Source organism: Ranitomeya imitator, chromosome 9 (genome assembly GCF_032444005.1).
Source record: "Ranitomeya imitator isolate aRanImi1 chromosome 9, aRanImi1.pri, whole genome shotgun sequence".
Lineage (NCBI taxonomy): Eukaryota > Metazoa > Chordata > Amphibia > Anura > Dendrobatidae > Ranitomeya > Ranitomeya imitator.
This window is the reverse complement of record NC_091290.1, coordinates 136167844-136456201: the sequence shown is the minus strand read 5'-3', so window position 1 is coordinate 136456201 and position 288358 is coordinate 136167844. Positions and strand designations below refer to the sequence as shown.

At 43.2% G+C, this 288358-nt stretch overlaps 4 protein-coding genes across 8 annotated transcripts; 2 read left to right on the top strand and 2 right to left on the bottom strand.

The window, feature by feature from the left end:
* Positions 1–14108: 14108 nt before the first annotated feature.
* MPHOSPH6 (M-phase phosphoprotein 6) lies at positions 14109–27134 on the top strand. The gene is made up of 6 exons (XM_069739165.1): positions 14109–14341; positions 17847–17959; positions 19221–19311; positions 22254–22363; positions 22874–23045; positions 24299–27134. The coding sequence occupies exons 1-5, from the start codon at positions 14294–14296 to the stop codon at positions 23010–23012; spliced, it is 501 nt and encodes a 166-aa protein (XP_069595266.1). The 5' UTR covers positions 14109–14293; the 3' UTR covers positions 23013–23045; positions 24299–27134.
* A 42123-nt stretch (positions 27135–69257) lies between these two features.
* Positions 69258–103421, bottom strand: LOC138649068 (17-beta-hydroxysteroid dehydrogenase type 2-like). 2 transcript variants are annotated; one of them, XM_069739171.1, is made up of 5 exons: positions 103079–103421; positions 85270–85482; positions 82611–82796; positions 71021–71158; positions 69258–70121 (listed from the first exon to the last, which is right to left on the bottom strand). In XM_069739171.1, exons 1-5 carry the CDS (start codon positions 103353–103355, stop codon positions 69757–69759), a joined length of 1179 nt encoding a protein of 392 aa, XP_069595272.1. In that variant the 5' UTR covers positions 103356–103421; the 3' UTR covers positions 69258–69756. The 2 variants fall into 2 exon arrangements, with proteins under 2 accessions (XP_069595272.1, XP_069595273.1); XM_069739172.1 differs by lacking the exon at positions 71021–71158.
* Positions 103422–161500: 58079 nt separating this feature from the next.
* Positions 161501–168106, top strand: SDR42E1 (short chain dehydrogenase/reductase family 42E, member 1). The gene is made up of 3 exons (XM_069739173.1): positions 161501–161639; positions 164634–164736; positions 166083–168106. The coding sequence occupies exons 2-3, from the start codon at positions 164669–164671 to the stop codon at positions 167179–167181; spliced, it is 1167 nt and encodes a 388-aa protein (XP_069595274.1). The 5' UTR covers positions 161501–161639; positions 164634–164668; the 3' UTR covers positions 167182–168106.
* A 731-nt stretch (positions 168107–168837) lies between these two features.
* Positions 168838–286312, bottom strand: PLCG2 (phospholipase C gamma 2). 4 transcript variants are annotated; one of them, XR_011315233.1, is made up of 35 exons: positions 286027–286303; positions 254299–254540; positions 238643–238786; positions 238206–238299; positions 237281–237328; positions 233882–233966; positions 230988–231071; positions 230792–230832; positions 230091–230163; positions 225801–225902; positions 225497–225615; positions 223156–223241; positions 221235–221355; positions 219572–219740; positions 217663–217767; positions 212217–212306; positions 208147–208319; positions 207795–207995; positions 206585–206704; positions 205954–206134; positions 204689–204760; positions 202435–202544; positions 202067–202160; positions 198716–198782; positions 198215–198372; positions 190138–190240; positions 185166–185375; positions 184640–184779; positions 184425–184539; positions 183091–183258; positions 182125–182213; positions 175465–175631; positions 173638–173718; positions 173470–173516; positions 171046–171129 (listed from the first exon to the last, which is right to left on the bottom strand). XR_011315233.1 is itself a non-coding variant. In XM_069739167.1 (34 exons), the coding sequence occupies exons 2-33, from the start codon at positions 254495–254497 to the stop codon at positions 173471–173473; spliced, it is 3774 nt and encodes a 1257-aa protein (XP_069595268.1). In that variant the 5' UTR covers positions 254498–254540; positions 286027–286303; the 3' UTR covers positions 168838–171129; position 173470. The 4 variants fall into 4 exon arrangements, 3 of the variants coding, with proteins under 3 accessions (XP_069595268.1, XP_069595269.1, XP_069595270.1); XM_069739167.1 differs by lacking the exon at positions 173638–173718 and having other exon boundaries at positions 168838–171129; XM_069739168.1 differs by lacking the exon at positions 173638–173718 and having other exon boundaries at positions 168838–171129; positions 286059–286197.
* Positions 286313–288358: the final 2046 nt, after the last annotated feature.

Below are 288358 nucleotides of genomic sequence, written 5' to 3'. Positions count from 1 at the left end.
AACAGGAGGGCATTTACACATGATACATAAATAAAGGGACCAAGAAGATATTTCTACAGCGCAGGGTCAAAGAATTGCTTAAATTAATGGACCCCATGACATTAACAGTGTGCCCCGACACGGGGCCCAGTGCTGATATTTCACTATATTCATCTGTCCACGCAATAGTCAATCAATAGCATTTAATTAGAAAACAACCCACAGTTTCAGCAAATTACTGTAGCTTTAAATAATGACCGTGACATCGGGAGCCGGTAATTACAACCAAGTGGACGGCAATGTTAATGAATGTTCTAGGATTGATGCCTGACGTGGGCATGATCTCATCCGGGAGCGCTATGTCTGCGACATTACGGAGATTCGATCATTTGGTCTTGGAGTTTGATTACGTTGGATACGTGATGAATTCTCCCTACACAAACCATCTGTGGCAATCATCATAGTACTACAGTATGAGCATGAGTACACAATATATACATCACATTACTGATCCTGCGTTACATCCTGTATTATACTCCAGAGCTGCACTCACTATTCTGCTGGTGCAGTCACTGTGTACATACATTACATTACAGATCCTGAGTTACATCCTGTATTATACTCCAGAGCTGCACTCACTATTCTGCTGGTGCAGTCACTGTGTACATACATTACATTACTGATCCTGAGTTACATCCTGTATTATACCCCAGAGCTGCACTCACTATTCTGCTGGTGCAGTCACTGTGTACATACATTACATTACTGATCCTGAGTTACATCCTGTATTATACCCCAGAGCTGCACTCACTATTCTGCTGGTGCAGTCACTGTGTACATACATTACATTATTAATCCTGAGTTACCTCCTGTATCGTACCCCAGAGCTGCACTTACTATTCTGCTGGTGCAGTCACTGTGTACATACATTACATTACTGATCCTGAGTTATATCCTGTATTATACTCCAGAGCTGCACTCACTATTCTGCTGATGCAGTCACTGTGTACATACATTACATTACTTATCCTGAGTTACATCCTGTATTATACCCCAAAGCTGCACTCACTATTCTGCTGGTGCAGTCACTGTGTACATACATTACTGATCCTGAGTTACATCCTGTATTATACCCCAGAGCTGCACTCACTATTCTGCTGGTGCAGTCACTGTGTACATACAATACATTACTGGTCCTGAGTTACATCCTGTATTATACCCCAGAGATGCACTCACTATTCTGCTGGTGCAGTCACCGTGTACATACATTACATTACTGATCCTGAGTTACATCCTGTATTATACTCCAGAGCTGCACTCACTGTTCTGCTGGTGCAGTCACTGTGTACATACAATACATTACTGATCCCGAGTTACATCCTGTATTATACTCCAGAGCTGCACTCACTATTCCGCTGGTGCAGTCACTGTGTACATACATTACATTACTGATCCTGAGTTACATCCTGTATTATACTCCAGAGCTGCACTCACTATTCTGCTGGTGCAGTCACTGTGTACATACATTACATTACTGATCCTGAGTTATATCCTGTATTATACTCCAGAGCTGCACTCACTATTCTGCTGGTGCAGTCACTGTGTACATACAATACATTACTGATCCTGAGTTACATCCTGTATTATACCCCAGAGCTGCACTCACTATTCTGCTGGTGCAGTCACTGTGTACATACATTACTGATCCTGAGTTACATCCTGTATTATACCCCAGAGCTGCACTCACTATCTGCTGGTGCAGTCACTGTGTACATACATTACATTACTGATCCTGAGTTACACCCTGTATTATACCCCAGAGCTGCACTCACTATTCTGCTGGTGCAGTCACTGTGTACATACATTACTGACCCTGAGTTACATCCTGTATTATACCCCAGAGCTGCACTCACTATCTGCTGGTGCAGTCACTGTGTACATACATTACATTACTGATCCTGAGTTACACCCTGTATTATACCCCAGTGCTGCACTCACTATTCTGCTGGTGCAGTCACTGTGTACATACATTACATTACTGATCCTGAGTTATATCCTGTATTATACTAAAGAGCTGCACTCACTATTCTGCTGGTGCAGTCACTGTGTACATACATTACATTACTGATCCTGAGTTACATCCTGTATTATACCCCAGAGCTGCACTCACTATCTGCTGGTGCAGTCACTGTGTACATACATTACTGATCCTGAGTTAACTCCTGTATTATACTCCAGAGCTGCACTCACTATTCTGCTGGTGCAGTCACTGTGTACATACATTACATTACTGATCCTGAGTTACATCCTGTATTATACTCCAGAGCTGCACTCACTATTCTGCTGGTGCAGTCACTGTGTACATACATTACATTACTGATCCTGAGTTATATCCTGCATTACAGTTAGGGCCAGAAATATTTGGACAGTGACACAATTTTCGCGAGTTGGGCTCTGCATGCCACCACATTGGATTTGAAATGAAACCTCTACAACAGAATTCAAGTGCAGATTGTAACGTTTAATTTGAAGGGTTTAACAAAAATATCTGATAGAAAATGTAGGAATTGTACACATTTCTTTACAAACACTCCACATTTTAGGAGGTCAAAAGTAATTGGACAAATAAACATAACCCAAACAAAATATTTTTATTTTCAATATTTTGTTGCAAATCCTTTGGAGGCAATCACTGCCTTAAGTCTGGAACCCATGGACATCACCAAACGCTGGGTTTCCTCCTTCTTAATGCTTTGCCAGACCTTTACAGCCGCAGCCTTCAGGTCTTGCTTGTTTGTGGGTCTTTCCGTCTTAAGTCTGGATTTGAGCAAGTGAAATGCATGCTCAATTGGGTTTAGATCTGGAGATTGACTTGGCCATTGCAGAATGTTCCACTTTTTGGCACTCATGAACTCCTGGGTAGCTTTGGCTGTATGCTTGGGGTCATTGTCCATCTGTACTATGAAGCGCCGTCCAATCAACTTTGCAGCATTTGGCTGAATCTGGGCTGAAAGTATATCCCGGTACACTTCAGAATTCATCCGGCTACTCTTGTCTGCTCTTATGTCATCAATAAACACAAGTGACCCAGTGCCATTGAAAGCCATGCATGCCCATGCCATCACGTTGCCTCCACCATGTTTTACAGAGGATGTGGTGTGCCTTGGATCATGTGCCGTTCCCTTTCTTCTCCAAACTTTTTTCTTCCCATCATTCTGGTACAGGTTGATCTTTGTCTCATCTGTCCATAGAATACTTTTCCAGAACTGAGCTGGCTTCTTGAGGTGTTTTTCTGCAAATTTAACTCTGGCCTGTCTATTTTTGGTATTGATGAATGGTTTGCATCTAGATGTGAACCCTTTGTATTTACTGTCATGGAGTTTTCTCTTTACTGTTGACTTAGGGTACCGTCACACAGTGGCATTTTGATCGCTACGACGGCACGATTTGTGACGTTCCAGCGATATATCCGTGACGTTCCAGCGATCTCGCTGTGTCTGACACGCTCCTGCGATCAGGGACCCCGCTGAGAATCGTACGTCGTAGCAGATCGTTTGAAACTTTCTTTCGTCGTCTAGTGTCCCGCTGTGGCGGCATGATCGCATGGTGTAACAAAGGTGTGCACGATATTGTATACGATGTGCGCATAGTAACCAACGGCTTCTACATCGCACATACGTCATGAAATTATCGCTCCAGCGTCGACGTCGTACATTGCAAAGTGTGACAGCAGTCTACGACGCTGGAGCGATATTGTTACGACGCTGGAGCGTCACGGATCGTGCCGTCGTAACGATCAAAATGCCACTGTGTGACGGTACCCTTAGAGACAGATACACCTACTTCACTGAGAGTGTTCTGGACTTCAGTTGATGTTGTGAACGGGTTCTTCTTCACCAAATTAAGTATGCGGCGATCATCCACCACTGTTGTCATCCGTGGACGCCCAGGCCTTTTTGAGTTCCCAAGCTCACCAGTCAATTCCTTTTTTCTCAGAATGTACCCAACTGTTGATTTTGCTACTCCAAGCATGTCTGCTATCTCTCTGATGGATTTTTTCTTTTTTTTCAGCCTCAGGATGTTCTGCTTCACCTCAATTGAGAGTTCCTTTGACCGCATGTTGTCTGCTCACAGCAACAGCTTCCAAATGCAAAACCACACACCTGGAATCCACCCCTGACCTTTTAACTACTTCATTGATTACAGGTTAACGAGGGAGACGCCTTCAGAGTTAATTGCAGCCCTTAGAGTCTATTGTCCAATTACTTTTGGTCCCTTGAAAAAGAGGACGCTATGCATTACAGAGCTATGATTCCTAAACCCTTTCTCCGATTTGGATGTGGAAACTATCATATTGCAGCTGGGAGTGTGCACTTTCAGCCCATATTACATATATAATTTTATTTCTGAACATGTTTTTGTAAACAGCTAAAATAACAAAACTTGTGTCACTGTCCAAATATTTCTGGCCCTAACTGTATATTCCAGAGCTGCACTCACTATTCTGCTGGTGCAGTCACTGTGTACATACATTACATTACTGATCCTGAGTTACATCCTGTATTATACTCCAGAGCTGCACTCACTATTCTGCTGGTGCAGTCATTGTGTACATACATTACATTACTGATCCTGAGTTACATCCTATATTATACTCCAGAGCTGCACTCACTATTCTGCTGGTGCAGTCACTGTGTACATACAATACATTACTGATCCTGAGTTACATCCTGTATTATACCCCAGAGCTGCACTCAGTATTCTGTTGGTGCAGTCACTGTGTACATACATTACATTACTGATCCTGAGTTACATCCTGTATTATACCCCAGAGCTGCACTCACTATTCTGCTGGTGCAGTCACAGTGTACATACATTACATTACTGATCCTGAGTTACATCCTGTATTATACCCCAGAGCTGCACTCACTATTCTGCTGGTGCAGTCACTGTGTACATACATTACATTACTGATCCTGAGTTACATCCTGTATTATACTCCAGAGCTGCACTCACTATTCTGCTGGTGCAGTCATTGTGTACATACATTACATTACTGATCCTGAGTTACATCCTATATTATACTCCAGAGCTGCACTCACTATTCTGCTGGTGCAGTCACTGTGTACATACAATACATTACTGATCCTGAGTTACATCCTGTATTATACCCCAGAGCTGCACTCAGTATTCTGTTGGTGCAGTCACTGTGTACATACATTACATTACTGATCCTGAGTTACATCCTGTATTATACCCCAGAGCTGCACTCACTATCTGCTGGTGCAGTCACTGTGTACATACATTACATTACTGATCCTGAGTTACACCCTGTATTATACCCCAGAACTGCACTCACTATTCTGCTGGTGCAGTCACTGTGTACATACATTACATTACTGATCCTGAGTTATATCCTGTATTATACTAAAGAGCTGCACTCACTATTCTGCTGGTGCAGTCACTGTGTACATACATTACATTACTGATCCTGAGTTACATCCTGTATTATACCCCAGAGCTGCACTCACTATCTGCTGGTGCAGTCACTGTGTACATACATTACTGATCCTGAGTTACCTCCTGTATTATACTCCAGAGCTGCACTCACTATTCTGCTGGTGCAGTCACTGTGTACATACATTACATTACTGATCCTGAGTTACATCCTGTATTATACTCCAGAGCTGCACTCACTATTCTGCTGGTGCAGTCACTGTGTACATACATTACATTACTGATCCTGAGTTACATCCTGTATTATACCCCAGAGCTGCACTCACTATCTGCTGGTGCAGTCACTGTGTACATACATTACATTACTGATCCTGAGTTACACCCTGTATTATACCCCAGAACTGCACTCACTATTCTGCTGGTGCAGTCACTGTGTACATACATTACATTACTGATCCTGAGTTATATCCTGTATTATACTAAAGAGCTGCACTCACTATTCTGCTGGTGCAGTCACTGTGTACATACATTACATTACTGATCCTGAGTTACATCCTGTATTATACCCCAGAGCTGCACTCACTATCTGCTGGTGCAGTCACTGTGTACATACATTACTGATCCTGAGTTACCTCCTGTATTATACTCCAGAGCTGCACTCACTATTCTGCTGGTGCAGTCACTGTGTACATACATTACATTACTGATCCTGAGTTACATCCTGTATTATACTCCAGAGCTGCACTCACTATTCTGCTGGTGCAGTCACTGTGTACATACATTACATTACTGATCCTGAGTTACATCCTGTATTATACCCCAGAGCTGCACTCACTATCTGCTGGTGCAGTCACTGTGTACATACATTACATTACTGATCCTGAGTTACATCTTGTATTATACCCCAGAGCTGCACTCACTATTCTGCTGGTGCAGTCACTGTGTACATACATTACTGATCCTGAGTTACCTCCTGTATTATACTCCAGAGCTGCACTCACTATTCTGCTGGTGCAGTCACTGTGTACATACATTACATTACTGATCCTGAGTTACCTCCTGTGTTATACCCCAGAGCTGCACTCACTATTCTGCTGGTGCAGTCACTGTGTACATACATTATATTACTGATCCTGAGTTACATCCTGTATTATACTCCAGAGCTGCACTCACTATTCTGCTGGTGCAGTCACTGTGTACATACATTACATTACTGATCCTGAGTTACATCCTGTATTATACCCCAGAGCTGCACTCACTATTCTGCTGGTGCAGTCACTGTGTACATACATTACATTACTGATCCTGAGTTACCTCCTGTGTTATACCCCAGAGCTGCACTCATTATTCTGCTGGTGCAGTCACTGTGTACATGCATTACTGATCGTGTAGCCCCTTGGTATCATTCATACCTCACTAACAGATGCATTGTCTTCCAGCCTTTATGAAGTATCAGATTTGCACAATATTGTAACAATCTGGATATAATATAATACCGGATTTTGCTTTCAGCCCTGACTCGGTTTCCCCGGCGGCTGTGACCCCGCACTCCGATGATCGGCTAGAACACAATACTAAGTGCCACAAACACTTCACATTTATTGACTGTGACCTCAAAATAAAGCAAACAATTTACAAAGAATTTATGAAACTGCATTTTTTCACTTTGCAAAATTGCTCTCAGTCCCCGGGAAAGGCTCTTAAACCTTTATTCTGGCTGATCAGCTGCCGGATAACGGGCATTTATCTTTGATATCATCGCATATCTGCAATCACACGACACATCGGTGTCAGGAGCCATTGGTGGAGACACCTAGATGAGGAGACGAAAACAGTTTATTCATATAAAAGCCTAAAGCCACATTCACACGTCTGGGTTTATTTTTTACGGATGTAAAAAAAATGGAGAAATTTTCTTCAGGGTTTTTGGATCATTTTTCATCAGTGTTTGGTCTCTGTGCCAGTTTTTACCAGTCTTTCTTTTCTTATGCAATAATAAAAAAAAAAGTTTCTTGAGCTTTTTCTAGAAACTAGTCGGTGAAAATCTAGTAGGATCCAACTGGGAAACCATCAATGAGCTGTGCAAATTTTTCACAGATCCATAGACTTGGATTTGGATTCCTGGACCACGGTGTGAATTACTGGTACGATGGACTCCTCGCCAGAGACAGACTACACCTCAACAAACCTGGGAAACACACATTCGCCAGAAGACTCGCTACACTCATCAGGAGGGCGTTAAACTAGAAGAAGAGGGGACGGGAAGAAAAACATTAGACTCGAACAAAGACGACCCAGGAAAACATACTCAGAAGGGAGGTAAGAACATTTCTAAAACAATCCACAGTGAGGAGATTGGAACAAAACAAAATCCTCTAAACTGCATGCTCGCAAACGCCAGAAGCCTGACAAACAAGATGGAAGAACTAGAAGCAGAAATATCTACAGGTAACTTTGACATAGTGGGAATAACCGAGACATGGTTAGATGAAAGCTATGACTGGGCAGTTAACTTACAGGGTTACAGTCTGTTTAGAAAGGATCGTAAAAATCGGAGAGGAGGAGGGGTTTGTCTCTATGTAAAGTCTTGTCTAAAGTCCACTTTAAGGGAGGATATTAGCGAAGGGAATGAGGATGTCGAGTCCATATGGGTTGAAATTCATGGAGGGAAAAATGGTAACAAAATTCTCATTGGGGTCTGTTACAAACCCCCAAATATAACAGAAAGCATGGAAAGTCTACTTCTAAAGCAGATAGATGAAGCTGCAACCCATAATGAGGTCCTGGTTATGGGGGACTTTAACTACCCGGATATTAACTGGGAAACAGAAACCTGTGAAACCCATAAAGGCAACAGGTTTCTGCTAATAACCAAGAAAAATTATCTTTCACAATTGGTGCAGAATCCAACCAGAGGAGCAGCACTTTTAGACCTAATACTATCTAATAGACCTGACAGAATAACAAATCTGCAGGTGGTTGGGCATCTAGGAAATAGCGACCACAATATTGTACAGTTTCACCTGTCTTTCACTAGGGGGACTTGTCAGGGAGTCACAAAAACACTGAACTTTAGGAAGGCAAAGTTTGAACAGCTTAGAGATGCCCTTAATCTGGTAGACTGGGACAATATCCTCAGAAATGAGAATACAGATAATAAATGGGAAATGTTTAAGAACATCCTAAATAGGCAGTGTAAGCGGTTTATACCTTGTGGGAATAAAAGGACTAGAAATAGGAAAAACCCAATGTGGCTAAACGAAGAAGTAAGACAGGCAATTAACAGTAAAAAGAAAGCATTTGCACTACTAAAGCAGGATGGCACCATTGAAGCTCTAAAAAACTATAGGGAGAAAAATACTTTATCTAAAAAACTAATTAAAGCTGCCAAAAAGGAAACAGAGAAGCACATTGCTAAGGAGAGTAAAACTAATCCCAAACTGTTCTTTAACTATATCAATAGTAAAAGAATAAAAACTGAAAATGTAGGCCCCTTAAAAAATAGTGAGGAAAGAATGGTTGTAGATGACGAGGAAAAAGCTAACATATTAAACACCTTCTTCTCCACGGTATTCACGGTGGAAAATGAAATGCTAGGTGAAATCCCAAGAAACAATGAAAACCCTATATTAAGGGTCACCAATCTAACCCAAGAAGAGGTGCGAAACCGGCTAAATAAGATTAAAATAGATAAATCTCCGGGTCCGGATGGCATACACCCACGAGTACTAAGAGAACTAAGTAATGTAATAGATAAACCATTATTTCTTATTTTTAGTGACTCTATAGCGACAGGGTCTGTTCCGCAGGACTGGCGCATAGCAAATGTGGTGCCAATATTCAAAAAGGGCTCTAAAAGTGAACCTGGAAATTATAGGCCAGTAAGTCTAACCTCTATTGTTGGTAAAATATTTGAAGGGTTTCTGAGGGATGTTATTCTGGATTATCTCAATGAGAATAACTGTTTAACTCCATATCAGCATGGGTTTATGAGAAATCGCTCCTGTCAAACCAATCTAATTAGTTTTTATGAAGAGGTAAGCTATAGGCTGGACCACGGTGAGTCATTGGACGTGGTATATCTCGATTTTTCCAAAGCGTTTGATACCGTGCCGCACAAGAGGTTGGTACACAAAATGAGAATGCTTGGTCTGGGGGAAAATGTGTGTAAATGGGTTAGTAACTGGCTTAGTGATAGAAAGCAGAGGGTGGTTATAAATGGCATAGTCTCTAACTGGGTCGCTGTGACCAGTGGGGTACCGCAGGGGTCAGTATTGGGACCTGTTCTCTTCAACATATTCATTAATGATCTGGTAGAAGGTTTACACAGTAAAATATCGATATTTGCAGATGATACAAAACTATGTAAAGCAGTTAATACAAGAGAAGATAGTATTCTGCTACAGATGGATCTGGATAAGTTGGAAACTTGGGCTGAAAGGTGGCAGATGAGGTTTAACAATGATAAATGTAAGGTTATACACATGGGAAGAGGGAATCAATATCACCATTACACACTGAACGGGAAACCACTGGGTAAATCTGACAGGGAGAAGGACTTGGGGATCCTAGTTAATGATAAACTTACCTGGAGCAGCCAGTGCCAGGCAGCAGCTGCCAAGGCAAACAGGATCATGGGGTGCATTAAAAGAGGTCTGGATACACATGATGAGAGCATTATACTGCCTCTGTACAAATCCCTAGTTAGACCGCACATGGAGTACTGTGTCCAGTTTTGGGCACCGGTGCTCAGGAAGGATATAATGGAACTAGAGAGAGTACAAAGGAGGGCAACAAAATTAATAAAGGGGATGGGAGAACTACAATACCCAGATAGATTAGCGAAATTAGGATTATTTAGTCTAGAAAAAAGACGACTGAGGGGCGATCTAATAACCATGTATAAGTATATAAGGGGACAATACAAATATCTCGCTGAGGATCTGTTTATACCAAGGAAGGTGACGGGCACAAGGGGGCATTCTTTGCGTCTGGAGGAGAGAAGGTTTTTCCACCAACATAGAAGAGGATTCTTTACTGTTAGGGCAGTGAGAATCTGGAATTGCTTGCCTGAGGAGGTGGTGATGGCGAACTCAGTCGAGGGGTTCAAGAGAGGCCTGGATGTCTTCCTGGAGCAGAACAATATTGTATCATACAATTATTAGGTTCTGTAGAAGGACGTAGATCTGGGTATTTATTATGATGGAATATAGGCTGAACTGGATGGACAAATGTCTTTTTTCGGCCTTACTAACTATGTTACTATGTTACTATGACTTGCTTTTTAGAATTTGATCCATGGCTAGGATGATAGACAGATGTGGCTCTGTTATTTTTTTCCGGACATTCGGCCAAGTAAAAAACCTGCGTATACGAACAGGCCCATAGACTATTAGGGCATGGTCACACAGAGTCAAAAACAACGATTTTTCTAGTATAAGCTGCATCCTTTATTGGGGAGTTTGGGAGGAGTTTTTCGCTTCCAAAAACTATTTTGATGGATTTTTTTTGCAGCCTTCTCTTTGGACAATGCCTTGTTTGTAGCAGATTCCATCAGGATTCGATTCCAAGAAGGGACAAGTGTAACAGAGAAACAGGGTCAGTGGGTGCTCTCGTCCCCTGGCCCGGCTGTCTTTAGCAAGACTGCATGTACCACGGCTCATACCACTGAACGCCCGCTCTATCTCCCAGTGGGCAATATACTACACAGATAACACAGGGTTAAGGTAAAACAGTATGGCAATACAGCACACAATAGCAAACAGAACAATCCCAAAATGGCTGCAATTGCTTGATTACATGGGCGCATATAAAAGATCACTGCGTCTCCACATATTTCCAGTATGACACGATATCAGAGCTCCCAGGGTCGCTACTCCATCTGTGGATGCACGCACAGAGAAGAGGTAACGACAAGCATAGGGAGATGACCAAGAACTGTCCATAGAGTCCATACAAGGTCCAAAGCCAGTTGACACGAGAGTCAGCACCTGGCTTATCTGACCAACTCCATGGAACCAGGCGACCAGCGGGTCCCAAACCTGGCTTTCTCCAAACATATCCATGGTTCAGAGATGGTCACTGGATCAGATCTGTGTCCTTCCAACCGGAGCCGAAAACCCCTAGGTTGTTTCCTATAGAATCATAGATCAGTGTCCCTCGTGATGGTGCCACGATGAAATGGCTGCAGTCCTTCCTCTTGTCTGTTGGGTGGTTTGCAGAATGTCTGGCTGGCAGCTCTGTGTTACTTCAGTATCCCCCAGGATGTGATCTCTGAGTCTTTTTATACCCAAGGCATGTAAGCTATTTTTAGAATTACCCAGTGTCCATTAGTTCAACATCAAGATATGGCAAACAATAGTGATGAGATTACATAGTACTACTTGACCATTCAATCTATTTGCACAGTCTTTCCTTCTCTGCTTTAGAAGTCACCAAGCTAGTTCTGGAATTCAATGCACAATTAGCATATCAGCACACATCAATAAAGATAAACACACAATATGTACAAGTCACTATTACAGACTTATTTACACTGTATGTTAAATGGTATCAGTTTGCAAGTCTGTCTTCTTGACCCACCAGACATAAACACTTAAAGGGACACTGTCACCTGAATTTGGAGGGAACAATCTTCAGCCATGGAGGCGGGGTTTTGGGGTTTTTGATTCACCATTTTCTTACCCGCTGGCTGCATGCTGGCTGCAATATTGGATTGAAGTTCATTCTCTGTCCTCCGTAGTACATGCCTGCACAAGGCAATCTTGCCTTGCACAGGCGTGTACTATGGAGGACAGAGAATGAACTTCAATCCAATATTGCAGCCAGCATGCAGCCAGCGGGTAAGAAAATGGTGAATCAAAAACCCCAAAACCCCGCCTCCATGGCTGAAGATTGTTCCCTCCAAATTCAGGTGACAGTGTCCCTTTAAATGCACAGGCCAATATACAAATGAAAAGCCAGTTCTTATTGGTTTGCAAAAAAGGTAGCTGTCTTGGTAATTAAGATACAATCTGGTTTCTTCCCAACAAGAACTTTCCTTTCTCCCACCAGGGGCACATGGAGCCTTTTTGCTGAGTTTTTGGAGCAGAAACAAAGTAGAAACTAAAAGTTTTTCAGACGTTTCGAGATTTGGAGGAGGATTTAGTTGAGATTTCGCCCAGTTTCCACTTGATTTCTGCTCCAAAAAACTCTTCAAAATAGGTGTGCTGATTGCAAAAACACTGAACACAGGAGCAGCAAGAGAGTTTACAATGTTAAAATATTTTTTTTTTTTACACAATATTTTTCACATTTTAAATATAAAAAATAATAAAATATAAAAACTAAGTTTGGTATCGCCGGACTCGTTACTGATCTGGAGAATCAGCTTTCCAAGACATTTTTAGAGCACAATAAACATCGTAAAAATTAAACAAAAAATAAATAAATAAAACTAATGGTTGGAATTTAGGGATTTTTTTTTTTTACCGTTTCACCACTTTACATGTCAAAATGAATGGTGGCATTCAAAACTACAACTTGCCCTACAAAAAAAATGTAAAAAGAAGAGGAGGAAAACAAAAATAAGGGCAAAAATAAAAATTGGCTGAAGTGGGAAGGGGTTAAATCAATGAATTAATATTAATAAATAAAGATTAAAAGGTTAAAAAAACCCTTATTAATAAAATAAAGAGGAGGAAAAAAAAAAAGAGCGCAAAAGTAAAAATTGGCCAGGGTGGGACGGGGTAGATAAATAATAATACAAAATAAAGATGAAAAAGCTAAAATAAAAAGACATTGTTTAAAAAAAGGAAGAAAAGTTAAAATTGTTCAGGGACGGAAAGGGTGAAACAAATAATAAAAAATAAAGATTAAGAGGTTGAAAAAAAAGGAAGCAAAATAAAAGTTTGCCAAGGCCAGGAGGGGTTAAATAAATAAATAAAAATAATAAAAGATTAAAAGGAGATAAATAAATAATAATTACATAAATAAACAAAGATGAAAAGGAAAAAAATAGGAGGAAAAAGAAACAGAGCGCAAAAGTATAAATTGGCCAGGGTAGGAAGGAGTTACATAAATAATAATAGTAGTAAAAAAAAATAAAGATAAAAGGTTAAAAAAAAACTTCATTTGAAGAAAAGGAAGAGAAAAAAAATGAGAGTGCATAAGCAAAAATTGGCCAGCGTAGGAAGGGGTTAAATAAATAAAAAAAGAAAAGTTTAAAAAAGAAAAAAAAAGGGGAGAAGGAAAAATAAATGCAAAAGTAAAAAATTGACCAGGTTGGGAAGGGGTTAAATAAAATATAAAGGTTTAAAATAAAACAAATAAAAACCCCGTAATAAAAAAATTTTTAACGAGAGCGAAAAAGTAAAAGCTCGCCAGGGCAGGAAGAGGTTAAATAGATTAAATAATAATAAATAAAATAATTAAAACTGTTAAAAGATTAAAAAAAAAAAAAAAAAACAACAACTCTTGTTATAAAAACAATAAAAAGAAACCGAGACGGTAAAAGTAAAAACTGTGCCAGGGAGGAAAGGAGTTAAAATAAGTATTAATAATGATAGTAATAAAACAATAAAGATAAAAAGGTTAACAGATAAAAGAAAAAGGAAGAAGAACAATGAGAGCGGAAAACCTGGCCGGGAGAGGAGGGGTTAATCGCCTGTACTAACGCAGGTCCCTGCGGGCGCAGACAGGAGTCTGGTCACGTGGTGCCGCATCGAGCAGCGACTGCTCTCCCCTGCCGCCGCCTCCTCGGCGATTGCTGCTGTCTGTCGCTAAGCTGCTGGTGAGGCGCCGAGGCCTGTGCTGAGTGTGCTCGTCAGTCGCGATTCCCCCCGATATCGGCGACTCTCTCTCCCCCGGGATTTCCACCATGGCTGCCGAAGTGGGAAGACTCTCCAAGAACCTCCTGCGGATGAAGGTAAGAGACGCCGCCATGTTTGTGTGTGGGGCGAACACCTGGCAGCAGGAAGGGGCCCGCGCCGCCGCCGCTGCTGCTGCAGAACCTCTTCTTCTGGACTAGCTGTTAAGCATTACGGCAGAAAAAGACTAACTTGTGATTTATTTTCCTAGCTGGCGGCCTGCTGGGACTTGTAGTTCCACTGCGCCTTTCTGTGCTCATTTTTATAGACCCAAGAAGGACTATAAGTCCCAGCAGAGTGTTTTAGGCCACACATACTTCTGCTTGCTGTCAGTGACTGAAACTAACTTGTACCTGTCGTTTACTACTTTTACTCTGCTCTCCCCCCCCTAACTTTTTGTTGTTGTACAAGTAGGCGTTGCTTAGAGAAGGGCGGGGCCTGTGACTGTAGCAGCACCAGGCGGACAGATTGGCGTAAATTCCAGCGCAGGTCGTCAGATATACTCTGGTCTGGATAGACTTAAAGGGGGTCGTCCGGTGACTTACACCCCAACGTCTGTGATTGGCTGCAGGGATGGCACGTGTCTGCGACCAGATCCAACGGCTCTTATGGGCTTGTGATCACTGCGACTGATCACATAATCGTCTGCATTGGTCCCCGCCGGAAGAGGAAGCTTAAAGTCTGGACGGGGGAGGGGAGGAGCTGCAGAGGATTGGTTGGCTTAAAAAAAACCCAAAACATAGACAACCCCTTTAAGACTATAGTATTGGGTGCCAGATTATAGACATTTTTCTATATTAAAGGAGTGTTTTTGTGTCGAAGCTAAAACTCATCTCCAGCATTGGCAGAAAGGGGCTCTTCTCGCTGGTGGGATGGTGTGCAGCCCGGACCCCCACTTGGTTCATTTTCTATGGGACTGTTACAAACTGAGTGCAGCCCCATGGAGGATGAGTGGAGCAGCGCTCTGCCGTGCACCTGTTGGGTGTCGCAGGAATGAAGGGTCAGGCATGACTCCCTTTAAATATTTAAATGGCCGGTATAGCCTTTTCAGTAACCATGGGTCGTGTACTGGGGGGTCTCTAAGGTTATGAGCAGTGTCGTCGCCTCATGGCTAATCTATCATCGTGTATTAATATACCACAGTGCAATGAGGAGAAGTAAAGAAGGGAAAAAGGCGCATTACACCCCCCTTCCTTTTATGATTAATGGGGCACATCAGAAGTCCCCCCTTATGGGCCGCTCCGGTAATCTCCATAGCTGCTATTGATTGTCACTTGAGTGCCTGGTAACAGTCGGCCCCCAGAATACTCGCTCCTGAGCCATTCACATGGCCGTCCGTCACCGCGGCTAATGAGGCTTCCCGCGCTGCGGCCACTTTTAGCTGAAAGTTATGGGCTCAGGCGAACTCTCGGATTAAAATAGGAGGTGTCAGACTGTCCGAAATGTAAACTGTCGTGCCGCTGGTGAGCGGGGGCTTCTCAATAACCCCTCTCTGGTGTAAGTGGGTGTTTTATGGATTTTTTTTTTTTCTTTTTGACTATTATTCTGCTCTTTTCTGCAGTAAATTACTTTGAACATTTTTTTCATTTTTAAGAATCGTCATTGTGCAGCTGAAAGGTTCTCTGCCGGCGAAAGTCACAATGCAATCCAGGTCTGATCGTCGCCCTCCCGTCACGCCTAGGACCCGTCAGTGTGGGCAGCGGGCACGCAGCCCCTGTTACAGCAAAGAACAAAAAACATTCAAGCCGCAATATATATATATTTTTTCCATCTTGCCTAAGCCTTGACAGTTTTTCAGTGGGACTTTTATCATCTGCAGGCGGGCCAATTTAAGGCTGACATACCGGTATTGTATGACCGCTTACGGGCACCATTGGGGGTGAAGGTACCGCTCCACGTTATTGCGAGTTCTGTCATTTTAGCAATCTGTGCACATTTTAAGTGCAACTCCTAGGAGAAGTTTCCATTTAGACCGAAAACTGGATTGTCTTGATCGAGTTGCTGGACGTATGGAGGGAGTAGTCGTCCTGACCGGGTAAATGAGGGGTTTTTGCCCTCAAGGTGGGACCTGCAGCTATCCGACATGTTTTGTGGCCATGCCATAAATATCCACTACTGTATACTTATTAGATTCATAGTGGTCCGCCACTTAGCACCCCCACTGATCAGCTGCCATTAGCTTTGGCGACACAGGTGTGTTCACGGCGTAGTGGGCGCAGATCGTCTCCTATTTATTTGCACTGCACGATGGACAGACCTGATCTTGAGGGGGCTTAAGCTGTGGGACCCCCACCAGTCTGATATTGATGACCTACCTTGGTGCAATATCTCGAGTCGAGCTCACTCTATAATACACCACTGTCTTGGCAGAGCGCTGGCCCTTCGTTAGACATAATATGGGGGTCCTCCACTTATTGATCAGTGATCGCTATCATGGTATTGTAGGTTGAGGATACATGGGAAAAGTGACCTTTGCCTGCTACAATAAATAGATTCCGCGGCTCCCTTTCCTGGTGGGAGCACCGGTGTGTGTACGCTAACCCCACAAAGTAATGTACCGCATACACGTGTAAGAATCCGGTGCATCCGAAAGAAGATCGTCCATTGCAGCCATGGCTTGTGTGTTAGTAGTCAGGAGCAGGCGGTGTGCCCACCTCTATACATCTGCATTAAAAGCAGCGGGGTGCCCCATTACTTGGTAAGTGCTCATAAAACTAACACTGACGTGAACACAGGTAGATTAAGCAGGGACGGCATAATGAGGCTCCGAACCTGCTGACCCACATTACCACCGCAATCTCTGGTCATGCACTGAAAGATTTCCTCGCTAATGCAAGGCGGCCCGCCAGGTACGTCTAATGGAAGCCTAATAAGCGCAGGGAGGGTCCCGCTGCCTGACCCTCTCATTCAGCCATTTACTGGAATGTATTCAATGGGATGGAAGTGGCGGAGTTCTGAAAACAGATGTCGCGTTATATTTATGTCGCCATTTGGTTTAATTGGCGAAACTGTACAAGATGCGGCTGCTCAGAATACACACTCCTGCTGGAGGGAGAGAAGTCTCTAGGGCATTATGGAGGGGGGCGAGGCGTCTATTTCAGGATGGGGATGAGATAAGTTAAGCGATGTTGGTTACGCTGCTGTCACGCCAGTCTATGGAGCAAAAAAGAAATCGAGCAGACGTATCCTCCACCGTGTGTGCGATGAGCGTGCAGATGGCTGTGAGGTGTGCCGACGCTCCAGGACAATGGTGGCTTATTCAGTAGGTACACATGGAGTGTGTGCGCTCCTGCTCTTTTCTGTAGTTTTCTTCTTCTTCCTTTACTGTCTCAGTCTTCTCTCCTGTCCGTTCCGTTATCGCAACATCCACAGAGGCTGCACACACGGATAAATGGGCAGATGTCACATTTAGGGATCTGAGGTCACAGTAATAAGCCCCCCCAAAAAAACAGAAATAACATGTTCACCCCATCTCCCTGAAATCTGGTAACAGAGCCGCCGTATTGTAAACTTCGCTCTTCCTCCACGGAAACTTATTAAATCTATTCCTGTTTCTTTCTTTAGTTTATGCAAAGAAGTCTTGACCCAGAAACCAAGAAACAGTTAGAAGAGGAGGAGAAGAAGATCATCAGCGACGAGCACTGGTTCCTCGACCTGCCGGAGCTGAAGGAGAAGGAGTAAGGAGCATTGATTACTTTTATGTTACATCCTGTAGAAACGCACAGCGCCGCGACAAGTCCCAGCGTCGCGCCAATCACAGAAAGTCGCACACTCGTCGTGTAGCCCTGCGCCATCTCATTGCCCACAGTCCCATAGTATGTGCACAGACTGTAGATGATGCTCCTGTCCTTTGTTTGCCCAGCGTTCACACTTGGATCCTGACCTCCTCAGTATTTATTGGGTTTGCATTAGAAATGGCTTTTTAAATGCAGGAGGCTGCAACCTGTAATAATTGGAAATCCCTGGAGCTTCCCGGTGCCTCTAATTTACAGCCAGGCTAGCTGCGCCGGCCGGAGGTAGTGCAGGTTTTTTCTTCTTTCTTTTTTGCTTTGTAACCGTAGATCTTAAAGCTTTAAACATTCCTTGAGATACTCGCCCTTTTAATGTCCAACTGTGCAGCGCTGCTGAAATAAATTATCGCCTCCCCGCCACTCATTTTCTTACAGTGATTCTGCCATGCACATAAAGGATCAAACAGCCAAACACATTTAAAGGGGTTTTCTCGCTAGCATAATTTGGCGAAAAAAAGCTAAGTTCTTGGTGAAAAAATAATTAAATTTACATCAAGCACAAATGAATGTTTAATTCTATACTTGACTACTTGATACTTATCCTTGTCTAGGAAACCAGCCGCTAACACTTGTAAGCTCTTTGCTATTGACCTTGTAAGCGCTGCTCTGAAACTGGTCGATCGCCCCGCACTGCGCTCGCAGAATTGGAGCGCGCACGGTTCAGACAGTGCCGTCGTCATTTAGGAGTCAGAAGGCAGAGTAGACATGTGTTGCTGAATATCAATCATGACAACGAGCCTTTTAATGTTTTTATCTTTTGGTTTAAAAGCTAAAATTCTCGTTTGTCGGCAGCACATTGCTATAAATAAGGGTGTGCGCTGTGCTGTCGACATTATGCACGACCGACCTATGGTATGATTGTGACACCACCGGTCTGATCGGCACCATTGTAATAACATCTTTAGAGGCCAATGCCTTGAGACCAGTCTTATCGGCTGGGGGATTAGAGAGGAGTTATGGGCTGGAGAATAGATTTATTGATCCATACGTTAGCTGGCGAGGATTTAAAGTGCCAAGATGGTAAAAAGATAGCCTAGCCATACGGGAAAGGAGATGTAAGGGCTGCGTCCCATTTATTAGCACGTGAGCAGATGACAGGCAAATAGAAGCACACTTGCACTGATTGAATTTTCTCAACCTTTCTCAGGAGTTTTATCATCGAAGAAAGAAGTTTCCTTCCGTGCGAAGATTTCCTGTACGGCAGAATGTCCTTCAAAGGGTTTAATCCGGAGATTGAGGTAAAGGGTTGTATCAAATAAAATCAGGGCTGCCTTCGACATCCATAATAACCTGCCCATTCCCGCGTCGGTCATGTCTTGCCATAAAAGAGGTTAAGTACTTCTGCATTAGAAGCTGATGACTTTTCCACCTGCATGCACGAATCCTGTCCGAGTAGGAAACATGCACAGGACCTGCTGCGGGTCATTAACATCATCCGATGCCAAGTGAGCGCCTCTAGACGTTACTAGATCAATCCTTTTAAGTGTAATTTTTGGTCGTAGACTAATCCCGGCAGTAATTGCTACCGTTGTCTGTTCCTCGGGGGCCGCATTCATGGAGCTGGGCTTCAAAGAGGCAGTCTAAGGATATAGATAAAATTCCAAATATAATTGTCAAAACTGTTCCTAGGCCGTCGTCGCAGCCTGGACCCCCCCTACTATCCCCCAGGCAAATTATGTTGCATGTCAGTGGGCAATATGCTAATATGACCCCAGGATATGGTTTACTACACTAGGTAGGACATGACATTTCTGCCACATTGTGCACATAAGGTGGTGGAATTATATATATATATATATATATTAGCTTAAGAGCCCGGCGTTGCCTGGGCATAGTAAATATCTGTGGTTAGTTATAGCACGTCACTTCTCTTATTTTCCCATCACGCCTCTCATTTTCCCCCTCACACCTCTCATTTTCTCCCTCACATCTCTCATTCCCCCCAACACTTGTCATTTCGACCTCACATCTGTCATTTTCCGATCACTACACTATTTTCCCTCACTCCTCTCATTTTGCACTCACACCTTTTCATTTTCACCTCACACCTCTCATTTTCACCTCAGTATATACATGTTTGTCATCTCCCTTATATATAGTATACACCTGTATGTCATCTCCTGTATATAGTATATACCTGTATGTCATCTCCTATATATAGTATATACTTGTATGTCATCTCCTCCTGTATATAGTATATACCTGTGTGTCATCTCCCCTGTATATAGTATATATCTGTGTCATCTCCTCCTGTATATAGTATATACCTATATGTCATCTTCTATATATAGCATATACCTGTATGTCATCTCCTCCTGTATATAGTATATACCTGTAGGTAATCTGCTCCTGTATATAGTATGTACCTGTATGTCATCTCCTCCTCTATATAGTATATACCTGTGTGCTATCTCTCCTGTATATAGTATATATCTGTGTGTCATCTCCCCTGTATATAGTATATACCTGTGTGATCTCCTGTATTAGACCTCGTTAACACGTTATTTGCTCAGTATTTTTACCTCAGTATTTGTAAGATAAATTGGCAGCCTGATAAATCCCCAGCCAACAGGAAGCCCTCCCCCTGGCAGTATATATTAGCTCACACATACACATAATAGACAGGTCATGTGACTGACAGCTGCCGTATTTCCTATATGGTACATTTGTTGCTCTTGTAGTTTGTCTGCTTATTAATCAGATTTTTATTTTTGAAGGCTAATACCAGACTTGTGTGTGTTTTAGGGCGAGTTTCGTTTGTCAAGTTGTGTGTGTTGAGTTGTGTGTGGCAACATGCGTGTAGCAACTTTTTGTGTGTCGAGTTGCATGTGACAGGTTAGTGTAGCAAGTTGTGTGCAGCAAGTTTTGCGCATGGCGAGTTTTGCGCGTGGTGAGTTTTATGTCTGGTGCCTTTTGAGTATGTGCAAGTTTTGTGTGAGGCAACTTTTGCATGTGTTGCAAATTTTGTGCATGTGGCAATTTTTCCGCGTGTGCAAGTTTTGCGTGTGGCGAGTTTTCCATGAGGTGAGTTTTGCACTTGTGGCGAGTTTTGCGTGAGCCTATGTTTTGCATGTGGCGAGTTTTGCGCGTGGTGAGTTTTGAGCGGCGACTTTTGTGTTTCGACTTTTATGTGGCGAGGTTGGTGTATGTGTGGTGAAATGTGTGCTGTGGGTGGTATATGTGTTCAAGCACGTGGTAGTGTGTGGCGCATTTTGTGTGTGTGTTTATATCTCCGTGTGGTGAGTATCCCATGCCGGGGCCCCACCTTAGCAACTGTACGGTATATACTCTTTGGCGCCATCGCTCTCACTCTTTAAGTCCCCCTTGTTCACATCTGGCAGCTGTCATTTTGCCTCCAACACTTTTCCTTTCACTTTTCCCCATTATGTAGATAGGGGCAAAATTGTTTGGTGAATTGGAAAGCGCGGGGTTAAAATTTCACCTCACAACATAGCCTATGACGCTCTCAGGGTCCAGACGTGTGACTGTGCAAAATTTTGTTGCTGTAGCTGCGACGCCTCCAACACTTTTCCTTTCACTTTTCCCCATTATGTAGATAGGGGCAAAATTGTTTGGTGAATTGGAACGCGCGGGGTTAAAATTTCGCCTCACAATATAGCCTATGACGCTCTCGGGGTCCAGACGTGTGATTGTGCAAAATGTTGTGGCTGTAGCTGCGACGACACACAACACACACACACTATAATATATTATAAAAAAACACTTTGCTAATCTTTGGCAACCATTTCTCCAGGCAAAATATTTTTGTTAAAAGCTAACTCTATTTATGTCAACCGCAATGAATAATTCCTTTGAAATTATCCGTCCAGTTTTATAAAGCTGTTGCTGGTCCAGCGAGACATCCCGGCTGTGAGCTTAGCACGGCAGATGAGAAAATGAACCCGATCGGGTCAATTTTTAATGTTCTCTTTTTTATTATCTGCATTCGGGACAGACAGGTGGCATGTGATCACTTCCAGCTCAGGATTGGGGTATTACATGGTGCCCATTATAGCCAATGAGCAGACGTATTCTCACCATAGTTAATTTATTTTAAATCTTTTTGCAGATCTTAGTATGAAAAGCACATCTGTCCCCGATGCTAGGCCCGCTGTCACCATGACGTATGACCCTCCATCTCGGGTCACAGCCCACTCAATGATCTCATTTCTATTCTCAGAAACTTATGGTCCAGATGAATTCCAAGACCACGGAGATAAAGACAGAAGAGGAAGACCCTGACTTTGGAAAAATGGACGTGGATGTGACAGATGAAGAAATGGCTCTCCGGTAGGATTTATCATCTTCTTCCATGGTCAGAAAGTGATGAGAAGTGTCATTAATATATATGAATCCGGGAACACCACCGTGAATCATAGCAGGGAGTGTTCAAGGCTCTGGGATGTTGGGCAGGCGTCGGGCATACGGTGACTAATTCAGATATACAACGTTCTTTATAGGACGGGGCAGAGACTTGCCAAAATCAGGATGTTGTATGGAAAGCGATAGTTGGTCACAAAACTGTGGTGCAAAGTTCTCCAGTTATTAGGAAGTTGCATTCGTTACAAAACTGAACCCAAATTTTACTTTGCAAAATGTGAAAATTCATAGTTGTTCATGACAAAGCATTCTGCACTTGTGTATTTCACTTTTCATGGGCATGCACTTACCAGACGTGTGCGAAAGGGCGTCCTGCTCTCTCTTTGGTGCACGGGGAGCTCTAGGGTTATACAGAGCCTTGCTGGCCCCTCTTCGCTTTCCTTCTCACCTTCAAAAGCTTTTTTTTTTTTTCCTTTCCAGATACGAGTCGTTAGTCGACAGCATCAGAAAGAAATTTGCAAAAAAGAGAGACCGCGCAGCCATCAAGGAAACAGAAGATGAACACTGTAATGTTAAATGCCGTAAAGTGAAGAAAGCTTTTCTAAAGCCTCAAGACTGAGCTGCTGCAGAACATGAAGGACTGTGAAAGCCTGTGTGTAAACCCGACAAATGTACAGTTCGTTTTAATTGTTTTAGATTTATTTTTTTAATTTTTATAACTATGTAAGAAGCTATAAATCAAATGGGCGCTTTCTACACATTGAGGAACGAGTTTTTAATGTCGTGTTTGGGTTGGCATCTCAAACTCATTTGCTTAATGGGGGCTGAGCTGTAGTACCCCATACAGACCATGGACAAGTGTGGTGCTGTTCCAGGAAGAATAAAGATCTGTCTTCAAATTGCATGTTACTACTTTAATGTCGTTAGTACATTACATTATCCTGTAATGATCCTGAGTTACCTCCTGTATTATACTCCAGAGCTGCACTCACTATTCTGCTGGTGCAGTCACTGTGTACATACATTACTGATCCTGAGTTACATCCTGTATTATACCCCAGAGCTGCACTCACTATTCTGCTGGTGCAGTCACTGTGTACATACATTACATTACTGATCCTGAGTTACATCCTGTATTATACCCCAGAGCTGCACTCACTATTCTGCTGGTGCAGTCACTGTGTACATACATTACATTACTGATCCTGAGTTACATCCTGTGTTATACTCCAGAGCTGCACTCACTATTCTGCTGGTGCAGTCACTGTGTACATACATTACATTACTGATCCTGAGTTACATCCTGTATTATACCCTAGAGCTGCACTCACTATTCTGCTGGTGCAGTCACTGTGTACATACATTACATTACTGATCCTGAGTTATATCCTGTATTATACTCCAGAGCTGAACTCCCTACTCTGTGCTAACAAGAAGCTTAATGGTTAGTTTTAAGTGGAAACCAGCAGAATTATGAATGCAGCTCTGTAGTATCATTTAGCCTGTAGCACAGGGTTATTACAGGATAAAATATATCTACCTTTTATGTTAAAAAGCACAAAATATGAACAGCACTAGGTGTTATCGCAGCAAGCGGTGTTGCCGCAGCCTGAGGATTCCACTGCAAGACTCCTATAGCACGTATATAGTCTGCAATGTTCGGGTGGTGCTCAGCATAAAAAGCAGTGAACAAATATCCCAGGAGAAAAAGGAAAATGCGGCACTCACCCAGGTAGATTGCGAATCAAAGTCCTTTATTCATCGTAACGTAACAACGGACATAGTAAGGAGAGGCGGCTGGGAGAGATCAGCGGTGCGGGGAGAAAGAACAGGACTACGATCGTTTCGCGCTTGTGCGCTTCCACGGGTCCAGGTGCACAATTAAAATTGTAATTTCCTTTATAGGGAACTAAACAGCTTGATGTGAACAGGTGTGAGATTAAAAAGCTGAACCCCACGATATTGAAGATGCCTGGCTACTAGCTTATCTTAGTGATCCACCACAAGAAACTGAGGAATGCAATGTAACTATCAATCAGGATATCAATTTCAGACCCTTTTCAGGTGGTATACGGTCTACGTTTATGCCGCCCGTTTGTCCAGGTAACGCGATTGACTTATTCCAAGATCTTGTAGTAAAAGATGTAGAGACCATCCTATATCGTAAACCTAGGAAGAACCTAACTGATGAGGAGGAAAAGGCTATACGTGAAATGCAGCGGTGGGATGACGTAGTCATCAGAAAGGCAGACAAGGGGGGTAACCTTGTTATTCTGTACAAAAATTATTATATCAACGAAGCCATGTCTCAATTGAATGATAAAACTACTTATGTCACTCTTGATTCTAATCCCACTGAAAAATTTAAAGAGAAATTAAGGACCTTATTAAACAAATATGTAGCTAAGGGTACTCTATTGAAAAATAAAGCTGAAAAATTACTTCCCAACAATCCTATTATATCCTGTTGGTAGAGTCTACCAAAGATGCATAAACATGCTACTTGCCCGCCTGGGCGTCCTATAATAGCTGGCATTGGTTCTTTGACAGAACCCCTTTCCCACTTTTTGGATTGGCTACTGAAACCACTGCTGCAAAATATACTGTCATTTATTAAGGACTCAGGAGATTTTTTGATTGCTTTGCAATCATTAGATTGGCAACCCACGTTCTCTCTGACTTCAATTGACGTGGTTAGTTTATACACCAGGATACCACAGGATAAAGGCATTGAGGCTATAAGAACTGTGTTGCTGAATACTGATAAGGACCGGGACTTCATTGCGTTTATCGTAGAGTCTGGAATTTGTCTTATCACATAATGCCTTTAAGTTTGGTGAGAAATGGTTCCTTCAACGCACTGGAACTGCGATGGAGACGCCCGTCGCTTGTGTATTCGCTAATCTATTTTTAGCTGTCTTTGAGGAGAAATATATAACGGCCGTGACAAATCCCTTTCTAAAGTTTATACGATTGTACCTGAGATTCACAGATGACATTTTTATTGTCTGGGATGGTTCGGAAAATGTGTTTAATTCTTTCGTTTCCCATCTTAATACTATAAGTGATGACAATATGCAATTTACTGCCTGTTTTGGGGGGAACGAATTAGATTTTTTGGACGTGAAAATTCAGATATTAGATGGCATGCTCACTACAAAAGTGCATAAAAAATCGTTTGCTACTAATAGTCTTCTTCACTTTAACAGTGCCCACCCATTCCATACCAAAAACAGTATACCCTATAGTCAGATGTTGCGATACAGAAAAATCAATAATAACGAGGAATTATTCGGCCAACAAATTGCAGAGTTAAAGACTAATCTAAACAGAAACTATCCACCAGATATTTTAGCAAAAGCGGAACGTAGGGTGGTGCAATTAACTCAAAACGTTTTATTAAAAAGACGCAAAATAACACCAAACGTCTCCCCTAATGAGCAGCACAGGTTCACATTTACGTTTACCCACAGTCCGATTGACAAAGAGATCTACGCAGCCATCAATAGAAATTGGCACATTTTGCAATCTGATAGAGAATTATCTTCTCTGACCATGAATCGCCCAAGGTTTGGGTATAGGCGTACGAGAAATTTAGGGGATTTACTGATTAAAAATCGTCTCTCCACAATAGAAAATAGAAAATTGGCTCACGAAACATCAACCTACGGGTAATCACAAATGTGGCAACTGTAAATTCTGCCATTTAAGACTTCTGAAAAATCCGATTCGCATAGGCTCAGTTTGTCATACAGTTAGAGACTTAATTACGTGCAAAACTCCATATGTGGTCTATTTATTCCTCTGCCCATGCCAGTTTTATTATATTGGTAAAACAATACGTCCCATGGTCACGAGATTTAGTGAGCACTGCAATTCTATAACGTCCGGGAAGGGTCCCCCGCGCTTTATCAAACATATGCGGGATCACCACAATGCGAATCTAAATGTATTACAATTCGCAGGTCTTGAGGTGGTTAAAAATCCAGTAAAAGGTGGTGACCGCAAGAAAATTCTATTACAGCGCGAGGCACGTTGGATCATGGAGACCAATGCGCAAGGGCCCATTGGTCTCAATGATAAACTGGACATGACAATATTTTTGTAACATTTTTGTTATATATTTTTGTAGCAATATTGTTGTAATTATCATTGTGCTGGCTCCCTCATGTTATGTGGCTCATAATGCCGATTTGTATTTGTGCTTGTTAATCTTGTTTCTTGCACACAAACCAATGTGGTTTTTTTAATTTCACACCTTTTATGTTAAGTTATAGCCATTTGTTAACTGCTGAGTGTTGAGATGTGATATTGTGTAGATAGATTACACTCGGTCCAATGTAAAAAAAAAAAAATAAATTGCATTTTTCAGTGACCCCATAATTGATCAGGGCTATGATGGCCGCTCAGGCTCCTATACAATGAGTATTTGGCTACTCTGCATGTAGAGTCATAAACCATTAGAGGGAGGCTCTATGGGTAAAGATTACGCTCCAGGGAAAGGTGGTGTGACTCTTGGCATTTTTCTTCCCGCAAAAAACCTTGCACCATCGTTGTCCATGCCTGCTATTTGTTTTTGTATTCACTTGAATAAGGCGAAACTGTAATACCATATACAGCCTGTGTACAAAGGTGGCACTGTCTATATTAGGTATTGGTATGAGACTGTATGAAACCTAGTCTTATTTCTGATGTGATGTGTAGAAACGCGTCGGCTCATTAAATATTTTTATAGAAGTTTTTTGCTGTTTTGTAGAATTTTTTTTCCCATCTCTCATGTCCGTCTGATTGATCTGATCCTATAAAGTGATGAACTATCACTAGGATTTGCCATCATTTTGTAATTCCTGGAGGTCCAATCTCTGCAGCCCATCTTGAACCTGAGGATCATGGATGATGGGGTCAGATTACCGATTTAGTGCTGCTCTCCCTTTCAAGTCTTCCCTTACATAGTGATGCCCCCGACCACCCACTGTGCAGAGACTTATTTGTACCCTCTCAATTGTAAAGTGCTGCGGAATATGTTGGCGCTGTAGACCTAAAATGATTTATTTATGAGCCTTGCACAATGGCATGACGTCGCATGGCTTGATAAACGCCAGTGGTGCCCAGGATTTAAGCCACATAAGTGAAGAGAGCCCTGGTCCGACCCTGGCAGCGCAAATTGTTTTGCTCAACTCTATCTAGTTATTTTGGGATGTAACGTACTGTGCATAAGTTTTAGTCGGGTGTGGAGAAAATGCTGCAAACTATGAATTCTTACACTAATAAAATCTGTGAACAGGTTTGACCAGAGAGCAGCATAATGTAGGGGCAGAGAAGCTGATTCCAGTGATGTCACTTGTTCAGCTACTTGCTATAGTTTCATTACAATCAGCGTTTTATCAGCAAACCAGATTTTCACAAGAGGAATATTTGTCAAGTCCAGCTATTGTTTAACCATGCCCCCACCATTGACTGGAAGATTGTTGCCAATCAGGGTTGTGGACGGGGTTATACACAGATCTGCATGCATAGCACCGCTACATAGACAGCAGTGTGACCACTCTGCCTTCAAGACGAATTAGAAGCGGACTGGAGTTTCAGGATGTGATGTTAAAGCTCTTAAGAAGAAGCACCAAGAAATGTGCAATGCTGAGGACCGTAGATGCAGTGGTCAGCCAAGGAAACTTAGTGCAGCAGATGAGCCACATGCTTAATTCCCTTCTAAATCAGAAGAAATCCAGCAGTGCCATCAGCTCAGAACTGGCAGCAACCAGTGGCATCAGCTACACCCATCTCTAGTCTGGAGAAGTCTGACCACAAGTGCTCTTGATGGAAGAATCGCAGCCAAAAACAGCGTTGAAAATGAAAAAATGTCAAGTAACTCCACTATGAACAAAACCTTAATGACTTCACCGCTAGTCACACGCAACCGCATTCCCACAATCAACTCCGTGTGTTCCAGCTGGTGTGGTGAGAGGTCAGTCACTGATGTGACCATTCACCAAATCGTCCGAATCAACGTGGGCATTAATGGATTATCAACGGAAAAGTGAGTATAACTAGCCTATTTAATAAAAAAAAAAAAACTAAGAGGGCCAGGAAGTATTTATTTCAACTGAAGAGAGTCTTTATTAAATTTGACTATTGGGTTAGTAACGGGGGTGTCTGGGTGTATTCTCCATTGCCAAGCGCTGGGCTTGATTTCAGTGAACCTAAAACAGCTGACATCAACCCCACCACTATAACCCCACAACTATTACCCCACTTGCCACCGCACCAGGGCAATTGGGAAGAGCGGTGGCTAAGTGCTAGATGGGGCAGCTGAGGCCCTATGTTCTCAGTCTGGGAGGAGACCAATATCAATAGCCCCTTCCTAAGCTATTAATATCAGCCTACAACACCCTTTAGCCTTTGCTTGTTAGTAAATATAGGGGGGACCCCACCTTTTTTTGGGGTGGGGGTTCTATAATAACCAGTAAAGGCTAAGTAAAGAACTGTGATATAATATTAATACCCTGGGAACCTTTTATGGCTATTGGCCCCTTCCCAGAATATTAACTTCAGCCCTCGGCTGGTTCGGAAAATTAATGGGGACCCCATGCAATTTTTTTTAATTTATACAATAAAAAGTACAGAAAAATAAGCATGCAAAGATATTTTTATCTTTGAACATCTTTAAGGCTGCCGTCACACTATCAGTATTTGGTCAGTATTTTACATCAGTATTTGTAGCCAAAACCAGGAGTGGAACAATTAGAGGAAAAGTATAATAGAAACATAGGCACCACTTCTGCATTATCACCCACTCCTGGTTTTGGCTACAAATACTGATGTAAAATACTGACCAAATACTGCTAGTGTGACGGCAGCCTAATACATAGAAATGTAAGTGTTTTATGCTGCATTTCATTTCATACGTGGCACACTGTCACACGGATCACAGATGTCATGCGGACTGGTTTTTCCAGTAGAGGAATAACCAGGACGTGTGAAGGGGGCCTTAGAGATAAAAGCACCTGCACAAGCGACATCCACAGAAGATCTGAGGTCGGCTCTCCAAGATGTTTGGAACAACTTCTTGTAATTATTTTACAATCATTCATATTTTAGCCTGTGACCTTTTGGGGAAGCGTAGAGCGATTTATGATTGCAGGGTATTTTTTCTACACCTTTTTCTGCAGCTCTTTTGTTTAGAAGTGACGATCTAAAGAGAAGACGCCTTCTAATTTTAGCTTAATAAAGGCTCGTGAAAAGAAAGCCGACAACATGTCCTAAAACAATAGCCGCATTGTGTTCTTTTGTTGTTTTGCTTCTCTTTTTTTTTATTGTCTTAAGATGGAGAAGACGTTTTCACTCATTGTTTTATAGAAAGTTAATCGTGTACTTTATAAAAAGACGAGCGGCATTTAGCAGCCGATGCCTTGTTTTGTACAACAAACGATCTTGGCGCTGTTAAGTGGTGCGGTGATTGGCAGTCGGGCATTCAGCGGGTATATAATTGTGTTTTCTTTATTTCCAGATGATACGATGTATAATACCAGCGAGCACTTTGGTTTCAAGTATTTATTTCAGAGAACATATCTGCTTCTCCTTATCGCCTCTCTCTTGAGTGAGTTTGTCATGTTATTCTTTGATAACATGCGTTAGCGCGGCTGACACGGATGCATTATTACATATTGGGCTTAGCTGGAGGAATATGACTTATGCGGAAATGTATTCGATGATATGATGAAATGTTTAACCCACAAGTCTGTTTTCACCTTCCTGACCAGTCCAATTTTTTACAATTTTGACCACTGTCCCTTTAAGTGGTAATAACTCGGGAACACTTCAAGGTATCCGAGTGATTCTGACTGTTTATTTCTGACACATTGGACTTTATATTAGTGGTAAATTTAGGTTGATGTGAGTTCCATCTATTTACGAAAATATCGAAAATTTGTTCACAAAATTTGAAAATTTTGCAATTTTCAAACTTTGAATTTTGATGCCCTTAAACCAGATAGTTATACCACACAAAGTAGAGAATAAACAACATTTTACACATGTATACTTCACATCGGCATTGTTTTTGTAACATCATTTTTTTTGTTAGGAGATTGGAAAAGTTAAAAGTTGATCAGTAGTTTCTCATTTTTCCGACAAAATTTACAAAACCAATTTTTTTTTTTTTTTTACAGACCACATCAAGTTTGAAGTGACTTTCAGGGCCCTGTGTGACGGAAAATGCCAGAGAGGGACGCCATTTTAAAAACTGCTTCCTTCGAAGTGCTAAAAACAACAAGACGTTTATTAACCCTTTAGGGGCTTCACCAGAATTAAAGCAATGTGATAATATAGGTGAATCTAATGAAAATGTAGAGTCCCTGTGGGTGGAGATAAGGGGAGGGGGAAAAAATAATAAATTACTGATAGGGGTTAGTTAAAAAAAATGGAAGCAATGGAGAATATCCTCGTAAAGCAAATAGATGAAGCTGCGACTCAAGGAGAAGTCATTATTATGGGCGACTTCAAGTACCCTGAAATAGATTGGGGAACAGAAACCTGCAGTTCCAGCAAAGGTAATCGGTTTTTGACCACTATGAGAGACAATTACCTTTCACAACAGGTTCAGGACCCAACAAGAAGGGGGGCACTGCTAGACCTAATATTAACCAACAGGCCAAAACGCATAGCAAATATAAGGGATATTCCCCGGCCTCTCCCCTCTGTCAATCCCTTCACTGGCTCCCCATTGCCCAGAGACTCCAGTACAAAACCCTAACCATGACGTACAAAGCCATCCACAACCTGTCTCCTCCATACATCTGTGACCTCGTCTCCCGGTACTTACCTACACGCAACCTCCGATCCTCACAAGATCTCCTTCTCTACTCCCCTCTTATCTCCTCTTCCCACAATCGCATACAAGATTTCTCTCACACATCACCCCTATTCTGGAACCCTCTAGCACAACATATCAGACTCTCACCTACCATCGAAACCTTCAAAAAGAACCTGAAGACCCATCTCTTCCAACAAGCCTACAACCTGCAGTAATCACAGATCGACCAAACCGCTGCACGACCAGCTCTACCCTCACCTACTGTATCCTCACCCATTCCTTGTAGATTGTGAGCCCTCGCGGGCAGGGTCCTCTCTCCTCCTGGACCAGTTGTGACTTGTGTTGTTCAAGATTATTGTACCTGTTTTTATTATGTATACCCCTCCTCACATGTAAAGCGCCATGGAATAAATCACGCCATAATAATAATAATAATAATGGGGATAGGGGAAAATATGTGTAAGTGGGTTGAGAGCTGGCTCAGGGATAGGAAACAAAGGGTGGTTATTAATGGGTCGCGGTTAGCAGTGGGGTACCACAGGGGTCAGTATTGGGCCCTCTTCATATTAATTACCTTGTAGGGGGCACACAGAGCAGAATTTCAATATTTGCAGATGACACTAAACTCTGCAGGGTAATCAATACAGAGGAGGACAATTTTATATTACAGGAGGATTTATGTAAACTAGAAGCTTGGGCTGATAAATGGCAAATGAGCTTTAATGGGGATAAATGTAAGGTCATGCACTTGGGTAGAAGTAATAAGATGTATAATTATGTGCTTAATTCTAAAACTCTGAGCAAAACCGTCAATGAAAAAGACCTGGGAGTATGGGTGGATGACAAACTCACATTTAGTGGCCAGTGTCAGGCAGCTGCTACAAAGGCAAATAAAATAATGGGATGCATTAAAAGAGGCATAGATGCTCATGAGGAAAACACAAATTTTACCTCTATACAAGTCACTAGTTCGACCACACTTAGAATACTGTGCACAGTTCTGGTCTCCGGTGTATAAGAAAGACATAGCTGAACTGGAGCGGGTGCAGAGAAGAGCGACCAAGGTTATTAGAGGACTGGGGGGTCTGCAATACCAAGATAGGTTATTACACTTGGGGCTATTTAGTTTGGAAAAACGAAGACTAAGGGGTGATCTTATTTTAATGTATAAATATAGGGGGACAGTACAAAGACCTTTCTGATGATCTTTTTAATCATAGACCTGAGACAGGGACAAGGGGGCATCCTCTGCGTTTGGAGGAAAGAAGGTTTAGGCATAACAACAGATGAGGTTCTTTAATGTAAGAGCAGTAAGACTATGGAACTCTCTGCCGTATGATGTTGTAATGAGTGATTCATTACTTAAATTGAAGAGGGGACTGGATACCTTTCTGGAAAAGTATAATGTTGCAGGGTATATACACTAGATTCCTTGATAGGGCGTTGATCCAGGGAACTAGCCTGATTGCCTTATGTGGAGTCTAGAAGGAATTTTTTTCCCCAATGTGGAGCTTACTATTTGCCACATGTTTTTTTTTTTGCCTTCCTCTGGATCAACATGTTAGGGCATGTTAGGTTAGGCTATGGGTTGAACTAGATGGACTTAAAGTCTTCCTTCAACCTTAATAACTATGTTACTATGTAATGTGTTAAAAAAAAGTATGAAAATGTTACTTTTTCCCCACCAAAATATTGATTTAGCCCTAAATTTTGCATTTTCAAAAGGACAACAGGAGAAAATTGGCCATACGATTTGTGGCGCAGTTTCTCCTGAGTACGCCAATACCCCATACGTGGGAAAAAACTACTGTTTTGGTGCACGTCCAAGCTCAGAAGGGAATGCACGCCTTTTGACTTTTGGAACGCAAAATTTGCTGGAATAAACAGCATACAGCGTGTCGCGTTTGGAAAGCCCCTTATGTGACTAAACAGTGGCAACTCTGGACAAGTGTCTCAATTTTGGAAACTAAACCCATCAAGGAACTTATCTAGAGGTGTGGTGAGCGCCTTTAACCCAGAGGTGCTTCATAAAATGTTATAACATTTAGCTGTGCAAATGAAGTAATATATTTTTCCCACAAAAATGTTGCTTTAGCCCCAAATTTTTCCTTTTCACAAGGGTAACGAGATAATGGATCAACCCCCAAAATATGATCAGCGATTTCTCCTGAGTTCACAGATACCCTATGTGTGGAGGAAAACTACTGTTTTGGCGCATGTCAGTGCACTAATTATATTCTGGGGTGCAGTTTTGCCTGGAACAGATTTCGGATGCCATGTCATATTTGAAGAACCCCTTACATGCCAAAACAGCAGAACACCCCCTCCCGAAGTTACTCATTTTACAAACTACACCTCTCAATTCATCTAGGGATGCAGTAATCATCACATGCGTCAAGTCTAGGCTAAGCTTGGCCTGTGTCTCGGCTAAGCTTGGCCTGTGTCTGAATTACAGAACTGATTAATCTTCCCCAATGTGCCAGTTTCCTTTAAGAAATTTAATTAGGCTGCGATTATCTCCCTGACTTTTATGCCGAACCTAAAGCAGTGACTGTTCCTTGTACATAGACGCAATGAAGTCTTTGTGTGAAGCAGAATGTGACTGCACTAGCAATTAGGAAGGGGATCTAGGTATATATTCTATCCCTTAGCCCGGGGGGCTCCAGGCCTCCCCTCTGGACATTACCTGCAGCGGATTAGTCCTCCTGACAATTAGATTGCTCGAGCAGGGTAAACACTGAGCCCCCGCCGCAGGTTGACTTAGTTTTGTACATGTAGCCCACAGAAGCTTATTGCGTGTCAGTTTAGACTTTGACACGTTCCAGTTGGTTTCACACAAGTTTAATAGAACAATTTCACCATTTTGCTTAGACCAGCATTTCTAGACAATAAAAACAACATTGCCAAAATGCTTTTATTCAGCACTTACTCCTCTTTCCCCCACTGGGCGAAAGCCAGCTCGATTTTTACAAGATCAGTCTTAACTTTTTATTAAAGGGATATTTCCTACAATTACATTTTACGTAACGATACCATAAATTTCCGACTGGGTAGGGAATGAGGGACAAATCAATCACACTTTCTATTTCCCTATCCATGGAGACCTCAAAGGTCTGGACACCTGTCTGATTGGGGTAGATTAGTGATGGACTTTGAGGTCAGTCTTCCACCATTTTTGATGCCACCTATAGATCTTTCACGTACGTTTCTTATTGGCAATACTCTTTGAAAGTGAACTTGTTATTGGACACCATCTGGTCTTATGCCTTTTAACAACTTTCTAAAAACCCCTCCATTGCAGCCCCTTATACCCTGCAGTTTTCACAAGCCATGGGCTGTGCGCCGAGTGGTCCATTGAGCTTCTCCAAACCATTCTGATGCCACCCCTCTGCTTCTGATCAATTTGGATAAGATCTTTTACACCACCCCGCACAGTCTCTGAAATCTCATATCTTCACTGTTGAAGAATAGACCGGCGTGTGCGCAACAGCTTTACCCTGGATCATTGGATACTATTTCCGCATACGCCAGATTTCATAGACTTCGTGAATGAGCTACACCAACCAGAGATTGGCGTTAGCAGGCGTAGAGGGGAGCTCCAAGTATGGCCCATTGGACCACTTAAGGTGTTGCTGGTTCTGGTAGCTACACTACGAATACCCTAAGAACACCGAGGTTTGGAGAATACTGGCCATAATGTTTCCCTGGCAGCCAGGTTCTGCAGATTTGCAGTCACTGAATCCTCCTAATCACAGAAAACCTATTTAAAGGGACACTGTCACCTGGATTTGGAGGGAACAATCTCCAGCCATGGAGGCGGGGTTTTGGGGTTTTTGATTCACCCTTTCCTTACTCGCTGGCTGCATGCTGGCTGCAATATTGGATTGAAGTTCATCCTCTGTCCTCCGTAGTACACGCCTGCATAAGGCAAGATTGCACAGCGCAGGCGTGTACTATGGAGGACAGAGAATGAACTTCAATCCAATATTGCAGCCAGCATGCAGCCAGTGGGTAAGGAAAGGGTGAATCAAAAACCCCAAACCCCGCCTCCATGGCTGAAGATTGTTCCCTCCAAATCCAGGTGACAGAGTCCCTTTAATATCTAAGTCACATTTAGTGTGTATCTTCGATTTGGGCCTTCATATACCCTTTACAGATCCAGTGGCAATCTAAATAATCCACAATTTATGAGTCCCGTGCCATCCACCTTCTATAAAACACCTTTTATGTGCAATACTTTCTCAGAAATGCCTCCTGATAGTAATTGACCAGGCTGTGTTCCCTTTGATGGTATTACTAACAGGCAGAGCCCCCCTTTCCTTAAATTATAAAGTCCAGGCTGTAAAAATCAGATCTCTCCCGGGTTTATACCTCTAATCCCCTTAAAGGATACTGTCCTCTTAGCTCCGGGATTAATGTGTCCGGAACAGATAATCCGTTCTCATTGCCTCCGTGTGACAATCCGATTACTCGTCTCCTGACCCTGATGTCTACAGCTTGTAATTTTGCTCAATATTTGTCTTTTTTTTGCTTTTGGTCAAGCCTATCTCAATTTTTAATATATAACTACAAAAACTCCATACAGTTGATGTTTTTCCAATGAAAACAGGGAGCAGTGGACATTTTTGGGAGCAGCATTTGAAGTACTCTGCCTTGGAATAGTGAAGGCTTAAGGTGATCAGTGGCCACTGATTGGCTGCAGCGCTCATTTGCAATTTGGTCCATGACTCCCTGAAAGCACAGAACAGAAATCGGAGAATCAGTGGCGGTCTGAAAAATAAGTTTTGCACTGCGGAGCTACAAAGAAGGGGTTGTCCAATTGTGTCCTTTATAACCACCTAATAAATAGTTCCCCCAGCTACCATTAATACAGCTTGAACCCACTGAGGTATGGACTACACAAAATCTCTGAAGGAGTTCTCTAATATGCCACCAAGAATTTTGATGGTGACGTTGTGGCTCTGCGGATCGGACTTGTTTCTTCAGCATATTCCACTTGTGATCACTCGGATTGAGATCTGAGAACTTGAAGTTAAGTCATCACCTTGGACTCTTTGCCTTGTTTCTCCATTCCAATGCATTGGCAGTTCACCAGTTGTCCATCTCTGGACCAAAAGTAGGAAGCTAAGAACTAACTACTGCAAATGTGTAATTCCTGTTTGTGAGAGATTCTGACCCAGTTGTCTAGTCCTCACGAGTATCTCAGGTCCTTATTACTTGCCCAACTTTTTTGCTTTCGACTCATCAACTTTAAGAACTGACTTCACTTTCTTCCTAATATATCCCACTCATTGATAGATGTCATTGTCATAAGATAATCCACGCAATTCAAGTCACCTGTCACTGGTTTTAATTAGATGAATTTCGGCAAATATTCCCTTTAAGACCGAGTTGTAGAAGAATAGAAAATTATACTTGTTTCTGTAATTAAAGAGTCCATCTCATTACAGATACATCTGCAATTATCGCCATGCACCTCTGCAAAATACCGGCCTAAGAAAGGGAGATATGCCACAGATTTCGTTAGAAGTAATTATTTAAAAATATTACTCAAAAATTGCTTGTTAACCAAGTTAAATGTCTTGGCCGTCCAATTACAATTATCATGAACCTGCCATGGAGTAAAGGTCACGGTGCATGACGGGAGTAATTTAACAACGGTTTAAATGTACTTTTCATGATTGGATTGTCTTGTTTCTGTCTTGATTGTGAAAGCTTCATAGGCCTCACATGACAAGTTTTAAGTCATGCATCGTGGTTCAGCGTCCCCCGGAGGCGGATTATAATTATATGAGATCCTAGGCATGGCACCGTTGGTTAACACTTGTTTTTTGGTATCGAATTCTAATCAAGATGCTATCGGTAAGGAATTTCGTTCAATAACTTTGTTTTATCATGAGACTAGTTGAGTTTCTTTCCACCATCCAATAATTTAGAGCAAGTCAAAATGGCCCTTCAAAGAAGATCCACATCGGTCACGATTCCAAGTCTAAAATATATTATGGCATGTGAGACCCGATAAAAGGCAACTCCATTGTTTTGTCACAGTTTTGAATCATTATACATGTTTTGTCATTAAAAGTGGACTTGTACTTTTGTATAGCTGGATGTTGTGTCTTCACAAAATTTGCACTTGGTTGATCTAAGGTCCCCAAGACCAACACTTCTGATAGACTAGTTGGCCACGGACTGGCCTATTTTTGGCTGAAAAATCTAAGAAAGCAAAAATTGATAGCCTTTTTGAATATTTTTAGGTTGCATCAATCATGCCTCTTGGTAGATCCGTAGATAGATTTTAGAATACCCCTCCTGGATCTGCCATCAGTCCATAGCGCTATGTCATGATGGACTGTTATGTTGTAATGCTAATAGCAAACAGCGAGCCATTGAAGCCACAATCTAATATGGACTAGGTAATCAAAGGCATACAATCTAATGCCGGTTTTCAGATGTCCGACATTCGTGATCCATTTTTCAACCTCCATGCAGTGGAACATCGAAGCCACAATCTGATATTTATTAGCTAAACCAAGGCACGGAGTCTAAGGCTTGTTCCACATATCCGACATTCATGGTCAGTTTTTTACCCTTCCAGCAGTGGACCATCGAAGCTCAATCTTGATATGGACTAGCTAAAACAAGGCACAGAGTCAAAGGCCGGTTTCACACGTCTGCCTTTCACCCTTCAGTCAATATTTTGCTTCCCAGGTCACAACTCCCGAAGCAGTCTCGGATTGAAGACCATAGCATAGCACCATTGGGAGCATACTCGTAAACAAGCCAAGAGTCAATGACAGATAGTCAGCAATTGTCAAGGATACATAGTGAGAACACAGGGTCACGAACAAAGCTTAAGTCAATACGCAATAGAACCCCAAATCCCAAGGAAGAATTAAAGAAGATTGTTGGTGTAAAGGCCAAAGACAGCAACGAGGGTAAACGACAAGGAAATCACAAAGTGCCATGAATGGGACAACCTGCAAATGAAAAAAATCTGTATATCCAGCGGCAGGAGTTTACTTCAAATACTTGGTGACGACCTCTTCTGGCACCTCTTGTCCTGGCGACCTGATGCCACAAAGACAAAGACCTTCTGAGAAGGAGAAGATAACCAGGGGCTGCTGATTTCAAAAGCAGAAGTTCATGGTGTCATAAACCATTTGACCACCTATATAAATGTTGACCCCTTTATTCGTCTTCTCACCCAGTCTCAACTGTGCAACTTGGTGCACTATTACTAAATCTAATCCTATCGAGAAGCTACTTGAGACCTGTTACCATTTCTGAATGCATATATTTTTTAATAATTCTGTGAGAGAACTATTAGAAAATAAATTGATATGGGATTCTTTACCTTGAGTCTTCCATACAATTGCATTTCCCCCAGAGCTTTTATTTATAGCATCTACACAGTGTGCAATGCCTTAAGAGACTTTTTGAGCGCGAAAGAATATTCTCCAGCGTCCAATTCCTAGCATAAGCAACAATAAAAAAAGGTCAAATCAACAAGATGGCAATCTCCTGTGTTTGTAGCTGTTCCCGTCTAGCGGAACGTAATGTGGGACTATTGAATGAACTGTATATATAAGATCATCGAAATGACCTTTAGGACATGTTCTTATTATTACCGAGGAGAAGTTCTAAACTTTACAACTTGTTTCGTTAACGTTGGAGTCTTCCCGGATGGTTGATTTTCAAGGAGTCTAGACCAAAGAACAATTCTCAAATTATCTTCCTCATGGTTTATTTTGTAGCTTTCAACTTACGGAAGATTGACATTAGATCACAGATTTTCCAAGTAGTCAACGTTTGAATACTTCTAGACCTAGAGGACACAAAGTCATAAAAAGGGAGAAGTTGTGTCAACGTTTCAGAGCTTTAGGGCTGAAAAGAAGGGCCAAGACAATCAAGTTTACCCTAGAACCTGAAATTTACCTCCAGAGGAAACCAAAAACTCAATGAGGCAGATGTGAACCATATTTTTGACCTATAATAGGGAAAAAAATTCCCTCTTGACTCCAGATGTGGCAATCAGACCAGTTCCCTAGATCAACGTCCCATCTCCAAAATCTAGTGCTCATAACCAGTAATATATTGATGAAGAAAGGTGTCCAAGCCCTTCTTTAACTTCTTCAAGGAATTGACCATTACAAAACTACAGATGTTGTAGAAGTAAGTTCTGTAGTTCAAGGGATAACCATTGTTTCTTCTAGACTCTGAATCATCCCTTGGGAGATCTTAATTTTCTTAACGTATCAAACATTATGTTAAGCCATAATTAAGTAATATTGAGACTTCAGCTCATTCCATCCCATTCTATACTCATTCCATCACACGCTTGGCAAAGCTGAGTGCACATGTGTATGGGAAGGGAGCGAGGAATACCCTTAGGACTGTCCCAACTTTGTCTACAAGTAGCTTTGGCTTCTGTTTATTGGAGTTAGTATCTTCTGTCAATGTGATTTAGAAAAGTAAGAGGTTGGTCTCTGGGTGACTTTAATGTAGCCCCAGGAGAGTTAATATGGCCGACTATAGACGCTGTCGGCTACTTCCTGTCCCAACACAATTGGCTGATTTTTCAAGCTCCAATTCTTACTTTTGGTTGAATAGATGGATGAATAAAACCAAGGCAAATAATGAGTACAGTGAGTAAATAGTACTTTGCCTTTCTATTGACCTGGAATATAAAAGTAATTTGAACCACCTCGTTATCCCATCATTGATTTCTTAGGTTCCTCCTGTGTTACAGCACAGAGAGAGCGAACGTTCAGTTTTACGGAAAAAAGTTAATACAATCTTTGATAACTGTGAAATATAATTTTTGAGTAGCGATAGAATACAGAGTTCTTACACTATAATTAGCAGTAAGCCCAGGTATTGTTACTCACCTGTACACTTGGGTGAACTTCTGCTTCCAGTAGTTTCTCCACAGCTCGGAACGCAAGAGCGCTAATTGGATAGACACATACAATCGTATCAAACAATCCAAAAAAAAATCCAGTCCAATCATATCCTATGAACGGGATCCACGCCTGGTTTTTGGGATGAGTGTAGCCTTTTCGGCCCTCCATCTTTGTTTTTCTAACTATGTTTTTCAGCTGTTGCAAAATTAGAACTCCTAGGCTATAATGGTACTTGTAATTTTGCATTTCTTCCATAAACAGCGCCACAACTCTAAACAGGTTGTGTATGGTATTGCGGGTGTAATGCCATTTATTATTATAAGATTAGGATCCTACATGTCAGATTTCCAATAGCCAAAGTATGTGTCTCATTGAGGAGGATCCAGTATATCTGTGCATTACACCAAGAACTTATTGGTGTAATGCTTAATTTCTCCTGTAGAGGCAGCATAGGGAAATTGGACAATTGTTCATTGGTTCCAGCACAGCTGATCATTGTGATCAATGCAGAAGAAAGACATTTCTTTTTTTGGGCCCTGAATTTTCCAAAAGATTTCTATAAAGGTGAACACGTCATAAAATAACAAGAACCTTTATTCTCACCTGATCAGTCCCTTGTTCTTTAGGAGGTCCTGTTGACATTTTGACTATTAGCTAGTTTCTGCTTCAGTCAATCGATGGTAGAACGGGCACCATTGTGGGCCGGTGTTTGGCTGCAGCGGTCATGTACAGGAAGTGAGACACTCGGACTGTTGGATACTTAGCTAAAATCGATGGGACCACCAGAGCAGAGGCACTGAAGCAGCAGGGGATTCATAAGGCTATTTTATCCCACTACCCACATTTGTGGCCACGTTATCAAATCCCGGATAGTCCTTTCAGCTTCTTTGGTATAATATTATGGCCACTAAGAGTCACACGCCATATTTATTGCAGGAAGGAACCCAGCGCCGCTGTAGATGAGTAATACTAATCAGCGTGTAATAAAATGTTTCTGTTCGGTACGACTATGTACTGCCGCGCCATTCCTTATTAGCCGTTCTCCGCCTCGCTGAGCCCGTTGTGTTGTGAATTTCTCAAAATGATCTTGCACAATAACAATACCTGGCGTTAGCAGCCAGGAGCCCGGCAAACAAATCGCATTAGCACGGCAACCTCACGGATAAGGCAATCTCAAGACCCCATTAATTCACTCTAGAAGCTGATGGAAACCTCGGGAGATGGTAGGAGGCATTTTTACATTCTGGTTTTTACACCATCAGTTATAGGAACTAATAAAACTTTTATTTTTGGGCGTCAAGGCAGAGAAAATCTAATTCTACTTTTAATAGCTGCGCCGACTGCTTGTCACTGACAGCCGCACTGGGAAGTGGCAGCCAATTCTTGAAATAAATGAGAGGGGAGGCGGGAGTTAATAATAAGCCCCAGGAGTCATAAGGGGTCAATATTATAGGAATTCAGTACGTTATATGAAAAGAGCGGATGCAGAAGTGAGTGATTACTCCCAGTATGGTTTCACTTCTCAGCTCTTCTAGATTTACAAATGGCAAATTTGCCTAGTTATGCTTTGTTTTCAATTTATTTGGCATGAAACTGAAACAACAGACGGAAACTGAACTCTATGGGATCGTTACCAGTCATCTGGTGCATTAGTTCTTGCGCAGAAAGAAAAAAATGATGCAAGCAGCGTCCGGATCGTTGCACAACTTTGTGATCAGTTGGCTGAACCCAACTGGTGTATGAGAACCCAGCATTTAGGCTCACCTGGTGAGGTGGATCCTCCAAGCCCATGGTGCAGGTGGACACAAAGGCCACGGGTATTAGTGCAGCAGACAGGTGAGGCACGCGTAAAACGGGTAGCAGAGGTACTGGATGCTGCAGACAGGTAACTAAGGTACTGGAAGCTGCTGACAGGTAACTGAGGTACTGGAAGCTGCGGACAGGTAACGGAGGTACTGGAAGCTGCAGAGAGGTAATGGACGTACTGGAAGCCTCAGGTAGCTGAGGTACTGGAAGCTCCAGTCAGACAGGTATCTGAGTTACTGGAAGCTGCAGACAGGTAACGGAGGTACTGGAAGCCTCAGGTAGCTGAGGTACTGGAAGCAACAGGCAGACAGGTAGCTGAGGGATCAAAGACGCAAGCAGACAGGTAGCTAAAGTAAAGGAAACCGCAGGCAGACTGGTAGCTGTGGTACTGGAAGACGCATATGGGTAGCTGAAGTACTGGAAGCTGCAGGCAAACAGGTAGCTGAGATGCTGGAAGCTGCAGGCAAACAGGTAGCTGAGGGATGGAAGCAGCCAGCAGACAGATATCTGAGATACTGGAAGCCGCATACTTCCAGCTAAGGTACTGTAGCAGCACGCAGACGGGTAGATGAGATACTGGAAGCCACAGGTAGCTGAAGGACTGAAAGCCACAAGTAAACAGGTAGCTGAGTGACTGGAAGCTGCAGGTAAACAGGTAGCTGAGGGACTGGAAGCCACAGATAAAAAGGTAGATAGGGACTAGAAGTTACAGGTAGATAGGTAGCTGTGACGTGCTGGAAGCTACAGGTAGTCGAGGGACTGGAAGCCATAGGCAGATAGATAGCTGTGGTATTGGAAGCTGCAGGCAGACAGGTAACTGAGGGACTGGAAGCTGCTGGCAGTCAGCAGATGTCCTTTAGAACGTAGACAGAGAACTGTGCACAGGCAAAATAAAGTCTTAATTCCAAGACACAGGAGTGTTTCTTGGTGACCCTCATGTAGACCCAGGCAAATGATCGTATGGGATTGCGCCGGCCCATCTGCTAAGCCCAGCGTGGAGCACAAAAGAGTTTAGGGGACCAGGGTGAGGAAAGCAAAGCTCCGTTCCAAACCAGGTGTGTGACACAAACCTTATACAGGTCTCACTTTTGAATTACAAAGACTACCCCCCATTAATTTGATCCTGTAGGTCCCTCTCTTGAGACCCCTTCCAAACGGCTGACTTTGCCAAGGAAAAGCGTAGCTGACTACTAATGGGACAGATCAGGTCAGTCATGGCCAAAGTCAGTGCTGGAGTAGAGGGTCTGAGTGGTGACCTCCCTTGACTATGACATCCATATGCCCTAATATGTCAGGGAACGCTGGAATGGTCGCAGTGAAGGAATGGTCATCCACGTTTCTCCAAGTATAAGTGAAGAACAACAGGAATAATTTAGAAAGAAAAGGACAAATCAAGGACATAATTGCTTTATTTTAAAGGGACATTCATCTATATATATGTTGGTCATTTACGAGGGAGGAAAGAGATTTTTTACATTTTTGAGGTTACGGCATGGTAGTCACCAAACCAACGTTGTCATAAGGGGTAAAAGTAGGACATGTCAGGGAGATTCATTATGAGGGGATGATGAAGCGCTCCTAAATTGGGAGATGGATTGAAATCCGAACATAAAGTAACATTGTCTTTACTGAACGTAGCTGCCATCCTAATATCAGAATGTCTAATTACAGGCTGGCAGTCATCTGCATTCATTCCTGTGTCTATCTAGATGAACAATCATATCCCTCAGTATTATGCCCACGAATCTGTGTCAGAACTGTAACTCAAAGTGACACGCCGCGCCGCTCTACCCAGACAATAGGACGCAGATCGTGCTGAAACTTTAATTTAACCCCTTTCGCTCTAAAAGATCTCTCTGGTCCCCATGTGAATAGTGTAGTGTAAAGGCCTAACAGGAGGAGCAGATAAAGGGTCAAAAACAGCGCAATATCCAACATAGCATACCATACGGCAATGAGATTGTAAAGACCTGCACAAAGCCAATTGGGTGCGCCCTATTTGATAAGAGGTTCTGCAGCAGCTAAGGTGTGTATTGTTTGGAATGAAAAGTAATTTCCATTGTTTAGATATAATTCCTTGTGATTGTGACTTAAAGGTCAGTAATGTCGCCAAGGGGTTAAGGATAAGTCTGTGTGTTGTGCATTGCTCTTCCTCCGCCAGTCCTCATCGCTCCAAATGTTAAAAGTTCATCCATTCATTTCGATAAATTGTCGGATTGCTCAAGCATCGATCAGCAGGTTAGCTTTAGTCTCTAAAGGTTTTTTATAAGATAAACCCTTAAAAGGTGAACTTGTCACTTGTCATAAAAATGTAAGTTTATCACCTGCTGTAAATGCCGCTGTTCTACAGAATCCGGCGTTGTTTTTCTTTTGTTCCTGCTCCTCTCGATTCCGGGAATATGGCCTCCACTTCCCTGTATGTGAATCTAGTGCAGGATGTAATGTATGTACACAGTGACTGCACCAGCAGAATAGTGAGTGCAGCTCTGGGGTATAATACAGGAGGTAACTCAGGATCAGTAATGTAATGTATGTACACAGTGACTGCACCAGTAAAATAGTGAGTGCAGCTCTGGGGTATAATACAGGATGTAATTCCGGATCAGTAATGTAATGTATGTACACAGTGACTGCGCCAGCAGAATAGTGAGTGCAGCTCTGGGGTATAATACAGGATGTAACTCAGGATCAGTAATGTAATGTATGTACACAGTGACTGCGCCAGCAGAATAGTGAGTGCAGCTCTGGGGTATAATACAGGAGGTAACTCAGGATCAGTAATGTAATGTATGTACACAGTGACTGCGCCAGCAGAATAGTGAGTGCAGCTCTGGGGTATAATACAGGAGGTAACTCAGGATCAGTAATGTAATGTATGTACACAGTGACTGCACCAGCACAATAGTGAGTGCAGCTCTGGAGTATAATACAGGATGTAACTCAGGATCAGTAATGTAATGTATGTACACAGTGACTGCACCAGCAGTACAGTGAGTGCAGCTCTGGAGTATAATACAGGATGTAACTCAGGATCAGTAATGTAATGTATGTACACAGTGACTGCACCAGCAGAATAGTGAGTGAAGCTCTGGGATATAATACAAGAGGTAACGCAGGATCAGTAATGTAATGTATGTACACAGTGACTGCACCAGCAGAATAGTGAGTGCAGCTCTGGGGCATAATACAAGATGTAACTCAGGATCAGTAATGTAATGTATGTACACAGTGACTACACCAGCAGAACAGTGAGTGCAGCTCCGGAGTATAATACAGGATGTAACTTAGGATCAGTAATGTAATGTATGTACACAGTGACTGCACAGGCAGAATAGTGAGTGCAGCTCTGGTGTATCATACAGGTTTTAACTCAGGATCAGTAATGTAATGTATGTACACAGTGACTGCACCAGCAGAATAGTGAGTGCAGCTCTGGGGTATAATACAGGAGGTAACTCAGGATCAGTAATGTAATGTATGTACACAGTGACTGCACCAGCAGAATAGTGAGTGCAGCTCTGGAGTATAATACAGGAGGTAACTCAGGATCAGTAATGTAATGTATGTACACAGTGACTGCACCAGCAGAATAGTGAGTGCAGTTCTGGAGTATAATACAGGATGTAACTTAGGATATGTAATGTAATGTATGTACACAGTGACTGCACCAGCAGAATAGTGAGTGCAGCTCTGGAGTATAATACTGGATGGAACTCAGGATCAGTAATGTAATGTATGTACACAGTGACTGCACCAGCAGAATAGTGAGTGCAGCTCTGGGGTATAATACAGGATGTAACTCAGGATCAGTAATGTAATGTATGTACACAGTGACTGCACCAGCAGAATAGTGAGTGCAGCTCTGGGGTAGGTATAATACAGGATGTAACTCAGGATCAGTAATGTAATGTATATACACGGTGACAGCACCAGCAGAATAGTGAGTGCAGCTCTGGAGTATAATACAGGAGGTAACTCAGGATCAGTAATGTAATGTATGTACACAGTGACTGCACCAGCAGAATAGTGAGTGCAGCTCTGGGGTATAATACAAGATGTAACTCGGGATCAGTAATGTAATGTATGTATACAGTGACTGCACCAGCAGAATAGTGAGTGCAGCTCTGGTGTATCATACAGGATGTAACTCAGGATCAGTAATGTAATGTATGTACACAGTGACTGCACCAGCAGAATAGTGAGTGCAGCTCTGGGGTATAATACAGGAGGTAACTCAGGATCAGTAATGTAATGTATGTATACAGTGACTGTACCAGCAGAATAGTGAGTGCAGCTCTGGATGATAATACAGGATGTAACTCAGGATCAGTACAGGACAAGTCATGCACAGGGTAATGTACAGTGATTCTGTGAATTCGTAGGGTTGCTGTTTTCAGCATTGCTGTAAATTACTTGTAGACTTTCTGAAGATGAAGTATTTTGGTCATTTGCTGCCGGTTTCTTTATACAGTGGAATGTGGCGCTGGATACGCTTCATTAAATATATGTTCCCTTGGATTCAAGGACAGCGGCGCCCGCTGCTCTGTATCGCGCTCCTGCACCTCTGCAGCCCTTCAATATCTTTTTAAGATTCCAGAGAAAGCGAAGCCCGAGAGGAGTTTAATGAAGGGGACTTCAGGGGATTAGAGTAAATGAGTAATTCTCCTGTTATCCTTTTACATCTGCAAGTAAATTGCCTGCCAGGAGTTTAACTGCTTGTGAGAATGTGGCGACATGGGGAACACGTAAACAGCGGCGCGGAGCGGGCAGGACATATCCCCATGGTGAGGGCACCTGCTAAATACCCCATTAGAGCTCAAATAAATGGCTCAATTGCACTCACTAAGTGGCTTATCAGAGCCCCAGGGGCCAATGTGTGCGATGATATTTAAAGGGGATTTTCTGGACTTTAACATTGATCATCTATCTTTATTAATGTTAGTATTGTCTGACTCCCATCACTGCCAACAATCCGCTGATTGAAGCAGCACAGCGCCGCACATTGCGTAGTGGCCATCAATGGTACTGCAAGCCCTTTCTCATATCGTGGGAAAGAGCTCCGCACATTGTATAGTGGCCATGAGTGGTACTGCAAGCTGTGTCACCTTCTGGAAAGCAGTGGCCCCTTTTAACAACTGATCTGGGAGACCCCTTAAAAATTAATTTTATCCGTTATCGACCTATATATTTTGGGAATAAGCATTTTCGGAAGGTTTCTTCTGATCTGCTGTTCCTCAGGGGTGGGATCAAAGCCATCTAGAGGTGTGTAGTGGGTGGAGACAATGTTCAGAGGTGTGATTTGTGAAATGGGTGTGATCATTGTAAAATACATCACATTCCACAACTTTTCTCTCTTTGATGCCACTTTTAGAAAGTTGGCATTTAGGTTTTAACCCCTTTTTAGAACCTCCATTCAATGTATGGACATTATATAGAGGAGGCCATGTATAATCAGACCATTTATCATTAATCTCTAGGTCTATGCAGGGGATTGGCGAGACCTGGCAGCTGATCACTGGCCCCATACATAAGGTAAGAGTCATAATTATTATAAATAGTAATTAACCTAAAATAAACTCTCAGGCCTGCAATATGAGGATGGCCACTAGAGGGCGCGAGTTTCGCTCCCAATTCTTTTTTTTTCTCTAGGAATTAACATCAACTCTTATTAAGAAATATCAGAAATGGAAAAATTATATAATAATGATCATAATACGATTGTATAAAGTTAATAAATACCGAAAAAACGAGAGTAAAAGCATACCTCACTGTAGAAACCTGGGTAAAGTGTGTGGGACATGGACAGTGATCATTATGGGAGTTATATTGTGCGGGATCTAATGCTCCTCTACCATATTCAGGACCCATTTTCTGCCAGTTTAAAAAAAAAAGTGGATGAAGATTGTATGAACAGTGCCCCTTAGTGGTTATTGGGAAACTGCAGGACCTGTAAGTCATATAGATGACATAGGGGGGATCGTCTTCAGGCATAAGTGTCTCTGTCACGCTAGAACCATTTGGTATAGATTTACAGATGGAAACAATCAGCATGCAGGTACCAATATATTTTATAAATTTGTCTTGGTTAATTCTTTTTTTTTTTCAGTGGTCTAGATTTCTATACTGTTGGTGCTCGTAAGATTCTATGGAGGAGGAGGAGCTTGTGGCCGAAATTCTACTGCAAGTTCTCCAGAAATGACCGCAACATTCTATAAACAAGTGGATACTATGTTGCCATATCGGTAACTGACTTTAGTCCCTTCCTTCACTGTGCTGGCAAGTGTCAACTGAGCGTGGCCTAACCAGCTAAGTGTCCTGAATGTTAATTGCAGACAGAATATTATAGGGGTGCGCTGATGCTGGCCGGTCATCCCCTTTATTTTATCGGATCATTTTCATTCCGGACTGGTGAAATTCCGGAATATTAGAAACTAAACCTGAAATTTTCTCCGTCTGTGAACAGGTTAACCCATCGCACGCGGTCTCCGTCACACGACATCCCACCCCCCGGAGGGTCTATCCTGTATATTTTCGTACCTGCGCCTATTGTTAATTCTGTTCCCTTTTCCTGCTCACGTGTCACTATTTGCGCCACGGAGCCAATGTTTATTCCACGGACGGATCAGAATGTCCTGGTCCCGGCGTTTTCTGTACAATTCCTGGAGGACGGTATACACAATGTATACAGTATTTATAGGAAGACTCATTGTACAATCTAACACAATATTTAGTTTTCACGGAATGCGGAGATTTTCCTGTATGGATAAAATTAGGACTGGAGGGAAATTTGGTGACCACAGTGCCCCCTACATGCTGCGTGCCTGTAATGCCACAAATCGGGATTCATAAGGACGTTTTCTGGCTTAAAACCCGCAAAAATTAAGTGCGCGCTTCTTCAGGGGTTCTCACTTTGCTTTTTCAGGGGGTAAATGTTTCCATTTGTGCTGCTTCTGTTTTGCTCCTTATCAGTCCAGTTTTATAGCAGTCAAAGGGGTTATACAGAAACATGACTGATCGCTTCAAAAAATAAAATTAATACAGCGCCCCACCTGTCTAGAGGATGTGTGTGGCAAGTGCCCAGCCTGCCCTCCCCTGGCTAACACCGGACCTGGGTGTGGTATTGCAGAACAACGCCATTGAAACCAAGAGAGTTAAGCTGCAATTGTTACATTGTATCAGTGCAGATAAAATGAATACAGTTGTAACAAACTCACACTACCCCATCACCTGACCTTGAGGTATGGAACGGAGCTGCAATACCACTTACTACCTGTAGGCAAGCATGGCGCTGTTTTTAAGTTTTAGAAATCAACCATATTTTTATAATCCTGCACAACCCCTTTAAGGTGGAAGCTTACAAGATTCCCTGGATAGGTTGCACCTTAGCTATTGTTTAAGTGGTCTTTTAGCCCCTTACAGGCCACACCACAAGTGCCTCCGTATGGAGCGGTGTTAAGAAAGGCAATTCAGTACTACAATGGACATAGCGGTCAGAGCACATACAGTGATCTGACAATAACCCAAAATCATAGAACGAGCTCTGAGACGTGGGAACTCTGCAGACCGCAATCCCTAATCCTCTCCAAACAACACTAGAGGCAGCCGTGGATTGCGCCTAACTCTGCCTATGCAACTCGGCACAGCCTGAGAAACTAACTAGCCTGAAGATAGAAAATAAGCCTACCTTGCCTCAGAGAAATACCCCAAAGGAAAAGGCAGCCCCCCACATATAATGACTGTGAGTTAAGATGAAAAGACAAACGTAGAGATGAAATAGATTCAGCAAAGTGAGTCCCGACTTTCTTAACAGATCGAGGATAGAAAAGGTAACTTTGCGGTCTACACAAAACCCTAAAGAAAACCACGCAAAGGGGGCAAAAAGACCCTCCGTACCGAACTAACGGCACGGAGGTACACCCTTTGCGTCCCAGAGCTTCCAGCAACAAATTAGACAAGCTGGACAGAAAAAATAGCAAACAAATAGCAAAGAAGAACTTAGCTATGCAGAGCAGCAGGCCACAGGAATGATCCAGGGAAAAGCAAGTCCTACACTGGAACATTGACAGGAAGCCAGGATCAAAGCATTAGGTGGAGTTAAGTAGAGAAGCACCTAACGACCTCACCAGATCACCTGAGGGAGGAAACTCAGAAGCCGCAGTACCACTTCCCTCCACCAACAGAAGCTCACAGAGAGAATCAGCCGAAGTACCACTTGTGACCACAGGAGGGAGCTCTGCCACAGAATTCACAACAGAGCGGATCCCTGCTGTTTAACCCCTTAAATCTATCACAGAGGTGGAACGATCACAATGACGCACTATTTCGGGCCCTCGTGATGGGGTTATGGGGTGGCGATGGGTCGCAATGGAAGTTGGGGGTCCTGGGCTTTTTATGGGACTCTCATTTTCCCATTATAAGGAAATACTGTAATTTACAGAACAAGCGATCGTAGGTTCAAGTCACTTAAGGGAACACAAAATAATGGAAAAAAAAAATGTTTTTAAAAATAAATAATTTAATAAAATTAAACATTTGATCTCGCTCCATCCGTAAAGGTCTGATTGGTTAAAATATAAAATTAATTAACCGGTAAAATAAAAAAAAAATAAAAAATCAAACAGCCAAAATTGTTGTTTTTTGGTCACTGTTCCTTCCTAAAAAAATGCAATAAAAAGTGATTAAAACATATGTACCCCAAAATATACATAACATTTCACATAAAACAAGGCCTCAAAGTTACATCAATGGAAAAATTTTAAGAAAGTAACGGATCTCAAAAAATGGCGACAAAAACCCCAATATTTTTTTTTTTACATAATTAAGATTTTTTTTTAGCAATTAGAACATATATTTTTTTCCCTACTTTTCTGTACATTAAATAGCAAAATGAATGGTGTCATTCAAAACTACAACTCGTCCCCCAATAAAACCAAGCTACATGGATGAAAAAAAAAACATTAAAATAAAAGTTATAGCTCTTGAAAGAAGGGGATGAAAAAAACAAGTTAAAAAAAGGGGGAGGTTAAATATGGAGTGGCGCTATTAAAAGGCGATAAGTTGGCAGCCCTGAAAGACGCCCGTCCGTAGGTACTGGTGGCTGGGATGAGGAGCGCTGCCCGCACATTAACTTTTATGAAGACATTTTTCTTTGGAACTGTGGGCGATACATAACGAGCAGCAGACACGGGCGAGCGAGATATCAGCGCCGGGTTACAGTGACCCGCTCGTCGTCCTTAAATAAAAAACAGTTATTTTATCCAAAATAAATCTGTCATTGACCCAAGATGAAATGCGTCCGCCACCAGATTTATTCACCAGCCGCGGCGCGCTTTAAAAGTCACAATATTACCATTATTAATATATACCGAGCGCACTTTCAAGGTTGACGGCGTCTTGCAGTTTCCAGTGCGGCCGGGCTCTCGGCTTCTAACTTCTACCTGTCTGGATTCAACAGGAATGTCAATTGTTTTTAGCATTCACCCTGTCAGCTTTACTATCAGGGCGATGGAGAATGGACATGGGATGTAAATCTTGCATGCAGAGAGAATTTAGCGGCGGCAAAGGGAAATACTCTGCCGGGGATCAGAGAGCATCAATTTCTATTTATTAAGGAGAATATGCTTGGACAGTCTGCAACTTCTCAGGTGGTGAATATAATCCTAGGACTACAGTGGAGACTGACACACAGACAAAGCTATGGAAGACAGCAGCAGCAGCATATATGTGGGGGACCTCTCGAGGAAGGTGACCTATATTAGGGGATGAGAACCTCCAGAAGGAACCAAAAACATTGTTATGGGGGGAGAACAACGAGGGCATGTGCCAGGGAGGTCACCACCATAATGCCTTGGTCAGATATTTTCATATAGGGCTAGACCACACTTGTCAAATTTTGACAGCTCTTGTCCTGGCAGATTTATCCCCTTAAACACCTGTGCCATATGTTTTCGGCATAGGTCACGTGCAGATTGCTTCCGGAGCCGAGTCCACTCCTTACCGGGCATCAGCCTGTAATAAACAGAGACTGGAGCTGGCTCTGATTGCTGCTGTTAACCATTTAGATGCTGCATTCAGTTTCTGACAACAGCATTTATATTGCTTGTTTGGGGATGTAAATATTTGAAAAAAAAAAAGTTATAGCTCTTGGTGGAAAAAACTGAGTGCAAAAAACGCCCCACGGGGTTCTAAAAGGGTTAAGCCAGATTCCGTAGAGCCCAGGACATGACACTTTTTTCAAAGCATCAGGATTTTCCTCCTTTTTTTTTTCGAGGCATCCAGATGTTTCTGAAGACATGACAATTATAGTTTAGAGACATGAATAGTACAAAAAATAGCTATCAGGATCTGGTGGTCAATCAGTGTCAATCAGCTCCTTAAAGGAGCCTTATTTTTATCATGGCTTTTGAGCCGTATGTAAACCACTGATTGAGGAAGAAGGATTAAAAATATGATGAAGGTTACTGTCTACAACTCTGAATCAGGTAGCCGTCAGCAAGTTTTTGCTATGTCATCTGAGAGCAGCATGATGTAGGGTCTGACACCCTGATACCAGTGATGTGTCACTTACTAGGCTGTGTTTTACAGTTTCTGTACAATCAGTGGTTTATCAGAAGGAGATTATCACTACAGGACTACCTGGTGCCTACCTGGTCCAACCTCACAGAAAGCTGCCAATCAGTGATGTGGGCGGGGTTATGCAGGGCTCAGCATTTGAGCTCTGCTAGATTTGCAGCAGAGAAAACTGATTGTATCACAGCTGCTGCACCCGGTATACTAAGTGAAACATCGCTGGAATCAGGGTCTCAGCCCCTACATCACTGCTATGTCAGATTACATAACAAAAACATGCTGAAGGATTCCCTTTACGATTAAGGGGCCCAAAGCACGTATAGGTATCTTTACTCATGGATCATCAGTTCCCCCCTATTTATTCTTAGCTGCACAACTGCCATAATAAATACATTCACCAGTGAAAGGAAAAAAGTACTATTTTTGGATGTAATTGGCATCTATTTGTCCTCCGCTCGTTGTCTACCTCTACTGATTTCTGCTCCCGCCCCTGTAAAACCTAAGAATTATTTTTGCTCAATTAAAAAGTGAACTTCCACAATCCGTCTCAAGCAGATTTATCGATTTGGAACTTGTCAGGTGCAACAAAAAAAGACGCAAAAAGTAAAGATGTCCAGCTCCGAACAAGATGGAGTCAGCATTTTCTTTTATAAGTGTTTTCCTTCGGAGGATTGTGAGAGCTGCACATTGTACAGCAAGCAAAAAAAAAAAAAAGAGCAAAAAACTAAAACATAACAATCATAAAAAAAAAGTAACGCAATCATCAGGTTAATTTAACCCCTCGGTAGAGAAGGCTCTTGAGATATTTGCATTAACACCAAGAGCTCGCGACCCCGGGGTACGTTTCCAGGTCAGTGAAATGTCAATGTTTTTAATTACTCAGCTCCACGGGATTTGGAACCTAATAAACCGGCGCCCTGCCGTTTTTTTTTTTTTTTTGCTTTAGTCAGGAACTCTATGAGAACGGGATTATTTTGGTTATTTTAATACCTTTTTCCCCTCAGGATAAAAACTTCAATTGTTATTGCTTCAAGCAGAAACAAAAAGCGGCTTATCTGAAAGCAAAAGAAATTCTTCATGCCCATAATTAAAAGTCCGTGACATGGCTAGGATCTGCCATCTGACCCAGTTGTAGGCAGCAAGGACAAAAATCTTTTTTTTTTTAATAATTGGTTTTATAAGAATGTAAATAAATGATTAGTTTTTTTTAATTAGATTATTAGAATTGTTTTTATTATGATCACACTGGTATTAAAAGTGTTGGAAACCATCAACAAAAAGGAGAGGCTGCCGATGTCCCATGTAATTTTATTACTCTTAAAGTTTGACCATAAACTGTGGAATTTAAACTGTCTATGCGGAAACAGTCAACAAGTAGCTTATTATATTAATCTTAACATGGATTTCTACTTAGTACCCTGAGTGCACATGGGTGTAATATCCTAAATTCAATATTATTGGCTCATTAAAGGAGGAACAACTCCTTTCTTGACTTTTTTTTTTTATCTCCCATCTTCCTTGGTAATAAACTGCTATGTATACACTCCCTCAGGAAGTTATGTAACAAGGCATAACAAGCAGGAGAGGCTGCCGATGTCCCACGTAATTTTATTACTCTTAGGCCGGGATCACACATACGCGAGAGACGGCCGAGTCTCGCAGGTGAAAACCCACCTCTTGCGCCGGCACTCCGGAGCGGAGCGTGCAGCCGCACAGCAATACATGGAGCTGCACGCTCTACTCCGGAGTGCCGGCACAAGAGCTGGGTTTTCACCTGCGAGACTCGGCCGTATCTCGCATATGTGTGATCCCGGCCTTAATGTTTGACCATAGACTTCGGAATTGAAACTGTCAATTAGTAGCTTGTTATATGAATCTTAATATGGATTTCTACTTAGTACCCTGAGTGCACATGGGTGTAATATCCTAAATTCAATATTATTAAGGGACAACTCCTTTCTTGCCTTTTTTTTTTATCTCCCATCTTCCTTGGTAATAAACTGCTATGTTTACATTTCCTCAAGAAGTTATGCAACAAGGCACGTGGCTTCCATTTTCTTTAGGAGAAACGCGTTGGGTGGAGTGGATCAAACAGACCAGTGAGATTGTTTGTTCTGAGGTTTTTATTGTATTAGAGCTCTTCGTTATTTTTATTTTTTTTTTTTGGAATGAGTCTTTTATGTTTTTATTTTTTCTTGTCTTTCTTCTCTGCATCTGTTCCATTTAGGCCTTGAGGAACATTTCACATTGAGCGGGAGTACCACAACGTCTATTTGTAGGGTGCTGCCCTCTGCTTCGGATGAAGCTCGGAGAAGTGAACGAAGTGAAAGTGCAGCAGCCCAATAACAGCTGCTGATTAGCTGCAGAGCTCACATAGCATAAAAATGTCATGCAAGCCCCAGGAGACCTGGCAACGGCATTTATTTTGCAAGGAGGACTACTTAGTTTTAAAAGGTAGCGGACAACCCCTTTAAGTATAAAGTACAGTCCCAGACTGTGCAGCCCATGGATAATCTCTAGTATTTTACAAGAAACATTTTCTTAGAGTCCTTTTTCCTGATTGTTAATGGATCCACCTTGAGGGTGACCCCACGGTACAGCCATGTCTCACGTGAACTCACCCTCCATAATTCTGCAATAACCTGAGCTATTAGTAAACCATTTCACTTCGTCAGTAGTAATTTCCTTTCACCTCCTGGAACTGAGGCCTGTGATTACAGCCATAAGTATCCAGGCTTTTTATTCACGGGGCTCTGGAAAATGAGTTTCTATGTGACCGCGGTGCTGCATTAAGGGAGCTGCCTTACCTTCCTGGCCTTCTGCCTTGCATCGGAACGTGGAAAATATAAGATGCCCGTTACGTCTAAGCCAAACTATTGTTTAAGACAAGGCCACATGTTGTATTTAGAAGCAGAATTGGTTGTGCAAAGTATCTTGAAGACCTTCAAAAAGTTTATCCTTTAAGTCATTAATTCTTTGACGATGGCAAGAGTAAGCATGTCAACGAGAAGTTCAACCAAGGTGGTCACCATACTTCATCAAGAACTCTCTCCAAGAAGTTTGTACAAGTAGGATTTTCTAGATATTAGAGAGTTGGCGAGGTAAAGGAAGCAGATAATAAGGGGGAATCACTTGTACTGAACGAAAAAAAAAAAAAATTCCAGCCAGAAAAGTATCTCGAAAGAGCAACTCTCACCATGATGGACCCAACACTTCATGAAGAAGCACAACGAAAGAGAAAAAGACTAGAAGATGAAACCTGAGGACCCTGTGGAAGAAATCTCACATTGATATGAACACTAAAATCTGAAGACCCTACATCATCCCCTTCAGGAGACTTCTTGTTTCTTGTCACACTTTGACTCCTAGGAAGACTGCAGCAGATGACCGTCATCAAACTAATCAACCTTTCGGTTGAAAAGTGATACAGCTCTTGTATTGGCTCTTACATTATGTAAACCTCAAATTTCTCCCCTTTTAATCATTAGTCATACCTAGTCTTCATGGAAAAACTTAAAGAGAAGTATCAGAGATATCCCAATTACATCAGCCCTGAACTTACAGGAACATCTGAAACCCAAGTTCATCCCCTACCTCTGGTAAAGCCTTGTCTCCTCAGGTCTTTATGGAAGGATCACTACCAACTGACACAGTCACCTATGATTGATTTCTATCCAAGAACACCATGTGGTTTAGTATCTGTAGGTTTTGGTTCCATGTTTCTGGTGATTGATTCGCTCTCTCATCATAGGGAAACATCACATCACCGGCTTGGGGATTGGTGAAGGATCATGAACTAGATCACTAGAACTAAAGGGCTCCAGAAACTTTAGGAAGATCTCCGAGCTAAGGTCGGCAACACTATAAAGAATAAAATCATTGTGACATTTCCTAAAATTCTGTGAAACCCAAATTCATCCATGCATCTGGAAAAGTCTTGTCGTCTTAGGTCTTTATGGTAGGATCACTACCAATTGAAACAGTCACCCATGATTGATTTCTATCAAAGAGCACCATGTGGTTTAGTATCTGTAAAATTTGGTTCCATGTTTCTGCTGATTGATTCGTTCTCTCAGAACAGAGAAACCTCAACAGTTTGGATTGGCGAAGGATCATGAATGGAATCACCAGAGCAAAAGTCTCTAGACACTTTAGGAAGATCTCTGACCTAAGGTGGACAATCTGTAAAAAATATGATTATTGTATCATGTTCCTAAAATTACAGGAAACCCAAATCCATCTCTACATCTGGAAAAGTCTTGTCTCCTCTGGTCTGTATGATAGGATCGCTACCAATTGAAACAGTCACCCTTGATTGATTTCTATCAAAGAGCACCATGTGGTTTAGTATCTGTAAAATTTGGTTCCATGTTTCTGCTGATTGAAACCTGTTACAAGTTTGGATTGGTGAAGGATCATGAACTAGATTGCTAGAATTAAAAGGCTCCAGACAAATTTAGAAGATCTCTGAGCTAAGGTGGACAATCTTTAAGGAATAAGATTATAGTGACACCTTCCTAATATTCTTGTAGAATTTGGTACTCTGTGCTAAGAAGTTATGGGACCCCCTACTTCTAAATGTGACTCTTCGAAGAAAAGTTCAACCAACCAGAAGAACTGAGTTGTTGAAATCATTCCATCACAGAGAGTGCTTTACCCTATTCCAACCTAAGGATTGGGGTCTTATTGGTGGGTGCAGATTCCCCTTCTGTCATTGCTATAACTATGCATGTTAGTAGTGCTCCGTCCGGTTGTAGATGGTTGATGCAGGCCCCAATCTTGCTGAAAAAGGGTCTTTTTGTTCTAGAGAGATTCTTGTGGTTTTGTCCTTCTGCAAGTTCAGACTTGCCTCTGATTCATTTTTATTGTGAAGCATTGATACTGGGAAATGATTCAATTCTGGGAAAGAATATTTCATAATTCCCAAAATCCTGAGCACATCAAAGGAATCAGGCAGCTGTGCAAACCAGTGGCGGCTTCAAGAAAACATTGGCATCCATAAGTCGTGTCATTCTATAGCATAAGGATATGTTTGCTCCAGTGAGCATCACACAGATGGCCAGAAGGTCATTGTGGACTATGAATTTTCTTCCACCACTTCCGATTCATTGCCATCCAGAAGGTCCACCACTTCCGATTCATTGCCATCCAGAAGGTCCACCGCTTCCAATTCATTGCCATCCAGAAGGTCCACCGCTTCCGATTCATTGCCATCCAGAAGGTCCACCACTTCCGATTCATTGCCATGCAGAAGGTTCACCGCTTCCGATTCATTGCCATACAGAAGGGGTATCGGCATGTTTATACCAATTTTACATCCTAGATAATGTTAAAGAAGCAAACAAACCCTAATGTTTCTGGATGGTTTACGCGGTGGGCCAGCTCCTTTTTTTGGTCTCTCTCGTGGTTCTACAAAAGACTATATCTGACCACAGATTATGGTTCCAGGTGCAGGGACCTCCTTTTTTCCCACTATAACGGCAGCAGAGACCCTATTATTTTTGAATAATGCCGTACGAAAATTTATATCCATTGCCTAATATCTTTAGTCCCCGTCTGCTCCCTCTTGTCGTAAATTGCAATATTTGGGCCTTCACGGTTAATCTTTTCTCCAGGTCAATTACCATAATTACTGAGAACAAGGGCGAAGTGACATTCGGGCCGGCATCCTAATATCTTGATTTTGCTCCAAAGCTGGCTTGTCCGTCACAACATCGGGATGAGTGCAGAACCTGTCAATCGCTGTTCTGTGCAGTTTAATTCGAGATGATTGACAGCTTGGCTCTACGGAAACGGCTAATGGAATCACCAAGGTTTTCTGTGATGCTATTTTTTTTTTTTTAAATATTTTTTTTTCTGCAGAGCATGAACACAAAGTCCAGGCTAGGAGCTCCTGTCAAGTCCATATCCAGAGCCTTATGATTAATTGCCCCCATTTCTCAAGAACGGGAGCTCAAAGCCCACAGTGCTTAAAATTCTGGAACATCTCGTCTTCTCTTCTATGTCCCCTCTATTTGGATATATTTATTTATTCCCAGATACATAGCACAGAAACCGCCACAGTCAGAATTTTTTTTCCCTCTATCTCTTTTCCTGCAAAGGAGAACCACAATTTGATGCTCTATATACATGAAACATGAGCTTCAGTACAATGGCTCCGGGCCTTGAATATGCAATGAGAAATGGAGTTTAAAATGGCCCAGCGGCTGCACAGATCCTCATCACACCGAACCGGGTGGGAAAACATCTGCAGCTATTAAATGGAAAGGTGCCGTCTTCATGGAATATGCAGAGTTGCAAACGCCAGTAGCGGATATTTTAGTAATGGTGATAGTAGATACCGGCAAGGTCGCATCAAGGTGACCACGAAAAATGGAAAATGAAAAACATCATAGAGAAAATAAACTTTTCAGTCTGTTACAAACTGATAATCTCTCCTGATGTCATCATCCTGTGGACCATTGGTACTGCTGGCAACATACGACGTATGTGTCCAAACATTAAAGGGGTTGTCCAGGACCTAGATGTTGATCCAAGTTTCGCCTTGTGCTTCTTCTTTGATCCCCCAAGAAAAGCTGAAAGGTGAAACCTGAAGTTAGAACAGGCAAATGTCCTGTTTTTTTATGTTATTCCACATATGCATTTTCACAATTTTGTCTCTTCAGTAGAATACAAAACGTAGCATTTGACAAAATTGAGAAAATGTATATATAATAACATAAAAAATAATAAAAAAAGTAATTTGCCTATTTTAGATCCAGGTTTCGCCTTGGAGCTTCTGCTTGGGGCATCAAAGAAGCCACAAAGCAAAATTTTTAATTGGAAAGGCAAATGACTTGATTTGTAAGTTATGTTTTATATGCATTGTAACAAGTTTGTCTTTAAGTAGAATAAAAACCTTTCGGGATAAAGAGGTCCTCCTAAGTGCCACTATTGGGTTCCACATCTGTCTTTCTATTGATTTCAGGAGGAAACGTGGTGAGACGATGAGGGGAAAAAGTCACTCTGGTGACAATGTGAGTTTATCTCCAATACTGTGTTTTTTCTTTTGGAACAATGGATTTAGTTAAGTCCACAGTGAGCCCACATTATTAGCTTATTGATGAAGGTGCTGGGTATTGGACCCGCTCTGATCTGATATTGGTGACCTATCCTGATTGTTACTTCGCTGGCCCAGCACCGAACGCTGCGTTTCGCCTCTCTCTCTCTTATGGTTCCATGTCTTCACCAGTCAAGAGAAAGAGGCGTGATTATGTCATGCTGCTTGGTCTACTATACTCCAGTTCTGCTGCTCAGCGCTGATACACAAGTCTCACTACTTAAGCACCGCTGCTCTGCTACATCTTCACTATTCCAGTTCTGCTACATCAAATTCTCCACTACTCTAGTACTACTGTTCATCTCTGCTACATTCAGGTCTCCACTGCTCCAGTTATGCTTCTCAGCCCTGCTACATCCAAGTCTCCACTCTTCCAGTAGTGCTCAGTTCTGCCAAGTCCAAATTTCTGCTACTCCAGTACCACTGCTCAGCTCTGCTACGTCCAGGTCTCTTCTATTCCAGTTTTGCAGCTCTGCTTGTCCAGTACCACTGCTCTTCTGCATCCAAGTCTGCATTACCCCACTAACTCTACTCTGTTGCATCCAAATCTCTGATTCTTTTCAATTCTACTGCTCTTCTCTGCTATATCCAGGTATCCACTATTTCAGTATCACTGCTCAGCTCTGCTAAATCAAAGTCTCTACTATTCCAGTTTTGCAGCTTTGCTCTACCCTACTACATCCAAGTCTCCAATATTCCAGCTCAGCTTCTCTGCTACTTCTGTCTCCACTATTCCAGCTCTGCTGCTCTTCTCTGCTACATTTTTCTGTATTTTCATGACCATGAAAATTGTACATTCACACTGAAGGTATCAAAACTATGAATGAACACATGATTATGTCTTATATTCTAGGTTCTTCAAAGAAGCCACCCTTTGCTTTGATGACTGCTTTGCACACTCTTGGCATTCTCTTGATGAGCTTCAAGAGGTAGTCACCGGGAATGGTTTTCACTTCACAGGTGTGCCCTGTCAGGGTTAATAAGTGGGATTTCTTGCTTTATAAATGGGGATGGGACCATCAGTTGTGTTGTGCAGAAGTCTGGTGGATACACAGCTGATAGTCCTACTGAACAGACTTGTAGAATTTGTATAATGGCAAGAAGAAAGCAGCTAAGTAAAGAAACATGAGTGGCCATCATTACTTTAAGAAATGAAGGTGAGTCAGTCCGAAAAATTGGGAAAACTTTGAAAGTGTCCCCAAGTGCAGTGGCAAAAACCATGAAGCACTACAAAGAAACTGGCTCACATGAGGACCGCCCCAGGAAAGGAAGACCAAGAGTCACCTCTGCTTCTGAGGAAAAGTTTATCAGAGTCACCAGCCTCAGAAATCGCAGGTTAACAGCAGCTCAGATTAGAGACCAGGTCAATGCCACACAGAGTTCTAGCAGCAGACACATCTCTACAACAACTGTTAAGAGGAGACTTTGTGCAGCAGGCCTTCATGGTAAAATAGCTGCTAGGAAACCACTGCTAAGGACAGGCAACAAGCAGAAGAGAATTGTTTGGGCTAAAGAACACAAGGAATGGACATTAGACCAGCGGAAATCTGTGCTTTGGTCTGATGAGAACAAATGTGAGATCTTCGGTTCCAACCACCGTGTCTTTGTGCGACACAGAAAAGGTGAACGGATGGACTCTACATGCCTGGTTCCTACCGTGAAGCATGGAGGAGGAGGTGTGATGGTGTGGGGGTGCTTTGCTGGTGCCACTGTTGGGGGTTTATTCAAAATTGAAGGCATACTGAACCAGCATGGCTACCACAGCATCTTGCATCGGCATGCTATTCCATCCGGTTTGCTTTTAGTTGGACCATCATTTATTTTCCAACAGGACAATGACCCCAAACACACCTCCAGGCTGTGTAAGGGCTATTTGACCAAGAAGGAGAGTGATGGGGTGCTACGCCAGATGACCTGGCCTCCAGTCACCAGACCGGAACCCAATCGAGATGGTTTGGGGTGAGCTGGACCACAGAGTGAAGGCAAAAGGGCCAACAAGTGCTAAACATCTCTGGGAACTCCTTCAAGATTGTTGGAAGACCATTCCCGGTGACTACCTCTTGAAGCTCATCAAGAGAATGCCAAGAGTGTGCAAAGCAGTCATCAAAGCAAAAGGCGGCTACTTTGAAGAACCTACAATATAAGACATAATTTCAGCTGTTTCACACTTTTTTGTTAAGTATATAATTCCACATGTGTTAATTCATAGTTTTGATGCCTTCAGTGTGAATGTACAATTTTCATAGTCATGAAAATACAGAAAAATCTTTAAATGAGAAGGTGTGCCCAAGCTTTTGGTCTATACTGCATATATATACTAAAAATTCCCTTTAGGACTAAATTGGCACTGAAAAGAAGGATTGCAAGGCTGAGTAGTCATCTCACTGCATTAGTAATTAGATTCTTGATGGAAAAACCCTTTAAACTAAGTCATATGTAAAATGCCCAAGATCAAGATGTGTAAACTCACACTCATTACACCCGGTCTGGTTACCAGCAATAAATTGCACTCACAATTTTGCTCATAAAGTGAACAGGACATGCTGCATTTAGTGGATGACAAGCCCGTGACGATTACCCTCCACTTACGGCGTAATCACCATTATTTGTACAAAACGTCAAAAAACGTTCTTGCATTTCTGAGCAGTCGATGATAAATAAATATGATGTGCGCCAAGAAAATCTCCCCCTCCATAAACCTGCAGATTTGTCCAAAAATGACAACGAGGATAATAACCATAATATAGCGTGTCACTTTCCCAAATGCTCCATTTTGGAAATATCTCCTGGCCACGGCTGTCACTTCAAATCTGGATCTCTCTTTCGAAACAGCCCTTCAAATCCCGTCTGCTCCCTTAAGCCGAAGACGACATATCACATTACATGTTCTATTGATTGCTATGAGCTCCCTTCTCATTCTCTGCGTATTCCCATGTAAAGCACCAGATCAGAGCAGGTGGTCGCAGCACACGGAATATTCTGGGGGCTTCTCTCCATAGAATTCAGACTATCTTCTTTGAAAATTCTAAGGCCATGTTCACACCATCCTTTTTTTAATGCGGAACTGCCGCGATTTTCCCGCTGCGGGTCCGCAGCTGTTTTCCATGCAGGGTACATTACAATGTACCCTATGGAAAACAGGAACCGCTGTGCCCACATTACGGAAAATCCCAAAAAAAGCCGCGCTGAATAGCTGCGGTAAAAAAGAAGTACCATGTCACTTCTTTTTGCGGAACTGCAGCGGTTCTGCACCCATTGACCTCCATTGTGAGGTCAAATCCGCAGTAAAACCCGCAGACGATAAAAAATATCTGCAGGTTTTCTGCGGTTTGTGGTGCAGAACCGCTGCAGTGTGGCTGCCCCCCGTGCTCCAATCCCACCCCCCCATGTTCCGATGCCACCCCCCCGTGCTCCGATGTCACCCCCCGTGCTCCGACGCCCCGCCCCCCCGTGCCCTAATCTCCCACCGTTATACTTACCGGGCCTCCCGGTGTCCGTCCGGCCGTCTTCTCCCTGGGCGCCGCCATCTTCCAAAATGGCGGGCGCATGCGCAGTGCGCCCGCCGAATCTGCCGGCTGGCAGATTCGTTCCAGGCACATTTTGATCACTGTGATAACCTCACAGTGATCAAAATAAAAAAAGGTAAATGCCCCCGCCCCCTTTATCACCCACATAGGTAGTAACAATAATAAAATAAAAATAAATTTTTTTTTTCCCCACTACAGTTAGAACTAGGGTTAGGGTTAGGGGTAGGGTTAGGGTTAGGGGTAGGGTTAGGGTATTTTCAGCCATTTTAACGCTAAAAAAACTTCCTAGAAAACACACAGAAACTGCACTAAAAACCGCATCAAAAACCGCATCAAAAAACGCACCAAAAAACGCACCTGCGTTTTCTGCCAAGACCTGCGGTTTTTATTGCAGAAAAAACAGCAGGGAAATCAGGAACGTGTGAACATGGCCTAAAGGTTGCGATTCATCATCTGCATTTTTTTGTGTGTAAACCACTTTTTATTGTCTCGTGATATTCGTTGACTTTTTTATGCCAAATTCTTCAAAATGGTCCATGAATTTGGTCCAAATTTTTATTTCTGTCCTCAAATCTTTTTTAGCCGTAACAAGTCTGAAACGTGGCAAAATTTGCAGAATAAAATTCCAGGTGTGGGGAGGGGGGGGGGGGGGTTTACTGGAGAACATTTGCACCAAAATTTAGTGACTTGTTTTAAAAAAAACAAAAACAAAATCACAACTGATGAATCGGCACAAAACATCTGGAAATCCCAAACCTCGCACATAATGGCGATAACAAAAACAGACCAACACATAAAAGTGGCTTTGAAAAAAAAGGCAAAAATTAAAAAGAAAATTACCTAAAATATAGACAAAGAAAGGCACCAATGCAATAATGAGCTGGATCCATTGTTCTCGTTTACAATATTGATATTGGGCGCTCCACACACCATTCCACTAATGACCCTTTAATGTTCCACTCCTTGCTTTTCATGGTGTGAAGCCTCTTCCAGATCAAGGCTGTGGTAGATTATTCTTTTCTACCACACTTGTCTTTGCCATAAATTCTGCCTTTGGAGGTTCTCGGGCACCTGGACCTCTTGGTGTGGGGTAGCAGAATTCCTTGTTGGAGTGATGGAAAGAAGTCAGATCACCCAGAGAATCCACCAGTCATGGTGCTCACCTTTACCACTGTCCATTGCCAAAATAGATTACAGTAGGCAAGTAAGCGTCAGGAACTAGACCATGGAGCAATGGAATAAGGCAGACTGGTCAGATGAATATCGTTTTCCATCGTTTGGGAGACCGGGTGTGTCACAGATTAGATTAAACCAGGATACTCTTTGAGAGAATAGAGGGCGGTGGAGGAGATGTGATGCTGTGGGAAACCTGGACTTGACACCTAACACCTACCTAACCATCGTGCAGTCTAAGTACCCTCCTTCATGGCAGCGGTCTTCCCTAATGGCAGTGCCCTCCTTCAGGAGGATGATTCTTCTGCCACATCCAAGAATGGAGGAACATGACAAAAACATTGATGTGATGACTTGTCAATCCGGTCAACTAGGATAAACAGGAAATAAAAAAACGATGGAGGTCCCAACTCAAAAAACGTGAAGGATCTGCTGCTAACTTCTTGGTGCTGCATACTACGGGACATCTTCTTTGGGATATATTCTTTGACAGGTTAGAACCATTTTGGCAGCAGGAGATGGATCTGCACGTTGTTAGGTAGTTTTTAATGTTATGGTTGATTTGTAGGTTAAATATCAAGGTAGATAATTGGGGAATATCTTCACCCCATTGTATTCTAACAGCAAGCAAATCATCTGGGTGACTCTGCTCATTGAGTGACTCTACACTTAGGTGACATTGGCCATGTGATACCGAGTGATCTATCCTATTCAGAAATTAGAAGTATTTGGCCAAAGGTGACGATAGACAACAGAACTCTAATTTTTGCATTTTCACTCAAGATCCCTGAGGAAGGAGATGAGAGATTTTTTACTTCGCACAGCCGGTAACATTAGGATAGATTGGTCGTGGTGGCAAAGGTTCAAACGTCTCCCTGGCCACTCTGGCAGGGATCAGGTGTAATCCTATTTACTCTATAACACAATGTGGTGTTCTGTTTCATGCTGGCTCCAGCTGCTACACCATGTTTTGACTGCTTTGGATTCCTGGAATATACTTTGAGATTTGATAGCATTTGATTCATTTCCTCTTTTAGCTACATTTATTTAGGTTACAGTTGTGATGGTGTAGTGAAAGGCGACGTTTCGTGCCAATGGTCATAAATGTTCTGTACTAGGTCATCCATCGTGGTCACTTTTTCTTGATGCTCAATCGAAAGCTGTCTAGGAGCCATCTCAACAGGTTCCTAGAAAGGATGAGCCAACCCGAACTGTAAAGTTCAGAACAAGCACCTAGTGTCCGTGCAAGGACTCCACACATGGACTTCTCCACGAAGTCCATGCTACTGTTCGAACGAAAATTTATTGAAAGGCGTGCAATCCGCTCTTTGTGATAACCAGTGCCGGTGAAGCTGGCCATGGATTTTGGCCCCCAGCCTGCGTATATATACAGGAGGGATGGTACTGTGCAGTGTATATATATACAGGACAGGAGGATTGTGGTACTGTGCAGTGTATATATACAGGACAGGAGGAGTGGTACTGTGCAGTGTATATATACAGGACAGGAGGAGCGGTGCTGTGCAGTGTATATATACAGGACAGGAGGAGCGGTGCTGTGCAGTGTATATATACAGGACAGGAGGAGCGGTACTGTGCAGTGTATATATACAGGAGGAGCGGTGCTGTGCAGTGTATATATACAGGACAGGAGGAGTGGTACTGTGCAGTGTATATATACAGGACAGGAGGAGCGGTGCTGTGCAGTGTATATATACAGGAGGAGCGGTGCTGTGCAGTGTATATATACAGGACAGGAGGAGCGGTACTGTGCAGTGTGTATATATACAGGAGGAGTGGTGCTGTGCAGTGTATATATACAGGACAGGAGGAGCGGTGCTGTGCAGTGTGTATATACAGGACAGGAGGAGCGGTACTGTGCAGTGTGTATATATACAGGAGGAGTGGTACTGTGCAGTGTATATATACAGGACAGGAGGAGCGGTGCTGTGTAGTGTATATATACAGGACAGGAGGAGCGGTACTGTGCAGTGTATATATACAGGACAGGAGGAGCGGTACTGTGCAGTGTATATATACAGGACAGGAGGAGCGGTACTGTGCAGTGTATATATACAGGACAGGAGGAGCGGTGCTGTGCAGTGTATATATACAGGACAGGAGGAGCGGTGCTGTGCAGTGTATATATACAGGACAGGAGGAGCGGTGCTGTGCAGTGTATATATACAGGACAGGAGGAGTGGTACTGTGCAGTATATATATATATATATATATATATATATATATATATATATATATATATATATATATATACACATACATATATACAGAATAAGGCGACACTAACATGTTCAGTATTCGGTCAGTATTTTACATCAGTACCTATGAGCCAAAACCAGGAGTGGGTGATAAATCTAGAAGTGGTGACATGTTTCTATTATACTTATCCTCTGATTGTCCAACTCCTGGTTTAAGCTTATAAATACTGATTAAAATACTGACCGTGTGAACGTGGGCTTAATACAGGCATACAGAATTCGGGTGGAGTCACACTAGCAAATGGCATTGGATGTGATAATGATCGTTGGCTCCTGCTCTGCTGCGAGCGTGATCCGAATGTCAGTGCTCCGATGCACTCGCAACAGAGAATTGCAGCACAGGTACGGAGGAGACGGAGAAATTAATTTCTTTATCTCCTCAATGGTCTGACTCGCCGTTTATCGGACTGCAACAACTGCTGAGGAAAAAAAAACCTGCACACGGATAGCTAGTGAGAAGATAAGCGTACCACTTTTCTAGATGAAAATGGAACCGATTTTTTCATTCTCTTTATTAGCCCATGTGGCAACATTTCACTTCCAGATCGGAAAAATGTCCGCTACTTTTTTCAAAATTAATCGTCGGGATAATATATATATATATATATATATATATATATATATATACACACACACACACACACACACACACACACACAGTACAGACCAAAGGCTTGGGCACACCTTCCCATTAAAAGAATTTTCTTTATTTTCATGACTATGAAAATTGTACATTCACACTGAAGGCATCAAAAATAATTAACACATGTGGAATTATATATTTAACAAGAAAGTGTGAAACAACTGGAAATATGTCTTCTATTTCAGGTTCTTTAAAGTAGCCACCTCTTGCTTTGATGACTGCTTTGCACACTCTTGGCATTCTCTTGATGAGCTTCAAAAGGTGGTCACTGGGAATGGTCTTCCAACAATCTTGAAGCAGTTCCCAGAGATGCTTAGCACTTGTTGGCCCTTTTGCCTTCACTCTGCGGTCCAGCTCACCCCAAACCATCTCGATTGGGTTCAGGTCTGGTGACTGAGGAGGCCAGGCCATCTGGCGTAGCACCCCATCACTCTCCTTCTTGGTCAAATAGCCCTTACACAGCCTGGAGGTGTGTTTGGGGTCATTGTCCTAATGAAAAATAAATGATGGTCCAACTAAACGCAAACCGGATAGAATAGCATGCCGATGCAAGATGCTGTGGTAGCCATGCTGGTTCAGTATGCCTTCAATTTTGAATAAATCCCCAACAGTGTCACCAGCAAAGCCCCCCCACACCATCACACCTCCTCCTCCATGCTTCACAGTGGGAACCAGGTATGTAGAGTCCATCCGTTCACCTTTTCTGCGTCGCACAAAGACACTGTGGTTGGAACCAAAGATCTCAAATTTGGACTCATCAGACCAAAGCACAGATTTCCACTGGTCTAATGTCCATTCCTTGCGTTCTTTAGCCCAAACAAGTCTCTTCTGCTTGTTGCCTGTCCTTAGCAGTGGTTTCCTAGCAGCTATTTTACCATGAAGGCCTGCTGCACAAAGTCTCCTCTTAACAGTTGTTGTAGAGATGTGTCTGCTGCTAGAACTCTGTGTGGCATTGACCTGGTCTCTAGTCTGAGCTGCTGTTAACCTGCGATTTCTGAGGCTGGTGACTAGGATAAACTTATCCTCAGAAGCAAAGGTGACTCTTGGTATTCCTTTCCTGGGGTGGTCGTCATGTTAGGCAGTTTCTTTGTAGCGCTTGATGGTTTTTGCTACTGCACTTGGGAACACTTTCAAAGTTTTCCCAATTTTTCGGACTGACTGACTTTCATTTCTTAAAGTAATGATGGCCACTTGATTTTCATTACTTTGCTGTTTTTTTCTAGACATTAAAACAAATTCTAGCAGTCTATTCATTAGGACAATCAGCTGTGTATCCACCAGACTTCTGCACAACACAACTGATGGTCCCAACCCCATTTATAAGGCAAAAAATCCCACTTATTAACCCTGACAGGGCACACCTGTGAAGTGAAAACCATTTCTGGTGACTACCTCTTGAAGCTCATCAAGAGAATGCCAAGAGTGTGCAAAGCAGTCATCAAAGCAAAAGGTGGCTACTTTGTAGAACCTAGAATATAAGACATAATTTCAGTTGTTTCACACTTTTTTGTTAAGTATATAATTCCACATGTGTTAATTCATAGTTTTGATGCCTTCAGTGTGAATGTGCAATTTTCATAGTCATGAGAAGACAGAAAAATCTTTAAATGAGAAGGTGTCCAAACTTTTGGTTTGTACTGTATATACATATATAAATAATAATAATGACTATCTGGATCATCTAGAGGAGGCATGGGAGAAGGTCATGTGGTCACATGAGACCAAAACTTTCCAAACTTTTGGTCTGTACTATATGCTGTTTGGGGGTTGAAATTCTGCTAACACATTTCCTTAAAGGGGATAAAAATAGGTTTCCACTGACTCTTTAGGAGAAAAAGTTGCAGAATTTGTAAGCAATGTTATACATTCGTGGGTTGGCAAGGAGGGGTGATCTAACCCAATAGAGATCAATGCTGCTCACTTGCAGTGCGTTCCCCATCATGACCCTGACTGGTGGTGGTAGGAGGCCCATGACCACTTTTATAGTCCAGCCTGTGTGACTGCTTCTGATCTAGTGCTTGTCGCCTGGTTACATCATATATCTCCACTAAAGGAATAACGAAAAACTCTTCACATTTAATAAAAAATTCAGCATACAAAAATACCAAGACGGGTATTACAACATGTGATCCCACCAATGAAGAACCCACCACCCACAGTAGCCCATTCAACATTGGTTTCCTGTTTTAAGTCCATGAGACTAAATACAAAAAACATTAAAATAAAAAAGCTGTATCATTTTCTTTAGGTTGTCAATGTAATGAGCATGAGACATACTACGTGGTCATATGTAGAGACACTGGATTTTTATTTTAATGCTCCGAGTCTTTGGCAGTCTTTCCAACCAATCCTGTGAAAAGTTTCCAAAAATGTTGCCCCCAGAAAACATTGGATCATGTAAATGGTGGATATTGACAATAGTTTGTCCTCATAAGGAAAGGATAGCCTCACTAATGTTTCCAGCAGTAGATTAGTTGGGTTTTGCATGAAGCTTGTTGGAAGTCTTAAGGTGTTTTTGACAAAAAATTTCCACTGTCCAATCGTCAATGGAAGCTCTAGTCCATTTTATTATTAGACTTGGACTTCCGCAAGGATCTTGGTAGGATATTCCGGTGGATTTGGAAGCTTTGTTTTGCAAAGTTATCGTAAACCCAAAGAGGGAAATAGCGGAACAAACAAGGGATGAGATAGGCATACTGGCCCGGCGTGTAGGAGAAGTAGGGTTCTCGAGCCAAAAGAGCGTGACTCACGTCCTCCAGGACCGGGGAAAGGTCTGGGGAAGCGATCGTAGACATTGTGTAGCGAAGGTCCTTCAAGCTGGCCAGATAGTCCTCCCCGTAATCTTCTTTCACGTCTGGCATGATGTTATCGAGAATGTTCTGGTCTTGACTTGACCAATGTTCTCGAGATCCAAAAATATCTGCAAGCAGAAGACGGCACGTCTGGTTTATGGAGCTTGTATAATTTATGAGGTATATTCCCAACATGAATGTAAAACAAGCAGTTATAAATTATGGACGACTCCTCGGTGGATTCGCGGGTTCCTATACGAGGAGTGAGCGGACTCGCAATGATATGTGTTTTTTAATTAGATGACCTCATAAATATGTAAATTACCCCATGGGCTCTTGTGTGGGTTTTGCAATGTATGTATAGTCCTTATCTTGTCCCGCCAACCTATCACTCACCATCGTATACAAGTCTACTTATAGAGTATGGTGGAAATGTGACTATTGCAAGAGAAGGGTTGTGGTGGTGGGGGGGGGGGGGGGGAGATGGAATTATTTTAGGGTAGATTCATTTCAGGCCCTTTCAAATTTGCATTTCTTAGCCTAAAAATTCAAAGAAGAGGACCTTGTCCCAAATACTACAGTTGGTCAACCAATATGCTACCAGGCTCGGCCTAAAAATTCCAAGAAGAGGACCTCGTCCCAAAGATTACATTTGGTCAACCAATATGCTACAAGACTCGGCATAAAAATTCAAAGACGATCTCGTACCAAAGATTACAGTGGGTCAACCAATATGATACCAGTATGCCCTCCTGGACCTTGGGCTTGGAGGATCCACCTTACCTAGTGTGCTTAACAGATGTGGTCATAAATCAGATGCAGCTGAGAGGAGCTCAGAAGAAGAAAGATAAGAGTTACAAACTGTATCAGAATGAGCTCACTGATGGATTTTTAGTTAACTTATTAACTTATTAACTCATTAACTTATTATTATAAGCAAATTTGCGTAAGTCTTCTCAATCATGTTTCTGCTTGTTTTCCCCCAGGACGGATGACGACCCCATCGTTCACACACATATATACGTACTTGTCCTGAAGCTGCTAGGGTGGATGGCGGACACGTTCACTCCCCACTTGAAGAGATCTTGGCGCATCACGGCAGAAAACATGGTCAGAGCCGCTTTAGAGGCCGCGTAAGCTGCAAACCCAGGAACCGGCGAATGTCCTGAAGAAGACGAGCAGACGGGATGAAGAAAATGCCGCAAATCCTGATAGAGCCGAGAGGTTTGCATAATTCTCCAGTGCTCCGGACATGTTGGGGGTTGTAATGTTCTACGTACTATCGAATTTTATTATAGTCATACCTAGTGATTGGGTCATATTGGGAGTTGTAGTTTTCTATGCATATAGGAAGAGTATTATAGTAGCGGTCGGATCATATTGGGGGTTGTAGTGTTCTGTGCATATCATATAAATTAATTGTATTATGACTGTTTAATGGTCGATCATGTTGGGGGTTGTAGTATTCGGTGTATAGAATATGCAATATGATCATATCCAGAGATGTTGGGTGTTGTAGTATTCTGTGTGTAGAATATAACAGAATTGCAATATGACGATATCCAGTGATGTTGGGAGTTGTAGTGTTCCGTCTACATAATGATATACTGTGGAGTATAAGTGTGACCTAAATACAATTTGTCGACATCTCGGCGTTCCCGGAGGGCCGCACCCGTCTCCTCCTTCCGACTGATGTTTGAGAACATCTTTTCTAACATCAGGACGTAGCGGAGATGGGCCGGACCCCCGTAATGACGGAGCTTCATTCATGGTCTGCCCCTCCTCCTCATCTCTATCATGTACATGGGCCCCTGCCTTGACTCCTATAGGGGCCGCTGTATATCTCAGACGCTCCCCGCAGTGGTCGGAGGGCTCCGCTGAATACTTTCAGGCTTGTTCTATTCTGCACAGTTAATCCACACTGAGCTGATTGGAGGTCGCGGTGACCTGGGATCCTTTCACAGCGTCAGGTCGCACATGCAGTCAGGGGATATAACTGCACGTACCGTCCATTGTGCAGAAAAAAAACCTCTTCATCCGATAACAAGCTAGAACTTGCATGCGCTGAGCGACGTGCAAACTAATCCGGCACAGATATTGTCTAATTGCTCAGTTTTAAGCAGTTCCGGATTCTGGGGTCAACGAGACACAAATAATCCCGCTGCGCTGTGATCCTGAGAACTCACGCAGGGGTCTGCTGCGATCTCTATGGGGGCTCTGTACGGTTGGAAATAAGCGGCGTTCTTGGGACTGGGGCAGCCACTTATCTCCTCTGGGTCACGTCCTGTTGGTCTGCCTATGCAAGTTTAAAGGGAACCTGTCACCTGAATTTGGCGGGACCAGTTTTTGGTCATATGGGCGGAGTTTTCAGGTGTTTGATTCACCCTTTCCTTACCCGCTGGCTGCATGCTGGCCGCAATTTTGGATTGAAGTTCATTCTCTGTCCTCCGTAGTACACGCCTGCGCAAGGTGACAGGATCCCTTTAATAATGACGTATATACACCCAGGGTTAGTCTTGCTCTCTTACCTCCTGGTTTACATACAGACTTGTAAAGGTAAAGAACATCTAAAGGGTTAAATTAGTTATCCAAACCTCAAAAATAGATTACCGTATAATATATATACACATATATACACACACCGATATATATATATATATATTTATGTATATATATATATATATATATATACACACACATACACCGGTGTGTGTATATATATGTGAAATATGGGAAGGGGGCTAGCTGACTGCAATGTGAAATACAGTTGTGGCCAAAAGTATTGACACCCCTGCAATTCTGTCAGATAATACTCATTTTCTTCCTGAAAATGATTGCAAACACAAATTCTTTGGTATTATCTTCATTTAATTTGTCTTAAATGAAAAAACACAAAGAATTGTCCTAAAGCCAAATTGGATATAATTCCACACCAAACATAAAAAAGGGGGTGGACAAAAGTATTGGCACCATTCGAAAATCATGTGATGCTTCTCTAATTAGTGTAATTAACAGCACCTGTAACTTACCTGTGGCACCTAACAGGTGTTGGCAATAACTAAATCACACTTGCAGCCAGTTGACATGGATTAAAGTTGACTCAACCTCTGTCCTGTGTCCTTGTGTGTACCACATTGAGCATGGAGAAAAGAAAGAAGACCAAAGAACTGTCTGAGGACTCAAGAAACCAAATTGTGAGGAAGTATGAGCAATCTCAAGGCTACAAGTCCATCTCCAAAGACCTGAATGTTCCTGTGTCTACTGTGCGCAGTGTCATCAAGAAGTGTAAAGCCCATGGCACTGTGGCTAACCTCCCTAGATGTGGACGAAAAAGAAAAATTGACAAGAGATTTCAACGCAGGATTGTGCGGATGTTGGATAAAGAACCTTGACTAACATCTAAACAAGTTCAAGCTGCCCTGCAGTCCGAGGGTACAACAGTGTCAACCCGTACTATCCGTCGGCGTCTGAATGAAAAGGGACTGTATGGTAGGAGACCCAGGAAGACCCCACTTCTTACCACGAGACATAAAAAAGCCAGGCTGGAGTTTGCCAAAACTTACCTGAAAAAGCCTAAAACGTTTTGGAAGAATGTTCTCTGGTCAGATGAGACAAAAGTAGAGCTTTTTGGGCAAAAGCATCAACATAGAGTTTACAGGAGAAAAAAGAGGCACTCAAAGAAAAGAACACGGTCCCTACAGTCAAACATGGCGGCGGTTCCCTGATGTTTTGGGGTTGCTTTGCTGCCTCTGGCACTGGACTGCTTGACCGTGTGCATGGCTTTATGAAGTCTGAAGACTACCAACAAATTTTGCAGCATAATGTAGGGCCCAGTGTGAGAAAGCTGGGTCTCCCTCAGAGGTCATGGGTCTTCCAGCAGGACAATGACCCAAAACACGCTTCAAAAAGCACTAGAAAATGGTTTGAGAGAAAGCACTGGAGACTTCTAAGGTGGCCAGCAATGGGTCCGGACCTGAATCCCATAGAACACCTGTGGAGAGATCTAAAAATGGCAGTTTGGAGAAGGCAGCCTTCAAATATCAGGGACCTGGAGCAGTTTGCCAAAGAAGAAAGGTCTAAAATTCCAGCAGAGCATTGTAAGAAACTCATTGATGGTTACCGGAAGCGGTTGGTCGCAGTTATTTTGGCTAAAGGTTGTGCAACCAAGTATTAGGCTGAGGGTGCCAATACTTTTGTCTGGCCCATTTTTGGAGTTTTGTGTGAAATGATCAATGTTTTGCTTTTTGCTTCATTCTCTTTTGTGTTTTTTCATTTAAGACAAATTAAATGAAGATAATAATACCAAAGAATTTGTGATTGCAATCATTTTCAGGAAGAAACTGAGTATTATCTGACAGAATTGCAGGAGTGTCAATACTTTTGGCCACAACTGTATGTGAAGGGACTAGCTGACTGCAATGTGAAATGTGAAGGGGGCTGGCTGACTGCAATGTGAAATATGATAAGGGGGCTAGCTGCCTGCAATGTGAAATATGTGGAGGGGCTGGCAGGCATGTGAAATATGCGAAAGGGGCTGGCTGATTGAAATGTGAAATATGTGAAGGGGGCTAGCTGACTGCAATGTGAAATATGTGGAGGGGCTTGCTGGCATATGAAATGGGCAGGCTGATTGAAATGTGAAATATGTCAAGGAGGCTGGGTGACTTACTTTCAATAGCCAAGCCAATCCCCTTTTCTGTTATAATGCATAAGGGGGAAGGGGACTGGTTGGCTGCTTATTTCAACTGCTAAACCAGCTTCTATCTGTATCTCTGCACTAACTATAACAGAGAAGGGGTCTGGCTTTTGTTATTGAAATAAGCAGTCAGCTAGCCCCCTTTCACACATAAAATCTAATCCAGCCGCCTTCTCTGTCTTGGCCAATGCATACATGTTGAGGGGGCTGGCTAGTTGCTTATTTTAATAGCTAAGCCACCAATGCACTGGCCACAACAGAGAAAGGTCCCGACTTAGCTAATGAAATAAGCAGTTGGCCAGCCCCTTCACACATACAATTCTCTTTCTATGCAACAGTCATGGCAGAGAAGGGGGATGGCTGTTAGCACTGATGACTTGCTGACATAGGAAACACTGTCTGCTGTGACTGATGCATAGAAAGAGAATAGTATGTGTAAAGAGGCTGGACATTTCTGTGTTGTGGCCAGTGCATTGGTGGCTTTAGTTATTAAAATAAGCAAGCAGCCAGCCCCCTCACCATCCATGCAGATATGTTGCTTACTCCATGTGCAGGGCGTTGCACTAGCTTAGGTATCTATGGTTACAACCACTCATATAATGACAGTTTTTAGTGGTTGTAACCATGGATATCTAAGCTACTGCAGTGCCCTGTACATGGGGTAAGCGACATAGCTAATCAGAAGAACTACACTACATTTTCAATTTAAGGTATTTGCTAATATTATTATTATTGCACCTACTACATATTGAGATAAGATGTTGAAGATAGGAGTAACCCTTTAACCCCTTCCCGACCTTTGACGCATACGCTGCGTCATGAAAGTCGGTGCCATTCCGACCCATGATGCAGCATATGCGTCATGGAAAGATCGCGTCCCTGCAGATCGGGTGAAAGGGTTAACTCCCATTTCACCCGATCTGCAGGGACAGGGGGAGTGGTAGTTTAGCCCAGGGGGGGTGGCTTCACCCCCTCGTGGCTACGATCGCTCTGAGATTGGCTGTTGAAAGTGAAACTGCCAATCAGAGCGATTTGTAACATTTCACCTAAAAAAATGGTGAAATATTACAATCCAGCCATGGCCGATGCTGCAATATCATCGGCCATGGCTGGACACACTAATGTGCACCCACCCCACCCCTCCGATCGCCCCCCCAGCCCCCGATCTGTGGTCCGCTCCCCTCGGTCCTGTGCTCCGCTCCCCCGTCCTCCTGCCCGCTCCCCCCGTGCTCCAATCCCACCCCCCGTGCTCCAAACAAACCCCCACGCACTCCGATCCCCCCCCCCCGCACAGCGATCCCCCCCCGCACAGCGATCCACCCCCCGTGCTCCGATCCACCCGCCCGCACAGCGATCCCCTACTCCGTGCTCCAGTCCACCCCCCCCGTGCTCCGACGCCCCCCCCCCGTGCCCTGATCTCCCCCCCGTGCCCTGATCTCCCCCCCCTTATACTTACCTGGCCTCCCGGGGACCGTCCGTCTTCTTTCCTGGGCGCCGCCATCTTCCAAAATGGGGGGCGCATGTGCAGTGTGCCCGCCGAATCTGCCGGCCGGCAGATTCGTTCCAGAATGAATTTTGATCACTGAGATATAATCTCAGTGATGCTGCGGAATGTAAACCGCTGCGTTTCCGTGCAGTTTTTCTGCAGCATGTGTACAGCGATTTTTGTTTCCCATAGGTTTACATTGAACTGTAAACTCATGGGAAACTGCTGCGGATCCGCAGCGTTTTCCGCAGCGTGTGCACATACCTTTAGAATTAGGCTATGTGCACACGGTGCGGATTGGCCGCTGCGGATCCGCAGCAGAGTTCCATCAGGTTTACAGTACCATGTAAACATATGGAAAACCAAATCCGCTGTGCCCATGGTGCGGAAAATACCGCGCGGGAACGCTGCGTTGTATTTTCCGCAGCATGTCAATTCTTTGTGCGGATTCCGCAGCGTTTTACACCTGTTCCTCAATAGGAATCCGCAGGTGAAATCCGCACAAAAAACACTGGAAATCCGCGGAAAATCCGCAGGTAAAACGCAGTGCCTTTTACCCGTGGATTTTTCAAAAATGGTGCTGAAAAATCTCATACGAATCCGCAACGTGGGCACATAGCCTTAGGGCTAGGGTTGGGTTGCAATTAGGGTTGTGGTTAGGGTTAGGGGTGTGTTGGGGTTACAGGTGTGTTGGGGTTAGGGTTGTGATTAGGGTTATGGCTACAGTTGGGATTAGAGTTAGGGGTGTGTTGGGGTTAGTGTTGGAGGTAGAATTGAGGGGTTTCCACTGTTTAGGCACATCAGGGGGTCTCCAAACGCAACATGGCGCCACCATTGATTCCAGCCAATCTTGTATTCAAAAAGTCAAATGGTGCTCCCTCACTTCCGAGCCCCGATGTGCGCCCAAACAGTGGTTTACCCCCACATATGGGGTACCAGCATACTCAGGACAAACTGCGCAACAATTACTGGGGTCCAATTTCTCCTGTTACCCTTGAGAAAATAAAAAATTGCTTGCTAAAACATCATTTTTGAGGAAAGAAAAATGATTTTTTATTTTCACGGCTCTGCGTTGTAAACGTCTGTGAAGCACTTGGGGGTTCAAAGTGCTCACCACATATCTAGATAAGTTCCTTTGGGTGTCTAGTTTCCAAAATGGGGTCACTTGTGTGGGGTTTCTACTGTTTAGGCACACCAGGGGCTCTGCAAACGCAACGTGACGCCCGCAGACCATTCCATCAAAGTCTGCATTTCAAAAGTCACTACTTCCCTTCTGAGCCCCGACGTGTGCCCAAACAGTGGTTTACCCCCACACATGGGGTATCAGCGTACTCAGGAGAAACTGGACAACAACCTTTGGGGTCCAATTTCTCCTGTAACCCTTGGTAAAATAAAAAATTCTGGGCTAAAAAATTATTTTTGAGGAAAGAAAACGTATTTATTATTTTCACGGCTCTGTGTTATAAACTTCTGTAAAGCACTTGGGGGTTGAAAGTGCTCACCACATATCTAGATAAGTTCCTTTGGGGGTCTAGTTTCCAAAATGGGGTCACTTGTGTGGGGTTTCTACTGTTTAGGCACACCAGGGGCTCTGCAAACGCAACGTGACGCCCGCAGACCATTCCATCAAAGTCTGCATTTCAAAAGTCACTACTTCCCTTCTGAGCCCCGACGTGTGCCCAAACAGTGGTTTACCCCCACACATGGGGTATCAGCGTACTCAGGAGAAACTGGACAACAACTTTTGGGGTCCAATTTCTCCTGTAACCCTTGGTAAAATAAAAAATTCTGGGCTAAAAAATTATTTTTGAGGAAAGAAAACGTATTTATTATTTTCACGGCTCTGTGTTATAAACTTCTGTAAAGCACTTGGGGGTTGAAAGTGCTCACCACATATCTAGATAAGTTCCTTTGGGGGTCTAGTTTCCAAAATGGGGTCACTTGTGTGGGGTTTCTACTGTTTAGGCACACCAGGGGCTCTGCAAACGCAACGTGACGCCCGCAGACCATTCCATCAAAGTCTGCATTTCAAAAGTCACTACTTCCCTTCTGAGCCCCCACGTGTGCCCAAACAGTGGTTTACCCCCACACATGGGGTATCAGCGTACTCAGGAGAAACTGGACAACAACTTTTGGGGTCCAATTTCTCCTGTAACCCTTGGGAAAATAAAAACTTCTGGGCTAAAAAATTATTTTTCAGGAAAGAAAACGTATTTATTATTTTCACTGCTCTGTGTTATGAACTTCTGTGAAGCACTTGGGGGTTCAAAGTGCTCACCTCACATCTAGATAAGTTCCTTTCGGGGTCTAGTTTCCAAAATGGGGTCACTTGTGGGGGGTTTCTACTGTTTAGCCACATCAGGGGCTCTGCAAACGCAACGTGACGCCCGCAGAGCATTCCATCAAAGTCTGCATTTCAAAACGTCACTACTTTACTTCCGAGCCCCAGCATGTGCCTAAACAGTGGTTTACCCCCACATATTGGGTATCAGCGTACTCAGGAGAAACTGGACAACAACTTTTGGGGTCAAATTTTTCCTGTTACCCTTGGGAAAATAAAAAATTGCGGGCTAAAAAAATCATTTTTGAGAAAAGAATTTTTTATTTTTATTTTCATGGCTCTGCGTTATAAACTTCTGTGAAGCACTTGAGGGTTCAAAGTGCTCACCACACATCTAGATTAGTTCCTTTGAGGGTCTAGTTTCCAAAATGGGGTCATTTGTGGGGGATCTCTAATGTTTAGGCACACAGGGGCTCTCCAAACGCGACATGGTGTCCGCTAATGATTGGAGCTAATTTTCCATTTAAAAAGCCAAATGGCGTGCCTTCCCTTCTGAGCCCTGCCGTGCGCCCAAACAGTGGTTTACCCCCACATATGGGGTATCTGCGTACTCAGGACAAACTGGACAACAACATTTGTGGTCCAATTTCTCCTATTACCATTGGCAAAATAGGAAATTCCAGGCTAAAAAATCATTTTTGAGAAAAGAAAAATTATTTTTTATTTTCATGGCCCTGCATTATAAACTTCTGTGAAGCACCTGGGGGTTTAAAGTGCTTAGTATGCATCTAGATAAGTTCCTTGGGGGGTCTAGTTTCCAAAATGGGGTCACTTGTGGGGGAGCTCCATTGCATAGGCACACAGGGGCTCTCCAAACGCGACATGGTGTCCGCTAACGATGGAAATAATTTTTCATTCAAAAAGTCAAATGGCGCTCCTTCCCTTCCGAGCCTTACCATGTGCCCAAACAGTGGTTTACCCCCACATGTGAGGTATCGGTGTGCTCAGGAGAAATTGCCAAACAAATTTTAGGATCCATTTTATCCTGTTGTCCATGTGAAAATGAAAAAATTGAGGCTAAAAGAATTTTTTTTGTGAAAAAATAGTACTTTTTCATTTTTACGGATCAATTTGTGAAGCAGCTGGGGGTTTAAAGTGCTCACTATGCATCTAGATAAGTTCCTTGGGGCGTCTAGTTTCCAAAATGGGGTCACTTGTGGGGGAGGTCCAATTTTTAGGCACACGGGGGCTCTCCAAACTTGACATGGTGTCCGCTAAAGAGTGGAGCCAATTTTTCATTCAAAAAGTCAAATGGCACTCATTCCCTTCCAAGCCCTGCCGTGCGCCCAAACAGTGGTTTACCCCCACATATGAGGTATCAGCGTACTCAGGACAAATTGGACAACAACTTTCGTGGTTCAGTTTCTCCTTTTACCATTGGGAAAATACAAAAATTGTTGCTGAAAAATCATTTTTGTGACTAAAAAGTTAAATGTTCATTTTTTCCTTCCATGTTGCTTCTGCTGCTGTGAAGCACCTGAAGGGTTAATAAACTTCTTGAATGTGGTTTTGAGTACCTTGAGGAGTGCAGTTTTTAGAATGGTGTCACTTTTGGGTATTTTCAGCCATATAGACCCCTCAAACTGACTTCAAATGTGAGGTGGTCCCTAAAAAAAATGGTTTTGTAAATTTCGTTGTAAAAATGAGAAATCGCTGGTCAAATTTTAACCCTTATAACTTCCTAGCAAAAAAAAATTTTGTTTCCAAAATTGTGCTGATGTAAAGTAGACGTGTGGGAAATGTTATTTATTAACTATTTTGTGTCACATACCTCTCTGGTTTAACAGAATAAAAATTCAAAATGTGAAAATTGCGAAATTTTCAAAATTTTCGCCAAATTTCCGTTTTTATCACAAATAAACACAGAATTTATTGACCTAAATTTACCACTAACATGAAGCCCAATATGTCACAAAAAACAATCTCAGAACCGCTAGGATCCATTGAAGCGTTCCTGAGTTATTACCTCATAAAGGGACACTGGTCAGAATTGCAAAAAATGGCAAGGTCTTTAAGGTCAAAATAGGCTGGGTCATGAAGGGGTTAATGATCAGGTCACCAGGTCTAATCGTACTATATTAATGTATACTTTTTTTTTTTTTTATTTCTTCCCTTATGTTTCTTTTCTGTGCTGGACTCAAGAGTCACCAACATGACTGTCTCCAAAATTGAAATGTGAAGAGCTGATCCAGTTAGTTTTTTGGTCATTATATACAGGGTTTATATGGGTTGTATATGGCGGTATTATTTAGGCAAAAATTACGCCTAAAGAAAAAAATTTTTTGGGGCATAATAGCCTATGTTATAAAACCAGTTTTTGGACCTTCCTTACTCACAGTGCTTGTCCATAGCAGACTGCCCCTTTAAGGTAATTAAAAAATAGCCATGGTGAACCTTTAAGTTTTATCTGCGTAGTAACAATATAAGCAATCGCGACGTCGATCTGCCCAGAGCCTCGATTTTGTCCTTCCGCATGTAAACCAGAGATTATGTATGTGCAATTACAATCACATAACAAACTAATTAAATAATCAAAGAGCCAATTACTGAGCTGTGACGAGCCAGTTCTGGAAAATTAATGAGCTCATTAATTGTCAGGATCTTAGACTTGGCTTTTTGGAGATTTGATTGATCCATCCGCTAATATTTATATACATAACTGACAGTATGATTGTACGTCGGCGGTGTAGGGTGGTAGGCGAGGGCTGCAGGTGCGCAGGGCATCATACCATGGTGGCTGTCATTCCCTCGCCTGACTGACGCAAGCGAGAACTTTGCAGCGCTGGGGTCCTGGGTTCAAATCCCACCTTGGACAACATCTGCTGGGAGTTTGTATGTTCTCTCCGTGTTTGCGTGGGTTTCCTCCTTGTTCTCCGGGTTACTCCAAAGTTACACTAATAAGGAGTTTAGAGTGAGGACAGCGATGATGATGTCTGTAAAGCGCTGAGGAATATAATGGCGCAATATAAGTAAAATAAATAATGCTCAAATACAGCATGAGTAAATTGTCCTGGCAGATAGATTAAGAAAAAAAAAAATGAGATAGATACATCCGACCCTTGAAGAAGCGACGGCGAAACTGGTACAGACTTGGAATGTCTTTTTTAGTGGTATTTATTTATTTTACTCGCTTATATAGCACCATCATATTCCACAGCACTTTACAGACATCATCTGTCCCCGATGGGGCTCACAATCTAAATTCCCTTTCAGTATGTCTTCATAATGTGGGAGGAAACCCTTGCAAATGTCGTCCTTTGTGTGATTTGAACCCAGGACTCCATTCATTAGACTCACTCACTATTATTTATTTACTTTCCATTATCTGATTAATAATACCGCTATTGATCTTTTTTGGCAACTTGATGACTTTCCCGTTTTATCTTTTTTTTATGTTTTATATATAAAATTAGGAATAAAATATAGGTTTAGAATTCTAATTTCTGGCATCATTATTGTATGTTTGATAAATAGCTACTGTTCTGCTGTGTCCCTACAATGGCCATTACCAAGAAGGAGCTCGCTGGCTGCTCAGATAATAATGCAGACTTTTGGAAGAATTGGTTAAATCTCATGGATATTGTCTTAGACTCCTGAAAACCAGCGGTGATTCATAAACGTTTCTTCTATTCTAAGTTTTTAGGGGCACGATATCCAACGATGGTTATGTTGGCAGCTATCACTCCCAACTACTCTATGCAACAGCGCTGTGTTCTCTATGAAAAAGCCACTGCCAGACTCCTCTAGCGGTGTCTCATCTCGAAAAGAACAAAAGGGATCTGGAGTCCAAAATTGGACATGCCCTATTCTCCCCCTACATCATCTATCAAGGGAGGTCTCATACACAGAAAGGGAACACTCAACAGTTGGCAACTCCCATGAAGTCTCAGTCTAGCACACGGTGTACGGTTCTGACTGGATAACCTTGTATAGAGTAGTGTAATCTGATATACCAACATATTCTGGTCCAATGGAGGCCAAAAGGAGAGATTTTTGCCCTTTCTAATGTAAACCAATATAGTACACGTGGACGATAAAGTGAGAAACAACTCGTTATCTACTATTCTCACCATATGCTATACTAATCCTCTTACCCGCCATACTAGATATGGTCACGAGTCTTCCCTTGGCTTTCCTGAGTAAGGGCATAAACATCTTGGTGACTTCAACGACTCCAATGAAATTCACGTCCATACATTGCTTGTAGACGCTTATGGGTAGCAATTCTCCATCAGCCATGTAGCCAAGAACTCCAGCATTGTGCACGATCCCCCAGAGACCTAGAGCAAGGAACGTAAAAAGCTATGTTAGCATGAATACTTGTGCTCGACATAATGCCGGGGGGTACTGCTTCTCAGATTGGGATCTGGACTCTTCCAGGAAATATTACCTGGGAGAATATAAGTAGATATTCCCTAGATAAAGGGCTTTACCACTGGAGACATTGGCTACCGAGAGGCTCAATACCAAAAGCTCTTTAGAACAATTGGAGTCCATGACTAATGAAATGGCCAAAGTGACCACCTGACCGGATCACTAGACTTGGTAGATGGCTTCTCAGCAGGGCCCTACAGCAGTTACATGCTAAAGTGACCAATAGAAGTCTTCTTTTATGTGGTTCCAGATGATGGATCCAGTAGTTTGGGTCCATACACTCAACAACTGCCCAGTCGGAAGTGAACATGAAGCTTATGGACCTTAAGGCACAATCTGTAATAGATTCACAAATTACTATCTATAAGACTGGGGTCCTTTGGGGGCTTCAGACTCAGAGGTCGGGTGTGACGGATACCTCCGCATGCTCTATAGCGGCACCCCTGTGTCCAGTAATGGCTCTGATGTCACCTACTGATTGTCTATCAAAGATCTGCCCATTATCAAGGCTTCTTAATAAGATTTCTGAAAGTGGAAGCTCACCCCATTACTCTGTACATCCGGCAGCCATGGTTGCTACAAACAGCTAATCCTGGAGCGTGTCTGATGTTGGACCCTTGCTGATCTGATATAGATGACCTGTCCTGATGAAAGTCCATCCAGGTCATATTCATGGAAAACCCATAACCAATGTTCAAGAGCTTCTTGTGTCTCATCTGCTATTAGTATTCACTGCATTAACTGTACTCTGAAAACCTACATCTGGTCGGTCCCTATAGACGGTAGATTACTATGAGATGTTTCTTTGGTCTCCCAAGGTTGCCTCTGTTTAATTCAGTGGAAGCTATTCACCGCCGAAATATATTCACAGTCAGTCCCGTCCATTGTGAGCTTGTCTAACGAGCATATTTACATTCAGACACAATGTATGCGTCGGCTGCATCTCATCCCTTCCATATCTCCATGCATAATTCCATCATTGTAGGCTTTGCTTAGAAGATATCTGCTTCCAGTATCAGCTGTTAAAAAAATCAATGCTCCTAAAAAGGTGTCTCAGAATCCCCTTGTGTAGGACTCTTCGCTTTTGCTGGTGGCACCATACGATCAACGATCATTAATACTAAATGCATGTCGATTGATCAGTGTACGCTGATTTCAATAGCCTATGATGGTCCTTGGGATAAAGAGTTCAGCTGGCCTAACATGGAAGGTATCTTTATCCGCTGGTATTGATGTCATCAGAAAACGATCCAGAGCTCAACTGTTGAACGAGATTGACCATGCTGGATTTCGGCAGATAAATGGCTTCTAGACGTGTCTTATTGGTCTCCCCTTTAAAAACAAACATGCACGCCTGACCAAACATGCATGTTAGACTAGAGTTGGCAGTCATAGCCATAGCCAACCTTCTCGTGTACGTTGGCTTGACACTCTAATCCAAGAAATATCAGGGAAGAAATCTAGAGGTCTTGTAGGATAGGCGTGACTATGAAAAATGAGCACAGCATGTTTAGTTGGGCTTTAACCTACCAAGACTCCTGATCAATAGTTATGTCGGCCATTTAACGGGATTAGGTGCCAGGTCTTAGCTAATGCCTGTCGGTAACTTTACACAAAAATATAGCAATGAAGTGCTGTGAAATATTCCAGTGACCCAACTAAACACGCCGTGCTCATTTTTCATAGCCATGACTGCGGTTCACATCGAGCATTTTGGGGTCTGCCACCACAAAAGGACTGTTCAAACCAAACAGTTGAGTGCACCTTCCAACCTACGTATTGTCCATCTATCGTTAGCCCTAAAAAAAGGCCAGAGCTGTCAATAAAGGAAGAGAAGGATGAAAATAGATGAAAAACAAGTAAATGGGGAGACATTTTTGTGCGGACAGGCTCCTTTCTATGTTTTGTTCATGAGTTGTTTTCATCTTTAGGTCCATGAATGATGAAGTCACCAGACAGGCTATCAAGCTGGCGCCGGCTCAGTCGGTCTAAACATTGTCATATACTGACCTCATTACACACAGAAATATGCGAAAGAGTCTACATCTAGTGCTCATCAAACCTGGATATCCGCTTGGGTAACCCACTAGAATATTATCTTAAGTAGGTTTGGTCTACGAGTCATTGTCTTAATTCTGATTCTTTCTTCTGTGTCCACATCTGTGTTGGATATTTTTTGGACAAACATCTCGGCAAAAACCGACAGACAATATTAAAAAGTGATGAGGTCCATCTAGCACGAAGCTGATGTTAAGGGAGTCCTACTCTGCTTTACTAATGGCCGTGTAGTCTCCATTCCATGCTTCATCACTATACGGAGAATATTATAGTGGTCCGGTGAGAACTCTTAAGAGTTTACAGAATTTCTAAAGTATGTACCTGCATCTTGAACTCGATTTTTCACTTCGTCGTAGACCGTTTTTATCTGTCCTTGGTTTGTGACATCAAGCTGGATCAACGATAGCCTTGAAGAACAAACCCTTCTAAGTTCTTCGGCACCTTGCCCTTTCTTATCCAAAACACCGGCGTAGACAAGAACCCCCAGTTCATCAAAGTACTTAGCTAAAGCGTGTCCAAGTCCCGAATCACACCCTAAACATGGGAAAGAAAAGTGAGAAAATATTGTAAGACCTATCCAAAGCAAACATCTCACCCCCACATAACCCAGGAATGGCATTTGTTGACTATAAGCTATGAAAGTCTACAGAAGCATTAACTGTCTTGGTGATTTCTACATCAGTAACCACATAGCCCAAGGCTCGGGTTGATTGGAGGAGACATTGTTTTTCCATTAGAGATAATCCCTTCATTTAACAAAATAGCAAACACCTTCTGACATACTTTGCGGGTAAATTTCACATTACAAAGAAGGGAATTGTTTCTTCAGGTCTGTAGTTAGTGCAGGAAGAAAATAAAGCTTCATATGTGGAGAAGTCAAATCTGTCTCCTTGACTGTACATTTTAATGAGAAAATTCCTATGTAAATAGGTTAGATTAAAAGTGCTGTAGACATCTGCACGACATGAAGGCAACCACGGTCAACTGAAGTGACAGGACCAACTATGACCTTGGAGGAATCACCGAAAACATCTGGACAAAACGGCTGAAGCCAAAGATCCATCTAAGTGGATTGGAGGAAACGCCCTAGCCGCCGGTAAAATAGATTCCGGTGAGAGGCAGATATAATCAACTGAAGACAAACCCTCAGACATCAGTACAATGTGGAGGCAATTTGAGTACTCAAAAAGCAACTAAAAACTTGAAATAGCCGAGACATCTTTACAACATGGAGACGGCTGAGGTCAAGTAAACTAATTCCTTGGAGGAAATGACTGAGACATCGATACAACACAAAGGGAACAATACTAGATCGAAGATTAAAGAACGACTAATTTCTTGGAGTAAACACCAAAAACATTGGCACAAGGACGGTGACAATCATTTTAGATTTTCAACACTTTTCTCCTCTTCAAGGTCCATCTCTAACTTTCAGTTCTCTCTGAGCTAGGGGGTGGTGTTTAGTCGTTATAGTGTCTCCATTATACTGAACTCATCGATATGAAGGATTCCTGCTGTTCTGTATCTTTGTAGCTTATGTTCAGAAGCAGCGTGGAAGACATTAGAAGACGTACTGAGCATTATGTAGCTGTGAATCCAGCTCTAGGGGTTAGCAACACTTACTAAAAATCTGTACCAGCATGGAGGACATTATAAAGCAGTCCTGAGCATTTTGTAGCTGTGAATCCAGCTCTGGGGTTAGGAACACTTACTAAAAAGCTATAGCAGCATATGGGACATTATACTGCAGTCCTGAGCATTTTTTAGCTGTGAATATTGATCTGAAGTTAGGAACACATACTAGAAAGCTGCTGCAGCAGCAGCATTGAGGACATTATACAGAAATACTGTGCATTGTGTAGCTGTGGATCCAGCTCTTGGGTTAGAAACACTTGCTAGAAAGTTTCAGCAGCATGGAGAACAATATACAGCATTAGTGAGCATTGTGTAGCTGTGAACCCAGATTGGAGGTTAGGAACGCATACTAGAAAGCTGCAGCAACATGGCGGACATTGCACTGCAATACTGAGCATTATGTAGATGTGAATCCAGCTTTGGAGGTAGAAATACATACTAAAAAGCTAAAGCAACATTGAGAACACTGTTGTGAAATACTGAACAGTACAGTTGTGAATCTAGCACAGAGGTGAGATATACACATATCCAGAAAGCTACAGTATGATCTGTCGGAGTTGTCTCTGCCTCTTCTCTCATTCTGCTACTCCTTTCTTCCCCATCACTCTCTATAGACTTCAATTGGCAGCTGTAATCTGATCTCTCAGTAGTTAAGTTCATATGTCTGTCTAATTTTGACCAAGGATTTGTGCGGTTTTATTCAGGATGAATTCAACAGGCAGAGGAAGGGAGTAGGGGTAGAAAAGAAGTGGCTCAGAAACGGAGACAAAAAGGCATACTCCTCCGACAAGATAGATTACAAAGTTTATAAAAAAAATGACAGTATCCATTTAAGATTATTTTTTAAGGATTGTGCTGAATAAAGAGGTTTTTTAGCAATAGCAGCACCCTTGTACTTAGGCCATGTCAATGGGTGGCGCTGTTTCTGGAAAAAATATTCATTTTCATCTGATCGTAAATCTGAGGCTGATAAGTTGACACAAACTTCAAAGCTGAGTGCCAGGGTCAATACACTTCCCGCTATTTTCGAACATCAGCCTTGTTTACTTGTGTCAAGGTGGAAAATGTGGATTTATTTCCTCTGAAATCTCCTCGTCATCATTTAATATGTGAGTATCTGACTAGATCTCGGGAGAGATGAAAGATCGACTTCAACTGCGCTGCTCCTATTCCGGGCGGATGATCAAGAACAAGTCAAAGTTGTTTCTATGAAGATCATGATGCTCCGACGCGCTCTCAATACATGATATAAATAATTTAGTTTCTTTTAAAGGAGGCAAATAACTTATTGCTTCCAGAGAAAAGGTATAAAATTCTCTTTAGATTAATAAATATTAAGGACAATAATAATTAAGGGGGGTAAGACTAAAGTTGTCAGAAAACACCGATCGTTTACTGTTCTCTCTTCCTGCTACTAACTCTGATCTTCATAGACTTTAAAGGCAACCTGTCACCTGAATTTGGTGGGACAGGTTTGCGGTCATAAGGGTGGGGTTTTAGGATGTTTGATTCACCCTTTGCTTACCCGCTGGCTGCTTGCTGGCCGCAATATTGGGTTTAAGTTCATGGTGTGTCCTCCGAAGTACACGCCTGCACAAGGCAAGATTGTCAGTGACCATCTGGATGATCCAGAGGAGGCACGGGAGAAGGTCATGTGATCAGATGAAACCAAAATAGAAATTTTTGGTATCAACTACACACGTCATGTTTCGAGGAAGAAGAAGGATAAGTGCAACCCCAAGAACACCATACCAACTATGAAGCATGGTGGGGGGAAACATCTTTAGGGGTATTTTCCTGAAAAGGGGCAGGACAACTGCACCATATTGAAGGGACGATGGATGGGGATATGTATCGCGAGATTTTGACCAACAACGTCCTTCCCTCAGTAAGAGCACTGAAGATGGGTCGTGGTTGGGTCTTTCAGAAAACACAATGCCAGAGAAAATCTTTGAGGGAGCTGAAATGTTGCCCAGTGACAGCCCCTAAACCTGAAAGATCTGGAGAAGATCTGTATGGAGGAAGGGGCCAAAATCCCTGCTGCAGTATGTGCAAACTTGGTCAAGAACTACAGGAAACGTCTGACCTCTGTAATCGCAAACAATATTTAGCCAGAAACCTTTAAGTTCTGTTTTTGTATTGTGTCAAATACTTATTTCATGCAACAAAATGCAAATTAATTATGTAAAAAATCATACAATATGATTTTCTGGATTTTATCTCTCACAGGTGAAGTGAACCTACGATAAAAATTACAGACCTCTCCATTCTTTGTAGGTGAGAAAACTTGCAAAATCAACAGTGTATCAAATACTTATTTTCCCCACTGTACATGTTGTAATTAAAGTGATTAGTGTTATAATAAGCCATAGACTCAGAAAAGCAAAGTGAAAAATATCAACATGAACCCAACAGATATTGTACTTAATAGGGAAAAATGATGATGTGTATGCAAGAAATGTAAATGTGCACAGCGATGGACTAAAATCCTGCATGCATGGCCCATGAATCAAGGATACAAACCCCACTATTACTATGTTATCAATCTGTAGCCTCCTTTATGCTTATTTTCTTACACATCCCCTGATGAAGCTGCAGGCATGCAGCGAAACGAGTGGAGGTTTTTTTTTTTTGTGTATCACATTCTGGGGTCTCTCCGTGACATATACCAGTGCTGTCAACCTATTGCATATATCTTTATTGCATTTTGCCCTTTATCACTGGATACAGAGCATTATATTGGGTGTCTTGATGTTTTTATGGCTGGTTTCTGTATAGCGTTTTATGTGTGATAACATTTATTGACTTTTATGGGTGTGCTTGTTACTCTTGTATGGCTATTCTGGTTGTCTTGTAAAGGGACATCACACGAAATCGGAAAATCTGAGGTATTACAAGACAGGAGCAAAGATCAGGGAAATAGCAGAACATTAAAACTGCAGGTACAATAGGTTATCCTTAGCCCTGAAGGAGGCAGCCTTTTATTTTAAGACTATCCTGGAAAACTTCAAAGGGCATGTGTCAGCACGTGTTCACATATGGAAGTAGTGGTGCAGCTGTTTAGGTGCTTGTCCCCCAATAAAAAGTTATGCCTTTGTTGTAGAGATTCTATGTACCAGGCATCAGAAATCTAGGGTAGAATCCACACGTTAAGCTTCAAAGCCTTGTAAGAAGTCCTAAAGCAATGACACCCCTTGTATGTGTCGTCTTCACCATTTACTCATTGCTGGCCCATCGGATCATTACTATATAAAAGTATACAAAGGATAGGAGATAACATCCCAATCGATGGGATTCTGACCATCGTGGTTCCCACTGATCCTCAGAACCGGCGAGGTTCTGAAGAGCAGAGGACCATCATGCGCCCTACAGCTCTCCATTCATTCTTTGTGGCAGCGCCAGAGATTGACGATCTTGGTTCTGATTGTTTAGATATATTGGACTTTTCTCTGGAATTTTTTGGGACTAAAACCCTCATGGCAGCCAAACTTCCTCCCTCCCCATAGGACTTGTTCAATCTTCAAAGAGCAAATGGTTTGTAAATCTCTTGGCAGCTGCTGGTCTCCGGTGGTAAATAAAATGATGATTTATGGAGGGATTAATGGACCCAGTGACCAGACAGCTTTAAAGACGTTCTCTATCAAATTAAACTATCACTGACAGGTCGCAAATGTCTAAGATGTCCAGATGGGACCGTGCGTAATTTATAGCCTTACCATGTGTCTAACATATGGGATGAGGTTCATTCAGCCGCAGACTTTAATGCACCCACAGGAGATGGAAATAAATAAGGAAATATGTCCTATAGTCTATGCCCCCCCCCAACCCCTCCAAAAACACAACAATCCATCACTTAAAGGGATAGTTCCATCTTACACATTTAATGAAAAAAATGGGACTTCCGCTAATGCGGAAGTAGTTGCGCATGTGCGGCACTCTCCAATAATTTTTTTTCTAAAGCTCTGAAAATAATTGAATGTTTGCTTATTTTTTTACAGGAAAGAAATATATCTTGGTACCGTGTTAGCCATTAAAAGGTATCAACCACTGAGGACTCTCATTTCTAAATATTTGCTTATTTTTTTGAAATCCAAAGAAATGAGTGGGAATATAAGTTGGTATGCATGCAAGGTATAAGAGCACATTCACACTGGCCATTGAACAGATAAAACTTAAGATAGTAACAAAATAAACATATACCCTATTGTAAATAAAAAACAAAATCATATAAATAAAGTACTTGGTAAATGCGGTTTTTGATAAAAAAAAAAATCACAAAAGTCATCCAACTGTGACAAGGTGTATCCAAAATAGAGATCAGAACGATCCCGATTGGGTTCACCTTGTTGTGGTTGGATGGCTTTTATGATTTTTTTTTTAAATTATAAAGTGTTTATGAAGCGCCCCCAGACGCAGGGCCACGGGTTACTCGGTACCGGTCCTCTCTGTCTCAGTTCTTGGGTTGTCACGGTGGCTGGACCCGGTCCGTGACCCTGCTAAGGGGCGTCCAATAAAAGGGGTGATGAAAGTCGGCTAAAGTTTCGTGACGCCACCTGTGGTATTCGGTCAGGTCGACCGATGCTGCTTGGGGTCCACTGGGGTGATGTGATGGCAGCTAGATGGTTTACCTTCCCACAGGTGAAGTGTATCCCCAGGGCTTCCCAGTAGTGTAGGTGGCGATGGTGTGAAGTGCAGTCAATAACGAGGACACAGGGTTGCAGTCTCTTTACCTCTTTACTGAAGACTTCGGGATCCGCAATCCAGAGCACTGTTAACAGGGCTGTCTGAGACCGGCCGGTCCGAAGGCACATCTAGAGTTCCCTTTGCAGGTGGAAATCGTTGCCTACCACTAGCGCCTGTGTGTTGTAGTGCTTCCCTGCTGAGCATTCGGGATAGTCCTCACAACTTGTTCTCGTTCTTTCTCTTTCTCTCTCTCTCCGTCCCCCAAGTTTATCTGGATAGGACGCACCCGTTTGACAGGAAGGCTCGGAGCTTTTCTGGGACCCTAGAGACGCCCCTCTCCACGCTTGCCCCCTATGTCTGCTTAGGTGATGTAAGGTAAACAGCCAACCTATAATTAACTGTCCTGCGGTATTTGAAGTAAGGCATAAAGTCAGTTACTTCTTCGGTGTTCCGGTCACCGGCTACGCGCCTCAGTGGGATGTTGCCGTTCTCGGGGCACGACTCCTACTGGCTCTCCTTTGTGCTTTGATCTCGTTTCTCACTGTCCACAATATTCTTCTCCTCGTGTCCTTTCTTAGGATACCGCCGCAAGGTAGTGCAGGCGCGGTTCCGTTGCTTTCTCTTCGTTCTGCTAGGCCCCTGTCAGGTCCTCCCTGGACTTTCCCAGGCTGCGTTCTGTCCTAATGTGTAATGTGTGCTTGTAATACCTGGTCAGGTGAACTCCTTTAGTGCAATCAGACATAACATCACCCTCCTTAGCGGCAGAGTGACATTACTGCAACGACCAGGTCTCTGGGGCGCTGCACTTACTAAGTACCCCAGGTTATTTCTACGTACTTTTGATGTTTACTTACAGCAGGGTATATGTTTTCTTTGTTTCTATCTTTGGTATTCATTTTGTAACTCCTGTAGAAATGAATGGAGAGAGATGCTCAGCTGTGGTCGCTTTGCCATTCACACCGGACAGCACTCGTACCTGTGATATTCTTTGGGGCTCTTTTTTTGTCTACAGGTCAGAGGAAATAAGCCCTGATCAAAATAATAAGACCGCTTTTTTGGGGGGGAAATATGGAGACATCGGTAGTGTGAACCTACCCTTTTAAAGATAGCCAAAAACATTTATTTTCAGAACTCTTATTGGGATAGATTGCCAGGCACTGCGATGTGAACATGCTGTAAATAGCTCACATGGGAATAAACGCTAACTTCCTGTTCTTTAGGGAAGACTTTTCAGAAGTCTCACTATCAGCAGAGGCAGGATTATGATAGGTAACACCAATAACACAAAAACATGATTTAAACAGTAGGTCATTTTCAGAAGATAGATTTCCTTTACAGGGAATCTGTCAGTAGGATCTACCCTTCTAAACAGTCTATATGAGCGCGTGGGTCACAGGAAGCGGAATAAAAAGACACCTTGATATCTGTGATCCGATATCTTGTTCGAGAGAAATCCACCTTTTTCTTAATATGTAAATGAGCTGTTAAGATCTATGGGCCGGACATAGATCTTCCCAAGAATCTGCCTCAAGAGCTTATTATAAATGAAAGGAGATGTTATGAGTGTGAGATATGTAGATCATGAGATCAGCCTGTCAGTCATTACATGTCTCACACTGGTAATCTCTGGAGGAAGAATCTGATGGAGATCTATGTCCGGCCCATAGATCTTAAAAGCTCGTTTACAGATTAATAAAAAGGTGGATTTTTTCTGGAATAAAACATCGGATCACATATATCAAGGTATGATTTTATTCATCTTCTTATGACCTGCATGCCCATATAGACTGCTCTGGAAGGTTGAGCCTACCTACAGATTCTTTTTAAAAGGGAGTGTAACTTCAGAAAGTGACCAAGAGGTTGGTTTCCAGATTTCCTGGACACATTATCTGATGTCTGCTGACAGGTTGTCTTTAAAAAAAAATAAAAAAAAAAAAATAAAAAAATATTCTCCGTTATGTGAAATTTAGCTACACAACTTTCCAAATGTTTGAAAATTTTCAGCCAAATTTTTTTTGTCAAATTTTACAAAAACTTCAGAATGTCAGTAAGAGCAAAGTTGCTTTTTGCCAGTAACAGGCTCCTGACCTAGAAACTTTTCCTTCTCTTTACAATTTTACCCTTTTGTTTTTTTGTTTTTTAAACTTTTTTTCAAAACATAAAAACTGTAAATGTCTTTTTAAATAATAGATCATTAAACGAGAGCGGCCGGGCGGCGGAGGACGTGTTATAGTGAAGGACTGGCATATTCAAATAGCAAAGGACAATTTGATGTAACGGTTTCGCTGGTGGAACTTTCAATAGTACATTACAGAGAAATACAATTTCCCTTAGTTATGGCGCAGGGGAACATTGGTTTTTATAGACTTTGCCTGGGATTTATGGACAATCTCTGTATTTGGGAGTCATTGGCGGCCTGTGGCAAGGAGAAGCAGGCATGCCCGGATCGCTGAGGCATCTAAACATGGTCTGTAAAAATCTCTCCCCTGCTGCACTCCCAGGAGGACACTGTCTCGCTCCATGACAAAAAGTCCAGCTATTTTTTAACCCTTAAAGGGCAGAGGACACTGCCAGCCCCTCTCTCCCTCCCAGAGCTGTGACATCACCTATTGTGAATGGTGGATCCTGTGTAATCTACTGTATATAGAGGTGTTATCAGTCATTGTACAGGAGGAGGAGGTGAGCTGTGATATCACCTATTGTGAATGGTGGATACTGTGTTATCTACTTTATATAGAGGTGTTATCAGTCATTGTACAGGAGAAGGTGAGCTGTGACATCACCTATTGTGAATGGTGGATCCTGTGTTATCTACTGTATATAGAGGTGTTATCAGTCATTGTACAGGCGGAGGAGGTGAGCTGTGACATCACCTATTGTGAATGGTGGATCCTGTGTTATCTACTGTATATAGAGGTGTTATCAGTCATTGTACAGGAGGAGGAGGTGAGCTGTGACATCACCTATTGTGAATGGTGGATCCTGTGTTATCTACTGTATATAGGGGTGTTATCAGTCATTGTACAGGAGGAGGAGGTGAGCTGTGACATCACCTATTGTGAATGGTGGATCCTGTGTTATCTACTGTATATAGAGGTGTTATCAGTCATTGTACAGGAGGAGGAGGTGAGCTGTGACATCACCTATTGTGAATGGTGGATCCTGTGTTGTCTACTGTATATAGAGGTGTTATCAGTCACTGTACAGGAGGAGGAGGTGAGATGTGACATCACCTATTGTGAATGGTGGATCCAGTATTAGCACTCTGTATAGAGGTGTTTTCAATCATTTTATTTTGATTTTCTCTGTGAGGATAATAAACAGGATAAACAATTATATATATGCGCAAAAGTTTCTTAAATAATTAAAATAAACAGCTTACATGTACGCCTCCTAACGAAGCCCAGAGCAGTGAAACGCGCGTCGAGGTTAGGCAGCTGCTACCTGTTAGTTCTTAGGCATATTGTAAAACATTAATACAGACCTTGATTTCCCCTTTAAGAGCTAACTTGTAAACGTTTCCTACCGTCTTAGCAATGGTGGCATTATAAGCTTTCCAACTACTCTGGTCGATTTGATGCCACTTCTACATTTCTTTCTACATTACCACTTTGATCTTTGAGGAGTTGGAGGTAAATCAGGACAATGGAGAATTTAAAGTGATGCCCCGTGTGGAGGTCAATGCCAAGCGACCAGGGAAGACAAACTTGAAGAATCTTTTTTGCAAAAATCTTAGTCAGATAGTAGCAATCGTACTGTTAAATTGCGCTCCACAGTCTGGCCCCCCGTGATACGAGCCGCCGCGCTCAGCGAAGCGGTGTAATATAACGCTGACACTTAGGTAATCCCTTTCACTGTTAATCAAATAACTCGGGATCAGCACAAGCGAAACTTATAACTCGCAGACAGATCCCCCGGTGACTCATATTGAGGGGGAAGGCAAATGTTCTGATTAATACAAATACCGGGATTACCCCGAAATTAAGGAATTTTTTTTTGCGCTCCGAACAGATGTATTTATTGATATCAATTTGGGGTAGATACGATGTCTTGATTGCCTATTGTTCCATTTTATTGCAATGTTGTTGCGTCCAAAAAGCCCCGTAATTATAGTATTTCTCTTCCTTTTCTCGGTACGCCGTTTACCTATCAGATTAATTTACTTTATATTTTGATAGATCAGACTTTTATGAACGCAGAAATACCAAATATGTGTATGTTTTATTTTTAATAGGCCAAAAGGGGAGTGATTTGAACTTGTGTTGATTTTTTTTTCATGTTTAAGTTTTTTACTGGATTTAATAGTCTGTTGTGAGTTCTGTATTTGGGCTCCCTCTGGTGGTTACTGATGGTACTGGGTGACTTGTGTTCTCTGCGGTCTCTGGTGTCCACCTGTTCCATCAGGTTATGGGAGTTTCCTATTTAACCTGGCTTTTTTGTCATTTCCTCGCCGGCTATCAATGTAATCAGCGTGTCTTTTTACCTCTGCTCCCTGCGTCTGTTATCTTCAGGACAAGCTAAGTTTTGATTTTCCTGTTCCACGTTTTGCTTTATTTTTGTCTTAGTCCAGCTTGCAGATATGTGATTCCTTTTTGCTGGTTGCTCTAGTGGGCTGATATTACTCCTCATGTTCCATGAGTTGGCACATGAGTTCAAGTAATTTCAGGATGGTTTTTTGAAGGGTTTTTCGCTGACCGCGCAGTTCACTTTTGTATCCTCTGCTATCTAGCTTTAGCGGGCCTCATTTTGCTGATTCTGTTTTCATTTCTACGTTTGTGCTTTCCTCTCATTTCACCGTTATTACATGTGGGGGGCTGCTATTTCTGTGGGGTGTTTCTCTGGAGGCAAGTGAGGTCTGTGTTTCTTCTAATAGGGGAAGTTAATCCTTCGGCTGGCGCGAGACATCTAGGAATCATCGTAGGCACGTTCCCCGGCTACTGCTAGTTGTGTGTTTAGGTTCAGGATCGCGGTCAGCTCAGGTTCCATCACCCTAGAGCTTGTTTGGTTTTTGTGCTTGTCCTTTGGTGATCCCCTGCCATTGGGATCATGACAGTATAGCCGGCCAGAAAAAATTGGTCATCGTTTTGGCTGAAGTAGGAGGAAAAGTAGTCTGAGGAAGTTTTTTTTTTTTTTTTTCCCCCTCCTCAGTGTTTGCTGCCTAGCCTTAATTGCAGCTTGGCTGCTTCTTTCCTCCTCTTAATCCTTGAATGGCTCTGACCTCAGCTGTTTATCATGGACATCCAGAGTTTGGCTTCCAGCCTGAATAATCTTGCTGCTAAGGTTCAAAATATACAAGATTTTGTTGTACATATGCCTATGTTTGAACCTAGAATTCCTATCCCAGAGTTTTTTTCTGGAGATAGATCTAGTTTTCTGAATTTTAGGAACAATTGCAAGTTGTTTCTTTCCTTGAAATCTCGCTCCTCTGGAGACCCTGCTCAGCAGGTCAAGATTGTTATATCTTTCCTGCGGGGTGACCCTCAGAATTGGGCATTTGCATTGGCACCAGGGGATCCTGCGTTGCTCAATGTGGATGCGTTTTTTCTGGCATTGGGTTTGCTCTATGAGGAACCTAACCTAGAGATTCAGGCTGAAAAAGCTTTATTGGCTCTCTCTCAGGGGCAAGATGAAGCAGAAATATATTGTCAGAAATTTCGGAAATGGTCGGTGCTTACTCAGTGGAATGAGTGCGCTCTGGCTGCAAAATTCAGAGATGGCCTTTCTGAGGCCATTAAAGATGTTATGGTGGGGTTCCCGGCGCCTACAGGTCTGAATGAGTCCATGACTATGGCTATTCAGATTAATCGGCGTTTACGGGAGCGCAAACCTGTGCACCATTTGGCGGTGTCTTCTGAACAGGCACCTGAGATAATGCAATGTGATAGAATTCAGTCCAGAAGTGAACGGCAAAATTATAGGCGGAAAAATGGATTGTGTTTTTATTGTGGTGATTCAGCTCATGTTATGTCAGCATGCTCTAAACGCACAAAAAAGCTTGATAAGTCTGTTGCCATTGGTACTTTACAGTCTAAGTTCATTCTGTCTGTGACTCTGATTTGTTCATTATCATCCATTTCCGTCGATGCCTATGTGGATTCAGGCGCTGCCCTGAGTCTTATGGATTGGTCATTTGCCAATCGCTGTGGGTTTAGTCTGGAACCTCTGGAAGTTCCTATTCCTTTGAAAGGAATTGATTCTACACCTTTGGCTATGAATAAACCTCAGTACTGGACACAAGTGACCATGCGTATGACTCCCGTTCATCAGGAGGTGATTCGCTTCCTGGTACTGTATAATTTACATGATGTCTTAGTGCTTGGTCTGCCATGGTTACAAACTCATAACCCAGTCCTGGACTGGAAAACAATGTCTGTGTTAAGCTGGGGATGTCAGGGGGTTCATGATGATGCATCTTCGATTTCTATCGCTTCATCTACTCCTTCTGAGGTTCCGGTATTTTTGTCTGATTATCGGGAGGTTTTTGAGGAGCCTAAGCTCAGTTCGCTTCCTCCTCACAGGGATTGCGATTGTGCTATAGATTTGATTCCTGGCAGTAAATTCCCTAAAGGTCGTTTGTTCAATCTGTCAGTGCCAGAGCATACTGCTATGCGGAATTATGTTAAGGAGTCCTTGGAAAAGGGACATATCCGTCCATCTTCATCCCCTTTGGGAGCAGGTTTTTTTTTCGTGGCCAAAAAAGATGGTTCCTTGAGGCCTTGCATAGATTATCGTCTTTTGAATAAGATTACAGTCAAATATCAGTATCCTTTGCCATTGTTGACTGATTTGTTCGCTCGCATTAAGGGGGCTAAATGGTTCACTAAGATTGATCTTCGGGGTGCGTATAATCTTGTGCGGATAAGGCAGGGTGATGAGTGGAAAACCGCATTTAATACGCCTGAGGGCCATTTCGAGTATTTGGTGATGCCTTTTGGACTTTCTAATGCTCCTTCTGTCTTCCAGTCTTTTATGCACGATATTTTCCGTGAATATCTGGATAAATTTATTATCGTGTATTTGGATGATGTTTTGTTTTTTTCTGATGACTGGGAGTCTCATGTTCAGCAGGTCAGGAAGGTGTTTCAGGTCCTGCGGGCCAATTCTTTGTTTGTAAAGGGTTCTAAATGTCTCTTTGGAGTCCAGAAGATTTCTTTTTTGGGGTATATTTTTTCCCCTTCTACTATTGAGATGGATCCCGTCAAGGTTCAGGCTATTTGTGACTGGACGCAGCCTACATCTCTTAAGAGTCTACAGAAGTTCTTGGGCTTTGCTAATTTTTATCGTCGCTTCATAACTAATTTTTCTAGTGTTGTTAAGCCTTTGACGGATTTGACTAAGAAGGGTGCTGATGTTACTGATTGGTCTCCTGCGGCTGTGGAGGCCTTTCAGGAACTTAAGCGCCGGTTTTCTTCTGCTCCTGTGTTGCGTCAGCCAGATACGTCGCTTCCTTTTCAGGTTGAGGTTGATGCTTCCGAGATCGGAGCGGGGGCGGTTTTGTCACAGAGAAGCTCAGTGATGAAGCCATGTGCGTTCTTTTCTAGAAAATTTTCGCCCGCTGAACGGAATTATGATGTTGGTAATCGGGAGCTTTTGGCCATGAAGTGGGCATTTGAGGAGTGGCGTCATTGGCTTGAGGGTGCTAGACATCGTGTGGTGGTCTTGACTGATCACAAAAATCTGATGTACCTTGAGTCTGCCAAGCGTCTGAATCCTAGACAGGCTCGTTGGTCACTGTTTTTCTCCCGTTTCAATTTTGTGGTTTCATACCTGCCAGGTTCAAAGAATGTGAAGGCGGATGCTCTTTCTAGGAGTTTTGTGCCTGACTCCCCTGGAAATTCTGAGCCCACTGGTATCCTTAGGGATGGGGTGATTTTGTCGGCTGTCTCCCCAGACTTGCGACGTGCTTTGCAGGAGTTTCAGGCGGAGAAACCTGATCGTTGTCCGCCGGAAAGACTGTTTGTTACGGATAATTGGACCAGTAGAGTCATCTCCGAGGTTCATTCTTCTGTGTTGGCAGGTCATCCTGGAATATTTGGTACTAGAGACTTGGTGGTCAGGTCTTTTTGGTGGCCTTCCTTGTCGAGGGATGTGCGTTCTTTCGTGCAGTCTTGTGGAGTTTGCGCTCGGGCTAAGCCTTGCTGTTCTCGGGCCAGTGGATTGTTGTCACCTTTCCCTATCCCGAAGAGGCCTTGGACGCACATTTCCATGGACTTTATTTCGGATCTCCCTGTCTCTCAAAAAATGTCCGTCATATGGGTTGTGTGTGACCGCTTTTCTAAGATGGTTCATCTGGTACCCTTGCCTAAGTTACCTTCCTCCTCTTAGTTGGTCCCTCTGTTTTTTCAAAACGTGGTCCGTTTGCATGGCATTCCGGAGAACATCGTTTCTGACAGGGGACCCCAGTTTGTGTCTAGATTTTGGCGGACGTTCTGTGCTAAGATGGGCATTGATTTGTCCTTTTCGTCTGCATTCCATCCCCAGACGAATGGCCAGACGGAACGAACTAATCAGACTTTAGAAACTTATTTAAGGTGTTTTGTTTCTGCTGATCAAGATGACTGGGTTTCCTTTTTGCCGCTTGCCGAGTTTGCCCTTAATAATCGGGCTAGTTCTGCTACCTTGGTTTCTCCTTTCTTTTGTAATTCGGGGTTTCATCCTCGTGTTTCCTCTGGTCAGGTGGAGCCTTCTGATTGTCCTGGAGTGGACATGGTGGTGGATAGGTTGCATCAGATTTGGAGTCATGTGGTGGACAATTTGAAGTTGTCCCAGGAGAGGGCTCAGCAGTTTGCTAATCGCCGTCGCCGCGTGGGTCCTCGACTTCTTGTTGGGGACTTGGTGTGGTTGTCTTCTCGTTTTGTTCCTATGAAGGTCTCTTCTCCTAAGTTCAAGCCTCGGTTCATCGGTCCCTATAGGATCTTGGAAATTCTTAACCCTGTGTCGTTTCGTTGGGATCTCCCGGCATCGTTTGCTATTCATAATGTGTTCCATCGGTCGTTGTTGCGGAAGTATGAGGTACCTGTTGTTCCTTCGCTTGAGCCTCCTGCTCCGGTGCTGGTGGAGGGTGAATTGGAGTATGTTGTGGAGAAGATCTTGGATTCTCGTGTTTCTAGACGGAAACTCCAGTATTTGGTCAAGTGGAAGGGTTATGGTCAGGAGGATAATTCTTGGGTGATTGCCTCTGATGTTCATGCTGCCGATTTGGTCCGTGCTTTTCATAGGGCTCATCCTGGTCGCCCTGGTGGTTCTCGTGAGGGTTCGGTGACCCCTCCTCAAGGGGGGGGTACTGTTGTGAGTTCTGTTTTTGGGCTCCCTCTGGTGGTTACTGATGGTACTGGGTGACTTGTGTTCTCTGCTGTCTCTGGTGTCCACCTGTTCCATCAGGTTATGGGAGTTTCCTATTTAACCTGGCTTTTTTGTCATTTCCTCGCCGGCTATCAATGTAATCAGCGTGTCTTTTTACCTCTGCTCCCTGCATCTGTTATCTTCAGGACAAGCTAAGTTTTGATTTTCCTGTTCCACGTTTTGCTTTATTTTTGTCTTAGTCCAGCTTGCAGATATGCGATTCCTTGCTGCTGGTTGCTCTAGTGGGCTGAAATTACTCCTCATGTTCCATGAGTTGGCACATGAGTTCAAGTAATTTCAGGATGGTTTTTTGAAGGGTTTTTCGCTGACCGCGCAGTTCACTTTTGTATCCTCTGCTATCTAGCTTTAGCGGGCCTCATTTTTGCTGATTCTATTTTCATAACTACGTATGTGCTTTCCTCTCATTTCACCGTTATTACATGTGGGGGGCTGCTATTTCTGTGGGGTGTTTCTCTGGAGGCAAGTGAGGTCTGTGTTTCTTCTAATAGGGGAAGTTAATCCTTCGGCTGGCGCGAGACGTCTAGGAATCATCGTAGGCACGTTCCCCGGCTACTGCTAGTTGTGTGTTTAGGTTCAGGATCGCGGTCAGCTCAGGTTCCATCACCCTAGAGCTTGTTTGGTTTTTGTGCTTGTCCTTTGGTGATCCCCTGCCATTGGGATCATGACAATAGTCCCCTTAGGGGACTTGAAGCCAGTCTTGGGACTTCAACAACTCTATAATATGACTTCAAACTCGCTAATCCTCACAGCGTGCAGTGTGTGCACGGTCAGGATTCTCCGGAGTCAGGAGTGTGTCATGCCGACTAGACGTGCACAGTCTTGCTCAATACAAGTGAATTGAGGTTAGACACGTCTAGTTGGTATGTGACCTGTCATTTGCTTCCGGAGAATCAAAAGAGCGCGCACTCCGCACACTGTAAGGATTCACAAGTCTATAGTCACAGAGTTACTGCATTCTGGAACCCCTTTAAAGACTACGCCACTCTACTAAAATCCATAAATGATTCTGAGATTGACTTGCAATCTATGGAGCGCATGCGCATCTCCATAACTGGGACCATTACTCACATATGACATATAGTCTTCAAAGGTATAGTAGGTTATTTGACAATCATCCCATAGGAAATAAATTCTACAAATTGGCTCCAAAATGGGGTTGTCTTCTGCTGGACTTTTGGGATAATTTGTCAGAAGCTTGGTCCAGTAGAGCGCCCTCCGGTGGGCCAACCAAGAAGCGAGGCTCAGACTTTGTCACTGGTTACTGCTAACAAGCATTCTAGAATTCTTCTCCCCGATCCACCGCCAGCATCTTACATAACTTCAAGACGTTCTGATGTAACAATAAGTCTTTCTGTGACCTCTCAGCTGATGACAGATGTCTTGCTGACAATCCTTTATCTTCTAACACTTATCTATGTTTTGTTTTTTGCTTTTTTTGCAAAAACAGGTTCCTCCGAGATCATCCATGACTTGGCATCAATTCTATCGCGAAGCTCAGATGTCTACATGAGATGTTCTCCAAGTTCTAGACACAGCAGATTTCTGTTTCTTGGATCCACGCGACTAAAGAAGTCAACAAGTTTTCTCTATGAAACTGAAATTTCTATGGGTGTGTTCACATGTTGCATTAATGCTGCAAACAAATACCATTTTTAAACATATCCTATGTGCTTGTTCACACACTACATTTTTGCAGCGGGAAAACGTCACATATGCGTCATAAGCGTCTATTTTCAGCAGCATTTTTTCTGCAGAAACCCAATTGATCACTTTTCTGAAATACCCGGGAATCTCTGGCAGGAAAGCGATTCATATATTTAATATTTATGCACTTTCCTAACAGATCTATGAAGTTTTGACAAAAGGGAATTGCTCTTTATGCAGTTGTCTGATCTGTCAGTCTAGGTCTCTAAGAAAGATTTAATATGAACACAACATCTTATCATATCTTATAAAGCAATTTCCATTGGAGCAGTTCCCTAATATCTAAAAAAAGGATGGATATTTATGCAATTCCATAATATACTGGGGGAATTGCTATTTATGCACTTCTCTAACTTATCATTCAAGGTCGTCATACAGGGATTTGGTATCCATACAATCATTAATGTACTGTGTCAGTATAGGAAATTGCTTTTTATGCAAACCCCAAATATATAAGCAATTGCTATTGATGCAGTTTCCGAACATGGGATTTCATGTTTTTTTGCAGACAAGGTTTAAACAGAGGAAATCGCTTATGATGCAATTCCCCAATATATCAGTATAAGTTCCATTAAAGGATTTGATAATCGAGCAATTCCATCATTTACCTTTAAAGCATCTGCTATGGAGTTTCTTAATGTATCAGTAAGCATTAGACATTTTATTGCAATTCCCAAGTTTTTTGGATGCAATTGCTAATCATGCAATTCCTAATAGGAGGGGTGTATGCTGGAAACTGTCTTACCTGTGATGAGCACGGTCTTGCCTTGAGCCGTCAGCATCCTTCGCACAGGTATGGAGACGTAATAGAGGGCACACGCCGCCACGAAGAGGGGGAGACCCAGGTGGCTGCAGAAGACGCAGCTGCAGAGTATCTCCAGCAGAAGAAGGGACAACAGGTAGGACACGGACACATTCTCTATTTTCACCTTGTTCCTAATTAATTTGTGAGCGACTAATCCACTGAAGAGAGCGCTGAGCGCGACGTACGAGAGCGCAGAGTCACACTGGACAGTTTCCATACTCAGGAGTCACGCTGACAGTTGTGACAAAGTTTCATTCAACGGGATGAATGGCAGAGGCTGCTAATAACCTGCTGCTTTAAATAATCATTTTCCTCCCACCTCTTTTATGTGCCTAGGCCTTTTTTTTTTTTTAACCCCCACCTTTCCCTTTGTTGGGCATGACTCCTCCTCCCTCCAGACTTCACTCACATGAGAAGTTTTCAGAACTCATTCATAACTACTACGTGATGGGAGGGAGGAGGACGAAGCAACTGGAGAAAAAGTTATAGATGCTCCGATCTTACTCATTTTATTAATGTCCCATAACTCCAGGCATTGCTACAAAGATCCAGTGATTATGTACATCCTGATCCATCTAGTTCATGAACGTCAGTGATCTAAAGGCGCAGCTATGACACAACCTTGCAGCAAGTATTGAATTTCCCTGCAGCGCCCCTACAGGAGACAATGTTATGCCACGCAAGCCCTGCAGCCAATCAGTGGCCACGAACGGCTTCCACTCTCACTTCTTCCATTAGTCCGATGTTCATGCGTTGGTACAAACGGAAGTAGTAAGCGAGGCCACGGATTGGCTGTAGGGTTCACATGACATAACATTGTCACCGGAGACCCGGCGCCGGAACGGGATGTTTATAGGATAGTATTATCTTAAAAGGGGATCTATTTTTTTAAAGGAGTTATCCAGGTAGTGGACAACCCCCTTAATGTCGAGATCACGTCTATTTATTAAGGGTAATGTCTTTATTTAAAGGGGCTCAGTGACTCTTAGCAGCTCATACCGTCAACTCAGGTGGTGTTGATGAGCTCACTGATGAGCTGCAGCGCTGTCAATGTAACAACCGGACAACAGACAATCACAGACAGCACTTTTTGGGATTTCCAGCCTTTGGGGAAACTGCAGCTCCCAGTCATGGTTAGTGGTTGGGTGAAACCATTTATTGTCAAACTACTGTTTTGTCTTTTTAAATCATAATTGGAGTGCCCCCATGGGGCCGTGGGGTACTCGGTACCGGGTCCTTCGGTTCACAGGGGGATGTCACGGTGGCTGACCCGGTCCGTGGCCCTGGGACGTTCGTGTAAAAGGGAAAGGTCTTTAAAAGGATAAAGTTTGTGTTCGTGACGCCACCTGTGGTATTCGGTCAGTGTGACCGACGCTGCTTTAAGAGGTCCGCTGGGATGATGTTATGGCAGCTAGATGGTATACCTTCCCACAGGTGAAGTATATCCCCAGGGATTCCCGGTGTGTAGGTGGTGGATGGTGACAGGCGCAGAGAAGAACGAGGACACAAGGTTGCAGTCTCTTTCCCTTTACTGATGGCTTCAGCATCCACAGTACAGAGCACAGATCACAGGGCAGGCAGAGTCCGGCCGGTTTGGAGGCAAGTCCAGAGTCCCCTTATCCAGGTGGAAATCAGTAGCCTTCCCTTGCGCTGCAGTGTTGTAGTTTCTTACTGCCTAAGGCTTCACATAAGGGTCTCACAGATGTAATGTCTCTCTTTGTCCCCCATATAGGATAGGACAAACCCGTTTGACTGGTGGCTTGAGGCGGTTTATAGGGACTGTATCATGCCCCAGCCTCTAAGGGGTGCCACCGTGCCTCCTGGGTGTCGGGCGGACAAGTAACGTGAAATTGGCTGTCCTAACGGTCTCTGGAGCAAAGCATAAAGTTCCTTGCTCCCTCGGTGTTCCGGCTACCGGGCTTCTGTGCCTCAGAAGGAGGCAGCCTGTGTAGGGCTGGTCCCCTTCTAGTATCCTCTCCTTTGCTACGACTTCCTTGCACGCTTGCTGCAATACAATTCTGCCTTCGATGTCGCTTCCTAGGAGCTGCAGCTCTGAGGGCATGCACAGCTCTGTGTCCTTCTCCTTCGTTCTCTGACAGGATCCCACCCCTGCCAGAGATCAACTAACTGAGCTGAGCTCAGCCAGCAACTGGCTAACTTTCCCTACAGGCGACCAGTTTTACCAATGTGGGGAGTGACCTAATAAATAGGAGCAAGAGCTCCCCCTGGTGGCCTGGAGTGTGAAATGTGTTGCATGTTTGTGATACCTGGATGCAGTTATCCTTCTTTGCTTCCAAACGTAACATAACTCTCCCCGAGAGGAAAGCAATACCACTGTGAGGACCAGGACCCTGGGGCGCCACACTATGACAACCAAAAACATCCAAATGACCCTGATCAAAAGTTCACATGCCCCATTTCTTAATACCGTGTTTTGCCCCTCTAACATCAATGACAGCTTGCAGTCTTTTGTGGTAGTTGTAGATGAGGTTCTTTATTTTTTTAGATGGTGAAGCTGCCCAATCTTCTTAGCAAAAAGCCTCCAGCTCCTGTAAATTCCTGGGCTGTCTAGCATGAACTGCGCGCTTGAGATTTCCCCAGAGAGTCTCTTGACCTCAATATCATTGAGCCAGAGATGGCCACTCCAGAACCTTGACTTTGTTTTGCTGTAGCCAATGACAAGTCGACTTGGCCTTGTGTTTTGGATCGTTGTCACGTTGGAACTTCTACGTACGTCCCATGAGCAGCTTCTGGGCTGATGAGTGCAAATTTACCTCCAGTATTTGCTGATAATGTGCTGCATTCATCTTTCCTTCACCTTTGAGCAAGTTTCCTGTGCCTTTGTAGCTCACACATCCCCAAAACATCATTGAGCTACCTCTGTGCTTTACAGTAGGAATGGTGTTCCTTTCATCATAGGTCTTGTTGACCCCTCTCCAAATGTAACATTTATGGTTGTGGCCATAAAGTTCAATTTTGGTCTCACTACTCCAAATTACCTTGTTCCTGAAGTTTTGAGGCTTGTTTCTGTGCGGTTTTAAGTATTTTAGGCGAGATACTTTGTGGCATTTGCACAGTAATGGCTTTCTTCTGGCGACTCGACCATGCAGCCCATTTTTCTTCAAGTGCCTCCTTATTGTGCATCTTGAAACAGCCACACCGCTAGTTTTCAGAGACTCCTGTATTTCAGCTGAGGTTATTTGTGGATTTTTCCTTGCATCTCAAACAATTATCCTGGCAGTTATGGACGACATTTGTTTGTCTACTTGACCGAGGTTTTTTTTTGTTTTGTTTTTTCCTAGCCCCTTATTTTCCATTTGTTAATCACAGTTTGAACACTGCAGACTGGCATTATCAACTCCTTGGATATGCTTTTGTATCCCTTTGCTGTTTTATACAGGTCAACAACCTTTTCCCATAGATCCGTTGACAATTCTTTTGTTTTCACCACGACTCACAATCCAGAACTGTCAGTGACTGGATGAAAGATGCAAGAGTCTCTCAGGATCCCAGAAACTCACTCAACTTTTATGCATACACTGATTACAAGCAAACAGGTCACAGGTGAGGATGTTAATTTTAGCATCCATTCAAATCCATTTGTGTCAATGTCTGTGCCTTTAATCTAGCCAAAATTACCAGGGTATATTAACTTTTAATCAGGGTCATTTGGATGTTTTGGGTTGTCATTAGGATTTAAATAGAGAAAACACAGAAGTTTGACAATAAATGGCTTCACACAACCACTAACTATGAGTAGAGAAAAAGTTTTTGTTTCTATCTCATTCATATTCTCTGAAAAAAGGCCAAGAAAGCAAAAATTCTACTGGTGTATGTAAACTTTTGAGCACAACTGTATTAAAAAAAAAATATATAACTACTATAATACTGCCCCTATGTACAAGAACATAACTACTATAATACTGCTCCTATGTACAAGAATATAAACTACTATAATACTGCCCCCATGTACAAGAATATAACTACTATAATACTGCTCCTATGTACAAGAATATAACTACTATAATACTGCTCCTATGTACAAGAATATAACTACTATAATACTGCTCCTATGTACAAGAATATAACTACTATAATACTGCTCCTATGTACAAGAATATAACTACTATAATACTGCTCCTACGTACAAGAATATAACTACTATAATACTGCTCCTATGTACAAGAATATAAACTACTATAATACTGCCCCTATGTACAAGAATATAACTACTATAATACTGCTCCTATGTACAAGAATATAACTACTATAATACTGCTCCTATGTACAAGAATATAAACTACTATAATACTGCCCCTATGTACAAGAATATAACTACTATAATACTGCTCCTATGTACAAGAATATAACTACTATAATACTGCCCCTATGTACAAGAATATACTGTAACTACTATAATACTGCCCCTATGTGCAAGAATATAACTACTATAATACTGCCCCCTATGTACAAGAATATAACTACTGTGATACTGCTCCTATGTACAGGAATATAACTACTACTATAATACTGCGCCTATGTACAAGAATATAACTACTATAATACTGCCCCCTATGTACAAGAATATAATTATTATAGTACTGCCCCCTATGTACAAGAATATAACTACTATAATACTGCTCCTATGTACAAGAATATAACTACTACTAGATGGTGGCCCGATTCTAACGCATCAGGTATTCTAGAATATGCATGTCCACGTAGTATAATGCCCAGCCACGTAGTATACAGCACAGAGCCACGTAGTATATTGCACAGCGCCACGTAGTATATTGCACAGCGACGTAGTATACAGCACAGAGCCACGTAGTATATTCCCCAGCCACGTAGTATATTGGCCAGTCACGTAGTATATTACCCAGCTACGTATGTCACAGGTTAAAAAAAAAAACAAAAAAACATATATTCACCTTCCGAGGGCCCCTTGTAGTTCGGTCACATGACCGTGATGTCACGGCAGGTCCTTCTCCCATACCATCCTTGCCCTCGGAACCTGCCGCTTCCATGGAGCGGTCACCGGAGCAGAAGGCGAGTATATAATGATTTTTTAAAATTATTTTTAACATTAGATGTTTTTACTATTGACGTTGCATAGGCAGCATCAATAGTAAAAACTTGGTCACACAGGGTTAATAGCGGCGGTAACAGAGTGATTTACCCGCGGCATAACGCGGTCCGTTGCCACTGGCATTTACCCTGTGTGAGCGGTGACTGCGGGGAGTATGGAGCGGGCGCCGGGCACTGACTAATCGGACTGTGGCCGTCGCTGATTGGTCGCGGCAGCCATGACAGGCAGATGGCAAGACCAATCAGCGACTTGGATTCCATGACAGACAGAGGCCGCGACCAATGAATATCTGTGACAGACAGAAGGACAGACAGACAGAAGTGACCCTTAGACAATTATATAGTAGATAGTACTGCTTCTATGTACAAGAATATAACTACTATAATACTCCACCTATGTATAAGAATATAACTACTATAATACTGCTCCTATGTACAGCAATATAACTACTATAATACTGCTCCTATGTACAAGAGTATAACTACTATAATACTGCTCCTATGTACAGGAATATAACTACTATAATACTGCTCCTATGTACAAGAATATAACTACTATAATACTGCTCCTATGTACAACAATATAACTACTATAATACTGCTCCTATGTACAACAATATAACTACTATAATACTGCTCCTATGTACAGCAATATAACTACTATAATACTGCTCCTATGTACAAGAATATAACTACTATAATACTGCTCCTATGTACAAGAATATAACTACTATAATAATGCTCCTATGTACAGGGATATAACTACTATAATACTGCTCCTATGTACAACAATATAACTACTATAATACTGCTCCTATGTACAGCAATATAACTACTATAATACTGCTCCTATGTACAAGAGTATAACTACTATAATACTGCTCCTATGTACAGGAATATAACTACTATAATACTGCTCCTATGTACAGCAATATACCTACTATAATACTGCTCCTATGTACAAGAATAGAACTACTATAATACTGCTCCTATGTACAAAAATAGAACTACTATAATACTGCTCCTATGTACAAGAATAGAACTACTATAATACTGCTCCTATGTACAAGAATATAACTACTATAATACTGCTCCTATGTACAAGAATATATCTACTATAATACTGATCCTATGTACAAGAATATAACTACTATAACACTGCTCCCATGTACAAGAATATAACTACTATAATACTGCTCCTATGTACAGCAATATAACTACTATAATACTGCTCCTATGTACAAGAGTATAACTACTATAATACTGCTCCTATGTACAGGAATATAACTACTATAATACTGCTCCTATGTACAGCAATATACCTACTATAATACTGCTCCTATGTACAGGGATATAACTACTATAATACTGCTCCTATGTACAAGAATATAACTACTATAATACTGCCCCTATGTACAAGAATATATCTACTATAATACTGCTCCTATGTACAAGAATATATCTACTATAATACTGCTCCTATGTACAAGAATATAACTACTATAACACTGCTCCTATGTACAAGAGTATAACTACTATAATACTGCCCCCATGTAGAAGAATAACACTTAAATTTTTACATTGCAACAACTCTGAGCCCTCTTATCAATAATCTTCACTGGCAGGGACGCCCTTTTGTACTTGGATGTACATGTTTCGCCTTCTGGATTTTGCAGAGTCACCTATTCTGCATATGAGGTGGAGTAAGTCGGCACATTTATGCTATGTGTATACATACAGTATATATATTTTACTGTACAATGTCTTATCCTAACACACAGTAATTTAGCTGAACAACCAACATCTGTCTCTATTTACCAGCTACAGTAGATACTTAAAATTTTTATGGCCCCCAGACCCACTAATAATTTTATAGCTGTGATTTAGCCAATAAAAACTGCAGCTTCTCCTGGATGATCTAAATAAAGTTTATTGAGAAGCGTGCTACACGTTGTAAAACTTTCTAATACGTTACATGTCCCAGTGTGGTCTCCGAGATGTAGTATCAGGGCCCACGGCTACTGGCGCAGCAGTGTTTGCTGGCGTGAAGTTCCTCCATAGGGATCTATGTGCAGATTTCTTATCTATGGACTTCTTGTTTTAGCTACAATTCACACTGTGAATGCCACTCTGGCAGAGGCACACAGAAATCATGGTGCCCCATAGTAGTAGTTCCAAGTGCCCCCTCGCCCCCCCTACCCCCCCCAAAAAAAAAAAAATTCCGGAGGGGAGGTCACAGAAGAGCATATCTTTAACTTCGCAGCTCTTACAAAGTAATTTTCCAACTATTTAGGGCCCCTTTCCACTTGTGAGAAAAACGGACGAGTGCAATCCGATAAAAAATCGGATTGCACTCGGACCAATGTTAATCAATAGGTGACATTCCATTTGCGATTTTTTTCTCAGCTGAAATCGGACTGAGAAAAAAATCGCAGCATGCTGCGATTTGCTGCGAGTCTCGGACGAGACTCGGCAATGCAAGTCAATGGGTGCGAGAAAAAAAACGCATGAAATACGGACCATCCGTATTCCATCCGTTTTTTACGGATAACTTACCATTCTGTGGCACAGAACACTGTAAATAGTCCTGTAAATGACTGTATAAAAATAGTTGCAGAGAAAAAAACAGATTGCATACGGATGTAAAAACGGATGAGGCGATTAAAAATCGCATTACACTCGCATGACAATCGCACACGTTACATCCGTTTTTTCGGTCCGTAAATCGGACCGTTTTTTTCTCACACAAGTGGAAAGGGGCCCTTTAGCCGCTATATACCCCTTTCATTGACCTTATAAGATAAGATGAAAATAAAAGAGCACCCATAACATAGCATGATACCCCCCCACAGTGAATTCTTCCAAAGTACCCTCTCCATACAGTATAATGGACCACACATAGTCCTCCATGTGATATAATGGTCCCACATTGTCCTACATGTAGTATATTGGGACCCCACATTGTCCTCCATGTAATATAATAGGAACCCACATTGTCCTCCATGCAGTATAATGGGACCCCACATTGTCCTCCATGTAATATAATAGGAACAAACATTGTCCTCCATGCAGTATAATGGGACCCCACATTGTCCTCCATGCAGTATAATGCACCCCACATTGTCCTCCATGCAGTATAATGGGACCCCACATTGTCCTCCATGTAGTATAATGGGACCCCACATTGTCCTCCTTGCAGTATAATGGGACCCCACATTGTCCTCCATGCAGTATAATGGGACCCCTGTTGTGAATTCTGTGGCAGAGCTCCCTCCTGTGGTCACAAGTGGTACTTCGGCTGATTCTGTCTATGAGCTTCCGTTGGTGGATGTGAGTAGTACTGCGGCTTCTGAGTTTCCTTCCTCAGGTGATGAAGTTAAGTCGTTAGGTGCTGCTCTATTTAACTCCACCTAGTGCTTTGCTCCTGGCCTCCAGTCAATGTTCTAGTGTTGGTCTTGCTTCCTCCTGGATCGTTCCTGTGGCCTGTCTGCTCTGCATAAGCTAAGTTTTGCTTGTGTTATTTTTGTTTGCTATTTTTTCTGTCCAGCTTGCTTAATTGGTTTTTCTTGCTTGCTGGAAGCTCTGGGACGCAGAGGGAGCACCTCCGTACCGTTAGTCGGTGCAGAGGGTCTTTTTGCCCCCTCTGCGTGGTTGTTTGTAGGGTTTTGTGTTGACCGCAAAGTTATCTTTCCTATCTTCGGTCTGTTCAGTAAGTTGGGCCTCACTTTGCTAAATCTATTTCATCTCTGCGTTTGTATTTTCATCTCTGCTCACAGTCATTATATGTGGGGGGCTGCCTTTTCCTTTGGGGTATTTCTCTGAGGCAAGGTAGGCTTATTTTTCTATCTTAGGCTTAGCTAGTTTCTCAGGCTGTGCCGAGTTGCATAGGGAGCGTTAGGCGCAATCCACAGCTACCTCTAGTGTGGTGTGATAGGATTAGGGATTGCGGTCAGCAGAGTTTCCACGTCTCAGAGCTCGTCCTATGTTTTGTGGTTTTTGTCAGGTCACTTGTGTGCTCTGAACTTCAAGGTCCATTGCGGGTCTGAATTACCTGTTCATAACAGTACTGGAGGCCCAAAGTACTAATGCTTCTCAATAGAGGGAAAAAAGAAGTTCTGAGACCATTTTTTTTTTTCTTTGTACTGTGTTTTGCCTTTTTTTTCCCCTAGACATTTGGGTGGTTCAGGACACAGGTGTAGTGATGGACATTAAAGGTCTGTCTTCATGTGTGGATCATCTCACTGCAAGAATACAAAATATTCAAGACTTTGTGGTTCAGAATTCTATGTTAGAACCAAGAATTCCTATTCCTGATTTGTTTTCTGGAGATAGAGCTAAATTTCTGAGTTTCAAAAATAATTGTAAACTGTTTCTGGCTTTGAAACCTCGCTCCTCTGGTGACCCAGTTCAACAAGTTAGGATCATTATTTCTTTATTACGTGGCGACCCTCAAGACTGGGCATTTTCCCTTGCGCCAGGAGATCCTGCATTATGTAATATTGATGCGTTTTTCCTGGCGCTCGGATTGCTGTACGAAGAACCTAATTCGGTGGATCAGGCAGAGAAAAATTTGCTGGCTCTGTGTCAGGGTCAGGATGAGATAGAGATTTATTGTCAGAAGTTTAGAAAGTGGTCCGTGCTCACTCAATGGAATGAAGGTGCGCTGGCAGCTATTTTCAGAAAGGGTCTCTCTGAAGCCCTTAAGGATGTCATGGTGGGATTTCCCATGCCTGCCGGTCTGAATGAGTCTATGTCTTTGGCCATTCAGATCGGTCGACGCTTGCGTGAGCGTAAATCTGTGCACCATTTGGCGGTATTATCCGAGCATAAACCTGAGCCTATGCAGTGCGATAGGACTTTGACCAGAGTTGAACGGCAAGAACACAGACGTCAGAATGGGCTGTGTTTCTACTGTGGTGATTCCACTCATGCTATCTCCGATTGTCCTAAGCGCACTAAGCGGTTCGCTAGCTCTGCCACCATTGGTACGGTACAGTCAAAATTTCTTTTGTCCGTTACTTTGATCTGCTCTTTGTCATCTTATTCTGTCATGGCGTTTGTGGATTCAGGCGCTGCCCTGAATTTGATGGACTTGGAGTATGCTAGGCGTTGTGGGTTTTTCTTGGAGCCTTTGCAGTGTCCTATTCCATTGAGAGGAATTGATGCTACGCCTTTGGCCAAGAATAAGCCTCAGTACTGGACCCAGCTGACCATGTGCATGGCTCCTGCACATCAGGAGGATATTCGCTTTCTGGTGTTGCATAATCTGCATGATGTGGTCGTGTTGGGGTTGCCATGGCTACAAGTCCATAACCCAGTATTAGATTGGAAATCAATGTCTGTGTCCAGCTGGGGTTGTCAGGGGGTGCATGGTGATTTCCCATTTCTGTCTATTTCGTCATCCACCCCTTCTGAGGTCCCAGAATTCTTGTCTGATTACCGGGATGTATTTGATGAGCCCAAGTCCAATGCCCTACCTCCGTATAGGGATTGTGATTGTGCTATCGATTTGATTCCTGGTAGTAAGTTTCCTAAAGGTCGACTGTTTAATTTATCTGTACCTGAGCACGCCGCTATGCGGAGTTACGTGAAGGAGTCCTTGGAGAAGGGTCATATTCGCCCGTCATCGTCGCCATTGGGAGCGGGGTTCTTTTTTGTGGCCAAGAAGGATGGTTCGCTGAGACCTTGTATAGATTACCGCCTTCTAAATGAAATCACGGTCAAATTTCAGTACCCCTTGCCGCTGCTATCTGATTTGTTTGCTCGGATCAAGGGGGCTAGTTGGTTCACCAAGATAGATCTTCGTGGTGCGTATAATCTTGTGCGTATTAAGCGGGGCGATGAATGGAAAACTGCATTTAATACGCCCGAGGGCCATTTTGAGTACCTAGTTATGCCTTTCGGACTTGCCAATGCTCCATCGGTGTTTCAGTCCTTTATGCATGACATCTTCCGAGAGTACCTAGATAAATTCCTGATTGTATACTTGGATGATATTTTGGTCTTCTCGGATGATTGGGAGTCTCATGTGAAGCAGGTCAGAATGGTGTTCCAGGTCCTGCGTGCTAATTCTTTGTTTGTGAAGGGATCAAAGTGTCTCTTTGGTGTTCAGAAGGTTTCATTTTTGGGGTTCATTTTTTCCCCTTCTACTATCGAGATGGACCCTGTTAAGGTCCAGGCCATCTATGATTGGACTCAGCCGACATCTCTGAAGAGTCTGCAAAAGTTCCTGGGCTTTGCTAATTTTTATCGTCGCTTCATCTGTAATTTTTCTAGTATTGCTAAACCATTGACCGATTTGACCAAGAAGGGTGCTGATGTGGTCAATTGGTCTTCTGCTGCTGTGGAAGCTTTTCAAGAGTTAAAGCGTCGTTTTTCTTCTGCCCCTGTGTTGTGTCAACCAGATGTTTCGCTTCCGTTCCAGGTCGAGGTTGATGCTTCTGAAATTGGAGCGGGGGCTGTTTTGTTGCAGAGAAGTTCTGATTGCTCGGTGATGAAACCATGCGCCTTCTTTTCCAGGAAGTTTTCGCCTGCTGAGCGAAATTATGATGTTGGCAATCGAGAGTTGCTGGCCATGAAGTGGGCATTCGAGGAGTGGCGTCATTGGCTTGAAGGAGCTAAGCATCGCATGGTGGTCTTGACTGATCACAAGAACTTGACTTATCTCGAGTCTGCCAAACGGTTGAATCCTAGACAGGCTCGTTGGTCGCTGTTTTTCTCCCGTTTTGACTTTGTGGTTTCGTATCTTCCGGGCTCTAAAAATGTGAAGGCGGATGCCCTGTCTAGGAGTTTTGTGCCCGACTCTCCGGGTTTGTCTGAGCCGGCGGGTATTCTCAAAGAGGGAGTAATTTTGTCTGCCATCTCCCCTGATTTGCGGCGGGTGCTGCAAAAATTTTAGGCTAATAAACCTGATCGTTGCCCAGCGGAGAAACTGTTTGTCCCTGATAGGTGGACGAATAAAGTTATCTCTGAGGTTCATTGTTCGGTGTTGGCTGGTCATCCTGGAATCTTTGGTACCAGAGATTTGGTGGCTAGATCCTTGTGGTGGCCGTCTCTGTCGCGGGATGTGCGTTCTTTTGTGCAGTCCTGTGGGATTTGTGCTCGGGCTAAGCCCTGCTGTTCTCGTGCCAGTGGGTTGCTTTTGCCCTTGCCGGTCCCGAAGAGGCCTTGGACACATATCTCTATGGATTTTATTTCGGATCTCCCCGTCTCTCAAAAAATGTCGGTCATTTGGGTGGTTTGTGATTGCTTCTCTAAGATGATCCATTTGGTACCCTTGTCTAAATTACCTTCCTCCTGTGATTTGGTGCCGTTGTTCTTCCAGCATGTGGTTCGTTTACATGGCATTCCAGAGAACATCGTTTCTGACAGAGGTTCCCAGTTTGTTTCGAGGTTTTGGCGAGCCTTTTGTGCTAGGATGGGCATTGATTTGTCTTTTTCCTCGGCTTTCCATCCTCAGACTAATGGCCAGACCGAACGAACCAATCAGACCTTGGAAACATCTGAGATGCTTTGTTTCTGCTGATCAGGATGATTGGGTGTCCTTCTTGCCTTTGGCTGAGTTCGCCCTTAATAATCGGGCCAGCTCGGCTACCTTGGTTTCACCGTTTTTCTGCAACTCTGGGTTCCATCCTCGTTTCTCTTCAGGGCAGGTTGAGTCTTCGGACTGTCCTGGTGTGGATACGGTGGTGGACAGTTTACAGCAGATTTGGACTCATGTAGTGGACAATTTGACCTTGTCCCAGGAGAAGGCTCAAAGTTTCGCTAATCGCAGACGCTGTGTGGGTCCCCGACTTCGTGTTGGGGATTTGGTTTGGTTGTCATCTCGTCATATTCCTATGAAGGTTTCCTCTCCTAAGTTTAAGCCTCGTTTCATTGGTCCGTATAGGATTTCTGAGGTTCTTAATCCTGTGTCTTTTCGTTTGACCCTTCCAAATTCTTTTTCCATCCATAACGTATTCCATAGGTCATTGTTGCGGAGATACGTGGCACCTATGGTTCCATCTGTTGATCCTCCTGCCCCGGTTTTGGTGGAGGGGGAGTTGGAGAATATTGTGGAGAAGATTTTGGATTCTCGTGTTTCGAGACGGAAACTCCAGTATCTGGTTAAGTGGAAGGGTTATGGTCAGGAAGATAATTCCTGGGTCTTTGCCTCTGATGTCCATGCTGCCGATCTTGTTCGTGCCTTTCATATGGCTCATCCTGGTCGGCCTGGGGGCTCTGGTGAGGGTTCGGTGACCCCTCCTCAAGGGGGGGGGGTACTGTTGTGAATTCTGTGGCAGAGCTCCCTCCTGTGGTCACAAGTGGTACTTCGGCTGATTCTGTCTGTGAGCTTCCGTTGGTGGATGTGAGTGGTACTGCGGCTTCTGAGTTTCCTTCCTCAGGTGATGTGGTGAAGTCGTTAGGTGCTGCTCTATTTAACTCCACCTAGTGCTTTGCTCCTGGCCTCCAGTCAATGTTCTAGTGTTGGTCTTGCTTCCTCCTGGATCATTCCTGTGGCCTGTCTGCTCTGCATAAGCTAAGTTTTGCTTGTGTTATTTTTGTTTGCTATTTTTTCTGTCCAGCTTGCTTAATTGGTTTTTCTTGCTTGCTGGAAGCTCTGGGACGCAGAGGGAGCACCTCCGTACCGTTAGTCGGTGCGGAGGGTCTTTTTGCCCCCTCTGCGTGGTTGTTTGTAGGGTTTTGTGTTGACCGCAAAGTTATCTTTCCTATCTTCGGTCTGTTCAGTAAGTTGGGCGTCACTTTGCTAAATCTATTTCATCTCTGCGTTTGTATTTTCATCTCTACTCACAGTCATTATATGTGGGGGGCTGCCTTTTCCTTTGGGGTATTTCTCTGAGGCAAGGTAGGCTTATTTTTCTATCTTAGGCTTAGCTAGTTTCTCAGGCTGTGCCGAGTTGCATAGGGAGCGTTAGGCGCAATCCACGGCTGCCTCTAGTGTGGTTGGATAGGATTAGGGATTGCGGTCAGCAGAGTTCCCACGTCTCAGAGCTCGTCCTATGTCTTTTGGTTATTGTCAGGTCACTTGTGTGCTCTGAACTTCAAGGTCCATTGTGGTTCTGAATTACCTAATCATAACAGACCCCACATTGTCCTCCATGTAGTATGATGCACCCCACATTGTCCTCCATGCAGTATAATGGGACCCCACATTGTCCTCCATGTAGTATGATGCACCCCACATTGTCCTTCATGTAAATTTAATCATGGGAGATACCCAGAAAGGAATACGCCGCCACCTCTGGGGTTTGGTTACTTCCTTTTTTGCAAGCTGTGATCACTTATGCTCTGAAATTGAGAGATGCCCAGTGAGGAAGAACCCGCTGCCGTTTACAAGTGTCAGGGACCAGATCTCCTCTCACCTGTGATCCGTCAGTGGTTCCTCTTCCAGTCCCGTCTCTTCTGCTGTTCTCAGGTTTGGACTAGTCATTGCTTTTTCTCCTATTAGTGATGTCTGGATAATGTGCACAGTGACTGGTGAAACACATACCGTATTATCAGGCATCCCAAAACATTATTTGAGGGATGAATAAAAGAAAAACGGAAAAAAATATATTCAAAATTAAAAAAAAAATGCATTGAGAAGCAAAAGTGAGATCCAGACCTAAGAGGGTGAATTGTGCGCGACATAGGGAGAGACTCTCGTGCTTAGGACGTCTTCCAGCGGCAATTTGGTGCAACTGGGACATTGTGAGGACGGAGCGCCGAGATCCAGGCTTCATTCCAAGCATCCTCATCTGTATGGTACAAGTGTCTCAGATGACATAAATATTACTGTTGTCCTAAGCCTCACACTGTACAACAAATACACCTTTTAATTGGCCGTGTAAAACTTGGGAGAGCTCCCTGCTGCCGGGAAGCCATTGTCTAAGCCTCCGTGAATATTATGTATGAGGGCAGAGCGCCCACAGGAGAACTTCTCTTCTCCATTTCTCTGAGAGCTGCAATTATCAGATAAAGTTTCTGTGCACATTGCCAGAGAACAGCAGAAAAAAAACATTGAGCATCATCAGACTGAGCCTAGGACTCCAAAACAGGAAGGATTGCCTGATACCCTGAGGCAAAAGTACACAGGTGTAGTATTATAGTAGTTGTATTCTTGTACATAGGGGCAGTATTATAGTAGTTATATTCTTGTACATAGGAGCAGTATTATAGTAGTAATATTCTTGTACATAGGGGCAGTATTATAGTAGTTATATTCTTGTACATAGGAGCAGTATTATAGTAGTTATATTCTTGTACATAGGAGCAGTATTATAGTAGTTCTATTCTTGTACATAGGAGCAGTATTATAGTATATTCTTGTACATAGGGGCAGTATTATAGTATATTCTTGTACATAGGGGCAGTATTATAGTAGTTATATTCTTGTACATAGGAGCAGTATTATCTACTATATAATTGTCTAAGGGTGTGTCTGTCTTTATGTCACGGATATTCATTGGTCGCGGCCTCTGTCTGTGTGTCATGGAAATCCAAGTCGCTGATTGGTCGCAGCAAAACAGCCACGACCAATCAGCGACGGGCACAGTCCGGAAAAAAATGGCCGCTCCATACTCCCCGCAGTCAGTGCCCGGCGCCCTCATACTCCCCTCCGGTCACCGCTCACACAGGGTTAATGCCGGCGGTAACGGACCGCGTTATGCCGCGGGTAACGCACTCCGTATCCGCTGCTATTAACCCTGTGTGTCCCCAACTTTTTACTATTGATCCTGCCTGTGCGGCATCAATAGTAAAAAAGATCTAATGTTAAAAATAATAAAAAAAACAAACAACCTGCTATTCTCACCCTCCGTCCGACGATGCGCTCGCACCTGCCGCCATCTTCCGTTCTCAGCGATGCATTGCGAAATTACCCAGAAGACTTAGCGGTCTCGCGAGACCGCTAAGTCATCTGGGTAATTTCAAAATGCATGCTGGGAACGGAAGATGGCGGCAGCCGTGTGCGTATCGCCAGAGCTTCGCTGGATCCCAGGGGGTGAGTATATAACTATTTTTTATTTTAATTATTTTTTAACAGGGATATGGTACCCACACTGCTGTATACTACGTGGGCTGTGTTATATACCGCGTGGCTGCTATATACTTCATAGGCAGTGTTATATACTATGTGGGCTGTGTTATATACTGCGTGGGCTGTGCTATATATTACGTGGCCACTGTTATATACTGCGGGGCCTGTGTTATATACTGCGTGGTTGCTATATACTGCGTGGGCTGTGCTATATAGTATGTGGCTGTGTTATATACTGTGTGGCCACTGTTATATATTGCATGGCCTGTATTAACGCATCGGGTATTCTACAGTATGTATGTATATAGCAGCCACATAGTATATAGCACAGGCCACATAGTATTTGTCTGCTATATACTACATGGCTCCTACATATTACGTGGCCTGTGCTATATACTGTGAAGAGCAGAACAAAAATGATTACCTCAATGAACAAAAATAAAAAAAAAAGAATTTGTGATAAACATTGACCTGTCCATTCAAGGACATTTTAGCTATAGTATGAAATCCTGTTTTTCTTGTCTGTGGAATTGCCTTTGTACTGTTTGTTGTGAAACTGCCGCGCACGAAACTGTTTTCTTTTCTTTTCTTTCTTTCCTGTTTTGTCTTTGTTTAAACATGCAAAACTTGTATAACCACTAAACCTACTGAAACAACTATATAAAGAAGGGATAGCACATTGAAGGCAGGCGTGCTTCAGAGACTTCCCAGTGATACACTATACAAGACGTGTCTTGTGTATTATTTCTGGTGATTCACCACTTCCAAAGGCTGCTCCGACTGAGTGTGATCCCGACAATACTATGTGGCTGCTATATACATACATACATATTCTACAATACCCGATGCATTAGAATCGGGCCACCATCTAGTAGTAGTTATATTCTTGTACATAGGGGCAGTATTATAGTAGTTATTATATTCTTGTACATAGGGAGCAGTATTATAGTAGTTATATTCTTGCACATGGGAGCAGTATTATAGTAGTTATATTCTTGTGCATAGGAGGCAGTATTATAGTAGTTATATTCTTGCACATAGGGGCAGTATTATAGTAGTTATATTCTTGTACATAGGAGCAGTATTATAGTAGTTATATTCTTGTACATAGGGGCAGTATTATAGTAGTTATAGTCTTGTACATAGGGGCAGTATTATAGTAGTTATATTCTTGTGCATAGGAGGAGTATTATAGTAGTTATATTCTTGTACATAGGGGCTGTATTATATTAGATATATTCTTGCACAGAGGCATTTTCTTTTAATATTTCTCTAAAACAATCCCAAACTTTTCTGTTAATAAAAACTCCAACAAAGTTTGAATGTCATCCATCCTATTATCTTCTGGAAATTATGGTAAAATATTAAAATAAAAGAAATTGTGTCAGGTTATGTTTGAATTTTGAGATTCGTCTTTAGAAATTCACGGTGAGTGAAAGACGTCGGGGTTCTATCTCCATTGGATTCCGTATAATAAAGCAATATTTGTAATAAGATACCGTGCTGACGGAAAGGTGCTTAATAATTCATGTATTCATTAGCTGAGGCAGAATGACAAAGATTATGTCATTAATGAGGCAAATGACTGAACACTGTTTATATGTAACGAGCGATTTGCTTTATGGCTGCAGCTTGCCAGGATCCTTACTCATCTGGACAAGCGGATTCGTCTTTCTGGCTTTATTATTTTATAAACATACCGGCTTTTGTGTCAGTATTAATTATTGTTATTCCTAGAACATTACAGACATGATATCTGAAAGTGTTGTTTTACAAGAGTCTGTGTGCGGGGAAATAATTATATGGTGAAGTCTACATAAAGAGTATGAATGTGTTCAGCTCTTGTACACAAACGCGTAGAAAAAATGTGTACGGGGGTCGACAATAAATGTACGGGTCTGTACACCGTTCCGTGATAGTAGATGACCCATACAAGAGCAGCACCCCTCAGAAAAGGTGTTTTGCACCATCGGAGGGGAATCCCCTACAGATCAGCAGCTATTTGCAGCGTATAATTATATATATTTATTACATACACACACTGCTCAAAAAAGGTGACACTTAAACAACAGAATATAACTCCAAGTAAATCAAACTTCTGTGAAATCAAACTGTCCACTTAGGAAGCAACACTGATTGACAATCAATTTCACATGCTGTTGTGCAAATGGAATAGACAACAGATGGAAATTATTGGCAATTATCAAGACACCCTTAATAAAGGAGTGTTTCTGCAGGTGGGGACCACAGACCACATCTCAGTACCAATGCTTTCCGGCTGATGTTTTGGTCACTTTTGAATGTTGGTTGTGCTTTCACACTCGTGATAGCATGAGACAGACTCTACAACCCACAGAAGTGGCTCAGGTAGTGCAGCTCATCCAGGATGGCACATCAATGCGAGATGTGGCAAGGTTTGCTTTGTCTGTCAGCATAGTGTCCAGAAGCTGGAGGCGCTACCAGGAGACAGGCCAGTACACCAGGAGATGTGGAGGGGGCCGTAGGAGGGCAACAACCCAGCAGCAGGACTGCTGCCTCAGCCTTTGTGCAAGGAGGAACAGGAGGAGCACTGCCAGAGCCCTGCAAAATGACCTCCAGCAGGCCACAAATGTGCATTTGTCTGCTCAAAGTGTTAGAAACCGATTCCATGAGGATGGTCTGAGTGCCCGACATCCACAGATGGGGGTTGTGCTCACAGCTCAACACCGTGTAGGACGCTTGGCATTTGCCACAGAACACCAGGATTGGCAAATTTGCCACTGGCGCCCTGTGCTCTTCACAGATGAAAGCAGGTTCACACTGAGCACATGTGACAGACGTGACAGTGCTCCCTATGTACAAGAATATACTACTATAATACTGCCCTTTTTGTGTTAATTCATGAAGATGTGAACATCTTGCAAGGATCAACATGTTTCTTAACTGATCTGATAGATGTTATACTGAAGAGCAAGAAATAGCAGCTAAGTGGTTGAGATTCTGCAAGATGCAGCAACCTCTCAATGAAGTATCTTCCAGGCGCTCAGACATTAGTGCATTAGTAGAGCTATGTATCACCGCATTCATACAGAGCTATTCACAGTCTTCCCATACAAATCATCAATGGACATTAAAAGGCAGAGTCGGGGACACTACCTGCACTATTCCATGGACAGTAATGTGTTTCACAGTATCCATTGCTGCTATAACAATGTCAGCGGCATGGGAGATGGATTGTCTAGGGCAGGAGGTGATCCTCAGGCGCAGTGCTCGGCTTTTATTCACTCTGGTTCCCTTGTCATCCTGCAGTATCAACAGAAACTAAGAATAACATCTACAGAAGAAAATGGAAAAGCCATTGGAGCATCAGGGAACTTAGACACTTCTATTACACGAGCCGATGTTACGAGAAAACCTGTTTATATCTTATAGCTGAATATAACGGTGTGGTCATTTATTTTTTTTGGTGCCACTAGATGGCAGAACTATATTAGCCTTGTGTTGTTGATACGGCCAGATTAGATATGATAATTTCTCATGCTCCTTCGCTTTTTGGATCACCTAGAACAGAATCTGCAGCAAAATCCATGCAGATTTACATGCAGATTTTTGCCTTTTCCATTGCAAACGGTTTAAATCTACGCTGATTTTACTCATAAATTTGGCATGATGCAGTTTAAAAATCAGCACCGCCGGTCAATTTCCAGGCTGAAATTTTCAAAATCATGTATAAGAGATTTGTCGAAGTTTTAACTACTTAGCTGCCACTATATAACGGTTCATTCCGACATCAGCGATTTTTTGGTACAAGAAAATCAGCCCGAGTTTCAACAATTTTTTTTTTCCCCCATCAGAGATTCATCAAAGTTTGGTCACAGTTTTTCTTGGATGAAAAACAAAAAAAACGCTGCATCCAGGTGCTGTCTGACTTTTTTCATCGACCTATAAACTTGTATTGCCGATTTTGATGACTCAAGGACATGTGAACGGCCCAATTTACTGTTATAGATAGGAATGTCAAACATGAAAAACACAGATAGCACTCGTACGTAAAAAACGGACATGTGAATCAGCCCTCACGCTGCGGTATTTCTGCACACAAATCCATAAGGAAAAGCCACACCAAATCCGCAATGTACAATCAGGGCCCAAAGTTCCCCCAGAAAATTATTGCAAATTACATGTTGTGTTATATGCACACATGTTTATTTCCTTTATGTGTATAATTAGAACAGAAAAAAAAAATCTGAAAAAAAAGGCAAATTGGACATAATTTCACACAAAATGGGAGGGACAAAATTGTGGGTAAACAGCTTTTCTTCAGGCAAGTGATGCTTGTTCAAACTCACCTATGGCATGTAACAGGTGTGGGCAATATGAAAATCACACCTGAAACCAGATAAAAGGGGAAAAGTTGACAATCTTTTCATTGTGTGTGCCACACTAAGCATGAAGAACAGAAAGAGAAGATAACGGTCTGTCTGAGGACTTGAGAACCAAAATTGTTGAAAGATATCAACCATCTCAAGATAACAAGTCCATCTACAGAGATCTTGATGTTTCTTTATACACAGTGCTCAGAATAAATCAAGAAGTTTACAACCCATGGCACTGTAGCTAATCTCCCTGGACGGGGATGGCAGAGAAAATTTGCTGAAAGGTTGCAAAGCAGGATAGTCCGGATAGTGGATAAGCAGACCCAAATAAGGTCCAACGAAATTCAAGCGGTCCTGCAGGCTCCAGCTGCATCAGTGTCAGCACGTACTATCTGTCCACATTTGGATGAAACAACGCTATGGCAGGAGACCAAGGAGGACCCCTGTGCTGGTAGAGACATGAAAAAGCTAGACTGCATTTTGCCAAAATTTACATGAATAAGCCAAAATCCTTCTGGGAAAGCATCTTGTGGACTGTTGAGACCAAGATAGCACATTATTTTGTTTCCCAAAAACTAAATGAGTCTTAGAAAGAAAAAAAACACTACCTACAGTCAAATATGGTGGAGGTTTTAAGATGTTTGGGGGTTTATTTGCTGCCTCTGGCACTGGGTGCCTTGACTATGTGCAAAGCATCATGAAATCTGAAGATTATCAAAGGATTTTTGGTCACAATGTAGTGTCCCATGTCAGAAAGCTGGCATTGTGTCCTATGTCATGTGTTTTCCAGTAGGACAATGACCCCAAACATACTTCAAGAAGCCCCCAGAAATGGATGGAAACAAAGAGCTGAAGAGTTCTATAGTGGCAGCAATGAGTCCAAATCTAAATCCCATTGATCTCCTGTTGAGAAATCTTAATATTGTTGTTTGGAGAAGGCGCCTTCACATATCAGAGACCTGGAGCAGTTTGCAAAAGAAGAGTGGTCAAGAATTTCATCTGTAAGGTGTAAGTTTGTTGATGGTTACAGGAAGCGATAGATTGCAGTTACTTACTCCAAAGGGTGTACAACCAAATAAGTTGAGGGTGCCAACAATTTTGTCCGGCCCATTTTTGGGGTTTTATGTGAAATTATATCCCATTTGCCTTTTTATCCCCTCTTTTTTGTGTTGTTCTAATACACACAAAGGAAATAAACATGTGTATAACAAAACATATGTAACTGCAATCATTGTCTGGGAGAAATACTACATTTTTGGGAACAATTTCAAGGGTGCCAACACCATCTTAAAAACCTCACAAGCTGGATTCACACCTTGCGTACTGTTAGCATGCAAAATCTGCAGCATTTTACGGCACTATCAAAGAGAATGAGATACAACTTAATCACATCTACGTGCTGCTTTGACAAGTATTTGCATGGAAATTGGCTTTTGTTGCTTTTTCTTTGTTAATTTCTGTTCGAAAAAAATGCACCTTTTTGGGGCAGATTTTACCTATTCATATCAATGGGGCCCCTTAAATCCACTGGCCTGGCATTTTTTTGTGTGCATTTCCACTACGAAAATTGTGCATAAAAAGAGGTGTGAAAAAGATGCAAGGATTTTTGAGAAATGTTAGATTTTCAGATTAGAAATCCACATTTAGGGTATGTGTACACGTATTTTGGAGCTTTGCAGATTTTTCCGCAGCGGATTTGAGAAATCCGCAGGTAAAAGGCACTGGTGTTTTACCTGTGGATTTACCGCGGTTTTTATGTGGATTCCATCTGCGGTTTAACACCTGCGGATTCCTATTGTGAAGCAGGTGTAAACCGCAGCAGAATCCGCACAAAGAATTGACATTATGCGGAATGTAACCCGCAGCGTTTCCGCACGTTTTTTTCCACAGCATGGGCACTGCGGATTGCGGTTTCCATTGCACTGTAAATGCATGGAAAGTTGTTGCAGACCTGCACATCCGCTGCAAAATCCGCAACGTGTGCATGGAGCGCCCCCAGACGCAGGGCCACAGGTTCCTCGGTACCGGTCCTCTGCTGGCTCAGTTCTGGGGATGTCACGGTGGCTGGACCCGGTCCGTGACCCTGCCAAGGGGCGTCCAATGAAAGGTGATACGAGTCTGTCAAGGGTTTGTGACGCCACCTGTGGTGTTCGGTCAGGGTGACCGACGCTGCTTGGGGCCCACTGGGGTGATGTGATGGCAGCTGGATGGTATGGTATACCTTCCCACAGGTGAAGTATGTCCCCAGGGCTTCCCAGTAAGGTGGATGGTGATGGTGTGAAGTGCAGTCAATAACGAGGACACAAGGTTGCAGTCTCTTTACTGAAGACTTCAGAATCCGCAATCCAGAGCACAGTTAACAGGGCTGTCTGAGACCGGCCGGTCCGAAGGCACATCCAGAGTTCCCTTTGCAGGTGGAAATCGTTGCCTACCACTAGCGCCTGTGTGTTGTAGTGCTTCCCTGCTGAGCATTCGGGATAGTCCTCACAACTTCTATTCTCGTTCATTCTAATTCGTTCCAGTTCTTTCTAGTTCTTCATCCCCCAGTATGTTATGGCTAGGACGCACCCGTTTGATGGGTAAGCTCGGAGCTCTTCCGGGACCCTAGAGATGCCCCTCTCCACGCGTTACCCCCTATGTCTGCTTAGGTGATGTAAGGTAGACAGCCAACCTATAATTAACTGTCCTGCGGTATTTGAAGTAAGGCATAAAGTCAGTCACTTCCTCCGTGTTCCGGGCACCGGCTACGCGCCTCAGTAGGATGTTGCCGTTCTCCGGGCACGACTCCTACTGGCTCTCCTTTGTGCTTGATCTTATTTCTCACTGTCCACAATATCCTTCGCTTCGTGTCTCTTTCTTAGGGTACCGCCGCGGGGTGTGCAGGCGCCGTTCCGTAACGTTCTGTTCTTGTCGCTAGGTACCTGCCAGGTTCCCACGCCTGACAGGGACCCCCCTGAATCTTCTCCCTGCAACACCCCCTGCCACGAGATGTTGCCTGAATCCAACCCAGTCAGCTTCTGACTAACTTCCTATCCAACCCCTAGTTTTACCAGTGTGAGGAGTGGCCTAATAAATAAAACCTTTTGCTCCCCCTAGTGGCCGGAGTGTGAAGTGTAATGTGTGCTGGTGATACCTGGTCAGAAGAACTCCTTTAGTGCCATCAGACGTACCATCACTCCCCTTAGTGGCAGAGCAACGTTACTGCAACGACCGGGTCTCTGGGGCGCTGCACTCACATAGCCTAAAGGGGTTGACTGGGGCATTAATACTGATGTCTATCCTCAGGATAGGTGATCAATGTGGGTGCGACACCCGGCACCCCTGCCAATCAGCTGTTCCCCGTGTCATCCTTAATAGCACAGCTAAGTCGACGGAATAGTGGCCGCGGCCGCATACTGCACATCCATTCTCCTATTGCAGTACCAGCCGCGGCCACTATACAGTTCACGGAGCGGTGAGCAGTTCCAGCAGCTGTTGGCACCTGATTGGCAGGGGTGCTGACTGTTATAACCCCACCAATCAGATACTGATGCTGGACAACCCCTCTAAATCTGCATCAAATATGCAACATGCAAACTTGTTTTTCCACTTGGATTTTTCATTTTTTTTCCTCTACACGGACATTGTTTTTTGCATATTCACAGAATGTGACTTCAGCTTTAGCAATACATACAATTAACATCAAATATATATACTTTTTTTTAAGCATGAAATATAAAATAAAGATATTCCATTTAAAAAAAAATCTCATCTTTGCAACTGTAAATTCATTTTTGTAGTAAACGGCTCGTCCTCTGCGTGTGGAAAAGTATCAGAGCGTAGTAAATGAGATTTCAGAAATGGAGCTGATAAACAGGACAGACTTTTGGGCTGAGATAAGCCGACATTCCCTGTAAATAACACTGCTATTTCCAGCAATAACAGTTTGTCTTCATCCTTTAGAAACTGCGCTCATGGACAGCAAGTCCCTGCGCTTTCCTGAAACTTTCCTCTCCGGCATGATCAAGCCGTCTCCCTCTCCGCAGGGCACTTTCCTCTAATTTTAGAGGGATATTAAAAAAAAAAAAAAAATTAAAAAAAAAAAGTAAATACACCATGAAAATTTGGCTGACCGGCATGAAAATCATATGGTTCAGCTCAGTGGGAGATTTCCACTGTGTAAAGATCACATTCCAAGCGTGAAAACGTACAATGCTACGGAGGCCGAGAATACCGAAAACACAGGATAGGATAAATGGACAAAAAATAAAAGTAAATTTATCTCAAGGTCATCACCTCTAGTTGAAAGGAACATTCCTATTCTCATTGTTTTCTGGTTCCTAATATAAAAAGGATATACCTGCAATACAGAAGTTTCCAAAACTTTCTAAAAGTTTACAGTCCGATCCCTCGCCATTCGTTCCATCTAACTTGGCGCCAGAGTAACATATTTTCCGTCACAATGACGCCAACATGGGCAGCACTGGAGACAGTTCGCCCCTATGGTGACATGTCTAAAATCTTCTTAAAGGGGTGTTCACATTTTAAAAAGTTTTGGCACGTAATTGGATATTCCAATTACTTAATGAGCCCTTAGACCCCGCCAGTGCCAAGAATGAAGCCCTGCATTCAACCGTCGTTTTGAGGATTGGTTCTAAACCAGTAATCAAATCCAATCTTAGCAATAGGCAATCAATTCTTAGGATGGGAGTATCCTTTTAATGCCCTTACATAAAATAAAAATGACCAACAGCTCTCCAAAGTGCCATGTTTCATATGCTCCTCCCCTATGACTCTTCAGAGTCACATGACATCTCACTATAGTCCTTATAGCCCCTCCTCCTATTAAACAGGAAGCCTTGTCCAATAGGAGCTAGCTAGGGATGAGCGGACCTGTGGAAGTTTGGGTTCTGGTACCCAATCTGAACTTTAGTTTAAAGTTCAGGTACCAGAACTTTACCCAAACATGAAAACAGAACCCAAAATCCATTGAAAACAATAGGGACCCAAACTTTGGATCAGGGGAAAAAAAAAAAAAAAAATATATATATATATATCTCTCTCTCCGCAACTGACTTCGCCCGGAACTCCGGACATCTCAACTGACTTCGCCCGGAACCCCGAACACCGCAACAGACTTCCCCCGGAACTCCAGACATCGCAACGGACTTCCAGAAGAAGTCTATATTTAGCATTGAACACTAACTACCCAGTATGAACCCCAAACTTTTACGATCAGGTCCGCTCTTCTCTACAGTGTACTTTCTTCCATACTTTTAGCTGGAAATTTAGCTTTGATGCCCACATTTAAAGGATCCACAAGTTCCCTATAATCATCACTCTAGATTCCAAAAAAAACCCACAAATAAATCTCCTTCTTCGCACTGAATCGTGTTCTTCTCGTCATTTGTGCACTGACAAGTTTCAGCAAGAACGGCGGCTGCGCATATGGAGGCTAGACGTAAATTGCCCCAGTTTTATTTAATGCGCAGACGATATGATTTGCAACGTCACGTTTCCTTTTCAGACTATGAAATGTCAATCTGTTCTGCCATCTCTATACCTACAGCTTCAAAATAAAGAGCTGGGGGGGAAACAAACAAAAAAAACAAAACACCAACAAAATAATAATTTTAAAATAGTAACGAGCAGCCATCTGGTTGTGTGGGGTGCAGGGAAGTAGTTAATTACACCTAGACGACAGTTTTACTTTCTTTGGATATTAACAGCTTTCAGCACAGATGCATATTTTCCATAATTAAAGTCAGTAATGTTTCCTCCATGCTGATTCATTGGGAGGTTTTGTCTGGTGCATCTGTTGAAACGTGCGTTCCTTTACATCGCTTTTGTATATGTTGTTGTAATGCTGTCATATTATTTTGAGGGTCTCTGATTCAATGTACTAATGACTGATTATAGGTGAAATTATCGACAGGATTCTGATTCTCCGATAATGGTTGCACATTAGGGCGTATAAATTGGACCGTAGTGCTCGGACTGGCCGGCAGCTCTCCCGACCCGAGCGTGACAGCCTTACAGAAATACATGAAGCTGTCACACTCTGGTGGGAAAAGCCACCGGCCGGTCCAATTTATACGACAGTCTAACTGGGAGACATATTTGAATAGCAACTTTTTTTTTCATGGTTCACTTGTGGCTACTAGTAGTCCTTTTGGGGAAAAGGTGTCTTAGTTTGATGCAAACTTGACCTGGACCAGACCAAGTCAGCAACAGATTAGGAAAGTTAGTAATCAGCCAGATCGTATAGACTCAACAGGCAGATATAAAGAAATTGTCTAACGTGTGTAATGGGTAGATGACAGAGCATTTCTAAAATTACGGGTCTTATTCCTGGTTGGTATGAGTCAACTGTCATCTCCCAGTCCATCGGCCACCACAATGATTTGATGGGAGCAGAACAGCCACATCTTACCTGGTGCAAGGTCATTGTTGCGTTGTGACACACGTGATATCGTGCCAGGCCGGCAAAACAAAAATAAGAGCCAGGGATGCAGTGAGGTAAGAGGTGAATCTCCCGCTCTCGTCCAGTGGCCAAAGAATCATCATGGCCGATGGACTAGGGAGGTGCTGATCGATTCGTACCAATTCTAGTCGGTAGTCATCAAAAGTGGTCCTAGAGCTAAACAAAAACTGGGTCATGGTGGGGGATCAAGACTCATTGGTGGGAGTAGAGATTAAAAGATGGGTCAAAAATGATATACACGTAGCTTGCTGTGTAGATGAAGACTGGTCAGAGAGCCCATGCCAACCTCTGACCATCAGCAATAAAAGAGCCTACCATGGGCACACAAGAATCAGGACTGGATCAAGGAGACCTGGCCTTACGAATCATGTTTTCTTTTACATCATAAGGACAGCCGGCCGTGTGTATGTCACTTACATGAGAAAGAACTGGCAGCAAGATGGGAAGAAGAGGAGCTAACGGAGGCATTCCAGTTTTCTGCACATCCGGGCATTCGTGTGGATGTGACACGTACCACCTAAACATTGCACAGGTCAAGTATCACCCTTCACGGCATTGGGAGTCACTAATACAGCTGAATATTGCCCCAGCCACACTGGTCAGGAATGGAGGAACGAGACAAAGGGTTCAAGTTGATAATCTGTCTCCAACGTCCGTAGGTCTTAATCCGGTTGATCATATGCAGGATGTGGTACAAAAATAAGGCAAATTAGAGGACTTAAAAAGGATCAGCTGTAGTGATGAGCGAGCATGCACACAGCAGCTCTCGCAGGAGCTAGAAATCCGGAGGCTCGCTTTCCTCCACACACATAGAAAAAAACAACAAAAACTGGCTGGACATTTAACACCTCCAGCCACACCATGGAGGTGGAGATATGGGGAGTAGCGTCCTGCCCATCTCTGACCTAACCACCATAAAAACCAGGTCCATATAGCAAGTGGATTTCTCTAAGCACATATCATGCTGGAGAACTCTTATGGCTTTCACTGTTATGAACTAGTGGCCTAGGAGCAGCATGAGACGTACTCTGGAGAAGGTGGTACCTGTACTGACCGCAGACCCTGAACTTAGCACCGCAACTAGAAGTAGCCGTGGGATGTACCTAACACTCCCTAGACACCTCGACACAGCCTAAGGACTAACTTCCCCTAAAGATAGAAACGGGAAAACTATCTTGCCTCAGAGAAAATCCCCAAAGGATAGACAGCCCCCCACAAAAATTGACTGTGGGAGGAGAGGGAAATGACATACGCAGACTGAAATCAGGATTTAACAAAGAAGGCCATTCTAGCTAAAAAGAAAGAATAAGACAGAGTACTTTGCTGTCAGTATTAAAAACACTAGAAAATATCCACCACAGAAAATACAAATCTCCACATCTGACTAAAGACATGGAGATACAGCTTGGCTGAAAAAATCCTTACACAGACCAAGCTGCACAAGACAAAACATGAAAATGCACTGAACTATAAGGTCCACAGCATGTGGACAGCAAAACAAAGCCAGGACTTATCTTTGTTGAAATGAACAGCAAAACAGGAGAGACCAGGTAGGGATGTGAATCCTCCAAAAACAATGGACAACTGGCACTGACTAAAGGATCAAGCAAGACTAAATAGCCCAGTCCAAATTGCAACAAGTGGACACACCTGATCAATGCTGCGATCCAAAGACAGCAGCACTACCACTCATAACCACCGGAGGGAGCCCAAGAGCAGAATTCACAACATTTCACATCACACAGGAAAGCAATCTTTGTGACACATATCTCCCCTCATGTACAACACCAGTGACCCTGCCACAATACCCAGTGATCTTATACTTATGTCCTATCCTAAGGAAAGGCAAATCTGTTATAAAATTATGGCACCATTGTCGCCATGTCAAACTATTAAGCATCATTGTCGCCATGGCAACCATTATGACCTTACCTTCATGGCAACCTACTATGGCATCATTGTCGCCATGGCAACCATTATTACATCATCAACATGGCAACCTATTATGACATCTTAGTCACCATGGCAACCATTATGACATCATTGTCGCCATGGCCACCATTATGACATATTTGTCACCACGTCAACCTACTATGACATCATCTTCGCCATGGCAACCATTATGACATCATCTTCGCCATGTCAAACTATTAAGCATCATCGTCGGCATGGCAACAATTATGACCTCATCGTCATGGCAACCTATTATGGCATCATTGTCGCCATGGCAACGATAAGGACATCTCCGCCATGTCAACCTATTATGACATCATCACCATGGCAATCATTATGAAGTAATTGTAGCCATGGCAAACCATTATGACATCATCGTTACCATGGCAACGAATTAGGACAATCACCATAGTAACCTATTATGGAATCATTGTCGCCATGGCAACCATAATTACATCATCAACATGTCAAACCATTATGACATAGTCGCCATGGTAACCTATTATGACATCAACATGGCAACATATCACTTCCGGCTTCTTTAAGAAGCTGCGATTCAAAAGGAAAGCACTTTAGTGAAGGCTCTTTGTTGTTAGGAAGACAGGTCTCTGTGGCTTGAACGGTATCGGGGGCACCCACCTGTGGTTTTGCATTGCAGCCTTGTGTCACGATTCACACCGTGACCGTCACCCCTCACGTCACAGATCGGGGTGACTAGGCCAACAGACGGCTATCACATGTGCAGGGGGGCTTATCTTAGTTATCCCTCCACTGCTACAATGTGATAAAAAAAAAAAAAACACACAAGGCTATTGACCTCTTAGTTTACAGCAGGGGCTTATTCTAGTTATCCCACTGCTCTTCAATATACCACGAACTGCAGGGATTTATGTATATTCCGCTTTACAGTTCCGCTTCAACTTGCAGCTCTCTGGCACCCCCCTTACCCTCAGGTCAGATTCGGTCCTGCACCTAGGGTAATTAGTCGCCAGAAAGGCTGCCTGCTATGTACTGGCTATTGGGCATGCTGCAGCGAGGCGATTTAACTACTCCCACTCAGGCAGGAACATTAATTATCAACGCCGCAGTCGCTACAACGACTCCCAAGGCACAGCACACGGTATGCTGCCACCATCTTCAATTAAACGGGTCCGAAGCTCACCCAAAACAGTAGCGTAATTCCCTTCAGAAAACTTAGGGTACGTTTTAGAGCAGGAAGAACGAAACTAGTAATTTATATATTTTACTCCGAAAGTTTAAAGCAGTGTTTATAAAAAGGTATATAAAGATGTTACAAAAGAGACAATTGAAATATGTTCAAAGGAATTATAAAATAAAGGGATTAAATGAGAAACGGTAAAACTCACATGTTCTCAGGTCATTTCAGGCAAAACCATGCTGATAGGCAGTGCTCCCAAATATCCCAATGCATAGTACAGCTCCTCAGGCAAAAAACTCAGACTGAAGACTCTCCGGGTTGGGTAAAGTGGGGTCACTTAAATAACCACAGCCTCATGACCTCACAAAAGGGGTTGGTTTCCTCGGACCCTCCCATCTCCTCAAACATACCAAATTTAACCCAAAGTTTTATAATGTTCGTATCTCCGCTCCAGAACATGCCAGAATCCCAGCACACCCCTCATTCAGCTTATTTTAAAATTGGCTTTCTAAGGAAACCAAATTTGGGCTGGTTGGGACATGCAGTTCCAGAGAAATCCGTACTTTTTTACCTGGTGGAATTAGAGGCTAGTGCTTACAGTGGCGGATAAATCCGTCGATGGAGATTCACAATATACCCTTATTTGTTTAGCCCAAATCGGTGGCTGTTGTGAATTCTGTGGCCAAGCTCCCTCCTGTGGTCGTGAGTGGTACTGCGGCTGGTTCTGTCTATAAGCTTCCTTTGGTGGATGAGAGTGGTACTGCGGCTTCTGAGTTTCTTTCCTCAGGTGATGAGGTTAAGTCGTTAAATAGAGCAGCACCTATTTAACTCCACCTGGTGCTTTGATCCTGGCCTCCAGTCAATGTTCTAGTATTGGTCTTGCTTCCTCCTGGATCGTTCCTGTGGCCTCTCTATCCTGCATAAGCTAAGTTCTGCTTGTATTATTTTTGTTTGCTATATTTTCTGTCCAGCTTGCTATTTTGGTTTTTTCTTGCTTGCTGGAAGCTCTGAGACGCAGAGGGAGCACCTCCGTACCGTTAGTCGGTGCGGGGGGTCTTTTTGCCCCGCTGCGTGGTTGTTTGTAGGTTTTTGTGTTGACCGCAAAGCTATCTTTCCTATCCTCGGTCTATTCAGTAAGTCGGGCCTCACTTTGCTAAATCTATTTCATCTCTGTGTTTGTATTTCATCTTTACTCACAGTCATATGTGGGGGGCTGCCTTTTCCTTTGGGGAATTTCTCTGAGGCAAGGTAGGCTTATTTTTCTATCTTCAGGGCTAGTTAGTTTCTCAGGCTGTGCCGAGTTGCATAGGGAGCGTTAGGCGCAATCCACGGCTACCTCTAGTGTGGTGTGTTAGGATTAGGGATTGCGGTCAGCAGAGTTTCCACGTCTCAGAGCTTGTCCTATGTTTTTGGTAAATGTCAGGTCACCTTGTGTGCTCTGAACTTCAAGGTCCATTGTGGTTCTGAATTACCTGTTCATAACAGTACTGGAGGCCCAAAGTACTAATGCTTCTCAATAGAGGGAAAAGAGAAGTTCTGAGACCATTTTTTTTTCTTTGCACTGTGTTCTGTCTTTCTTTTCCCCTTTACATCAGGGTGGTTCAGAACACAGGTGTGGACATGGATATTCAGGGTCTGTCCTCTTTGATGGATAATCTCGTTATAAGTGTTCAGAACATTCAAGATTTAGTGGTTCAGAATCCTATGTTAGAACCTAAAATTCCTATTCCTGAGTTATTTTCTGGAGATAGAGCTAAGTTTTTGAATTTTAAAAATAATTGTAAACTGTTTTTGGCTTTGAAACCCCACTCCTCTGGTGACCCAGTTCAACAAGTTAAGATCATTATTTCTTTATTACGTGGCGACCCTCAAGACTGGGCATTTTCCCTTGCGCCAGGAGATCCTGCATTATGTAATATTGATGCGTTTTTTCTGGCGCTCGGATTGCTGTACGACGAACCTAATTCGGTGGATCAGGCAGAGAAAAATTTGCTGGCTCTGTGTCAGGGTCAGGATGAGATAGAGATTTATTGTCAGAAGTTTAGAAAGTGGTCCGTGCTCACTCAATGGAATGAAGGTGCGCTGGCAGCTATTTTCAGAAAGGGTCTCTCTGAAGCCCTTAAGGATGTCATGGTGGGATTTCCTATGCCTGCTGGTCTGAATGAGTCTATGTCTTTGGCCATTCAGATCGGTCGACGCTTGCGCGAGCGTAAATCTGTGCACCATTTGGCGGTATTATCTGAGCATAAACCTGAGCCTATGCACTGCGATAGGACTTTGACCAGAGCTGAAAGGCAAGAACACAGACGTCAGAATGGGCTGTGTTTCTACTGTGGTGATTCCACTCATGCTATCTCCGATTGTCCTAAGCGCACTAAGCAGTTCGCTAGGTCTGCCACCATTGGTACGGTACAGTCGAAATTTCTTTTGTCCGTTACTTTGATCTGCTCTTTGTCTTCCTATTCTGTCATGGCGTTTGTGGATTCAGGCGCTGCCCTGAATTTGATGGACTTGGAGTATGCTAGGCGCTGTGGGTTTGTCTTGGAGCCCTTGCAGTCTCCTATTCCATTGAGAGGAATTGATGCTACGCCTTTGGCCAAGAATAAGCCTCAGTATTGGACCCAGCTGACCATGAGCATGGCTCCTGCGCACCAGGAGGATATTCGCTTTCTGGTGTTGCATAATCTGCATGATGTGGTCGTGTTGGGGTTGCCATGGCTACAAGTCCATAACCCAGTATTAGATTGGAAATCAATGTCTGTGTCCAGCTGGGGTTGTCAGGGGGTACATGGTGATGTTCCATTTCTGTCTATTTCATCATCCACTCCTTCTGAGGTCTGTTCTGATAGGCAATTCAGTATCACTATGGACATGGAGGTCAGAGCACATACAGTGATCTGACAATAACCCAAAATAATAGAACGAGCTCTGAGACGTGGGAACTCTGCAGACCGCAATCCCTGATCCTCTCCAAACACAACTAGAGGCAGCCGTGGATTGCGCCTAACGCTCCCTATGCAACTCGGCACAGCCTGAGAAACTAACTAGCCTGAAGATAGAAAAAATAAGCCTACCTTGCCTCAGAGAAATGCCCCAAAGGAAAAGGCAGCCCCCCACATATAATGACTGTGAGTAAGATGAAAAGACAAACGTAGGGATGAAATAGATTCAGCAAAGAGAGGCCCGATATTCTAGACAGAACGAGGATAGGAAAGATAACTTTGCGGTCTACACAAAACCCTAAAGAAAACCACGCAAAGGGGCAAAAAGACCCTCCGTACCGAACTAACGGCATGGAGGTACACCCTTTGCATCCCAGAGCTTCCAGCAAAACAAATAGACAAGCTGGACAGAAAAAATAGCAACAAATAGCAAGAAGCACTTAGCTATGCAGAGCAGCAGGCCACAGGAATGATCCAGAGAAACACAAGTCCAACACTGGAACATTGACAGGAAGCATGAATCAAAGCATTAGGTGGGGTTAAGTAGAGAAGCACCTAACGACCTCACCAGATCACCTGAGGGAGGAAACTCAGAAGCAGCAGTACCAGTTTCCTCCACAAACGGAAGCTCCCAGAGAGAATCAGCCAAAGTACCACTTGTGACCACAGGAGGGAGCTCTGCCACAGAATTCACAACAGAGGTCCCAGAGTTCTTTTCTGATTACAGGGATGTATTCGATGAGCCCAAGTCCAATGCCCTACCTCCGCATAGGGATTGTGATTGTGCTATCGATTTGATTCCTGGTAGTAAGTTTCCTAAGGGTCGACTGTTTAATTTATCTGTACCTGAGCACGCCGCTATGCGGAGTTACGTGAAGGAGTCTTTGGAGAAGGGTCATATTCGCCCGTCATCGTCGCCATTGGGAGCGGGTTTCTTTTTTGTGGCCAAGAAGGATGGTTCGCTGAGACCTTGTATTGATTACCGCCTTCTAAATAAAATTACGGTCAAATTTCAGTACCCCTTGCGGCTGCTGTCTGATTTGTTTGCTCGGATTAAGGGGGCTAGTTGGTTCACCAAGATAGATCTTCGTGGTGCGTATAATCTTGTGCGTATCAAATGGGGCGATGAATGGAAAACAGCATTTAATACGCCCGAAGGCCATTTTGAGTACCTGGTTATGCCATTCGGACTTTCTAATGCTCCATCAGTGTTTCAGTCCTTTATGCATGACATCTTCCGAGAGTACCTGGATAAATTCCTGATTGTATACTTGGATGATATTTTGGTCTTCTCGGATGATTGGGAGTTTCATGTGAAGCAGGTCAGAATGATATTCCAGGTCCTGCGTGCTATTTCTTTGTTTGTGAAGGGGTCAAAGTGTCTCTTTGGTGTTCAGAAGATTTCATTTTTGGGGTTCATATTTTCTCCTTCTACTATCGAGATGGACCCTGTTAAAGTTCAGGCCATTTATGATTGGACTCAGCCAACATCTCTGAAGAGTCTGCAGAAGTTCCTGGGCTTTGCTAATTTTTATCGTCGCTTCATCGTAATTTTTCTAGCATTGCTAAACCGTTGACTGATTTGACCAAGAAGGGTGCTGATGTGGTCAATTGGTCTTCTGCTGCTGTGGAAGCTTTTCAGGAGTTGAAGCGTCGTTTTTCTTCTGCCCCTGTGTTGTGTCAACCAGATGTTTCGCTTCCGTTCCAGGTCGAGGTTGATGCTTCCGAAATTGGAGCAGGGGCTGTTTTGTCGCAGAGAAGTTCTGATTGCTCGGTGATGAAACCATGCGCCTTCTTTTCCAGGAAATTTTCGCCTGCTGAGCGAAATTATGATGTTGGCAATCGAGAGTTGCTAGCCATGAAGTGGGCATTCGAGGAGTGGCGTCATTGGCTTGAAGGAGCTAAGCATCGCGTGGTAGTCTTGACTGATCACAAGAACTTGACTTATCTCGAGTCTGCCAAACGGTTGAATCCTAGACAGGCTCGTTGGTCGCTGTTTTTCTCCCGTTTTGACTTTGTGGTTTCGTACCTTCCGGGCTCTAAAAATGTGAAGGCGGATGCCCTGTCTAGGAGTTTTGTGCCCGATTCTCCGGGTTTGTCTGAGCCGGCGGGTATTCTCAAAGAGGGGGTAATTTTGTCTGCCATCTCCCCTGATTTGCGGCGGGTGCTGCAAAAATTTCAGGCTAATAGACCTGACCGTTGCCCAGCGGAGAAACGGTTTGTCCCTGATAGGTGGACGAATAAAGTTATCTCTGAGGTTCATTGTTCGGTGTTGGCTGGTCATCCTGGAATCTTTGGTACCAGAGATTTGGTGGCTAGATCCTTTTGGTGGCCGTCTCTGTCGCGGGATGTGCGTTCTTTTGTGCAGTCCTGTGGGATTTGTGCTTGGGCTAAGCCCTGCTGTTCTCGTGCCAGTGGGTTGCTTTTGCCCTTGCCGGTCCCGAAGAGGCCTTGGACACATATCTCTATGGATTTTATTTCGGATCTCCCCGTCTCTCAAAGAATGTCGGTCATTTGGGTGGTTTGTGATCGCTTCTCTAAGATGGTCCATTTGGTGCCCTTGTCTAAATTGCCTTCCTCCTCTGATTTGGTGCCATTGTTTTTTCAGTATGTGGTTCGTTTACATGGCATTCCAGAGAACATCGTTTCTGACAGAGGTTCCCAGTTTGTTTCGAGGTTTTGGCGAGCCTTTTGTGCTAGGATGGGCATTGATTTGTCTTTTTCCTCGGCTTTCCATCCTCAGACAAATGGCCAGACTGAACGAACCAATCAGACCTTGGAAACATATCCGAGATGTTTTGTTTCTGCTGATCAGGATGATTGGGTGTCCTTTTTGCCTTTGGCTGAGTTCGCCCTTAATAATCGGGCCAGCTCGGCTACTTTGGTTTCGCCGTTTTTCTGCAATTCTGGGTTCCATCCTCGTTTCTCTTCAGGGCAGGTTGAGTCTTCGGACTGTCCTGGTGTGGATACTGTGGTGGATAGGTTGCAGCAGATTTGGACTCATGTAGTGGACAATTTGACTTTGTCCCAGGAGAAGGCTCAACGTTTCGCTAACCGCATGCGCTGTGTGGGTCCCCGACTTCGTGTTGGGGATTTGGTTTGGTTGTCATCTCGTTATATTCCAATGAAGGTTTCCTCTCCTAAATTTAAGCCTCGTTTCATTGGTCCATATAGGATTTCTGAGGTTCTTCATCCTGTGTCTTTTCGTTTGACTCTTCCAGCTTCTTTTTCCATCCATAACGTGTTCCATAGGTCATTGTTGCGGAGATACGTGGCACCTGTGGTTCCATCTATTGATCCTCCTGCTCTGGTTTTGGTTGAAGGGGAATTGGAGTATATTGTGGAGAAGATTTTGGATTCTCGTGTTTCGAGACGGAAACTCCAGTATCTGGTTAAGTGGAAGGGTTATGGTCAGGAAGATAATTCCTGGGTCTTTGCCTCTGATGTCCATGCTGCCGATCTGGTTCGTGCCTTTCATGTGGCTCATCCTGGTCGGCCTGGGGGCTCTGGTGAGGGTTCGGTGACCCCTCCTCAAGGGGGGGTACTGTTGTGAATTCTGTGGCCAAGCTCCCTCCTGTGGTCGTGAGTGGTACTGCGGCTGGTTCTGTCTATAAGCTTCCTTTGGTGGATGAGAGTGGTACTGCGGCTTCTGAGTTTCCTTCCTCAGGTGATGAGGTTAAGTCGTTAGAGCAGCACCTATTTAACTCCACCTGGTGCTTTGATCCTGGCCTCCAGTCAATGTTCTAGTATTGGTCTTGCTTCCTCCTGGATCGTTCCTGTGGCCTCTCTATCCTGCATAAGCTAAGTTCTGCTTGTGTTATTTTTGTTTGCTATATTTTCTGTCCAGCTTGCTATATTGGTTTTTTCTTGCTTGCTGGAAGCTCTGAGACGCAGAGGGAGCACCTCCGTACTGTTAGTCGGTGCGGAGGGTCTTTTTGCCCCTCTGCGTGGTTGTTTGTAGGTTTTTGTGTTGACCGCAAAGCTATCTTTCCTATCCTCGGTCTATTCAGTAAGTTGGGCCTGTTGTGAATTCTGTGGCAGAGCTCCCTACTGTGGTCACAAGTGGTACTTCGGCTGATTCTCTCTGTGAGCTTCCGTTGGTGGAGGAGAGTGGTACTGCGGCTTCTGAGTTTCCTTCCTCAGGTGATGTGGTGAAGTCTTTAGGTGCTGCTCTATTTAAAGGGACTCTGTCACCTGAATTTGGCGGGACTGGTTTTGGGTCATATGGGCGGAGTTTTCGGGTGTTTGATTCACCCTTTCCTTACCCGCTGGCTGCATGCTGGCTGCAATATTGGATTGAAGTTCATTCTCTGTACTCCATAGTAAACGCCTGCGCAAAGCAATCTTGCCTTGTGCAGGCGTGTACTATGGAGGACAGAGAATGAACTTCAATCCAATATTGCAGCCAGCATGCAGCCAGCGGGTAAGGAAAGGGTGAATCAAACACCCGAAAACTCCGCCCATATGACCCAAAACCAGTCCCGCCAAATTCAGGTGACAGGTTCCCTTTAACTCCACCTAGTGCTTTGATCCTGGCCTCCAGTCAATGTTCTAGTATTGGACCTGTTTCCTCCTGGATCGTTCCTGTGGCCTGCTGCTCTGCATAGCTAAGTTCCGCTTTGCTATTTTGTTTGCTGTTTTTTTTCTTTCCAGCTTGTCTATTTGTTTTTTCTTGCTTGCTGGAAGCTCTGGGACGCAGAGGGTGTACCTCCGTGCCGTTAGTTCGGTACGGAGGGTCTTTTTGCCCCCTTTGCGTGGTTTTCTTTAGGGTTTTGTGTAGACCGCAAAGTTGTCTTTCCTATCCTCGCTCTGTTAAGAAAGTCGGGCCTCACTTTGCTGAATCTATTTCATCCCTGCGTTTGTCTTTTCATCTTGGCTCACAGTCATTATATGTGGGGGGCTGCCTTTTCCTTTGGGGTATTTCTCTGAGGCAAGGTAGGCTTATTTTCTATCTTCAGGCTAGTTAGTTTCTCAGGCTGTGCAGAGTTGCATAGGCAGAGTTAGGCGCAATCCACGGCTGCCTCTAGTGTTGTTTGGAGAGGATTAGGGATTGCGGTCTGCAGAGTTCCCACGTCTCAGAGCTCGTTCTATTATTTTGGGTTATTGTCAGATCACTGTATGTGCTCTGACCGCTATGTCCATTGTGATACTGAATTGCCTATCACAACACTCATCATAACACGGGCCTCACTTTGCTAAATCTATTTCATCTCTGTTTGTATTTCATCTTTACTCACAGTCATTATATGTGGGGGGCTGCCTTTTCCTTTGGGGAATTTCTCTGAGGCAAGGTAGGCTTATTTTTCTATCTTCAGGGCTAGTTAGTTTCTCAGGCTGTGCCGAGTTGCATAGGGAGCGTTAGGCGCAAGCCACGGCTACCTCTAGTGTGGTGTGTTAGGATTAGGGATTGCGGTCAGCAGAGTTTCCACGTCTCAGAGCTTGTCCTATGTTTTTGGTAAATGTCAGGTCACCTTGTGTGCTCTGAACTTCAAGGTCCATTGTGGTTCTGAATTACCTGTTCATAACAGGTGGCCCAATATCTTACTATAACCAAACAAAGAACTGCATGTCTTTGAGAAGGATAATCAGACCAGTTTCAGCTGGAGGGAGCTTTGCGCCGCCACCAGCGCAATAAACCTTTATGGGCTTGGGGGCAAGGCAAAGCATTGAGAAGAATAGCTGCACACACACAGAAACAAAGAGAGACAGAGAGAGAAGGGGGGGGGGGTTTAGCCCACAGCATGGGCTAGCAAGAAGCAATAAAAGCTCTTCTACACCCATTGAAAAGAAAAGCTAAACCCTGAAGTAAAGGGGGGTCAACGCCCACCCTATATGTGCTGGCAGAGAAACTAAACTTATTATATAGATTTTCCTCACACCTTGCAGTGCTGGAGTCTTGGGTTCAAATCCCACCAAGGACAACATCTGCCAGGAGTTTGTATGTTCTCCCCATGTTTGTGTGGGTTTCCTCCCACATTCCAAAGACACACTGATAGGGAATTTAGATTGTGAGCTCCATAGGGGACAGTAATGAAAATGTGTGCAAACTCTAAAGCGCTGCGGAATATGTTGGCACTATATAAATAAAAGATTATTGTTATTATTAAAATCCAGATTATATTCCCCTTACCCTAAAAAAAAAATAATCAGGAAACAAAATGGTGAACCTACACAGGCAGCACTTTAATGAAGACGCAGTTATGATTGTTTACATATTACACATCGGTGGGCTCTGATTAAAGACCTCCATTCGCTTTAATGACTTGATTCCTCCCCTTTTCTTCTAAACTCTGTTGTCGGCCTCTGGATCGCTGTGCAGGTTTTCTTTAATCACAAAAGCAGTCTGGATAGGGTTTAAACTCTGCAATAGGGAGAAGAAACAAGGTTTACTGACATCTCCACTACCGGTATAATAAACCGGACGTATTAAGAGCAGAGCAGGTCGTGGGGAGAAGATGATTAGGAGGTAATGCGCCGTCAGCTCTGCTGTTCCACGACAATCCCATAGAGCTTAAATGGAGCAGCAGAGCACATGTATGACTTCTGGACTCCGAAGACTCATTCTAGGATCCATGGGGATCTCAACAACTACACAGTTATCTGTTGTATGGATAGGGATCAATGGTTTTTTTTAATGAAAAGTTATGAACCTTTGCAAATTATTTTTTTTATATTTTATTTTTTTTAGTTCCTCTTTAAAGGGAGGGTGTCGTGATTTTAGTTTTTGTATTAATAATTATTGATTATATAATCAATTATTTTTAATACAAAAGTAAATGTACTACTTTAATACTTTTTTATTTATTCATTTTTACTTTTGCCACTGGAGGCCGCCATTTTCATTAGTGTGGGTGTAAGTGTCTGGGCACGACACTTGCACACCTCACTTACGGCAGCCATGGGCATAGGAGCCAACAGTCGGGCTCCGACCGCTTCTCCTGCCTCTCAGCTGTGACTTGGGCACGCCCCCTGGGCTGCTACGTCACAGCTGTGAGAGGAGATCGCGGCCATTTTGTTTTTTCCCTCTGTCATCGCACACACAGCTCAGTGCGTGCGATCATAGCAGGAGCTGCCAGGGAGAAGCTGCTGCTGGGAGCGAGGGTCTGGGTGAGTATCTGCAGCCAGGAGCTGTGATTGCAGCCTATACTTAGTATTACAGCACAGGCTGCAATCACTGCTCACTGCCGACCTGTTCAGAGCAGAGCAGGGAGATCGTCACACTGTCTGCCCTGAACATGACTCAGCACTTCCTGGGAGAGGACTGAAGGTAAGTACAGGGTTTTTATTTTCTTATGCATCTACCACGGCTACCTGCTCCTATATACCACTGCTACCAGCCACTATATACCACTGCTACCTGCCCCCTATATACCACTGCTACTAGCCCCTATATACCACTGCTACCTGTCCCTGTATACCACTGCTACCTGCCCCTATATACCACTGCTACCTGCCCCTATATACCACTGCTACCTGCCCCTATATACCACTGCTACCAGCCCCTATATACCACTGCTACCTGCCCCTATATACCACTGCTACCTGCCCCTATATACCACTGCTACCTGCTCCTATATACCACTGCTACCTGCCCCTATATACCACTGCTACCTGCCCCTATATACCACTGCTACCTGTCCCTATATACCACTGCTACTAGCCCCTATATACCACTGCTACCTGCTCCTATATACCACTGCTACCTGTCCCTATATACCACTGCTACTAGCCCTTATATACCACTGCTACCTGCCCCTATATACCACTGCTACTAGCCCCTATATACCACTGCTACTAGCCCTTATATACCACTGCTACCTGCTCCTATATACCACTGCTACCTGCTCCTATATACCACTGCTACCTGCCCCTATATACCACTGCTACCTGGTTCTATATACCACTGCTACCTGCCCCTATATACCACTGCTACCTGCCCCTATATACCACTGCTACCTGCCCCTATATACCACTGCTACCTGCTCCTATATACCACTGCTACCTGCCCCTATATACCACTTCTACCTGCTCCTATATACCACTGCTACCTGCCCCTATATACCACTGCTACCTGCTCCTATATACCACTGCTACCTGCTCCTATATACCACTGCTACCTGCCCCTATATACCACCTACCACTGCTACCAGCCCCTATATACCACCTACCACTGCTACCAGCCTCTATATACCACCTACCACCGCTACCTGCCTCTGTATACCACCGCTACCTGCCTCTGTATACCACCTACCACTGCTGCCTGCCTCTATATACCATCTACTACTGCTGCCTGCCTCTGTATACCACCGCTACCTGCCTCTGTATGCCACCTAACACTGCTGCCTGCCTCTATATACCATCTACCACTGCTGCCTGCCTCTTTATAGCACCGCTACCTGCCTCTGTATAGCACCGCCACCTGCCTCTGTATAGCACCTACCACTGCTGCCTGCCTCTATATACCATCTACCACTGCTGCCTGCCTCTATATACCATCTACCACTGCTACCTCTGTCCTGTGTAGCTAATCTAGTCCTGTGTAGCTAATCCTGTCCTGTGTACAGTATCACACAAGATAGGATTAGATACACGGCGCAGCACAGTATCACACAGGACAGGATTAGATACACGGCTCAGCAGTCAGTATCTAATCCTCTCCTATGCACTCCTCTCCCCCCTGCGTGTCTTTCCCCATTGTGGTTTGTTATTTTTGTTGTGGGAGATGAGGGAGTCGAGGATTATGCGTTCGGTATGGTATAAAAAAGATTAATAAAGGACTTTATTCTGGCCGAGTCTTCATTTACAATACATGTGAGATCTATGTGGCGGCATTATGGGTGATCTATATGGCGGTATTATGTGAGAAGCATATGGTGGTATGTGAGAACACTGGCGGTATTATGTGTGATCTATATGGTGGTATGTGAAACACTGGCGGTATTATGTGTGATCTATATGGCGGTATTATGTGAGAACACTATGGCAGTATTATCTTCAGAAAGCGGACCCATTCTATGGTGGTTCTGGCTGAGCACCTGCACGCGGGTCTGGGGTAATAGAGGGGACAGCGTGACCTCCAGTTAGGTGCAGTCAGGGGAAGGCTGGTGAGGCAGCTGAAGAGAGGGGTCTCATTTTTATCGTTACTATATGGCTACATTTCCTTCCCAGCGTCACCCCAGACTGCGCCTGTCGCCTCGCTTTCACACATTGCCAGGACAGGATGGAGGAGACAGGATCTGAGGACGGGAATGGGGTCTGCATGCAAAGTCTGGATCAGACCAGGCCATCAATCCGCAGAAATGTTTGCTGGATTTCTGTGGAGCAGACGGTCCATCCATGTGTATAAAAGACAGCGCTCTATGTACAATCCCTGGCTGCTCCGCGCACTGAACAGGGGGCCCCTATAGACCAGCACACTGCTCTCCTGAAATACTCTGTGCTGCTGTCACCCTGCTCCCTCCACCACATATCTCCCAGAATCCTTGCTGCCTGCCATCCTCGGCGACTGTCTACTTGTCAGTATAAGGCTGCCTTCACACTATCAGTATTTGGTCAGTATTTTACCTCAGTATTTGTAAGCCAAAACCAGGAGTGGGTGATAAATGCAGAAGTGGTGCATATGTTTCTATTATACTTTTCCTCTATTTGTTCCACTCCTGGTTTTTGCTTACAAATACTGATGTAAAATACTGACCAAATACTCAATGTGTGACGGCAGCCTTACTCTGCAGTCACCAACAAAATGGCTGCTCACTGGGTTCCTGAATATCATCCTCTCTAATCCCTTAGCAAACACCCAGAAGGAGAGGAGAGGAGACATCACACACGTCAGCAGACTCCGCCCATAATTACTGCAGTGCTGTAATGTGAGCTAGTTGTACACTAGGTTTTTCTGAAATTTCAGCAGCTGCTCCCCCTAGTGTTTAAAAGTGGAAATTCCAAAACTTTTCAAATTATTTTTCATATTTTACTAAATTATAAACAAATGATAATATTTTTTAAGAAAATGTAATCATTCTTTACATTTTTACAATTTCTGAAAAATTTTTTTTTGATGGCACCTTCCCTTTAAAGTTAACACTACCATTTCCTGTGATAACTGAAATCTCCACATCACCCACTTATAGCGTCACTGTTCTCCAAAGTAGCAGGGGGCCGACGAACCCGCACAAACATCAGGAACCAGGTTAAAAAAAGGAAAAACTGATTACAGATGAGAAATACTGGTGCTAATCATGAGGTTTGCAGTCACTGCCGTCTGCTATAGGTTTCAGAGTAATAAAATATTGGGTAGAAACAATCCAGAATGTTGCAATGGAAATTATTATTCTTTTTCTTCTGATGGAGCTTCTCCTCTGCAATGCTTCAGCATCTCAACAGTTATTTGTTCTTTTTTAATCTGGTTACCTTTTATCAACGAGACAACTTAACCCCTTGATATGGAAAACATGTCCTTTAAATATCGCCTTAGTGCCTTCTCTGTGATCAAAGTAGGTAAGAGCGAGGATCCTGTGACAGGCCAGTTTGATGCAGATCTCTCTATGGATTTGTCTGGGCTGGAGGTTGAGGTTTAGGTTATCATAAAGCAGAAGGAGTGATGGGGATTATGGATTGCCTTCGGAGAGCCGTTATAAATTAACGGCACGTGGGCAGCTTCCTTTGACAGCTCTTTGATGTCTCTGGTTCAGCAGGATATACATCAAACCACAAAGGGAATTTTTAGCTATTTATCATTAACTGCAGCCGACTGGTTCTCATCATTGAAATCACCTTCTTCTTTAACCTCAAGTCAAACTTACTACAAAAAAAAAGTTTGAGATGGGGGGAAAAAAAATAAAATAAGAAAAATGTAGAGTAGTGAAATATATCTGATCAAATTCTGCCCTGCTGAGGGGTAACAAGGTGAAACAGGTCTGGTGTAAATATGGTGTTCTGCTTTATGGAGATTGCCACCTCGGTAAGATTTAGTCGGGGTTCTCAAATTTGACAAAATTTCAGTCAACTGATGTTTTGACCAATTTGAGAACCCCCAACCAAATCTTAACCTCTGCTGATGAGGTAGAAGAAATACGGAACAGGGTCAGTGGAGATATATTTCGGCTATTAACTGTGAAGACACGGTGGGAGGGTCGGCAGGCATATCAGTCAGCTAGTCGAAACTGCATAGACCAAGGATCAACCAGCCAACGCCCGCTCTCCATTTCACGTGGGCATAACGCTACTCAGAGAACACAGGGTGAGGGTAAAACAGTGTGGCAATACTTAATTGAACCACAAAACAGGCAGGTAACACATAGAACAATCCCAGTAAAATTCCCCAAGATGGTGCACATTACAGTCTCACCCTTCTGCTGACCCGCCGGGATAATGGCAGATTTACGTCAGAGCTCCCATGGTCGACTACCCCACCTGTGGTACACACAGAGAAGGTAATGACAAGTATAGGAAGAAGCCAGTGCATACAAGGTACGAGGCCAGTTGACAAGAGTCACAACCTGGCTTAGCCGAACACCTCCATGGAGCCAGGCGACCAACGGGTCCCAATCCTGGCTTTCTGCAAACGTATCCATGGCCCTGCAATGGTCAATGGACCAGATCTGTATTCTTCCAACCAGAGCCGAAAACCCCTAGGTTGTTTCCTGTAGAATCATAGATCTATGTCCCTCGTGATGGAGCCATGATGTAAAATGGCTGCTGTCCTGTCTCTGGTCCTTTGGATGTATATGTCTTGGCAGAATATCTGGCTGTCTCTTGCCCATCTCTCTGTCTACAAAGTCTCTTTATACAGAGGCATGAAACCTATTTTTAGATTTACCCAGTGGCTTTCAGTCCAGCATCAACATAAAGAGAACAATGGTTAAAAGATCAAGTAGCCTTACCGGATTCATTTAATCTGTTGGCATAGTTTTTCCCTCTCTACTTTCAAAGTCAACAAACTGGTTCCATAATACAATGCATAATTAACATATCAGCAAACATCACTAGTTATCAAAGATGAGCGCACACCATGTTATGTGAAATACCAGCTCACAAGTTACTATTACAGGCCTACACAAGCAAAAGTATAGATAACAGCATATTCTTCTTGGTTTGCTAAAAAATAGCCCAGTTTCTTCACTATAACACATAAGATCACTCCTTAATGACTAGCGGTATTTTTGGTTTTGCATTTTCATTTTGTGCTGCCCTTTTTCCCCAGAGCCATACCCTTTTTATTTTTTGATCAAAATGGCCATATGAGGGCTTGTTTTTTGCGGGACGAGTTGTACTTTTGAATGACACCATTGGTATTAAAGATATCGTGTACTGAAAAACGGGAAAAAATTCCAAGTGCGGTGAGATTGCAAAAAAGAAAAAAAAAAAAAAAAAAAAGTGCAATCTAACAGTTTTTTTTTGTTTACCATGTTCACTAAATGCTAAAAACGGACCTGCCATTCTCATTCTCCAGTTCATTACGAGTTCATACACAAACATGTCTAGGTTCTTTTTTATTTAAGTGGTGGGGAAAAAAAAATCCCATTTTCCTATACCTGTACCTTATCCATTTTTCGTTATCTCGGGTTCGGCGAGGGCTTATTATTTGCGTTCCGAGCTGATGTTTTTAATGGTACCATGGTGCAGATAGGATCTTTTGATCTCCCGTTATTGGCTTTTTTTTTTCTTCGTTACGCCATTTAGCAATCGGGTTAATTCTTTTTTTTACATTGATAGATTGGAGAATATTCAAGCATGCCCATTCTTCCATTTAGCTCGACAGTGGAATTTAACAGCCATGCGAGGATCGCGATTCTACCCACGGCTGTTAGAGGTACAAGTCAGCTATTCAAAACAGCTGATGTGTCGGAAAACATGTTGGTTAAAAGTGGATATCAATTAGTCTTGAAGGTAAATGTATGACAACGGTAATGAAAGGACATCCTGCATGCCTAAACCGATGGCAGTACTAAACGTCTCCAATCTTGGTTTTAAAGGGGTTGTCCAGGATAAGAAAACGATGGCTTCTTTCTTTTGAAAAAAACAAAAGGGTTAACCCCGACCATAGGATATGCCTGATATTGCAACTGGAAATGAAGGAATTTGAGCTGCAATATCACACACAACCAATGGTCAGGGGGGGTGCAGTTTCTGAAGAAAAAAAAAAAAAAAGCAAATCTGTTGTCACAGAATGGATGATCACTGGGCGTCAGGCTGCGGAGACCCCACTGTTCCTGTAAACATAGGGCTCAAAGTACCCCTGTCTGGATGGAGCTACAGTGAGCAGTGCGACCACCACTTTTATAGACCGTGAATAAAGCAGAGTTTGCACATGCTCACTAGTGCTCCATTCACATAGAGGCATGAGACCCCCGTTCTTATGAGTCTCAGCAGTCGGATCCCCGGCGATTACACACTTATCCTATGATAATTGTCGTTTACAGGACACCCCTTTACGATCTTTCACATGGCGGTATTATGGCTCCTTGAATGGAGCAGTAATGCAGCACCTATAGATATCCTTGGGGTCACGCTATGTGTGCTTTGCATGCATCTGATCATTTTGATTAAATAATCTGATTTTACGGATTATTGGAATTTTATTGCAAAAAATGTAGTATAACAGGACTTATTTTTTTAAATAAAAACTTATAGCTTTGATCTTAGACGTTATAAAAGTTTAAATAATTAGCATAATTTTATTGTACTTTTCACCCTAAATGTACCAATGACAAAAATGCTGAATACTTGTTTATTAATTTTTCCTTCTGCTGCAATGAGGCGGGTGAACGCACCGGAGGAGCGACTAAAGAGTGGAAAAAAAAAAATGTAGTTCCTAGCAGCACGGCCATCACAAGACTCCGAGCTTCTGCAAATGAACCAACATGACAGGTGGTATTCAAAGGTCCCCAATCTTCCCCCGGACAGGAGGCGAGAGCTTTCCGTAATAAATGCTCTGCCGCAGGCTGGAGCTACGGCAATGAGATGTGCAGTGCGACAGCGCCCCCTGTAGGTGGTGTTCTCCAGCCACCAACCTTCCGATTCATTAACCTTCCATCTGCCTAGATACTCTGCATCCGCCATTGGTAGTGAGCGCGCGTCCCTTTGTAATTCGGCAGCCAGATGGTCCCGTTTGGACATCCTTGACTATAAATAAGCTGAATGAGTCCGCGCCGGGCCGACCGTGTTTCCGATGCTATGATGCCCAATTAAATTCCCATTTATTTCATCCAGGCAACATGATGTTCTTTATGGATAAATATTAAAGAGCCGATATACTGCAGGCTTTCTGTAAACTGTTATATAAAACATATGTCCCTGGCTTGTACTGCACGAGAGGCCATGGCTGCAGCCAACCAGGCCCTGAAAAAGAGCGCCATTCTTTATATGAGAATATGTAACTAAATTACTGCACAAACAAGGCACGTCCCTTTAAGGCTGGGACTAGATGGTGTAGATTGTTGGATAGAGCTCGTAAATACAAGCACTTTTGCAATTTACGGCTTATTAAAATTTCCAACTGTTTTTAAGATATTTACCACTTTTCTTTACAACTAGTTCCCTAGGAGACCGACCACCACTGTTGTCCATCTTGTAAGCGCTGCGCTGAAGCTGCCCAGGATTAGGAGGTAACTGTGAGCTCTAGCGGAAAACAGGGCTTACAAACCCTAGAGATAAAAGGAGCCTGCAAGTGTTCCTCTACAGTAAAGAGCTTCCAAGCTCGGTGCATGTCCTACTGTGAAGCAACGGTGGTCGGTCTCCAAGGCGACGAGCTGTAAAAAGAAAATAAGAGTTAATATCTCAAGAACGACTGAAAATTTTAATAAGCAGTAAATTGCAATATTGCTTGAATTTACAAGGACTATCCGGCAATACACCATTGATGAAGATAGGAATAATATTTAAAGGGAATGTCATCTTTTAAGTGGATACTGACCGGCAAGATTTTTTACAACTTGGCTGATATTACAAATCACATGTACCCCTTTAGTCTGATAATGTATTTGCAATTTTGGATGTCTACAAGACTTGCTCAAGACATTTATCTCCAGTACTAGATGGTGGCCCGATTCTAACGCATCGGGTATTCAAGAATATGTATGTATGTATGTATGTATCAGCCACATAGTACATAGCACAGGCCACGTAGTATCTAGGAGCCATGTAGTATATAGCAGACAAATACTACGTGGCCTGTGCTATATACTATGTGACTGCTATATACATACATACATATTGTAGAAAACCTGGTGCGTTAATGCAGGCCACGCAATATATAACACAGCCCAAACAGTATATAACACAGCCCACGCAGTATATAACACATGCCACGTAATATATAGCACAGCCCACGCAGTACATAACACAGCCCAGATAGTATGTAACACTGGCCAGGTAGTATATAGCAGCCACGCGGTATATAACACAGCCCACGTAGTATATGGTGGTGTGGGCACCATATCCCTGTTAAAAAAAAAAAATAGTTCTATACTCACCCGCCGGGATTCAATCCAGTGAAGCTCTGGCAATGCGCGCACGGCTGCCGCTATCTTCCGTTCCCAGGATGCATTGCGAAATTACCAACATGACTTAGCGGTCTCGAGAGACCGCTAAGTCTTCTGGGTAATTTCGCAATGCATCTCTGGGAAAGGAGGGTGAGAATAGCAGGTTTTTTGTTTTTTTAAATTATTTTTAAACATTACATTTTTTTACTATTGATGCTGCATAGGCAGTATCAATAGTAAAAAGTTGGGGACACACAGGATTAATAGCAGCGGTAACGGAGTGCGTTACCCACAGCATAACGCGGTCCGCTACCGCTGGCATTAACCCTGTGTTAGTGGTGACTGGAGGGGAGTATGCGGGCGCTGGGCACTGACTGCGGGGAGTAGGGAGGGACTAATTGGACTGTGCCCATCGCTCATTGGTCGCGGCAGCCATGAAAGGCAGCTGGCGAGGCCAATCAGCGACGCGGGATTTCCGTTACGGAAGTTAAGGACAGAAAGACGGAAGTTATATATCTATATATATAATTGTCTAAGGGTTTTTCCGTCTGTCTGTTTCTGTCTGTCCTGGAAATCCCACGTCTCTGATTGGTCGAGGCCATAGTCACCATGGCAACCATTATGACATCATCATCACCATGGCAACCGTTATGACATCATCATCGCCATGGCAACCATTATGACATCATCAGCACCATGGCAACCATTGTGAGATCATCATCGCCATGACAACCATTATGACACATCATCAAATGCAACCATTATGACATCGTCGCCATGGCAACCATTATGACATCATCATCACCATGGCAACCATTATGGCCTGGCGGCCTCGACCAATCAGCAACGGGCACAGCGACGATGATGTCATAAAGGATGTAGAAATCCCACGTTTCTGATTCAGCAACGGGCACAGTATCGACGTAGATGTCATAATGGTTGCCATGGCGACGATGATGTCATAAAGGTTGCCTCGACCAATCAGCGACGGACACAGTCTGCCGCAAATTCTGGAATCATCATTGTCCATATACTACGGGGACATGCATATTCTAGAATACCCAATGTGTTAGAATCGGGCCACAGTCTAGTATATATATGTATATATATATCAGATCAAGTACATGAACAACTAATGATGGCTGATGTTAGACGTCCTCTATTCCCATCTCAATGCCCCATGAGATAGATTTGTGTGCAGCCTGCATTACAGGGAATATGATTGATTTTCGCCATTTTCCGGACAGGTCTTCTCACATGGCCTCTTATGTACTTTTTACACTGGCCTTTATTTCATCTGCCGTAAGATTCTTCTCCAGAATTTCTCCAAGGTCATCAATCTCTTTCCGAGCGAATACGATTTAAGAAAGACAAGAAGACTAATAGCAGACAGAAGGTGGCAAGATTTACAGTAGTTGCGCAGCCTTCGGGGGGGACCTCCCTATGCCCAGTTTTGTTAAGTCGCACTTATTACAGCCCAAATTGATGTGACCACCGCCATAAAGCGGCAGAGCGGGGATGTCTAAATCAACATGACTGCATGATTAACTACCAAGAGGACAGCTGTAATAAGGAGTCCAGACTAATCACACGAGGGTCTTAAATGCTGAAAATACAGAGATATTCATATATATCCTAAATTATACCCCAGAGCTGCACTCACTATTCTGCTGGTGCAGTTACTGTGTACATACATTACATTACTGATCCTGAGTTACCTCCTGTATTATACCCCAGAGCTGCACTCACTATTCTGCTGGTGCAGTCACTGTGTACATACATTACATTACTGATCCTGAGTTACATCCTGTATTATACCCCAGAGATGCACTCACTATTCTGCTGGTGCAGTCACTGTGTACATACACTACATTACTGATCCTGAGTTACCTCCTGTATTATACCCCAGAGCTGCACTCACTATTCTGCTGGGGCAGTCACTGTGTACATACATTACATTACTGATCCTGAGTTACATCCTGTATTATACTCCAGAGCTGCACTCACTATTCTGCTGGTGCAGTCACTGTGTACATACATTACATTACTGATCCTGAGTTACATCCTGTATTATACTCCAGAGCTGCACTCACTATTCTGCTAGTGCAGTCACTGTGTACATACATTACATTACTGATCCGGAGTTACATCCTGCATTATACCCCAGAGCTGCACTCACTATTCTGCTGGTGCAGTCACTGTGTACATACATTACATTACTGATCCTGAGTTACATCATGTATTATAGACCAGAGCTGCACTCACTATTCTGCTGTTTGCTATGCTATTGGTTTATAGCTAAACATTTGCCCTCCTTTCTAGTACCGGAGAATCATTTTAATACACAACTCATGTGCAGCAGCAAAAATAATAAAGTTAAAAACTGAGATATGGAGAACTGTGAAAATTAATTTAATACTGCAGTTATTAGTATTAAAGTAAAAGAAAAAAAAAAAAAAAGGGGATGGATGTGCAACAACCATTCATTAGATATTACAGCGTCCGCAGCTATAAAGGCAAGGGCAGACATAACCTGACACTATGCTGTAGGCAATACAATCCGTGAGGGATAAGTCACTTAATGTGAGACTCACGCGTTCCGGAAGTTTGTATTTTTAATAAGGTGTTGACATCAGCCGTCTCTGCATTCCCTCCTCTTATTAGCTGCTTCCATGGGATTTGTTTTCTGCCTCCAGCTAAACACTATAGCAAGGTGTCGGCCGCTGATATCTATTGATTCTCCTCATTATAGCCATGGGGGGCGTAATAAGGAGACAGGACCACCGCATCGGCATCTGTAGCCGGAATCATTGACACACAAGTCACTCCAGTGGGAAATCGTTCTTTTATAATGAAGCAGGAATTATGATGGAAGCCGCAGAGTAGAAATTCCATACATTCTGAATTATTGTTCCCCCCATTGAACTGGATACGCTGAGGGAATGGGAGCCAGTGAAGAGATCTGCAGAGGGGGGAAGCGGAGGAGTAGCGAGGAGAGAGATGAATTAGTCGGGCAGCAGAGTTAAGGATGGACTGGAGAGGTGCAAGGGTGTTAGCAGGAAGGCCGCAGAAAAGGATGTTGCAGTAGTCAAGGCGGGAGATGATGAGGGCGTGCACAAGCATTTTAGTAGATTGACGGTTGAGGAAAGGACGGATTCTGGAGATATTTTTGAGCTGGAGGCGGCAGTAGGTGTAAAGAGTTTGGATGTGTGGTTTGAAGGACAGGGCATAGTCAAGGGTTGCTCAGAGGCAGCGGACTTCCGGTACGGGGGAAAGCATGATGTCATTGATTGTGATAGATAGGTCAGGTAAGAAAGATCTGTGAGATGGAGGAAAGATGAGCTCAGATTTGTCCACACTGAGTTAGAGGAAGTGAGAGCAGAAGAAGGAGGATATGGCTGATAGACACTCCGGGATTCTGGACAGCAGAGCGGTGACGTCTGGGCCAGAGAGGTAGATATGAGTGTCATCAGTATAAAGGTGGTACTGTAATCCATAGGACTTTATGAGTTGTCCCAGGCCAAGTGTATAGATTGAGAAGAGTAGGGGTCCTACAACAGAGCCTTGGGGGACTCCAACAGAGAGAGGGTGGGATGAGGAGGTAGTATGGGAGTGGGAGGCGAGGAATGTGCGGTTGGAAAGGTATGAGGAGATCCAGGATAGGGCGAGGTCTTTGATGCCAAAGGAGGAGAGGATCTGTAGTAGGAGGCAGTGGTCAACTGTGTCAAAAGCACAGGACAGGTCTAGAAGGAGGAGTACAGAATATTGTCCATTAGCTTTGGCTGTAAGTAGGTCGTTATTGATTTTGGTCAGGGCTGTCTCATTTGAGTGATGGGGGCGGAAACCAGATTGTAGATTGTCAAAGAGCAAGTTAAATGAGAGGTAGGAGGAAAGTTCAGCGTGGACGTGCTGCTCCAGGAGTTTGGAAGCGAATGGGAGCAGCGATATTGGGCGATAGCTGGACATAGCAGTTGGGTCGAGGGTTGGGTTTTTAAGGATAGGAGAAGGGAAGGTGCCAGAAGTTAGTGATAGGTTGAAGAGGTGGGTTAGGGATGGGATAAGTGTGGTGGTGAGGTTGGGGAGGAGGTGGGATGGGACTGGGTCGAGCGCACAGGTGGTGAGGTGCGATTTGGAGAGGAGACAATTAAGCTCCCCTTCAGTGATGTTGGAGAGGGAGGTTATGGGGTTTGGCCATTGGTCTGGTATACAAAGGGGTTGTGGTGGTTGGACAATGAAGACTTGCCTTGTCTGGTCGATCTTTTTTAAAGTGTGTGGCAAAGTCCTCAGCAGAGATGAGGGATGTTGGAGGGGGCAGTGGGGAACAGAGGAGGGAGTTAAAGGTTTTGAATAACTGTTTGGGGTTGTAGGATAGGGAAGATACGAGGGTTGTGAAGTAGGCCTGATAAGCAGGTGAGAGCAGATTTAAAAGCGAATGTTGCTTGTTTGAATACAGTTAAGTCATCTTGCGAGTGTGTTTTCTTCCAACGCCGATCGGCAACCCTGGACACTTGCCGGAGCTTTTTGGTGGTGTTATTGTGCCAAGGTTGTCTATTGATACATCAAACTCTGCCATGGACAAGAGGGGCGACCGTGTCAATAGCTGATGTGAGAGTGGCATTGTAGAAATCAGCGGCAGTGTGTGTCGTGGAGTGAGGATTATGACCTCTTTGATTGGATTACCTTGTAACAACAAATATATATATATAAAATTTGATTTCTCATACTTCACCTTGGCTGTTTTGTTGATGCCAATCATTGGCTGACTTTTTAGCATTTTTAAAATAATAATATTTCTTATCATGTTCAATTAAGTTTTGTACTTTAAATTTCTATTGCATGGGCAGCACGGTGGCACAGTGGTTAGCACAACAGCCTTGCAGCGCTGGAGTCCTGGGTTCAAACCCCACCAAGGACAACATCTGCAAAGGGTTTGTATGTTATCTGTTGTGAATTCTGTGGCAGAGCTCCCTCCTGTGGTCACAAGTGGTACTTCGGCTGATTCTCTCTGTGAGCTTCTGTTGGTGGAGGGAAGTGGTACTGCGGCTTCTGAGTTTCCTCCCTCAGGTGATCTGGTGAGGTCGTTAGGTGCTTCTCTACTTAACTCCACCTAATGCTTTGATCCTGGCTTCCTGTCAATGTTCCAGTGTTGGACTTGCTTTTCCCTGGATCATTCCTGTGCTCTGCATAGCTAAGTTCTTCTTTGCCGTTAGTTCGGTACGGAGGGTCTTTTTGCCCCCTTTGCGTGGTTTTCTTTAGGGTTTTGTGTAGACCGCAAAGTTACCTTTTCTATCCTCGATCTGTTAAGAAAGTCGGGCCTCACTTTGCTGAATCTATTTCATCTCTGCGTTTGTCTTTTCATCTTAACTCACAGTCATTATATGTGGGGGCTGCCTTTTCCTTTGGGGTATTTCTCTGAGGCAAGGTAGGCTTATTTTCTATCTTCAGGCTAGCTAGTTTCTCAGGCTGTGCAGAGTTGCATAGGCAGAGTTAGGCGCAATCCACGGCTGCCTCTAGTGTTGTTTGGAGAGGATTAGGGATTGCGGTCTGCAGAGTTCCCACGTCTCAGAGCTCGTTCTATGATTTTGAGTTATTGTCAGATCACTGTATGTGCTCTGACCGCTATGTCCATTGTAGTACTGAATTGCCTTTCATAACAGTTATCTCCGTGTTTGCGTGGGTTTCCTCCGGGTTCTCTGGTTTCCTCCCACATTCCAAAGAGATACTGATAGGGAATTTAGATTGTGAGCCCCAATGGGGACAGGGATGATAATGTGTGCAACCTGTAAAGCGCTGCGGAATATGTTAGCACTATATAAAAATAAAGATTATTATTATTGTGGTTTTTCTACATGTTTTTCTGTTTATATGAATAGTATGATAATAGTGTGTAACAATCTACCAATGTCCTATTAATCTGAGTAATATATATAAAAAAAAAATTCTTATTATTTTTACTTTTATATTACTACACTCAGCCATATACTCACACAAGTTAGCTATTTTTTGCTCAAAAGGAGAAAAATGGTGGAAAATGCAGGATACAAGTCATACAATGGCCAGAATAGTGTTATTCCTCACACAGGGCAGCTTATCCTGAAATAACAGGTATGCTTTAAGTATTTTCGAAACACAAGGAGTCACACAGAGGAGTCTAAGCAGTGAAAGGAGAGACTTACATAGTTCAAGTAAGCTTGACACTTATTGGATTTTTCAAGCTGTTTCTGATTCTCTCCGAGCGACTTCAAACAAGAGTCTGCAATAGAGAACACACAATCCATCAGTGGGGGCAGGAATGGCAGAAATATAAAGTTTACCAGCCATGTATACACTTTGCTCGACAGGTTCCCCAAACACACTGGATTTTTTTCTGCCATTAGTCCAGGACGCTTGGCATGCTGAAATCTGTAGTTCCTCATTCCCCCAACACTTCAGAGATCCATATTGTCACACACAGTGTGGGAAGACTAAAGGCAACACGAGGGGCAGAGGGGATGGAAGCTCAAACGCTAGAGAAAGGTAGATCTAATAGCACCCTGCCTCCCCTACCGTCCCTATATTGGATCCACACCAATCGCCGAGCAGGAAGCTAAGCCCTGTATATACCTAGAGCCAGGCCCTGAACAGGGAAAGGAAGGGGGGGGGGGGGGGATGAGCACTGGGCAGTCCCCACTGAACATTAAAGACAAGAAGGGAGACAAAAAGGGGAAGTAAGTTAACTTGAGCAGAGTCAGAGAGGTAACACCAAACGTTCTCCAACAGCACCAGAGAGGAAGTTAGCCGCCTGCTATAGCTCCAAGCCTTCACAAGGGGAAAATTTGAATATCACCTTTAACCCCTTAGTGACAGAGCCAAATTTTTGAAATCTGACCAGTGTCACTTTATGTGGTAATAACTCTGGAACGCTTCAACAAATCCCAGTGATTTTGAGATTGTTTTTTCGTGACACATTATACTTTATGATAATGGTAAATTTAGGTTGATATGCTTTATGTTTATTTATAAAAAATATCAGAAATTTGAAAAAAAATGTTAAAAAATTAGCAATTTGCAAACTTTGAATGATTATCCCTTTAATCCCGATAGTCATACCATAGCAAAACATTAATAAATAACATTTCCCACATGTCTGCTTTACATCAGCACCATTTGTAAAATGTTATTTTATTTTGTTAGCATTTTAGGAGGATTAAAAATGTAGCAACAATTTAAATTTTTTTCAAGGAAATTTACAAAATTTATTTTTTTAGTGACCTATCCATGTTTGAAGTGAATTTGGGGGTCCTATTTATAGGGAAATCCCCACAAGTGATACCATTTTAAAAACAGCACCCCCTGATATATTGAAAACTGCAGTCAGGTCGTTTGTTAACCCTTCGGGTGATTTTCAGGAAGTAATGCAAAGTGGCATGAGAAAAATGAAAATGTGTATTTTTATCACCTAAATGTCACTAACTTCTGAACCGATTACTACAGCCGGCAGACTCTGAGGCCGCTATTTGGTCATGAATTGCCATGGCAAACATCAGGACCACACAATTATGATCTGAGACCACCAATTGGGATAAAGAGGAAGCTCCCACAGTCTGTTAACCGTTTATAATGATGTAGTCACTATTGACAGCAGCATCTAAGGGGTTAAATAGATTTGGACGGTGCAAACACTGATCGTGGCTGATGCAGCAAGTTGTCAGCTATAGTGGACAGCCGACAGCTACTGGATTGTCACCTGTATGGGGATATAAGTCTCTTATATCTCAGGTCAGTTAAAAGGCGTATTGGCGGTCACTAAGGGGTTAAGCAGACTGGGAGTCTATAAACACCCAGGTCCAGGTGTGTCAATTAGAGCCAGCTTACCTCTGTACCTCTGGGTCTCTTAGGCTACTTTCACACTAGCGTTAACTGCAATCCGTCACAATGCGTCGTTTTGCAGAAAAAACGCATCCTGCAAAAGTGTTTGCAGGATGCGTTTTTTCTCCATTGACTAACATTACGCGACGCATTGCGACGGATTGCCACACGTCGCAACCGTCGCGCGACGGTTGCGCCGTTTTTCGGCCGACCGTCGGCCGCAAAAAACGTTCCATGTAACATTTTTTGCAGCCGACGGACCGTCTTTTCCGACCGCGCATGCGCGGCCGGAACTCCTCCCCCACCTCCCCGCACCTCACAATGGGGCAGCGGATGCGCTGAAAAGCAGCATCCGCTGCACCCGTTGTGCGGCGGAGGCAACGCTAGCGTCGGTAACCTCGGCCCGACGCACTGCGACGGGCCGGGCCCGACGCTAGTGTGAAAGAAGCCTAAGTCAGAAGGATTAAGAAAACATCTGTAGTGCCAAAAGGAGAGACCTCTGTAGAGCGACTGTCTGTAGCATGTGACACATACAGGTATTTCTAACATACCGTCAGGTTTTTAATTGCTCATAGCATTGATTTACAACTCAAGTTTGCAAAATTTCCAACAGGTCATAAACTAAACTTTGGTTGCATGACCAGAAAAAAAAAAAGTGTACATTTTGGAGTTGTACCGTGATATAAGGACTAGTGATGAGCGAACGTGCTCGGATGAGGTGTTATCTGAGCATGCTGAGGTGCTAACCCAGTGACTTCAGCGTGCTCGAATGTTCGAATCACCGCGCCTGCATGTTTCGTGGCTGTTCGACAGCCACAACACATGCATGATGCAGGGATTGTCTAACAAACAGGAGATCCCTGCTGTCTAACACCCGCGAGACTTTTTGAGTATGCCGAAGACATTCGGGTAACACCTGAGCATGCTCAGATAACACCTTATCCATTAGAAATCAGCCCGAGTTCAGACTGCGACTTCAGGCCTGACAGAGGGTCCCTTCTTCCGAACTTATTATCCTCATACATCCCTATGAGACTGCTGCGTTTCGGTCTGGACACCGGCGGTCAGTCTGGAAATTGGAGGTCCGCACTTGGATTGTGTCCAAATTTTTCTAAGCTCAAAGCGTCCGTTTGGGGGTCCCGCTTGTCTGTTTCGTTTTAGGAACTCCTGCTCAAAAACGGACCCCCGTCTGATATAAATGGAAGAGAGAGGGGCCACATTAATCATTATGGGGTCCGTCAGGTTTCTGTTAGGCAGAACGGAGAAAAAAGTAGCGGTTTTGATCAAAAACACAGAAAAAAAAAATCGTAAACTCAGGTATCCTGAAACACTCTGTGCTGCTGCTCATTTAGGTTATGTATAGGGGGTCACACAGTAACAGCCCCCTCAGACCTCACATAAGGGGAAGGGATGGAGGAAAGGTGGACGAGAAGCACCATAATATCTACTAGTGGCCCTATCACATCTTGACAACATGCTGGGACGTTTAGTCCCACATCAGCTGAAAAGGTCTTTGCTTTGTGAAGGGTCTTTGCTGCCCGCAGCAACCAATCACATTCGAGCTTTCATTTTTCCAGTGCAGGTTTAAACATAAAAGAGGAGATTTGATTGGTTGCATTAACAGTAACTTGGTAGATTTTATGAAGACTGTCTTTGCAGCCCATTTTAACCAATCAGATTTGAGTTTTCATTTTCCCAGTGCAAGTTTGAACAGGCGATTTCATTGGTTACTAGGCAGATTTTATGATTTTTGCAACCAATCACAGTGCAGCTTTCATTTCATACGGTCTTAAAAAAAAATAAAGCACAGCGGTGATTGGTTACTTGTGAAGCCGTAGCAGCCAATCAAATAAATCATTTCATCTTCCAAAAGCGGAGAGAGCTCGACGATTCTGACTAAAACCCGTTGAAGCCCTGACAATAGACACGTACCGAGACTCTCATTGAGACCCCTCAGCGCCTCCAGCACGGACCTCACTTCCTCCCTTTTCAGTTTCCCCGCCATTGGTGAGGCGTCGTTATCACGTGTTCTGGCGTCAGTACGTGCTTATGTAGGAAGAAGCGCGTCGCCCCGGGCAACGGTGTGAAGCGAGTTGTTTCTGTGAGGAAATGTCAAAAGTCAGTCACAGTGACGGGGCGGAGTGAGGCGACGAGGAAGGAGGCAGCGGGGAGAAGGGTCGTGGCGGCCGGAGACACGGTAAGGGGCGAGGTGACCTCCTCACATCAGCAGGGGGAGGTGAAAGGTCACAGTGACGTCATGTGAGGCGGCCCCCGGCGGTGATATCATGGGGTCTCCTCATGTACTCAATATACTGGTGATATTAACCTCTTCATGACTGGGACTTTTATTTTTCCCAATCCCTATAGACCTAGAAGGTCAAGGTGTGTTTTGTTTTAATCCCTTCACGACCGATGACTTACATGTACGTCATCGGCCGTGTCCCTTCCTTTTGGTGCAGGCTCAGGCACCGAGCCCGCATCTATCCCACCGTATTTGATGGCTGATTTAGGGTATGTGCACACACTGCGGATTTTGCTGCGGATCCGCAGCAGTTTCCCATGAGTTTACAGTACCATGTAAACCTATGGGAAACGAAATCCGCAGTGCACATGCTGTGGAAAAAACGCACGGAAACGCCTCATTTTATTTTCCGCAGCATGTCAATTTTTTGTGCAGAATCCGCAGCGTTTTTACACCTGCTCCAATAGAAAACTGCAGATGTAAAACCGCAGTGGAAGCCGCAATAGAAACCGCGATAAATCCGCAGGAAAAAACGCAGCGGTTTTGCACTGTGGATTCATCAAATCCGCTGCGGAAAAATCCACAGAGGAGCTTTCCACGTGTGCACATACTCTTATTCCGCTATCAAACGCCTCTAAGGCTACTTTCACACTGGCGTTTTTTTTAATACGTCGCAATGCGTCGTTTAGGGGAAAAAACGCATCCTGCAAAGTTGTTTGCAGGATGCGTTTTTGCCCCATAGATTAACATCAGCAACGCATTGCGACGTATTGACACACATCGCAGCCGTCTTGCGACGGTTGTGGCGTACCGCCGGGAGCAAAAAACGTTAAATGTAACGTTTTTTGCAGCCGACGGACCGCTTTTTCCGACCGCGCATGCGCGGCCGGAACTCCGCCCCCACCTCCCCGCACCTCACAATGGGGCAGCGGATGCGCTGGAGAAATGCATCCATTGCCTCCGTTGTGCAGCACAACAAACGCTAGCGTCGGAATCTCGGCCCGACGCATTGTGACGGGGAGATTCCGACGCTAGTGTGAAAGTAGCCTCACAGTCGCGGGTGCCTGTCAGGAAAAGCCGGCCTATAGATCACGATTTAGCCCCATGTATAGCACAGGCGATCGCAGCTTGAAGTCCCCAAAGGGGACTACTAAGTGCAGAAAAAATAAAACACAAAAAGTCCAAATCATCCCTCTTAAAAGTGAAACAATTAAAAATAACTAAAAAATACACATAAACGCCCGATCTGTCAAAATATAAAGTAAATTAATCCCATCGGTAAACGGCGTAACAAGAAAAATCAAAACTCCAGAATTACAGGGTTTTTTTGCCTTAATAACGGGCGATCAAAACATCGGATCTGTCCCAAAATAGTATCAATAAATACAGCAACTCAGGGCACATGAAAATGGAGACGCTACAGGTCTTGGAAAATGTCGATTAAAAAGTTTTCTTTCATACAAATTTCAGATTTTTTTTACCACTTCAATAAACTAGATGTTTGATATCTCCAAACTCGTTCTAACCTGGGAATTAATATTTCCTTGTCAGTTTTACCATATAGTGAACATGGTAAATAATACTATTGTGGAATTGCACTTTGTTTGCAATTTGACTGCACTTGGATATTTTTTTTCTGTTTCCCAGTACACTATATGATAAAATCAATGCTGTCGTTTAAAAGTACAACTCGTCCCGCAAATAAAATTGATGGATGGTTTAAAAATTAATGGCTTTTGGAAGAAGGTGAGGAAAAAGCAGAAAATCGTTCTGGGTATAAAAGGGGTAAGGGGGGGTACACAACTTTTTTTTTGCCGGGTTTGGAGCAGGCTCGCTCCATAAATCTTCTGAAAAAGCCCTCAGAAGATGCTGCAAAGAATCTTCCTATTCATTTCCATCTAGTAACTACGGTACTTGATGGTCATAAGTTCCGGGTTTTGAACAACATTTATTCGCTTCAGGTTTCCAAAAATGCCAACCTATTATAAGAAGTGACCCGACCGTTTTTCAAGAGTTTTTCCACTCTGTAGTTTCAAACAGAAGTCAATGAGAAAGCTCCAAACTTACCCCAGCGTCGTCTTCGTTGTAAAATTGATTTAAATAAAAGTGCAGTAAAAAGATGGTAACTAATAAAAAAACGCCAACAGATAAAAACATCAAAAAGCTCTCAGCAAATTACCAAAAAAAGCGCTAAGGCTACGTTCACATTTGCGTTCTGCCGGGCTGCGTCGGGCGCAGCCGCGGCGACGCATGCATCATGCGCCCCTATATTTAACATGGGGTCGCATGGACATGCATTGCATTGCGTTTTGTGACGCATGCGTCTTTTTTGGCGCACGCGTCAGAGCGCAGAGGACGCAGCAAGTTGCATTTTTTTTGCGTCCAAAATCATGCCAAAAAAGGACGCATGCGTCACAAAACAATGCGTTTTGCATGCGTTTTGGTTTGCGTTGTGCGTTGCGTCGCCGACGCAAATGTGAACGTAGCCTAAAAGACACTTCTTGTTTGCAAAACTTTTGCATGTGTCCAAAAGGGTTTCGCATCCAGCTTCTTCAGGAGTACACTTCTCCTCTAACGCCAGGCTTCCTGTTTGCTGAGGACCAGTGCGCTTGTGAAGAATGACAGTTTGGACCAGCGGCATGTTTTACACCGGTGGTCCGCACGGAGTGCTTTCCCAGATTGGGAGAATCGTAGGGCAGTGAGCTTCAGACCGGCGCTTGCAGACTCACTCAGACGTGCATGTAAATCAGTCAGCAATGCACGGACTGGTCACAAGTCTTTCTGTGCATTGCTATGAGGCTGTCTAGCACAGGTCCGGAGACCCCCATCCAGTCTGCACATTGCTGTCCGTCCTTGAACCCATTTTCCCGGACGTCCGAGTGACCCCTTACTCAGGTGTCTGTTTTTCCTTTCCGGATCTTTCATTCACTCTTGTCTTCTTATTTACAGAATTCACCCAATTTTGTGCCTTAAAAAGAAAAAAGATGGACACTCCACCATCTCCGCAGGAAACGGTTGTCATCACCGGTGGTGGCGGTTACTTTGGACACAGGTGGGTGCGGCGGTATAATTGATAATATTGCATAATTATGGAAAGTCTATTAATAATCTATTTAATTATTCAATTCCAATGTGAATACTTTGACTAATGAGGACTAATTGCATCTTCCGGAGAAGCCAAATTCCATTATTAATTAGATTACGTTAATGGGTTTTTTGCCGTTCTGGGCTTAATAAATATTCTACCGTTACTTCAATCCACTCTTAATATATGGGCTGGCTTTGAAGATTTATTTAAAGGGACGGTGTTTTAAAAAGTATAATTTCATATACTGCAGAATGATTGATTATAGAGTAGTTATAATTATTATGAGATGATTTGTGGACAGGGAGAGGGCACATGGCTATGGGGAATGTAGGCACAGGAGCCATCACAAGTTTGCTGCTGTGTACATATCTGTATGATCTACGGAGCGAGGCTGTGAACTCTGCTCTTGGACGGTAAACTCTCCCTATTACAAGAGTAAAACTTGCATATCTTCTGACTGTGCATGAAAAGGTACATACCCCAAGATGGTCAGTGCCCGGCTAAGTTTCATAGACATCTTCATGAGCCCGTAGGCTTCAGCTTAATGGTTACAATCAATTTGCAGCACTGCAGACAGTCACTGTGTAGCCCTGAGCTTAGATGTAAGTTCACAATATAGCATAGGTGGCAGACGTCTATAATCAGGGTTCCTTTCTCTACTTTGCTGCCCTCACGCATCGGACTGGTTGGAATTTGTCAGCTCACTTAAATCAACTTAACTATGTTTTATACAAATGCATATATTTGTGATAAATCAGTTTGATATGCAGCCCTCGCTGTATGCACATGACCCTGGACTAGTCCAAGGAGGTGTTTAGTAAGAGACTACTAGCCCAGGCCTATTAGCTAAAGCCAAGTCCCCCTGGCTATCATTGACCGTCCCTGCAGTGCTCAGGTCCGCACATGGCAAGCTGCCTTTTGGATCCCAAATTAGTCGGTTCGGAAAGTTTGCAGCTGTGCAGAGCTGGGACAGGTGAACAGATGCGCTAGAGGAGCTTCTACTGGCTGGGCCAGTAAGGAGGATCAGAGGTGGACCGAGAAGATGTGAGCAGAGCATGGAGTGTCAATCACACCTGGGGGCCGTGCCTGGGGCTACTCAACCTGGACTAATCCAGTGAGGCAACTTCCCAGAGACGTGTCCTAGATCATATGCATATAGCAAACGGCAGTATATAAGTTGATTTTTCACAGTTATAATCACATGATTGTGGGGGACCTGACCGCTTCCCTGTAACAATATTGCAGCTGTCTTGTCCACAGGGATCTTCATCCATACACACCCAGTCACCATGCCTATTTCCGGTTTCTAGGTTAGGCTGCACACTACACCAAACTGGGGTTAATGTGGTTCTTTTCGACGTACGGAAACCAGCACAAGACATTCCCGATGGGATCCAGTTTATACAGGGCGATATTCGCTCTCCGTCTGCAGTGGAGGAAGCTTTCACAGACGCCTCCTGCATAATCCACACGGCTTCTTACGGCATGTCCGGACGGGAACAGCTTCAGACGCGGCTCTCGGAAGAAGTCAATGTGAAGGGGACGGAGAACGTCATCCAGGCGTGCATCAAAAAAAGCATCCCGCGGTTAGTCTACACCAGCACGTTCAATGTGGTCTTCGGTGGACAGTCTATTAAGAACGGCGATGAGTCAATGCCTTACCTACCTCTCAATCGTCACGCCGATAACTACTCCCGCACCAAGGCTATTGCTGAGAAAAAAGTGCTACAAAGTAATGGACAGCCACTGGCAAATAACAGTGGGTATCTAAGGACCTGCGCCCTGCGGTCAGCCGGCATCTATGGTCCCGGGGAACAAAGACACCTTCCCCGGATCATCAATACTCTCGACCAAGGCTTGTTCCTATTTTCTTACGGGGATCGTAATAATCTGGTGCAGTTCATTCACGTTGATAATCTAGTATCGGTCCATATTTCAGCTGCCAAAGGTCTTACCGAGGAGAAGCACTATGTAGCAGCTGGGCAGGCGTACTTCATAGCAGATGCCGCCCCAATCGATAATTTCCAGTTCTTCCGCCCCTTCGTAGAAGGTCTGGGGTACAAGTTTCCTTCCACACGACTTCCGCTCTTTTTAATTTACGTTATGTCCTACCTCACCGAATGGTTACATTATCTTATCCGGCCCATCTGTAACTTTCAGCCTTTACTGACCCGCGCCGAGGTGTACAAGACGGGAGTCACTCACTATTTCAGCATTGAAAAAGCCAAAAAAGAGCTCGGGTATGAACCCAAGTCCTTTACTATGCAGGAAGTTGTGGAATGGTACAAAGCAAGGGGTTACGGGAAGAAAGTCAAAAAGATGAAACGTGCCAGCTTCCTCTGGGACGTGGCCATATATGTGTTGCTGGTTATGGCGGTCCTTGCTTGGGGTCCCAGAGTGGTGCGATAACCCATACTTCTCAAACCGTGTTTTCTGTTGTAAAGGTAAAGTGTCTGGAGAAAATAGTAGTTTTACAACAGTGCTTTTACAAAATGCACTGAATCTTCAAGGAATTAGCAGAAAGATGTGAGGCCCCAGAGTTCGAATGTAGCACTAGATGCAACTGGAGCACAACAAAAAAAATTGCATACATTCACTGTATTTAGGTTTAAAGGTGGGTTTTGTAAAATTGCCATGCTATCTCATATCTATAGGATAAGTAGATAACTTGATGATTTCTGGGGGTCCAAGCCTCCAATCAGCTGTTACCTGGTAGCGTAGCTGCTCTCTGTTCTTGAGTGCTATAGCTCAGCTCCTATTCACGTCATCAGGAGTTGGGCTGCAGTACCTAAGAATGGCCACTATGTGCTGCTCTCTGTACACTGTGTATGTACGGTGGCTGCGGACTGGGTAACAGCTGACTGGTAGGGGGCAGGCGTCCTTACATCAGTAACCTTTAAGGGCGTGTTCAGACACATACAATATATACGGTAACTTACATTGTCATTAATTTATGTTTACATAATTTCTAATTGTAAAAATAAAACATTTGAACTTTTTTTTGTTATTTCCTGGGTGCTGCCTAAAATGTTGTTTGTTTTTTTTGTTTTCTCTTTTTTTGCTTTGTTAGTTTTTTTTTTTCCTTATCTTCTGCTCAGTTCCTCCTTTCCGTTTAGACCCCTTCTTATGCATTAGCTGCCACATCTGCAGTTTATACCTCACCTTGATGGATTTCAGGTTTATGACTATTCAGGTACCAAAAATGTTTTTCCTAAACTGTTAATAATAATTAAAACTTGCTTGGTCTGTTTATTATCTCTGTACAGTATGATTCACTCACTAATTGAAAATGAATATTTGTGAAAAATACGTACGTTTTACAATAAATCAATTTAAAAAAAAAAAACATTATTATAATTGTTTGTTGTGTTTTTTATTGCCATTTATTTTGTTTTACACAGGATCATAAAAGCATCACAGGAGTGTGGAAAGCAAGTTTCCCCGCAGTGTTACTCTTCATTATTTTGTTTTTGGCTCAAAATATTCCTAGATGACTTGGCATATGATGGAAATTTAAAAAAAAAAGCAAAAAAAAAGCTGGTCATCTCAAACTATTCATCTTGGGATATCCCAAGAGAAAAGGGCAAGGAAGGAGACATCTGGAGGATGCCTCATGACACTGCACACAACTTGTAAGACCCCATACCAGGGAGACGAAAGAGTTGCAAATTCTGCCGTAAGGGTCCCTTGGGTGCAGTATGTTAAAGGATATGGACACCTTTCAGGGTGTTCAGCTGATTTATGACTAGAGATGAGCAAATTTTTTCTGGTCAGGGCTTTTTCGGGAAGATGTGTTGGGTTTTCTGTCGATAGTCACGCTTGCGATACATTTGCCATAGACTTCACTGCAGGTGACATGCGACTTGTCTGCAACTTGGCCCTTTTATTTGCAGAGAGTAATAATTTTGCAACTTTCCCGAGAGTTTGTGCCTCGTGACTCGTGCAGACCCCCGCCATATTGGTGGTAGTGACGCAACTCTGTGGCGCCCTCACAAGTATCAAGATATCAGACAACTTTCGCTGTTGAGTCAGGAGAGACCATAAATAACCAGATACACGTGTATGTGAATATATACAGTATATATATTTATAGGATCACTGCAAACCTAAAAGAAAAAACATCAGCAACAAGTAGATCGCCTCACCGTTCTGCTCAATAAAAGGTGGCACAACTTCCTTTCCCATGGTGTTTCCTAGAGAACCATATTCTGGGTTTTCTGAGTGCATGGCATACACATCATAAAGTATAAAAAGCTTCGGCATATTGCAAACCTAAAATTTTATACACGACTACAGTATACCTTTTTAATATTTGGATTCGGCCGATGCGTTCCTCATGCACGTACTGCCTGGGTTCGGCCCAGCTCGTGTATATTCTGAATGGGGGGAGCGGATAAAGCTGCCGGACACCTTAATCTCCCCAGACAAGGATCAGGCATGTTCAAATTAACATGTCCAATTGTTTTTTGTTTTTTTTCTTCTTCTTCTTCTTTATTCCTATTCCTGGTCTAGTGGATTCAGACTACCTCTGATTACACAATATTATCGGGGCACAGGCAAAAGCAGTGCTACAATGAGGACCTCGTATCTCAGCTACACTTAAATCCAAGTATTTACGGTAGGTATTTCGGCTCTGGATTATACAATGAAATAAATTATACTCTCACTCCGCATGTATTTCACTCTGTGGCTTTTTTTGTATAAAAAAAAAATTGAAAAACATTAATAGAAATAAAAAAAAAAAACAACAACCTACCAATCGGAATCCATGTTGAAAATTTAAGCCAAAGTCTTTTGTGTTGTAAATCTGTTGACCATGCCAACCGGTTGGTGGCTAGATTTTTTGCAATGTAAAGCAGGGCCCCCTTATTTCTAACTCTGCTTTGATGCACGATGACCCCCTTGTGTAAGTTTATCATGGCAATAAACAAACATTTGATAATAAAAACACATAAAAGAGCATTCAAATTATATCATAAAAGAAAATCTCAACATATAAAAATTGATCTATTGATCACACAGATTAAAAAAAATATTTTATATATTTTATAAATTGTCGGAATCAAATCTCAAACTTATTAATGCCTGGCTGCTTCCGTGATCCAGCGATGACCTCAGTGGTCTCAAAGCGCCACCTCTACAGCCAGAAGTAATGTGTCGATGCGCCACCTCATCTTTGGAGGCAGGTGAGCGGAAACCTGGCAGCTTGGTAGGAATTTCGCTTCTTCTTGGTTTATTTTTTGCTCGTTTGATCAAGTCAGACTACTACACTTTTCTTGAGCACCAAGTATCAAGTGAAACCTCTCCTTCGTTATCCAAAGCGGATTTCTGATAACAACTTTTTAGTTCCACCATCTATTCTGGCTATCTTCTTTGAGTAGACCACGCACCCTAGAACACCACTTTTGGGTGGTCATCACAAAAGAGGTTCCACAGAAATCAGTTTGTTGGGGTCTGTGATATATAAGGCGACTATTTTTTGGATTGTGAACCTATGGATATGGAGTAAGGTAACACTGAATAAAGCTATTAAAGAAGTTTTCTGCCCTAAAAGTAAATTTTCAGTGCGGAGCGCCACATCTTGACAGTGTGAAATGTGCACGCTGTTAGGATTGTGCTATGTTGGCTGCTCGAGAGACCATAACGTGACCATTAGTATGGCATTTGCATACGGCAGACACGTGCCAAATAGCTGTATCCGCAACCCAAAAAAAAAGTTGCTAGTCGGTTAAATATGCAAATCATATATTAATGGTTAGGTGATGGCCATTCCAGAAAGCAACATAGCGGAATCCTAAAAGTGCGCATATTGCACACCGTCAGGATTGGTCTAGCCACAGTGCAATAGTGTAACTGCAGAACTTTTAGTTTTAGCTTGTAAAACCACAAAAGTTCTTCCATTCCTGCTGGCAGTATGCGTCCAGGTTGTTTTTTTTTATAGAAAACCTAAGACGATGAGGTTTACAGGGGCCGGGTATTGGGGAGCACCGTTCAAGCATAGCAAATAATTCAGAGCAAAGCTTCAAAATCCATGTGGTGCAGAACCACACCACAGTCCTGGGTGAACCATAGGTTGCAGACTTATAAGTTCGGCAAGGTATTTTGCTTGTGACCCATTTAGTTTAGAACTGGTTTTTACACCTTTAGTAATAAGACAGCATTCCAGAGGATGGCGCTGCTCGTGCTACAGTAAAAGTCTGCGGTCACCGGGTTGAGTTATTAACCACTAGGAGGGTCTCCTCCCTTGAAGACCTCTCCTCTTGATTATATTCTTCCAACATCCGAAGGACGTGTCCATTTATAGTAGACAATTGTTAAGAATAAAACTTGCTGTTGCTTATCCGTTTCTCTCCTAATCTAAAGAGAGGGGGAAAGTGTACAAATTAGTAGCGCAAGATGACAAACCTGTTCTCCAGTAACCTAATACTCTAGTCACACCTAGAGCTGCATAACGTTATGGAATATTTGTGGGCATGAAACGCATTCACAGCTGAGTTTTTCTAACCTAGTGGCTAAATTCAGAGTGATAAGGAAAGGGGCAATTGTGTAATTTCGGCAGCACCTTCTCTCATGAGTTGCCGAAGTATTGACCTACCATGTGGTCTTTAGCCAGCCACTCACATGTTGACTGAATGGCTGGGAATTGGTATCCAAACAATGCTAACAGACCCAGAAGCATGTACAAAATGAAGATTAACTTTACTCCCATCTTAAATTTAAAGCAAATCTGTCACCAGGTATTTACTATGTAATCTGAGATTAGCATGATGTAGGGGCAGAGACCCTGATTTCAGCAACATATCACTTGCTAGACTCCACCCACACCTCTGATTGGTAGCTTCATGTTTACACTGTAGGCAGAAAGCGATGTGGGCGGGGTTACACAGAGCAGTTGACTAGGAGGCACAAGACACCTAGTCATGTAGTGATAATCTGCTGCTGATAAAACACTGTGTTGAAACAGCAACACTCAACCTAATAAGTGACATCACTGGAATCAAGGTCTCTGTCCCTACAACACGCAGCTATCAGATTACATAACAACACTTGCTAATAGATTCCCTTTAGTTAGGCTTTGACACATTTACTAATAGGATATATTGTGAAGAATTGTTAGAGAGAGATAGCCGGAAGTGGAAAACTAATAAGAACAAATTTATGAAACAGTAAAAATAAGTTACAAGTTAAAGGGAAGCTGTCGTGTTGAAGATGGGATGTTAGGAGCTGATCATAGCGATATACATTTTTCTGGGAGAAATTTCAGTAAAACTTGCATTTTATTTAGGGAGTTTTTTAATGAGCCCAGTGGGCAGTCCTATTCAGTGATTGACAGTCTTCCCTGTATGATTATGATGCAGTGATAGCTGTTAGCTACCATATAGCACCGCCCACTGGACTCTTAAGCATAGAAATTTCTGGGATTTAAATGAATAAAATACAAGTTATACAGATTTTTTTTCCCTAAAAACTCGTATATCATTCTGCTAAGCTTCTCCTTTTCTATACCATGCTGGTTACAGATTAGACTACATGTACAATGTGAAAGGTTCACTTTAGGCAGAAATTAACTATAGCTCCAACGTTACTGCTCACAGAAACACATTTTTTGTGGCTGAATCTTGCATGGCATCCAGCTGAAAAGGATATTTAAAAAAAAGTTGCAAGCTGCATTTTATCAACCAATCTGCATCAGCCAGTGTGATCTTCGCTGTTTTTATTGGCTGAAAGGAGCTGAGAAGCAGAACTCTCCTCTAATGTCCTTTTTAGCTGGATGATGTTTTTTTCTTTTTTTTTTTTTTTAATACAGCTCTTGATGTGGCTAGAGTATATGAACTAATCCTGTATTTTCAAACGGTTTTCATAATATGTATATTGAAACATTCCAAATGTCATTGCAAAATGTAATCAGCGTCCTGTGAGCATAAGCTTCTTGTTATCTAACGACCTTTAGATATTTGCACTTGGCACTCAGAAGACCCATCTGACCCCTTCATTGCTAGTCTGTCACAGATAAAGCCATGATTTACGTGCAGAAAACAGGCCGGATGTAATAATGATACCGGTACTGTTACTAGGGGCATATTTCACTCTCCGTTTACTTGTAATTGACCTAAGAGAATAGGCGACTAATGGTAACATTTAAAGGGACCTGTCGGGTTAAACAAGCCATTCAATCTACCTGTATACTCTTAGAAAGCAGGAACATCTGGGATGATCAATATATAGTTTTGTGCGACAACATTCCGCATAACCTGTAATATCTACCTGTCCTGTGTGAGGAGTCCAGTAGGAGTAGGCGGGCAAGCCCCTATACTTAAGACTGTCAGTCCATTGAGTGATTCCACCCACTGGACTGGTCTTGGACAAACCTGTTAACAATTGATAATTCTAGTTATAAACCTGAGTCCACTAACCTAAGATTATGTCTCAGATTGCTCCTCACTTCTACAGCTATAAATCCTCGACTTGTCCCCTTCTGTCATCTGTTTTTCAGTAATCCCAATATGGTCGCTGATACAGCTCTCGCAGAAGATGCCGACAAGCTTTCCCAAATAGCAAATCTGACTAGTTAGGTATTAGTACATCCAACAAGAGCCCTAAGAAAGTTTGATGTGTTAATTTCAGTTTCATCTTCATTTTTTTTTTTTTTTTAAAGGGGGGAAAACTTTTCGAGTTAATTTTTTGTTTCCTCTTTACCTTAGAATTCTGGGTGAACTCGAGGACTGACCTTTCCGATTCCTCCTCTGGAATAAGAGAGAGATAAGGAATATTTCTATCAATTAAGTTCAATTTTTCCCTGCTCATAGCCAACATTTACTGTCTGTAAAAACCACCACCAACTGCAAACTCATAACGGTCACTCACTCTTGGTCTTCTAAGTCCTCCTGACCTGATCCGTTGAGTGGTGCTGTTCATGATCGAGTAATCCTCAGGATTCTGCTAACTCTAAAATATATACAGTCCACCTTTTACGTAGGGTGACAGGTTTATATATACCTTGTAGTATGAATGTTATCTAGAAATTAGGATGGATAGATGGAGTGGGGTGGTTAAAAAAAAAAAAGATCATTTCTATGACTTACTTTTTGAGATCTTGTCAAATAGGAGTATACAGTAAGACTAATGCCTCAAACAGTGGAGGGAAAGTTATGGTTGGTCTAATAGGAAAGGTGTGATTTCGTGTTAAGTATTTGTCTGAATTTGTATTTTATCAAATGAACTCTGGTCAGTAAATATCTTTTTTATTAATTCACCAAGAAGCACTAAGAGTTTGACCTAAAAATGGTTCATGGGTAAACAACTACTGCTGAGAAGGCAGCATCGGTAGTTGCCATTACCCCGCTCCTCGCCCAATTGACCTTCTCTTTTCCTCTCCCTTTTTATAAAGCTGTATGTACGGCTTTCAATGCTAGATAAATTTTCCCTTCCTTCCCGTTGAGTATCCATCATCTGTAATATCAAGACCTTCTCGAAGTGCTAAATGGCAAGTTACAGGTTTCAGGCCTCTCTCACTTATTCCCCAGCCAACGCCATCATCCGGTCACTGACCAGCTTTCCCCGCCGGAGACTTTGCACAGGGGCAGTCATTTCTTGAGGTGGCGCATACGGAGATCTATAGTCTGGCCCTCAAAACATCATCAGGACTTGACTGTGTATGCACCACCATTCGGAATGACAGCGAAATTTCCGGTAAGTACCGTATATTGCCGCACTTCCATTACATATACATTAACACCGATCTAGGCAATAAAAAGTTTGGTGGGAAGGCGTCCTTAAATTTGATTTCTCCATACACTGACTTTTTTTTTTTATATAACGTTCACCAGATAAGTAGTTAGGAGTAGGAAGAACTGTGTGGCCGATTGCTTTTGTGCCTTTTTTGTGTGTCGTTCTCCTATTTTTATTTTTTCATCTTTTCATTTTCAACGTTTTGCTGTCTAGTTCGCCAGTGTGGGCTACTTGATTCATCAATTGCGTCTTTTTCAAAAGTAGAAAAAATTTTTGCTGAAATATGCTCCAGTCTATGGAATGATTTTTATTTTTTTTTTTTTTTGATACACCAAAAAAATTTTGGTGCCATTTTTGCAGATCATTTTCAAAATATGAAAAACATTTTTTTTTCCCTGGAAGAAAAAAAAAAGTTAAAAACACAAAAAATAAAGATTATTTTTGTCTTTCCTCAAAATTCATGAGCCATGTGCGCCATTTTGTAGAATTTAACTTAATGTGACTTTTAAAAAAAAATGGCAATTGATGAATCGGGGCCACGATGCTGCTTACATGTAGTTCAATAATACATCCAAAATGTACAATGTCTCTAATATCAGAAATAATTGGCACCACCTGTATAGGACAGACACCAGTAACAGTAAAAGTGTCACCACCACCAAAAAAGTGAGTATTGAAGCCTCCAAGTGTCAAAGTAATCTAATATGTAGGAATCACACAACCCAAATAAGTCACCACATCAAGAGGACAGAAAGCAACTCTTCTGAGTACCAAGTGCAAAAGGATAGAAAATCAGCTGCCACCACCAGAGTAAAGCATTAGGTCTTGGGGCAGACTACTGTACAAGTCTCAGTATGCATGATTCAGCTGTTTGGGGATAGTCCTATTGTCTTACTTTCCCGGTCTCTAATGACTCATGATAATGAGATGACCCCAAAGCCTCCATCTTTTCTCCATGCTTACCTCCTCCCAGGTTCCGAGATTGCAGTGCCTCTGCCATCCATCCCATATTGCCTTGCCATAGGTTCTCTGCCAGGGATCCCCCTCACTGTCTTATGTGTGTCGTATAATGGCAGCTCGACATTGTGGCTTATCATACCGGATGATGAATACAACTCTTCTCCCGTTCCCTTTAAAGAGAGGATGGATTGTTACTAGAGATGCGCGAGAACTAAAATGCTCGAATAGAGCAATTCTTGACGCTCGTTGTGAGTAACGAGTATAATGGGAGTCAATGGGAAAGTCAAGCTTTTTCCCGGCAATCCAACACAAAGAGGTCAGCACGGTGGCTCAGTGGATAGCACTGCAGCGCTGGGGTCCTGGGTTCGAATCCCACCCAGGACAACATCTGCAAAGAGTTTGTATGTTCTCTCCGTGTTTGCATGGGTTTCCTCCGGGCACTCCGGTTTCCTCCCACATTCCAAAGACATACTGATAGGGAATCTAGATTGTGAGCCCCATCGGGGACAGTGATGATAATGTGTGCAAACTGTAAAGCGCTGCGGAATATGTTAGCGCTATATAACAATAAAAGATTATTAAAAGATTATTAAGGTCTAGGGGGGCAGTGATAATGCTCAAATGGATGAGAAAAGTGCTAGATTGAAGGAGAACTGTATGGGGAAGACTCATGGAAGATCTCCCAGATCACTGCTGAGAACATTGGTGTCACACTTTTACTCCACTATATGGACTGACAATAAATCACCCCAAACCCATGAGAAATTGAATTTTTCCAGAAAAAAAAAAACTGTTAAACATTTTTTCCTGTATAATGACTTGTATATAAGGCAAAATTTAATAAAGAATAAATATACAGTGGGGCAAAAAAGTATTTAGTCAGTCAGCAATAGTGCAAGTTCCACCACTTAAAAAGATGAGAGGCATCTGTAATTTACATCATAGGTAGACCTCAACTATGGGAGACAAACTGAGAAAAAAAAATCCAGAAAATCACATTGTCTGTTTTTTTAACATTTTATTTGCATATTATGGTGGAAAATAAGTATTTGGTCAGAAACAAAATTTCATCTCAATACTTTGTAATATATCCTTTGTTGGCAATGACAGAGGTCAAACGTTTTCTGTAAGTCTTCACAAGGTTGCCACACACTGTTGTTGGTATGTTGGCCCATTCCTCCATGCAGATCTCCACTAGAGCAGTGATGTTTTTGGCTTTTCACTTGGCAACACGGACTTTCAACTCCCTCCAAAGGTTTTCTATAGGGTTGAGATCTGGAGACTGGCTGGGCCACTCCAGGACCTTGAAATGCTTCTTACGAAGCCACTCCTACGTTGCCCTGGCGGTGTGCTTTGGATCATTGTCATGTTGAAAGACCCAGCCACGTTTCATCTTCAATGCCCTTGCTGATGGAAGGAGGTTTGCACTCAAAATCTCACGATACATGGCCCCATTCATTCTTTCATGTACCCGGATCAGTCGTCCTGGCCCCTTTGCAGAGAAACAGCCCCAAAGCATGATGTTTCCACCACCATGCTTTACAGTAGGTATGGTGTTTGATGGATGCAACTCAGTATTCTTTTTCCTCCAAACACGACAAGTTGTGTTGCTACCAAACAGTTCCAGTTTGGTTTCATCAGACCATAGGACATTCTCCCAAGTGGAGTTTGGAGTCAGACTGTTTGAGGGTGTGCACAGGTGTCTTTTTATACTGATAACAAGTTTAAACAGGTGCCATTACTACAGGTAAGGAGTGGAGGAAAGAGGAGACTCTTAAAGAAGAAGTTACAGGTCTGTGAGAGCCAGAAATCTTGATTGTTTGTTTCTGACCAAATACTTATTTTCCACCATAATATGCAAATAAATTGTTAAAAAAACAGACAATGTGATTTTCTGGATTTTTTTTTCTCAGTTTGTCTCCCATAGTTGAGGTCTACCTATGATGTAAATTACAGACGCCTCTCATCTTTTTAAGTGGTGGAACTTGCACTATTGCTGACTGACTAAATACTTTTTTGCCCCACTGTATATATATATATATATATATATATATATATATATATATATATATATATATATATATATATATATATATATATATATATATATATATAAAGTAAACCAAAGTAGATTTTTATATTTTTTTAATTAAAAAATAGGAAATTTCAGTTTAATTTATGACTGCCAAAAGGGACTCAGATACACCCTGCATTGGACATGAAGGAGGGTGTCTTACACATTCTGTTCACATTGTCATGTATTGGTCTCCTAGACTCATAAAGGCTATGCACTTTTGAGGGTTATATGCCAAGGAAATTACCTCCAGACCACGGAATAGTCTATGGATGAGCAATATAATACCGATAAGGATATGTGCACACATGGGATAAAATTTCTGCACCATGTGTGCGCATCTCTTGGCAGTAAACATGCAGATGCCAAACGCGTATGTTTGGTAAATTTTTAATTGAAGTGAAGTCAATGGTAAACAGCGCAGGGCAAAAACGCACTGAGAATTGACACGCTGCAGATTATTTTCTGCAGCAAATCTGGAAGTCAAAAATACTCAACGTGTGCATGACACTTGAGGTTTCTCATTCACTTTGCTGGCATCAGGTTTTGCTTCTGGTTTTGTCACTAATCAGCGCAGAAAAAAAACACACAACAAAAACACACCAAATCTGCAATGTGTGCACACCCCCTAAATTTTTTAAGCCAGTTTTTTGAGGATTATATACCAAAGAAATGTACTCCAGACCATGGAATAATCTGTGGGTGAGCAATATAATACCGATACATTTGGAACATGTTTTTGGAGGGTTATATAGCAACAACATTAACCCAAGAAGATTTAATACTCTATGGCTGAGTAATATAATACCTATACAATTTTGAACAATTTTTTTTTTTAGGCTTATATAGCAATAAAATGTATGCCAGACCACGGAATAGTCTATGGGTGATCAATATAATAACAATAAAATTTTGGGTTATATACCAACAAAATGTACCCATGAACACGTAATAATGTATGGCTGAGAAATGTAACCCAGCTAAAATTTTAGCGCAAAAATGTATATCACAGAAGCAAGAATAGTGTATGGGTAAGAAATGTGAAGAAACACGCAAAAATTTCAAGCGCTTTTTTGTACTGTTATCTACCACAAAAATGTGATAAATAAAACAAGTAATACTGTATGGATGAGTAATCTAATCCTGAACTATTTTTCCACGCTTTCAGTATGTTTTATATACCACCATAAAGTAACAATAACCGTGTTAAACTCTATGGATGAGTCATTGAATGCATAACAACATTTTGAACGAAAATATTTTGAAAGTGTAGTTGATGTATTTATACAGTCATAAAGGCTTTGCATATAGTGCAAAGCTAGATAGAAAATATGATTAGGGTCATCCATACATCCCTGAAAGGCAACAAATGGCAGGCCTCATTAAAATATTGAATATTGCATACTTTATGTGTTGCTATCATCTGGTGGTATGGAAAAGTGTGGGTTAATCCAGGTTTTGTTCATTTTTATAAGACTGAGCCTGTCTTTATTCTGACAGGCTAAAACCCCTGTCTGTCTTGACACCCCCGGCGGCACTAAAAACCCGCTCAGACAAGACACTAGCGGCACCGCAGCACCACACCTCCAAGGCATAGATAACATATGAGCAACTGGGGACCGAGTACCGAGGGACGGCTGCCGCTGTGAGTCAGCGGAAATCCTCCGTGTCTACCAGCCTAAATGGCAACATTTCCACGGCAAGCAGCCCGTTTAGCATTTGGGCCTGTGGGTAGGTGACTGGGAACTTTCTTTTTCATTCCAAGGCCTGTGGCAGTGACACCTGGATGCTGGGCTGGGATAATGATTTGGAAGTCCCTGATGATGGTAAGTTAGAATGTGTAAGGGTGGGTGCAGGGCAGGAAGCATCTGTGCCAGTGTCATGGACAGGGGACAGTGTCACCTGATGGCACCAATCGTGTATACAGACGTTCTGCCCACCGAGTTGGGTTATTAGGTGACATGTGCCTGATCATGCTGGTGATGGTAGATTTTTAGTGGTCAGGCCACTGCTGTTCTTGGCATGGCACAAGTTGCAAATTGCCACTTTAAAAAAATTCTCTTTAAAAAAAAAGTCCCAGACTGGGGAACACCCAACTCTTAGATGGAGAAATTCAGGACTGTCAGTGCTCTGCGGAACATTTGCCCGCCTTCTCCATCTGGTCACTCCATTTCCTCTTTCTGTCTGTTTTGGTGCTCTCGATCTCTCCCCCTCAGCGCTGCTGGCCTCTCTCTTCATGCCTGCTTTCCAGCTTGTGTCGGTGATTATTTCATCCTCCACGCACCGCACACTGGTCCTCCTGACTTGTTGACTTAACAACAACAAGAATTAGCGGAAACTCTGTCTCCTCATCATCTTCTCCTCATCTCAAATTTGCCTTTCCCCACCGTCATGTTCTTGTGACCGTGGCTGCTCTAAGTTTTTTGCATCGCTAACCAGCATGTCCTCCTCTTCCTGTTGGAGCATGCAGGTTGAGAGTACACAATCAAGAAATGTTGTGGTAAAGAGCTCCTCATCTCATAGTGTGGGATCATTAGTCTCCTGGGAATCAACATGGTGTGAGGATTAAATGATCCAGATTTTAGGCTGATGAGACTGGACCATGTGGAAGACTAGGTGGTGCTGCTAAGTTTGCTGGAAGCATAATCTGTTATCTATCCGACCACCTGTTCACACTGCTCTGGCTTCAGAATTGGTGTACCGATTCTCCCTACAAAGTGGGACAGGAAGCTATGTGTCGTGTGATGGGCGTGTTTCTTGTGCTCCAGCAAGTCATAGTCATAGTCGCACCAGCCCCACTTCCTCGGCATCTGCGTGCACCATCATCAGCACTTCCCCATTCATTAACACACGCCTTACGCATTTCGTAATTGCTAGGTCTCTTGAAACCAAGTTTATTTTTAATAAGAGAAAAAAAATTGGTCACTTGCAGCAATCAAAGCGGTTTTTGTGAATTTACTCCACCGTAATGCAACAGAACGCAAAAGTGTATGGATAACGATTAAATTCAATCCAAATAAATGTTTCAATACTTTTTCTCAGTTTTAGAGATCACAGAAATGTTCACAGACCACATAACACTGTATGTCTAAGAAATAAAAGCCTACAAAATTTTTAAAAGCTTTAGTTCACTGAGATCACAGAAATGTACTCACACTACAAAATAGTGTGTTGCTGAGAAATGTAGCCCAGGAAAATGTTTCAACAATTTTTGGGTGTGGTATATAACACACAAAAGGGATCTCGAAGCACGTAATACTTGATGGATCAAAATATATTCAATTTTTCCAGCACCCACCAAAAAAGAAATAAAAATGTCGCTATATTTTTTGCCAACGGACTGCACAGGCCTAATCCCTACCTACAGACTGGATTCTGTCACTCTCCTTGCTCCTGCGACTCTCCCTCCCAAATGCAAATTGTATGTGATAGAAGCGATTAGCCTTTAGAAGGGCTGTTAGTATGATGGCTCAGCACCAGTATCAACACTACTGGCCTCCTAATTTTGCAAATTAATACTTGTCGGAAAATTTTGGAAGAATAATTTAATTAAAAATGTATCTTTAAAGACTAGAGAACTACTGGGAGGAAGAAAAAAAAAAGTTTACCGTCTACGGTAAAATGTCTACTCATCACTTTGGATAACTCTACAGATCTTCCCCATAGACACCTCACAAGTTGCCGTAATGAAATAAATTTACAGATTTGATAGAAAAAGAAAAGCTTCCTATTAGCATTGGAATGCAAAAAAAAAAAAAAACATGAATGATATTCTTTAAAAATTACCCAATTTTCCTAAATTGACAACGTAATCAAAAGCGTAATTTAGAATTTGCGAGCGTCTTTAACAGCTTTCTTCTACCACGGCCTAGAAATGTCTGGGTTGGGGGTTTTGCTTCTTTTTTTTTTTTTTCCCCGAGCCATCTGTAGGGCTTTATGATCTCGCATTTCTCGTCTAAGTGTCTGCAGATGTGCTTTTTATCAAAGCAGGCCTACTATTAAATTATAACCGTTTATTGAGGAGGTTTTCAAGTCACAGAACAGATGGATCGGGCCGCCGCTCGTGTTTTAATTTCGCATTCAGATTACATTGGCAGAGGGTTTGACTCTGTAACGGTCGTAAAAATTCACGGTTCGACGTAGATTCATCAAAATATTTTCAAACCCTCCTCCCGGTGAATAAAGCGGCCTATTGAGGATATTTCGAAAGACATTGAGGATGATAGATGGCCCATCCCTATGGCTGCCCCTAAGAAAAAAAAAAAAAGTACTGTATAGGAAAAAATTGGCTTTATTCTAAGAAATCTTCATAATTTGGATGGTATGTTCCCGAGAACCCCTGACATCAGACCCACAATTATTTATTTGCCACTCTTGGCAACTTCTCTTCTCTTCCTTGGTTCCAATCTCCCCAACATTCAGTCCGTATGCAGAAAACACAATTGCCATCGGCCAAATAAAATCTTATTGCATTTTAGTGCAGCCAATAAAAATGTATAAAATGTATGAGAAAACAATTAAAAGGTGACAATTCTGGGATAAGGAAACTAAATCCGATACCTGGAAAATAAAACAAATTGACAGCTTACCAAAATTTTTTTTATATTGCAGTAGACAAGAAGGGAGGCCAGTTCTATATTTTCACCATACCCGTTTTTGAGCGGCACCGATCTGTAACCTGAAAATATATTACAATTACAATCACGATTTGTGCAATTTTTTTTTTAAGCTGGTTGTTCAGAAGCCTGCTTCCCCAAAATAAATTTGTAAGAAATTTAGAAAAGAAATTGTTTTATTGGTATGTATCAAATATTTATCTCTTTTATGCCTTTTGTTTTCTAATCACTGTTTTTGTTTGGACTGTAAATAGTCAGTCCCACCCACCTAAAGCTAAAACTCAGGTTGTTATTGTGCTTTTTTTTGCCTTATTGAGTTGATTCGGAGCTAGTTGTAGTCGTATTTACAGCCTAGTTGTATAATTTAAAGGGAATCTCTCAGTAGGTTTTTGCTATTTAATCTGAGAGTAGCATGATGTAGGAGTACAGATACTGATTCCAGAGATATGTCACTTGCTCAGCAGTTTGCTGTAGTTTTAATGCAATCAGTGTTTTGCCAGCAGGAGATTATCACAAGAGGACACGTGCAAGGAAGTCCAGCTAATGTGTAACCCCGCCCACACCACTGATTGGCAAATTCCTGTGCAAACTGCCAATCAGTGGTGTGGGCGGGGTTATACACAGCTCCGCGTTCCGAGCTGTGCTAAGAGAAAAACAGAGATTTTATCAAAACTGCATCAAGCAGCCCAGTAAGTGACATATTGCTGGAATCAGGCTCTTGGTCTCTATGTCAGGCTGCTCTTGGATTACTCGGCAAAACCTGCTGACAGATTCCCTTAAAGTAAATGGAAATTAAATTGTGCTCTTGACTCTTATAAAGATTTACTTGGCAAAAAATGTAAAAAACAGCTTTGATTAAACTATAACTGTGAAAGCACTGTTATATGGTGTGTGTGTATATATATATATGCATATATGGTATATATCCTATATACATACCTGTTTTTAGTCCTATTAAAGGAAATGTACTCTGTGCCAAGAAGTTTGGGTCACTGAACATGTCTTCTTCATACACCACAAACCTCAGGAACGCCAGGTCGGGTTCATGGATCTCAAACAAGGCTTGCTGCTGAATGGCGGTCCACACTGGGTTTAAGCCATTGTCATCTAGACATTAAATTTCAGAAATAATCTCTGGGTGTAAATGAAGCTCGGTGTAATTCCCTGCATGGCAAGGAACGGTACAGGAAAAATGGTACAGGAAAGTGGACACAGAGCTTCACTAGTGCTGCAATCCCCTTCATTTCCAGAATTAGTGACAGATGTCTGCCGGTGGTAATGCTAGCGATATGACGTCACTTTATTGGAAAATACAGTATAATATTATCGTTCACCAATTGCATTCTGTTGCTCTAGAGTATATGAACACCTTTTTTAGATTTTTTTTGTATTTTATATTTATCCTTACTTTTAATAAAATTGCATTGCATTTCAGTGTGCAATCTTCATTCTTTCCTTCGCTTTCAGACCCCCAGATATGTAGCCTGTAGCCTAATACAAGTGTAAGACTTTTCTCCCTAGTGAGTGTCCCAGTAATATAGGCTGTATGGCATTTGTGTGTGTATCTATTAGCTTATATGCCAGCACAGCTAATATCCAGCACTTGTATCCTTTCCATGAGTTTTCCCTCCTGATCTGTAGCCTGTTTTCTCTGCCCTCGCTGAGGATGTAGATGCCCCCCTCTCCACTCTGCAGAGATCTGTGTATGACTCCCTTCCCCTCACTGATGCTATCTCTAAAACTGAGAGAAGGGAAGGAGAGAGTTGGGACTGCATTTAAAAGTGCAATCTGCCTTATTTTATTCATTTTCAGACCACCTAGTATGTAGCCTAATACAAGCTTCAGATTTTTATTTTTAGGGAGTGTCTTTCACAGTAATATAGGCTGGATGGGATCTATGTATTAGCTCATGTCATCACAGCTTCTATCCTACACTTGTATCCTCGCCATGTGTTTTCTGTAGCCTTTTTCTCTGCCCTCACTGACACTGTAGATGCTTCTTTTTTCTCCCTACTACTATCTCTAATACTGGAGAGAAGGGAGGGGGAGAGAAGGGAGGGAGAGAGAAAATACAGCCTTCACATCCATCAGCAGAAGTCCTGTTGGATTTGTATCTTGATTTGCAGATCACTAAGCTATATATATATATATATATATATATAAATATATTTTCTTTTTATTAAGACTGTTTAGAAAGATGCCTAAATTTGAGTTTTGGGAAGTAAAGGAGGTGTACAGACTTTAAGAGACTTTAAGAAAAGTCTCGTACTCACTGACTACGCTGGTCCGGAACTTGTTGTTGTCGTATTCACCTCCACATATCTCTACCTCTACGAATGGACAGGCAATACCACGGCCCGGCTTTGGCAGATGGCGAGCTCCGATGACCTGAGAGAGTGAACCAATCCTTATTTATCCTATTTAGCTTCATGTTACATCCAAACTTACGTTAGGTCAGCCATTATGCCCTAATTATTCTTTTTATTACCCTAATTGTTAAAACCATTTGTGCCCGTCTCTTGGAAACAGTCGGGTCATAAGCGTCTTGTCTCATACACTCTGGTTGTAAGATGTACCCACATCGGCCGTTGTGGGCGAACATGGAATTATTTATTTGCATGTATCGATCTGGAAATAGAGGAGGAGAAGACAAGAAATTATATTTCTGGGGGGAATAATGCTGGACAGGAAAAGTTCATTTGGACAAGAGCTTATTCCTCCAATTGATGCGGGTACAGTTCTCCTGAATGTGTTTTGTTTTTGGTGTCCACTTCCTTGTAGATAAATCTATTTTCCAAGTGGGTGTGGTCTTCAAGTGTCTGGATGTGTGTTCTCTAGGACTACGCCTGCTTGGCTAAAACAATATATTTGTATACAGGGAAGAGGGGGCAGTATCTCAGGAACCGAAAAGTGCAGGAACATAAGAAGAACGTCTCCAGATTCAGGAGAACAGCGGCATTTAAACCAGAATATTCACTTGTTATTTATTTTAAAAATAGAGAAAAAGTTGGTACCTGGTGTCTGGTAGTTTAGAGCCACCATTTGGGCTCCGCATTGCCATAGGTGCAGAGGGTCATAGTTGGAGGAGTCGACTCGCGGTCCCTTGGGGTAGACCCGGGTTAAAGCTTTGCGGTTGTATCTCACGAGCTCACTGCCTTTCTGCCTTGAGATACTTTCTGCTTTATTCTCGACAAACGATCTTATTTCTCGAAAATCGGGTCTCTCTGTAAATACATATATATATATATATATATATATATATATATATATATATATATATATATATATATATAAAAAATAAGACATTGATAATAAAAGTAGGAATTTGCAACCATATCCGCATGCAAAATTTATACCATACACTTGTCAATATGTACAGCTTAGCTGGGGTGACAACTACTGACTTGAGTGGATCAAATTCGCGGGACTCTGGTCTGGGTCAGTGGCACATGGCGGCTAGACGGGAGGCCCCCAAATCTCTTACTTTCTGTCGTCCCCAGCACCACTTTTGATTAGCCAGGGCTGGCGTGACGACATCTGTGACTGTGAGTGAGCAAAAGATGGTATTGCACCAGCCCTGACAAATCAAATGCCATACAAGGGATGCCAACAGATTCGTGGGCCGGATTCCCACCAATCGATCCACTCCTCTCTATTCCTGAAACTTGGTTATTATTAGTTTCATCCCCAGAAAAAGATATAACAGACATGTGGCTAAATATTTTTTTTTTAAGAACATGACCTTATCATTTAGTTAAGGTCCCATACGATAATTCAAAGGGTATGCACACTTTTGCAACTTTTTAATTGCCTTAAACATCTTACCGTTTGGGGTATACAGCTGCTATGCAGACTTATGTCTTCATTACATGTGCCCCTACTTTTTGAAGTGTGTGGAAGGCAACCTTTATTTCTTTTACTCATTTTATTTTATTATAGGGATTTCCCATTACTTTTTTTTTATTTTAATAGACTAGAATGCTGAAAAATGATGAGACCACTGCAGCCAATCATTAGCTGGCGATGTGACGCATTAGTCACTGAGTGATTGGCAGCAGTCACATGCTGTATCACCAAACCAGGATGCACAAACTAACCACATTATGTTACATACATGTGACTGCTGCCAATCAGTTGCCGCAGAGGGGAGCTAGGATGAGATTTTTTTTTTTTATTGACCCCTTTAATAAAAAAAAATCAGCCCCTTTAATGCTCTCTACCCAGATCCTATGGAACAGGGAGGAGTTTGTCAGAAGATGCCCATGCAGATATACTTGTAGCTTTCTAATAATGCAGCTAAAACGCTAAAAATATAGAACGTAATTGACGACGGCGCCTGGACAGTAACACAGAAATATGCTAATATCTTCATTTACATATTCATTTCCTAGAGTTTGAGGGGCACCTCAAACTGTCACTCGCACCTTCAGCTGTCATTGATGGAAAATATATATTTGCAACCTTCACCATGTGCTTAGGTGAACTTTCATAATTGCCAGCCCCCAGATTACTCATTACCAGACAGTTAAAATAATTGCATAATTAAATGAGTTATTTTAATTGGACCTGCTCGAGGCGGGAGAATGGAATATATTTATGTCGAGAAAGAAACAAGTTATTACGCTTGGGAAACTGTCACCGAGTCATAAATTAGGCAATGCCTTCTCCTGTAGAAAGTTCTGAACTACGCGCTATTAAACTCATTAGCCAAATCTCTCCAACAAATAGATTTGTTGGCAACAATGCCGTTCTCATGTTTTTAATCTAAATTTCCCAAACTGTCCATTTATGAAAGTGCCAGCGATGAGCAACCAAAACAACCTAAAGTATGACATGGGTAAGTTAAGTGATCAGATTACTTAAGGGGACTGTAGGAGAGTCCAAAACAATTGTCAGAAAAAAAACACATCAGGGAACACATCAGATCTACTCACGTTACGCTCATCTCAATATATTTCAGCCAATTAAAAATGACTTCTGAAAACCAATGTGATGACTAATAAATCGCAAAATACACCTAAAACATGAAAATTCAGTTCAAAGTACCTGCCACTTTTCTGAGTGATTGTCCACTGCCTGTTGGCAAGTGTAATCCACCAGTAATAGCAGAGATACTGAGAAACAGTTACAGGAAGTTGAGATGAGGGCTTTGTCTTTGGACAGAAAGTGTGAGCAAGTCTTTATCTCGCTTCAGGAAGTAGGGGTGGTTCTTAGTCTCGCTATATCAAGTGGGGATGGGTCTAACTCTCTACAGGAAGTGTGGGCGGGTTTTGTAACTAGCAGGAAGTGGGGGCGGATCTTTATTTTTCTACAGGAAGTGGGGGCAGGTCTTTGTCTTTCTGCAGGACAAGGGGCAGGTCTTTGTATACAGGAAGTGGAGGAAGGTCTTTCTCTGCAGGAAGCATGGTGCAGTCCTTTGATTTACTACAGGAAGTTGAGGCATCTCTGTCTCTATAAAAGGTAAAGATGGATTTTTGTCTTTCTTCAGGGAGTGAGGTTGGGTCCTTGTGACTCTACACTACAGAAATAGTGGGCACGTCTAACTCTACAGATAGTGAGGCAGGTCTTTCTAACTAGCAGGAACTGGGGGACGGGTCTTAGTCTCTCCCTACAGGAAGTCAGCAGGTTTTGTTTTCTCTAAAGGAAGTGGAAGCAGGTCTTTGTATTTCTAGAGGAAGTGGGGGAATGTATTTGTATTTCTTTAGGAAGTGGGGGCAGGAAATTGCCTTTGTACAGGAAGTAGCAATAGGTTTTTGTATTTCTACAGGAAGTGGAGGCAGGTCTTTGTCACTCTACAGAAAGTGGGACCATGTCTTTGTCTCTCTACAAGAAATGAGAATGGTTCTTTGTCTCTACAGGAAATGGGGGTGGATCTTTGTATCTCTACTCCTGCTTCCCTTTATGGCCACCTGATACAGGAAGTGACACAGGCTTCCAAGGCAGGCAGACTATTGGACAGTTGTAGGAGAAGTGCATGCTGGGTAATGAAGGATGAAATGCCAAGCACACTTTAAATATGGCTGTTCTGCAGTACCCTTCACATCCTATGGGCAAAAGTGGCACTGTTTCTAAGAAAAATAAAACTGACACATCAGTCAGTCTTTTCACATCCTTGAACTGTTTTCTGGTTGTTTCTTTAGAAGACACTGAGTGTATCATCTCTAATTAAGAAGCTGTTGGGTCGTATCCTCATCATTATAACTGTGATACATGACCAGCACCATAGATGACTAACAATCAATCCAGTTATATTCATTTAGATGAAGGTCATATAGGGATGAAAATACCTTGCAAAAATTTCTAAAACTCTGCGGGAAAGTTTAAGAAGTAGTAATGGATTGCAGCTGCATTTCTTCTATACAAAAATAACTGCGGCTTTACTATTTTTCAAAGTGAACCTATCAGCATCTATATACCACCGAACACGACCGCCAGGCAGGCTCCTTTACAGAAAGCTAATGTTAAAGAGGATTTCCAGCTGTGATATATATTTTTTTTAATGTAAAGTGACGAACAAGGCTAGTAAAAAAAGAAAAGAAGCTTTATTCACCCCAGGAACTGCTCCATGCTCCAGAGTTGTTGCTCTGACGGTCTCTGTCAGACCAGGGGTGATGACATCTTCACCACCAGTCTCCTGACGCTGGAGCAAGTCAGGTGTTTAGTGGTCCTGGCTTCATCAATTGTATTATGGCAGAGACCGCCAGAGAAGCAGCGCTGGAGCAGATTCTCGGTTCAGCATCCTTTCTTTTCCTCTTATCTTATCAGTGTGACTCCCCACTGTACTTTTTTTTTTTTAAATTAATAAAACAAAACTGGAAACCCCTTTAATCTTCTGAAGCTCTGTAGTGCTTAAGGAAAAATGTGGCTTAAAAAAAAAGGAATCTGGAGAATAGTCCTGAAGGAGGACAAACAGAGTCCATTGAGTGTTTTTTTATGGCTTCTCTTGGGCAAATTGGCTTGACTGTTTCTCTGTATTAGTAACCTAGACAGAGAGAAGCTGCCCAGTGGACTCTTCACCACGTACCTGGACTCTTCTTCAAGGGGGATGGGTCTTAGTGTTTCGACAGGAAATAGGGGCACGTCTTAGTCTTTACAGGAAGGGGGTCAGCTCATAGTCTCTACAGGAAGTCAGGGGAGAGCCTTATTCTCTCTACAGGAAGTGGGGGGCAGGTCTCAGTATCTGCAGGAAGTAGAGGGAGGTCTGTCTCTACAGGATGTGGGGGCAGGTCTTAGTGTCTGCAGGAAGTGGGGGGAGGTCTATCTCTACAGGAAGTGGGTGTCAGGTCTTAGTTTTATGCAGGAAGTGGAGGGAGGTCTATCTCCACAGGAAGTGTGGGGGCAGGTCTTAGTCTCTGCAGGAAGTGGAGGGAGGTCTACTTCTACAGAAAGTGGGGGGGGCAGGTCTTAGTCTCTGCAGGAAGTGGAGGGAGGTCTTTCTCTACAGGAAATGGGGGCAGTCTTTCTCTCTACACGAAGTGGCGGCAGGTCTTAGACTCACCCCAACTTCCTGTAGAGAGACTAAGACCTGCCTCCACTTACTGTAGAGACTCTTTCTCGGTACAGAAAGTGGGGGCGTGTCTCACTCTACAGGAAGTGAGGGCGGGTATCTCTTTACAGGAAATAAGGGCGGGTCTCTACCAAGAGTTGGGGCAGACCATTTTTCAAATTGTTTTCTCTGCTGCCTGTATGGAGTGAGCTGAACTATGGGCAGCATAAAACTTCTGTCAGCTTCCTTTTTAGTAGCATAAGTTACAACTTCAAAGTTTTCTGTTGTGTGTAGAAAAAAAAAGGAGAAAAACATATTCATGTAACTTAATGGTATCATGACTTGGGTGAGTGATAATAGGTCTATGACCTTAACTGCATGAGGATCCAACCCTAGTTACTACATACGATTATTTAGAAATCCCATTGAACAACCTGTGAAGACCAGGGCTGGAGACTCAAACAAGGTCCAGCACTACGGAGGAACAACTTCAGCATTACCTAGATTGTCCTTGGCCTCGCTCGTCGGTTTGCAGTAAATCACCATTTCAGACAACTCTCTTGCAATAACCTGATTCTTCTCGCAAGTCCTGATGAAAAAGTCCTGTAGATAGGAACATGTGAGACAATTAGGTTAGCGTGACGAATGAGGAGCCAAATGGTACACTACCATGGAATTTATCACTGCCTCTTTAATTCACTCTTCTGAAGGATAGTAATGAACTATCAGAATGATAATGGAAGCCATATTATTAATTGCTTTGATTCTATTTTTATGACTGGATCCAGGGATTTAGGTCTGAAGCCCCTAGGACTGTAAGACGAAGATAAAGAAACCCAACCCAGTGTATGAAACAATATATGATAGAGTACATGAATGCAAAGTAAGGCTGTCCATGAATACTATCTTTCATCAGGGTAGGTCATCAATTTCCGTTTTTTTGGGTCCAATACCTGACACTCCAATAATCAGCTGGAACCTGGTCCCGAAGGAGCGAAAACAGCACAGCTCCGTACCCTGTGTAGTGGTCATTCTTGGATACTGTAGCTTAAGCCTGGAAACCCCTTTAAAGTTTACCTCCAGCCGGGTGGTGGACCTCCATTGATCTGGTGATGACCTATCCAGAGGATAGCTCACCGATGCCATATGCATAAGGCGACATTGGACTGCTAGTCTCTGCATACTGGCCTCCATTGATTTAGTATTGATGCGAGTAGCCTATGATTGGTCATTGACGGAGGCCAAAATATTGAATCCAGCAGGAGACCATGAAAGTGTTGCTCATATATACATATGTTGACCTCATCCCCCATTTACCAAACCGTAAACAAAACAAATATATTTTAGATCGCCGCATCCAGGACTGTCCGAACTAATAAATATTATCATATTTATCCTGTACGATGATCGCCAAAAAGAATTTAAAAAAATCAAAATGGTAGAATTTTTAATTTTTTTGATAAGTTCTCCTCCCCCCAACATTTAATACATAGGAAAAGTCCCTCAAAACTACACAGATAAACACAATTCTACCAGACATGGATGTTTTTCAATAAGGGAAAATTAATCATATTGTTCAAATTAATTCATTCTGCAGAAATAAGCCCTTTTATGCCAATGGGAAAAAAAATACAAAAAGTTATGGTTCCTGGAAGGCAAGGAGGAAAAAATAAGAAAAAGAATGGCTAAACTGCATTATTATACATTACAAAGATAATCTGCTTTCTCAATAACCTTCATTAAAAAATGACTACCACTTTCCTGCTGTCTTTGGCGGGGTTTACAGTAGCTGATGTTGGCTGTTACATGAGCTGCCACATGTTTGCCAATTGGTGATTGTTTAATAGCCTGTTTAAACAGGCTGACCGCACTTCCCATTCAAACAGAACCATCAGTAATAATCATTGTGTGTGCATAGACTGTGAGTGTTTGCGACAGCACAAGTCCTGTTTACGTAGGACAATGTGCTGCCGAGAACAATGATTTTTAAGCAAGCTTCACCCAACAATCGAATGAGTTGCTTGCTTGTTGGCTGATTAGCAGCCTGTTTACATTTGCCAATTACCAAGAAACAAGATTTCTAGGAAAAATCATTCATGATTTTGGGCCAGAGCAAATATGCCCTTAGGCCTTTATTGAGCTGAATGAGCTGAATGAGCTGCAAGACTGTTACAAATCTTATCAGAGCTAGGCTCGTGATCCTCATAGCCTTCTGCTTCCTCTTTTTTCTAGTAGTGTTAAAGATAGGATAGCTTTGTTATTTGATATACATATTCTGTAAACCTGTGTTATACACAGATCTCCACAATATAGAGAGGGGTGAAAGCATATACAGTCTCAAAGAGGGCAGAGAAAACAGTCTATAGATAAGGATCAAATCACAAGGAAATGAGTGCAGAAAAGATGCCGTGCTGATATATTAACTAGCTATTGAAGACAGAGGTACCCTGGATACAAACAAACATCACCATCCAGCCTATATTACTGTGAGAGACACTCCTACAAAAGATACATTTTAGCCTTGAATCAGGCTGCAAACTATTATAACCTTATATTGGGGAGGGGGGGAGCTCTGAAAATAAAAGGACTGAAGATTGCAGGCTGAAGGTTAGTGCAATTTAATTACCGTAACTAAAGGTGACCACAAATCATGTAAATGGTATATTCCATGCCATGGGGTTTGTACAGAACCATGCAGCCATTAATAAAAAGCTGCTCCATTTGCAATCAATAGGAGAACTCTGGAGCAATTGTTATGAAGCGACTGGTGACCAGACCTATGGTGCTAGATCTGCGTGTTGACTGCTAGGTGTAAACCCAGCCTGAAAAAAAAGATATATTAACCAACAAATTGATAAATTAAACTTTAAATAAAGAGACTTTTTTTGTAGCAGTGTGAGGCAGGGACATAAATATGTATGGGGGTTGTTAAAGTCAATGGGAAAAGCAATTTAAAATGTATAATATGCCAATTGCGATTAAACATATTCATGTCGCTAGCAATCAAGACAAGTGGCTGATGTCAGAGTCACTTAACTCCAGATGTTTGCATTAGGAGCTGATTGAAACCTAATTTTGCTTATTATAATAAAAAAAACAACATAATCTCGTAGCCCTTAACCCTTTTACCCAGAGAGGTCCAGCAGTGAATTGTGCTGTAAATGAAACTGCTAATTTGCTCTGCAGATATGGCTTATGCTGATTAGGCGCTGGCTGGGGAATGATGCGCTGAGACAATCACATCATGTCAATGCTCCATGTGAATATGATCTGGAAAGTGGGGTAGACTGCATGTTAGCAAGGCCTATCCAGTAACACAGAGGTCAAAAGTGACATGGGGGTCAAAAAAATCCTAATGATGAGGGGCATAGAATGGTCTAATAATTACTAATATGTGGTCGGCCTATAAGTACTAGCATAAAATTCAAGCAAGAGGCCAAAAGCAAACATCCGACTGGTTAAATGTGTACTAAAGTTGGCCATACACATTGGAAGTCTACCGACTATACCCTAAAGCTAGATGAAAAGAGCGAAAACAGGGTAGGGCATGTTGGACCTATTCCCCACTGAGTACAAATAGTACAACTACACTGCTCAAAAAAATAAAGGGAACACTAAAATCCCACATCGTAGATATCACTGAATGAAATATTCCAGTTGTAAATCTTTTTTCATTACATAGTGGAATGGGTTAAGAACAATAAAACCTAAAAATGATCAACGAAAATCACAACTAATATCCCACAGAGGTCTGGAGTTGGAATGATGCTCAAAATCAAAGTGGAAAATGAAGTTACAGGCTGATCCAACTTCAGTAAAATGCCTCAAGACAAGGAACTGATGCTTAGTAGGGTGTGTGGCCTCCACGTGCCTGTATGATCTCCCTATAATGCCTGGGCATGCTCCTGATGATGCGGCGGATGGTCTCCTGAGGGATCTCCTCCCAGACCTGGACTAAAGTATCTGCCAACTCCTGTACAGTCTGTGGTGCAACGTGAAGGTGGATGGTGCGGACATGATGTCCCAGATGTGTTCAATGGGATTCAGGTCTGGGGAACGGGTGGGACAGTCCATAGCTTCAATGCCTTCATCTTGCAGGAACTGCTGACACACTCCAGCCACATGAGGTCTGGCATTGTCCTGCATTAGGAGGAACCAAGGGCCAACCGCACCAGCATATGGTCTCACAAGGGATCTGAGGATCTCATCTCGGTACCTAATGGCAGTCAGGCTAGCTCTGGCGAGCACATGGAGGGCTGTGCGACCCTCCAAAGAAATGCCACCCCATACCTGTCACGGAGTTACCGCGACAGAGCAGTACCAGAAGACCACAGCGTCTGACGGCTTCTGCTTCTTCGCTGAGAAGAAACACTTCTGTGTATTAAAGGTGTTTTGTTTTCTTTCAGCAGGACAAGGGTTAATAGGCCATGTGGAAATTCCTGGTTTCAGCTGTGCTCAGTTAGCCACTCCTCTCTCCTATAAAAGCCAGGCCTTCTGGTCAGATCTTTGTCTGAGATAGCACTTGCTAGATAGACCTGGAGTAGTGAGGAGCTGGTGTTTGGAGAGCTGGAGGAATTTATTGTGCGACAGTTGTATGGTTTGTACGCTTGGAAAATTCCTCATCCTTACCTGCTTTATTTACCTTCCCCGCCCTTCACACCCTGGTGGATACCTTTGTTATTTGTGAGAGCATATTTTGTGTGAGTGGAGTTTTCTTTTTACCCTTGTCTTTGTTCCCGTTTGTCTGATTGGTGTACTGTTGTACACGGTAGCGCCTCTCTTCCCCGGGTGGGGAGGGGGACAGACGCAGGGCGGCAGTCAGGAGACATGGCGAGGGCGGAGGCCCCGGCATCCTCGCAATCTAAGGTATCCCAGGGAACAGGACAAGATAGGGCGCCCCATAGAGATAGGGCCAGGAAAGGTGCCCCTGGTCCCAGTTTACCCGCCAGTCCAATCGTGACAATACCATTACTGACCCACTGCCAAACCAGTCATGCTAAAGGATGTTGCAGGCAGCAGATCGCTCTCCACGGCGTCTCCAGACTCTGTCACATGTGCTCAGTGTGAACCTGCTATCATCTGTGAAGAACTCAGGGTGCCAGTGGGGAATTTGCCAATCCTGGTGTTCTGTGGCAAATGCCAAGGGTCCTGCACAGCGGACACTCAGACCATCCTCATTGAGTCTGTTTCTAACCATTTGTGCAGACACATGCACATTTGTGACCTGCTGGAGGTCATTTTGCAGGCCTCTGGCAGTGCTCCTCCTGTTCCTCCTTGCACAAAGGCTGAGGTAGCGGTCCTGCTGGGTTGTTGCCCTCCAACGGCACCCTCCACGTCTCCTGGTGTACTGGCCTGTCTCCTGGCAGCGCCTCCAGCCTCTGGACACTACGCTGACAGACACAACAAACCTTGCCACATCTCGCATTGATGTGCCATCCTGGATGAGCTGCACTACCTGAGCCACTTGTGTGGGTTGTAGAGTCCGTCTCATTCTACCACGAGTGTGAAAGCACAACCAACATTCAAAAGTGACCAAAACATTAGCCAGAAAGAATTGGTACTGAGATGTGGTCTGTGGTCCCCACCTGCAGAACCACTCCTTTATTGAGGGTGGCTTGATAATAGCCAAATCCATTCTCATGTTTCGCACTGATGAGGGCCAACAGCCCGAAACACCGTGTCTGCGAATTGAGATAGTGATTTGGCTTTTATCCTAAGTCATATTGCACGACTCGGTAAAGGGTTGATTGTGACTTGTAGGATCGCTACTTCCAACAGGTGGCGCTATAGAGTTTAAGTCCTCTTTTTCTCAGAAGAGGCAATTTGCATTGATAATTGCCAATAATTTTCATCTGTTGTCTATTCCATTTGCACAACAGCATGTGAAATTGATTGTCAAATAGTGTTGCTTCCTAAGTGGACAGTTTGTTTTCACAGAAGCTTAATTTACTTGGAGTTATATTATTTTGTTTAAGTGTTCCCTTCATTTTTTGAGCAGTGTATATGCACGGTCAAGCAGAGAATGTTATGTGTATGGTAGGTGAGGATTTGGAAGTATAATAATCAACTAGTTTTATAGTAGTATAGACTTGCATTTTCTAACCTTTTATGAATGTCTTCCTTTTGAATACTATTTTTACAGTTTATAACTACATAGACTCAAAATATCTAGTCATGTTTATCTCATACTGATCCCGAGTTACCGTATATACTCGAGTATAAGCCGAGATTTTCAGCCCAAAATTTTGGGCTGAAAGTGCCCCTCTCGGCTTATATTCGAGTCACGGTGGGCGGCAGGGTCGGCGGGAGAGGGCGCTGAGGCATACTCACCTAGTCCCGGCGGTCCTGGCGCTCCCCCTGCCTGTCACACGGTCTTCGGTGCTGCAGCTCTTCCCCTGTTCAGCGGTCACGTGGGACCGCTGATTAGAGAAATGAATATGCGGCTCCACCTCCCATAGGGGTGGAGCCGCATATTCATTTCTCTAATCAGCGCTGCCGGTGACCGCTGATAGAGGAAGAGGCTGCGGCACCGAAGACCGTGTGACAGGCAGAGGGAGCGGGACGCCGGGCGCAGGTAAGTATGTAATATTCACCTATCCCCGTTCCACACGCCGGGCGTCGCTCCATCTTCCCGGCTCCGCTCTGTCTTCGCGTCCTCTTGCTCTGACTGTGCAGGTCAGAGGGCGCGATGACGCATATAGTGTGAGCGCCGCCCTCTGCCTGATCAGTCAGTGCGGAGAGCCGCCGGGACGGGACGCTGAGGAGCTGCAGCAAGAGAGGTGAGTATGGCTTTTTTTTTTATTGCAGCAGCAGCAGCAATGGCAGAGCTTTCTATGGCACAGCTATGGGGCAATACTGAACGGTGCAGAGCACTATATGGCAGCTATGGGGCAATAATGAACGGCACAGAGCACTATATGGCAGCTATGGGGCAATAATGAACGGCACAGAGCACTATATTGCAGCTAGTGGGCAATAATGAACAGTGCAGAGCACTATATGGCACAGCTATGGGGCAATAATGAACGGTGCAGAACACTATATGGCACAGCTATGGGGCAATAATGAACGGTGCAGAGCACTATATGGCACAGTTATGGGGCAATAATGAATGGTGCAGAGCACTATATGGCACAGCTATGGGGCAATAATGAACGGTGCAGAGCACTATATGGCACAGTTATGGGGCAATAATGAACGGTGCAGAGCACTATATGGCACACCTATGGGGCAATAATGAACGGTGCAGAGCACTATATGGCACAGCTATGGGGCAATAATGAACGGTGCAGAGCACTATATGGCACAGCTATGGGGCAATAATGAACGGTGCAGAGCACTATATGGCACAGCTATGGGGCAATAATGAACGGTGCAGAGCACTATATGGCACAGCTATGGGACAATAATCAATGGTGCAGAGCACTATATGGCACAGTTATGGGGCAACAATGAACAGTGCAGAGCACTATATGGCACAGCTATGGGTCAATAATGAACTGTGCAGAGCACTATATGGCACAGCTATGGGACAATAATGAACGGTGCAGAGCACTAAATGGCACAGCTATGGGGCAATAATGAACGGTGCAGAGCACTATATGGCACAGCTATGGGGCAATAATGAACGGTGCAGATCACTATATGGCACAGCTATGGGGCCATAATGAACGGTATTGAGCATCTATTTTTATTTTTGAAATTCACCGGTAGTTGCTGCATTTTCCACCGTAGGCTTATACTCAAGTCAATAAGTTTTTCCAGTTTTTTGTGGCAAAACTAGGGGGGTCGGCTTATACTCGGGTCGGCTTATACTCGAGTATATATGGTATGTGCTAAATTATATTCCAGAGCTGCACTCACTATTCTGCTGGTGCAGTCACTGTGTACATACGTTACATTACTGATCCTGAGTTACATCCTGTATTATACTCCAGAGCTGCACTCACTATTCTGCTGGTGCAGTCACTGTGTACATACATAACATTACTGATCCTGAGTTACATCCTGTATTATACCCCAGAGCTGCACTCACTATTCTGCTGGTGCAGTCACTGTGTAGACACATTACATTACTGATCCTGATTTACATCCTGTATTATACTCCAGAGCTGCACTCACTATTCTGCTGGTGCAGTCACTGTGTACATACATTACATTACTGATCCTGAGCTACATCCTGATTTATACTCCAGAGCTGCACTCACTATTCTGCTGGTGCAGTCACTGTGTACATACATTACATTACTGATCCTGAGCTACATCCTGATTTATACTCCAGAGCTGCACTCACTATTCTGCTGGTGCAGTCACTGTGTACATACATTACATTACTGATCCTGAGCTACATCCTGATTTATACTCCAGAGCTGCACTCACTATTCTGCTGGTGCAGTCACTGTGTACATACATTACATTACTGATCCTGAGCTACATCCTGTATTATACTCCAGAGCTGCATGCACTTCTTGCTGGTTGTCACGATCTCTATCCTAACTTTCACTTTCATAATTACCACATAACCTCCCCTGATGGTGAATAGGGTCAGTATCTCTTCCAGATCCCACCCTCTCTTACCTCTGCTCCTTTTTCGTGTATTATTGTATGGATATTGTTGTACCATTCAAAAAGCTCCTCCAATTTCTCAGTTGCAAAATCTACTGAGGGATCCTTTGGATCTTTGGGTTCAAGCGAAAAGACAAACTTTTTGTTCTGTTTCCCTTGTGACAGTTTCTCTGTTAAAAAGTAAATGTTAAAATAATGATAAACTTAAATGTTTTTTTCAAGATCATCAACGTCAAACTTGGAACTGCTTTTTTGATTATAGTCTAAAGAGGAGTAATCGTGCTACTTAGGAGGGATATAGATATCAATATATTGTATACAGAAATTCTTCATTCCCCAGCCAATGAGCAGTAGAGCCCCTCCAACCCCCCAAATTATCTCTCTGTTGTGTGACCTCTCACTAAGACATTATCTGTTCAAGCTAAATAATCCCAATTGATCATAGTCACTATCGTATTACTAGATACAAATGTCCATGTTTTCTTCTCTAAAACATGGAAGAAAACTACTTACTGATTTCATATGTCCCAAGCTCTAGGATTCCCTTACACATAGCACCCAAGGGATTGTCTTCAATAAGCTGTGAAGCATGAGTTAATAACAGTTCATTAGTATTAAATAAGAAAAAAATATCCATATTTTGGAGTATTGATTGATGTGCAAGAATATAACTACTATAATACTGCCCCATATGTACAAGAATATAACTACTATAATACTGCTCCTATGTACAATAATATAACTACTATAATACTACCCCCTATGTACAAGAATATAACTACTATAATACTGCCCCTATGTACAAGAATATAACTACTATAATACCGCCCCTATGTACAAGAATATAACTACTATAATACTGCTCCTATGTACAAGAATATAACTACTATAATACTGCTCCTATGTACAAGAATATAACTGCTATAATACTGCTCCTATATACAAGAATATATATACTATAATACTGCCCCTATGTATAAGAATATAACTACTATAATACTGTTCCTATATACAAGAATATATCTACTATAATACTCCCTCTTTGTATAAGAATATAACTACTATAATACTGCCCCTATGTACAAGAATATAACTACTATAATACTGCCCCTATGTATAAGAATATAACTACTATAATACTGCCCCTATGTACAAGAATATAACTACTATAATACTGCTCCTATGTACAAGAATATAACTACTATAATACTGCTCCTATGTACAAGAATATATCTACTATAATACTGCTCCTATGTATAAGAATATAACTACTATAATACTGCTCCTATGTATAAGAATATAACTACTATAATACTGCTCCTATGTATAAGAATATAACTACTATAATACTGCTCCTATGTATAAGAATATAACTACTATAATACTGCTCCTATGTATAAGAATGTAACTACTATAATACTGCTCCTATGTATAAGAATATAACTACTATAATACTGCACCTACTTACACAAGAATATAACTACTATAATACTGCCCCTATGTACAAGAATATAACTACTATAATACTGCCCCTATGTACAAGAATATAACTACTATAATACTGCCCCCTATGTACAAGAATATAACTACTATAATACTGCTCCTATGTACAAGAATATAACTACTATAATACTGCTCCTATATACAAGAATATAACTACTCTAATACGGCTCCTATGTATAAGAATATAACTACTATAATACTGCCCCCTATGTACAAGAATATAACTACTATAATACTGCTCCTATATACAAGAATATAACTACTATAATACTGCTCCTATGTACAAGAATACATAAAGAAGAGCAAAAGGGTAACTTTGTTTTGAACTCTTGACTTTCAGGCTCGATATCTCACAATCCACTACTGATTCGAATGTGAGACTACCATCATTTTATTGACAATTATCTTGGCTAGCTCATTCATAAATTTGACTATTTAGCATATAATTAGTTATGAAGATTCTTGTCATGTCACTGCATTGTTACTGTTTTCCTCCTGAATACTTTCATTTTTATTTTTATTATTTTCTTACTGTTTTGTAAATCCCCTTTGGCTTTCAGCACTGCCTGAATCCTTCTGGGCTGCTCTCTATTAGATTCAAGTATGTCTCGACCAAAATCTGATTCCGGGTCTCATATACACGTTCCCATACTTGGTGCACACTGAACACCTCACTTGGGTCTGTATACTTTTTTTTCTTCACTTCTACCCACAAGTGTTCGATTGGGTTGAGGTCTGGGGACTGTGGGACTACTGTGTCTGGGGACTACTTCATTGTCAATGAACCATTTCTTCCCCAATCTCACTGTTTGCTTCAGGTTGTTGTCTTGCTAGAACACTATGTTGTCCCTTTCATACCCATAGTAGTTGAGTGTACAAAGTAACTTACCTTGTAGGATACTCACACGTAGCTAGCTCAGCATTGAAATCACCATCGATACCGGTCAAGTATCCAATGCCTTTGGCTGTGAAACAATCCCATATCATCAGGCTTCCTCCACCAAACTTGACAATTCCTTCAATTTCTCGATTCATTATCCCCCTTTTCCCTTGTTTCTTTCAGATCACTTTACACTTATCAGAGCCTAGCCTATTGACTTTCGACTCATGGTGCCAAATCCTCCATGTCCAATCTGTGTCCACTTTTCGTACTTGTTTGTAAACTTGAGCCAACGCTTCTTATGACAATATTGGAGTCTTTGCTTCTTCAACTTTTTTTTTTGAGGGGCCACCATTCCAGACTTGTGCAATGTTCATTGCACGGTGCTTTCATCAACGTCTGTGATCTCACTATTATGAAGCTTACGAGCCTCCTCCACTGCCGTGTTTGTCGTCCCAGAATTGATGGACCTTGTGATGAGCTGACTTGTTGACGCCGATATTTTACATGGACGTCCACCTCTTGGCTTCTGAATGGACGCACTTCATATCGTTTTATTCCAGCTGTCATGGCGCTCACATGATGCAGTTTGGCAATTTTGTTGGCCGAGAGACCGCTATCGATGAGCTGGATGATGCTGTTTTTCTTTTCTGGGGAAATTTTCATGGCTGCTCCTCGATTCAAACCAGCGACCTTTCACTTGGGAATTCATCTAATAACACACTGAGCTATTAGGGAATGTGAGGATAGGTTGTATTTTGTAGTATTCAGGAAGAAAAAGATGTTTAAACCTCCAGGAGCAAAACAGTAAGGGTACCGTCTCACAGTGACACTTTGGTCGCTACGACGGCACGATCCGTGACGTTCCAGCGATATACTTACGATCTCGCTGTGTCTGACACGCTACTGCGATCAGGGACCCCGCTGAGAATCGTACGTCGTAGCAGATCGTTTGAAACTTTCTTTCGTCGTCAAGTGTCCCGCTGTGGCGGCATGTTCGCATCGTGTAACAAAGGTGTGCACGATAATGTATATGATGTAATGGGTGGAGGAGCTTGATACGTACGACTTCAACATCGCAAATACGTTATGAAATTATCGCTTTAGCGCCGTGCATTGCGAAGTGTGACCGCAGTCTACGACGCTGGAGCGATAATAGAGCGACGCTGGAGCATCACGGATCGTGCCGTCGTAGCGACCAAAGTGCCACTGTGAGACGGTACCTTAACAAAGCGGTGACATGACAAGGATCTGCATAACTAATCATATGCTAAATAGGCAGATTTATGTATGAGATAGCCAAGAAGATTGTCTGTAAAGTGACAGTAGTCTAACGTTCAAAGCAGTATTGGATGGTGGGATATGGAGCCTGAAAGTCAAAAGTTCCAAACATTGTCACCCTTTTGCTCTTCCCTGTAACTATTATTCTGAAGAGAAACAAGCAAATTTGGTTGCCAAGCCTAGAAACACATGTCTCTTACCTGAAAGGTAAACCCTTCCTCATTCATTGTTATGTCCTCTACATAGTTTGATGGGAAGTAGTGCTGCAGTTTGTCTCCATAATCCCCTTTCCACCTGCAAAATTTCAGATATCACTGATGAGTTTGTATCACATATAGATTGTAGATGATTTGTCCTCTTCTGATTCCATTCATTTTTTTCTTAGTTTACCTCTTTTTCTCAGAAATCTAGATGACAACCTAAGAAGTTTCCTCCCACAAGGGATATCAGAGTGATACATCTCCTATTTTCATAGTTTATGCACCTTCTCCTCCTCCAGCTAGATTCTGCTATTAAGACACATCCTAAAATGAAATTAGCGATGGATGAAATGGTAATTGATACTTGCCATCCGTCAGAGACTTTATTGACGTTGTGAATCAAGGCTCCCGTGCAGAAGCTCAGCTCATCATCTTGTTTAGCCATGTAGTTATATAGTGCTTTAACCGTTCCTTGAGGCTAAAACGAAAGACATAAAATATAGGGTAAAATAAAGGCCAAAGAGCAAACGGGGTCAACTTTGTAAAAAGAATTCTAATTTCATTGATCCTCTGATATGTCATAGAGAAACTCTCCCCTATCCATTCAGTCGAGTACGACTCTTGGTCATTATATGGATCATCTCTCGCCAGTTGCTTCTTTCAGTTCTCCATTGGTCATACCCATGTCGCTCTTGATGGTGGTGATCCAGTGGGCTTTTGTCCATCCTCTTCTTCTTCTGCTACTGATCGATCCAGCCTTGACGTCTTTCTCCAACGACTGATTCCGAGTAATGTAGCCAAAATAAGCTGATCTTTCCTTGGTTATCTTCGTTTACAAAGACAATTTTGGATTGACTTGGTCCACCACATCTTTTTTTGTGATCCTCGCTGTCCGTGGAATCTGAAAAAGTCTCCTTCGGAGTCAATTTTCTACCTCTTTAGTGTTGAGCACTTACACTGAGGTACAGTAGGTACCAATAGCTCATCACTTTGCAAGATTCAGATTGATGTTGGACAGTTTTAATGATTTTTCCATAGAACACTTGCATCAAATGTAAAAGAATAACAATTCAGAAGCATCTTCTGTGCATTGTGCTGTTCCTCAGTTAGTTTTCCTAGAAATTTATAAGTTAAGTTGACAACTAGGAATTACTATAATCCATGTCCATTGGGTGTACCCAGGGGGGTAACGATTGCGTTGTGAGAGGTCACAACTAAGCCCATTCGGGTGAAGGGCCCGCCGACGCCAGGGCAAACTTGAACTGGTTGTGTGTCCTCAGATGTGCATTCAGCTGAAGTGTATTGCGGAGCAGACACCCTCTTTATCTGGGTACTGCAATACATGTTACCGGCTAATCAGAAGCCAAAGGTTGACTGTGGTGGGCACAACATGTGACTGAGGGTGCATGGCAGTGACGCTATGTGCTCCCATCACTTGCACACTGAAGTCAACTGCCGTCTTCAGAAGAGTATGCCGTGTGGCGGGAGAGTGGAGAGAAGGTGAGTAAAATCATTTTTTTCTATGCATTAAAGAACAGCGGTAAAAAGGGGGACATATACCAGGATCGGGAACATACCAGGATGGGACCCAAGATGACGGACATGTATACCAGGATGAGGGACATGTAGACCAGAATGGGCGACATGTAGACCAGGTTGGGCGACATGTAGACCAGGATGAGGGATATGTAGACCAGGATGGGCGACATGTAGACCACGATGAGGGACATGTAGACCAGGTTGGGCGACATGTAGACCAGGATGAGGGACATGTAGACCAGGATGAGGGACATGTAGACCAGGATGAGGTTCATGTAGACCAGGATGGGCGACATGTAGACCAGGATGAGGTTCATGTAGACCAGGATGGGCGACATGTAGACCAGGATGAGGGATATGTAGACCAGGATGGGCGACATGTAGACCAGGATGGGGGACATGTAGACCAGGAAGGAGCCCAAGATAAGAGACTTTACTACATAATGGGGGAGGGGGTGCAACTCGTATGTACTTATAGGATTTAGAAGGGCACAATGGCCCACATAATCTGACATTAGATCAGAGGAACAGCTCAATGCAGAATTTTCAGATAATATGCCACATAATTGATTTCTTTTTTTCCTGAGATGGTTTTACATTTTCCCAAATCAGACATGCAAGAAGGCCGACAGCTTCTTTCTATCCTAGTATGATGTCAACTGTTGCGATGCAATTGTCTTGGCAAATCCCGGTGGATGCATTTTTTTCTGCAAGAATAGCTTAATCTATGGGCAAAAGAATGCAGCAAAAATTGCTTTTCATGCATTTTTTTTAATTTTTCAGTGTGTTTTTAATGCTAGGCTTCATTGATCTTAATTAGGAAAACTGCAGTAAAAAATGCGGAAAAATCATCATGCACTATAGATTACAGATAGATGAAAACTGCCACGTACGCCTTAGGTGTTTTTACATTTTTTTTTTTTAGCAAAAGTACACCAGTTTTTTTAATGCAAAAAAGCCAAATAATATGATTTCCTGTGCGTCCACAAGGGAGTCATCTTCGAATGAGCCAGGTAGAGAGAGAGAGAGAGCGAAAAAAAAAAAAAACTTTCTTAGCTGATTATAACATTACTGATTACATACCATAGCTGGTGAGATTTCATTGGGATCCACATACATTTTATTAAATCCATAAATGGAGCTCACATCCTTTTCCTAAAATAGAAGAAATGCAAAAGTCATAATGCAGAAATTCCCCAAAAGATACAAGAACATTCTTCATATCAGATAGTAGGTGTTGTATAATCAAATATTCTGGATTGTCAAGTGACCATAACTATTTTGATCTCCATGATTCTGAAAATGAAGTTGTTTCAGTTATTCCTCGTCTGCCCTCTCCGCATCCCCCTGTGCTGGAAACTGCATCACACCTCTTTTCTAGAGAAAGGGGAAAAACTTTGAACTAGCCGCTAAGGTAAAGTAGTTGATTCATCCCTTCTTTATAATGATCCCAGGTCCCAGCTGTCGAGTCGCTCAGATCTTCACCATATGCCTTCAGTTTTAATAGTGGAGAAGCTAATTTAAAGGCTAGCTACACCTTAGCACAAAATGTTAATTTGCTTCCTAAATGCAAAGTTAAGCAGCTTTCCAAATAGTCATCATTAAAACTTTTCTAACAGTTTGCTGTTGCAGAGCATCTATCTAGCTAACTACTTTGCAAAAATGTCACAAATCCAACCTTGCTTTTCTCCTTCCTCTGTTTCTCAGTGTTAGGAATAGCAGTTTGGAAGGGGAGTATTTGCACACAGATCTCCACAACATGGAGAGGGGAGAAAACATTTACAGTTTCAAAGAGGGCAAAGAAAACAGTCCATCGATAAGGAGCAAAGCACATGAAGAGAAAATAAGTGCAGGATAGAAGCTGTGCTGATATATACACTTTTGAAGACAGAAGTACCCTGGATACACACAGATCTCACCATCCAGCCTATATTACTGGAAGAGACACTCCTTAAAAAGAGTCTTTGATCAGGCTGCAGACTATATAAATGGACGAAGGAATGAAGATTGCAGACTAAATCAGAATTTGGATAAGGGAGAAAGCATGTATAGTTTTTGGGAAAGCAGAGAAAAAAGCTGTGGAAGAGGGGGAAATAACAGGATAAAAGCTGTGCTGATATATGAGCTAAAGAAGACCTTAGCACAATGGATACACGCAGACATCACACCCAGCCTATATTACTGGGAAGGACAGTTCCTCAATAGAAAATCAGAAATTTGGCTCAGTCAGAAAATGCATATCAGGGAATCTGGAAAAGAATGAAGAAATGAAGATAGATTGCAGACTGAAAGTTAGCATTATTGCATTAACTAAAGGTAACCATTAAGGATTATGAGGTGTCACATACAGCGTTCAGCCTGTTCAGCAGCTCCTCAGTCACCGGGTACCGGAGCTTAATTTTTCGGTACAGTGCATGCTTCTCATAATAATTAACCAGTTCCACCAAGTTCTCAAAATAGGCAGAAGTCCCGAGAACAAATAGACGGCCATCTTTATTGATTCTGCAATGCTTAATTTTTCCCTCTGCCCTAAAAAAAACAACAAACAAATACAGACATTATAGTTAATTTTATGAATGAAGAGTCAGAATCTCTTAAATGTTTTTGCTTCTTACACTACTAGATTTTTTCAGAACCAAGGATCATTGGATCTCTCCGTGCAATTGAATAGTTATGTGCCCTAACTGTAACATTTTTAGTATGTTTTCTCTATTACATGGAAATGGAGACCCTTTTAAAGGGGTGTTCTTGTGTTATGAAATATTTTTAGCTATGTAGACAGCAAGAAAATAAGCATGTTTGCAATTGACTTGATCTAGTGTGGTTCTCCTGATATGAAAGCTTTTGTCTTACATAGTGGACAGCTGTTAGGAGTTTGGCCATTAAAGGATGGCCTACTAAGCAGAATAGCTATATTCTAGGCTGAGGACTGGACGCTATGGTTTAATTTAAAAGGGCTTGTCTTGCTGACCTACTTACCTGAAAGTAATAGCATAAGAGTTCGACTCCTCTCGCCTCCGTATCAGGAAAGCTCCATCTCGAGGAATTCTCATCAGCATTTCCTCTGCTTCTCCTCGACTTAGGTTATCATAGTACCAACTAGAAGAGGAAAAACATTTCCTACATTATCTTTCTCAAACTGAGAGATCACAATTTACAAAATTAGTATATTTTAAGAAAAAAAAACTTAATAAATCATTATGCTCAAATTTGACACAAGAATGCACATATGTGGAAAAGTCAAAAACATTGTTACCCTTTCCCAACATAGGACTTGAGGTACCGTAAAGGTACCTTCACACATAGCGATTTAGTTAACGATATCGTTCAACGTCACGCTTTTTGTGACGTAGCAATGATCCCGCAAACGATATCTTTATGTGTGACAGCGACCAACGATCAGGCCCCTGCTGTGAGATCGTTGGTAGTGGGGAATGATCAGGACCTTTTTTTGGTCGCTGATCACCCCGCTGTCATCGCTAGATCGGCGTGTGTGACGCCGATCTAGCGATGTGTTCATCTGTAACCAGGGTAAACATCGGGTTACTAAGTGCAGGGCCACGCTTAGTAACCCGATATTTACCCTGGTTACCATTGTCAAAGTAAAAAAAACAAAAAAATACATACTCACATTCCGATGTCTGTCACGTCCCCCGGCGTCAGCTTCCCTGCACTGACTGTCAGCGCCGGCCGTAAAGCAGAGCACAGCGGTGACGTCACTGCTCTGCTTTACGGCCGGCGCTTACACAGTGCAGGGAAGCTGATGCCGGGGGACGTGACTGACAACGGAATGTAACTATGTAGTGTTTTTTTTTACTTTTACGTTAGCGGGATCGTTGCTACGTCACAAAAAGTGTGATGTTGCAACGATATCGTTAACGAAATCGTTATATGTGAAGGTACTTAACCCCAGCATCCGGAATGACCTCTGATCGGTGCTCACTAACTATTTAGATTCCACCCTCAATCTTTAACAGCAGCAATTAATAAACGGGAAAAAAAAAAAAAACTACAAAAAAATTGCCACCTTGTGAGAATTATACAGAGGATCTATTGCATGACGGGATTGGGCATGGCGGGGTTGGGCATGACAGCCTTGGGCATAACAGGATTGGTTGCCACCATGATAACAGCACAGTTTCCAGCAGTTGGACCTTCTGTGATCTTGGTAGGTGTGAAGGCAACTTACTCCTTAGACAGATGTGGGTTGGGGCTGGGAACAGCATCCGTTAATCTCAGCTCAAATTCAGCACAGCGCAACGAGGACTCCTTGTAGTGTTGAATCAGTTCATAAATACTATCAAACGTCAGGTTGTCGGTCAGGTAATACTTGACGTATTCTCCATCACTGCAGGAGCGGATTCGGCAGTGCTGCACTCTGCCCGATCTCCTGCAGAACCAAACACACAGAGTTTGCGCAAAGTCAGAGATATCGGATGTGAAAATTATCAATGGACTCTCAGTACAATGGATTATTATCAAGGAAGGAAGAGAAGAATCGTGTGATCTTCTGATCTCATTATCATTTGTCTTGGTCATACCAGAAAGACAGAGTGTAGTCATCCTGGAAAGTTTCACTTTGCCTCACTAAGAATGTTCCATCTTTGCCCACCATCTCCGCACAATACTCCTGTAGAAGACGCTCTGCCATGTATCGCCCTTCTCTCATCCGCGTGTGGAACCACTTTTCTTGTAAATGTTGATCCTTCATGGACTAGTTGAGAAAAACAAAATATATGTATAGATGGATGGATAGATAGGAGATAGAGGGAAAATGGAGATATAAAGGGAGAGATGGGTAGGTAGAGGGAGAGATGGATATATAGGAGAGATGGATAGATAGAGGGAGAGATGGAGAGATAGAGGAAGAGATGGATAGATAGAGGGATGGATAGAGGGAGAGATGGATAGAGAGATAGAAGGAGAGATGGATAGATGAGCCCTCGCGGGCAGGGTCCTCATTCCTCCTGTACCAGTTATGACTTGTATTGTTTAAGATTATTGTACTTGTTTTCATTATGTATACCCCTCCTCACATGTAAAGCGCCATGGAATAAATGGCGCTATAACAATAAATAATAATAATAATAATAGACAGAGGAAGAGATGGATAGAGACAGGGAGAGATAAAGGGAGAGATAGCGAGATAGAGGGATGGATAGATGGAGAGATAGAGGGAGAGATGGAGAGATATAGGGAGAGTTAGATAGATTGAGGGAGAGATGGATAGATAGAGGGAGAGATAGAGGAAGAGATGGATAGAGGGATGGATAGAGGGAGAGTTGGATGGATAGAGGGAGAGATAAAGGGAGAGATGGCGAGATAGAGGGATGGAGAGATAGAGGGAGAGTTGGATAGATAGAGGGAGAGATGGATAGAGGGATGGATAGAGGGAGAGTTGGATGGATAGAGGGAGAGATAAAGGGAGAGATGGCGAGATAGAGGGATGGAGAGATAGAGGGAGAGTTGGATAGATAGAGGGAGAGATGGATAGAGGGATGGATAGAGGGAGAGTTGGATGGATAGAGGGAGAGATAAAGGGAGAGATGGCGAGATAGAGGGATGGAGAGATAGAGGGAGAGTTGGATAGATAGAGGGAGAGATGGATAGAGGGATGGATAGAGGGAGAGTTGGATGGATAGAGGGAGAGATAAAGGGAGACATGGCGAGATAGAGGGATGGGTAGATGGAGAGATTGAGGGAGAGTTGGATTGATAGAGGAAGAGATGGATAGATGAAGAGTTGGATAGAGGGAGAGATTGACAGATAGAAGGATATATATATATATATATATATATATATATATATATATATATATATATATATATATATATATATATAGATAATAGATGCCCTTGTGTCTTTCCTAGAACATGTGCAGACATTTCCCGTCTCTGTAGTGATACCGGAGCACATCCCCCTCTTTCCGCGACTACCGTGTTTTCTTTTCAGTTTTATACTGTGCGCTTTTTGTAAAGAAAAATTATTACAGAACGCGACTGTCACTTCTCTTGTGGTGTTTCTCACAAAAACAACCCCTGAATGCTTCTGTGGACTTATTTATAATGCCCGCACAATTCACAGACCGCCACTTGGAGAATAATGCATCTTGCCCACAAATACTGCGGGAGACAGTAAGCGCTGATTAGAGAGAATTACAGGTTTGGACGGGAACAAGAGAAGCCTGACACTAAATACATTTCACACTGAGGTTATCTGCTCCTCTGTAACAGCTTGATACCGTGTAAATATGTCTTTTTGCAATCTTCTAAGCACTGGTGTTTATTTGGCTCATAGCTACATTGTGACTTCAATATCCAACCTCATTTTGGGAACATTCGGTGTCATGGGACCGAGTACGGCAGGGATTTATTCACGTATACAATACCGCCAAACATTCCTACATATAAAAGGAAGACGCTATGATTACTGGGGCTGCAGAACGAGGGCTGTGATAGCAGGGCGGTGTGCTGGCAAAGAGCTATTACAAATACTGCATTTTGTCCTTATAGGTGCTCTATACTGTATATGGAACGTCACCACTCACGGAAGGATTATGGCATTACCCTTATCTTTATCCATTCTATATGGTAGTCCTTCCTAATGGAAATGTAGGGCATTTTTTCACAATGAAGGGGCACTTCTCTACTGTGGGTACTATAAGGGAACCTCTTCTCTTGTGGGTGCTATGCGGCACTTTCTTAGTATTGGAATTATTGGGCACTTTCTTTGTATGGGTGCTATAGGGCCCTTCCTCAATGTGGAAAGAAGACTTTAAACCTATTGGTCTTATAGAACACTTCCTCCCTATTTGTCCTTTCAGCCACTTCCTTGCTATGAACCCTATATGACAGCTCCATGCTTTGGTCCATTAGGACATTTTCCTACTGTGAGTACTGTAGGGAACCCTCTTATTGTGTGTATTTAAGGTTACTTCATTCCTTTTATTTTATAAGGCAGCATCTTTATATGGGTTCTATAGGACACTTCTAAACTGTTTTTATTATAATAAGGCACTTGATCTGTATGGGACCTATAGGGCACTTGCTCCCTGTGGTTATTATAGGACACTTCCTTTTGATGTTCATTATAGGGCATTTTCTGTTTATGGTTACTATCGGACCCTTCTTCTTCCCTATGAATACTGTTGGACGCTTTTTCCTCCCTATGGGGACTGTCGGACTCTTCCTCCTCCCTATGAGAACTGTCGGACACTTCTTCCTCCCTGTGGGTACTATCGGACGCTTTTCCCCATATGGTTACTATCGGACGCTTCTTCCTCCCTGTGGGTACTATCGGACGCTTTTCCCCGTATGGGTACTATCGGACGCTTTTCCCCATATGGTTACTATCGGACGCTTCTTCCTCCCTGTGGGTACTATCGGACTCTTTTCCCCGTATGGTTACTATCGGACACTTCTTCCTCCCTGTGGGTACTATCGGACGCTTTTCCCCATATGGTTACTATCGGACGCTTCTTGCTCCCTGTGGGTACTATCGGACGCTTTTCCCCGTATGGGTACTATCGGACGCTTTTCCCCATATGGTTACTATCGGACGCTTCTTCCTCCCTGTGGGTACTATCGGACGCTTTTCCCCGTATGGGTACTGTCGGACGCTTTTCCCCGTATGGGTACTATCGGACGCTTTTCCCCATATGGTTACTATCGGACGCTTTTCCCTGTATGGTTACTATCGGACACTTCTTCCTCCCTGTGGGTACTATCGGACGCTTTTCCCCATATGGTTACTATCGGACGCTTCTTCCTCCCTGTGGGTACTATCGGACGCTTTTCCCCATATGGTTACTATCGGACGCTTCTTCCTTCCTGTGGGTACTATCGGACGCTTTTCCCCGTATGGTTACTATCGGACGCTTCTTTCTCCCTGTGGGTACTATCGGACGCTTTTCCCGGTATGGTTACTATCGGACGCTTTTCCCGGTATGGTTACTGTCGGACGCTTTTCCCCATATGGTTACTGTCGGACGCTTTTCCCTGTATGGTTACTATCGGACGCTTCTTCTTCCCTGTGGGTACTATCGGACGCTTTTTCCCTGTATGGTTACTATCGGACGCTTCTTCCTCCCTGTGGGTACTATCAGACGCTTTTCCCCGTATGGTTACTGTCGGACGCTTTTCCCCGTATGGGTACTGTTGGATGCTTTTCCCCGTATGGGTACTGTCAGACTCTTTCTGCCTATGGACACTATAGGATACATCCAGCCTACTGCTCCTATAGGACACTCTTTCTTTGGTTGCTATAAGACACTTTCTCTGTATGGCTCCTACAGGACCCTTCTTCCTTATTAGAACCATAGGACACTTTCTCTTTGTGGATACTATAGGTAACTTACACCCAACACAATCTATAGGTGATGGATGCTGCAGTGAGGAAAGGGTTTACCAATCCGCCCGCCGCACACAGAGGGTTTTCCCTATATCATAGTACAATCACGTGTAATCTCCAATCGGCGTGTTTTATAAGAATCTCTTTTCGGAAAATGACCATAAAGAAATTATTTTCCAAGATGTACATAATTAGCCAGTGAATAACGACTGTAGAAGGGTTGTGCGGCTTGTGATAGTCATGAGATCCTAAACATCCTCACCTTAGGAGTAGAGTCGTCCACACTTTGCTCAATTTCATCACCGTAAGACAATTTATCACCAGCGATGGCGCAATAACGAATGGACCATTTCTACCGGGGGAATAAAAAAACATTGACAATCAATAATGTCACTGCTCTGCAACCTGCGGCGGTACTACAACTCCCAGCATGGTTTAACATGACCTAAAACCTCTCCAGATACATGTGCCTGACTAGGAGGAGTCGTACAAGGCAGCACAATTTGGGAAGACGCCCTCTTGCCCCGAATCTATCACTCCATCTGCTTCATTGTAATACATTCACTGCAGTTTGCAATATTGTATCCAGCTCCTAAATTCATTCATTTTCCTACATTATTGGAACATCCTCCCCAAAGCACGAATCCATCCAAGTTTTATAATCTTCCGGACCCGATATAGTGCGTAGAATAAATACAAGGTAACATGTAACGATATAAATGAGCTCATCAGTAGTAATTGATATCATTGTATCTGTCTTGTGAGACGCTTAATGGAGCGGAAAAATCACATAGAGAGTACTTAGATGTTAATGAACCCTAAATTATTACATTTCTTTATTATTTCTGTCATTTTTGGACCAATCGTTCATAGAAATTTCCACCGAGCTGTGCTCACGTCAGGAGAAATTACTCAGAGAAAATGTCTTTTTATACTTTTTATCCATTTTGATATTATTTGCCAGCGGTGATATTTCTATCATATCAAATGATTGCCCATCACTTGGATATACAAGAGACGGGGGCCAGACGTCGATCCTGAAAATGGTGATAGATCGATGGCGTATTTTTGTGATTTGTGATAAGTATGGCTCTTTAAATGTGACTGTATCATCAGAAAATGACCAATTGATCAGGTTTTTGCTGATGTTTGCATTCACACATCTTTTGTACGATCAGTTTTTTTTCTCTCGGACCCATATTAAAAATGGATCTAATCATTGAGATTCAGAGCATATTCTATTATCATCCGTTTTCCCAATCGTTCTCGGTGATTGCAGTCTATGGGGATCACTTAAAAGCCCAATGAAAATGAGGAGAGATGCTTTGATACTTCAGTTTTCCATTACTGTTTCATTTTTTTTTAATGATCTAGTTGTTAAGAATCAATATACACTGCTCAAAAAAATAAAGGGAACACTAAAATACTACATCCTAGGTATCTCTGAATAAAATATTCCAGTTGCAAATTTTTATTCATTGCATAGTGCAATTTGTTCAGAACAATAAAACATAACAATTATCAATGTAAATCAAAATGAACATCCCATGGAGGTCTGGATTTGGAATGATACTCAAAATTTAAGTGGAAAATCAAATTACAGGCTGATCCAACTTCAGTGGAAATGCCTCATGACAAGGAAATGATGCTCAATAGTGTGTGTGACCTCCACGTGCCTGTATGATCTCCCTACAACGCCTGGGCATGCTGCTGATGAGGTGGCAGATGGTCTCTTGAGGGATCTCCTCCCAGACCTACACTAAAGCATCCGCCAACTCCTGGACAGTCTGTGGTGCAAGGTGACGTTGGTGGATGGTGCGAGGCATGATGTCTCAGATGTGCTCAGTTGGATTCAGATCTGGGGATCGGGCGGGCCAGTCCATAGTCTCAATGCCTTCATCTTGCAGGAACTGCTGACACTCCAGCCACATGAGGTCTGGCATTGTCCTGCATTAGGAGGAACCCAGGGCCAAGCGCACCAGCATATGGTCTCACAAGGGGTCTGAGGATCTCATCTCGGTACCCAATGGCAGTCAGGCTACCTCTGGCGAGCACATGGAGGTCTGTGCGGCCCTCCAAAGAAATGCCACCCCACACCATTACTGACCCACTGCCAAACCGGTCATGCTGAAGGATGTTGCAGGCAGCAGATCGCTCTCCACGGCGTCTCCAGACTGTCACGTCTGTCACATGTGCTCAGTGTGAACCTGCTTTCATCTGTGAAGAGCACAGGGCGCCAGTGGCGAATTTGCCAATCCTGGTGTTCTGTGGCAAATGCCAAGCATCCTGCACGGTGTTGGACTGTGAGCACAACATCCATCTGTGGACGCCGGGCGCTCAGACTATCCTCATGGAGTCGGTTTCTAACCATTTGTGCAGACACATGCACATTTGTGGCCTGCTGGAGGTCATTTTGCAGGGCTCTGGCAGTGCTCCTCCTGTTCCTCCTTGCACAAAGTCTGAGGTAGCGGTCCTGCTGCTGGGTTGTTGCCCTCCTACTGCCCCCTCCACGTCTCCTGGTGTACTGGCCTGTCTCCTGGTAGCGCCTCCAGCCTCTGGACACTATGCTGACAGACACAGCAAACCTTCTTGCCACAGTTCGCATTGATGTGCCATCCTGGATGAGCTGCACTATCTGAGCCACTTGTGTGGGCTGTAGAGTCCGTCTCATGCTACCACGAGTGTGAAAGCACAACCAACATTCAAAAGTGACCAAAGCATCAGCCAGAAAGCATTGGTACTGAGATGTGGTTTGTGGTCCCCACCTGCAGAACCACTCCTTTATTGAGGGTGTCTTGATAATTGCCAATAATTTCCATCTGTTGTCTATTCCATTTGCACAGCAGCATGTGAAATTGATTGTCAATCAGTGTTGCTTCCTAAGTGGACAGTTAGATTTCACTGAAGTTTGATTTACTTGGAGTTATATTCTGTTGTTTAAGTGTCACCTTTATTTTTTTGAGCAGTGTATAAAATAAAAGTTCAGTTCTTAAAAAGGATGAGAAAAAAAAAACGATAAAACACAGACACAAATGATTACACTTGGAAGGAGAATGGTCCATTTTATATGGATGTAAATATGGGAACGGATGAGTAAATGATGCCTAAAATGTATTTCTTTTTAAAAAAAAGTTTGAAAATGTTTTTGATTTAATATTACAATAAGTATATAAAAAAATGATATTCTTGATTCATTTTCACACCGACCATTGGGGCTAATGTAGAGTCAAATTTCATGGTCTTTACAGGAGACTTTTTCAAAAGTCTCATTTTCATCACTGGCTGGATTAGAATCTACCAATCACAATAGGTGATGTCACAGCTCACCTCCTCCTGTACAATGACTGATAACACCTCTATATACAGGTCCTTCTCAAAAAATTAGCATATAGTGTTAAATTTCATTATTTACCATAATGTAATGATTACAATTAAACTTTCATATATTATAGATTCATTATCCACCAACTGAAATTTGTCAGGTCTTTTATTGTTTTAATACTGATGATTTTGGCATACAACTCCTGATAACCCAAAAAACCTGTCTCAATAAATTAGCATATTTCACCCATCCAATCAAATAAAAGTGTTTTTTTAATAACAAACAAAAAAACCATCAAATAATAATGTTCAGTTATGCACTTAATACTTGGTCGGGAATCCTTTGGCAGAAATGACTGCTTCAATGCGGCGTGGCATGGAGGCAATCAGCCTGTGACACTGCTGAGATGTTATGGAGGCCCAGGATGCTTCAATAGCGGCCTTAAGCTCATCCAGAGTGTTGGGTCTTGCGTCTCTCAACTTTCTCTTCACAATATCCCACAGATTCTCTATGGGGTTCAGGTCAGGAGAGTTGGCAGGCCAATTGAGCACAGTAATACCATGGTCAGTAAACCATTTACCAGTGGTTTTGGCACTGTGAGCAGGTGCCAGGTCGTGCTGAAAAATGAAATCTTCATCTCCATAAAGCATTTCAGCCGATGGAAGCATGAAGTGCTCCAAAATCTCCTGATAGCTAGCTGCATTGACCCTGCCCTTGATGAAACACAGTGGACCAACACCAGCAGCTGACATGGCACCCCACACCATCACTGACTGTGGGTACTTGACACTGGACTTCAGGCATTTTGGCATTTCCTTCTCCCCAGTCTTCCTCCAGACTCTGGCACCTTGATTTCCGAATGACATGCAAAATTTGCTTTCATCAGAAAAAAGTACTTGGGACCACTTAGCAACAGTCCAGTGCTGCTTCTCTGTAGCTCAAAAGTGGCTTTACCTGGGGAATGCGGCACCTGTAGCCCATTTCCTGCACACGCCTGTGCACGGTGGCTCTGGATGTTTCCACACCAGACTCCGTCCACTGCTTCCTCAGGTTCCCCAAGGTCTGGAATCGGTCCTTCTCCACAATCTTCCTCAGGGTCCGGTCTCCTCTTTTCGTTGTACAGCGTTTTCTGCCACATTGTTTCCTTCCAACAGACTTACCATTGAGGTGCCTTGATACAGCACTCTGGGAACAGCCTATTTGTTGAGAAATTTCTTTCTGGGTCTTACCCTCTTGCTTGAGGGTGTCAATGATGGCCTTCTTGACATCTGTCAGGTCGCTAGTCTTACCCATGATGGGGGTTTTGAGTAATGAACCAGGCAGGGAGTTTATAAAAGCCTCAGGTATCTTTTGCATGTGTTTAGAGTTAATTAGTTGATTCAGAAGATTAGGGTAATAGGTCGTTTAGAGAACCTTTTCTTGATATGCTAATTTATTGAGACAGGTTTTTTGGGTTATCAGGAGTTGTATGCCAAAATCATCAGTATTAAAACAATAAAAGACCTGACAAATTTCAGTTGGTGGATAATGAATCTATAATATATGAAAGTTTAATTGTAATCATTACATTATGGTAAATAATGAAATTTAACACTATATGCTAATTTTTTGAGAAGGACCTGTACAGTAGATAACACAGGATCCACTATTCACAATAGGTGATGTCACAGCTCACCTCCTCCTCCTGTACAATGAGTGATAACACCTCTATATACAGTAGATAACACAGGATCCACCATTCACAATAGGTGATGTCACAGCTCACCTCCTCCTCCTGTACAATGACTGATAACACCTCTATATACAGTAGATAACACAGGATCCACCATTCACAATAGGTGATGTTACAGCTCACCTCCTCCTCCTGTACAATGACTGGTTTATGTATAATATGGGGTTTACAGTCTACCCTGCAGGGAGCAGGGCTTTATTATGGGATAAATTTGATTTTGCTGTATGCGAGGAGTCCTCAGTAAAGTTTCTCTGTTATACGTCATCACATGATCGCAACTTTTCAATACTTTTTACTCCAGGTAAATGACATAAAACTGCACGGTTTACATGCTAAATCTTAAACGTTTTTTTTCTCTCCTAGACTAACCTCTTAAAAATAAGAGATAAGCAAACAAAACAGTGACCTAAACAATAAAGCTCTAGATGCCTGAACCTGAGGGCTGTGTCCTCAGCCTCCATCACTTCAAAAGCTGCCATTGTTTTTTTTTTTTTAATTTTACTTGAGTTTCTCTTGGTTTCTGTTACAGGCGCTGCGGCGCCACCTAGTGACCAAATGTTCCTTAGCGAACAGGGATATATATTAAACCTGTCATAAAAGGTACAAAAGTTCACATATAAAATACAGAGGCGATAAAAAGTGTAGGAAGTTTACCTGATCTATTGGATCCCACATGTACAGCTCTCCTTGAAGTTTTGTTTCCTCTTTATGGTCATCTGTATTGGTGACATAATCGCCTTTGGGTCCCAATTTTTTATGCTAAAGAGTAAAAATGTTACAATTAAATAGATAAATAAAAATACATTAATTTAAAAAAAATATATATATGTATATATATTAATATTCTAAATATATTTATAATATAATTACTAAATTGATTTTAATTATTTTTTAAAAATTTAAAAGTATTTTTTTTATAATTATCTGGAAGATATAGCTGTAGCTGATCAATAAAACTGGTAGAATATATAAGGTATAAGGAAAACTATGTGAACCCGAAGAACTCAGCCGTCATGCTGTGCGTTTTTCCATGTATAGGCAAATTGCCTCTTCAGAGGGGAAAAGGACTAGAACTCTAGCGCCACCTATTGGAAGTAGCAAGTAATCAATTTGCATATTACATTTTCCAGAAGAGCATGCATGGCATATAAGTCTCCTCACTCTGACATGCCAGGCCTTACTTGTCACTCTCCACAAGGAGAAGTGTTACCCCTCAGATCCCTTTCCCTATATAGTGCACTCTTTCCCTCCACCTTTCTATTAGAATATGCCATACAGACACTATATTAAAGGCGGCGGTGTCGGTGGTGGATGCCCTTTAAACCCCCAACACTGGCTTTATCTCACTCTCTACCATTTGACAGATCTTTGGGCATAGGTGTCATTCTGCTGGTTTTAGCATAATTATGTGATGCTCAGGTTGTCCTAATTAGCGCTCTAAGGTCATTGGTGAAAAAGAATTTAACACATTTCCTAAATTAATATGTAAGCAAGCAATTAATTCTGCTGCTAATATCGAGGGAATCCGCACTGCCCTGGACGTATAGCTTCTTGCTGCTCTGCAAGGATTGAGAAGGGGGAGGAATGGCCTTGGTAGCTGACACTTTATGATGGAGGTGGATATATATGGAAACGGGGGGAGCCTGTCAGCAATCTTCAAGAAGCCCTTAGATTTTAAAAATAGGACGCCATAAAAGCTAGTTGTAATCTCTAGGTGTCTAAATATTTTTTGGCATATAGTGTACGATCTAAGGAAAGGGGAGAGAGCATGTACTTCGCTGATGATGGCCAACTAAGATCTAGTAAAAAAAAGAGGGAGGAGACTTTTTTGGTTTTGTAAGACCCGCCCCTATAGTTCACGCCCCTGAGCAACATTTTCAAGCTGCATAATCTGCTTTATCTGTAGGTGTCTAAATAGTGTTTTTTTTTTTAAATGTTTGCATATAATGTACGATCTAAGTAAAGAGGCGAGAGGATGTACTTTGCTGATAGTGGCCAACTAAGATCTGGTAAAATTGGGAGGAGACTTTTTGGGTTCACACCCCTGGGGAGTGTTTTCAAGCTGAATAATCTGCTATATCTCTAGGTGTCTAAATATTTTTTTTTATTTTTTGCTTATAGTGTACGATCTAAGGAAAGGAGCTAAACGATGTACTTTGCTGATAGGAGCAAACTAAGATCTGGAAAAAAGGGATAGGAAGACTTTGTTTGGTAAGACCTGCCCCCCCTATTGTTCACGCCCCTGAGGAGAGTTTTCAAGCTGTATATATATATATATATATATATATAATAATTTTTTTTTTTTTTGCATATAGTGTACGTTCCTAGGAAAGGGGCTAAAGGATGTACTTTGCTGACAGTGGCCAACTAATATCTGGTAATAAGGGGAGGGTACTTTTTGGTTTACGCCCCTGAGGAGCGCTTTCAAGCTGTATAATCTTCTATATCAGAAAGGCTCGATCTAAAAGGTGATGTAACTTATTAGTCGGAATGTCAGAGTTGCTAAGAGTAGACGTGCAGCGGTTTGGCCATCACCAAACCTACAGGCCAGTACAATATTCACCTTGATAATGATTTTCTCCTTCAGCTGCGTAGGAGATGGCAGCTGATCCGCACTTGCTTCAATGGGCTTACTTAACAGCATGTCACCGAATACATCTTTAAACACCTTGGCCATGTACCTCTGCTGCTCCAGCGTGCAGTGCTCTTCAATGGAAAGTATGACTGGGTATCTACAGTGGACAGAACATGGAGACGTGTGAAGAGAAGGTTAATCTCCGTGTAAATCAATCACAGGGGATAGCCGAGAACGGATTCCAAAAAAGAGAAGCCAAAAAAGGAAAAAGCTAGTAAAAATCTACTATATAATTGTCTAAGGGTCACTTCCGTCTTTCTGTCTGTCACGGATATTCATTGGTCGCGGCCTCTGTCTGTCATGGAAATCCAAGTCGCTGATTGGTCGCGGCAAAACAGCCACGACCAATCAGCGACGGGCACAGTCAGGAAGAAAATGGCCGCTCCTTACTCCCCGCAGTCAGTGCCCAGCGCCTGCATACTCCCCTCCGGTCACCGCTAACACAGGGTTAATGCCGGCGGTAACGAACTGCGTTATGCCGAGGGTAACGCACTCCGTAACCGCTGCTATTAACCCTGTGTGACCAACTTTTTACTATTGATGCTGCCTATGCGGCATCAATAGTAAAAAAAACATGTAATGTTGAAAATAATGAACAAAAAACTTGCTATTCTCTCCCTCCGTAGTTCGCTGAGCCGCACGCGCCGGCTGCCATCTTCCGTTCCCGGCGATGAATTGCGAAATTACCCAGAAGACTTAGCGGTGTCGCAAGACCGCTAAGTCATCTGGGTAATTTCGCAATGCATCCTGGGAACGGAAGATGGCGGCAGCCGCGCGCCTATCGCCGGAGCTTCGGTGGATCCTAGGGGGTGAGTATATACGGTAACTATTTTTTATTTTAATTATTTTTTTTAAAAGGGATATGGTGCCCACACTGCTATATACTACGTGGGCTGTGTTAGATACTGCGTGGCTGCTATATACTATAGGCAATGTTATATACTATGTGGGATGTGTGATATACTCTATATATTACATGGCCACTGTTATATACTGCGTGGCCTGTGTTATATACTACGTGGCTGCTATATACTGCGTGGGCTGTGCTATATATTACGTGGACAGTGTTATATACTGCGTGGCCTGTGTTATATACTGCGTGGCTGCTATATACTGCGTGGCCTGTGTTATATACTGCGTGGCTGCTATATACTGCGTGGGCTGTGTTATATAGTACGTGGCTGTGTTATATACTGCGTGGCCACTGTTATATATTGTATGGCCTGTATTAACGCATCGGGTATTCTACAATATGTATGTATATAGCAGCCACATAGTATATAGCACAGGCCACGTAGTATTTGTCTGCTATATATACATGGCTCCTATATACTACGTGGCCTGTGCTATATACTATGTGGCTGCTATATACATACATAAATACATATTCTAGGATACCCGATGCGTTAGAATCGAGCCACCATCTAGTTTTTAATAAGAGGTAAATTGCAAAGTCGCAGTGATGTCAGCACTGGTTATTATATGTGGGTGATTATGGTGGCACCATGTATCCTAGGCTCGTCTCTACAGATAAGCCCCATCTGTCCTTCATCACCTGTCCAGTTGTTAAAGGGTTACAGCAGGGACTCACTCGGAGGTGACAAATGCATGGTCCTTAATAGCTTGCACCACGTCCTCAAATTTAATTTTCGTTGTTCTTGTCCATCCGTGATAAATAATTGGCTTTCCATCAGGGCCGTCCCAGCAGTCCACTGGAGAGAGGTGAGAGACAGGAAACAATCACACTTCAGCGAGCGCAGTCCACTTCCCAGCACAACGTGAGCACATTACCGACCTTCGCCGAGATATTTCGGCCGGTACGTCAGCAGTTCACTGCTCTACCCATATTGCACCGTACTGCTAAATTAAATGGGCTTTTACTAAAGTCCCCCCGGGAGAGCGGGACTTTCTGAAATTTACTTCCATCGATTTTCTATCTTTTTTTTTTTTCTTTAATTCTAAATGAAACATCTTGCATTTTCTGCAAAACTTTAAAGGGCAGACAGCGTGTTATAACGGATACCCGGATGGAGGAAACGTTTCATGGGCACCGCTGCTGATCCTGAGGCTGGTGGTGTACACACGGTCCTATTTATTGGTACAAACGCATTTTAGAATCCGAACTAAAGTAATCACTAAAGGGGTGCACTCATAATAATCGGGAGCACACCGCTCCCCTGCTTCCCAAATTCCAGGTTGACCCCAGACGCTGCACTCCTGGCGACTGTCCATTAGGGCCAACGACATTGCTGTGCTACTAGCAGAGGAGGCGCCGGGGCACTAAACTTTTCGGGTTCAGCAATGCTGCTAACTTCAGAGCTGCGCTTGCACCCTATATAGCAAACAACATGCATGCCCTTGCTTCTTGCCTAGGCAGTGAGCGTTACACTACAGAATTAAACATCCACCTGAGGACTTTTAATAAACTGTTTGCTTTTGCGAGCACCAATTTTACCTATTTAATAAGATGTGACAACCCCTTTAAAGTGCCTAGTTTGTGCTCTTATTTTATTCCCCCTACTCCCCTGAGTATTAAATATTTTATTTTTTTCAAATCCACCAAACGGTTCCAGAGATATGAGACTTTTTTTTACTAAGAGGTAATTTTTCCTGACTTATACAAGGGGCGTGGCTCACATGATCCTCAGGGGCGTGTCTTTAGAATGTACTGGATAATTACCCTGTGAGCCACGCCCCCTTGTGAAGAATATAAAAATTAGCACCAAATAAAAAGTCCCATATCTCTAGTACCGTACGACGGATTTAACAAATATATAAAAAAAACTAAAACTAAAGGAAGCAATGGAAATATGAACAAAAACTGACCCTGTGACTGAATCCCTTTAATCCTATCCCATCCTTTCACATGTATTTAGTTAATTATCACTAATGCACTGTCTCTCATAAACTCCTTACCCCTTCCCTCTCCGTCTCGCCCACATTAAAATGTACCTGAAGCCCTAAGTATAAGCTTAGATTACTAGTCTTGGCCTAAGCCATCATTCTCAGTCTACTCACAGGCTGCCTGAAGTCCCTGATGGGAGTAGTTGGTTCAACTTCCTTAGCTGCTCCCACGGCAGCCATCATTGTATCTCCACCAAACAACCACTAGGGACTTATCTAGTATTAAAATTAATTTTACTTATATATCATAATAGATTTTTTAGCTTTTTTTGATTATTTAGGGATTTTATGTATTAGTAGTAATAGGTCATTCCACATGTATGGACTGTCATATTTCTCGGCAGCACATTTAATTTTCTCAAAACGATGGATTATTTTTAAGCAAGCCTAAAAATTATTTCTGCTGAAGAACTAGCACTTGCTGTATCAAAACTTTTCCCCCATCCCGCTATCAATTACCTTCTATGCGGTAAAGTGGAACGGAGCTATCCCAAACTACGCCACTAGGGGTGCTGTGTCTCCAGCACAAGGTGGGTTTCTGCATCTACTTTAAACAGTTCTGAACATGAAGCACTCTCCTTTCTTATATATAAAGTACCAATACTCACACTCAATACATCGGCACCCCATCCGCAGACACCGCACATAGGCTTCAGTGGACGACTCACTGCGCAGCTGGTCTCCTGTTAAATACCTGCAAAGGAAGCAGAACAAGACGCAGCTCGATGGGTGATCTTGTAATTAAAGGTGATTTGGAGAAAGCCGATGATTCCATCCATTCATTTTTTAAGGCGGACAGAACTCCCATTTTTGTAAAATAAAGCGCCAAATCTACGGATGTGCAAATGCTGCTGTCACCACTAGATGGAGCCAAGAAATGTATTGATTCAGTTGTATGCAGTGAACTCCTAAGCTCCCCCTAGTGGTGACCAAGTTTTATCATTTTCTTTTATCTCTGAAGATTTGAAACTCTGTACCAGAAAAATAGCAGTGTGCAAGAGGGGATCGAGGCGTGCTGGGGCTGGGTAGCTTCTCGATCAACCAAAGAAATCCAGTACAGAAGAATCCTTACACTGCCTAGCACTCGAGTATTTACTTCGGTGTTATAGACTTGAGTGGAGCCAAAGGGCGAAAATTCATTAAGAGCTGCCATTCATTTTTAAACTTAATGAGACTCTGGGCAGAGCTTAGCTGTCACATGATTGTGTGCATGTGACTTCTGAAATTAGCATACGTTTGGCCACAAACCAGACTGCAAAAGTAAACAGCAAGAACACTGCGCATATAATGTACAGACACTACAGGGAGCTGGGTCTATAGACTTCAATTATTCATCAGTGAAATGTTTTAGTTTTTGCATTTCAGCAGCCATAGCTTATTTTTATTGACAGCCAGGATTCAAGGTTTTTCTGATCCCCGCTGTAAATAAGTAGTCTTAGGAGGTATATGTAATGTATGTACACAGTGACTGCACCAGCAGAATAGTGAGTGCAGCTCTGGGGTATAATACAGGATGTAACTCAGGATCAGTAATGTAATGTATGTACACAGTGACTGCACCAGCAGAATAGTGAGTGCAGCTCTGGGGTATAATACAGGATGTAACTCAGGATCAGTAATGTAATGTATGTACACAGTGCCTGCACCAGCAGAATAGTGAGTGCAGCTCTGGGGTATAATACAGGATGTAACTCAGGATCAGTAATGTAATGTATGTAGACAGTGACTGCACCAGCAGAATAGTGAGTGCAGCTCTGGGGTATAATACAGGATGTAACTCAGGATCAGTAATGCAATGTATGTACACAATGACTGCACCAGCAGAATAGTGAGTGCAGCTCTGGGGTATAATACAGGATGTAACTCAGGATCAGTAATGTAATGTATGTGCACAGTGACTGCACCAGCAGAATAGTGAGTGCAGCTTTGGGGTATAATACAGGATGTAACTCAGGATCAGTACAGGATCAGTAATGTAATGTATGTACACAGTGATTGTACCAGCAGAATAGTGAGTGCAGCTCTGGAGTATAATACAGGATGTAACTCAGGATCAGTAATGTAATGTATGTACACAGTGACTGCACCAGCAGAATAGTGAGTGCAGCTCTGGAGTACAATACAGGATGTAACTCAGAATCAGTAATGTATGTACACAGTGACTGCACCAGCAGAATAGTGAGTGCGGCTCTGGAGCATAATACAGGATGTAACTCAGAATCAGTAATGCAATGTATGTACACAGTGACTGCACCAGCAGAATAGTAAGTGCAGCTCTGGAGCATAATACAGGATGTAACTCAGAATCAGTAATGCAATGTATGTACACAGTGACTGCACCAGCAGAATAGTAAGTGCAGCTCTGGAGCATAATACAGGATGTAACTCAGAATCAGTAATGTAATGTATGTACATAGTGACTGCACCAGCAGAATAGTGAGTGCAGCTCTGGGGTATAATACAGGGTGTAACTCAGGATCAGTAATGTAATGTATGTACACAGTGACTGCCCCAGCAGAATAGTGAGTGCAGCTCTGGGGTATAATACAGGAGGTAACTCAGGATCAGTAATGTAATGTATGTACACAGTGACTGCACCAGCAGAATAGTGATCACAGCTCTGGAGTGTAATACAGAAGGTAACTCAGCGTCAGAACCAGATATATAAAGCTATGTATTTATGAAGTTATTTATATTTCACGTTGATTATTTCTATATGTAAGCTGTAAAATGGTGCTCAGTGTTGGACACACTCTCACATCTGTTCTCCTTATTTGCTCGGATGGTTAGATTATACCCTGCTTATCTCTGACCTTCCCTTGTTACAGCACAAGGAATAAACCTCCACATTGGGTTGATTTCGCAGTTCAGGTGCCAGAGGTTTTCCAAAGACAATGAAATGCAGATCATTCCTGGCACCCACAGGATTAAACCTTCATCAATACTTACGTGTTATGTGAGGAAGCAATCCAGTAATGTGACAGCGGATTATTCATGTTCTGTACAGTAATCTCATCACATTTCTCATCCCAGATGCTGTTTTCTTTGGAAAATAAGTAGGTCAGAAACTGAAAGAGAAACAAGCCCGTAAGAATAAGGTTAGGTCGTATCAAGCAGCCGAATGTGGAGAACCCCTCTAAATATCGTTTTGTAGGCTGAGCTGTCAGAATGGAGAGAATTAATTGATGACTTTCTAGCTTCACCCTGAGGAGCTCTGGGGACAGTTTTCAGATTTCTCTGTAGTTTCCTTTACCTCGTCCACGTACAGAAAGGGCTCCGCCGTCTCCCTCATAGTGTCATCAATGAATTTCGTCATGCGTTCCCGGACTTTATTAAGATCTTGGGCCGAGGACTCCTTTTAAGACAAAAAAATAATAATAATATTCGACATCCCTTTCAGCAAATCGTCATTATCCTGCTGACAAAGTTTTTAAAGGAGCGTATTAAAGGGGTTTTCTAAGCCATCAGTGGGGGGTCTGACATCCGACAATCGTACCCGTCTGCTGTCTGAAGGGGCCTATTCTTCCTCACTGCAATTTAGTAGTTTTCAGGTGAATGGACTGTGTTGCAATTCCAGAACCAGCCACCAACGAAATTACGGCGCTGTCTGCCCTGTGGTCCCCTCACTTCAATCCATTGATCATAGGAAGTGCCTAGACTGAGACCCTCCACTCATTATTATTATTATTTATTATTATATCGCCATTTATTCCATGGCGCTTTACATGTGAGGAAGAGTATACATAATAAAAACAAGTACAGTAATATTAAAAAAAGACAAGTCATCTGATATTGACGGCCTTTCCTAAGAATAGGCCAGCAATATTTTCACTGCAGAAACCCCTCTTCACAATAAACACTATTTAATAATTTTTTCTGCTCATAATAAATTTTTTAATTAATTTCTGGACTGACAGTATAGATTTACTGAGACACTTACTGTATATTTCAATGACTGCTCCTTGGGGGTGGAGCTTTTTAGAGCGTGGGCGTGACTTATGTTTACATGTGTAATTCAGTAATTAAGACAAATAATATAGTAAGGCCTCTACAGCTAGCAGTGAAGATGAGATGACTTAGGGGGGCATAACACAAAGTCAAGGGTCCGCAGGGGGCACTGGTATGAGTCGTCAACATATTTCAATGAATGTTCCTCAGGGGTGGAGCTTCTTAGAGCAAGGGCGGGACTTATGATTACATGGCTAATTCCGCCATTCAGATAGGCTACCCCATATAGGACCAATAGTGGTCACAAGCAGTTGGAAGACCCGGCTTATACATGATTTTAATAAACTCAGTGTAAAACTTAATGTCCCCTGTGGGGGCGCTGTGGTGAAACAAAACACTTGTTTCAGGATACAGATTTCACCCGATCGCTGGAGGTCCCAAGGGAAGGAGACCTCGTAACCAAGATATTTTTGGAGGACCAATAAAATGGGCTTGGTAAAAGTGGACATTCATGCATGCGAGATCAGCGTGGCATAACTGGCCGTGGTCAGGAAAGGGTTACAGCAATGTGGCGGATTATTAGGGTTAATTGGAATAGCTGAGGACAGGAGACGTGACCATTGTGAGGTGCGACAAGCAGCGTCTAACCCCGCCACTCACTATCTGTTGTGGCATCAGCCGGCGCATCGGGGTGGGGAATAAAAAGGCCGAAGTTAGATATAATTACTCCATGCAAATACGGAACAAGGAACGGCGCTGTTCACATTCATCCCCTCATCCCACTGGGAGGACAGGCCATTTCCATATGCAAAAAAAAAAAAAATATCATCAGAAGCTAATCTCCATCCATCCGGATAATGATGATGGTCTTTGGGTGGCTTTGTAGGTGCAGAGAACAAATCATTTTCCCAGCAGCAGTTTCCTCTTTATTTGCATAGAAAATGTTAAATATCCGCAAACATTGAATGGCGCACCCCCGCTGCCCCCGGAACGGAGGCAGAATATTCAAAACCTCGCTCTATTGATCTGCCCGCACCACAATGCACATAATGGGCCGCGCTCTTCTGAAATTTACATTATTTGTTAAAAAAAAATATTATTTTTATCACTTTGAATAATATAATTAAATGAGCAAAGAAATTTTCTATTGTGAGCGGACGAACAATGAGCCTCACGCCGCGCCGGCAGAGATTTTATTTAGAAAGAGCAAAATAAAAAGGCGCTTGTATCAATACTGGGGAAAAAATACAAAGTCATTCTCTGTCCTCCGAGATTCATCTACATGCAGATTGGATTTACTTGTTATCGGTGGGCAGCTCTTATCTGCAAATATTCTGATGGAAAGGATTTCATTCCCCTGTTTGAGCTACGGCATAAAGTGCAAGATCCGGAGAGTCACTAAGAGGAACTGAAGATTGTAATTATAAGGCAGATAGAAATAGATAGATAGATAGATCTTTCTTTATCTTTATATTTTTATATATCGCTAACATATTCTGCAGCGCTTTACAGGTTGCACACATTATCATTGCTGTCCCCAATGGGGCTCACACTCTAAATTCCCTATCAGTATGTCTTTGGAATGTGGGAGGAAACCGGAGAACCCGGAGGAAACCCACGCAAACACGGGGAGAACATACAAACTCCTTGCAGATATCGTCCTGGGTAGAATTAGAACCCAGGACCCCAGCGCTGCAAAGGCTAGAGTGCTAACCACTGCGCTGCTCATAGATAGATAATAGATATTAGATAATAGATAGATAGATATAGATAATAATAGATGGATAGATAATAGATAGATAGATAGATAGATGATAATAGATATAGATAGATAATAGATAAATGATTGATTGATAAATAGATTGATAATAGACAGATGATAGATAATAGATGATAGACAGATAAATGATAGATAGATAATAGATAAAAGATAGATAATAGACATGATAGATAGATGATAGATAGATAGATAGATAGATAGATAAAAGATAGATAATAGATTATAGATAGATAATAGACATGATAGATAGATGATAGATAGATAGATAAAAGATAGATAATAGATTATAGATAGATAATAGATAGATGATAGATAATAGATAATAGATGATAGATAGATAATAGATAGATGATAGATAATAGATAGATAATAGATGATAGATATGTCATGTGAAGACATCAATTATATATCATCTATCTATTCATTCATCTTTAACAATTATCAACTATCGACAATCATCAACTCCTGGCAATGATCTGGAGCGCTAGCCTTAATTTCTAAACCATGTACAGTATATACAGTATATAGGCAAAAAGTATGTGCCCCCTCCATATTCCCCATACAAAAGCTTTCCTGTCCTCCCATCCTACTTCCATAGACATTAATATGGAGTCGGCTTCTGCAGATATAACTGCTCCCGCTCTTTTGAGAAGGTTTTATACCAGATTTTGGAAGCGTCTGTGAGAATTTTTGCCCTTACATCCGGAAGTGCATTTGTGAGGTCAGACCCTGACGTTGGAGAGAGGCCGGGCTCACAATCTGCATTTTTAAATAAAGCTTGGTGCGGCCACTCTTATACTTCCACCAAACTCCCCCCATGTCTGTAGGCACGTTGTGCACTGGGCACAGTCATGGAGAACAGAGAAGGGTCTTCCCCAATCTGTTCCCACAAAGCTGGCAGCTACAGTTGTCCACAATGTCTTATGCTGAAGATTAAGATTAACCATCATTAGAACAAAAGGGCCGAGGCCGCCCCTGATAACAGCCCAAAGCGTTTTCCCCCGCCGCCATCTGTACTGGGGGCACAATGCAGTTAGGGGGTATTGTCCTCCTGGAGTCACCAAACCCAGACTCCTATATCAGATACCAGACAGAGAAGTGTGATCCGTCACTGCACAGAACACGTCTCCTCCAGAGTCCAGTGGTGGCTTCTTTACACCACTCCATCCAACACTCGGCATTGTGCTTGGTGATGTACGGCTGCATGCAGCTGCTCGGCCATGAAACTCCTGGCGGGGTAGCAGTGTTTGTGCTGATGTTATACCAGAGGAGGTCTGGACTCTGCAGTTATGGAGTTAACAGAGCGGTGGTGACTTTTAAGCACTCGGTGACCCAGCTCAATAATTTGACATATTCTGCCATTTTTACTCTGTGCATAGTCATGCTGCCAAACACAGAAACTCAAACTCTATGGGAGGTACGGAGAATCTGTCCGATTTTGCAGTCCGGTTTATGCTCCGGTAGGAATGAAGCGACTGCAGGATCTGACTGCATTGGCTTTGTATGTAGTCTGTAACCATGGAGATACACGAGTCTGCGTAGGAGCTGTAGACCCCCAAAAGGGTTTATTATTTTACATATGTTAAACCCTTAAATAAAAGTGAGTTGCATAATTATACACACCCATTAATGACCATCATTTATTAGTCTTCTGAAACCTCCAGGTAGCCTCCAATCCGCGTTGTGGGTGCTAATCTCGCTGATACATACAGATGGGAACCTTGTACCAGAGTATCATCCCATCCCAGAAACCACAGAAGGAGAAGAAGAATGGAGGCATTCTTCCTAAGAACACAAGCCGGGCACTTTACTCACCTGTTGATTATGTTGCAAAAACCTTTGAAAGTCGTGCAGATGAACGGCGGAGGCATCGGCTCGATCAATGTTTCTGCAACATACAACCAGACCGGAACGTTACACACATCCCCCAATACTAATGGCTGACTCTTATAGGACCACTAAACCTACAGTCTATTTCAGGCTTAAAATCATTTTTGTAATTGACTTTCATGAAAAAAATGTTCACGGTTTGCCTTCTGTAGCCTCTGCTGCTCTGTCTACTGCTGGCTGATGAGTTAACTGAGAATCCGTCAGTGAGCTCACTCTGACGGTCTGACGGGAGAGTTTGTATCTCTCTTATCTGACTTTCTCCGAGATCTTCTCAGTTGATTTTATAGCCACATACCACTTCAAAGCGAAATATGCAGAGCCACACAAAAAAGAGCCTGTAAAAGCCAAACGGTGCAAAATGTTTTACAAAACCCAATTGCAAAAATGATTTTTAGCCCCAAACACATGCATTTAGTTAAAAAAAAATGACCAAAAAGTGGACAAGCCCTTTAAGCCCAACATGTGACTCAGAGTATGCTGGGATTTGTACTTTTATTATAGCCAGACAATGTTATAAAATGATCGCCTCCGACCTGCGGCTTTCAGGGCATACTACGTAATTCTGTAATAATGTGCATTTTGACATTTTTATTGCAGTAAAATAGTCTCAAATTATGAATTCTTACCCCAGAATAAATACTGAATCTTTCCGGAATTCATCCAAAATCTGCAAAAAAATAAAAATTTACTTTGTGTTAGCAAAATTTTCAAAAATCAACATGGAGACTCGGGGTCTAAAAATTGTGCATAGTCCAAGAGGGACAACCCATAGAAAAGCAGCACAATGGGGTAAGACTTGGTTGTTGGGCTTTGTGGACTTACGGATCTCTGATGATCAAACATCATTTTTTTGTAGAACATATGTACATGCTCAAAAGTGAGGTCGTCTCTGGGGATCCCAATGTCCTATAAAATAATGAACAAAACACTATTAAAGTGGAATTCCCATCTCCAAGATCCTATCCCAATATGTAGTAGGTGTAGTAATAATAATATTAGCTAATACCTCAAATTAGAAATGTAGTATAGTGCTTCTGATTAGCTATCTCACTTACCCCATGTGCAGGGCATTGCAGTAGCTTAGGTACCCATGGTTACGACCATTCATATAGTGACAGTTAGCTGTTAGTGTTCATAACTATGGATACCTAAGCTGCTGCAGTGACCTGTACATAGGGTAAGCCACATAGCTAATCAGAAGAACCATACTACATTTCTAATTAAAGGTATTTTCTAATATTATTATTATTACACCTACTACATATTGGCATAGGATGTTGGAGACCCCTTTCATACAAAGCAAGATGGACGGGCATATCAACATTAAGGGCAAAGAAAGGGCACACACCACCATGTCCATACAAGAACTAGGGGTATGCAATAGGATGACCATCCAGACGTAATATGGCCCAGCAGTTAAATGAGAGACAGTAATGGCATAGCAATAGGATATGCCATAAATAATGGGACCATCATCTGTCTCCAAAAAAGGGGTGGCCACCAATGAGAGCGGAGGCGTCTACTGCCTTAATTCATTGCTATAGTTCTAAATACAGCTGAGCAAACCTTCCCCTGAGAGATCCCTTATAAGTTCCTATCCAGCCTAGGAGCATCTCCTGACACCCTAATTGATTTTTTTTTTATCGTCTCATCTATGTTTGGAACTCCCATAGAAGTCAATGGAAAAAGCCAGCTCTCCATTCACATTGGTGACAAGGTGGGAAATGGGCGACCCCAATTCTCAAGATGTGGTGCTGATTCCAAAGTTGGAACCTGGGTTTATTAAACATTTATCCCATGCCATATGTATGCCATACACTTTTGAGATGGGAAATACCCCTTTAAGGAAAAGAAATAGCCATGTAAACTGGCCATATAAGTAACCAGCCACTGAGGGAGCAGGTTGATCAAAAATCAAACCCAAATTGTCCCAACCCATGAACAGACATCGAGTTATACCGCCATAATATATAATTCAGAAAATCCTACTTACAGAAATGTAATGTATCGAGGAGAGTCACAGGAATTGTTTGTAAACGCTATATTTAACCCCTTAGTGACCGAGCCAAATTTTTGAAATCTGACCAGTGTCACTTTATGTGGTAATAACTCTGCAACGCTTCAACAAATCCCAGTGATTTTGAGATTGTTTTTTCGTGACACATTATACTTTATGATAATGGTAAATTTTGTTTAACATTTTTTGTGTTTATTTATAAAAAATATCAAAAATTTTAGAAAAATGTTAAAAAATTAGCAATTTTCTAAATTTGAATGATTATTCCTTTATTCCAGATAGTCATACAACAGCAAACCATTAATAAATAACATTTCCCACATGTCTGCTTTACATCACCACCATTTGTAAAATGTTATTTTATTTTGTTAGCATTTTAGGAGGTTTAAAAATGTAGCAACAATTTTTCATTTTTTCAAAGAAATTTACAAAATTTATTTTTTTAGGGACTTATCCATGTTTGAAGTGACTTTAGGGGTCCCATATATTGGGAAACCCACAAACGTGATACCATTTTAAAAACAGCACCCCCTGACATATTGAAAACTGCTGTCAGGTAGTTTATTAACCCTTCAGGTGCTTTACAGGAATTAATGCAAAGTGGTATGACAGAAATGAAAATGTGCATTTTTACCACCTAAATGTTGCTAACTTCTAAACAGATTACTATAGCCGTCAGACTCTAAGGCCGCTATTTGGTCATGAATTGCCATGGCAAACATCAGGACAACAAAATCATGATCTGAGGGCACCAATTGTGACAAAGAAGAAGCCACCACACTCTGTTAACCATTTATAATGATGTAGTCACTATTGACAGCAGCATCTAAGGGGTTAAACAGATTTAGATGGTGCAAATACTGATCGTGGCTGGTACAGCAAGTTGTCAGCTATAGTGTACAACCGACAGATGCTGGATTGTCACCTGTATGGGGAGGCTATTCTCTTATATCTCAGGTCAGTTAAAAGACGTATTGGCGGTCATTAAGGGGTTAAAATACTTTTTTAGGAAAATCTGAATTAAAGGGTTATTCCCATCTCCAAGATCCTATCCCAATATGTAGTAAGTGTAATAATTATAACATAAACATTAGCAAATTCCTTTAATTAGAAATGTAGAATAGTTCTTCTGATTCGCTATGTCTCTTTCCTTATGTGCAGACATTGCACGACCTTTAGGTATCCATGGTTACAACCACTGATATAGTGACAGTTACTTGCTAGTGGTCGTAACCATAGATACCTAAGGTTCTGCAATGCCTGCACATGAGGAAAGAGACAGTGAATCAGAAGAACTATACTACATTTCTAATTGGAAGTATTTGCTAATATTATTATTATTATTACACCTACTACATATTGGGATATGACCTTGGAAACGGGAATACACCTTTACCAAAGGGGAGTCAGAGATAAAACGAGATCCCACTTATTTAATTGGGAATTGTGTAATGCTCCATACTCCCCGTGGGGGCGCTGCAGGAAAAGCCAACATTTTTTTTCACATGTTTGCTTGCAGATGATCGATGGTGGTCTTTGCAGCTAAATGATCTGCAATCAGACTATTGTTGGGGGACGCTTATTCCTAAAAATAATAAATGTGAAAAATGGCCAATCCCTTTAAAATTTCTTAACAGACACCATTTCTTCTGGTGGATAATTGATATGTGAGTACCAAGCAGCACAAATGGATAGTTACCACCAGCTTGTCTTTCAGTGCTTTGGCACCTCCAACTTTGAAGTTAATCTGAGGGAGTATTGTCTTCAGCTCCCGAATGCTAATACTGGAACATAGGAAAAATAAGATTTATTCATCGGCATATAATTAAACATTAAAGGTGTTATTCCCATCTTCACAGATAGATACTGTTGGATACAGCTTGTAACATCAAGCATTTTTGCAATTTACTGCTTATTAACATTTTCGACTGTTCTTGAGATACAAACGCTTTTCCTTCATTTACACCTCATTGCCTAGGAAACCGACCACCGCTGCTGTCTGTCTTGTAAGCACTGTGTTGAAGCTGGCCAGAATTAGGAGTCAAAACACTCCACAGATCCTTCCCAGCTTCTATGCAGTGCTTACAAGCTGAAAATAAAAGCGCTTGTAAGTACTGTGTTTGTTCTGCTGCCTGGCAGCGGTGGTCAGTTTCCAAAGCAACAAGCTGTAAACAAAAGAAAAAAAGAGTTAATATCTCAGAAACAGCTGAAAATGTTAATACATAGTAAATTGCTAAATGTCTTGGATTTACACGCACTATCCGAAAATACTCTAGTTAGGGAGATGGGAATAATCCCTTCAATTTGTGAACGACAGGACGGACGGTCTGATTTCGACTTCATTATAAAATTCGGAGATTCTGGAACCAAACTAGTATTAGGCTAAGATGTATAAATGATGTACGGTCATACAGTGTGCACATGACTAAAAGTGTCCAACAGTGCAAAATGTTGGCCAAAGAACACTCCCATACAGTTACTATATAGTGCCACCGCCACGATCCTACACCACACAGGTAATATAATGCACAGTGTTAATTACAATGCCAGTGGTAATGCCGCCATACAGTGCTCAAATTATACCAACATACAGTCACCAAGACTCCATTCCCTTTAAGCAAATGTTTTTTTTATCACCTAATATAAATGGACTCCTGTTTCCCTCTATGCAAAGCAAGCGATCAATCGACAAAAGTCAAGGTTAATGTTTAAAGGGAAACATTGTTATCCGTTTTGCATTCATATCTGTAAAGCCCCGGGGTGGGTGCGCCGAGGACAATGTCTGCAAAAAAAAAAAAAGAAATGCATTGCGCTGTGTCCCGCCGCAGATGTCCGGCTGAGGTTCGGTTCAGTCATACTTTACACTCTTCTGCTGAAATACTCTGCGCTGCTCTTTTTACTTTTTAAAAGCTAGTTGCCACCTGCAGCCCAGACCTGCGCGGTGATCAATGGCCGTGCAATTTTGTCTCAAAAATCGACGGCGGACGGAGTTTCGCCCACCGTGTGGTCTACCCCTCTAATGCAAAAGCTTGAAATTCTGCCTACAAATTTCTGTTGCAGATTTTTACCGCAGATTTCACCTTTTGCAACCTGCTAAGATGAAATCTGCTTTGGATCTGTATCATAGTACACTCGTAACTTGTGTAAAGTTTTCTGCAGATTCAGCATGATTTTACAGTGAAATCTACAGTACTTTTTACAGTAGGCGAGGAATTACTCATATAACATCTATAAGAAGGATGTTGGTCACTGCCTCCTGTAAGATCAACACCATCATCTCCTGCTGCTGTCAGAATTTTTACCACTTGACTCTCCTATCCTGATTTTGTGTCCTTTACCATAATCCTCACAGTTTCCTCTGCTAAACTACACTGCCCCTGTCATGTATATTCATATTCCGCAGTCTTGGTTACTAAAATCCTCTGTGCTGCTGGGGCAATGAATGTTACACAATGATCTACGGACTTCCACTTGTCCTGATTCCCTATCTTACGTCATTATACTGCTTGGCGATCTTGATCAGTTGTTTTCTCTCCATTTACAAATGAAGTGGCTGAGGAGGTCCTAACAGTATGGGGGCTGACCTTTGGGGCCCCTATGGATTCTGGCAATAAAAGGGTCACGGTGTTCCTAGCAATACGGTAGTACATCACTTTATATATTAACAATAACCCCTGGATCTGCTCTTCCTGTAACACTAATTTCTTCAACTGACCGCATATGGACATATCTGTTTGGGCCTTTTCTGCCTCATCAGCACAGCGCAAGGCTCTATAAATGCTCTAAAGTGATGGGAAAAAAAGTGTTTCCCCCTATAGAATAGCTTGGCGTGAAGTTTTTTTCTTCGTGATATAGAACAATGAAATAATTTTAGTCTCTGAGAAAGTTGATTAATCCAAGTCATGGGCGAAACATTGAGGAACATAACATCCTGTACTTCCTGAATGAACCTCCCTGGTTCTGAGACCCCAGGACAATGGAAGAAAGGCTTAAATCACATGAGAATGGAAACCGTGACCCATTCTGTCTGGTTACGAATTGCCATTCTGTTAAGGATCTCTCAAGCTGCTGAGAAATCTGCTGGGAGTTGTAGTTTTTTGACGACTGGAGAGATTGGAAACCACTATGCTAGACTTTTACGTAAAAAAAAATGAAAAAAATCAGTTTTTGTCTTAACAAAATGGTAACTGAATGCAGAATTGCATGATGATTAATACTTTTGCACAATCTTCTATCCAGCAAGGACTCGTTGATGATCTTAGCAGAAGAGGAGGAATGGACTGATTTTGTGGAAGGCACTGACCTGTTCACTCAGTAGGATTGGGATGGTGTCATGACTTCAGGAGAGGTGTAGAGAGGAGTGTGGGATCACATTATTAGAAACCTTGGAGGAAGTGCTGCAGCATATAGTATTTCAGGAGAGGACTGTGTTGATTTTGTGGATGGCAGTGACCTGTTCAGAGGATCGGAATGGTGTCTTGATTTCAGGGGAGGTGTTGAGAGGAGTGTGGGATCACATTATTAGAAACGATGAACAAAGTACGGCAGCATATAGGATTTTAGGAGAGGAGTGTGTTGATTTTGTGAATGGCAGTGACCTTTCCACTTTTATAAGGACCATATATTAGGGTTTTAGGAGGGATGAGGAGGAAAGTTTTCGGTCACAGACTTTAAGCACATACACACTAGATGAGATTTGCCCGACTCTTCTTCCGATGTGTATGGGGGTTTCCGGGCTCTTCCCCGACAGATAATATTGGGAGAAAGAAGGATCAGCACATTAGAATCTCAATGACTAATCCTTTTATGTTTAGGATGGATAAACCTCTCCCTACATTGAAAATATGAGCAGAGAACCAGGAGAGACAGCTGTCTGCAGAATGAACACCCACTAGACATGGCCCAGGAGGAGCGTAGTGGTATTTACGGGAAAAATTGGACTTTTTTAGTTTCTACTCCTGAGTCATCCGGACAGACGATAGCAAGCACATAGTCCATACAGATTGAAGGCTTATAATAACTTGTGCCGACATTGGAATCTGACTAGCAGGTACTTTTACTTTCTCAGACGTGAAACTTGTGAAGAATGTCATCTTACCTGTTCCTTCTGGTCTGATCCACGGAGTAGATCTGCTTCCTTAGCCAACTAACAACACACAAATATAAAAAAAAACCATTGATGGTCAACTCAACCCAGATCCAAGTTCCCTCCAGAAACACAATGGCCACATTATTTAGTGGTGTCCTCATCCCAGCACAGGGAAGTCCTCTGCTCCTTCTGCGATAGACCAGAGGTAATGGCATCCGACCCCATTAAACGTCCAGGGGTTTTCGGAGCATTACCTGTGTCACCAGAAGCTTAGAAAGAGGTGGACAGCTGTATGCATCACTCAGGTCCTGTGATAGAACAGGACTTTATTGAATATTTAGAAAGGGAAACTCTGGGGTTTTTATGGAGTTTCCCTTTAAGTCATGAAGAATTGAAGCAAAACCATCCCTTTAGAAGCACAAACATGTAAAGTTAGGCAACTATCTAATATACTTTGTACGATCTGCACCAACTCTAGTCTGGAGGTCTTCCCCAAACGCAAGATATCCCCTATCTAGGGGACCCCCAGCAATCCCAAGAATGGAGCTTTGGAGCGGTCTTTAGTAGAACAGAGGTGAGAATGCTCAGCCTCCATTCATTCTCTACGGAACTGATGAAAATAGTAGAGCACTGTACAAGGCTTTCTCAGACCGTCCCATAGACAATGAATGGACTTTCACTCCAACCAAGACAGAGCCCTGTTCTCGGGATCATTGTGGGGATTGCTGACCCCCAAGCCATCAGAAAGTTACACCCTATCGTAGGGATAAGGGATAACTTACTATATTGGGACAATCCTTTTTCATGTTGTATGGCCACCAGCATTGCTGTCCTCTAGATACCACTTCTGGACACGAGGCCGAAGCTCCGCTCACACGTTACCCCCTGATTTTTACCTCCGCACCCTAAGAGAATATTACCAATTTCCACACACCTTTCTATGATGTTTGGCGTGGAAGCCAAATTCACTTCTTCAAGTAAAATATTCAACCCGCCTCTCCACTTCTCGGCGTCGTCCACAGAGTCCGCTGCAGGGTATAAGCAGAAAAGATATGTCAGAGAGGACTTGCCGGACAATGACAAGAGGCAAGCTACTTTATGGCAGCCTGTCCGCTGCTGTACAGACAGAATATAGTCTGCATTGTGCTGTTGGACCGCATCCATTTTTGTCGGGTCCCATGTTCTTTTTGCAGAGTGATGGTCCACAAGAATAAAAAGAATGGAAACATGTCCCTTGGTCAGTTCTGCTAAGAGAACTTTCCCAATTAAGTGACATATAACCGTCGTAACAGTAAACAATCAGTTTCAGCCCCTCTGTGACCCTAATGGGCTTATTTAAGGGTCACCATTGCGTCTCGAGCCGTAGCTTACCTTCAAGACTTAATGTGTTAAGGACAAACTGGCTTCCATAGAAGATCGTGAAGCAGCAATCTTCCTTTAATCGTGAGGCTTTACCGCGCTCAAAATCCTTGCAGTTTTTTCCCTGGCGAATTTCCTTGATTTCGGAAAGGTCCACTGCAAAAAAAAAAGATTTTGAATCAGTAGAGAACTTGACTTCTAGATTTCACTCCACAAATTACAGTCTTGTATGTCGCTCTGTAAAGTGGCAGCTGTACAGACACGGACTATTAGCGCCAATTGGACGGCTTCAGTTTATGGAATTTGGTTGCAAGTTGCTAAAATGTTTTCCATGCCTGCCTTTCCAATTATTTTACTGTGAGAAATATCAGCATGTCGCTGCTCCAAGACCCCAAGTGTCAGCATGTCACTGCTCCAAGACCCCAAGTGTCAGCATGTCACTGCTCCAAGACCCCAAGTGTCAGCATGTCACTGCTCCAAGACCCCAAGTGTCAGCATGTCACTGCTCCAAGACCCCAAGTGTCAGCATGTGACTGCTCCAAGACCCCAAGTGTCAGCATGTCATTGCTCCAGGACCCCAAGTGTCAGCATGTCATTGCTCCAGGACCCCAACTGTCAGCATGTCACTGCTCCAAGACCCCAAGTGTCAGCATGTCACTGCTCCAGGACCCCAAGTGTCAGCATGTCACTGCTCCAGGACCCCAAGTGTCAGCATGTCACTGCTCCAGGACCCCAAGTGTCAGCATGTCACTGCTTCAGGACCCCAAGTGTCAGCATGTCACTGCTCCAGGACCCCAAGTGTCAGCATGTCACTGCTCCAAGACCCCAAGTGTCAGCATGTCACTGCTCCAAGACCCCAAGTGTCAGCATGTCACTGCTCCAAGACCCCAAGTGTCAGCATGTGACTGCTCCAAGACCCCAAGTGTCAGCATGTTATTGCTCCAGGACCCCAAGTGTCAGCATGTCATTGCTCCAGGACCCCAAGTGTCAGCATGTCACTGCTCCAAGACCCCAAGTGTCAGCATGTCACTGCTCCAGGACCCCAAGTGTCAGCATGCCACTGCTCCAGGACCCCAAGTGTCAGCATGTCACTGCTTCAGGACCCCAAGTGTCAGCATGTCACTGCTCCAGGACCCCAAGTGTCAGCATGTCACTGCTCCAGGACCCCAAGTGTCAGCATGTCACTGCTCCAGGACCCCAAGTGTCAGCATGTCATGGCTCCAGGACCCCAAGTGTCAGCATGTCACTGCTCCAGGACCCCAAGTGTCAGCATGTCACTGCTCCAGGACCCCAAGTGTCAGCATGTCACTGCTCCAGGACCCCAAGTGTCAGCAAGTCACTGCTCCAAGACCCCAAGTGTCAGCATATCACTGCTCCAAGACCCCAAGTGTCAGCATGTCATTGCTCCAGGACCCCAAGTGTCAGCATGTCACTGCTCCAAGACCCCAAGTGTCAGCAAGTCACTGCTCCAAAACCCCAAGTGTCAGACTGTCATTGCTCCAGGACCCCAAGTGTCAGCATGTCATTGCTCCAGGACCCCAAGTGTCAGCATGTAACTGCTCCAGGACCCCAAGTGTCAGCATGTCACTGCTCCAAGACCCCAAGTGTCGGCATGTCACTGCTCCAGGACCCCAAGTGCCAGCATGTCACTGCTCCAAGACCCCAAGTGTCAGCATTCAATTGCTCCAAGACCCCCAAATTTGAACCTGGGTTCCCATCCACATGTTGACCAGATGTATGGGCCTTGGTAGCGTTCTAGTTCTGTAAAGACATACGTGATCACCCGCAATGTAATAATGTCCCTCATCTTGGCCCCTTACTGTAATAATATCCCCATCCTCAGCTCCTTCCTGTAATATTGTCCATCTGGTATAATGTCTCATCATCCTGGGTCCCTTTCAGTAATAATGTCCCTCATCCTGGGCCCTTTCCTGGTATAATGTCCCCATCCTGGGCTCCTTCCTGTAATAATTTTCTTCATCAGGGCCACTTCCTGGTATAATGCCCTCCCCATCCTGGGCCCCTTGCAGAAATATTGTCCCCAATCCTGAGGTCCTTCCGTAATAATTCCCCCATTATGGGCCCCTTACAGTAATAATGTTACCATCCTTGGCCTTTTCTTGATATATTGTCTAACCATCCTGGACCCTTTCAGTAATAATATTTTCCGTCATGTCCCTTCCAGTAATAATGTTCCTCATCCTGGACCCCTTCCTGGTATAATGTCCTCCATCCTGGGCCCCATCCTGTAATACTGTTCCTCATCCTGAGCCCCTCCCTGTTCCCCATTCTGAGCCCCTGCCTGTATAATGTCCCCCATCTTGGACCCCTTCCATTAATAATGTCCTCTATCTTGAGCCCCTTCCAGTAATAATGTTCCTCATCCTGGATCCCTTCCTGGTATAATGTCCTCCATCCTGGGCACCTTTCTGTAAAAACGTCCTCCATCCTGTAGGTGCAGGAACCCTATCAATATCTACAGTAGGTCCTGGGCAGCCTTTTTTTACCAGATCTTGAACTCATGGGACCCAAAACCTGTTACCAGGACCTTCATTGATCCACAAGTCACATCTCCACTCAAACATGTTCTCCACTGCAATAAGTAAAGACATGTCTGTGCTGGTACTGACCGTTCTCAGGCTGTCAGCTATGTGCTGGCTCTGTCCCTCACACTTACAGTACATGCTGCCTCTCGATAAGACGTTTATGGGAAAGGTGAAGGAAGTGGTTTCATACCACATATAATGGACAGGCACAAAGCACTTCCTGTTTCTGTCAGGACATGGTGTCTCCCACCAGCGCTGAGGAAGTACATAAAACTAATACTTTAAAAATGTCGCTCAACTCCCCACAAATATTCTCACGAGACTAAAGGGTTAAAAAAAAGAGCATTACTGTATATCTAAACTCTAAGCAAACCCTTACAGCCCTCCAAGGGGCCAGGGGGTGCAAATTGGTCATCCGCAACATTGGACTGCAGGATCAGACTACATACAGGGTTAGTTTGTAGTCTGCAACCATGGAGACACATAGGATTTCACAGAAGCATTATGTAAAAAAATGATAGATTTTAAAACTATTTGCACACTTTTTTTATTTTTTTTTTTTTGTTAATGCATTATAGCAATAAAAAGAATATAGCAGCAAAAATACTCCTAATCCTATAAGCGGCAACTTTTGTAGGTCCGGTGCATGTGCAAACCAGTAAATTAAAATCCAAGTAGCAAAAATCGCTCATCGATTGATTGATGGTTCATTCTCAAGATTCTTAATTGAGGTGTAAAATCTGTCTTCAGTGAATAAAGATTTCTCCCATTATTGAGACAGGAGATGACAGTTGGTGCTCGTAAAGTTCTATAGAGAAATGCCACAGAATGTCTGCGTGTTCCACTAGCTCCTCCCCTCTCCATAGAATTCTAAAAGCACCAACTGCCAGCTTCTATCTCCGTAATGGGGGAAGCTGTCTTCACTGAATGCAGATTTTACCTGTGAACTGGATTGTTTAGGTGGCACTTTAATTGATGGTAATCAGGAGCTCATCTCCCCATGTAAACGAGATGTCCAGAATGAGCGCACTGACCTTTGTTCTGCCCCTGTATAGCTTGTATCGCCCCCCCCCCCCCCCCCCCCCCCCGTACAGGTGCTGCAAAATAAGCGATTTATTTGTCAATCAGTCCTCGTTATGGACAGAAATGTGTCCATGTAAACATACCTTAGAGAAGCAGTACCAGATTTTTAGGGGGGTAGGGGATAATTTGCTGATTTCTGGGAGTCTGACTGCCTAATTCCAGAGTGATAGAGAGAATGGGGCTCTGTAGAGCACCATCATCAATTTTACAGAACTGTGTATTCTATTCTCATCTATGAGAGTGAAGGTTGAGCATACGGATTTCTGCTCCATCCATTCACTGACCATTGTTCTGCCCCTACATAGTTTGTATCGCCCCTTGTACAGGTGCTGTAAAACGAGCGGGTTGTTTGTCAATCAGTCCTCGTTATGAACAGAAATGTGTCTATGTAAAAAGCTTAGAAGAGTATTCCTATATTTTAAGGTGGATAGGGGATAATGTGCTGTTTTCTGGGGGTCTGACTGTTCAATTCCCCAGTGATAAAGAGAATGGGCCTCTACAGAGCACCATCATAAATTGAACAGAGCTGTGCATGCTCATCTATGAGAGTGTTACTATGTGTACGAATTGCTGCCCCATTCAAGATGACACTGTACAGTCCTTGAGATCCAGATTCTCAGGGTCGCAGTGGTCGGACATCTTTCAATTGGTAATTCCTTAGCCTTAGGGATCACTTTCATTTCTGGAAATAAAACTCTACGGCCGCATTATAGCGGTACAGAATTCAGATAAGCGGCTGAGCAAAATAGCAGAATTCTAAATGCAGCTCCGGATATGACTTACCCTGCAAATTCTACAAGGCGGTTATGTCACCTGGGGGAATGGGGGGGTATTAAATATTTCACGCTCCTAGTTACCGATCAGAGGTGGTGGTGGGGTGGGGGATTTATGCGTCTTGTGAACACAGCCCTCCCTGTACTCAGGTGTAAATAATTTATTTCGACAAAGTGAACGATCCAGCGAGAAAATCTAAAGCATGACAGACGAGAAAATGGAAATAAAGCGAAAACACACGAACGCTCCACGCACCGATCTTAGGAAATGTAGCATTCTTTTATATTCTCATTACAAAGAGGAATGACAGGAGCGAAGAAAACGGCGAAAATAGAGTAAAAAAGTGAGATTTCATAGCAGGATCACCCGTGAAAACTGACAACATCAACCTGATTGCCGTAAAGTGAATGCAGCCATCATCGCTATTACTGATTGTATCGCACGCAGCTCCTGACAATACCAGACAATAGGATTCTGCTGCTGGCGAGAACGTCACATTACTTTCTGGCAGTTCTGTGAATGGGGTGTGTGCAGGAATATATTTCCATAAAAGTATGGAGATGAGGGGACATTAACTCTCTGCTGGCCGCTCATGTGATAAGTAATGATAGAATTCACAATAAACTCAGGTGTAAGATTAGAACAAAGAGACTGTTTTGAGATTTTTTTTTTCCGCTGTAATAGCGCCACCTCTTGGAAAGGACAGTGTCTGATATTGCAGCTCTGGGGTATAATACAGGATGTAACTCAGGATCAGTAATGTAATGTATGTACACAGTGACTGCACCAGCAGAATAGTGAGTGCAGCTCTGGAGTATAATACAGGATGTAACTCAGGATCAGTAATGTAATGTATGTACACAGTGACTGCACCAGCAGAATAGCGAGTGCAGCTCTGGAGTATAATACAGGATGTAACTCAGGATCAGTAATGTAATGTATGTACACAGTGACTGCACCAGCAGAATAGTGAGTGCAGCTCTGGAGTATAATACAGGATGTAACTCAGGATCAGTAATGTAATGTATGTACACAGTGACTGCACCAGCAGAATAGTGAGTGCAGCTCTGGAGTATAATACAGGAGGTAACTCAGGATCAGTAATGTAATGTATGTACACAGTGACTGCACCAGCAGAATAGCGAGTGCAGCTCTGGAGTATAATACAGGATGTAACTCATGATCAGTAATTTAATGTATGTACACAGTGACTGCACCAGCAGAATAGTGAGTGCAGCTCTGGAGTATAATACAGGATGTAACTCAGGATCAGTAATGTAATGTATGTACACAGTGACTGCACCAGCAGAATAGTGAGTGCAGCTCTGGAGTATAATACAGGATGTAACTCAGGATCAGTAATGTAATGTATGTACACAGTGACTGCACCAGCAGAATAGTGAGTGCAGCTCTGGAGTATAATACAGGATGTAACTCAGGATCAGTAATGTAATGTATGTACACAGTGACTGCACCAGCAGAATAGTGAGTGCAGCTCTGGGGTATAACATAGGATGTAACTCAGGATCAGTAATGTAATGTATGTACACAGTGACTGCACCAGCAGAATAGTGAGTGCAGCTCTGGGGTATAATACAGGATGTAACTCAGGATCAGTAATGTAATGTATGTACACAGTGACTGCACCAGCAGAATAGCGAGTGCAGCTCTGGAGTATAATACAGGATGTAACTCAGGATCAGTAATGTAATGTATGTACACAGTGACTGCACCAGCAGAATAGCGAGTGCAGCTCTGGGGTATAATACAGGATGTAACTCAGGATCAGTAATGTAATGTATGTACACTGTGACTGCACCAGCAGAATAGCGAGTGCAGCTCTGGAGTATAATACAGGATGTAACTCAGGATCAGTAATGTAATGTATGTACACAGTGACTGCACCAGCAGAATAGGGAGTGCAGCTCTGGAGTATAATACAGGATGTAACTCAGGATCAGTAATGTAATGTATGTACACAGTGACTGCACCAGCAGAATAGTGAGTGCAGCTCTGGAGTATAATACAGGATGTAACTCAGGATCAGTAATGTAATGTATGTACACAGTGACTGCACCAGCAGAATAGTGAGTGCAGCTCTGGAGTATAATACAGGATGTAACTCAGGATCAGTAATGTATGTACACAGTGACTGCACCAGCAGAATAGTGAGTGCAGCTCTGGGGTATAATATAGGATGTAACTCAGGATCAGTAATGTAATGTATATACACAGTGACTGCACCAGCAGAATAGTGAGTGCAGCTCTGGGGTATAATACAGGATGTAACTCAGGATCAGTAATGTAATGTATGTACACAGTGACTGCACCAGCAGAATAGCGAGTGCAGCTCTGGAGTATAATACAGGATGTAACTCAGGATCAGTAATGTAATGTATGTACACAGTGACTGCACCAGCAGAATAGCGAGTGCAGCTCTGGGGTATAATACAGGATGTAACTCAGGATCAGTAATGTAATGTATGTACACAGTGACTGCACCAGCAGAATAGTGAGTGCAGCTCTGGAGTATAATACAGGATGTAACTCAGGATCAGTAATGTAATGTATGTACACAGTGACTGCACCAGCAGAATAGTGAGTGCAGCTCTGGAGTATAATACAGGATGTAACTCAGGATCAGTAATGTAATGTATGTACACAGTGACTGCACCAGCAGAATAGTGAGTGCAGCTCTGGGGTATAATACAGGATGTAACTCAGGATCAGTAATGTAATGTATGTACACAGTGACTGCACCAGCAGAATAGTGAGTGCAGCTCTGGAGTATAATACAGGATGTAACTCAGGATCAGTAATGTAATGTATGTACACAGTGACTGCACCAGCAGAATAGTGAGTGCAGCTCTGGGGTATAATACAGGATGTAACTCAGGATCAGTAATGTAATGTATGTACACAGTGACTGCACCAGCAGAATAGTGAGCGCAGCTCTGCAGTATAATACAAGGAGTATAAGGGAGACTATTTTATTTAAGGGGTTGTCTATGTAGTGGTCAACCCCTTTAAGGTGAAAGGTTACATCAGAATAGTGAGTGCAGCACTGGAATATAATTAACCTTTGACCCTCATAAAGATGGTGAATTCACAGTTTCTGCTTGCAGCCATCATTAGTTATATCTGGCTTAATAATGAAACTGTCAATAATTAATTATTGTAATAATATATTTAACCCCTTAGTGACGGAGCCAAATTTTTGAAATCTGACCAGTGTCACTTTATGTGGTAATAACTCTGCAACGCTTCAACAAATCCCAGTGATTTTGAGATTGTTTTTTCGTGATACATTATACTTTATGATAATGGTAAATTTAGGTCAATATGTTTTGTGTTTTTTTTATAAAAAATATCAAAAATTTGAGAAAAATGTTAAAAAAATTTGCAATTTTCAAACTTTGAATGATTATCCCTTTAATCCAGATGGCCATACCACAGCAAAACATTAATAAACAACATTTCCCTTATATCTGCTTTACATCGGCATCATTTGTAAAATGTTATTTTATTTTTTTAGCAGTTTAGGAGGTTTAAAATTGTAGCAGCAATTTTTCATTTTTTCAAGGAAATTTACTACATTTATTTTTTTAGGGACTTATCCATGTTTGAAGTGACTTTAGGGGTCTCATATATTGGGAAACCCCCAAACGTGATACCATTTTAAAAACAGCACCCCCTGACATATTGAAAACTGCTGTCAGGTAGTTCATTAACCCTTCAGGTGCTTTACAGGAATTAATGCAAAGTGGTATTACAGAAATGAAAATGTGTATTTTTACCACCTAAATGTCTCTAACTTCTGAACAGATTACTACAGCCGTCAGACTCTAAGGCCGCTATTTGGCCATGAATTGCCATGGCAAACATCAGGACCACACAATCCTGATCTGAGGGCACCAATTGGGATAAAGAGGGAGCCACCACACTGTTAACCATTTATAATGATGTAGTCACTATTTACAGCAGCATCTAAGGGGTTAAACAGATTTGGACGGTGCAAACACTGATCGTGGCTGATACAGCAAGTTGTCAGCTATAGTGGACAGCCGACAGATGCTGGATTGTCACCTGTATGGGGAGGATATTCTCTTATATGTGAGGTCAGTTAAAAGGCGTATTGGCTGTCATTAAGGGGTTAACAGTACTTTTTATTTTTATCATTAGTCATATTTATTTTTTTCACATATCTTCTTAGAAAATCTAATTTCCCATCACCTACACCACATTTACACCTCCTAAAGATTCCTTGTATGACTGCTGCACACAACCAGAGGTCAAACCGTCTCATCATAAAACCTTCATTTTATCACTTTGCTTTCTTGTTGTTTTTTAGTTCATTTTTACGCTTTTAGATATTGAATTACCAATTCATAGTAGCAGAGCTTCACAAGAACTGTCACAGGACTCGGGACGTAACGGGAAAGGTCATAATTTATATATACAGAACAATGTCCGTAACGTTATGTATTTATAAACTTTGTTTTGTCTGCAAAAAAAAAAAAAGACAATATCGGCAATTTTATGAGGTTGTGTTTCTTGCCGGGAAGGACATTTGCATATGAAAACCTTGCGTTGCTTGTCACAGAGTATCACCGGGATGATAACCCACAGACTGAGCCCTACTGCTAGTGTTACCGCTCTGCACGGGGGAAGCTCTGCGGCCACAATCAATATTCATTAAAATGTTACCAATCTATTTGCCTTTCTGTTCATTTTTATTGCTTTTTTTCCCCCATCTAAGTGCTTTTTAACCAATGAGCATTCATTATTCATAGTAAGGTTTTTGGCTGTGCAGTCAGAGTTAAAGAGTTGTTGTTTTTTTTTTCATAAATCAATAGTACTCATGAAAATAAGAACCTTTCTAACATTTATTATCAGAGAAATCTGCTTTGTTTATTTTTCTGAATTCTCAATTCACATAGTTTTGTATTAAAAATAATTGATTATATAGTCAAAAATTATTAATACAAAAATTAAAATCACGGCACCTTCCCTTTAAGTCTGTCCTCAGTGAGTACAGACTTTCCGTTTACTGAGAAAGGTGACAGTTGGTGCTCATATAGTTCTATGGAGAACTGTAATAGAATGTCTGTGTGTTCCACTAGCTCCTCCCCTCTCCATGGAATTTTAAAGGCACCAACTGTCATCTACTATCTCAGTAATGGGGAAATGTGTCTTCACTGTATTTTACATATTTTATCAATAAATTGAGAGTTAAAGATCAGTCCAGGAGGAGAAGAAAGCAGATTTTTTTTATATAATATATATTATAAAACTGCTCATTTTCATGTATGCTATTGATTTATGGAATAAAAATTTAAAATTGGTTCAACCAAATTTTAATTGTCTAATTGGGAAAACGAACAATGGTTATTAAAATTCAATCCAGCACAACTAATAAAAAAAACAGTCTGCTTATTATGGTATGTTAAAAAAAAAAAAAACTCCCCCAAAAAACGGATGGCTGAATTAATATAACATTTTAGTCACTGTTGATATTTGATCAATAATCCAGTAAGTCTCTTAATTCTAGGGACAGTGTAAAAATAGGTTTTGCTAGACGCACAGATTTCATATTCTTCCTTCTGCGCTCGTTGTCGCCCCCTGCTGAGAAATGCACTTAAAGGGATTCTCCAGCTACATAAAAAAGTGCTTTATTTGTGTTTTATATTGAAATTATTACAAGTTACTAATATAATTTCATTATCAAAACTTTGCCGATTTCTTCCTGTCGTCGAAAGTCCCTGGTCATTTCTGTATTTGCGTCATTACAGTAAAGCGCTCCCTTCTACTTTCTTGAAGTTTGAAAGGTGGCTGGCTCATTTTAATAGCTAAGTCAGCCTCCTCTCTCTATGAATGGGGCATGGCAAGGAAGGGGACTGGCTTAGCTATTGAAATAATCAGTCAGTCAAACCCCCTTTTAGGCACGGCACGGATAAGGTCACCGAAACTTCGAGTGAGGGAACGCTCTCTTCTCTGTCAAAGTAAATGTTGAAGTGGAGTTGACGAGAAAGGTGCTGACCAGGGGTGGAGCTCTAATGAATTATACACATCTAAAGCACTTTGTATATTATCAGCAGCCAAAAGGAGTGGGGGGAAGGGAAGTGACAACCATTCTTAGCATATTTCTGGCTCATGGTTGTCACTTTTCAAATTTGTAAACCCTTTCTATGTACACTAATGATGAGCAAATTGATTCGCAAGACCCTGATCCAGAGGCCACTGAATAGGAGCCTAGCGGACCACTTCCTGTCTGCCAGAATCCCCAATGCCTCTTCTGATTCCTAGGCCCGACCCATCATCTTTGCGGTTTGACGGACACATGATGTCGTCCCAGCCCTTTAATCAGAAGAGGCTTCAGGGGTGTCTTTAGATAGGAGGCTGGTAGGCAGGACTTCCGCCGGAGGCCACAGACCACTGACATGGCCGCTGAGCCCTGGTCCCTCATTTTAGACTTCCGTTATATCTGATTGCGGTACTTTCAAAAGTAAATGAGATGGGAAGATACCTTTCTAAAGAATGGCAACACTCTTGTCTATGGGTTGTGTTTGGTATTGCAGTTTAGAGGAAAGGGCGCACCACTACAGGGGTAAAAGCGAACCCTTGGGGGTTTTTTTGTTTACGACAACTTTGTTAAAAGACCTTGTAAAGAAAATAATATACCGGTAGTTACATTCCTTCATCTTACCTTACTAGCAGAGCTATTCAATCTAATATTTGCTATAGACGCTGGAGGCACCTGGTGGGAGTGGGAGCTCCCAGTTTTGAGCCCCCTAACGCCGGCCCTGATCCCAATATATCTCTTTGCTCTGCCTTCCACATAGACATCATATTATGCACCTCTATTCAGTAGTGTAGTGCAAAAACTGATTTCCACATGTCTGACCATCTATGATGTTTTGCGGACAACAGTTCTGATTTGACCGATCCCCTCCAATATAAATCGTGAGAAGATGGTCTTATGATGTTTTTTCCCTTTAAGAAAAAAGTTGGCAGTCGGCCCATCGCGGAGCTGGCACCTGTACTTTAGACCTTTGTGTATTGATGCAATGAGGTCATCCTTTAAAAGTAGGACATAAAGCAGCCAAAAAAAAAAAGCGTCATGCTATACATAAATTCAGAGACCGTGTAAAACGAAGGAGGGATTCTGTGTATGGAGCGGAGGAATATGCCCAGCTCCGGTCATTGTGCGCTTTTGACAATCCCGTCTTGTTAGACACCTCACTCGACAATATGGAGATCACAAAGCTGCTCGGACCGTCGGCGATCAGCTGTAACTGTGGAGAACCCTGGAAATAAGAGTTAGATTTCCCTACAGTGCCTCTGCAGGAGAGATTAAGCATTACACACTGTCCATTTATATTTATGGGATACAGGACAGAACGGGTCCTCCAGAGTCGCTTTCCACTCTCTCCAAGAAATAAGGATCGTAAAAACAGCACCACATTGAGTGCCCCCCGAAGAAGCCCGCGAAACGAGCATCGGGGCAACGGCTGCACACGGCTAGACACATCACTCCCCCACATGGGTAAGAAAGAAAGAAAGCTCATTACTTTTCTGCACTATTATTGGCACTTTAGAAAGTTCATATGGATGGTTCAGACATTAGACCGTGATTATGCAGGATATTATCCGTTTTTGGTCACATAGACGATCAGTGATCTTTGGGCTCAATCAGGCTCATATATAATATAGGCCATGGTTTTGGGGCGTTTTTTCTGAGTGATATGTCAACCCTGCAGTGCATCTATTTTTGCTTCCTTCCCTTATACATACTCGTCCTTTGTATTGCATTTAGGGTGTTTGTTACCCGACTTTTTATATGTGTGTGAGCCAATAAAATTGACATTTGATTATTTATAATACGTTGTCTCACCATATTTATTTTTTGAGTATAGAGCTCCATTTTTGTGTAGGCCTACACATCTGTCCACAGGTAGTGACCGGTATTGCAGCTCAGCCCTTTTAACGTTCGGTACAGCTGAGCTGCAATACCCAACACAACCTGTTCACAGAAGTGGCGCTGTATCTGGAAGTAAGTGCTAGTTGTTTATTTTTTTAAATTCTGTACAAGAAAAAGGGTTAGTGTAACTGGGCATTTTCCCTCTCAATTGTTTGTTAAAGGGGTTGTCCGAGACGTTAATATTAATTGCCTGCCCTGTCTGATCAGTGAGGGTATGACACCCAGCACTCCTGCTGATCAGCTGTTACTGGTGGCAACTGGAACTGCTCAGCACATCGCTGCCAACGGAATGGTGGCCGCAGCTGGGTACACATCCATACTTTATTGTTTTCAATAGGTGGCGGATGTGCAGTACCGGCCGCGGCCACTATACAGTCCATGGATCTGTGCTGTGCAGCTCCACAACTGAACAGTTCCAACATCCGGAACAACTGATCGGCAATGGAGCCGGGTATCGCATCCCCACTGATCAGATATCTGACTTAAGGATAGGCCATCAATGTTAAAGTCCCAGGCAATCCTTTTAATGCCATTTTTGACAGGGTACCCATAGACTAAAGTGGTGTAGGACCCTTCTAAGCTGCACCCTCTTCTGAGTAGCATAGTATAGGAAATGCCCTCATCTTAGGTTCAACCTCACTAACAATAAAGACATTTTTGCAGCTGCTAAATGACGAATGTGACTTTAAGAAACTATCTATCGCTAAAGAAATAAAAACAAGCAACCGGGTCTTTTTTTGTCCCTATTGAACGCAGACAACTAGATCTTTTCGGACTCCAAGCCAGGGGTCATTGGATTTAAGTAACTTGTCTCAGCTCAGCCATCATCTCGTCAATAAATGGAAATGCTTAGTTCTTTCATGTGAGATAGGGAAAAGCAATTTAAAGCGCTGACCTCTTGCTCGGCGGTGAAATTGTATTCTTGCTGCAAATTCAAGAGACTTCTGGTGGCTCGTGAAAGCGATTTGTATCAGTATCAAGAGGAGGTTTAATTTTTTATTTTATTTTTTATTTTTTGGATTAGAAGGAATCCATTTTCTGTGTTTTGTAAACAAATAGAATGTTTATTCTGGCAGATACAATGTATCAAGTCATCCTGTCCTTCTAGCATCCTCCAAGCACTTAGAAACTATCAATGTCTTGTACATCCTGAAGGATCGGCGGCGGCCGGCAGAGAGCAAAGCGTGATGGATCCCAGATAAGAGCGAAGTGTCAGTCACGGCCGTCAAGTGGACAACTCTGACGTATTAACCAAATAATCAAATCAGTCAACAAGACAGTAACTGAGTCTTGGGAAAAGGCGCTGCTTACACAAACCACAAGTCTATCTACCGCCTGCCTTTATATCACATACAGCCGGAGATAGAAAGCTTTCTCTAGGCAGTGTCTAAGGAGCTGGGTTAAAAGACCCATTTTAGAATACCCTGTTAGAGTTATTAATTGGGGGTCTCTAGTTCAAGACCTTCATCAGTTAGTTTATGCAGAGAGTGGCTACTTTGGACGACCCAGAGAATATTGATTTTCATAGAAACTGTGAAATACTCCCTATTCCCTAGGACGGATCTGTCATCAGACAGCGACGAATGGGAACAGGTCCGCTCTCCTTTCAGCCAAAAGTTTACAAAGATCTCAGAACATTCACCGTGGGGAGAAGATGAGTCCAGAGTACCCTCTGCACTTACCCCCTACCCACAGAGTGATTGGCAGCTAGCTGTTATGTACATTCAAACTAGAGGTACGCAAAAAGATTCATAGGACCCTCGTCCAGTTGTCATCTCCATTGTCCATCTCTGCCAGACCAAAGCCTTACAAACCGCATTCTACCTGTCGGCATCTTCTGATGTGTGCGTCACCTTCCAATAATGACATCACGCCAGTCCTAATAATTAGAAAACATGCCGGCAGGTAGGATGAGGCTTTCAGGGCTATGGTCTGGCAGCCACAGACTACTAATGTGGCCGCTCAGCCAAGGTCCTGCGAATCTTTACTCTAACTCTACATCATGCATAGTAGCCCATCAATCACAGAAAGGCAGATGAAGCCTTCCTTTCACGAATATGGGTTGGTGGGGAACTTATAATTTCTTAAAAAGTTTACAGCAAAGTGTATTTGTGCAAATGTTTTGCAACAATATGCTCTCAACTTTTTTTTTTTCGCTATGCAAAAAGTTTATTGTGCGCACCTCTCACGTTGGCTTCTTGTTCAGGACCTGTTCATCCATATGCGTTTGGTGTATTCGCTAATGACCTTGAGGACAGATTTCCCTCACATTTTATATCAGTTGATTCAGCTGTGTAACAACTTGAGAGCAGATTATTTATGGGAGACTGTTCTGACAAAATGGTTTTCAAAGGGGGGGGGGATAAAAAGTTTTTTTGCCTGTTTGCCAAGTCATAGTGTAGTGAATAGGGAAGAGAAGACTGAAAAGAATATAGACGAGAAGTTCACAACTTTCTATAAGTCCTAAGTTACTTTCCAAAATGCCAGTGGTGTAGTTCTACTTGGGGGATTAAGATCTCATTAAAAAGGTTTTCTCAAGGTTGTTCTTCAAGAGGTCACAAGAAGAGTCTCCCATGATGCTACTAGTGACAGCTTTGCATCAGAGGAGCACAAGTACCTTCAGAGCAGCATTTCCTAGCTGTGTAGCCAAGAGCTTGTAAGCACTATACTCTGTTATTATAAGGCTGCATGGGTGGTCGGTACCTTGGGCAAGGAGCAATAAACGATAGAATTAAAAATCCCTCTATTCTTGAGAATAAGTAGTATTTTTAATAAGAGGTAATTTTCTAAGTTGTTTGTTTTTTTCAAGCATTTTGTAATTTTTTATCAATTATCATGATGAGATGACCACTTTAACCATAGGCTGAGTATTATTACTTTTATCCCAGTGCTTTGACCCTAGTCCCAAGGTCTAGTTATGAAATGACCTTCCTGATGCCAGTAGTGCAAATAAAGTGTATACAGGGAGCCTGAGAGCCACACATGGCTCCCGAGATACCATTGAGGAATTTTTATATGGAGACTACCAAAAGGGATCATTAATAGAGTGTTTAGGATGAAGGAGACCAAGAAAAAACAACTTGACCATATTTTTACCCAACTGGAAAGGCCCTGCAGTGAAGACTTGGACTACCTGATCTCCCCCATCACTGCATATAGCCAAGTTGGGCTCTTTCCCTTAGCACATTGGATTTGCTTTGCACAGAGTTGCATTATTCCAGCATTTGAGCTTCTCCTGACGTTTCTTTTGCCCATGTGCCTACAAGAAGGTCAATGATACTCACAGAATCCTTCAAGTTTATCGGCCGTCTTGCTCCAGGCTACCTGGAAGGTTTCCCTTATGACTTGGATGGTCCTTCGCTCAGATTGAGACTTCTTGTAGTTGAATACCGTCATTACAGTGCCAAGTTCAAGAGTCCTCTTTATCTGGCTCTTCTCATATTCCGGGAGAGCCCGGTAATCAGAGCTTTTCCTCCGCGCCATCTTAATCACACACTCCACGTCCACCTTAGACCTCTCAGATGTACTGTGGAGAGAAAACGAGAGGAATTAGATTCTCCTATAGGAATTTATAGAAATACTGGTTTTCCATATCCACCACATTTACTGTAATGATCGGGTTATAATGTGGATTACTGCACTTATCAGGCAAAATGGGAATGTGTAGCCGGTGTAAACCGCCTGTACGTATGGGGTGTCCAAATTTACAGCACCATGGCTGTAATATTAGGAGTTCACTGTGGCTGTGATATTAGGAGGGCACCGTGGCTGTGATATTAGGAGTGCACCGTGGCTGTGATATTAGGAGAGCACCGCGGCTCTGATATTAGGAGAGCACCGCGGCTGTGATATTAGGAGAGCACCGTGGCTGTGATATTAGGAGAGCACCGTGGCTGTGATATTAGGAGAGCACCGTGGCTGTGATATTAGGAGAGCACCGTGGCTGTGATATTAGGAGAGCACCGTGGCTGTGATATTAGGAGAGCACCGTGGCTGTGATATTAGGAGAGCACCGTGGCTGTGTTATTAGGAGAGCACCGTGGCTGTGATATTAGGAGGGCACCGTGGCTGTGATATTAGGAGAGCACCGCGGCTCTGATATTAGGAGAGCACCGTGGCTGTAATATTAGGAGTTCACTGTGGCTGTGATATTAGGAGGGCACCGTGGCTGTGATATTAGGAGAGTACCGCGGCTCTGATATTAGGAGAGCACCGTGGCTGTGATATTAGGAGAGCACCGTGGCTGTGATATTAGGAGAGCACCGTGGCTGTGATATTAGGAGAGCACCGTGGCTGTGATATTAGGAGAGCACCGTGGCTGTGATATTAGGAGAGCACCGTGGCTGTGATATTAGGAGAGCACCGTGGCTGTGATATTAGGAGAGCACCGTGGCTGTGATATTAGGAGAGCACCGTGGCTGTGATATTAGGAGAGCACCGTGGCTGTGATATTAGGAGAGCACCGTGGCTGTAATATTAGGAGTTCACCGTGGCTGTGATATTATGAGGGCACCGTGGCTGTGATATTAGGAGTGCACCGTGGCTGTGATATTAGGAGAGCACCGTGGCTGTGATATTAGGAGAGCACCGTGGCTGTGATATTAGGAGAGCACCGCGGCTCTGATATTAGGAGAGCACCGTGGCTGTGATATTAGGAGAGCACCGTGGCTGTGACATTAGGAGGACACCGTGGCTGTGACATTAGGAGGACACCGTGGCTGTGATATTAGGAGGGCACCGTGGCTGTAATGTTAGAAGGGCACCGTGGCTGTGATATTAGGAGGGCACCGTGGCTGTAAATGCTCCAAGCTAACAAATACAGTATGGAGGCAATTGAGATAGGACCCCCCCATAATATGACTTAAGGGGACAAATCAGATTGTGTAGAAAATACCTCAGACTTAGGAAGGTTTATCTATAAATAAGATAGATGCTAGATAGATAAAAGGTAGATAATAGATAGATAACAGATAAATAATAGATAAAAGGTAGATAATAGAAAGATAATAGATAAATAATAGATAGATAGATAAAAGGTAGATAATATATAGATGCTGGATAATAGATAGATAATAGATAGATGATGGATAGATAAATGGATAAAAGGTAGATAATAGATAGATGATAGATAGATAGATAATAGATAAAAGGTAGATAATAGATGCTGGATAATAGATAGATAATAGATGGATGATAGATAATGATAGTTAATAGATAGATGATAGATAGATAATAGATAAAAGGTAGATAATAGATAGATGCTGGATAATAGATAGATAATAGATGGATGATAGATAATGATAGTTAATAGATAGATGATAGATATTTTGCTGAGTGCACCGTGTGTAATCCTGTTTCTTGTCTCTCTATAGCAGTCATATAATAAATGCCGTTTTCACCAGGAGGAAGAGACGTGATATGATTAGTAGATTATCTGAGAGATGACACTGATGATACATAATATTGGAGTCATGTCATCGCTGACTGACGTTTCACTACACGCAGTTCCCGATATCATATTGCGCTCTAGCGCTCAGCAGATATTTTCCCGTGTTCCTCATGTAGTGATCATACATAAAGATGATGGCGCCGAGCATCCAGTATTCAGTCGCTTGTTTGGACTCTGTTCACACTGCTAAAATAAGACTCTCTGTAGGTGACAATATTAAAAACCTTCCTGCTAGTGCGCGGTATGCACAAACCTCCACTGCTGGCCTATAGTTGCAGGAAGGGAAGCAGGTCCATGTTTCTTTACCTTATGCCATTCACCTCACTGTAAATCACTATAGTCATACTCATTACCTCTGGCTGGAATGGCTGATAACAGGGAACACATGCTGAAGCAAAGGTCAGGCAGGCTATGAGCTAAACATTTTTTTTCTTCTATCAGCTGTGTTGGCGCTTCTCCCCAGTGCAAATTATACTTTTTTTTTGCTGAGATCCCATCTGCCAGTCATAAGAAATCTGGAGTAGGAGCCATATGCAGATCAGGCTGTTAGTTCACTGGGGGAGTGTCAGTTTACTTGGAAAAAGCAGGACACATGCATTGACACACCCCCAGTGCACTCCCAGCCTGATTTGCATATGGCTTGTACTTTAAATTTTTTATGACTGGCACATTAGTTCTCTGCAAAAAAATGGACAAGCACCTATATAACCTTACCACTACTGTCATAAAAATGTGCAGACAGGTTCCCTTTGAGCATCATAACATTGGCACTGGCAGAACAAACTACACAAGGCACCATATGGGAGGTGGCACTAACAGAACATATTATATAGGGCACCATATGGGAGGTGGCACTAACAGAACATATTATATAGGGCACCATATGGGAGGTGGTACTAACAGAACATATATAGGGCACCATATGGGAGGTGGCACTAACAGAACATATTATATAGGGCACCATATGGGAGGTGGTACTAACAGAACATATATAGGGCACCATATGGGAGGTGGCACTAACAGAACATATTATATAGGGCACCATATGGGAGGTGGTACTAACAGAACATATATAGGGCACCATATGGGAGGTGGCACTAACAGAACATATTATATAGGGCACCATATGGGAGGTGGTACTAACAGAACATATATAGGGCACCATATGGGAGGTGGCACTAACAGAACATATTATATAGGGCACCATATGGGAGGTGGCACTAACAGAACATATTATATAGGGCACCATATGGGAGGTGGGACTAACAGAACATATTATGTAGGACACCATATGGGAGGTGGGACTAACAGAACATATTATATAGGGCACCATATGGGAGGTGGCACTAACAGAACATATATAGGACACCATATGGGAGGTGGGACTAACAGAACATATTATGTAGGACACCATATGGGAGGTGGGACTAACAGAACATATTATATAGGGCATCATATGGGAGGTGGGACTAACAGAGCATACAGTTAAGTCCATATATATTTGGACAGACAACATTTTTCTAATTTTGGTTATAGACATTACCACAATGAATTTTAAACAAAACAATTCAGATGCAGGTGAAGTTCAGACTTTCAGCTTTCATTTGAGGGTATCCACATTAAAATTGGATGAAGGGTTTAGGAGTTTCAGCTCCTTAACATGTGCCACCCTGTTTTTAAAGGGACCAAAAGTAATTGAACAATTGACTCCAAGGCTATTTCATGGACAGGTGTGGGCAATCCCTTCGTTATGCCATTCTCAATTAAGCAGATAAAAGGCCTGGAGTTGACTTGAGGTGTGGTGTTTGCATCTGGAAGGTTTTGCTGTGAAGTAAACATGCGGTCAAAGGAGCTCTCCATGCAGGTGAAACAAGCCATCCTTAAGCTGTGAAAACAGAGAAACATCATCCGAGAAATTGCTACAATATTAGGAGTGCCAAAATCTACAGTTTGGTACATCCTGAGAAAGAAAGAAAGCACTGGTGAACTCATCAATGCAAAAAGACCTGGGCGCCCACGGAAGACAACAGTGGTGGATAATCGCAGAATAATCTCCATGGTGAAGAGAAACCCCTTCACAACAGCCGACCAAGTGACCAACACTCTCCAGGAGGTAGGCATATCAATATCCAAATCTACCATAAAGAGAAGACTTCAAAAAGAACCTGAAGACCCACCTCTTCAGACAAGCCTACAACCTGCAGTAACCACCGATCGACCAAACCGCTGCATGACCAGCTCTACCCTCACCTACTGTATTCTCACCCATCCCATGTAGATTGTGAGCCTTCGCGGGCAGGGTCCTCATTCCTCCTGTACCAGTTATGACTTGTATTGTTTAAGATTATTGTACTTGTTTTTATTATGTATACCCCCTCCTCACATGTAAAGCGCCATGGAATAAATGGCGCTATAACAATAAATAATAATAATAATGAAAGTAAATACAGAGGGTTCACTGCACGGTGCAGCCACTCATAAGCATCAAGAATAAAAAGGCTAAAAAACATCTAAAAAAGCCGCACAGTTCTGGAAGAACATTCTTTGGAGAGATGGAACCAAGCTCAACCTCTACCAGAATGATGGAAAGAGAAAAGTATGGCGAAGGCGTGGTCCAGCTCATGATCCAAAGCATACCACATCATCTGTAAAACACGACGGAGGCAGTGTGATGGCTTGGGCATGCATGGCTGCCAGTGGCACTGGGTCACTAGTGTTTATTGATGATGTGACACAGGACAGAAGCAGCTGAATGAATTCTGAGGTCTTCAGAGCCGCCATACTGTGTGCTCAGATCCAGCCAAATGCAGCCAAACTGATTGGTCGTCGTTTCATACTACAGATGGACAATGACCCAAAACATAAAGCCAAAGCAACCCAGGAGTTTATTAAAGCAAAGAAGTGGAATATTCTTGAATGGCCAAGTCAGTCACCTGATCTCAACCCAATTGAGCACTTGTTAAAGACTAAACTTCAGACAGAAAGGCCACAAACAAACAGCAACTGCAAACCACCACAGTGAAGGCCTGGCAGAGGATCAAAAAGGAGGAAACACAGTGTCTGGTGATGTCCATGAGTTCAAGACTTCAGGCAGTCATTGCCAACAAAGGGATTTCAACCAAGTACTAAAAATAAACATTTTATTTAAAATTATTGAATCTGTCCAATTACTTTTGGTCCCTTTAAAAACAGGGTGGCACGTTAAGGTGCTGAAACTCCTAAAACCTTGATCCAATTTTAACGTGGATACCCTCAAATGAAAGCTGAAAGTCTGAACTTCAACTGCATCTGAATTGTTTTGTTTAAAATTCATTGTGGTAATGTCTATAACCAAAATTTGAAAAATGTTGTCTCTGTCCAAATATATATGGACTTGACTGTATTATATAGGGCACCATATGGGAGGTGGGACTAACAGAACATATTATATAGGGCACCATATGGGAGGTTGGACTAACAGAACATATATAGGGCACCATATGGGAGGTGGCGATAAGAGAACGCATTATATAGGGCATCAAATTGGGTGGCACTAACAGGCCATGCTACACAGGGCACAAATGGGAGGTGGCACTAACAGACCATACTACACAAGGCACAAATGGGAGGGGGCACTAACAAACCATACTATACAGGGCACAAATGGGAGGGGGCACTAACAAACCATACTATACAGGGCACAAATGGTAGGGGGCACTAACAAACCATACTATACAGGGCACAAATGGGAGGGGGCAACAACAAACCATACTATACAGGGCACAAATGGGAGGTGGCACTAACAGACCATACTACACAAGGCACAAATGGGAGGGGGCACTAACAAACCATACTACACAGGGCACAAATGGGAGGTGGCACTAACACACCATACTACACAAGGCACAAATGGGAGGGGGCACTAACAAACCATACTATACAGGGCACAAATGGGAGGTGGCACTAACACACCATACTACACAGGGCACCAAATAGGGGGCGGCACTAACAGGCCATACTACACAGGGCACCAAATAGGGGGCGGCACTAACAGACCATACTACACAGGGCACAAATGGGAGGTGGCACTAACACACCATACTACACAGGGCACAAATGGGATGTGGCACTAACAGACCATACTACACAAGGCACAAATGGGAGGTGGCACTAACAGATCATACTATACAAAGCACCATATGGGAGGTGGCACTAACAGACTATACTATACAGGGCACCATATGGGAGGTGGCACTAACAGACCATACTACACAGGGCACCATATGGGAGGTGGCACTAATAGACCATACTACACAGGGCACCATATGGGAGGTGGCACTAACAGACCATACTACACAGGGCACCATATGGGAGGAGGCACTAACAGACCATACTACACAGGGCACTATATGGGAGGGGGCACTAAGAGATTATACTTCACAGGGCACTATATGGGAGGTGGCACTAACAGACCATACTACACAGGGCACCATATGGGAGGTGGCACTAACAGATTATACTACACAGGGCACTATATGGGAGGTGGCACTAAGAGACTATACTTCACAGGGCACTATATGGGAGGGGGCACTAAGAGACCATACTACACAGGGCACCATATGGGAGGTGGCACTAACAGACCATACTACACAGGGCACTATATGGGAGGGGGCACTAAGAGACTATACTTCACAGGGCACTATATGGGAGGTGGCACTAACAGATCATACTATACAGGGCACCATATGGGAGGTGGCACTAATAGACCATACTACACAGGGCACCATATGGGAGGTGGCACTAACAGACCATACTACACAGGGCACCATATGGGAGGTGGCACTAACAGACCATACTACACAGGGCACCATATGGGAGGTGGCACTAACACACCATACTACACAGGGCACCATATGGGAGGTGGCACTAATAGACCATACTACACAGGGCACTATATGGGAGGGGGCACTAACAGACCATACTACACAGGGCACCATATGGGAGGTGGCACTAACACACCATACTACACAGGGCACCATATGGGAGGTGTCACTAATAGACCATACTACACAGGGCACTATATGGGAGGTGGCACTAACAGACCATACTACACAGGGCACCATATGGGAGGAGGCACTAACAGACCATACTACACAGGGCACCATATGGGAGGTGGCACTAACAGATTATACTACACAGGGCACTATATGGGAGGTGGCACTAACAGACCATACTACACAGGGCACCATATGGGAGGTGGCACTAACAGATTATACTTCACAGGGCACTATATGGGAGGTGGCACTAACAGACCATACTACACAGGGCACCATATGGGAGGTGGCACTAACAGACCATACTTCACAGGGCACTATATGGGAGGTGGCACTAACAGACCATACTACACAGGGCACCATATGGGAGGTGGCACTAACAGACCATACTACACAGGGCACTATATGGGAGGTGGCACTAACAGATTATACTACACAGGGCACTATATGGGAGGTGGCACTAACAGACCATACTACACAGGGCACCATATGGGAGGTGGCACTAACAGACCATACTACACAGGGCACTATATGGGAGGGGGCACTAAGAGACTATACTTCACAGGGCACTATATGGGAGGTGGCACTAACAGATCATACTACACAGGGCACTATATGGGAGGGGGCACTAAGAGACCATACTACACAGGGCACTATATGGGAGGGGGCACTAAGAGACCATACTTCACAGGGCACTATATGGGAGGGGGCACTAAGAGACCATACTACACAGGGCACTATATGGGAGGGGGCACTAAGAGACCATACTACACAGGGCACTATATGGGAGGGGGCACTAAGAGACCATACTTCACAGGGCACTATATGGGAGGGGGCACTAACAGACCATACTACACAGGGCATTATATGGGAGGGGGCACTAAGAGACCATACTACACAGGGCACTATATGGGAGGGGGCACTAAGAGACCATACTACACAGGGCACTAAATGGGAGGGGGCACTAAGAGACCATACTACACAGGGCACTATATGGGAGGGGGCACTAAGAGACCATACTACACAGGGCACTAAATGGGAGGGGGCACTAAGAGACCATACTACACAGGGCACTATATGGGAGGGGGCACTAAGAGACCACACTACACAGGGCACTATATGGGAGGGGGCACTAAGAGACCATACTACACAGGGCACTAAATGGGAGGGGGCACTAAGAGACCATACTTCACAGGGCACTATATGGGAGGGGGCACTAACAGACCATACTACACAGGGCACTATATGGGAGGTGGCACTAACAGATCATATTACACAGGGCACTATATGGGAGGGGGCACTAACAGACCATACTACACAGGGCACCATATGGGAGGTGGCACTAACAGACCATACTACACAGGGCACCATATGGGAGGAGGCACTAACAGACCATACTACACAGGGCACTATATGGGAGGGGGCACTAACAGACCATACTACACAGGGCACTATATGGGAGGTGGCACTAACAGACCATACTACACAGGGCACCATATGGGAGGAGGCACTAACAGACCATACTACACAGGGCACTATATGGGAGGGGGCACTAAGAGACTATACTTCACAGGGCACTATATGGGAGGTGGCACTAACAGATCATACTACACAGGGCACTATATGGGAGGTGGCACTAACAGACCATACTACACAGGGCACCATATGGGAGGTGGCACTAACAGACCATACTACACAGGGCACCATATGGGAGGTGGCACTAACAGACCATACTACACAGGGCACCATATGGGAGGTGGCACTAACAGACCATACTACACAGGGCACTATATGGGAGGGGGCACTAACAGACCATACTGCATATGGCACTATATGGGAGGTGGCACTAACAGATCATACTATACAGGACACCATATGGGAGGTGGCACTAACAGACCATACTACACAGGGCACCATATGGGAGGTGGCACTAACAGACCATACTACACAGGGCACCATATGGGAGGAGGCACTAACAGACCATACTACACAGGGCACCATATGGGAGGTGGCACTAACAGACCATACTACACAGGGCACTATATGGGAGGGGGCACTAAGAGACCATACTACACAGGGCACTATATGGGAGGTGGCACTAAGAGACCATACTTCACAGGGCACTATATGGGAGGTGGCACTAAGAGACCATACTACACAGGGCACTATATGGGAGGTGGCACTAAGAGACCATACTACACAGGGCACTATATGGGAGGGGGCACTAAGAGACCATACTACACAGGGCACTATATGGGAGGGGGCACTAAGAGACCATACTTCACAGGGCACTATATGGGAGGGGGCACTAACAGACCATACTACACAGGGCACTATATGGGAGGTGGCACTAAGAGACCATACTACACAGGGCACTATATGGGAGGGGGCACTAAGAGACCATACTTCACAGGGCACTATATGGGAGGGGGCACTAAGAGACCATACTTCACAGGGCACTATATGGGAGGGGGCACTAAGAGACCATACTACACAGGGCACTATATGGGAGGGGGCACTAAGAGACCATACTACACAGGGCACTATATGGGAGGGGGCACTAAGAGACCATACTTCACAGGGCACTATATGGGAGGGGGCACTAACAGACCATACTACACAGGGCACTATATGGGAGGTGGCACTAAGAGACCATACTACACAGGGCACTATATGGGAGGGGGCACTAAGAGACCATACTACACAGGGCACTAAATGGGAGGGGGCACTAAGAGACCATACTTCACAGGGCACTATATGGGAGGGGGCACTAACAGACCACACTACACAGGGCACTATATGGGAGGTGGCACTAACAGACCATACTACACAGGGCACTATATGGGAGGGGGCACTAAGAGACCATACTTCACAGGGCACTATATGGGAGGGGGCACTAAGAGACCATACTTCACAGGGCACTATATGGGAGGGGGCACTAAGAGACCATACTACACAGGGCACTATATGGGAGGGGGCACTAAGAGACCATACTACACAGGGCACTATATGGGAGGGGGCACTAAGAGACCATACTTCACAGGGCACTATATGGGAGGGGGCACTAACAGACCACACTACACAGGGCACTATATGGGAGGTGGCACTAACAGACCATACTACACAGAGCACTATATGGGAGGGGGCACTAAGAGACCATACTTCACAGGGCACTATATGGGAGGGGGCACTAAGAGACCATACTACACAGGGCACTATATGGGAGGTGGCACTAACAGACCATACTACACAGGGCACTATATGGGAGGGGGCACTAAGAGACCATACTTCACAGGGCACTATATGGGAGGGGGCACTAAGAGACCATACTACACAGGGCACTATATGGGAGGTGGCACTAACAGACCATACTACACAGGGCACTATATGGGAGGTGGCACTAACAGACCATACTACACAGAGCACTATATGGGAGGGGGCACTAAGAGACCATACTTCACAGGGCACTATATGGGAGGGGGCACTAAGAGACCATACTACACAGGGCACTATATGGGAGGTGGCACTAACAGACCATACTACACAGGGCACTATATGGGAGGGGGCACTAAGAGACCATACTTCACAGGGCACTATATGGGAGGTGGCACTAAGAGACCATACTACACAGGGCACTATATGGGAGGTGGCACTAACAGACCATACTACACAGGGCACCATATGGGAGGTGGCACTAAGAGACCATACTACACAGGGCACTATATGGGAGGTGGCACTAAGAGACCATACTACACAGGGCACTATATGGGAGGTGGCACTAACAGACCATACTACACAGGGCACTATATGGGAGGGGGCACTAAGAGACCATACTACACAGGGCACTATATGGGAGGGGGCACTAAGAGACCATACTTCACAGGGCACTATATGGGAGGGGGCACTAACAGACCACACTACACAGGGCACTATATGGGAGGTGGCACTAACAGACCATACTACACAGGGCACTATATGGGAGGGGGCACTAAGAGACCATACTTCACAGGGCACTATATGGGAGGGGGCACTAAGAGACCATACTTCACAGGGCACTATATGGGAGGGGGCACTAAGAGACCATACTACACAGGGCACTATATGGGAGGTGGCACTAAGAGACCATACTACACAGGGCACTATATGGGAGGTGGCACTAACAGACCATACTACACAGGGCACTATATGGGAGGGGGCACTAAGAGACCATACTACACAGGGCACTATATGGGAGGGGGCACTAAGAGACCATACTTCACAGGGCACTATATGGGAGGGGGCACTAAGAGACCATACTTCACAGGGCACTATATGGGAGGGGGCACTAAGAGACCATACTTCACAGGGCACTATATGGGAGGGGGCACTAAGAGACCATACTACACAGGGCACTATATGGGAGGGGGCACTAAGAGACCATACTACACAGGGCACTATATGGGAGGGGGCACTAACAGACCACACTACACAGGGCACTATATGGGAGGTGGCACTAACAGACCATACTACACAGGGCACTATATGGGAGGGGGCACTAAGAGACCATACTACACAGGGCACTATATGGGAGGGGGCACTAACAGACCACACTACACAGGGCACTATATGGGAGGTGGCACTAACAGACCATACTACACAGGGCACTATATGGGAGGGGGCACTAAGAGACCATACTTCACAGGGCACTATATGGGAGGGGGCACTAAGAGACCATACTTCACAGGGCACTATATGGGAGGGGGCACTAAGAGACCATACTACACAGGGCACTATATGGGAGGTGGCACTAACAGACCATACTACACAGGGCACTATATGGGAGGGGGCACTAAGAGACCATACTACACAGGGCACTATATGGGAGGGGGCACTAAGAGACCATACTTCACAGGGCACTATATGGGAGGGGGCACTAACAGACCACACTACACAGGGCACTATATGGGAGGTGGCACTAACAGACCATACTACACAGGGCACTATATGGGAGGGGGCACTAAGAGACCATACTTCACAGGGCACTATATGGGAGGGGGCACTAAGAGACCATACTTCACAGGGCACTATATGGGAGGTGGCACTAACAGACCATACTACACAGGGCACTATATGGGAGGGGGCACTAAGAGACCATACTTCACAGGGCACTATATGGGAGGGGGCACTAAGAGACCATACTACACAGGGCACTATATGGGAGGGGGCACTAAGAGACCATACTACACAGGGCACTATATGGGAGGGGGCACTAAGAGACCATACTTCACAGGGCACTATATGGGAGGGGGCACTAACAGACCACACTACACAGGGCACTATATGGGAGGTGGCACTAACAAACCATACTACACAGGGCACTATATGGGAGGGGGCACTAAGAGACCATACTTCACAGGGCACTATATGGGAGGGGGCACTAAGAGACCATACTACACAGGGCACTATATGGGAGGTGGCACTAACAGACCATACTACACAGGGCACCATATGGGAGGTGGCACTAAGAGACCATACTACACAGGGCACTATATGGGAGGTGGCACTAACAGACCATACTACACAGGGCACTATATGGGAGGGGGCACTAAGAGACCATACTTCACAGGGCACTATATGGGAGGGGGCACTAAGAGACCATACTACACAGGGCACTATATGGGAGGGGGCACTAAGAGACCATACTTCACAGGGCACTATATGGGAGGGGGCACTAACAGACCATACTTCACAGGGCACTATATGGGAGGTGGCACTAACAGACCACACTACACAGGGCACTATATGGGAGGTGGCACTAACAGACCATACTACACAGGGCACTATATGGGAGGGGGCACTAAGAGACCATACTTCACAGGGCACTATATGGGAGGGGGCACTAACAGACCATACTACACAGGGCACTATATGGGAGGGGGCACTAAGAGACCATACTTCACAGGGCACTATATGGGAGGGGGCACTAACAGACCATACTTCACAGGGCACTATATGGGAGGTGGCACTAACAGACCACACTACACAGGGCACTATATGGGAGGGGGCACTAAGAGACCATACTTCACAGGGCACTATATGGGAGGTGGCACTAACAGACCATACTACACAGGGCACTATATGGGAGGGGGCACTAACAGACCATACTACACAGGGCACTATATGGGAGGTGGCACTAACAGACCATACTACACAGGGCACCATATGGGAGGTGGCACTAACAGATTATACTTCACAGGGCACTATATGGGAGGTGGCACTAACAGACCATACTACACAGGGCACCATATGGGAGGTGGCACTAACAGACCATACTTCACAGGGCACTATATGGGAGGTGGCACTAACAGACCATACTTCACAGGGCACTATATGGGAGGTGGCACTAACAGACCATAGTATTTACTGTATATTTAACCAATTAAGGCCTGCAGGTCCCCAGGACACTTCTCCTTTATGTGAGTCTGACAGCACATTGCACCTCTGTCCACACGTCCATTTAGCAATAAGTCGGGTTTCTCAACACATGGTCCTTCCCCACCAGAGCTGCGCGAGAATGAGGCAGACGCAGATAGGTGGCGACGGAGGAAACGTTAGGTTTTTATTTTTCATAAATCCAATGTCCATTTTACCTGCACTGATACATTGTTGCAAACTATAGATATTAGTTTTTATTTTGCTCCCAGATGATTGTGCAGACTGTAATATAAGCCCAGAAAACGTCTCCATTTACTGACGGTAGGTAAAGATTTTGAAATCAGCTGGAATTGGAACACAAAGACCCAGATTCATCATTTATGGGGGCTGGTGCGTTTTCAAGTCATTTCTTTTTCTTTTCCCACTGGCAGATTTTGTACCAAATTCGCCAAAACAGCAAACGATGATTGATGATACCGGCCCAATTGCAAAGATTTTTTTTTCTCCCTTTTGCACCTTTTAGGAGTAAATGTGACAAAACCCTTTCAATAAGTTTTCATTTTCTCACATTATTACTTTTGAACTGCGGTACAATTTCGGCAAAATTTTGCAACATTATACAAAATATAAAATGATGAATTAGCTGAAAACATATAGATAACGAGAACAAAACCCATATTGTTGAGCAAAGCTAAAAAAAATGACCAAGACTGAAAAATAACTAGCATTAAAGTGTCACAAAAGCCTTAATGATTTTGACGTCAACATAAAAATGCCTAAAAACCAAACTTATACTTAAAAAAAAAAAAGTTTGGGGACAAAATCTGTTAGAAACTTTCAGGACTTTCTGTTGTGCATGCAAAACCTGGCTCAGTGGTTACGCAGGTCCCGTGCCCTACAACATCCTTGAGCTGTTGGACAGATGACCTCTGGCTCTTATGGCCGGCATCTATGTTACACTACACATGATGATGGAGAAAGCCCTGAACGGCCATACTTCCTCCTCCTTTTGTTGCTTCTGCTTTTTTTTTTCTTGCCTCTATAGTTTTACTCTATCCCCCACCCCAAGCCTCGGTTTTCTGCACTACTGCATCCATTTCCTTCCTCGTGCTGCAAAGCTTCATATCATCTCCCTTCCCCATGATCAAATGGAATTGACATGACACAAGTAGAAATGGGAAATATAGGTTGCAACATGAAGCACAAACGGTCATTGATTGTAAGCCCCAGGTCAGAATGCCAAGAACGTCAAGAATACGACAAGACGTCCGTGGTAGATTGTCAGCCGTTGTGAGAAATAGTGCAGCTTACCGCTGTTACATACCCGGTCAGGAACAGATAAACCCCCCCAAAAGACCTCTGTGATCTAGAATACACCCTATATGGTTACTTCCATACCTACCTGGGTGAATGTGCTCAATTCAGACTTGTATGTTGCTGTATATAAATGGTGGATCCTGTGTTATCTACTGTATATAGAGGTGTTATCAGTCATTGTACAGGAGGAGGAGGTGAGCTGTGACATCACCTATTGTGGATGGTGGATTCTGTGTTATCTACTGTATATAGAGGTGTTATCAGTCATTGTACAGGAGGAGGCGAGCTGTGACATCACCTATTGTGAATGGTGGATCCTGTGTTATCTGCTGTATATAGAGGTGTTATCAGTCATTGTACAGGAGGAGGAGGTGAGCTGTGGCATCACCTATTGTGAATGGTGGATCCTGTGTTATCTACTGTCTACGGCCTGGGACAGCTCATAGAATCCCACGGTATGCAGTACCATCTCTACGCTGACGACACGCAGATCTACCTCTCCGGACCTGACCTCTCCTCCTTGCTTACCAAAATCCCGCACTGTCTGTCTGCCATTTCAGCCTTCTTTTCTGCTCGCTTTCTACAACTGAACATGGACAAAACAGAATTCATCATCTTTCCCCCATCTCACTCTACCCCTCCACCAGACCTATCCATCAATGTCAATGGCTGCTCACTATCCCCAGTCCCACAAGCCCGGTGCCTCGGGGTGATCCTCGACTCTGCCCTCTCTTTCAAGCCACATATCCAAGCCCTTGCCTCCTCCTGTCGTCTCAAACTCAAAAATATTTCCCGGATCCGTGCTTTCCTTGACCGCAACACTGCAAAAACGCTAGTGCATGCCCTTATCATCTCCCGCCTCGACTACTGCAACCTCCTACTCTCTGGACTCCCCTCTAGCACTCTGGCACCACTCCAATCCATCCTACACTCTGCTGCCCGACTAATCCACCTGTCCCCCCGCTATTCCCCAGCCTCTCCCCTGTGTCAAGCCCTTCACTGGCTTCCTATCGCCCAGAGACTCCAGTTCAAAACCCTCACACTGACATACAAAGCCATCCACAACCTGTCTCCTCCATACATCTGTGACATGGTCTCCCGGTACCTACCTACACGCGACCTCCGGTCCTCCCAAGACCTCCTTCTCTACTCCCCTCTCATCTCTTCTTCCCATAACCGCATCCAAGACTTCTCCCGTGCTTCCCCCATACTCTGGAACTCTCTACCCCAACACATCAGACTTGCACCTACCATAGAAACCTTCAAAAAGAACCTGAAGACTCATATCTTCCGACAAGCCTACAGCCTGCAGTGATCCTCAACCTACTGAACAGCCGCACAGCCAGCTCTTCCCTCTCCTAGTGTATCCTCACCCACCCCCTGCAGACTGTGAGCCCTCGCGGGCAGGGTCCTCCCTCCTTATGTACTCGTGTGCCTTGTTATCTGCTCATGTTTAATGTATTTGTCTATATTTGCCCCGTATTCACATGTAAAGCGCCATGGAATAAATGGCGCTATAAAAATGTATAATAATAATAATAATATAGTGGTGTTATCAGTCATTGTACAGTAGGAGGAGGTGAGCTGTGATATCATCTATTGTGAATGGTGCATCCTGTGTTATCTACTCTATATAGAGGTGTTATCAGTCATTGTACAGGAGGAGGAGGTGAGCTGTGATATCATCTATTGTGAATGGTGGATCCTGTGTTATCTACTGTATATAGAGGTGTTATCAGTCATTGTACAGGAGGAGGAGGTGAGCTGTGACGTCACCTATTGTGAATGGTGGATCCTGTGTTATCTGCTGTATATAGTGGTGTTATCAGTCATTGTACAGGAGGAGGAGGTGAGCTGTGATATCACCTATTGTGAATGGTGGATCCTGTGTTATCTACTGTATATAGAGGTGTTATCAGTCATTGTACAGGAGGAGGTGAGCTGTGACATCACCTATTGTGAATGGTGGATCCTGTGTTATCTACTGTATATAGAGGTGTTATCAGTCATTGTACAGGAGGAGGTGAGCTGTGACGTCACCTATTGTGAATGGTGGATCCTGTGTTATCTACTGTATATAGAGGTGTTATCAGTCATTGTACAGGAGGAGGAGGTGAGCTGTGATATCATCTATTGTGAATGGTGGATCCTGTGTTATCTACTGTATATAGAGGTGTTATCAGTCATTGTACAGGAGGAGGTGAGCTGTGACATCACCTATTGTGAATGGTGGATCCTGTGTTATCTACTGTATATAGAGGTGTTATCAGTCATTGTACAGGAGGAGGTGAGCTGTGACGTCACCTATTGTGAATGGTGGATCCTGTATTTTCTCTCTCTCTATATATATATATACTTACCTGTTACCTTTCATTGTATTCCTGTCTTTGATGACAATGTTCTGACTGTGGAGAACTGATTTGTACAGAACAGGAAGTGTTAGATAATTATGAGGCTTTAGAGATGGAGTGAAAACAGAAATATGTAGATTTTTTTTTCTTTTAATATAACTAGTGACACGAACCATTAAAAAAACACTAAAAATTATTTTAAAAATATTGCTAATATAACTTGATTTAGGACGCTTTGCCTTAAAGTGCAGAGCAGCATCGCTAAAAAAAACGTTCTGCATTCTGGAGGAAATTGGGTAATGGCCGTAATGTCAAGTTCATTATATTGCAGCTGCTGCTGACGGCGCCTCTTACTGTCGGCTGCCAATCTTATAGAAAAAAAGAATATAATTCTTGTAGTTCTTGGAATCACTTTTACACTGAATACTAAAGCAATGTACTTACAAAGTTTTGAGGTAGTGGCAGCATTTTTTTAAATAAAAAAAAAAAACTGAGAATGACTGTAAAGTGTGAACACAGCCTAAAACTACATATGGGGGCAGAGCTGTTCTGAATCGATCTAGAAAATGGTAGATATGATCTGCCCTGTCCTGGATTGCCTCATACCTTTCCGACCACACATTTAACGTTTCCCACTCCCACACCACCTCCTCATCCCACCCTCTCTGTGTTGGAGTCCCTCAGGGCTCTGTCCTAGGGCCCCTACTTATTTCCATCTATACTCTTGGCCTAGGACAACTCATAAAGTCCCACGGCTTCCAGCACCACCTGTATGCAGACAACACTCAGATCTACCTCTCTGGCCCAGATGTCACCTCTCTGCTGTCCAGAATCCTGAAGTGTTTGTCAGCCATATCCTCCTTCTTCACCTCTCGCTCCCTAAAACTCAGTGTGGACAAAACCGAACTCATCATCTTTCCCCCATCTCACGTATCCCCCCTACCTGACCTATCTATTTTGGTAAACGGCATCACGCTCTCTCCTGAACCTTAAATCCGCTGCCTCGGGGTAACTCTCGACTCTGCCCTGTCCTTCAAATCGCACGTCCAAACTCTTGCCACCTCTTGTCGCCTCCAACTCAAAAATATTGCCAGAATCCGTTCCTTCCTCAGCCCACAATCTACCAAAACTCTTCTGCACGCCCTCATCATCTCCCGCCTCGACTACTGCAACACCCTTCTCTGTGGCCTCCCTGCTAACTCTCTTGCACCACTCCAGTCTGTCCTCAACTCTGCTGCCCGGCTAATCCACCTCTCTCCTCGCTACTCCCCTGTTTCTCCCCTCTGCAAATCCCTCCACTGGCTCCCCATTCCCCAATGAATCTAGTTCAAACTACTAACACTGATCTACAAAGCCATCCGCAACCTGTCCCCTCCCTATATCTCTGATCTAATCTTCCAATATCTTCCCTCACGTAATCTCCGATCCTCCCAAGACATCCTACTCTCCTCCACACTTATTCGTTCCTCACCCAGCCGCCTCCAAGATTTCTCCCGAATATCCCCCTTCCTCTGGAATTCCATGTCTCAACACGTCCAACTATCCACCACCCTGGGATCCTTCAGACGGAACCTGAAAACCCATCTCTTCAAGAAAGCCTACAGCCTGCAATAAACATTCTGCCGCCTCACCACCGCCAGAGCCGCCGCCTCACTACCGCCAGAGCCGCCGCCTCACCATCGCGAGAGCCGCCGCCTCACTACCGCCAGAGCTGCCACCTCACTACCGCCAGAGCTGCCGCCTCACCATCGCCAGAGCCGCCGCCTCGCCCCTACCTTCTGTCTCTTCCCCACAGAATGTAAATCCGCAAGGACGGGGTCCTCTCCCCTCCGTACCAGTCTGTCTTTGTAAACCTGCCTACTGTAATCGATATCTATAACCCTGTATGTAACCCCTTTCTCATGTACAGCACCATGGAATTAATGGTGCTATATAATGATAATAATAATAATAATAATAATACAGTGGGGCAAAAAAGTATTTAGTCAGTCAGCAATAGTGCAAGTTCCACCACTTAAAAAGATGAGAGGCGTCTGTAATTTACATCATAGGTAGACCTCAACTATGGGAGACAAACTGAGAAAAAAAAATCCAGAAAATCACATTGTCTGTTTTTTTAACATTTTATTTGCATATTATGGTGGAAAATAAGTATTTGGTCAGAAACAAACAATCAAGTTTTCTGGCTCTCACAGACCTGTAACTTCTTCTTTAAGAGTCTCCTCGTTCCTCCACTCATTACCTGTAGTAATGGCACCTGTTTAAACTTGTTATCAGTATAAAAAGACACCTGTACACACCCTCAAACAGTCTGACTCCAAAATCCACTATGGTGAAGACCAAAGAGCTGTCAAAGGACACCAGAAACAAAATTGTAGCCCTGCACCAGGCTGGGAAGACTGAATCTGCAATAGCCAACCAGCTTGGAGTGAAGAAATCAACAGTGGGAGCAATAATTAGAAAATGGAAGACATACAAGACCACTGATAATCTCCCTCGATCTGGGGCTCCATGCAAAATCCCACCCCGTGGGGTCAGAATGATCACAAGAACGGTGAGCAAAAATCCCAGAACCACGCGGGGGGACCTAGTGAATGAACTGCAGAGAGCTGGGACCAATGTAACAAGGCCTACCATAAGTAACACACTACGCCACCATGGACTCAGATCCTGCAGTGCCAGACGTGTCCCACTGCTTAAGCCACTACATGTCCGGGCCCGTCTGAAGTTTGCTAGAGAGCATTTGGATGATCCAGAGGAGTTTTGGGAGAATGTCCTATGGTCTGATGAAACCAAACTGGAACTGTTTGGTAGAAACACAACTTGTCGTGTTTGGAGGAAAAAGAATACTGAGTTGCATCCATCAAACACCATACCTACTGTAAAGCATGGTGGTGGAAACATCATGCTTTGGGGCTGTTTCTCTGCAAAGGGGCCAGGACGACTGATCCGGGTACATGAAAGAATGAATTGGGCCATGTATCGTGAGATTTTGAGTGCAAACCTCCTTCCATCAGCAAGGGCATTGAAGATGAAACGTGGCTGGGTCTTTCAACATGACAATGATCCAAAGCACACCGCCAGGGCAACGAAGGAGTGGCTTCGTAAGAAGCATTTCAAGGTCCTGGAGTGGCCTAGCCAGTCTCCAGATCTCAACCCTATAGAAAACCTTTGGAGGGAGTTGAAAGTCCGTGTTGCCAAGCGAAAAGCCAAAAACATCACTGCTCTAGAGGAGAGCTGCATGGAGGAATGGGCCAACATACCAACAACAGTGTGTGGCAACCTTGTGAAGACTTACAGAAAACGTTTGACCTCTGTCATTGCCAACAAAGGATATATTACAAAGTATTGAGATGAAATTTTGTTTCTAACCAAATACTTATTTTCCACCATAATATGCAAATAAAATGATAAAAAAACAGACAATGTGATTTTCTGGATTTTTTTTTCTCAGTTTGTCTCCCATAGTTGAGGTCTACCTATGATGTAAATTACAGACGCCTCTCATCTTTTTAAGTGGTGGAACTTGCACTATTGCTGACTGACTAAATACTTTTTTGCCCCACTGTATATTATCTACATAGCGGCCAACCATTGTTGTATTTCAGGCTAAGGGTCCATGCACTGTAAGGGCTCATTCTCAAGTCTGATTTTTCAACGTAGGAGAAAACTGGAGCTGTTATTCTGATCAGAGCATAATCGATAGGATTCTCTCGGATGATAGAATCTACTCTCGTTTGAGCGAGATCTGCGGTCAGTCTGGGCATTGCAGTCTGTATAAGGACTGTGACATCCACCCATCTGAACCTTATCTGAAAAGGCAAAAAACTCAATAGCCCTAACACTTCCCATAGCTGAGAGTTTGGTACAATTATATCCAAAAAGGAAATCACAACCCCTGATGAAGCATCGGCGAAACGTGTCTGGTAGGTGAGCCTGTGCATATTCTTTGATTATATGTCTTGTTATTTACATGCATTTTTGCAGTATATGTACCTCATTATTATCTGTGAGTCTCTTTGCAATAGTATTGGCACCTTTACTTTCCATATCTGCTTTTTACTCTTATATATGACCACACAGTTGTGCTCAAAAGTTTACATATCCCGGCAGAATCTTTGCTTTCCTGGCCTTTTATCAGAGATTATGAATGATAACACTAAAACTTTTTCTCCACTCAAGGTTAGTGGCTGGGTGAAGCCATTTATTGTCAAACTACTGTGTTTGCCAAAATGGGCAGAGATTAGTGGGTTGGCGCGGCGCGACAGGTTTAATATAATTTCCTACATAAAAAATTGAATAAATGATTACAGTCATGTCTGGAATGCAATTCTTACTGGCGCATAGAATGGTGAAAGAAGTGAAAAATTCACAAAAATGTATTAAAAATGAATAAGAATTATTGATCCGAATGTATCATCAATGATCAAAGCTATAGGCTTTTTTTTTCCTGTGTCCCTATAACAACACTTCCTTTTCTGGGCTGATTAATATTACTATAGGCGGGTAGTCAGGCTTCACAGTAACCAATGCTACAAGAGAAAACTAACACTGCTGTATTGTAGTTCCGCTAGGACTACATAGTGATTTTGGCCAATACCGAAGCTGCTACATATAAGTGAATGGGATCACGTTGCGACACATAAACAAGCTGCAAAAAAATGAGACTCCGTTGTATTTTTTTGCATCTTGTTTTTTTGCGGCAGTGTAGGTGTGCCAATGTCACTCCATTTACTCGGCACAGAGAAAACTCCGGTCTTACGAGGGCTGTCACAGCCCTAGCCGTATTCTATTAGCAGACCCAGCTGACTGACAGCCCATATACCTGCCAGTGCAGGTCCCAAAAGAGTTGTCGCAGCAAGCTAAAGGGAATCTGTCACCCGGTTTTTGCTACCTATCTGAGAGCAGCATGATGTAGGGGCAGAGCAGAGACCCTGATTCCAGTGATGTATCACTCACTGGGCTGCCTGCTGTAGTTATGATAAAATCACAGATCTGCTGCCGATCTAGCAGTTCTTTCAAAGCTTTCAGTCCCCTTCCACAACACTGTGCATAGCCAGAAACCTGCCAATCAGTGGTGAGGGGCGCGGCTGGAGTACCTTGCAGCAGGTTTACTAGTCCGCTAATGATAATCTCCTGCTGATAAAAATGTGATTTTATCAAAACTACAGCAAGCAGCCCAGTTAGTGATACATTGCTGGAATCAGGGTCTCTGCCCTTATATTTTGTAAAAACTTGGTGACAGCTTCCTTTTGCTGTGTATTATAAAGGGATGCATCATTTTGACCTTCGATCGACTGGCGCACTGGCAGTTCGGGGCCCCATGACACAGTAATTTTCGCCATATTGAGTGATAGAAATAAATATAACTAACTAGACAGTCGCCTGGGCAGAATAGGATGACTCAACGACCTATATTTACTACTGGTTTGTGACTTTAGGTGGAAATGCTGGCCGCGTGTCTTTTTCCTGATAAGTGAGGACGTTGTCGCCTGATATTTCATGGTCTTGCATTTTCACTCTACTCGTTTTCGATCTTCTTTATTTCATCAATATGTTGCTGGTATCCCAACAGCTGTGTTCCTTCTTTGCTGTGATTTCTAAGAGGTTCCGAAGCAGCTGTGCTTTCCAGCAGGCTCCCATCCTACGCTCTGTGATCTGTACCCCGAGGTGAATGTCATGCACGCTCCTTCCTGCTCCCTGATAAGTATTTATACATGCAGAAGTAAGCGCTAACATTGCTTGATGTCATTTCTAACCACATAGCTGTAGTTGGTCATGGCGGTGGCATCAGTGGCGAAGTTGCACAACGGCCGCTCAAAACAGCTACGTCTGGTTAGAAAGTTCTAGCCCCACTTTAAAGCTGATTTGTATTAACAAATAGGTGACGGCTTAAAGGGGTATTTGCATCACGGACCTTGCAATGGGTCCCATCTCACTCCTCCAGGAATGTACCGGTGGTCGTGCATGCGCTAATTTCTTCTTTCACTTTTATGTGAGTTCTTAAAATTACCGAGCACGCTCTGCTATACATAATCACAAGCCCACCATAAGCTCCGCGGGAAGCGCACAGAGCAAATTACATAAACTTAAGCCCACCATGAGCTTCCCAGGAAGCGCGCAGAGCAAATTACATAAACTTAAGCCCACTATGAGCTTCCCAGGGAAACAATGCAAGGAGCGCACAGACGAAATTACATAATCACAAGCCCCACCATGAGCTCGTAAGGAAGACAGTGCAAGGAGAGCACAGGCCAAATTACACAAGCTTAAGGCCACCATGAGCTCCGCAGGAAAACAGTGCAAGGAGGGCACAGACCAAATTACATCAGCTTAAACCCACCATGAGCTCCGCAGGAAAACAGTGCAAGGAGGGCACAGACCAAATTACATAAGCTTAAGCCCACCATGAGCTCCGCAGGAAGCGCACAGAGCAAATTACATAAACTTAAGCCCACCATGACCTCCGCAGGAAGCGCGCAGAGCAAATTACATAAACTTAAGCCCACCATGAGCTTCCCAGGAAAACAATGCAAGGACCGCACAGATGAAATTACATAATCACAAGCCCACCATGAGCTTCCCAGGAAAACAATGCAAGGACCGCACAGATGAAATTACATAATCACAAGCCCACCATGAGCTCCGCAGGAAGACAGTGCAAGCAGAGCTCAAACCAAATTACATAAACTTAAGCCCACCATGAGCTCTGCATGAAGACAGTGCAAGGAGAGCACAGGCCAAATTACATAAGCTTAAGCCCACCATGAGCTCCACAGGAAGACAGTGCAAGGAGAGCACAGAACAAATTACATAAGCTTAAGCCCATCATGAGCTCCACAGGAAGACAGTGCAAGGAGAGCACAGACCAAATTACATAAGCTTAAGCCCACCATGAGCTCCACAGGAAGACCGTGCAAGGAGAGCACAGGCCAAATTACATAAGCTTAAGCCCACCATGAGCTCCAGAGGAAGACAGTGCAAGGAGAGCACAGACCAAATTACATAAGCTTAAGCCCACCATGAGCTCCGCAGGAAGACAGTGCAAGGAGCATACAGACCAAATTACATAAAAAACCCACCATGAGCTCCACAGGAAGACAGTGCAAGCAGGGCACAGACCAAATTACATAAACTTAAACCCACCATGAGCTCCGCAGGAAGACAGTGCAAGCAGGGCACAGACCAAATTACATAAGCTTAAGCCCACCATGAGCTCCGCAGGAAGACAGTGCAAGCAGGGCGCAGACCAAATTACGTAAAAAACCCACCATGAGCTCCGCAGGAAGACAGTGCAAGCAGGGCACAGACCAAATTACATAAACTTAAACCCACCATGAGCTCCACAGGAAGACAGTGCAAGCAGGGCACAGACCAAATTACATAAGCTTAAGCCCACCATGAGCTTCGCAGGAAGACAGTGCAAGGAGCGCACAGACCAAATAACATAAGCTTAAGCCCACCATCAGCTCCGCAGGAAGACAGTGCAAGCAGGGCACAGACCAAATTACATAAACTTAAACCCACCATGAGCTCCGCAGGAAGACAGTGCAAGCAGGGCACAGACCAAATTACATAAACTGAAACCCACCATGAGCTCCACAGGAAGACAGTGCAAGGAGAGCACAGGCCAAATTACATAAGCTTAAGCCCACCATGAGCTCCGCAGGAAGACAGTGCTAGGAGAGCACAGGCCAAATTACATAAGCTTAAGCCCACCATGAGCTCCGCAGGAAGACAGTGCAAGGAGAGCACAGACCAAATAACATAAACTTAAACCCACCATGAGCTCCGCAGGAAGACAGTGCAAGGAGGGCACAGACAAAATTACATAAGCTTAAGCCCACCATGAGCTCCGCAGGAAGACCGTGCAAGGAGAGCACAGGCCAAATTACATAAGCTTAAGCCCACCATGAGCTCCGCAGGAAGACAGTGCAAGGAGAGCACAGGCCAAATTACATAAGCTTAAGCCCACCATAAGCTCTGCAGGAAGACAGTGCAAGGAGAGCACAGACCAAATTACATAAGCTTAAGCCCACCATGAGCTCCGCAGGAAGACAGTGCAAGGAGGGCACAGACCAAATTACATAAGCTTAAGCCCACCATGAGCTCCGCAGGAAGACAGTGCAAGGAGAGCACAGGCCAAATTACATAAGCTTAAGCCCACCATGAGCTCCGCAGGAAGACAGTGCAAGGAGAGCACAGACTAAATTACATAAGCTTAAGCCCACCATGAGCTCCACAGGAAGACAGTGCAAGGAGAGCACAGAACAAATTACATAAGCTTAAGCCCACCATGAGCTCCGCAGGAAGACAGTGCAAGGAGAGCACAGACTAAATTACATAAGCTTAAGCCCACCATGAGCTCCACAGGAAGACAGTGCAAGGAGAGCACAGAACAAATTACATAAGCTTAAGCCCATCATGAGCTCCGCAGGAAGACAGTGCAAGGAGAGCACAGACCAAATTACATAAGCTTAAGCCCACCATGAGCTCCACAGGAAGAAAGTGCAAGGAGAGCACAGACCAAATTACATAAGCTTAAGCCCACCATGAGCTCCACAGGAAGACCGTGCAAGGAGAGCACAGGCCAAATTACATAAGCTTAAGCCCACCATGAGCTCCAGAGGAAGACAGTGCAAGGAGAGCACAGACCAAATTACATAAGCTTAAGCCCACCATGAGCTCCGCAGGAAGACAGTGCAAGGAGCATACAGACCAAATTACATAAAAAACCCACCATGAGCTCCACAGGAAGACAGTGCAAGCAGGGCACAGACCAAATTACATAAACTTAAACCCACCATGAGCTCCGCAGGAAGACAGTGCAAGCAGGGCACAGACCAAATTACATAAGCTTAAGCCCACCATGAGCTCCGCAGGAAGACAGTGCAAGCAGGGCGCAGACCAAATTACGTAAAAAACCCACCATGAGCTCCGCAGGAAGACAGTGCAAGCAGGGCACAGACCAAATTACATAAACTTAAACCCACCATGAGCTCCACAGGAAGACAGTGCAAGCAGGGCACAGACCAAATTACATAAGCTTAAGCCCACCATCAGCTCCGCAGGAAGACAGTGCAAGCAGGGCACAGACCAAATTACATAAACTTAAACCCACCATGAGCTCCGCAGGAAGACAGTGCAAGCAGGGCACAGACCAAATTACATAAACTGAAACCCACCATGAGCTCCACAGGAAGACAGTGCAAGGAGAGCACAGGCCAAATTACATAAGCTTAAGCCCACCATGAGCTCCGCAGGAAGACAGTGCAAGGAGAGCACAGACCAAATAATATAAACTTAAACCCACCATGAGCTCCGCAGGAAGACAGTGCCAGGAGAGCACAGACCAAATTACATAAACTTAAGCCCACCATGAGCTCCGCAGGAAGACAGTGCAAGGAGAGCACAGGCCAAATTACATAAGCTTAAGCCCACCATGAGCTCCGCAGGAAGACAGTGCAAGGAGAGCACAGGCCAAATGACATAAGCTTAAGCCCACCATGAGCTCCGCAGGAAGACAGTGCAAGGAGGGCACAGACCAAATTACATAAACTTAAGCCCACCATGAGCTCCGCAGGAAGACAGTGCAAGGAGGGCACAGACCAAATTACATAAGCTTAAGCCCACCATGAGCTCCGCAGGAAGACAGTGCAAGGAGAGCACAGGCCAAATTACATAAGCTTAAGCCCACCATGAGCTCCGCAGGAAGACAGTGCAAGGAGGGCACAGACCAAATTACATAAGCTTAAGCCCACCATGAGCTCCGCAGGAAGACAGTGCAAGGAGGGCACAGACCAAACTACATAAGCTTAAGCCCACCATGAGCTCCGCAGGAAGACAGTGCAAGGAGGGCACAGACAAAATTACATAAGCTTAAGCCCACCATGAGCTCCGCAGGAAGACAGTGCCAGGAGGGCACAGACCAAATTACATAAGATTAACATGATCTGTGCTGCCGACAACATGCTGTATGGGGACGGATGATCATATTACCGATTGTTTTATCCCCATACAGTTTGTTTTGGCCCATGTGAACGAGACAATAAACCAATGCCCATCTAATTTTATGCAGCGAGTCTGCGCTCATTTATGGGCAAAAATTGGCGCATATAACTGGTCCTTAAGGCTCTGACGTATGCCGCTGTATGCTTTATGTTCAGAGCATACCCTGAGAAAATATGAAGTCCTAACATGGCAAGGGCAAACATCATCCATGGGCTCCGATGATAATATTAAGCATATACAGTACCACTTGTTTTTTGGGGTGTTTTTTTTTGCAGTGGCAGGCAGTAGCTGTGTGCACACGTTGCAGATTTTTTGCGTTTTTTTTTGCGTTTTTTTCGCTATGAAAATGCTATAAAGACGCGAAGAAAAGCATACATTATGCAAGCCATCATTTAGAATGCATTCCACAATTTTTGTGCACATGATGCGTTTTTTTCATGAAAAAAATGCATTGTGGTAAAAAACGCAGCATGTTCATTAATTTTGCAGATTTTTTGCGGATTTCCCACTATATTATTGCATTGGGAACCTCCGGAAAAATCCGCAAAAAAAAATGCACCAAAAACGCGAGAAAACCGCATGCTGATTTCTTGCAGAAAATGTCCAGTTTTGCTCAGGAAATCTCTGCAAGAAATCCTGAACGTGTGCACATAGCCTCATGGAAAGTATAGCAGGTAACAATGGTATAATTTGATGTACCTGTCTGGGGAATACCACGAAGAGAATTGTAATTGCTATTTGTTCCTCTTAGCCCTTGTTAGGAGACCTGTTTCTTTGTGCACCATTATCATAACAAAATGTAAATTTTCCTGAAATGTTACCTCTTTTGCTTCCTTCATGACATTTATCAACCCAGTAGGGCTGAAAGTTTACTGAAATATGTTGCAGAATCTATACTTTTACAAATGGAAGTAACATCATGAAATTCTAGGTACATACGTAAAATAAGATCGCATATGGCAGACTATACGTTCTCGAGAGTGGTGGGCTCTTCCGTGTGCCATTATTAGGCCTTCTGGTAAAGGTGATGGAACTTATCTGGTCCATAGAGCAAGGCTAATTTGATCATCACAATTATTGGTCAACCCTTACTAAGATTTACCAACTTTGGGGCCCTGTTGAAATAAAAGGGTTGTTCCATCTAGACAATGGCTGGAATGATTAATGGTTCTGTTTGTATACCTATCTCTGCTGTACTACGGTGCCTGACTACATACATGGCTCTGCTGATTCAAGGTGCTGCCTGCATACTTCGCTTTGCTGTACCTTGGCTCTGCATAAATGACTTTACTGTTCCAAGGTGCTGTCCAAACACTCGGCTTTACTATACTAAGGAGCTTATCTACCAACATGGCTCGACGGTTTCAAGGTTCTGTTCACACACAGCTCTGCTATACCAAGGTGACTGGTCTGCCTACATGGCTCGAATGTTTCAATGTGCTGACCGCACACTCTTCTCTTCTGTACTAACGTGCCTGACAACATACATAGCTCTGCTGATTCAAGGTGCGTGTCCATACATCCGCATATCCTGTTCCACCGTTTCACATGCAGTCTGGGATATCCGTTCCACTCCATGTGTCGGATTGCTAATCCAGCTCTGCTATTCCACGTGCTGTCCGGTTGTCCTGTTCATCCAGCCCTATGGCTTAGCAAATCATGTGAGCGATAACCGTGCCGATTTAGGTGGGTAAACTAGGACATTATCTGCTTTCTTCTCTAATTTATAAAGGGGGATCATAAAACCCATCTTTGAAATCCTTAGGCCTCAATAGAGCAACCCTAACAAGACTTGACGGAGGAAAATTCCATGGTCTTTGAGGCGTTGTCTCTCAAAAATGGTAAGTTTTTGATCCTTGGAGACATTCAAGACAACCCAAATACTAAAACAAGTCTTGAAAAAGACAGACATGAAGCATTTATTCCAGGCCGTTACCATTGTATCAGAACTTTGGATCAAGATGTGAAGTGATCACTTGCAATTGACCCAATTGTGGTCCAGCAATGTCCACTTGCTTTCTATAAATTAAAGCCTCCTACTATCATGGCAAAACCAGTTGGACATGGCTGAGCTGTGATCATTTTAGGTGATTTTCTTTTCCTCGGTTTTGAGAATTTATTTTACCCTTTTACAAATGTATTATAGAGCAAGAATGTTCCTTACAGGAAGCAGAAGAGCGTTTTAGCTAATCGAGGCAGAACAGAAATTGTGTAAGGCCGAAGTATTGTGAAGTACCCAAGGCTGAATGTATGTATGTGCACGTGGTGTTTTCTCGATATTGGCGTACCCACTGGGTTTTTCCAGTAAAAGACACTTCAGGGAGACGTTGGCATGTGACTGAAAATGACACAGTGTGCACATACCCTACAAAATATTTTTCTTGGGGGGGATAGCCATGCAAAAAAAAAAAAAACCTGCTTTTCACGGTTAAGGCTCGTTTATAGGTCCTGCAATGGTTGGTTCACTGACTTGAGTGTCCCATGGAGCTGGACATTTTGGGCCTTTAGGCTCCTAAAAGTTAACTCTGGTAAGCGTTAGTGACTTGTTTTGACGCTTTGTACCTTTGGTTTATTTCTCCTACACCAACCATGCATCCAGTGATATCAGCTTATCTTTGGGGTCTCCAAGTACAAACAGGGTTGTTTTAGGCTACTTTCACACTAGCGTCGGAATCTCCCCGTCGCAATGCGTTGGGCCGAGATTCCGACGCTAGCGTTTGACGCACTGCACAACGGGTGCAGCGGATGCATTTCTCCGGCGCATCCGCTGCCCCATTGTGAGGTGCGGGGAGGTGGGGGCAGAGTTCCGCCCGCGCATGCGCAGTCGGAAAAAGCGGTCCGTCAGGAGCAAAAAACGTTACATTTAACGTTTTTTGCTCCCGGCGGTCCGCCACAACACGGCGCAACCGTCGCACGACGGTTGCGACGTGTGGCAAAGCGTCGCAATGCGTAGCTAATGTTAATCTATGGGGCAAAAACGCATCCTGCATACAACTTTGCAGGATGCGTTTTTTGCCATAAACGACGCATTGCGACGTCTGGCAAAAAACGCCAGTGTGAAAGTAGCCTTAGTGACACAGCCTCACTCCGCTCCCATCCTTGAGGTTTGTGCACATGTTAATGGGATTGTCTGGGACTCTAAAATTGACGGCTTATCCTTAGGCATAGGTCATCAATGTTTGATCGGTGCTGATGCGACACCCGCCGATCAGCTGTGCCCAGTTGCGGAGCTGCACAGCTCCATCAACTAAATAGTGGTTGCGGCCTGGGACTGAACATCCGGCCACTATCCAAATCTATAGCGGGTGGATGTGCAGTACCCGGTCGCGACCACTATTCTATCGATGGACCTGTGCTGTGCAGCTCCATAACTGATCAATTCCGGCCACCACCGTCACCAGAAACAGCTGATCGGGGATCCCCAACCAATTCGACATTTATGACTTATCCTGTGTTAAAGTCCCAGACAACTCTTTTAGTATTTGCAGCAGACATTTTTGCTACAAAAATGTTTTGGTTTTTTTTGCAGGAAAAAAAAGTTGCTGAAAATAATTTTCCAATTAATTTGTAAGACTGAAAAGTGCTGCAAAAAGCGCTGAATTAATTGATGTGCTCTGGTTGTGAAACCGCGTCAAATCTGTAAGGAAAAATTAAGCCGCGTGATATTTCAGAAATCATATTCACTTTGATGGGACAGTAAAACGCCGCCTTTTTTTCACGGCAAAATTGCAACGTGTGAATAAGCCTTTACAGTCCACACAATTCCCAAAAACATAAGACATGTTGAATTTTCAGTGTCGATCCTATCGTTCCCAGGGGAGATAAGCCACTACTAATGATGTCTATCAATGGCTAACTCCCTTCTCCATATTCAGAACACATGCACGCTCGTTCGAACGGAGTGTGCATATGCATGACTGGCTTTGGGGGAAATGGATTGATTACATGAGCTTTAATCATCCGGTGTCTTCAGGTTCAGTTTCTGAAGTCAACACTGCAGCCATTTCAGCTTTCATACAGGTTCCTAAAACCCACAGGGCCAAATCTGCCCAGTTATGAAGTGGTACCGAATCTAGTACCAGATAACTTGATAATTGGGCAGAATTGCCTTTCAGAATGCTAGAATAGATAGGCGACAACTTGGTACCTATGTAGCAGCGTTGATAGTCGCCTAGAGATCGTCAGTCAAACTCCTGATCGCCTAGTTTCAGCCTATACATCCATGCTTTCATTTTGCTACATAACTAGGCAGATTTGTCCTTTCGTTCTGAGACCAGAAAGTGGGAACTGTACTGGTAGTCAGGTCGGTTAAGTTATAGCAGCGAAAAGAAGAACATGTCTGTGAAAATCAGAACAAATTCCACCGCTTGTATCCCGTGTAGGTCATTTACGGATCATTTACAGTTTGCTGTGGGACGGACTGGCGCAGTTACTTACTTGGGAGCCTTCTGTGCAGGTGTTCCTCCTACCTGGTGTCATCTCTGTCCCAGGAGATCCGTCTTCTCTATTTCCTGTGCCCTCAGATCTCTTCTTTCTTATACCCCATTGTCCAAAGCGCTCGGAGAAAGAATGAAACTCACTACAGAAAAAGTTGGGAGACAAAGTTTCAGTAAAGTTTCTGACTGCCCAGAGGCAGTGCACCGGCAATGGGGGAGTTGTGTGCAATACAAGGAAGTTTTCGAGCCGCAGTCATCCAGCCTCACTGTACCCAACAGCGTCCTTCCTGTTTTATCTATATACACATGTGTGGTGTGACACAACTACTGAATATGTAATTACCTCTTAAAGGGGCAGTAACCTAATCATAGAGATTTGCATATTTATATAGATACAGAATGTAGTAAGGCAAGTTTTTCGTAACAGACTTTTTTGTTGTTATTTTGATGCATTATCTGCAGATGAATCTTCTGTGTTATCAAAGATCAAGGAGTTATCTATATGCTCAGAAGACATATAGCATATATAGCCATCAGTCATTACATTAAAACCCGGTGCCACAAAAAAACAACCAAAAAAACTCTTACCTCATAAGGCATGGAGTCCGCAAGTCCTATGTAGGTGCCCACCATTACCTTTTTAATAATTTGCTGTACCTTATCTCTTCTGTATGTGGGGCCACATGTGCTAGCTTTCCCTCTTAGGCACTGGTAACCCTGGGTGTCCTCCTAGTTGTCCATCCATGGTCCACTTTTGATAGATACTAGCCATTGTATACCAGAAACACCCCTCAGGACCTGCTGTACAATAGGAACATCACAAAATATCCACCGTATACCGGGAATATGCCATCAGACATGCTGTATACTGAGAACACTGAAGAAGGCCCACCATATACCGGGAATACCCCACAACACCATCAGTATACCAAGAACATCGCACAAGACCTGCTGTATATCGGGAACACCCTTAAAGATCCGCCATATACAGTACATAGAACACCCCACAAGACCCATTGTATACCTAAACATCCCACAAGACAGTCCATATATTAGAAGGAACTCACAAAAACTGCTCTATACCAAAAACACCCCACAAAATCTGCCGTATTCCAGAAACACCCCACAAGACCTGCTGTATTTCAAGAACTCTCCCACAAGACCTGCTGTATACCGAGAACACCCCAAAAATCTGCCGTATTCCAGGAAGTCTGCCACAAGACCTGCCGTATATATGAAACACCCCACAAGACCTTCTACGTACTGGAAATACCTCAGAAGACTTGATGTATCACAGCCTACAAAACCAGCTGTATACCAAGAACACCCCACAAGACCTGTCGTATACGGGAACACCCCCATAACCTGCCATATCCCAAGAACGCCCCCACAAAACCTGCGGTATAGGGGGAACACCCCATAAGACCTGCTGTATACAGGGAATGCTCCACAAGACCCGCCGTATATGGGAATATCCCCAAAAACTGCTGAATCCAAGGAACACCCCCATGAGATCTACCATATACCAGGAAAAAATCACAAGACCCTGCCGTACATGGGAACACCCTCATAAACTGCCATATCCCAGGATAACCCCTATGAGACCTGCCATATACTGGGAACACCCCACAAGACCTGCCATATACCAGGAACACCCCACAAGACCTGCCATATACCGGGAACACCCCACAAGACCTGCCATATACCGGGAGCAACCCACAAGACCTGCCGTATACCGGGAACACCCCACAAGACCTGCCATATACCGGGAGCAACCCACAAGACCTGCCATATACCGGGAACACCCCACAAGACCTGCCATATACCGGGAGCAACCCACAAGACCTGCCATATACCGGGAACAACCCACAAGACCTGCCATATACCGGGAACACCCCACAAGACCTGCCATATACCGGGAGCAACCCACAAGACCTGCCATATACCGGGAACAACCCACAAGACCTGCCATATACCTGGAACACCCTCACAAGACCTGCCATATACCGGGAACACCCCACAAGACCTGCCATATACCGGGAACACCCCACAAGACCTGCCATAAACCGGGAGCAACCCACAAGATCTGCCATATACCGGGAACACCCCACAAGACCTGCCATATACCGGGAACAGCCCACAAGACCTGCCGTATACCTGGAACACCCCCACAAGACCTGCCATATACCGGGAACACCCCACAAGATCTGCCATATACTGGGAACACCCCACAAAACCTGCCATATACTGGGAACACCCCACAAGACCTGCCATATACTGTGAACACCCCACAAGACCTGCCATATACCGGGAACACCCCACAAGACCTGCCA

Excerpts from the sequence above, each read along its gene's own strand:
- MPHOSPH6 (XM_069739165.1), top strand. The coding sequence starts at position 14,294 with ATGGCTGCCGAAGTGGGAAGACTCTCCAAGAACCTCCTGCGGATGAAG. Across the intron at positions 14,342-17,846 it reads AGAACCTCCTGCGGATGAAG|TTTATGCAAAGAAGTCTTGA; the intron begins GTAAGAGACGCC and ends TTCTTTCTTTAG. Across the intron at positions 17,960-19,220 it reads CCGGAGCTGAAGGAGAAGGA|GAGTTTTATCATCGAAGAAA; the intron begins GTAAGGAGCATT and ends AACCTTTCTCAG.
- LOC138649068 (XM_069739171.1), bottom strand. The coding sequence starts at position 103,355 with ATGGAAACTGTCCAGTGTGACTCTGCGCTCTCGTACGTCGCGCTCAGC. Across the intron at positions 71,159-82,610 it reads GACCATATCTAGTATGGCGG|GACATTCGCCGGTTCCTGGG; the intron begins GTAAGAGGATTA and ends CGTCTTCTTCAG. Across the intron at positions 70,122-71,020 it reads CCCTAGCAGCTTCAGGACAA|ATATTTTTGGATCTCGAGAA; the intron begins GTACGTATATAT and ends TTCTGCTTGCAG.
- SDR42E1 (XM_069739173.1), top strand. The coding sequence starts at position 164,669 with ATGGACACTCCACCATCTCCGCAGGAAACGGTTGTCATCACCGGTGGT. Across the intron at positions 164,737-166,082 it reads GGCGGTTACTTTGGACACAG|GTTAGGCTGCACACTACACC; the intron begins GTGGGTGCGGCG and ends TCCGGTTTCTAG.
- PLCG2 (XM_069739167.1), bottom strand. The coding sequence starts at position 254,497 with ATGGCGCGGAGGAAAAGCTCTGATTACCGGGCTCTCCCGGAATATGAG. Across the intron at positions 238,787-254,298 it reads CGATAAACTTGAAGGATTCT|TGGACCTTTCCGAAATCAAG; the intron begins GTGAGTATCATT and ends TTTTTTTTGCAG. Across the intron at positions 202,545-204,688 it reads ATGAAATCTCACCAGCTATG|CCTCAAGGAACGGTTAAAGC; the intron begins GTATGTAATCAG and ends CTTTCGTTTTAG.